Raw genomic sequence first — 288,358 nt, forward strand, 5'->3', positions numbered from 1 at the left:
CTTCTTTGTTGTACAGTTTTCTTTAAGAGTTAAAAATTTAGGTTGGGTCAGTTTATGGAGTAACAATTATTTAAAATTATGCTGAAGCTTTGTAATTTAATAATGTGAGACTTAATAGAGCTGGCAAAATTAAATTGGAAATGGAAAAACGTATAGATAAATTCCAGAGACAGGTCTGTGCAATGAAACCTATGGGCACATTTGGGGTTAATTAAATATAACATTTGATAATGCAGTAATTAAAAAAAAGTTAACTCAAAAAATCAAAACTTAAAAAGGAATATACAATTCAAAAGTTTCAAAACAAGTAAGTGTATTTTCCACTCAGGAGAATTTAGATATGAACATGTTCCAAATTCAGTTAGTCACGAAATTCAACTCCATTGCTCGAACAGGGTGAAAAAAAAATACAAAATACTTCCTTGGGTTAGAATAATAGGGTCATTGATACTTTTCTATACAATATTTCAGCAAACACTAAGAAAATAAGTAATGACCTCAAAATGTTGAATGCAATAAATGCCTTTAAGAAAACAAATCAAAAGGCAATGATAGTCTGACAGTAGAATATTATAAATACCTCTCAAAACTTCAAATTCCAAATTGTGAACTTCCTTCAACTTCAAAACAAGGAATAATTACACTAATTATTTTATAAAGCCTTTGAAATAGTCAAACAAACGTTAGTTTACCTTTAAAGTGTAGCGATTTTGGCTCGCGAAGCAAGGTAAATATTTATAAGTAATTGTAATGTGTTATAGTGACTCTAAATATTTTAACCTAAGTTGAAATTAACGGTAATGGAATTAACGTTACACTTATTTGGTCTGTTCGTCCACCGAACAGGCAGTGTAACTTTTATTAATTCTATGAAGGAGGTATCTTCCCGGCCTAGGAAGGTTCACTCCCTTTTTACTTTACACCGTAATTTAAATTGAATTAACTTAATAGAGCATGTAGTTCAGACCCGATGTTGCAGTACCTTAATTTGTGAGTGATACTCAGAGACAATCACTTATTTGGCACAAAGATATGGCATTTAATGAATGAGACAAACACAACATAAAACTAACTACACAAACAAAAAAAATAGGGAAAATGAAGATGAAAATAAAGTAAAACAAAGAAATTAAAATTGGGGAAAGGGAGGAAGAGACTGGAAAGAGGAAATTAGAGAAAGGAAGGAAAGGAATGGACTCAAAAATGAATCACACCCTAACTGGGAAATCGTCACAGAAACTTAAATTCACCTTATGATTCAATGAAAGATCCCTACTTAAAATTATGCATCTAAATTGATTGGTAGAGGAAACGGCTACTTGCATTGGTTTGCGGCCCAAGAATCTGGATGTAACGGAGAAATCTCAGTCAGAATGGGGTCAGGCGTTCTTCCTGGAGGTTCTGGAGAGTGGAGCTTGCCGGAAATTCTATGAAGGAAGATGGAGTCGTCTCTAAGCTGTTCCAAAAGTCTGACCACGTGTTTGTGACAATTTAAAGGTCACGGACTCCATCCATCTTTGGGGAGATGACCAATACTTCGGTCAGGATTTTTGGAGGGAAAAATTCCCTATGTTTCAGGTGTCTGTGGGCGTGGTTTAGCTATCAAACTTTTAGATGACTTTAAAGTTTGATCCAGGGTGTATTAAGATGGTATGGCACCTTTCGTGCTCAAATAAAATACACCAGTGTTTGAAAAAATGAGTAAACGATCATTTTGTGGTCATTTGGATACTAAACATGAAGGGTAATGACGGTATAAAGGCAGCGGTACATTATATACACAGATCAGTAATCGAAGGGTAACTGATGTTAATACGATATTGTGTTCTTATAAAGGCAAAGAAACAAAAATGAAACATAAAACAAGATGCACTTTCCTTAGGGAAGTAAAAAGAAAACGATAGCTTTGTATACATTCTGACATCAGACCTTAAAGGGGCATACAGCATTAGAACAGGTATACATTAACATGCCATGATCAGTAATTAGAGTGTAACGGATGTTAAATACAATGTTGTTTTCTGACGCATGAATAAAATACACCCTTGTCAGGAAAGTAAGGAGCAAATAATTTTAAGTCAGGCAAGCCTTAAAAGAAGAACACATTACAAAAAGGGTTATAAGAATGAGAACCTTAGAGTACCTTATCTTCGGGTTTTATTAGTAAAAGGAATGTCTCATTGTGTTTTGTTTTGTGTGTGTGTGTGTGTGTGTGTGTGTGTGTGTTGAGGGCCCCTATGAGTTCAATCAGAGCCGCATGGGGTTATCTGGTCTTTGTGTAGGCTCCAGTCATTCTGGAGCCAGGTGTGTGTGTAAAACTGGGTTGCTCATCGGTCAATTGAGGAGTAGATGTTGAAATTTAGGGTGCCTGGGACATGAAATCTAAAATGACCTGTACCAGATGCTACAAAAGCCATAGATTTTTTTGATTTTTGAAAAATTTAGTTCAAATATTATACAAAGATTGTTCCAGCAGTGTTAAATTAAATTAAATTAAATTAAAGCATATTTCACCCCTGGATGACTCAATATTTGTGATGGTATTAGCCACAGCTGCCCAGGATCGCAATATTTATTTGTTAGTTGCTGAAACAATGGCTTCTCACCTAAAAAAAAAAAATCACAAATGTGGTGGGAGGAGAATTCACATGATCTCAGCTGGCAAATGATACTGCAATTTTTTTGACATGAAAAAATTAACTGTTACTGATATAAAGATTTTTGCTATAAAAAAATCTGAAGAAATTTCTAGACCAGAATACATCATCAATGTAACAAGACCACCTGAACTCCCCCACCAAACCAAAAGAAGGAGCCCTCAAAAGAAGGACGGTGGGCTCTGGCCCTGTATAGACTACAGGGGACTTAAAGCTATCACAGTCAGGTACCTCTATCCACTACCTCTGTCCCCAAGTCTTGGAATAGCTTAGTGAGGCAAGGAAATTAACCAAATTGGAATTGAGGAGTGCCATAGGGATATGAGTAGGGACGAGTGAAAAACAGCATTTCTGACTCTGAAGGGGCACTATGAATATTTGGTAATAATGTATGGACTGCCTAAAACACCCACAGGCTTTCAGTCATTTGTTAATGAAATATTTAAGATTAAAGCTGTAATGGAATGGCCAATCCCTTCTAGCATCCAAGTCTTGGATTCTACCTCCATTCCTGATCATAGCCCCCATATGCTGGGACATAATGGAAATTGGTCCAGAGTGCCCACCCATTCGACAATACGTGCCTGCAAACATGCATCAAAGGACTATCCAATAAGTTCATACCTCCTCCAGCTTAGGCCATCCAGGCATTCATAGAACCACAATCTTATTGCAAAATGACTTTTGGTGGCCATCGCTAGTGGCAGACATCAGAGAATGTGTCGAGTAGACTGCAGTGGATTTTGTGACAGACTTCTCCAACTGTCAGTGCCATACCACCATTTTAGTAGCCATTTATTGTTCTAGAAATTTTGTAAACTGGTGCCCCTCAAGGGCCTCCCCATTGTGATGGAAAAAGCCAAAGCTCTATTTACACACAAGTTTTGCAATTATGGGCTCCCAGAGGACATAGTATAAGACAGAGGGGTCCAGTTTATATTCTGGATCTGGAGAGCATTCTGGCCCCCAAGGGCCTCCCCATGATGATGGAAACAGTCAAAGCTCTATTTACACACAAGTTTTGCAATTATGGGCTCCCAGGGGACATAGTATAAGACAGAGATGTCCAGTTTATATTCTGGGTCTGGATCGCATTCTGTGAGAGCTTGGGTATCAATATCAGACTCACATCAAGCTACCATTTGCAGGCCAAGCAGTTAAACCAGGAGCTAGGTCATTATCTATGAGACCACTGCAGCCAAGAACAACACAAAAGTGAGTTTCTTCTGTGGGCAGAATATGCCCAAAACTCCTTGACCCGGTCTTGCCTCACACCATTTCAATGCATCCTCAGCTACCAACCTTCCCTGGAATGGTCAAATGAGCCATCCACCATCTCAGAGGGGTGTGGGAGAATGCCCATGTAAAAATGCAGAGGCCGTTTTGGCACCAGCAAATACAGTAAAATCGCAGTTGGCTTTCGGGAAAAAACTTTCATCATGTAAAAAGCCCTAAATATATTTGCCTGTTCAAGGTTCTTTGAAAAACCAACCTAGTGATGTACCTCCCAGCTATGTATCACATCTCTCCATTGTTTCATTCCTCCTTCCTCAAGCCTGCTCACACCAACCCCAATCCACCACCTACAGAATTGAATATGACCCAGATCCACCAATCCACCACCTGGATATGACCCTGAGGTAAGATCATGCGTCAAATCAGACAACATCCTTGACCCTTCACTAACAGAATTCCACCAAGCATACCCTTTACTTGCATTTGTACCACGAATTAATTTTGACCAGATCAGAGTTCAAATTACATCTGTTCTCTTGATTTTTAGCAATCACACTGCCTAAATAACTTTTAAGTTTATTGAAATATTCAAAATAGAAAGTGTTCTACAACACAATGTTCTATCTTTAACAACATTAAATCACATTTGCTTGTCAGAATCACAATACTTAAATAAACCCCTTACAAAAATTGTAGCAATTGCAGTTGCTCACAATACAATCTAAAGTAAATAAAGTATAAGAATTAAAAATAAATATACATTTAAATTTAAATTATATGTACTATACAATGGATTAATTTCCAAAATATTTGAAATACACTGTTCAAAATAATTGGCAGAAAAACACACAAAGACATCCTTCTTTCAGACACTATTGTCAGAGAGTTGGGGAGACCGGGTATGGTTGTAACACTTTTTTCTTCAGCACCTAAAACTACCTTTTTTTTAGGCTACACGTCTGAAACTTTTAGGCAAAGTACCCACATTTGTCTACTACAAATGGCAACAATTTAAATTTATTCAACCATGTCACAGACTTTGTGAGATGATGACAAATACAAGGTGGTCCTTTGTTACAACCTATCCCACTACTGGGGTAGGTTGTAACAAATACTGGGGTAAGTTGTAACAGGTAGACAAAATGCACAAAAACTAAGGGTACTCCAAGTGATATGCCACAACAACAGTTTTATTTTAAATGAATGGCTGCAACAATAAAATATGTGTGAATATGGGGAGTGTATAAGCATATTGTGTGTTTTCTTGCATGCACACGTGTACATTTGTGTGTGCATGTCTGTACGTGCACATTCATATGGGTGTGTGTGTGTGTGTGTGTGTGTGTGTGTGTGTGAGTGAGAGCAAATTAACAAACATATTTACCCCCACTCCACAGAATGAACAAATGAAATGCAATCTTTATCAATCACAATGGTGACAAGAACAAACAAATTAAATGGATACTTAAGTCATAATGGTTGACAAGAACAAACAAATGAAATGCATTGTTAATCAGAGTCACAATGGTGTGAGGTCTTGAATCTTCCCTTTTCTACCCTGTTCTCAAGACACTTATCCATCATGCTCACCTCACGTGGAGTTAGCCCATAGTATATATCGGCTGCCTGGCTTATATACTGTGACAAAGTCTCCTCCTGCTCCCTGGTGAGGACTGTAGTATCCTACACGAGGAAGGTCCCTCGATCCCTGTTCTTTCAGTTCTTTATATTTCTGCCAATATCTGTTCAAGGTTACATGGCAGATTCCATGGGATTTTGCCACTGCCCTAACAGACTTTCCTTTCAAAACTTCCTCTGCTGCTCTTTTTAAAAGACTGGCATCGACTCCACACTCTGTTTTTCTCACCCAAGTTCTAGGCATTCTGTAAAATGATTAAAATCACAAAAATTTACTAAGTTGTATATAAGGGGATGGTTGCAACACTTTTAAAACACGTGTTACAACCTACCCCACCACTGTCACTCATTGTTTAGCTAGCTGTATTAGCATGGTGCTTTGAAATTGGCAGGAGGTTGATACACGATTCTTTACTAGAGAAACTACAGTTTGACCTGATATAACTCATACAACATTAACTACAATGGTAGAAGTATTAAACAAAATATTATCTTATTTTTTTTACCTTCTTACCTCAGAATTAGATTTTCTGCTGTAGCTTCAGGAGAGATAGCAACACAGACTGGAAAATCTCCATGTGGGATCGTAAAGGAAGCCTGATGTGACTGAAACTGTTACATGACTTCTATCTTATCCTTGATTCATGGAATTGGCCGTGTTACAACTATACCCGGTCTCCCCTACAGCTAATACCCAGCATCATCAATGGCCTTGCAGATGAATCTGTCGAGACTGTTGGTGTCTGCCAACTCTGTTAGTTGGTGCTAACTCTGTGCTGATTCTGAGCGAGGGCAGTATAAAAGTTTTTAAAAGTAAAAAATTTTGAAGTGGTACATGATAGAAAACATGATAAAAACAAATGGAGCAAAAAAATTCTTACATTACTGGGAAAGTGTTATGACGGCGGAGCATGCACCAGCCGACGCAGCAAATAAAATCGCTTTCTCTCTCTCTCTCACTCCCACTGCCCCAACACCAAATAAACTGCACTACTTGTTTTTTCACTTGGCCTCCCGACTCAGTGCTGTTCTTTCGTGTCCACCTCTTTTCGTATCCAGCAGGGGTGTTAAACTCAGGCCAAATTTTGCCCGCGGTGTATCAAATGTCCATTACAGCTTGCTAGCCACATGCAATGAAACGAAACATTATGAGAAGTATAAGGACCTGGACGTAAAGCAGAAGCTCCGGAGGATATGTTCATAAAAGCAAAATCAAAAGGTGAAGCTGCTTTAAAGGCTAGCGGTATTGTGGCAGCAGAGATTGCAAAAGAGATTGAGGGAAAGTTTCTCAAAAAGTGTATGGTTAAAGTTTGCGACATCGTGTGCCCAGATAATGGGCAAGACTCAATGTGATCAATGTGCAGAGTAAATCAGAGTGTAGCAAACGGAGTTTGAATATATGTTTAATTTATGCACTTTTTCTACTCCAAAGCATGAACTGTTAGTCGAAAAGTTGGATTTTCATTGAATGAAATTATTATTTTGGTTGTTTTGAAAAAGATCCACTTAAAAAAGAATCTTAAAATGATACAGTGAGAGGCATAATTTATTTTATTTAATTAAATAAGAAATGAACACCACTGATGTGTGTTTTATTTCAAATTTAAATTCTTATGTGTTTGTAATTCTCTGGTTGTTTTAAATACTGTGTTTAAGCAAAACTAAAGTTTGTTTCCATATGAAAAAGGTTGAACATTTCATATCAGTTGCAGTTAATTTTTCAATAAATATTCAGTTTGGCCCGTGACTTTATCTCAGTTATCTCAGTATTTTGGCCCACTGTGAATTTGAGTTTGACACCCCTGCCCTACAGTGTCCATATGCAAAGGTACATGTTTTAAAATTTTGAAAGGCATAAATGGTAGAAAGCACATGATCATAAATGATTATGATAGTCTGTTTTACAAATACAAAAAAAAAAAAAAACGATTATAATATATTCATTTAAATTAAAGTTAATAAAATAAAAAGTTTTAAATTAATTTATTAAAATATAAAGTAACTCAATAGAAAATCAAGAAAATAATGTATTCTATAGATTAATTGATAATCTGTATTATATAGATTAACTTAAATAAAGTAAACTTCTGAAATTTATGGCAGCCTTAGCTATTTTTTAAACACAAACTTTGTTATTTTATTGCATCTGTGTTAATGAATGAATCCAAAAACATTTTATACTTCAAAGCATTTCCAATGAAAATGAAATATAATAGAAACTTTAGCATGTCAATAAAAACAGCAGTATATAACAAACACTTTTCAGCCACACCACCAAAAAACCCCATACCAAAACAAAAAAGCATCATGAAGCCTTCTTGGATTTTTACGTGCAAAAAAGGTATATGCTACATGCACAAATAAGAAAAACAAATTATGGGTCACCAACCTTATTTGGTCACTAATCGAAAAAATTAAGTTTAGGAAAAAATATCTGATCTTCTTTCAGATGATAGAAATTCTGATTCAGAGAATTCTGATTCTGGCTGACAAAAGTGAAACCTGTTGTGGTCTCTGCTGTTATAGCCCATCCACCTCAGGGCTTGGTGTGTGACTGCTGAGTTATTTTAGTGTTCCTGTCAGCTCAAACCAATCTAATAAGGGATTAGGCACAAGGTGAAGCAGATGCCTGACTGGGTCTGCTTCTTTTTTTGCTACAGTTTAAGCCATCATACTCTCTCCTGAGTGTCCATCGGGGCCATTTATTGACTGCACACATTTGTGGTGTATGCAGAGGTATGTGACCATGCACAATTTGTCCTACAATGCTGGGCTGTCATTACTTCCAGTTTTGTTTGATGAATTTATGTTAACTCCATAATAATTCAGAAAATATGCTGATGAAATTTCTGGTGTGGTTTCTTTCAAGGTTTCTTCCTTATATAGTCTCAGGGTGTTTTTCCTTACCACCATTGCCAATGGATAAGGGTTAAATCCTAAAAAAAGTGGTATCAGGGTGCAACATAATAAAATTGAAAAAGTGAAAGGGATATGAACACTTTCCAAACCGAGTGTATATGAAATGTGTATAGTCTGTACACTTTTGCTTAAGTTATACACAAAGCAGATCTTAAAAATGCATTTTACATCACCTGTGACAATGGTAGCAAATGACTTGCTACTGAGAACACAGTAACCCTGCCCTCAGACTTGTAGCTTTTCTGTTTCACATCCTCAAAAGCTAATTGCATGTATTTAGTCTCCATTTCACTGCAAGTTGTATATACTGTAACTGCATGGAAAATCTTAAATCTTGAACTATTGCTTCACAAGCATGTTATATAATATATTTCAACAGATGATCTGTCTGAACTCCTTGTACAGTCTCTGTAGAAGCATAGTGAGTGTCACCAACCTTAAATGCATCAGAAGTCACATCCGCTTCCATTGTTTTCTGGTTACTTCCTACTGGTGTGAACATGAATTTAATTTGAATTATCATTTTAAATACAATTACAAAATCTGATTTCTTCTTCAGAATTCTATCCTAGTGAGGATTTAACACAAAAATTGTAAAAAAAAAAGAAAAAAAAAAAAGGTATAAATATTGACATTTTATTAATTCAACAACTCAAAATAGAGATATATAAAGTGTAATAAAATAGCCTTAACCCTGCACACACATTACAATTTCATGACAGTGATATATCAAATTTGCAGTGATTAATTTGATACTACTAGGACTATTCATGCCACAGTTTACTGGAAATATAGTGTACTCTTTTTAGAACAGTGACTTTTTTTCATTGCATCTACTCATTCATACAACAGTGCATTTTTATAATTCTACTTTAAAATGGTTTCTAGCATTCATATTACATTCTATATCATTTGACAAAGGAAAGAAAAGAGAGCAAGTATGAAACATTTTTTCATAAATATTTATGTAAATTTTGAAGCCGCCAACCAATTTATATCACCAACTTTGAATATATTCCCCACTTTCATATTTATGATGACATGTGAGAGGGACTATAAGCAGTAGATTTGGCTAACCAAGTCTAATCTAGTCTAACGGGTGTTCAACTCGCATTAGATTTGTGCTTGAATACCAGTGAACTCAGATCAAGGGAACAGTTACTGATTAAGGTTAGGGGATTTATTGATAGGCTTTATACAGCCTTGCTCCAAAGGAGAAGCAGCGATTTAGAATGTGTAAACATGTCACATACACCAAATGTAACTTAAATTTTCAATTTGATCTGAAAACCATTATTGAAAAGTATTTTTTTTTTGGGATGACCATATTGGAGATCTTGTTTTGGGTTTAGCTTTTTAATCTACTGTGTGTAATCACTCATTTCAAATCACTAACCATGCAATCATTCAAATCAGTTTGTAAACTTGTGTGAACTTCAAATGTGGCACTGCTCAGAAGCCAAAAAAAAAAAAAACATTAACAAATAACATCACTGGTATCCAGACTGGAGGACACCACCCAGAGTCAAACAACAGGTTCCTGTATAACTAGTTTGTACTTTATCCTTTATTAAGTGTTTAAACTTTACTGTAAAAGTAGGAACTGAATCTTTAAACAGGCTGATATATGATGTCTGTTTAAATACTGCAGATCTTTACTGTTTGGTAGGCTAGTCAAATGTCTCCCATTTTCTATGCAGGTCTTCCATTGTGTGTTTTTGTGTGTTTATAACAGTGGATGATGTTGCCATCGTGAGAAGGTCACTGAAGGGGTCATTAGGTTTATCTGTCTGGTGGGTGGGGGGCAGAGCCTTGGATAGACAGGCTGGTGCTGGAGAATCAATCAGATTGCTGGAGGCTGGTGATGCTCTGTCAACAGGCCATGATCCATTCATTGTAGGTCCACCCATAGTGGAAGCCTGATTAAACATTAAAACAGGAGAGGTATGGAAATATGCAGTAGTTTGTGGTGAGAAGTAGGCAGTGCTAAAGGGATTGTCTGGAGGCACAGGGTTATAATATTTTTGGAGAACAGAGTGGGGGAACTGTGTGAACGGGTTAGGAGAGCAGTGGCCTTGAAATGGAGTAAAAGTAGGCTGTGGTGGAAGTGATGAATCTGAGGACACTACTCCTCTTCTTACAGGGTCTAAAAGGCAAAGCAGGTCAGGCCCTGGATCTGTGCTGGGTACTTGTGAATCTGTCATAGGGGATGAATTGAGTATCTGTCTTTTTACATTTCCCACCACCAGTTCTTCCTGTCTCTGGCCCTGCAGCAAAGTCACTGTTGGTGAAAGTATGGTTCCTGGTTTTGTTATTTTTTTCTGTGCTTGTGGTCGAGGAATTGATATACTCCTTTCTTCCATCAGTTCTGGGCCAGGGGAATCTCTGGGAATACAGGGCTCCAGTGGTAGCACAGACAGTCGCATATTAACAAAGGACGAATCTTGTCTGGAAAAGGGTACAGTATCTGGTAATGGCTGGCTCCACAATTTGTTGCAAGTTGAGTGATTCAGGGCCAGAAAAGTCTGAATATTTTCATCACCACTGAGCTCCTGGTGCTACAGACACACAAACACCCAACAAAAATACATAATGCATAAACATTTAAATGTAACATTTAAATATAATTAATGTAATTTAAATATAAACAAACATTTTGAATACAGCACTGTGCGAAAGATTAAGATAGGTTTGAACAAATTGCAGACAAGTCAGGTAGGCTAGTAAGAATTCTAGGCTAGGGTAGTAAGAATGCTTTGAAAAATATATATTTAAATTGTATGTTTTTTTAAAAATCAATTTACAAAATGCAAAATAAGCAAACAGAAGAAAAATCTAAATAAATAAATATTTGTGTCTAACCGCAAACCAGCATCTTGCACATTTTGTACTCTTGCACAAACTGTGTGAAAGTCTACCTAGAAGAATTGATGCTGTTTTGCAGGCAAAGGGTAGTTGCACCAAATTTTGATTTGGACTTTTCTTCTGTTCACTTACTTTAATTTTGGTAATTTACATGTAGAAAAGATAAATACATGTTAAGCGAAATGAACATTACATTGTAGATGGTACCTGGTAACTGAAGTTGCCATCCTGGTCAACTTTTTTGTTGATGGAACTTAGCTCCTCAACCACTTTGTGTGTGCTGTTTACTGTATGTAAGGCATAGGTAGGCTTCTCCTGCTGGTTGCCAAATGAATTATCTAAAAGGCTCAGCTCAGATAACTTAGAATGCATTGGCCTATCCATAGGTGTGTTACCCTGGAAACACACTTCTCCTTTTTTTTCCACAAGCTCCGTGTCCTTTAGAGATTGATAAGATTGAGACCTAACACACACAGACAAACACACACACACACACACACACACACACACACACACACACACACACACACACACACTAAGTACATTATTCATTGCATTAACCATTCTTAAGTATTTCTAGCTTTTCTATATAGATAATATATTACATATTCATCCGACATTAGAGTTCCAGTTATTGCTATACTCCAACAAGTCTTCAACGGTCTGCTGTAGAATTACATCATTCTTAGTGAAGGAATATGCTCATAGATGTACGCTGAAATACGCATGTTCAATTTTGCACATTCAAATCCAAAATATATTTATTTTGGAAGACTTTGATTAAATCCCAATTAATAATAGTGCACATCTTGCTTGATTTGTACCAATTAGGTTTTGGCTTTTAGTCTTCATAAATGCATCATAAACTTTGACACATTGAGATGCATCATACATGGAGATGAACTCTAGAAATTACAAAGGGTAACTACTGTTAGAAAACGGGGGCAGGCTGTGAGTGGTTCAAAAGGCAGATTTAAACAATAGACCATTCAAAGTGTTTGGAGAGAAGGAAGTGATCAGGAAAAGAAGGGATGACGTCATCGTCCTGTGACAGCTCATCACCAGAGGAGTCCTCACACAGAAACACAGTGTAGTGACGTGTAGGGCGCAAAAAGCTAGATTCATTGAGAGAAAGAGAGAGAGAGACAGACAGATAGACAGACAGTGTGCAGGAACACATGCACACACAAAAATAAGAAGCTAGTTGTTAGCCGTGAATACATCTGAGTGACCCATAGACAAACACCAACCCAAGAAGAAAATATCATGAATGTGACAGATATAAATATAATTAAAAAAGTCTGATTGAAAATTTGCATAAAATAAGTGATGATTTCTTTGTTTTCATACAGTAGCTATTTCATGGTAACTAATTCAACTTTTTAATCAAAATATTTTAGATATTTTATTTTATTTATTATTTTGTAATAAATACATTAATGTGTAAGCTTATTTTATCCCTAAACCTAAAATACCCCCCCCCCCAAACAAACAAACAAACAAAAAAAAACCACCCACTGTAAATGTCTCATTGTCTTACAGTTCATGACTGCCCTCAAGTTCCATGTTGCTGCGCGGTCTCTTTGCTGCTAGTGGCCTAGGATGGAAGGACTACACCAAACACACGCACACACACACACACACACACACACACACACACACACACAATACAAAAGTATGAATTAATAAATTACTGAGATTTACAGCAAAATATTTGTGCTACTTTATAATTTAATGCAGGGCTTAAAATTTCTAAGAATTCACATTTCATATTGCTTCACACAATTTATTGTATGTGATCATGAGGTACCCTGCAGCCATGAAAATTTAAATACATCTGTTGCACTTTACACAATTTCCACCAGATGGATCATGGAACAAAATACTACAACACACAGCAGCTAGGCAAGATCAGACTGCTCATGGTCACTAATAGGCTTATATATTATTGCATTATATATGTAACATAGAATAATCATTCTATGATAATTAGAATGATCATTTGTTAATGGCATGTTTAATGTCCGGAATAAAAAAAACTGAATTCACAATAAGCAAAAGTAAAAAAAAAAAAGAAATAAAAAATAATAATCATTATTGCACACACACACCTGAAGAGATATTAAAAAGTTCATAGTACTCTTATTTATTTATTTATTATTATTTAGATGCATTATTTAAATGCACTTTATTTAAATGCACTTTTTCAGAGTACTGAAATTGGATTATAAAAAGTGCTTTAAAAATTATTAAAAAGATGATTTCCTAGATTTATAACTATTTGATTAATTATTAATAGGTTACCACCTTTTTGTAGAATTGTAGAAGTTGTCCTAAGTTTTTCATTTAGTTGTTTTTGGTATATACCTATTTTAAAGAAGGTCTAAATCCACTAAAGAGGTGAAATCATTCACACTTTTTTGTTTGAGAAACTATTTATCCCTATCAATATACCTTTGTGTGTAGGAGGAAGGTTCAGAAAAGAAAATATAAAAGAAAATGCTTTTTGTGTCAGAGTGAAGTGTTGCAAACGCTTGTATGTGTAGAACATCACTTGTTGTAAACCCATAGCCTAATTCTTATAACTGAACATAGTATCCCTGTTCACCCAATGTCCATTTCATGTCTGCATGAAACCCATGAAGCTCTTCCTCTGGACCTGAATTTGTGCACACAACTCTCTTATTGTTATTTCACAAATTTCCCTTTTTTCCCTTTTATTTATTGCCAAAATGCAATAAAACAAAACAAAACAAAAATTAAAACTGAGTGTAAAGTAATGCATTTAATTATGCACCAATGATTAAATATTTAAAAGTAAACTCATTATTAAATAAATATTAATTTACTTGTTTATTCATATCAAATTTAGTAAATTATTATTACTAATTAATATGACTAAATTAATGTATTAACAGAATACTGAAACTAATTGAAATCAAATTAAGACGCCAAATGTTAAAAATAAATGCTATTAATAACCCATTTATTACTGTTTTAAGGCATGTGCAAAGTAGAACTACTGTACAATAAACTAATCAAGCTCAACAACATTTAATATGCTTTGTTGCTTGTAGTGGAACGGTCCTAAGAGAGTTTCTGCTGGCCAGGAACAAGTATCTTTGGCTTACGTACAAGAAACAGCACCATTTGGCTTGAAAAAGACTATCTGCTGTATACATTATATGACTACATCTATACTTGAAGCATGTTGGTGTGATGATACGGTGTATGGTTAGATAAATAAATAGACAGACGAAAGATTTACAGTATATCCCATAAATCTCCATACTGTGACAGCTGAGCATGCACCCCCACCTTTCAGCAGCATTCTATCACTCCTCCCCATACTACTGCAGTGGTGCTGGAAAGACAGCTCCACTTCAGCACCATGTTTGTTTTGTCAGCAGTGGGTCAGGGTGGCAAAAGCCAGCTAAAAAAGGCAGCAGCCAGTTAGCCAGCTCAGCCTCTGAGAATGCCCCGTGCTACACTAAACCTCCACCAGTGCAAGCTAAAAGGATTTTCACCTGAAATATGCTGTTGTTGGACACTGTTGTCAGAAGAATTGCCAAGTACTCTGATTGAACTTAAGCTTCTTTGTGCTTTGAGTTTTAAAGAAATATAAAAAAATATCAAATGTGTGTGTCCTGCCCACGCAGCCATTAGTTGCCACAATACTTTAACAGTTTTTCAGAAAAACATCTTCCAAATTGTTCATGCTTAGATTATATTAGACATTTTATAAGAGTAATGCCAGTACTGCCTTTGTCAATAAAAGAACATGCTGAAAATAATTCTTATGACTGGTTCAGGAAAAAAGGTTGCTGACTTTTGGCAGCTGCATAGGTATGAATAGAAGACAGAAGGACTGTCAGCAACTATCATCACAGACAAACCTGGAGTATTCACACATTAAGAGGGCAGTCCCACTACATGTTGGTGGTGAAACAGATCATCATGCTGGTGACACTGGAGAAATTTATTAATTATAAAGAAATAGTTCATGAGTGGGTCAAGTGCCACTGGTCTACATCTCTGAATGAAGCCTTTCACCTGGTGGAGGATCACTTGGGGTGGTCCCTGGTTCAGGCATCTCTAATTTTGTCTAGTTCTACCCTCTTTCATTTCCCCTTGATCCATCTACTTGGGCCCTGAAACCAACACTCTGGAACTGTTTTCCACCTCACTTTTATGTCTAGGCAGGTGGCTATGCAGGAATTTCCAGGACCAATGTTAACACATGACTCTAAATCTGAGCATAAGCATGCAGCATACTGGTATATTATGAAGCACGAAAAAAAAAAATGACCAGTATACTGTTGAGTGTTTTATTCTGTCCTAGAATAAAACACTCAACAGTCCAATTGCTTGTTTTTTTTGCCTGGGCATTTGCAGCAATGTATATATTTGGTGTATGGCATGATGCAAATGTCAGATGGTGAAACTTCCAGCCAAAGTGTACATCACACAAAAACATTGTCCACTTCAAAAAAAAATGGTAGGGGCCTGGTCATGCGCAGGTATCGATCTGTGCTTCAATCATTAAAAATTACATTTGGAACTGAAAACAAAAGTCCACACCATAGTATAGCCAACATAGGAAAATTATACATCAGGCTTAAGAATTTTTATTCTTTGTGTATAATGGGAGCTTGGCTATGAGGATTCATACAAGAAAATAATTTCCTCATTTTACTACCCGCACAGAGCTCTTATTTGCAAATTGTACAGGACCCTTTGAGGTCACTCACCTACTTTAGTTGTGGGAGTCAAATATGATGTCAGGAGAATGGATGCAGGTGATGCACTAGAAATGTACAGTATGTGTGGCTCTAGTAATGATGATTCCAAAGAAAGAGGAGCTGGGACCAGCGGTGCCTTTTAGAGAAAGTTTCTTGCTGGCATTTATTAAAGATTTCTGCCTAATTTTTCAGATATCACTAGCCTACTGATTGACCACAGTAAAAGGCAGCACCAGATTCAGTCCAGTATATGGAGTGTATGGCCAGATTTGTGCAGCCAAGTAAGAATTTTTGTATGAGGGGTCTGCTGTTGCAATCCACTGACTTTTCTCTCACTTTTTTCTCTCTCTCAGGGTGTTGCATCAATACTATCAAAAAGAGTGTCTACACGATCAAGTATACAGCATAATTGAGAGTGTGCATCAATTGGGCCATTCCATTCTGCCTACACTAACTAAAGAATGATCCCTTTAACCTCGGTTCTGATTTGCACTCTGCTCCAGTGGTTCAACCACATAAAGGATGACAATGTGTTGATCACTTGTTGGTATCTGACACCAGCTTGGCAGTTTAAGGTGGTCCACAGGCCAGGGTTGAAAATGGTGGTGGTGGAATACCACTCCTGCCAGGACGGGAAAGTCAGCTATGGGCTGGAACCTTGGGAGTTCTGTAGCAGTTCTTTTGCAACAAGGACTTCAGCTGTATCAGCTGTAGACGGAGAGGAAGTGGGTTGAACTGGCAGGTAATACATGATGATTCTCGCATGTGTTTTATTACTGCCGGCCAGTCTACTTATGTTTATTTCTTTGTGATTTCAGTTTTCAATAACTCCCATAACCTGAGAAAGAGAGCAAGAGAGAGAGGCATAGCTCGCGGACCTTGCAAGACACCCAGCTTGAACTGACGAAAGCCATAAACAAATGATGGCTACTTTTCTGGCAGTCTGACCCAAATCACCAACAGAAATATTATTGCAGACCAAGTACATCCCATCAATGGTGATGGTTTCTAAAAAAAATTAAACAAAACTTCTAGAAACAAGCATATAACCTCGGTTGACAGAAGAAAAACAGATTTTTTTTCTCATTAAGCATGTAATATTAGCAGCTAGATGTTACTAATGAAATTCACAAAATTTGTTAATCATTAAAGACTGTGACAACCTCTATAGCCACCTGTCAAATTGATGTTCTGGAACACAAGGTGTTGGGTCTACATCATGCCAATAAAATCAGCCTCAGCCACAACCTCAGAGAAGCAGTTGCTGCTCCTCATTCTGGGAAGGGTTTTAAGATCATCACCAAATAAGCTAATTAAATGCTTTTGTTTATGACAACACAAAAAGAAAAAGTCTGTACAAGGCTTTCTTGGAATGGATACATTTTTTTTTTCTACAAAAAGAATATGGCAGCATGGCCAAAACAAAAGACAACATTATCAATACAAAAATCCCATACCTAATGTCAAGCATGACGGTGGAATTTGCTTGTTTTGCAACAACAGATCTTGGCACAGAAAAGTCATTCAGACAAATACTTTATTTGTTTATAAAGTGGGTAAAGACTACACAATTGGTATTTAGGCCCATTTTAAGCATGCTTTTCAGCTGATTAAGGGAAGACGAATGGAGAAACCACTATAAAAAATAACTGAAAAAGGTTAATCTGCCACCTAATGCACCATGTTCTAAGATGTAATGATCAGGAAATAGAAGCTGGAAATCTGATCAATTATCTCATATTCTTCTTCATATAATCATTTGAATAAGTCTGAATACTGTCATAAAAGTGATTCACAATTCAAAAAGGATGGACATGTGGGAAGCTGACTGAGACCTCCAGGCAAGTTAATACCTCAAGAGCATTTTGAGATAAGAGAAGTTGAAGAAAAAAGCCAAGCAAGTTTCAGCACAGTTGGCTACTGGTGTCAACTAGTGCTTCTTGCGATACCAAACAACATATACTACAGAGGAGTGGCATGCATAGAAGTTGTCCACACAGAAAGCCACTGCTAAAGCCCATGAACACAATAGCATATCTAGAATTTTCCAGAGCTCATGTTGACAAAGTGAAGACTATTAAGACTGTATAATTTGGACTAATATGACAAAGAATAATGTTTATGGCCCTAATGGGTTCCAAACTGTATGGTAAAGCGTTCATGCATGAAAAATGCATAGTACCAACATTAAAGTATGAAAGTGGCAGTGTTCTTTTGTGGGGATGCATGACTGCTTCCGGTGTCGGGAGTTGCATTTCATAGTGCATCATGAATTTTCAAATGTAGTGTAAAATACTAAAAAAGAAGATGCTACCATCACTCAGTACCTTAGGTCACCGGGCCTCTTTCAAAACAGTAATGATTTAAAAAAATTTATATGAGGTGACTGGTTTAGTTCTGAGGAAAACAGGGTAAAAGGGATTATGTGGCCAAGCATGTCACCAGACCTCAACACAATAGAACACTTCTGAAGAGTTCTGAAAAGAAAATTTGAAATATCATTATCCATCCAGCATCTGAAAAAGTTCATTCTTCAAGAATGGAGAAAGATAGATGTAACTTTATTTCATCAACTTATTCAATGTCTAGACAAACTGGTGCTGTTATTTTTTGCAACACTTCATTTGAATTAAATGTATAATTTTATCAACATCATAGGTGATCACACTCATGTTTATTAAAAATGAATAATTAATAACACTGTTGTAAAAATGCAGCAAATTGGTCATTTATGCTGAGCACTTTACTAGCAAGAAACAGAATAAACAAGAAGGTGGAGTTATTGCTAGTTTAGTTATATGTCACATGCAGTAATTATTTGGGCTTGCGTATTTATTTATTTATTTATTTTAGATACATTATGCACAGTAACTTTGATGACTCCTCCGTGAATGCCCACTTCCAAGAGTCACTGAATGAGTTATGGTTTTCATAACATTGATGACACATAAAGGACACCCTGTGTGTGTTTGCTTTTACATCTAAAAGCAAAGAGAAAATGATTTATGACTCTTTTTAAAACTCTTAAACAGATGATCATCCACCTTAGTAGTAGTAGTCACCAAATAAAGTAGTAATAGTAACCTTAGTAAATTCTACAGAGTTTAAAAAAGCAAATATTAGTGGATGTGGCATAATGCTTCTCCATGTGTGCCATTTGGAAGACCCTAGGTGTAAGGCCTTAGAGGGTGCACAAGAAAAATCATTCTTTCATCATGGGGCACACCAGGGACATTTCAACATCAAAACAATTGGTTGTTGACCAGTGAAAGTCAGGTAATTAATCTAAAATACATAATGTGCATAGAATACAATTCATAATAATTAGTGTAATAAGTTCTCATTTAATTCCCTGTTACTTTGTTCTTGCAGACCCAAACACAGAGACTGATATCAGGCAATTAAGCCCAGCACACAGTGTGTGTACCAATATTTGAAGAAGCACAACTAAACCAATTCATAAATTAATCCCAAAGGTGTACACTGGGATCAGCATTCAGGAGTAGATAACTAATCCAACTAATATATGATCACAAAGAAGAGGCAATAATGAAATGTTTACGTGTGGGGTGGAAAAATGCAACATGTACAAAGCAGAAGTGGAGAAATAGATAGAATACAACAATAGGAAACGAATACAAATTAACTAATCTACTCAATTTGTTCACCTTTTTCTTTCTGCTGTTTAACTTTACTGTAATGGAAAAAATGGTTAACTAGAGAACTAGTATGTAGAGCGCACAAAAGGTTCACAGCCTCCATTCCACCATGCAAACTCTAAGAAATGATACGCAGTGTTCACACTGCTCTGTATTCACAGCAGGTCCATAGCATAATGGCATTGTGCAAACATATCTAACAGTGCTTAACTAAACTGGATAAGCACTATCCTATTTCCCATTGGAAGGGCACTTACCCTAAGCAGCTGTAGGTGCTACTGTGACTGGCCTGAGAGGGGCCTGCATGTTGTATTTTTTATTTTTTTGCAATATACAAAATTAAAGCATTATTGTTTTACAGATCTGTACAATTAAATTAGTATTATTTGATATTTAATTATTTAAGCCACATTCTACTGTCAAATAAGGTTTCTAAACTAATTAATGTACCATAAATCTATTTTAAGATACCACTGAAAACAATTAAAATAACACAAAATAATAGGGAAAGAATATTATATACCTAATATAAATCCACTTTTTTGCAGAAAACTCTAGCAGCTACGTTGCCAGCTCTCAACTTGACATCTCTGTTCTTATAGTTTAGCTAGTATCTGGCTAGTAGCTTTCAAACTAAAACAGGAAAAATGCATCATACTTATTGGCTAAATTTAGATTTTTCATCAAAACAGAGCCTAAATTATTGGTTAGTTGCTAGATTATTAATAAAGAAAAGAAAACCAACTTAGATTATGGCTCATGGGGGCTCTTGCTATTGTGTCCCGAGTTTGAATCAGAGTTTAAAATGCCTGATCCAGAGTTAGAACAAATTTTTTGTTCAATTGCTTTTACGTCGTTGTTTGTAAAACTATTTTTATATTGTCAATAACAAGAGAAAAAGTGTGAATGGTCTAATAGGCAGAGTGTTTTCAACATGTTGTCAAGAGAAGGTCCTGCCTACCTGTCCAAATTGCACTGTAATTGGTCTTCTCTGTTCCCAGGAGTGGGCATCCTTTCTTTGTGTAGACGCAGAATGGGTGTAGGTAGAGTCATTTGTGCTACTGGAGAGGCTGCTCTCTGCCATTTCCTGCAAAAGGTTCTAGGGTCATACATGTCTTTTTGGCATATATGTATGTATGTATGTATGTATGTGTGTGTGCATGTGGTTCTGTCAAATATGTGGGTATACTTTTTGCTTGAGACGACTCTTCACTTCTTTGATACCCATCTTTGCATGGTCCTTTGCCTGCAAAAGACAGACTGTAGTATGATATAGAAATAAAATCCTAAATAAGGCATCATACTTAAAAATTAACACATGGTATGTATCTGAAAATAAACTTACAGAAAAATATACTATATATGGCAATATACTGTCTATATATGCAGAAAGTTTCCAGCTACCCCCCCCCCCAAAAAATACACATTAAATATAGACATAAAATCATTACATATTGTGAAAATACTTTGAGATGTTTTAAAATTAGCGTAGATTGTATATAATTTCTGAAGGTGACATGGCAGCTGCCCCCCCCCCCCCCATATATATATTTAGAATTTTATTAAGAGTGCATTTAATTGTGGTTCAAGGTTTGAGCTATATATGAGTATAACAGACTTACAAACTTGTAGACAGTTTTCATAGCAGGGTTTGCTTTTGTCCTCACAGTGTTAAAGATGGCCCCGCCACTTTTCTGTGAAGGAAATGCAGGGTTTTTTTTTTATCACTAAACTTTTTTTTTATGACACTAAACATGCAAGATATGCAAAAACACATACACCAACCTTAAATGTGAGAAGCCACTGATGGTATACTTTATCACTACCTGTATTAAATAAGACAGAATATAAACAGGCAATATATACAGAAGACAAATACTTTACTTTATATTTTACATAAACACAGATGCCACCTGAATATAGTTTCATTACCAGACTGAAATCCGGAGAATGCTTAAGTGTTGCATTAGATATTAAGAACACATTAGTATAATAATAATAATAATAATAATAATAATAATAATAATAATAATAATAATAATAATGTAAACATTGTATTACCTAATTAATCTTAATTAAATAGCTCCTTCTACAAAAGAGATATCACAAAGACTCTACACATGACTCTTGAAGGCTCCACAACATTTTTTATTAATTTCTTAACCCGTCTTATACTTTACCATCCTAACTGACTGCTAATAACTTCACTACCTTCTTTGACAAACAATCTGCCATTCCTGTGCTACGGGATTCCCCTCATCTCTTTGACACCCGAACAACTGAAAAGATCCTGAAGATATCCATCCCTTCGAGAATGCTCCAGGCCATCTCACAGTACCTCCATCTCCTCATCTCCTCTTTTATTAATAATTGCACTTAACTGCACTTAAGATAGCTGACCATCCTAAAGAAACACACACTGCATTCCTCAGGCACTGGTATTACTTATGTCTTTTATTTCTTCCAGACATCTCTTGACATTGGGATTGAATATTTCTGACTGTAACTGTATAAATAGTGAAGAAGAATCCGCTGCCAGGAAGAAGCAGTGGCGATGCAGCACCTGGCCAATGCTGCTATCAGAGAAACTCGTTCATTCATCAGAATGGGACAGAATGCAAAGCGGGGTGGCCATATTCCCAACAAAGAATGGCAGACCAATGAGGAGCACCAGCTAGAGGGAGGTTAGGCTGAGAACAATATGGATGGAACTAATGCGCTGTCTCCTTCTGTTATTTTTTTTCTCCACGTAGAATCTCCTGGATAACGGACGCTTTCCCTGCAACTGAGCCACACCATGCTCCTGGGGCACCGACCTCATTCCCCACTGCTGCTGGCTGGACTGATTGGCTCTGTGACACTGGAATTTTTGCATTTCACTGGCTATAATTAGAACTATAGAAGGCACAACATTATGGCCACCGTCCTAATATTGTGTCCCCGTGTACTGCCAAAACAGCCCTGACCCTTCGAGGCCTGGATTCCACTAGTCCCCTGAAAGTTTGCTGTGGTATCTTGCACCAAGATGATAGCAGCAGATCCTTCAAGTCCTGTAAAAGCACAACTCTTAGTTGTGCTCCTCAAACCATTCCCGAACCATTTTTGGTTTGTGGCAGGGTGCATTATCCTGCTAAAAGAGGCCACAGCTATTAGGTTATAATGTTTACATGAAAGATCTCTACGTGGCCTGTAACAATGTGTAGGTAGGTGGTACAGTACGTGTCAAAGTAACCAAAAAGTATCCACATTGATGGAAGGAACCAAGGTTTCCTAGCAGAACATTGCCCATTGCATCACACCGCCTCCACCGGCTTGCCTTCTTCCCATAGTGCAACATGGTGCCATGTGTTCCCTTGTGAGCACCTGATCACTTAGGGGCCAATAGAATACCAAGATATGGCTGTCCAAATCTTCACAGATCCACCCCCTTGTTTGGCAGCTGGAACCAGACAGTCCAAGTTGTACAAACAGCCTGCTGTTTCAAATAATGTAAATAATCATTCACCAGACAGTATCACTTGCTTTCAGTCTAGATGTTGGCTTTGTGAAGTTTTTTGTGAACTGTTTTTTGTGCTGGTTCCTATTATTTTTTGATTTCACTATTATTCTTAGCTGATGAAGTCCTGCCATTCTTTGTATTTGCAGTCATAATCGTGAAGACTGTTGCTTTTGAAACACCAAAGATTAACTGTAAAGGTTACAGATTCTCCTGCTAAACCGGCTCCCAGCATCTGTCCCCTTTGGAATTCTGACAAGTCTCCCATTTCACCAATGTCTTAAACTAACCACTGTTGAGCACAATTGGATTTATACTGCCAAGTAACCTGGACAATATATAAGAAGAATAAATAAATTTTCACATTAGAATAAATATATTTTTCACAGTAGCCTACACAAATAATATTAACCCCATAACAATGCGTGTTCACAGTATGTGCCTGTGTATACCATAGTTAATTTGAGATTTCATTATTGCATCTCACTTCAGAATACAGTATCTACTACTCTACCTCTTCACTAATATTTAAAAACAGCACTTATTTTATCATATAATAATTATATTATACTTACTATATTTAAACAATCTCTGTTGTGTTTATATACTGATGGTACCCCTTTATTTTTGAGCTAATGAACTAGCATGAACATGTGATTTTTGATACAGAGTTCAAAGCAATTCTGTGAATGCCCCATTATTCACAAATCCTGTCTTAAGGTCTGATATTTTCTAATTTACTTTTTTCCTTCTAAATGGTGTGGTTTATATGTTGTAGTAGAAGTAATAATAATGATAATAATAATAATAATAATAATAATAATAATAATAATAAATCTGCTATGCCCACTTTGTGTAATCTTCCATGTATAATTCAAGAATATGCATGAAATATTTTAAAATATCCTCACCAGCATATTCTCCCATATTAATCTCCTCCTCAAATACATCATTGAAGCCTTCACCAGAGTTCAGCAATTCCAAACGTCCATCTATAAACTAAGCATTTACAATAACACATAGAAACACAAAAATATACATAGTACAGTAGATACAACTGTGTGTACATGTACTTGCATACTTGTTTAAAGAGCTGAAGCTGTGTGGCATTCTGCAGAAACTGTCTCATTGTGTTAGACCTGTGTGTGATAAACGCCTCCTCATTGAATGTAATTGGTTCGTCCTGAAAGCAGAAATATACGAGGTGACATATAATAAATTGATTTTGATTAATTAAAAATTTATTATTGATAGAATTATAATTTTTAGTTGCAGCTCTTATTATTTAAATGTATTTGTCTAAAGAGCAGAGCATTTCTGCAAATCAGCAACATGTTCATTATGAAACTTTAATAGCAGGCAAAAAAAGGTGACAAATATTGCATTCCTAGTTTTGTGTGTGTAAGATCATGTGATGATCCCAGCATTACTAAGACAATCCTAAAGGTAGACAGAAAAGTTACATGCATTAGCATGAATGCCAAAACATTTTTTGGTGAATGGATATTAAACTGCATTCTTCAGAAAAGTTTGGATTTATAAGCAATGAGCTGAGTATTCAAGTTTACTTTATACAATTATTATAAAATGAATGCAGTTGCAAGTCTAGGAACAAAAATGCTTCCTTCTTTATCTTTAGTCTGGCATTCTTATTAAATCTTTTGAACAAAGCATTTTGTTTTTTGCTAAACAGAAATCTAAATGAATTTAGTAAAACAATTAAAAATAAACAATAAATCTAATGTAAAATTATACCTGAATTATAACAGGTTTCCATATAAGCACTACATATTTCTTCAAGTACTGTTTGGCAGCTGAAATTATTTTTTCAGTTCACTAATCTGCTAATTGACAAACCTTGCTGTAGATTTAGCTACCTCTAGTATTTGTGTTTTACCGGTTCTATGCGCAGAGCGCTCCTGTAGCTGCCAAACAGAGCTGCCTGTGATTTCAAAAAAGCTCGTGCTGCCCCAGCTCCCATAGTAGTAGATCCTTTTTTCAGACGATTCTTTAGAGTCGAAACCTTCAAAATACACACAAAGGGTACGATTTCTTATTAAAGTTAATACAAGATCATGTAAGGCAGCAAAAGTGTGCATGCATGTGTACTCTTACCACATCATTAGGAAGGTTCTGTAGATCATCAAATGGAGTCTCTATTGTGTTAGTATCCACATTTAAAATGACAACATCATCTAGAGCCATCACCCGCACCCTCTGCAAACAGACACACAAATTTTCATTTTATGAATGACTGAGAGACAAGGTAGAGTTAACAACTTTTTGCTTAAATAACAGATTTATCTCTGTTTGAGCACATTTGTAATAACAACTTGTTATGTAGAAGGGAAAAGACCATTGTTCCCAGACCTTAGCTCATAAATTGTTATGGAAAATGAAGAACACCATGGTTCTCAGACCTTGGGCCATAGCAATTACATGTTATGTAGAATGAAAAAAAAAAACAGTGGTCCACAGACCTAGGCCCTGAAAAATAAGGGGAGGAAAATCCATAAATGGGCATGTGGTGCTCATAAACTTGTTGTGCAGACTGAAGAAGGCCCAGGTGTTTAGTCTGAGGTCATGAAAAATAAGGGGAGGAAAATCCATAAATGGGCATATGGGTGAAAGGTAATGGGAAATAAGGGGAAATTGGGTCAGTGTATTTAGAAAACATAGGAGATGATTCCGGTAAATAAGGTGATATGGCACCTGGGCTCCTAGGAGCGCCAGGGTATATATTGAGAAGATATCTGAGGTTTTTTTTTTGGTTCTTCGGGGGCGAAGGTGTGTGTGCGCGTGCGCGTGTGCGGGCGCATGCCCGTGTCCGCGGGTCAAGGTGGGTGTTTTTATTTTTTGCAAGGACGTCGCGAGAGTTCTTGTTTTTCTTGATTGATTTTGCATGACCTGCTCTTTTTGGGGGTTTTAATTTGTTACTTTTAATTTGGCAATTTGTTACTTTTAATTTGGCAATTTGATACTTTTAATTTGGCAATTTGTTACTTTTAATTTGGCAATTTGATACTTTTAATTTGGCAATTTGATACTTTTAATTTGGCAATTTGATACTTTTAATTTGGCAATTTGTTACTTTTAATTTGGCAATTTGATACTTTGAATTTGGCAAATTATAATTTGTTGGCTGATTGACCACAATAAAGAAGTCATTCTCATCCAGGTCTGAGGAGTTTTCTCAGTATTTTTGTAGTAATTATAGAGTTAACAGTTAAGTTTAACTAAAACAGTCTTTTGTAACCAAAAAGTCTAAGTGTGGAGATCACCCTGTGATGTGTCGACTTGGAGACCGGTTCTGAGTTCCGACATATTTAATGGCACCCCAGATGGGACTTCAAAGGGGCTAGCGTGACCTGTGTCCGGGACCGGGACCACTCTCTCTGAAGGGTCACAGAGGCCGGCCATAATATTAAGGTAAGCAGACGCCTGTTATATTCGAAGTCTGTGCATAGTGAATCTGTGACCTGAAAAGGGAGGGGTGGATCTGGGAGGCGGACAGCTGCCCTTGAAGTCAAGAACTCTTAAGGGTGAAATACAGTATAATAACTGGATGAAATAGGAAATAGATGAAGTTGTTTTGATTTGTGACTGTGTGAGTGGCAGGGTAAAATCTCATGAGCGGATTCTGTTGTGAGAGGCACACACACACTTAGACAGAGAGAGAGAGGTGTGTGTGTGTGACAGAAAAAATCTCATGAGTGAGTTCTGTTGTGCGACACGCGCACACGGAGAAAGAGGGAGAGGTGTGTGTGTTTGACAGAACAAAAATCTCATGGGTGAATTCTGTCGTGAGAGACACACACACGGAGAGAGCGAGCGAGAGACAGAGTGAGGGGGGTGTGTGTGTGTGACAGAAAAAAACTCATGAGTGAATTCTGGCGTATACATTTTGTTACTTATTTATATTTTTGGTATTAAGGATTGAAAATTCCTGTGGCGTACCGCCGGTGTGTATATAACTCACAGCCGGGACTGAACGGGCAGGTGGAGAAAACGCGTTGGCCCTAGATTGGTAGGGCTGGGGGGGGCCCCCCGGGGTACGGTAAAGTACCTGGGGTACGGTAAAGTACCCAGTATTTATAAGTGTTTATATACGTGCACGTTATCATCATAAGTATACGGCGATATACAATGATAAGTGGATACGGCAACGTACACATTGATAAGTGGACAGAGCCAAATGAGTATTCATAAATAAGTGTACGCCTATAAGTATACATAAATGATACGTGTACGGTGTGTAATGTGTATGAATTGTTTATGTGCACATGTGTATTGGTGTATTGTCAAACTGAATGACGATTCAGTTTGATGTGTGATAAAGTACAAACAAGCAATTGTGAAGTGTTTTATGGCACTTATAAGATCTTATAAAATGAGTTGCAACGGAAAAAAGCGCTAAGTCACACAAGCAGAACATAACATTTAAGTTACACAAGCATTCAATTATAGCAGAGAACTGTATGAGACACACTGAGTGAAAATAAGATTCACCTGATTCATCTGATTCACCTTGCTTCATAGTTTTCAATATTTTTTAATAAATCCCCAAGGGTCCAAGAAGTATCTAAGCCTTTTAATCCAAATTGCTGTGCTCGCCTTACAATAGTTATTTTTCTGACCGAACACTGTACACGGAGTTTATTCCCGTCCATTTTTTTTCCTCCTAGGTGATGAACTACAAATTCGGTGTCATATTTGTAGTCCAGCCTCACATGAGCCAATAGGTGCCCCGTAGAGCAGAGATAGAAAGCTTAGAAGCCAATACCCGGAACACCCACCGTTTGTGTGGCAGTTGGGCCAGCCAGTAACAAGTAGTGAGACCCTGATATCTTTAGCCAATAAGGAGACGATTCCAACAAGGAGCGATAAGGGCCATCTGGCAAGGGGCCAGCTAGCGCACTGTGAAAAGTGTCTGTTATGTTCCCAAAGCTGAACACACACATACACACAGAACAGCTTTTCTGAGTTTTTTCTCTTTTTGTGAGCAGATACTAATGCCTAGTGGGAAAAATATTCATATAAAATTAAATCATTTTAAGTTTGTTAAAGATTTAAACAATTCTTGGGCCATTCTTTTTGACTTCATAAGTTTTGTTCTTTTGTTGGGGAAAGTTTTTTCAGTAGTGTTACACCAGGTGCAAGTTATTTTTATTTTATTTTTTGTCTTTGTTTTATTTTATTTTCTGTTGTTTGTGTTTGTTTATATGGATCCCATTAGCTGAAAGTCTATGCAATCAGCTAGTCTTCCTGGGTCCACACATATGCATAGTCATACATACATAGAATCTGTTTTTAATTCATATCAGGACTGACATAAACTACAATATGATTTATAATTACATTAATAACCTAATGTAGTGTTTTTTTCCACAGAAAGCATTTTAGCTTCTGTAACTCTGTGCCAGTAAGGCCTAGAATCACCTTGACATTTGTAACACACAGAGAGAGATTGTTTTGGTTCCAATGAGATTGTTGTTTTTTCTTTGTCTCTTTTCTGAGTGTTAGAGGTTTTAGAAGCTGAAAACTTGGAGCATTATCTAACCGAGTAAAATTACATGATGTCATAAGTTTTATTTTTTATTTGTATTTTTTTCCTTTTTGACAATGTAACAACAATTTAATTTTTACAACTTAACAATTTGTTTTGATTATTTATCTAAGTGATTTAACTGGTAGTTTATTTGATTGATTGATTGTTTATTTGAATTTATTTGATTTATTAGTGAGTTAATTAATTGAATAGGTCAATACTTGGTTGAGTATGTAATTATTTGAATGTGCAGTTGATTGATTTTAATCAATTTTAATTTAATTTTCATTTTAATTGAAGTTATACTTATTGGACTTATACTCTGATCTTGATATCTGCCTTGTCTTTCTTGAGAACTATACTAGAAGGAATCCAGCACAACCCCGCTTACCAGAGAAAGAATAAACGTTCAACTGCAATAATTACAGAACCACGTGACAGTGCCACAAGGGCGAGACAAGGGTGCATGATGGAGAAAGGTAAAAGAACTTAATTACTCCAGCTGCAATTGTAATAATAAAGCCCAAGAAGGCTGAAAAAGAAATTAAGAAGTACATGAAAAAAATGGCAAGACCGGACAAAAGGAGGATTGCAGTGGCTTGAAGGAGGCATGTTTGATGAGGTAAAATGCAGGAAGATGAGAGTAAGTATAAAATGCTGGGGAGAAGTAAAAAGCATGAGAAATATTTTTTGTTTAAATTTTTTACATTTTAGTAAGTTTTTTAGGAAAATGTTGTAATATTGCAATGTTGGACTCTGCTAGGAGCAGAATTTCTGTATTTGTACCCACTTTGTCTGATCAGATACAGAGCATTTAGGCATTCATTTGCAGGGTTGATTGCTTACTGTGCATAATAATATGATGTATGAATGGGCATTTATTGATATGGGTATTGAAAGGAAAATATTTAGGAGAGCTTTTGTTTCTGTTTTGCTTTTTTGGTGTGGTTGGTCTGTGATTGGTTGCAGTGATAGGCCCTAAGACAGCTCTTTTCTACTGAAAAGCACAGGCGAACATTGCACTTGCTACACAGTGTGTTTGTGTATCCACAATTGCAGTAAACTGGAAGAATAGACTAACTGAAAGAGAAATCTACATATTATCCAGCATATCCATTTGCACCTGTCTCTGTAATTATGGTCTAATTGAAAATAAGTATAAATTTAACAGAAAAGCACATTTAGAAATGAATTACAATGAATCATCTAACAGTTTAAATTTCGATTTGTGATGATGTAAGAAGTGCAGTGTCTTTATGTAAGACATAAGGTTCACAGGCTAGTTTGACTACTACTTTGGCCCGAAGTTGTAGAATTACAGCATGGACATAAGCTCTAGTTTTCCAAAATAACTAAATATGTATGTGTTCTAGATATTGTAATGAACACAGAAAATTTTTTTGAGGATTTTATTCGGATCTTGATAAAACCAGTCATGGGAAAAAAATAATAATACATTTTGTGGGTAGCGTGACTGGACAAATAAATAAGGTGGTGTTGTAATTCTGCAACGTTGGGATTTACAGGGTTAAAGGGGTTAAAGGGAGAACAGAGTAAAGAACAAGACTAAGAGTAGGCTACAGCCCCACCCTCAGTTGAATGTGAGGAGCAGCTGCAACCCCCATCTTATAACGAACATTACAGATATGAGTACAACGGGATCCATCAATACAGTTGGGAGAAGGAGGTGAAACACAAGAAATAGAACTGGAGATTATAGGAGGGCAAGTCTGAGGAGTAATCCGGCAGACATCAGTGGTTAAAGAACGTCCCATGGGAGAGCAAGAAGACTGCCCTCCCATGGTAAAGGGCGGCAGCAGAGGAGAAGAAGGAAAATACCCAGAATGCCCAGAAGGGGCTACAGGAGGAAGAGAGGAAGCGCTGGAAGATGTTTATCATCCAATTGAAATAAAAAGACAGGGGAGGTGCCCGGCGAGAGAATAAAAGGATGGAGTAACCAAAAGTCCCTCACCCCGATGGAAATAGTGAGTGATGACGACATAAGCTCAAGGGTGGCCCCAGTGGATGTGGAGCCCCCGCACGATATGAGAGGAGTAAGAGTGAGACTGCAGGGGGAAGTGCAGCTGACCTCCTGGAAACAGAAGGCGTGTGGCAGAACGAAGGGTAGGAAAGAGCAATAAGGGAAGCTCTGGAACGAAGCCAGAAAACAGATGTGACGATGGAGGAGTTACGAGGTCAAGCATCACGACTGGAGATGAAAGTGGAGGAATTGGAGTTGGAATATAAATACTTGGAGGAGGAACAGAAACGAGCGGAGAAACAATTAAAAAATCTCCAAAGAATAAGGAAGGCACGGAAGAAGTCAGATAAATAAAAATGGGGCGACATCCAAAGAAACAGACACATGCAGACCCAATCCCAGACGGGAAGAGGCAAAGGTGGGGAGACGCAGCAGGTGGCCCCCGAAAGTGAGAGCTCCAGTGAAGAAGAGGAGGAGACAGAAGCACCGAGAGCAACACAGCTCCCCCTGATAGTTAAAGGAAAGCAAATGCATTATGTGCCATGGACATTTATGGATGTGACTGGATTGGTAAAAAGACTGCAAAGCATGTGTGAAGGAGCACAGAGATGGATCACAAAGTTCAAGGAACAAACGACCGGACAAAGTTTGGCTCTGGGAGATCTGAAGCCAATCCTATGCCAGACCATAGGAAAAGCAAAAATGATGGAAATACTCCACCTTGCTGGATTAGGAAGAGAGGCAGATGATCCAAGGGGAGATGGAATAACCTTCGGCCCATACAGGAATGACCTGTGGGATCAGTTAAGGACGGCCTACCCAACCAAGGCAGACCCAGGAAAAGTGGAAAAAATAAAGCTGGAAGAAGGGGTTGCCGAATTCATACTGAAACTCCAGGAGCAGCATGGGATGAGACACCTGCAAGTGAGACACTGTTTAAACTCATGTTAAAAAGGGCACTCCCTGAGGAAGTCCAAGACCAACTGGAAACAGTGGTGGGTCTAAACACCATGCCATGGGCCACCTTCGAAGCGAATGTAATACACTATACAGAGTTACACAGAAAAAGGAAGAAGGAAAAGGCTGCAGAAGATTTAGTAGTGCAATTGAACAAGGCGCAGCTGGGAGAACTAGCAAGAAATAAACAAGAAAGCCATGAAAAGAAGAAGAAGGAAGATAAAGTCTATGCCTCAAAACAGGCGGCAGTCATGGTGGCTCCAACCGCTGCTGAGGCCGCACCACCTCAAAATGGAGGAGTACCACAAGTGATGGTGACACAGTCACAGCCACTGCCTCCAACCATGATGCAATACCCAATGCAATACCCAATGAGTTATCCCATGAATCCTCAGTATGCACCTCAACAGCATGGATGGGGACCAGGCTGAGGTCGAGGAACAAAAGGACAGCGAGACAGTTGCGCAATTTTCCATCGCCTCACTGACATACAGTACACAACGCGCACAGCGGCCTCATTCCCCCAGCAGGATATGAGTGAGGGGTAAGTGACAGCGTACGAGGCACACTTGAGAAACAGTTTCATGAATGGACTGATTTCAGAAATATCTGACAAGGTGAAAAATCTATGCATCACGTGGGAAACTGGAAAGCTGAGCCTCATCATACAACATGCTCTGCATGCGGAAAAGCTGCCCACGCAAAGTATGAAGGAGCGGATTAGGTATGAAAGGCCGGATGAAAATCTGGGCATGAGACACCCAGATTCCCAGATCATGAGAACGGGAGAAATGCCACATACTCAAACTTCATAAAGGAATTACATGAAGCATAAGGCTTTTTTGTGATGCTTTTCCAGGGAAGATGGATATGACAAAGATTGCGCTGTGCACATGGGAAGCCAAGGAAGATAACAGGTGCCTGCTCCAATGTTTCAACAAGGAGCAGGGCAGTCAGGAATGCAGCATGCACTCGCAGCAACACCACAAGGAGCTGGAAATTGGGCAGGCCAATGGATGGGCCCAGGATTTCAAGGACAAGCCACAGCACCACTAGGAGGGAGCCCATTGGGCCCAGCAACAGCAGGAATGTGAAGAAGGCCTAGAGAAGAAAGAGGGGGAGCTGGTGCAGTGTACCACCTCATTGCACCCTGCACAAGAACCAGCAATTATGGTGGGAATTGGAAATAAAGTACAGGCCTCATTCCTGATGGACACAGGAGCAATATTTACAAGCATTGGAAAAGAATATTTACTATATTTCCCAGACACTCCAACCAATCTTCTTGGGAGAGATGTGCTCTGCAAACTAGGAGCCAAAATACACTGTGGGCCAACGGGAGTGTGGATAACACTCCTAGAAATGTTAGCTCGACAATACCTAGTACTAAGCCAAGAAGAGGAAATGACAAAACTGGACAAAGTATATTGAATGGAAGTCAAGGACAAAGATACATAAAAAAAAATATGGCAAGAATACTCAGTATGGAAACCATGGCTAAACTACATACGACCAGATTGCCGTGAGGCTAGAGGACCATGGCATTGTACCCTGAAACATGATGAAGAGGGAAAAGATGAAGAATATGCATCATTATAATAAGAACGACTAGAAGGAAGAAAATATCACATCAGCATGCACAGCATGATAATTGGCCAGCAAGGAGTAGCTACAAATGCTGTACTCCCTGAGCAGATTTAAGAATGGTATCAAGTTGGAGATGCAGTCTCCCACATCTCCCTGATGATCGGGCGAGGTTTTGAATCCAAAGATTTTGGGCCTAAGATGAAAGAGGCAGAAAGGGTAGTGAAGTGGAACATGACTAAAGACCCTAGAGTACATATGTCAGAAGATGGAGATTTTAAGGATAGATTAGGGGACAATCATGTTATCATGTAATCATACACAACCATGTTAGTAAGTCAGTGAACAAACATAAATTCTGGTAAGAGTAGAAGTAGAGATACAGATGGCAGATAAGGAAGAGTCAACAGAGAAAGAAGTAGACGAAGCACTAAGTCAAGTCCCAGAGTAACTGTGGACTAAACATGTAACAGATGTAGGACTTGTTAAGTCAGCATTATTAGCAAAAATACAGGTTAGACCCAATGTACTATTACTTTATCAGAGACAGTATCCATTGTCTAAACAAGCAGAGGAAGGGATAGGACCAACTATTAAAGAGCTAGTGGATGCAAGAGTTTTTAATCCCCACAAAAAGTCAGTGCAACACTCCGATTTTTCCGATCAGAAAGCCAAATTCAGATAAATGGAGTTTGGTACATGATTTAAGACCGGTCAATTAAAATAGTGGTAGCTGTGACCCCAATAGTCCCAGATCTACAAACGTTATCAAATATTTCAGAGGGTATACAGTAATTGATCTATGTTAAGCATTTTTTTAGTGTTCCAGTGCACCCTGACTCTCAGCACTTGTTTGCATTCACATATTAAGAGCAACAAGGATATTGTGAAAATCCATCGATATTCAACCAAGTACTGACCAGAGATCTGGTGAATTTATAAATGGAGAGCCTGACTTACTGATTTGTAGCCAATGGAAAGAGCAATGTGTACAGGATTCAATAACAGTACTGAAAGCCCTAGCAAACAATGGGCACAAGGTTAGTAAAGAGAAGCTACAATTCTGCCAGAGAAAGGTGGAATATTTAGGACGAGTTCTAGAAGGAACAAGACGAAGAATATTCCCGGCTCATGTACAAGCTATACGGGATACACCACGACCTCACACCGTGCACCAGATGTTGTCATTCCTGGGCATGGCAGGATTTAGCAGACCATGGATATGCGAATTTGCCTTAAAAGTACAACCACTTACAGTAGAAACATGATAAAAGCTGCAGATCAGGCTAAGCCCAATACACAGCTGACATGGACACCAGAAGCATCAGCAGCAGCATTTGCATATCAAAAGGAACTACCATCACAATGGGTCACCCCGTGACCCTGTATACATCACATGCACTGCATGCATTATTGACAAGTCAAGCGTTCGTAATAACCAATGCAAGGCGCACAGGGTATGATGTGATACTGTCAGCACCAAAATTGACAATTGAAAGATGCAACACAGTCAACCCAGCCGAAAGGATGGTGCTGCCGAGTGTTGAATTCATTGCACAAGCGTTGTGCATCAAACATAAGATGGGATGTGTCTATCACCCAAGCTCACAAGGAAGAGCCAATGGTGTGTTAAAAGAGAAAATTGCAAAAATATGTGCCAACACAAGCCTGAATTGGGTACAGGCTTTGCCATTGGCTCTGATGAAAATGCGTTCACAGACAAATCGTACACCGCACTTGACACCTTATGAAATGGTGACAGGCAGGCCGATGCCTGTGGCTTTTGCACAAGGACCCTATAAGGAACCATCGCTTGAACAGATGGAAGGTGAAATGTCAGGCTATGTGAAGCATTTGACCCATATCCATAGACTCTTGTGTTCTCAGGTGAGTCCGGCTACGCATGGCACAGCAGTGGAGGAACCACGTAACCAGGTAGAACCAGGAGACTACGTGTACATCAGAACATTCAAGAGAAAACATTGAAGACAGCCATGAAGAGAAGGAGCCTTTAAAGTGGTGTTAGCTACCCCCACTGCATTCAAAGTCGAAGGTAAGGAATACTGGTATTATCTTAATCATTGTTGTCCTGTGACAGCTGTAGCAGATGCTGGGGATGAGCCCCCTTCAGACACTGGGGAAGAACCTTCAACCTCAAAGACAAGGGCGCAGCCCCAAACACAGCCACTCGCCGTAGAACAAAGAACCGGGGAACAGCTGGCAGGTCAGTCACCCGCCGAAAAAAGAAATGAAAAAGACTGGGAGACATTGTTGAAATCAAAGCAATACAGGATTCCGTATTCTGACGACAAGGATGATAGTGATCCCTATGGTCCTGACTTAGTGACAGGCCCTGCCGCTGGAACACGGGCCAGAGCTAGAGCACGCACACAGCAAATCCACCTGCCAAGGAATGTCGAGACATCAATCCTTGCCCCTGTAGATGACATTGTTGAGGATAATCCAGGAGTTTACACAAGCTCAGCGAGGGATTAGATATTTAGATATAAGAGATTAGATATTGTTGGAGAACTAAAGTTGTATCAGAACGTTTGTGAATTATGGCGCAACTAGCCACACCCCAAAAAGAGAACACAGACGAGAAACCACTAGATAAACTCAATGGAACTCATAAACAATATAAGGACAGACTAACTGTACAAATCTTTTATATGGCATGTGTGATAGGCATACTTCTGAATCTGGCAATCACAGTAGAAATTCTTACAGTTAAAATTCGTGCCTATACCCTACAATCAAACGACACTCATAATGACTCGCTGCCCTATAACATTTCCGAACCAGGCTCACGGCTCAGGCGTAGTACAGGCACAGGTTCCGCCACTATAGGAGGATGCACAGTTTTTCAGGGGAAAAGCTCCTATCCCATAATAGCGGAAGTTGACAGGACATTAGCCGAGACAGCTATTGAAAGTCACATAAAGTGTGCTCTAGGATTATTCGCCCATGCTAGCAAACACAGGAAAACATGGAATGACACATTGTACTTTATGATGTATTCTTTTGACTACACTGGTCCCTTTCCGGCAGTAGTATCAGACCTGATACAGTGGGCGAAAAGCCAGTCTCATCACACCCTGACCCTAGAGATTCGAATTAAGCGACCAGGGGAAGCGACCCAAGATCCAACAACCAGCATTGTTGTCAATGGCCAACCTGCCAGTGGTGACGACGGCGAACATTGTAAGTTAATCCATGCCTTATGGTATTACAGTCTCCACGTGGACTCAGTTTATCCATCCTCATTGTAGAAAATGTTATTCCTTGAAACATATGAAGTCTATGTCTACGTCACTGCCTGGAGTCCTGGCTTTCAGCTTCATCAGGCAGGCATTGATTTTTGTGGCAGTTCAGGCAATAGTAAATGCGAAAATCCGCCGCTCCAGGGTGCGGGGGTAATACGAGGCACTTCAGGATTACGTTAAAGTGAACAGTATTAACCAATACAATACCACAGCTGACGGCATCGAGGGAAACCTCTATCGATAGTGGTCACCAGGTTGCTGCAAACAGTATCTGTGTAATATGCCATGACCGGTCTAATCAAACTCCCTATGTAATGCCTACTAGAGGTGTGGACGAGTGTGATTAATCTCCATATAATTATACTTACTTATGTCCTGCACTTTGCCTGTTGGATTCAGCAGCCAGAACACATAGGCCAAAATGGATGGGCAGCATAAGTAGATCCTGTGCGTATCAGCCGGTAGCCGCACCAATCACTACAGATATGACTGTTCAGATGCGGCCTAACCAGAAGTTTCCACTATGTATTAAGTCAAGAGGATCAGTGTATGTTGGTTTATTTGGATCCAGACTCATTCCCACTGCTGGACGAGAACAATAGTGATTCGGACTGGAACTAGTTGCGCATATATAGGACTGTAACATATTGGTGTGTGTCCCTGTTTGTCTGTATCCCCTATGTGTGTATATCTTTCATAAGTGTTGTGTACATGAGGCACCACATTACTGGTGATGGTCTTAATGCCTTAATTGTGACTGAATCCAGACTGACTACACACAAACTTTTCTGTACATATGCTTACGTAATGGGTGTTGGTATTTTGGTATTTTGTGTCTACTGGTCTATTGCCTGTCTCTGTGTTGTCTGTAAGGCTTTGTTGCAGGCTATGTTGAACCCGTGGAGTGACCAGAGACAAGTCCAGTGACCCCGCACTTGTGCCCGGTTAGAGGCGAGCTCACGGAGTGTCGCTTGTTGCCTCGACGCCCCCGGTTACTGCTACACGTGCATCCAACTGGACAACGAGGTAGACCTGTCTGACTTCATCTGGGGGGACTTCGACCTGGATGTATCACCACATCGCACCTGGCTAACATACCCTTCCCTGCCGACGGCTGACACTTGGTTCACGTTGCTTGAGGACACACGCCCCGTGTCACTTATCCTTGCACACGCAAATCTAGTCCTCCCTGAAGGACTGTGGGTTCATTCTTGCCACCAGAATGATTATTCTCTGGACAAGGGATTGTTTTTGCAGGTACACACATATGAGGTACATCGTTCCTTTTGTGTGACCTTGACATATGGACGTGGACATGCACATGCATATATTATTTCCCACCATATACAGCAGGCCGCCGTACGCCAGTACTGTACATTATTCTTTTGTGTATATAAACTCTGGACATCTCACACACAAAGATGTGCAACAAGGTCTACAGGATATGCAAGGGCCACCTACTTTAATGGACTCATGGACAGGGCGTGATTCGGATGCGGTTGTTCCCATAACTGGAGCTTTCCACGCTTATCGCCACAAAGCCATTTGGAGATCCCTACGCGCAGGCCGTCGCATTAGAGCCCCCTTGCCACAGTGGATTCAAACCATGCAGCGCAATCACTATTGGTGGTGGTCGTAGGGACAGCTAGATTTCTTATGCCCTGCAACTGTTTTTGTGTGTTTTTTGTTTGTTTATTATGTTTACCATACCTTTAGTATGTTTATGCTGTATGTTTCGGTGACCCTGGTGACACTGCTTTCACTGTCGCGCTATATATGTGGGCAGAGTGAGAATTTTCCCTCAAATTTGGCATCTGGAGGGTTTTTCGCTCACTCCTGGCTCACCTTCTGAGAAAGAGCATGTGTGAATTGTGGACATTGAGTAATGTTTTTTTTTATGATATAGTGTTTGTTATGTTTTATGTATTATGGGTGTTGTTTTCATTGTGGGGGAGTAATATTCTGTTTTATGTTATTGTGTTTATGTTTTATGTATTATGGGTTTTTTGTTTTCGTTGTGGGGGAATGTTGTAAGTTGTTGTAAGTTGGGGTAGAGGTCGTCGTGATTAGATAGATATATGGGTTAGTGGAAATGACAAGGTAGTCCAGAACACTGCAACATAAGTTTGGTGAGACTTTACAGTCTCACAGGGGGGAATGTTATTACAAATGTGCTCAGACTGACTAGGCCTGACAGCCCCGAATCTGGTTGCAATAAACATCTTTGGCCTACAACATCACCTACATATGTCTTATGACAGCAATTGTAATATTTTGCAAGGCCTAATAGGTTGGTCCGAAGGCAGCAGGTATTTTCAATTGATTGCGACGGTCAGTTTCAGAATCCTTGTTTCTTCTCCCCCCTCACCCTCTGCCGACTTTGACCAACTTTTCAGGGGGGAATGTTGTAAGTTGTTGTAAGTTGGGGTAGAGGTCGTCGTGATTAGATAGATATATGGGTTAGTGGAAATTACAAGGTAGTCCAGAACACTGCAACATAAGTTTGGTGAGACTTTACAGTCTCACAGGGGAGAATGTTGGAAAAAAAATCTTAGTAGAAATAATTAAAATATTATTCCTTACAATACTATAACCAAAGTAAACTATTAGGCCCATTTAGGCCCAAGTATAAAGCACATTTGTAATAACAACTTGTTATGTAGAAGGGAAAAGACCATTGTTCCCAGACCTTAGCTCATAAATTGTTATGGAAAATGAAGAACACCATGGTTCTCAGACCTTGGGCCATAGCAATAACATGTTATGTAGAATGAAAAAAAAAACAGTGGTCCACAGACCTAGGCCCTGAAAAATAAGGGGAGGAAAATCCATAAATGGGCATGTGGTGCTCATAAACTTGTTGTGCAGACTGAAGAAGGCCCAGGTGTTTAGTCTGAGATCATGAAAGATAAGGGGAGGAAAATCCATAAATGGGCATATGGGTGAAAGGTAATGGGAAATAAGGGGAAATTGGGTCAGTGTATTTAGAAAACATAGATGATTCCGGTAAATAAGGTGATATGGCACCTGGGCTCCTAGGAGCGCCAGGGTATATATTGAGAAGATATCTGAGGTTTTTTATTTTGTTCTTCAGGGGCGAAGGTGTGTGTGTGCGTGAGCGTGTGCACGCGCGGGCGCATGCCCGTGTCCACGGGTCAAGGTGGGTGTTTTTATTTTTTGCAAGGACGTCGCGAGAGTTCTTGTTTTTCTTGATTGATTTTGCATGACATGCTCTTTTTGGGGGTTTTAATTTGTTACTTTTAATTTGGCAATTTGTTACTTTTAATTTGGCAATTTGATACTTTTAATTTGGCAATTTGTTACTTTTAATTTGGCAATTTGTTACTTTTAATTTGGCAATTTGATACTTTGAATTTGGCAATTTGTTACTTTTAATTTGGCAATTTGATACTTTGAATTTGGCAAATTATAATTTGTTGGCTGATTGACCACAATAAAGAAGTCATTCTCATCCAGGTCTGAGGAGTTTTCTCAGTATTTTTGTAGTAATTATAGAGTTAACAGTTAAGTTTAACTAAAACAGTCTTTAGTAACCAAAAAGTCTAAGTGTGGAGATCACCCTGTGATGTGTCGACTTGGAGACCGGCTCTGAGTTCCGACATAAATCTCTAAAGCTCATCATGGGACATCAGCAACACCTTCATTACATCATCAGAAAAGTGATCATGTCGATATCAAAACATCCAACCAAGAAAAATCCACACCTTTCCCACACAGAAATATAGGACACTGATTAGCTGGCAGAGTTGATAATTAAGGATCTGGATTAATTCTGGATCCAGGAAGTTAAAACAGTGTGAAATCTGTCTTAGCTGGTGATATACTTCCAAGTACACACATGGACATTATTGTTGGTACGCTTCCATTAAAGAAAGAAAAAACGATAATAGTCATTAAAATGAGTAAAAGAATTTACTGAAAACTGACTAATGAAAATCAGGCATTGCTTTTGAATTGTGGTTCAACAAAAACATTCAAAACAACTAATAAAACTGGCCTGAACAAAAATGTACCCTTAAGAAAATATCGAAAATAATTTGACCATAGGGACATGTTAATAGGGGCTACTTTGCACAGGATGTCTTAAATCTGTGTATGGTACAATGAAATCACAACTATCAAGGAATTCTGAAGCAAAATTTGCTGCCCAGTGTCAGAAAGTTTGGTCTCAGCCAAAGGTCATAGGACCTCCAACAGGATAATGACCCAAAACAGACAGCTAAAAGACCCAAGAATGGCTAAGAACAAAATATTAGACTATTCTAAAGTGGCGCTCAATGAGCCCTGATCAAAATCCTATTGAACATCTGTTGAAAGAGCTGAAACATGCAGTCTGGAGAAGGTACCCTTCAAATCAGCTGGAATAGTTATCAAATTACCTATTGACAGGTGCAAAAATCTCATTGAATGTTACAGAAATGTTGATTGCAGTGATTGCCTTAAAAGGTTGGGCAACAAAATATTAAGTTACCATAATTTTTGTCTAGGCCATTTGAACAACCATTAGTTGTATGCCACAATTCAAAAGGTATGCCTGATTTTTATTAGTCAATTTTCAGAAAATGTTTATGTATTACTTTTGTCAGTTTCAAGTTATGTCAGTGACCATTGAGGTTTTTTCTTTAATGAAAATGTTAAAACAATTTTGTCCGTGTGTGTATGTTGTGTAACCAGCCAGCACTTGGTATTTTGTGACCAGAAACAGGCAGTGACTATACTGTGCTATTAATTTCTAGCCATATAAACTATACTCTGAAACAAGAACATGGAAGGTTTTAGGAAGGTGTGAAGAAATGCTGTAAAGTAGGAATGCTTTCATATTTTAATTGTTTATTTTTAACAATTTTATAGAAGTGAGAACAGAAGAAAAATATATTATTTGGTGACATCAGAAACATTCAGCATTGCCATCAGCAAAGAACTGGCAGAAACAGGTGGATCCCAGGTACACCCATTTATTATCCTGAGAAGTCTGGCCAGAAGTCTTCAAAGAAGAACTGAAGCCAAAGGAAACAAGGCTAAGCAACTCAACTATGAACAAAAACATAGGAACTGGTGTGCAGAAAAATGTAAGCAGGTCCTCTGTACTGATGAGTCAAAATGGTGAGTTGAAATATTTGGCTGTAGCAAGATACAGGTTGTTTACTGAAGGGCTGGAGAATAGTAAAATAATTAGTGTCTTCAAGCAACAGTGAAGCAAGGCGAAGGTTAGGCTAGCAAGTTTGGGAATGCATATCTGCAAATGGAGTTGCTGATTCGGTTATGATTAATGGTGTCTTCAATTCTGAGAAATGCAGAATGAATACTTATCCATCATGCAACAACATGGCCCCAAATTTAGCAGGACAATGACCCCAAACATACAGCCAATGTAATTAATAACTATTTTAAGCATAGAGAAGAACAAGGAGTCCTGAAAGTGATGATTTGGCACCTGCAGTGCACTAATCGCAACATCGAGTCTGTCTGGGGAGACAGAGGAGACAACAGAGACACAAGGAGTTGAGACAGTCAATATCCACAGAGGATCTGTGGTTAGATCTCAGAGATCTTTGGAACAATCTACCTACTGAGTTCCTCCAAAAACTGAGTGCAGATATAATTGAAGACGGAGTAGAATACATATGCAAATAGAAAACATGAGCATAAAATCCAAAACGTGAGGCAAAATGTATAACAGGAAACATGCAGAGTTCTATAACCAGCATTATCAGGCTGTCAGTCAGTCAGTCAGTCAGAAAGAAAGATAAAATTACATGAAAATAAATTCCTAGACTGCTAACTTTCCCAAACCCAAATACCCAAATGACTACCCCATAACCCACCAAAATTCCATAAATATTAAATACACCCAAACACAATTATTAATACCCCTGAAAACTGGAATTTCCCTTCAGGAAATTCAAATCTAGTTTGCATTTTTGATTCTCTAAATAGTTACATTTTAGTTTACTGATCTCGTATAATATAATCAGTCCCTTTGAGCACTTTGAGTACTCCTTAGGAGACTAGTACAGTAGTTGTTTGGCTGGGGACTGGTTAGGAATGGTCTTACCTCCATCAGGCTGGAGTGGACTCCTATAAGGTATGGCATAGGAGCACTAGCAAAAGGAGAGAAAGTAGGAAGTTATACTTTTTACATATGCAGGCACACATTCACAGTAGAAGTAGCTTTTACATACACTGAAGACATTTAAGTTTGAGATGAAAAGATGAATGATATGATAGATAAGACTTGAATTTACATTTACATCTAGATGTGTAAACAACATATAAAACGGAATCTTTTGTTGAGCCATTTTTCAAGTGATCAAAAAACTTGGAACATGTGACTGACAAGTGTTTCTTGTCATGTAGATGTGCCCCATGAGATTTATATATCTGATTGAAATTGAAATTTATAATTCTGATTTAGCCCTGGCTGTTTCCGGTAAAGACTGCATAAAGAAAACTGAAAACATAAAGACCAAAGAGTTGACTATGGAAGAAAGGCAAGCTATTTCAAAGCTGAGGAAACAGGAAAAATCAATCAGAGCCATTGCATGAGTCATGTCCTAAAAATAATGATACCAACCAATGTACTAACAACCGGACATCAAACACCTCAGCCAAAGAAAACAAAAGCAGTTCCAGAATTCCAGAATCATTGTGAGATCTGTGAGGAAAACCCCTGAATCATCAGTCTTCAAAGAGAAGGGATGAAAGTAAAACAATGCACAGGTCAAACAAGACTTAAACAGGAAAAATATAGAAGCCAAACCACAAGATGCAAAAGGCCGGATTGTAATTCCAAATAATTACAGAGATGAGCCACAAAAGGTGTAGAACAAATTAATTTCTAGTAAATGATAGATCATTTATTTTTTCACACATTGGCCTTTCTGTTTATGACATACAAGTTCATTGGCCAGGTACAGTATGGTGGAGGTACTGTCAAGGTGTCAAGGTACTTTGGAAACTGGCTCACTAATCTTTACAGATGATGTAAATCACAGAGGCAGCAGCAGAATGAATTCAGAGAAATACAGAGAAATTTATCCAATATACTTGGGAGAATTCATGTACAGTAGCAAGACAAATGATCCAACTCAATGACAACAAAACAAAACACTCCACCAAGGGAAACAAAAGTGGACGGTTTTAGAGTGATCAAGCATATCAGCAAACCTTAAACCAATTGAGAATGCATTTCACCTCCTGAAGAGACTATGATAAACCCAAAACAAATTTATGATGCTGCAGTACAAGCACCACAAAAGAAGAATGCAACAGGATGGTGTGTACTTGGGTCGATTTCTTGCTAGTTATTACAAGGGATATGTAACCATATATTTAATCTAGTAAAGCATAAGACTACATAAAAAAAAAGATAACTCGCTTAAAAATCGGGTAGTCTGCAATAAAAGTTTCCCTGATCACACATCCAGATGTAAATATCAAGAAACAATATAGAAACTCTGATTTGACAGAAATTTGATTTCAAACCCAAATGTTTTCAGTGTACAGCAAAAAAAAAGCAACACAAAATATTCTTTGCAGCATTTCAGTCAACTACTACTACAGACCTCTTAAATAGGATTGATTAAATATCAATACAAGTTTACTACTGTCAGAGCATATTTTACTTTAAGAGCCATTTCAAAAGAAAGTGTGAAACACTTTCACATGTGTGTGAGGGCTAAATCATTTTTGGTGTCTCTAAAGTTGTTGCAAAAGTAGAATAGAATGCTAGAATGCAACTCGAAAAATCGATAAAGTGGGACAACTTAAAAGAACTTGTATGTCCACAACTTCTAAAATACCTACAAATTAATGATTACAAAAATACATTTTACACAAATTGCTCTGTCAATTCCACAGTGCACCACAGCATGCTTCATAACTCGACCAACCAAGTACCAACTACAGTATATTTATTGTCAAATTTCAATGACAGTTGACCATTGGCAATTACTTTACATACAGTATGTACATAGTGTGCCTGTCTATTTAATCTTCAACAAGAATTAGGCACTGTGTTGCTGTGTTAAATAGTTTGATTTCCTTCAGCTGTAAATCATCACTGATAAATGTTCCTACAGGTACTTGAAATTACAATCTTAATAATAAATGGCTATGTATGTTGTGGGGTTTTGGTATTGTGTTTTCTGTGTATATACACATGTTCTTACCAGCAGTAGTCTAGAAGATGCTGTGGTAGCACTGGGATGTAAACATGCTGCCAGTACATAGGATACAACATGGCTGCTGCTGCATGGACACATGAGGTTAACTAAAAGAGAACAATGGAACAGAGAGAGAGAGATCATACACACATGTACACGCTTATGTATATATACACACATGCGCGCACACACACATGCACACACACACAGGAGTAGAGGCATGATCTAACACCAAATTTGTCCACCAAAAGGCAGAGCAAGCGGATTTACACATCTATAAATAATTGCTTTAACCATGTGCTCTGTCTTATGCACTGAACATTCGCAAAGGTAAAAAGAAGAGAGAGCAAAGTGAACAGAGAGAGAGAGAGCTGAAAACAGCAAGTTGCTGGTGAAATGATCTGATACCATGGAAATCTCCCAAGGAAACAGAACTTGTCATGCAAGAACAACTCCTTGCCCTTGAACATCAAGTTAGCCAGTGACTCATGGGATTGTTGTGGATGGAGTCGCCCGGAGACTTTGAACCAATGTTGTGTCAGTCTGCTGAATGGTCTGGTCTTTATCAGCAATCATTTGAAGACTTTGACAGAAAGAAATTAGTGTTAGGTCTGTGGTGAACTCAGATTTTGTGCTGACCCATTAGTTCCTAAGGGGCTCTCGGTTTCACTATTATAAACTGTTGTAGAAAGGACATTATTTAAAGGGATGCACACAACTGGTGCGCAGGTGCGCATGCAAACCTCAAAATGAAAAATGCGCGCTGTTAATACGCTCTAAACGCTCATTTGCCTACCGATGTCGTTGACGGGCATTAATGCAGTCGCCATTTTAGATCGATTTATATTGTGGTTAATACTGTGAGAGATGTCCAAAAAACAGCTAACATTAAGTAGCCTCTTTGGCATTCCGCCACCTCAAAAGAAACGTCAGATCGAGTCAGAGCAGAAAAAAAAGGAGTTTTCTCTGAGAAGTGGCTTCAAGAAATGCCATGGCTTGAATCCGACGATGAGCGCAGCCAAATGTGGTGTAAAATATGTCGTGCACATCCCCATATAGCAGACAAAAGTAGTGCTTTCTATACAGGGACAAAGAATTTTAGTCATTCAGCATTTGATAAACACGAAAAAAGCAGGGCGCATACAAATGTTGTACAAGCTATTGCTAACAGAAATGCAACTGCAGAAGAAATATCCGATCACCCTCTTGTTAGATGGCAAAACAAGATAAGCGAAAAGACAGCTCTCTGCAATATTTTTTTACTAGCCTTTCATAAGGCTAAACACGCACGTCCTATGTCTTTGTTTGCTGAAGATTAAAATGGCTGGGAGTGAATGTCGGAGGGACATATCATTTACGCGAAGGTGGAACGCGAATTATGGAAATCATTGCACAGACGGTCAGTACAGAACTAAGAGAAAAGTTGAAATCAGCTGAATTTTGGGGTCTACTATTTGATGGATCGGAGGACATAACAAAAACAGAACAGAAAATTGTGTACATTGTGTCTGTGTCCAGCAGCGGTGAGTTTTCCATTGATTTCCTTGGACTAATTGAACTTGTAGCAAAACGAACGGCACGGGACATGACAGAAGGCCTGGTTAAACTGTTCAACGATTTAGACTTGGATGAATGGCAGGCAAAGTTAGTCGCTGTTTACACGGATGGGGCTGCTGTCAATGTCGGTACGTACAACGGCATTTTACCGAATCTACGGCAAATGGTTGCGATCGGGGATTCCCTTGTGCATGTTCTGTGTACTGCACACACCCTTGAGAACTGCGCAAAATCAGCTGATCAGGGGGTGTCCTATTGTGTGATGTTTAATCGATCCGTTGTCAAGCTATTACAGATTTATTTATTCAGAGGTGGAGCAAAAAATATACAAGTGTTAAAAACACTGTGTCATGAGAATGGCATTTCCTATTGTAAACTAGGAAAGCTTCATAATATCAGATGGTCTGCATGGAGGCACGAGACTCTGTTGAAAATATGGAAACAGTTGCCTGCTATTAAGATACAATTGTCTAATACAGATGACAGCGACTTGAAGTATTTCTGCGCACAAGGTTTTCCGTGCTTTCTGGCCAACATGCTTGACATTGGCAACATTCTTCAGCTAACTTCCCAAAGGTTTCAGCAGGAAAAACTAACCATAGGAGAATGTAAAGATGAACTAATGCTAGCCATTGGACAGTTCACCCTTTTGCTTGATGGAGAAAGCCAACACAGAAAACAAGCAGTTCACAATTCAGAAGCTGACAGAGACAAAGCTGAATTACTCAGAGGTTTAATTGGTGAGTTTGAAATCAGGTATGAATCTCTGAAGTCTTTCGATCACTTTTGGTTTTTGATGCATCTACCTTTCCCCAAGAAATGCAAGACCTCCACAGTTTTGGAAACACCGTAATCAGCATGATTCTTCAGAAGTATGAAGCGATCTTGCCTCTGATACATTTGACCCAAAGCCAGCAGTAGAGCTATGGATGCAAACAGCCCATTGTAGACTTAACCAGGGAGGTGCAACCACTTCCACCGCCCAGGAAGCTGTAAGTCCGTCCTGTACTACAGTTGAAATTGAGGACAGTGAGGAGGGCAGTGAGGAAGATGATGTTTAGTTTCCTGCGCAAAGGGTGAGTACCAGTGCTCTCCTGAGAACCTGGCTAAAAAAAGTTGTGTGCATCCCTGATTATTTACATTTATATTATTTACTGTCCAGTGTCACCCAAATGAAGATGGGTTCCCTTCTGAGCCCGGTTCCCATCAAGGTTTCTTCCTCACATCATCTCAGGGAGTTTTTCCTTGCTGCCGTTGCCTCTGGCTTGCTCATTAGGGATAGGGATAGATATATAATATTTTAATTTTTAAATTAATATTTTTATTTAATATAATTAATTGTAAACTTTAATTGTATGTTTCATTTATTTATTTTATCATTTATTTTTCTTATTATAATATATGTTTATACTCTCCTGTTTCTATACTTCTGTAAAGCTGCTTTGAGACAATGGGAATTGTTAAAACACTATACAAACAAACTGAATTTGAATTTGGTTCAAGGCAAGGTGTATGGGGCGGTAAAATGAAGGTGATTTTTGTGCACGGAAGCATTCACAAATATCCCATGATAGCCATTACAATTCAAATTTGGGGGGGGGGCGCAGTCTAGCGCCCCCCCAACAAAAGTCTTTTTGGGGTCTGAAATCACTGAGCTTTTTAAGGCCAAACTACGTACATTTGAACGTACACTGGGGGAGAATTTATTAACAATAAAGTCGGAGCTGCAGGCAGTGAAGGCGCAGCTATCCAGCAATAAAGCTGCAAATGGGCACCATGGTTGAGATGGAGTGCTCACTTTCTGTCTGCAATGATGATATTGCTGTAATGAAATGTGACATGCAACGTCTTACTGCTGAGTTCAATAAACTAGAGACCAAATGTGAAGATCTGGAAGCTAGGTCACGGCGCGATAATGTCCGGATAATCGGTGTTCCTGAGGGTCCCAATAGCTCCACTGGTGCGAGTGTTGCCGCGCTGTTAAGGGAGGCACTGAGTCTCGAAAAGGAGCCAGTTCTGGACAGGTCACATCACACTTTACAGCCCGTACCAAAGCCTGGTGAACGACCACGAGCCATTGTGGCCAAATTTCACTATCATAGTGAGTGTCTTGATGTCTTACGGCACGCCAGAGAATTACAGCGAATTCAGTTCAAGGGCCTGAACATTTCTACCATTATTTATTTTTATTTTTTTGTCGCTTTTGGATGCGATGTTTACTCCTTGTTTTCATGTCACTGCACTGTTCACAAACTCCGTATGGTGATGCTGGTCTTTACGCACTTTGTGGGTTGTTGTGTTCGTTTTTTTTTTTTGTTTTTTTCTTAAGTGTTATTTTTAAGGGAATCAAAGTGTAAGTGATCCTGAAAACTTAATGTTTGATTCATAAATGCTTGGTCAATTTATTTTTTCAAATTTATTTTCCTCTAGAAACTTTGTTTATATATTTATGTAGACCGGGGATGAGTAGCCGTGAAACAGATAGTTGTGCATAATTTCTCGTGTTAAATCTGCTGGAGCCTTCACTTTGCTTAGGATAGGCTTGTTCTCCCCCTGGCTTCACAGGTCCCGTTTTCATTTTTTTTGTGTAGTGGTACACCTGTCCGGTTCCTTAGTTGGAATATTGCATGGGTAATCCTATTAAACGGTCTAGCGTTTTTACCCACTTGAAACGCTTACGTGCCGACATAGTATTTTTACAGGAAACACACCTCCGAGTCAAAGATCATCATAGGCTTCATCGTCCAGGCATGGGTCACTCTTTCCACTCCAATTTCAATTCTAAGGCACGAGGGGTGGCCATCCTAGTAAATAGAAGCATACGCTTTTCACCTGCCCATATAATTGCAGATAGGAATGGCAGATATGTCATTGTAGCTGGAACGTTGATACAGACCAAAGTTTTGCGGGTTAATATTTACGCTCCAAACTTTGATGACCCTGATTTTGTGAATAGGTTACTGAGTAGTCTTCCTTTTTTATATACCCATTTGATCATTTTTGGTGGTGATTTGAATTGTGTTTTGAACCCTGTTTTGGATCGCTCTAGTTGCTGTATCCCAATCTGCAATGTCTAAATCATAGGTCACTAACAGTTCGGACCACGGTCCGAGTCCGGACCCAGAAGCTGTCCAATACGGACCCGGTCCTAGAGCCAAAACAAAAGGTTATGATTTAAAACTTTACAGGGCACTTCTATCTTAACCGGCGCAGCTTTTGCAGTCTTTACAATAGTGGTAGTGGAAACGCACAGACCAATTGCATGCGAGTTAAGTCATCCCACGTGATACCACTTAGCCAATCAAATCTGTGCATTCCTGAAGTAAACACTGCGACTCAACAGCGCAAGACAGATGAGAGAGAATTTGAGTAAAGTTACACATGAAAGAAAGATAGCAATACATGTAGAAAACAAAGGGAGAGAAACAGTCGAGTGAGACGGAGAAAGGGGGAGAAACAGACGAGTGAGACGGAAAAAGCGAGAGAAACAGATGAGTGAGACGGAGAAAGAAATAATAAAGAACAAATGACGCTCAAAAAAAGAAAAGTGGACAGCAAAAACATTTACTCCAGAATGGACAGACTCATTTCTGTTCATACTTCCCCCTTCACACTAAACCAGTGTGTCTCATATGTTCAGAAACCGTGGCACTTATTAAAAGTGGCAATGTGAAACGCCATTATGAGACAAAACATACAGGTCTTTGAACAAACATATCCACTCAAATCTGAAGACAGCTTTCCCAGGTCTGAGGAAAGTAGCCCTATACATCCTGACCATGTTTTGCTCTACATACTGTACAACTGCAAGGCAGCTTTCTCTACAATGAACATAATCAAATCTAAATATCGTTCCAGGGTCACTAATGAGCCCCTCCACATGTGTATGAGTATGGCCCTGACTCCATTCAAGCGCAGGTTTAACCCTAACCCAAGCCAAGCTAGAGCTCAGTTCTCTCACTGAGATATAAAAGGGAAAGTTAAGCACTTTATTTAAACACACAGTTTTCACATTTTATTTATTTTCTCTTATATTGAAATGTAGCCCTACTTTTTTATTTAATGAGAGAACGTTATACATATCTACAATCATACATATGTTCAGTTCTATGTTACGTGACAATAAATATTGTCAAAAGGTTTTTGAATTGTACTGAATTTATTTGATTTGACAGTCAAGTATTGATTGCTTGCAGATGATACAACTACTAGGCTACTTAAATATATCACACTAACTAGTTAGACATTATGATCTTCTGGACCTTTGCTTCAAGAATTCTCTTACTGGACCTCTTTAAATTTTAGTTGAATACCTCTGGTCTAAATCGTTTTTCTGATTTCATGTCATAAAACGGCTTAGTAGACCCTTGGAGATGTTGCAACCCCGGGATCAAGAAATTCTAATTTTTCTCCCCTGTGCATCATTCATATTCCAGAATTGATTTTTTTTTTATTGATAGCCATCCTAATCACTCCGTTGTATCTGCAGATTATTTGGGCATTGTGATCTCTGATCATGCTCCTCTAGCGTTGGATATCCAATTCTTAACCCCTAGACCTACACAATCTCCATGGCGGTTTAATTTGCATCTCCTAGCAGACAAGGATTTCTGTGCATCTATTTCTAAAGCTATTGATGAATTCTTGTTGTTTAATCGTCTTGACTCTACTCCGTGCTCGTTATTATGGGAGACACTGAAAGCCTATCTCAGGGGGCAAATCATTTCGTACTCTGCTTTCATAAATCGGAAGCACAGAGCTAAACTCAGGGAAATTTCCTCGGCTATCAACCAACTCGATCAGAGCTGCGCGTCCAACCCTTCTCCAGAGCTATATAAACAACGTGTTGAGTTACAAGCAGAATTCGATCTACTCCCCACTAAAGAAACTGAACGCATGCTATTACAAACTCGTGGATCGTATTATGAATACGGTGATAAACCAAGCAGATTGTTAGCTCATCAGCTAAGATGGCAGGCTGCATCACGCCTAATACCACAGATTAATAATAGACTCAAATGTTACAGTTACCGATCCCATAGAGATTAATGCCGTATTTAAGTCATATTACTCTGCTCTTTATAAATCTGAATGCCTTACTTATAAGATGATTATAGGGTGATTTCCTTCAAAGTGTTGATTTTCCTGTTATTGCTATGATCTCTGTAAGGGATTTGGACTCTCCACCATCTCTTGAAGAAGTCAGAGCTTCAATAAAGGCGATGCAGTCTAATAAAGCCCCAGCCCCAGATGGTTTTCCAGTTGAGTTTTAAAAAATGTTTAGTGATAAATTGGCACTGCTGCTCCTTGGTGTGTTCAATGAATCTCTGCATCAGGGTGTGCCACCACCCTCTTTTAATCAAGGCTCAATAGCCCTTCTCTTGAAGAAGGGAAGGATCCCAACCTATGCGGGTCGTACAGGCCGCTGTCACTGCTGAATGCCGATGTGAAAGTTTTGGCAAAAGTAATTGCATCCCGGTTAGAAAATGTACTACCACGTATCATATCTATGGAGCAGACTGGATTCATAAAAGGGCGGCATTCATTTTTTAACACTCGTACACTTTTCAATATAATTTACTCCAAGCAGTCATCTCCGTTCCCTGAGGTTGTAGTCTCATTGGATGCTGAGAAAGCGTTTGATAGAGTCGAGTGGGAATACCTGTTTGTGATATTAAAGAAATTTGGGTTTGGTGATACATTTGTCTCCTGGATCCGCCTCCTTTATAAATCCCCGCAAGCCAGTGTTTGTACAAATAATATTAGCTCTGATTATTTCAGTCCCGGGCGTGGAACCCGGCAGGGGTGCCCACTGTCACCACTGCTATTCACTCTTGCAATAGAGCCATTATCCATTAAACTTAATTCCTCATTAGCCTTTAAAGGTATAACTCGCAAGGGGGCGGAATATAAGGTATCATGTGCTGATGATTTGTTGCTATATGTGCTGGATCCTGCAGCCTGTGTTCCTATTATTTTATCTATCTTAAATGATTTTGGATCTTTTTCAGGATACAAACTGAATTTTCATAAGAGTGAGTGTTATCTGGTAAACAATACCGCTCTACAACTTCTGAATCTCTACACTGTTCAGGCTTTAAATACCTTGGTATTACGGTGACCCGTTCCTTACCCAAACAATTTCATGCCAATCTTGCTCCGCTTGTGGCAGACATGAAGTCGAATTTTCAGAGGTGGAGCAATCTACCTCTGTCTTTAACGGGAAAAATCAATGCAGTTAAAATGAACGTTCTGCCCAAGTTTCTTTATTTTTTCAATCACTTCCATTATTTTTACCCAAGTATTTTTTTGATACTTTAGATAGAATCATTAATTCTTTTATTTGGGGTGGAAAACCTCCCAGAATCCGTAAGACTATATTGTAGAGATGTAGGCTCAGTGGTGGGCTTGCTTTGCCCAATTTTCAAATACACTACTGGGCTGCACATATCCAAAAACTAAACTCCTGAACCAATTCAACGGAACTTGGTGCAATCTAGAGCTACTGTCTTGTAGATCATCCTGTATCTGCTCTGCTTTGCTCACCCCTTCCGATCAAACCATCTCAATATACTGACAATCCAATCGTACTGAACACACTTAAAATTTGGTTTCAGTTTAGGCGTCACTTTAAATTTAGGGCTCTATCAGCACTGGGTCCCCTGAATAAAAATCATTTGTCTCCCCCATCTTTTTTAGATTCAGCTCTCTCACTATGGCACGAAAAATGCATCAAGCAACTTTATAATTTGTACGAAAATGGCATCTTTAGAAGTTTTGCCAGCCTGTCCTTGGAGTATGGGCTGCCTTCAACTAATTTTTTTCGATATCTCCAAGTCCGCAGCTTTGTATCTAAATGCCTTCCCAATTTTCCCTCTGTACCCCCCAAGCAACCTTGGGAGAGTTTAGTCATGTTCACTCCACACCATTGTAGTTTGATTTCCCGGATATACAGTTTCATTTTATCTCTCAATAGCTGTAATACAGATAAAACCAGGACCGCTTGGGAGGAGGAGTTAGGGCTGCAGTTTGGTAACGAACGGTGGGAGAAAGCCGTAGATAGGATACGGTCTACCACTTCCTATGCCCGCCTCAGTCTCATTCAGTTTAAGGTTTTGTCTTTCACAAAGATGTTTTAGCCTAGGGTTTGTTTTTGTTTTGGGTGGCGGTGCTTTCTCTTTGTTGTTTGAAAAAGTAAAATGGAGAATTTCTGTATACATTCTTGTATTTGTGATTGTTGATTTTTCAGTAAAAAAATAAAAAATAAAATAAAAAAATTCAAATTTGGGGGCAAAAGCATAGCCTGGCAGTTAGTCCTCACCCCTTCTGATAATTTTAGGGTCCAATTAGACAGCATTTTCTGTGATATTACAATGAATATGCGAGGTATGGGATTTATGGGGTTCTGGGGTTGGCTAGAGAGGCATTGCTGAAAGGACACTTGCCTTCAGACTGATTGGAGCCCCAACAAAATTTCAGTAGCTAATTGGGACAAAATCATCTGCCTGCGGGCGGTGTATGCCGCTGCCTATTGGATGAGAATCAGACTTCCTCTCCTGCCATCCTTAGGTGGGTGGTGGTTTGTAGACCAGCAATGAGTTGCAGTAGTCCAGACTTGAGATAAAAATACACTGAACAAACACCTGAGCAGCCTGTGTGGACAAAAATGGCCAAATCCTTCTAATGCTGTAGAGAAGGAACCGACATGACAATGCACAAACATTGCCGTGCTCATTTATATCAGCCAATCTATCCAGGATCAAGTCATAGCAGCCAATCCATCAACACCGTTGCTAAGGCTCTGTATTTTCTTTTAATTTGTTCTAGGAAGCAGAAGTTGAATACTTCATGTCATACTACAAAGCCAGCAGACTCAATCAGCTCTTCTGCCATAAAGAATGTTTTTGGCAATCATTTTTATTATACACCTTATTATAACTCATCTGTGTGTGATAGATGAAAACAATACTGCAGAACCATCTATACATACCCTTTGTCATATACTGTATATGTTGTACATATTGTTCACGGTAATCATTGTTAACATTCCTACCCAATAATAAATACAAGGTACATTTGCCTCAACATTCAACATATACATTTTTAAAGTGTAGATAGAATATAATGTTGAAACATCGAAGAGAAGGATGACACTTACCGTGCTCAAATTGCTGGAGCTGATTAGAACTCTTCGTTCGTGCAGCATGCTTGCATACAGATGAAGCATATTGTTTACATCTACTGCTATAAAATAGTCCGTCATGTTTCTCTAAAACAAAAACAAATATCAGTTTCATTTACTAAAATAATAATGGTAATGAGCTAAACTTATCACACAGGAAGGGAATTTCTGCAGGGTTGATACTTGCACCTGTATACACACCAATTCTCATAAAACAAAACTCAAAAGTGATTTTGTGTGTGGCATGCAGTGTGCATTGTTCAACAGTGTCTGGTGTGCAGTTCCTTTTGTATATGGTAAATAGGTTTTTGGTGTTTATTTTATCTTTATATTTCACATAACTTACATTTTCAGGTATACTTGGCAGCTCGCTTGGATCAGGCACAGTGAAGCAGGCATGCTAGATATTGAAAAGAAGCAAGAAATTAATCAAAAATTTGTAAGCATTTTTGTATTGGTTTACAATCCTGTAAACTTTTGTATTGTTTCATGTCCTCATGGTATAGATTTTTATTCTATAGCCCAAAAGGTGACCGAGTGAACATTTTGAAGTCTGTACAATCTTTGGCTATTGATCTAAAAAATACCTTAATTTTAAGTCAGCTTGAAAATGAAAACCAGCTTCTCAGTGTATGTATTTTATTTTGTAATATAAAAAAATTGGGAAATCAAATGGGGTGATGCAAGGAAAAACACTTTCAATCAAGAGGAACATAATGGCTTGTCTAGACTTTGACAAAAAAACACTTTGATGATCATCAAGCCTTTTTTACACACAGTCATACTCTCTCAAACAAACCACCAGAATTTTCTGATAATCTCCTTCTCATACAGTATCAAATCTTAGTGGATTGATTATGTAAAAGATTGTGGGTTTGTTTGTGTGTGAGAGAAAGAGATTTACCAAAGTTTCTCTCACACAATATCAAATTATGACCATGCAGAGAAACGTTAATTTCGTGTGAGAAAGTATGATTGCATGTAAAAGAGGTTTTGTGTGTTACAGATCATGTGTTTTTGATATTATGCGCAAGTAATTCGATAGTTTGAGAGCTAAAATTTGAAATGTGTCTGTAACAGCATCTCATACACAGATACTAAAACACTTAATGTGTTTTTGGATTTGTTAATGTGTATTCGGATTTGTTAATGTGTATTCGGTTTTGTTAATGTGTATTTGGAATTGTTAATGTGCATTTGGAATTGCTAATGTGTATTCGGATTTGTTGTTTTGTTTTTGCATTTGTTGCTTTGTTTTCGGATTTGTTAATGTGTTTTGCACTTCTTGGCCACCGTACATTAGAGACAAAAACCACGGCCAGAATCTAGAAGGGTTGGTTTTGGATGTGCTGGAGAGCAACAACTCTAAATCCAAATTATTGTCATAGTGCTACAGTGGAGCAGCTGTAATGGCACTGAAGCTAAATGGAGTACAGGCTCACATAAAAGACCCTCCCCAGGCCCTCTTTGTGCAGACTTTCATCCTAGGGATGTCCAGGGAGCATTAAAAAATTAAAGAACACAAGCTATTTTTTTTTTTTTTTTTTTTAACATTTTTTACTTGTTCTCCTAAAAGCACCAAATTACTGGATAAGTTTTGCCAAAGATGGCTGCTGCACGTTATACAGGTAAGGTGTAATTGTAATGCCAAGCTGGTGTGCATTGTCCATGACAAAAGAGTTGAGCTGGTTGAGCTTTTCCAGCACATCCTTGACAATGCTGAAGATTTTGACAGGGAAACTGTACACTGTGTTGAAATGGAGCAAGCTAAATTTAAGGACAGCCAAGCACACTGCACGGAGCCAGATACACTCTCCCATTGCAGAGAGCTTTACGTGGCTGTAATCAACACAAGTACTTGCACAACTTTGGAACAGATTTGAAGTTCACAAAAGAGTGATATTTGCTGGATTGCTGGGTTTTGAGGAGACATTTCCAGAAGCAGAGTGCAGGAGTTTGATGGAGAATATAGTTCAGTTTGACCAGACTCAAAGCTGAGCTCAAAGTCATATATAACATATATACTGTATATATGAACTTAAATAATGGAAAATTTCACAGTAAAAGTACAAGTGATTTCCTGCCTTTTCTAAGGAGGATAGACATTGCAGACATCTATGACTAGACGCAGGATGAAGCGTTTGTTCGGATGAACAAGATGGTGCCGATGTTCATGGCATGCCGTCAGTCTCTGAGACTCTCAAGCCTGTTTGTACTATGGTTTTTTTAAATGCCTTTTAAATCATGGCATTTTTAACTCACCTGTTGTCTTAAGCCAAAGCGTGTCTCCTGGGCTAGTTTACGACCGGCAAACTCTGTTGAATATTGGACTTTTGGTAGATGGACAAACACATCAGTTAATTCCGGGTACCGGTGGGACTCTTCCACCACTGTTGGTGTCTGTGCCGCCCTACCTTTGATAGACTGCTTACCTATTTGATAGACTGCTTATTTTAGGAGATTTTAATATACGTGTGCTGCCCAGAAAATGCAATAGCAAAGGACTTTTCAAACCAGATTGATTCTTTTGACCTAACACAATTGTGTTGGTGAATGGTCTGACTCATATCCATGGCCATACACTAGACCTGGTATTAACACATGGACTCTCTACCAAAGATTTAGAACTAAATGACCATGTTACCTCTGACCACAAACCTGTACATTTTAATATCCCTGTCTCATGCTGTTCTGTCAATCCTGTGAAATCTTTGCAATGCTTTCGCAGTTTTTCATCTTCAACTAGTACAGAATTTGTTGCAATGTTTAATGAGGTGTGTAAAGTTGCATTCAGCCTGTAAAGAGGTGTTAGACACAGTAGCTCCCCCCCAAAAAAACAGTGCAAAGTTAGGTCTGATCCAATGATGAGATAAGAGGTCTTAGACAAACTTGTAGGCAGGCAGAAAGAAAGTGGAAGAAAAATAAGTTGCAAATTAATTATGATATTTTTAAGGAAGCACTTAAAAATTTTCAGAGGTCTGTAAAAACGGCTAAATCTAAGTACTTTGTTGAGTTAATAGAAAACAATGCTAATAATCCTAAGACATTGTTTAATATTATGAATTCAGTAGTAAACCCTCCTATATTAAATGTAGATTCATCCCCATCAATATGCGAGAATTTTCTTGACTCATTTAAAACAAAGATTGAGAATCTTAGAAGGACGATCCCGCAAATGAGTTGTGACTTTTTAGGTTCTGTTACACAAAGCGCTATTTTTGATCAATTTGAAATTATCACATTTCAGCAGTTACGGGAAATTGTAAGTGGATTGAAACCTATTGAGTCAGTTGTTGATATGGATCCTCCATGGTTTTTGAAAGAAAACTTTGAGGCTATTGGACTTAGTATTCTTCAGATTGTAAATAAAAGTTTGGATACAGGAGTTTTTCAGCATGTTAGGACAAGATTTGCAGGATAAGGCTCTAAATTGGTTCAAATCATACTTGACTGATACAAGCATGGCAGTTCGATTTGTATCATACACATCAAGAGCAACATCACTTATATGTGGTGTGTCTCAAGGCTCCATCCTGGCCCCCACAATTTTTTCACTTTACATGCTCCCATTGGGGGATATTTTTAGAAGACACAATATAGCATTTCATTGCTATGCGGATGATTTACAAATATATCTACCATTAACTAATAGAAATAGTCTAAAACCTTTATTGTCCTGCCTTTCTGATATTAAAGCATGGGTGGCTTCTAATTTCTTATACCTTAACAAAAACAAGACGGAGGTTGTAGTGTTCGGCCCTAGAGAAGCAAAGGGTGCAGCAGAGATTAATCTTGGCCCACTGTCAATGAAAGTTAAAGAATGTGTTAAAAACATGGGTATATTCATTGATAGCTCTCTGAAGCTGAACACACAGATAAATAATGTTGTAAAGTCTAGTTTTTTTCATCTGAAAAATCTGGCCAAGATGAAATCTTGTCTGACATTTAAGCGTCACGAAATTGCAATTCATGCTCTCATATCATCAAGACTGGACTATTGTAATTTGTTATATAAAGCAATTAGTCAAGCCTCTATCTTACGGCTGCAGAAGGTTCAAAATGCTGCTGCAAGATTATTAATGAATATTCAAAAACATGAACACAAATGAAAGTGTTCCAACATTTCAGAACGCGATCTTTTTGTAACAGCCTCTATTGACAACTCGCCACAATTTCTCCTAAACTCGCTATACAGTAATAGATTCCATGTAATACTCCAATATAACACACAAGGGTGCGCCACGTGTTGTGCATGATTGAATCAGATAACGAAGCAGTCACGTGGGTGCATGGGTGTAAATCCCGGGGGTAGGGGGGTTGAGGAAACATGTGAAAGTGAAAGTGACGTGACATATGGCTAAGTATGGTGACCCGTACTCAGAATTTGTTCTCTGCATTTAACCCATCCGAAGTGCACACACAGCAGTGAACACACACACACACCCGGAGCAGTGGGCAGCCATTTATGCTGCGGCGCCCGGGGAGCAGTTGGGGGGTTCAGTGCCTTGCTCAAGGGCACCTCAGTCATGGCCGGCCCGAGACTCGAACCCACAACCTTTGGGTTACGAATCAGACTCCCTAACCATTACGCCATGACTGCCCCATAGAGGAAAAATGCATTTAGAAACAGGAGTTCCCCCTCCCCTTCCTCACAGCTCACAGTGGTTTAACCCACTGCCTGCTTTAGCAGCTCATCTCACCTACTCTGCACAGTGCACACTTGGCATAATGTTAACTTAACATTAACGGCCACAATTAGCATATTGTTTAGCTGTGCATTTACTAAATGAGCACTGTGCTACGTCCGAACTGACCTCACTGTATTTTTTGTATAATCAATTTCTATTCTGTTCTTAAGTGTCTTAATTAATTTTAAATAACATTTTAACCTTTTTTAATTACTTGTTTTTATTGTTGTGATTATATTTTTTATGATGTTTTTACTTTCTTTATGTAAAGCACTTTGAATTACCATTGTGTATGAAATGTGCTACAGTATAAATAAACTTGCCTTGCAGTGTCATAGACTAGATAAAATGATGGAGAAAAAGAAAATTTGAACCTGAGAAAAACTTTGCTTTTATCATTATTATTGTAGCATGGAGACTGTGGCATTATGGTTATTTTCAAAGTTTTTCACTGTGGGGACATATCTTTATAAGTACAATTTTACTGTATTATTTGTGTCCCCCCTTCAAAAATTCGATACAAAGCTTCAATGAAAATCTGTTCATTTTTTTGACACACGCCTCAGAGCTTCGGTGTCACTGGTAACATTACTAACAAAGACAAATGTGTCTTGCCTACGGTTAAGCATGGTGGTGGGAAGTGTCATGGACTGGGGCTACATGAGTGTTGCCAGCACTAGGGGGCTACAATTCATTAAGGGAACTGTTGGAAAAAAATCTTAGTAGAAATAATTAAAATATTATTCCTTACAATACTATAACCAAAGTAAAGTATTAGGCCTTGCAAAATATTACAATTGCTGTCATAAGACATGTGTAGGTGATGTTGTAGGCCAAAGATGTTTATTGCAACCAGATTCGGGGCTGTCAGGCCTAGTCAGTCTGAGCACATTTGTAATAACAACTTGTTATGTAGAAGGGAAAAGACCATGGTTCCCAGACCTTAGCTCATAAATTGTTATGGAAAATGAAGAATACCATGGTTCTCAGACCTTGGTCCATAGCAATAACATGTTATGTAGAATGAAAAAAAAAAAAACAGTAGTCCACAGACCTAGGCCCTGAAAAATAAGGGGAGGAAAATCCATAAATGGGCATGTGGTGCTCATAAACTTGTTGTGCAGACTGAAGATGGCCCAGGTGTTTAGTCTAAGGTCATGAAAAATAAGGGGAGGAAAATCCATAAATGGGCATATGGGTGAAAGGTAATGGGAAATAAGGGGAAATTGGGTCAGTGTGTTTAGAAAACATAGGAGGTAAGGCCGGTAAATAAGGTGATATGGCACCTGGGCTCCTAGGAGCGCCAGGGTATATATTGAGAAGATATCTGAGGTTTTTTTTGGTTCTTCGGGGGCGAAGGTGTGTGCGCGCGCGCGGGCGCATGCCCGTGTCCGCGGGTCAAGGTGGGTGTTTTTATTTTTGCAAGGATGTCGCGAGAGTTCTTGTTTTTCTTGATTGATTTTGCATGACATGCTCTTTTTGGGGGTTTTCATTTGTTACTTTGAATAAGGCAATTTGTTACTTTTAATTTGGCAATTTGTTACTTTTAATTTGGCAATTTGATACTTTGAATTTGGCAAATTATAATTTGTTGGCTGATTGACCACAATAAAGAAGTTTGCTCATTCTCATCCAGGTCTGAGGAGTTTTCTCAGTATTTTTGTAGTAATTATAGAGTTAACAGTGAAATCTAACTAAAGGCCTAAGAGAAGAGATCACCGTGCGATGTGTTGGCTTGGAGACCGGCTCTGAGTTCCGACATATTTAATGGCACCCCAGATGGGACTTCAAAGGGGCTAGCGTGACCTGTGTCTGGGACCAGGACCACTCTCTCTGAAGGGTCACAGAGGCCGGCCATAATATTAAGGTAAGCAGACGCCTGTTATATTCGAAGTCTGTGCGTAGTGAATCTGTGGCCTGAAAAGGGAGGGGTGGCCCTGGGAGGCGGACAGCTGCCCTTGAAGTCAAGAACTCTTAAGGGTGAAATACAGTATAATAACTGAATGAAATAGGAAATAGATGAAGTTGTTTTGATTTGTGACTGTGTGAGTGGCAGGGTAAAATCTCATGAGCGGATTCTGTTGTGAGAGGCACACACACACTTAGACAGAGAGAGAGGTGTGTGTGTGACAGAAATAATCTCATGAGTGAGTTCTGTTGTGAGAGGCACGCACACGGAGAGAGCGAGCGAGAGACAGAGTGAGGGGGGTGTGTGTATGTGTGTGACAGAAAAAACTCATGAGTGAATTCTGGTGTATACATTTTGTTACTTATTTATATTTTTGGTATTAAAGATTGAAATCCTGTGGCGTACCGCCGGTGTGTATATAACTCACAGCCGGGACTGAACAGGCAGGTGGAGAAAACGCGTTGGCCCTAGATTGGTAGGGCTGGGGGGGGGGCCCCTGGGGGTACGGTAAAGTACCTGGGGTACGGTAAAGTACCCAGTATTTATAAGTGTTTATATACGTGCATGTTATTATCATAAGTATACGGCGATACACAATGATAAGTGGATACGGCAACGTACACATTGATAAGTGGACAGAGCCAAATGAGTATTCATAAATAAGTGTACGCCTATAAGTATACATAAATGATACGTGTACGGTGTGTAATGTGTATGAATTGTTTATGTGCACATGTGTATTGGTGTATTGTCAAACTGAATGACGATTCAGTTTGATGTGTGATAAAGTACAAACAAGCAATTGTGAAGTGTTTTATGGCACTTATAAGATCTTATAAAATGAGTTGCAACGGAAAAAAGCGCTAAGTCACACAAGCAGTACATAACATTTATTTAAGTTACACAAGCATTCAATTATAGCAGAGACCTGTATGAGACACACTGAGTGAAAATAAGATTCACCTGTTTCATCTGATTCACTTCGCGTCAGTTTTCAGTAGTTTTCAATATTTTTTCATAAATCCCCAAGGGTCCAAGAAGTATCTAAGCCTTTTAATCCAAATTGCTGTGTTCGCCTTACAATAGTTATTTTTTTGACCGAAGACTGTGCACGGAGTTTACTCCCGTCCATTCTTTTTCCGACTCTCACTTCCTAGTTGATGAACTACAAATTCGGTGTCATATTTGTAGTCCAGCTCACATGCCCCATAGAGCAGAGATAGACAAGCTTAGAAGCCAATACCCGGTAACCGGTATTTGTTTGGCAGTTGGGCCAGCCAGTAACAAGGAGCGAGACCCTAACGTCCCTTTAGCCAATAAGGAGACGATTCCAACCAGGAGTGATAAGGGCCATCTGGCAAGGTGAATGTTATGACTTAATTCCCAAACACACACATACACAGAACAGCTTTTCTGAGTTTTTTCTCTTTTTGTAAGCAGATACTAATGCCTAGAGGGAAAAAATATTCATATAAAATTAAATCATTTTAATTTTGTTAAAGAATTTAAACAATTCTTGGGCCATTCTTTTTGACTTCATAAGTTTTGTTCGTTTTGTTGGGGAAAGTTTTTTTTTTTTTAGTAGTGTTACACCAGGTGTAAGTTATTTTTATTTTATTTTATTTATTTTATTTTTTGTCTTTGTTTTATTTTATTTAATTTTTTGTTGTTTGTGTTTGTTTATATGGATCCCATTAGCTGAAAGTCTATGCAATCAGCTAGTTTTCCTGGGTCCACACATATGCATATTCATACATACAAATCTGTTTTTAATTCATAACAGGACTAGACATAAAATACAATATGATTACATTAATCAAGACATATAAAAACCTAATGTAGTGTTTTTGTTTCAGTAAAAGAAACCCTCCATTCTAGCCTCTGTAACTCTGTGCCAGTAAGGCCTAGAATTACCCTGACATTTGTAACACACACACACAGAGATTGTTTTGGTTCCAATAAGATTGTTGTTTTTTCTTTCTCTCTTTTCTGAGTGTTAGAGGTTTTAGAAGCTGAAAACTTGGAGCATTATCTAACCGAGTAGAGTTACATGATGTTATAAGTTTTATTTTTTTATTTGTATTTTTTCCTTTTTGACAATGTAACTTTTAATTTTTACAACTTAACTATTTGATTTGATTATTTATCTAAGTGATTTAACTGGTAGTTTATTTGATTGATTGATTGTTTATTTGAATTTATTTGATTTATTAGTGAGTTAATTAATTGAATAGGTCAATACTTGGTTGAGTATGTAATTATTTGAATGTGCAGTTGATTGATTTTAATCAATTTTAATTTAATTTTCATTTTAATTGAAGTTATACTTATTGGACTTATACTCTGATCTTGATATCTGCCTTGTCTTTCTTGAGAACTATACTAGAAGGAATCCTGCACAACCCCGTTTACCAGAAAAAGAATACACGTTCAACTGCAATAATTACAGAACCACGTGACAGTGCCACAAGGGCGAGACAAGGGTGCATGATGGAGAAAGGTAAAAGAAATTAATTACTCCAGCTGCAATTGTAATAATAAAGCACAAGAAGGCTGAAAAAGAAATTAAGAAGTACATGAAAAAATGGCAAGACCGAACAAAAGGAGAATTGCAGTGGCTTGAAGGAGGCACGTTTGATGAGGTAAAATGCAGGAAGATGAAAGTAAGTATAAAATGCTGGGGAGAAGTAAAAAGCATGAGAAAATTTCTTTGTTTAAATTTTTTACATTTTAGTAAGTTTTTTAGGAAAATAATATTGCAATGTTGGGCTCTGCTAGGAGCAGACGTTCTGTATTTGTACTTACTTTGTCTGATCAGATATACAGAGCATTTAGGCATTCATTTGCAGGGTTGATTGCTTACTGTGCATAATCATATGATGTATGAATGGGCATTTATTGATATGGGTATTGAGAAGAAAATATTTAGGAGAGCTTTTGTTTCTGTTTTGCTTTTGTTTTTGTTCTGTCACTTTTGGTGTGGTTGGAAGTCTGTGATTGGTTGCAGTGATAGGCCCTAAGACAGCTCTTTTCTACTGAAAAGCACAGGCGAACATTGCACTTGCTACACAGTGTGTTTGTGTATCCACAATTGCAGTAAACTGGAAGAATAGACTAACTGAAAGAGAAATCTACATATTATCCAGCATATCCATTTGCACCCGTCTCTGTAATTATGGTCTAATTGAAAATAAGTATAAATTTAACAGAAAAGCACATTTAGAAATGAATTACAATGAATTATCTTACAGTTTAAATTTCGATTTGTGATGATGTAAGAAGTGCAGTGTCTTTATGTAAGGCATAAGGTGCACAGGCTATTTTGACTACCACTTTGGCCCAAAGTTGTAGAATTACAGCATGGACATAAGCTCTAGTTTTCCAAAATAACTAAATATGTATGTGTTCTAGACATTGTAATGAACACAGAAAAATTTTTTGAGGAATTTTATTCGGATCTTGATAAAACCAGTCATGGGGAAAAAAAATAATAATAAATTTGCAGGTAGGGTGAGTTCATGGCCAAGTGACTGGACAAATAAACAAGGTGGTGTTGTAATTCTGCAACGGTGGGCTTTACAGGGTTAAAGAAGCTAAAAGCAGAACAAAGTAAAGAACAAGGGAAAGAGAAGGCTACAGCCCCACCATCAGGTGAATGGGGGGGAACAGCTCCAGGCCCCACCTTACAACAAATATAAGCCCAACCACCATGGCATATATCCCGTAATAAATACGGGAGAGGCGAGTGAAACACAAGAAATAGAACTGGAGATTATAGGAGGGCAAGTCAGAGGAGTAATCCGGCAGACGTCAGCAGAAAAAGAACGTCCCAGGGAGAGCAAGAAGACTGCCCTCCCATGGTAAAGGGCGGCAGCAGAGGAGAAGAAGGAAAATACCCAGAATGCCCAGAAGGGGCTACAGGAGGAAGAGAGGAAGTGCTGGAAGATGATGAATATCGACGCCTGTACTGGGACAGGGAGGTGGAGAAAGCTAATGCCCGATGGGAGGAAGGGGACTCCCACTTATCGAGGCAACAAGCAGAGGAGTGTAATATGGAGTGGTTGACTGAATACACACGCCCGCCAGGTTTAAAAAGACACAGTACACCGACTCCCTGGGCAAGAGAATACATTAAGCCACGAATGGAAGATGTCTGCCAGCCGGGAAGGAGAGGATCAATAAAGACCGGGCAGATGGAACATCATAAGAACCTCAGCAAAGCCCAGGGGTCCCTAAGCAAACCAAACGACTGTGCGACAAAAAAGACCCTCATAGCGGTCCAGGAGGAGCAAGAAAAGAAACAACAGACCAAGGCAGATGGGAATTTATCACCCAATGGAAAGACAGGGGAGGTGCGGCAACGGCATCAACAGCTGGAGGAAGGTACAGAGATGCCCGGCGAGAGAATAAAAGAACGGAGTGACCAAAAGTCTCTCACCTCAATGGAAATAGTGAGTGATGACGAAATAAGCTCAAGGGCGGCCCCAGTGGATGTGGAGCCCCAGCACAATATGAGAGGAGTAAGAGTGAGACTGGAGGGAGAAGTGCAGCTGACCCCCTTGGAAACAGCAGGAAAGAGCAATAAAGGAAGCTCTGGAACGAAGCCAGAAAACAGATGTGACGATGGAGGAGTTATGAGGTCAAGCATCACGACTGGAGATGAAAGTGGAGGAATTGGAGTTGGAATATAAATACTTGGAGGAAGAACAGAAACGAGCGGAGAAACAATTTAAAAATCTCCAACGAATAAGGAAGGCACGGAAGAAGTCAGATAAACAAAAATGGGGCGACATCCAAAGAAACAGACACATGCAGACCCGATCCCAGACGGGAAGAGGCAAAGGTGGGGAGGACGAGACAGAAGCACCGAGAGCAACACAGCTCCCCCTGATAGTTAAAGGAAAGCAAATGCATTATGTGCCATGGACATTCATGGATGTGACTGGATTGGTAAAAAGACTGCCAAGTGTGTGCGAAGGAGCACAAAGGTGGATCACATAGTTCGAGGAACAAACAACCGGACAAAGTTTGGCTCTGGGAGATCTGAAGGCAATGCTTTTCCTATGCCAAACCATAGGAAAAGCAAAAATGATGGAAATACTCCACCTTGCTGGATTAGGAAGAGAGGCAGATGATCCAAGGGGAGATGGAATAACCTTCGGCCCATACAGGAATGACCTCTGGGATCAGTTAAGGACGGCCTACCCAACCAAGGCAGACCCAGGAAAAGTGGAAAAAAAATAAAGCTGGAAGAAGAAGAAGGGGTTGCCGAATTCATACTGAAACTCCAGAAGTCCTGGAGAGAGGAGATGGGAGCAGTATGGGATGAGACACCCGCAAGTGAGACACTGTTTAAACTCATGGTAAAAAGGGCACTCCCTGAGGAAGTCCAAGACCAACTGGAAACAGTGGTGGGTCTAAACACCATGCCATGGGCCACCTTCGAAGCGAATGTAATACACCATACAAAGTTACACAGAAAGAGGAGGAGAGAGGCAAAGAAGGATGCAGAAGATTTAGTAATGCAATTGCACAAGGCGCAGCTGTGAGAACTAGCAAGAAATAAACAAGAAAGCTATGAAAAGAAGAAGAAGGAAGATAAAGAGTATGTCTCAAAACAGGCGGCAGTCATGGTGGTTCCAACCGCTGCTGAGGCCGTGCCGCCTCAAAATGGAGGAGTAGCACAAGTGATGATGACAGCCACTGCCTCCAACTATGATGCAATACCCAATGCAATACCCAATGAGTTATCCCATGAGTATGCACCTCAACAACGCAGATGGGGACCAGGCTGAGGTCGAGGAACAAGAGGACAGCGAGACAGTTGCGCAATATCTCCATGGCCTCACTGACATACAGTACACAACGCGCACAGCGGCCTCATTCCCCCAGCAGGTTATGAGTGATGGGGAAGTGACAGCATACGAGGCACACTTGAGAAACAGTTTCATGAATGGACTGGTTCCAGAAATATCTGACAAGGGGAAAAACCTATGCATCACGTGGGACACGGGAAAGCTGAGCCTCATCATGCAACATGCTCTGCATGCGGAAATGCTTCCCACACAAAGTATGAAGGAGCGGATTAGGGAAGATGGATATGACAAAGATTGCGCTGTGCACATGGGAAGCCAAGGAAGATAACAGGTGCCTGCACAGATTTTGGGCAGGCCAATGGATGGGCCCAGGATTTCAAGGACAAGCCCCAGCACCACTAGGAGGGAGCCCATTGGGCCCAGCCCCAGCAGGAATGTGAAGAGGCCTAGAGAAGAAAGAGGGGGAGCTGGTGCAGTGTACCACCTCACTGCACCCTGCACAAGAACCAACAATTATGGTGGGAATTGGAAATTAAATACATGCCCCATTCCTGATTGACACAGGAGCAACATTTACAAGCATTGGAAAAGAAGGCACAAAGCTTCCCTTCACACGTAGAGCAATAAAAACAGTGGGCTTCTCAGGAAAAACTCAGACTATGATTTACTGAGCCACAATGGATTACTATAGAAGGAATAGTAGTGCAAGCACCTCTACTTTATTCCCCAGACACTCCAGCTAATCTTCTTGGGAGAGATGTGCTCTGCAAATTAGGAGCCAAAATACACTGTGGGCCAATGGGAGTGTGGATAACACTCCTAGAAATGTTAGCTCGACAATACCTAGTACTAAGCCAAGAAGAGGAAATGACAGAACTGGACAAAGTATATTGAATGGAAGTCGAGGACAAAGATACATAAAAAAATATGGCAAGAATACTCGGTATGGAAATCATGGCTAAACTACATACGACCAGATTGCTGTGAGGCTAGAGGACCATGGCATTGTACCCTGAAACATGATGAAGAGGGAAAAGATGAAGAATATGCATCATTATGATAAGAACGACTAGAAGGAAGAAAATATCACATCAGCACGCACAGCATGATAATTGGCCAGCAAGGAGTAGCTACATATGCTGTACTCCCTGAGCAGATTCAAGAATGGTATCAAGTTGGAGATGCAGTCTCCCACATCTCCCTGATGATCGGGCAAGGTTTTGAATCCAAAGATTTTGGGCCTAAGATGAAAGAGGCAGAAAGGGTAGTGAAGTGGAACATGACTAAAGACCCTAGAGTACACATGTCAGAAGATGGAGATTTTAAGGATATATTAGGGGACAATCATGTTATCATGTAATCATACACAACCATGTTAGTAAGTCAGTGAACAAACATAAATTCTGGTAAGAGTAGAAGTAGAGATACAGATGCCACAGTTGGCAGATAAGGAAGAGCCAACAGTGTGCTAAAAGAGAAAATTGCAAAAATATGCGCCAGCACAAGCCTGAATTGGGTACAGGCTTTGCCATTGGCTCTGATGAAAATGCGTTTACAGACAAATCGTACAACACACTTGACACCTCATGAAATGGTGACAGGCAGGCCGATGCCTGTGGCTTTTGCACGAGGACCCTATAAGGAACCATCGCTTGAACAGATGGAAGGTGAAATGTCAAGCTATGTGAAGCATTTGACCCATATCCATAGACTCTTGTGTTCTCAGGTGAGTCCGGCTACGCATGGCACAGCAGTGGAGGAACCACGTAACCAAGTAGAACCAGGAGACTACGTGTACATCAGAACATTCAAGAGAAAACATTGAAGACAGCCATGAAGAGAAGGAGCCTTTAAAGTGGTGTTAGCTACCCCCACTGCATTCAAAGTCGAAGGTAAGGAATACTGGTATTATCTTAATCATTGTTGTCCTGCGACAGCTGTAGCAGATGCTGGGGATGAGCCCCCTTCAGACACTGGGGAAGAACCTTCAACCTCAAAGACAAGGGCGCAGCCCCAAACACAGCCACTCGCCGTAGAACAAAGAACCGGGGAACAGCCTTCCACGTCTGAGACAGGACAACAGTAACAGCTGGCAGGTCAGTCACCCACCGAAAAAAGAAATGAAAAAGACTGGGAGACATTGTTGAAATCAAAGCAATACAGGATTCCGTATTCTGACGACAAGGATGATAGTGATCCCTATGGTCCTGACTTAGTGACAGGCCCTGCTGCTGGAACACGGGCCAGAGCTAGAGCACGCACACAGCAAATCCACCTGCCAAGGAATGTCGAGACATCAATCCTTGCCCCTGTGGATGACATTGTTGAGGATAACCCAAGAGTTTACACAAGCTCAGCGAGGGATTAGATATTTAGATATTAGAGATTGTATAAAGTTGTATCAGAACGTTTGTGAAACATGGTGCAACTAGCTGCACCCCAAGAGGAGAGCACAGATGAGAAACCACTGGATAAACTCGATGGAACTCAAACAATATAAGGACAGACTAACTGTACAAATCTTTTATATGGCATGTGTGATAGGCATACTTCTGAATCTGGCAATCACAGTAGAAATTCTTACAGTTAAAATTCGTGCCTATACCCTACAATCAAACGACACTCATAATGACTTGCTGCCCTATAACATTTCCGAACCAGGCTCACGGCTCAGGCGTAGTACAGGCACAGGTTCCGCCATTATAGGAGGATGCACAGTTTTTCAGGGGAAAAGCTCCTATCCCATAATAGCGAGAGTTGACAGGACATTAGCCGAGACAGCTATTGAAAGTCACATAAAGTGTGCTCTAGGATTATTCGCCCGTGCTGGCGGCCGCTGGAGAGTATGGAATGACACATTGTACTTTATGATGTATTCTTTTGACTACACTGGTCCCTTTAGTATCAGACCTGATACAGTGGGCGAAAAGCCAGTCTCATCACACCCTGACCCTAGAGATTTGAATTAAGCGACCAGGGGAAGCGACCCAAGATCCAACAACCAGCATTGTTGTCAATGGCCAACCTGCCAGTGGTGACGGCGGCAGACATTTTAAGTTAATCTATGCCTTATGGTATTATAGTCTCCACGCGGACTCAGTTTATCCATCCTCATTGTAGAAAACGTTATTCCTTGAAACATATGAAGTCTATGTCTACGTCACTGCCTGGAGTCCTGGCTTTCAGCTTCATCAGGCAGGCATTGATTTTTGTGGCAGTTCAGGCAATATTAAATGCGAAAATCCGCCGCTCCAGGGTGCGGGGGGAGTACGAGGCACTTCAGGACGTTACGTTAAAGTGAACAGTATTAACCAATACAATACCACAGCTGACAGCATCGAGGGAAACCTCTATCGATAGTGGCTGACAGAAACCGCTCACCGGGTTTCTGCAAACAGTATCTGTGTAATATGCCATGACCGGTCTAATCAAACACCCTATGTAATGCCTACTAGAGGTGTGGATGAGTGTGATAAATCTCCATATAATGATACATATTTATGTCCTGCACTTTGCCTGCTGGGGTCAGCAGCCAGAACACATGGGCCGAAATGGATGGGCAACATAAGTAGATCCTGTGCGTATCAGCCGGTAGCCGTGCCAATCACTACAGATATGACTGTTCAGATGCGGCCTAACCAGAAGTTTCCACTATGTATTAAGTCAAGAGGATCAGTGTATGTTGGTTTAATTGGATCCAGACTCATTCCGACTGCTGGATGAGAACAATAGTGATTCGGACTGGAACTAGTTTCGCATATACAGGACTGTAACATATTGGTGTGTGTCCCTGTTTGTCTGTATCCCCTATGTGTGTATATCTTTCATAAGTGTTGTGTACACGAGGCACCACATTACTGGTGATGGCCTTAATGCCTTAATTGTGACTGAATCCAGACTGACTACACACAAACTTTTCTGTACTTATGCTTACGTAATGGGTGTTGGTATTTTGGTATTTTGTGTCTACTGGTCTATTGCCTGTCTCTGTGTTGTCTGTAAGGCTTTGTTGCAGGCTATGTCGAACCCGTGGAGAGACAAGTCCAGTGACCCCGCACTTGTGCCCGGTTAGAGGCGAGCTCACGGAGTGTCGCTTGTTACCTCGACGCCCCCGGTTACTGCTACACGTGCATCCAACTGGACAACGAGGTAGACCTGTCTGACTTCATCTGGGGGGACTTCGACCTGGGTGTATCACCACATCGCACCTGGCCAACATACCCTTCCCCGCCGATGGCTGACATTTGGTTCACGTTGCTTGAGGACACACGCCCCGTGTCACTTATCCTTGCACATGCAGATCTAGTCCTCCCTGAAGGACTGTGGGTTCATCCTTGCCACCAGAATGATTATTCTCTGGACAAGGGATTGTTTTTGCAGGTACACACATATGAGGTACATCGTTCCTTTTGTGTGACCTTGACATATGGATGTGGACATGCACATGCGTATATTATTTCCCACCATATACGGCAGGCCGCCGTACGCCAGTACTGTACGTTATTCTTTTGTGTATATAAACTCTGGACATCTCACACCAAAGATGTGCAACAAAATCTACAGGATATGCAAGGGCCACCCACTTTCATGGACTCATGGACAGGGGGTGATTCGGATGCGGTTGTTCCCATAACTCGAGCTTTCCACGCTTATCGCCACAAAGACATTTGGAGATCCCTACGCATCCCCCTTGCCACAGTGGATTCAAACCATGCAGCGCAATCACTATGGTTTTTTCATATTATGGTTTTTTTTTTGTTTTCGTTGTGGGGGAATGTTGTAAGTTGTTGTAAGTTGGGGTAGAGTCGTCGTGATTAGATAGATATATGGGTTAGTGGAAATGACAAGGTAGTCCAGAACACTGCAACATGAGTTTGGTGAGACTTTACAGTCTCACAGGGGAGAATGTTGGAAAAAAATCTTAGTAGAAATAATTAAAATATTATTCCTTACAATACTATAACCAAAGTAAAGTATTAGGCCTTGCAAAATATTACAATTGCTGTCATAAGACATATGTAGGTGATGTTGTAGGCCAAAGATGTTTATTGCAACCAGATTCGGGGCTGTCAGGCCTAGTCAGTCTGAGCACATTTCTAATAACAACTTATGTAGAAGGGAAAAGACCATGGTTCCCAGACCTTAGCTCATAAATTGTTATGGAAAATGAAGAATACCATGGTTCTCAGACCTTGGTCCATAGCAATAACATGTTATGTAGAATGAAAAAAAAACAGTGGTCCACAGACCTAGGCCCTGAAAAATAAGGGGAGGAAAATCCATAATGGGCATGTGGTGCTCATAAACTTATTGTGCAGACTGAAGAAGGCCCAGGTGTTTAGTCTAAGGTCATGAAAAATAAGGGGAGGAAAATCCATAAATGGGCATATGGGTGAAAGGTAATGGGAAATAAGGGGAAATTGGGTCAGTGTGTTTAGAAAACATAGGAGGTAAGGCCGGTAAATAAGGTGATATGGCACCTGGGCTCCTAGGAGCGCCAGGGTATATATTGAGAAGATATCTGAGGTTTTTTTTGGTTCTTCGGGGGCGAAGGTGTGTGCGCGTGGGGGCGCGCGGGCGCATGCCCGTGTCCGCGGGTCAAGGTGGGTGTTTTTATTTTTGCAAGGACGTCACGAGAGTTCTTGTTTTTCTTGATTGATTTTGCATGACATGCTCTTTTTGGGGGTTTTCATTTGTTACTTTGAATTTGGCAATTTGTTACTTTTAATTTGGCAATTTGATACTTTGAATTTGGCAAATTATGATTTGTTGCTCATTCTCATCCAGGTCTGAGGAGTTTTCTCAGTATTTTTGTAGTAATTATAGAGTTAACAGTGAAATCTAACTAAAGGCCTAAGAGAAGAGATCACCCTGCGATGTGTCGGCTTGGAGACCGGCTCTGAGTTCCGACAGAACCATAAATGCCAACATGTACTGTGACATACTGAAGCATGATCCCCTTCCTTCAGAGACTGGGCCACAGGGCAGTATTCCAATATGATAACCACCTCAAACACACCTCTAAATAACCACTGCCTCGCTAAAGATGCTGAGGTTCAAGGTTATGGACTGGAGAAGCATGTCACCAGACCTAAACCATATTGAGCATCTGTGGGGCCTCGTCAAATGGAAGGTGGAGAAGCGCAAGGTCTCGAACATCCACCAGCTCAGTGATCTCCTCATGGAGGAGTGGAAGAGGACTCCAGTGGCAACCTGTGATGCTCTGGTGAACTCCAACCCCAAGAGGGTTAAGGCAGTGTTGGAAAATAATGGTGGCCACACAAAATATCAACACTTTGGGTACAATTTGGACATTTTCACTTAGGGATGTACAGTACTTACTTTTGTGGCCAGTGGTTTAGACATTGATTGCTGTGTGTTGAGTTAACAGAGACTGCAAATTTACACTGTTATAAAAACTGTACACTCACTACTCTACATTGCAGCAAAGTGTCATTTCTTCACTGTCGTCACATGACAAGATATAATAAAATATTTACAAAAATGTGAGTGGTGTACTCACTTCTGTGAGATACTGTAAATATCTACAAATGCTTTGGTTTGTAGTCAAGGGTTTGGAATATTTTAACAAGATATAATACAGATTGTATATAAACCCAGGTGTTCCAACATAGAATAAATCCACCTATTCCCAGTTAATATAACATGTAAAATAACAAATATACAGTTCCTGTAGCTTTTTTGGTATACCTGATTTCTGGATAAAATTCGTAAGGGAAGTAGATAGAATTTTTTGTCTGTTTTTGTATAATATATTAAGGTAAATGTAAATGTACTAGGTATCAAAGAAAAAGTTTTCTATTCTATTGACATTGAATATAAATACTTTGGCAAAGTGCATGTAGATGCATTCTGTCTTATGAAATTAAAAATGCATAACAAAGACATGCTTTCAAAAATATCATAAATGTGTCACTGTCACTTTAACTCTGGACTTGCACAGCACAGTGCCAATTTACACACTTTATACACTATTTACACACCATACTGCACCTGGACACTTTAAGGACAATATTTAAAAACCATACACATTTATGTATATGTATATTTATGCATATATATATACATTATTTCTCCTTTTATATTTTAACATTTTTATAGTTTTCTTATATAGTTTATACTTTTTATAATTTTATATTTTTTTTGCTTTTTTTATACTTCTTATTCTAATACTGGACAGTTGCATAAAGCATTTCACTGCATGTTGTAACCTGTATGTGTATGTGACAAATAAAATTTGATTTGATTTGACTGGACAGGGCTTTAAACAATGTTAACAATTTACTTTTACTCAGTCATGTATATCTTCTTGTGTATGTTTAATAAGATTATTACCGTATTCAGGTATACAGACATTCCAGGGTCAGGAATTGATAATGCATGTAGAGACTCCATCAATTCCTTCTTTAAATTCTCCTGTAACAGGCACACAAAAAATACACATGCCAACATTTTATTTAAATACCATACACATTTTATTTCCTTCTGGACTAACAACTCTCAACAACCCTGAGCAGCTTTCAGCGTGTTACCACCGAATTGATTTGCAGCTTTTTGGGTTTGAAAACTGTTGCCTATCCCTACATGCAGTGAGCATGTATTACACTTTCCAAACATTTACTGGATATATAATCCACAATACATATTTTAGGAAAATATCAGGGTGTAAGTGGCTTGGAACTCAAATACATAGTTACACCTCACATATACACAAAACCAACAGTGACCAAACTACTTATTTCTGTGACCATGCTTACCTGTCCTTTATTAGTGTAGTTAGCCAGCATATTCAGCAGATTATAGAACACTTCAAACCAAGGCAGATAACTGTATGAACAAACCAAAACATTCCACATGTTTATGAGATTGTTAGAAGACATCAAACCACAATAGATCACTGAATCTCACCTGAGGAAACAGTAGCCACTTTGAGCTCCATCAGATAGTTGGCAGAAACCAAAACGCTGCTTACTCTCAACATCAGTCAAGACAAATGTGAAGTTTTGTGCCACCTGTCCCACTGCCGGACTGAAAAAAAAAATGGGTCTAAAGATTTACATCTAAGAATGAACCAAAAATCTAAGCATGTGTGCCTGAATGTGTGTTATACCTGTCCATACTGAAAGGGAAGCAAAACTTAGGCACAGTCTGCAAAGTTTCCTGTGGAGGAGAGAAAGAAAGAAATTTAACATCTACTAAGAGTGTGTAAAAACATATAGCAGAAGCCTAACATCACAAGGATTTGGCTTTTATGAATAAATCTTAGTGCTCACAGAAGCAACAATGTATACAGTACTTTGTCACTGAACCCATGCCAACAGTTCCAATCTAATTTCTGATATTTTATATACTTGTATTTGAAAACAGTATGTGTTCTTCAAGTAATATATGTGTAAATAGGTGTGTATTGAGGAGAAAAAAAAGAAAGAAAAAGTGTTTTTTCTAGAAAAATGGTTAAGCACATTTACGCATAAGACCACATATAAAAACACATGAAGAATACACACAAGACGACACAGGTGATTAAAGCATAATGACGACATGCAGACCTGGTCAGTATAGTCCTCAGGGAAAAGCCAACACATCTCTGCCCCTAAACAACAGATTAAAAATACAAATGAATGATAAAATATTAAACTACAACAACAACTTACTACTACTACTACTACTACTACTACTACTAATAATGATAATAATGATAATAATAAAATAAAATAAAAAGAAAAACTCACAAATAAAATCATGAATTTATCAGGTATAAATAAGATATAACAATTCCCTTATAGCAATTCAGATTCCTATTTCAAAATTTTTAGAAAATTAAGAACATTTTAATTTTCATGCATCCCACATGGGTGCAGGCTCGCTTTAACTGGGTAGTTGTAGATTGAAAAAAGCTTCAGTTGTCCATTTTCAGTTAATCTAATTCTGTGTAAAAGTTTAGGCAGGTGTGAAACTGTACAGTTTCCCTGTCAAAATGCTGTAAAGTAAGAATGCTTTCAAAAATTGTTTATTTTTCTCTCCTTATCAAAATGATAGTGAGAAAACAGAAGAAAAAATCTAAATCAAATCAATATTTGGTGTGACTACCCTTTTGCTTCAAACCTGCATCAACTCCTACACTTTTTACAATTCCAAAAAGTCATTGCCATTTTTTTTCATACAAACTGTTTAAAATCCAGCACATATATAAGTGTTTTTTAAATATTTATTTCTAAATGTTTTAGAATATCTATAACTTTTCTTTTTCATTTATAAATGAACTGAACAACCAAAATGTTTATAGTGGGATAAGGTATAAAGATATATAAACAGTAGTTAATATAAACAATAATTTTGCTAGCTTGTTCATTATAATTATTATATTGATAATCATTATTCATGATAATCAAATTTCATGAACTGACATGGCAAGCAATCAGTTGGTGTTTCTCCTGAGCAGTGAAACACCAACTGATTGCTTGCCATGTCAGTTCATGAAATTTCATGCCTGCTAAGATATTCAGGGTTTCCTGCAGCACTTTGCAGTTCGGGCAGCCCGCCTAAGCTGGGAAACCCTACTGCCTTAACTAGGTCGTCCAAAAAAAAAAAAATTCCGCTGCACAAAAAGCCGTCAAGTGCATATCGGAGAATACACGCGTGTCCGTGAGAACTGTAAGTGGACCTATGTTTTGGGTTTATTTAAGCCTGTTATTGTATTAGTCTATAGTTCTTGCAAATTTAAAGTAAGTTAGCTGGTGATTTTGTTGTTTGAGTTCTCCTGCTAGCTAGGTTGCACGTTCCTGTTTTTAATAATTGTTAAATGTAGTACAGAGTCCGTGGTCTATCTCACAAAGAAGCACCGCAACAGCTAGGAAGAGTAGCAAACTAACAATATTTCACTATGATCTACAAGAGAAATTGACACAAATATAATGGGAACAGGAAGGGATTGTGTGACCCACATGTATTCAGAATTTCGCTGAGGGCTCCCTCTGTTGGTTCGGAAAGGGAGAGGGAGGTGGAAAACGAGTGCTGAGGTGCATGATACAAAAGTCGACAAAGTTGGTGTAAAAATTCCCTGTTGGTGTAATGGTCATGTCTCCCAATACATTTTTCCATATTGTGTAGTTATCTAATAGATATAAAATATATATACTTCTATATCAAAGCAATGTATACTCATATACCCTTCATTATATGTGCTGGGGTATATGTATAAGGTAATGCTAGAATGTGTATTCACCTTTTGCCTCAGAATATTTCACCTCCATGTAAGCCTCAAAGATCTTCTTAGGCTTGTCCCTGAAACAGGTGTCAGAAGAAAAAAAGTAGGATATTAAGTATCTACTCTTAGCAAATTATAAGAAAACAAACTAGACTAGACAATGTTTTATTTTAATCCTGGTTTATAGTTCTATAATATAGTATCTTCTAGCACATCGGAGCATGGTTATGAGGACAATCAAGTCAATAATCAATGTCTAACCTGTACCAAAACCATTTCAAAAGAGTTTCCACTTGTCTATAACAAGTATCAATACACGGTCTATATACTGAAGCTATTTAATTGAACTAATTTTAAATTCTACAATTCTACCTATTTTAGAATTATAGATGCTGCAAAATTGTTTCAAAAATTAGTTGTCTTTTCAGTGGAAGGCTACCAGGGGAAGTCAGCCATATTAATTAATGACAGCTACAGCTATGTAAATACCCTCAATTATTTATATAGGCCACCAAATTATGATTGAAATTTTCTTTAAATAAAGAAACTTCATCGCAGAGGACACATTTTATTATACCACTATAATAAACTAACGGACAGCAACAAAACATATTTAGAAAGCATATAAATAGTTTGTCACACGTTATAAAATTACACATTTCCTTAAGTATTAAAATTACAATTTCTTTTGTTTTTGCTTTACACTGAGGCAACAGACCAGGATATTCATTTATTTATGCTTACATACATACATACATACATACATATAGATGTGTGTGTGTGTGTGTGTGTGTGTGTGTGTATATATATATATATATATATATATATATATATATATATATATATATATGTCTGTCAAGTCAAGAAGCTTTTATTGTTATTTCAACCATAGAGTATATACTGTGCAGTACAGGATAGCTGTTGCAGTACACAATGAAATGAGAATGATTCTCCAGGACCATGGTGCTATATAAAACAAAGACAGAGCTAAGGACTTAATAAATAGTCTTAGCCACATACTGTAAGGTGCATCTGTGCAACCTGGTGCAAACAGTGCAGGACAAAAGAGAAAAAAAAACAACAGTACAAACAAAAAATGCAAGGCATTTCACAAAAGACAATACACAAAACAGCACCGACCAGTGTAGGTGCTGCATGTCCAATCAATATTGCATGTGCAGAAATAATGGAATGAACACATTAGTATTATAGCAGCAGTTACATGAGGTATTGTAATGTATTGTGCAAAACAGCAATTTCAACTCAAGTTTGTGTCAAACAACTTTAAACAGGTCACCCTTTGTTTGAACCCATGCATTTTTCAAATGATCAAATTATTGGAGCATGCAACTGATGTCTCTTGTTGCTCAGGTGTGTTATGTTGCCCTGATAGATTAAACACTTAATAGCTCTGAATGTCTACTCTTGGCTTAACCCCTCGGTTTAGCTGGTGAAGACTGCATGTGCTGTTAATCAGGATAAAGCAACAAAGTTCATACAGTTATATATGAAAAAAGACAACTCAAGCATAGACATTGCACAAACATTGGGCATAATCAATACAACCAGTGAAATGTTCTGAAAAAACTTACTGGTTTAAGAACCAGAGAACAAAATATGTCAACTAAGGAAAACTGCAGCAGTTTAAAACTACCAATGTGTACTCAGTAATACAGAGACTAGCCACAAAGGTTCTGCACCAAGATTAAATTCTACCAATATGAAGGGAAGGCCAAAGTGTGGAGGTAAATAATGATCTGCCCATGATGAAAACATAAAAGCTTGCTCAAACACAGTGGAGGTTGTGTCATGGATTGGGATCGCATGACAGTTTCTGAAACTGGCTCATTTATCTTTTGTCAATGATGTAACTAATGATGGTAGCAGCAGAATGAAATAGAAAGTCTAAAAAAAAAAAATATTCTGTCCGCCAATGTACAGCAAATATAATAACACTTTTTCACACAGGGCCATGTCGGTTTGGAATTTGTTTCCCTTAATAATAAAAACTTTCATTTAAAAACTGCATGTTGTGTTTACTTTGACTAATATTGTAATTTGTTGGATGATCTGAAACATTAAAGTGTGACAAACGTGCAAATAAATAAATAAATAAATAAATAAATAAATAAATAAATAAATAAATAAATAAATAAATAAGAGGCCAAACACTTTTTCACACCACTGTATATTTATCTGAATACTCCAGAGCAATTTTCCACATTGTCCCTGATTCACACATTTGGGTGCTTAGTTAATCGGTTAAGCAGATCAATCAAATTAGACATCCTTAGGAAAGGAGGTGGGCAACACTGAATTAAAGGGTGAAAAAGTAAAAAAACCCACTGTAGTGCCAATGTGTACCCATAAAGACCAACAATGCCAATAGATATCTGATGACATCAGGAAGAAGGTGGTGACAGCCCATCAGTCTGGGGAAGGCCATCTCCAAAAGATTCCAGCTCGAAAAATAAATTATCTACAATTGGAGGGCATTCACCTTTGCTTACAAGTGGATGCCCATCAAAACTATCATCAAGAAACACCATAAAAATAATACATGAGGTAAAGGTCAACCCACACATCAGTGTTGCTAGAAGGAAGCCATTGCACAATCAGAAGCCTATTGGAAGTACATTCTCTGAAGAGATAAAGTCCAAAATAGATTTATTTGGTCATAATCAAAACCACTATGTTTGGAGAGAAGCCAACATTGAATTCCATGAAAAGTATCTTCTTCCCAACTCTGAAGCATGGTAGTGTGAATGTGAAAGTCTGGAGCTGCTTTTCTTCCTCTGGTCCTGGATGACTCCATATTAACCAGGCAAACTTGATTTCTCAGGACTCTCTCCATCCATCAGTCAGGGAGCTAAAGCTGGGCTGATGTGTGATGCAACAAGAGTATACCCCAAAGCATTCAAGCAAAACCACCAAGGCTTAAAAGAAAAAAGATTTGTACTTTGAACTGACCAAATCAAAGATGGTACATGACAGAAGTCCTGCCAACCTCTCTCAAATGGCTGAGTTGTGCTAAAAGGAGTGGGCAAAAATCCCCAAAGACAGATGTTAGAGACTGAAAAGTGGTTTCAGAAGATGTTTAGTTGAAGTAAGTTCTGCACAAGGACATACCATAAGCTACTAAATAACAGGGTTCACAAACTTCATTAGGTCTACTTGACCTTAGTACTGCATTTGACACTATAGATCACAACATCTTCCTAGATCGCTCACAAAATTACACATGTATTCAGGGACGGGCTTTATGTTGGTTTAGATCCTACCTATCTGATCGATACCATTTTGTAGAATTACAAAATTAATTATGGGGTCCCTCAAGGATCAGTTCTAGGACCTCTGCTTTTCTCAATATACAGTACATGCTTCCTTTACGGAACATCATTAGAAGGCACGGGGTTATTTTTCACTGTTATGCCGACGATACCCAGTTATACAGTATGTCCTCATCAAAACCAGATTAAATGGCTAAATTGTCCAAATTAACTGAGTGTGTTAAAGAGATAAAATATTTGATGACCTGTAATTTTCTGTTGTTAAACGATAAGACAAAAATACTACTTATCAGTCCACACTTCAACTTCCATTTAGAGGGATGTACTGTTACTAGTAGCTCAACAGCAAAAGATCAGAGTATTATATTAGACAGCGTATTGTTTTTTGAAAATCATATTGCCCATACTACACAAACAGTCTTCTTCCACCTTAGAAATATTGCCAAGCTACAAAAACATCCTATCTTTATCTGATGCTGAGAAGCTAGTTCATGCATTCATGACCTCTAGACTGGACAATTTTAATGCATTACTAGGTGGTTGTCCTGCATCTTTAATAAATAGGCTACAGTTAGTCCAAAATGCAGCTGACAGAGTTCTAACCAAGACAAGAAAACATGATCATATAATCCGAATCCTATCATGTTTACACTGGCTACCTGTTAAGTTTAGAATTGATTACAAACTGCTGTTACGTACAAGTCTCTTAATGGTTTAGCTCCCAAGTATGTAACTAGTCTTCAAACAAGTTACAATCCTTCATGCTCACTGAGATCACAAAACTCAGGAGTTCAGTCAGGACCACTTTGACAAAAAAGGTTTATTGAGCGACATGCATACAGTTGGTGTTGGCGGTATGGTTCTGTTCTGGGCAAATTTTCCCGTGCGCCTTCCATGCGCATGCATTGACGGAGCGGGGAGAGCGGCGGCTGGAGAATCGAAGAGACCCCCCTGCTACAGAACAGAACCAAGGCATGCAAAGTTCGCTTGGTGAATAGAATAGGGGAGGTTGGGGGGGAGACGAAGAGGAGAAGGAGACGCGATGCGTGAAGGTACTGATGGAATGGACGACTGGTTCTGGCTGGGAGCAGTCGGGGTGGAGGGGGGATTAGAAATGCAGCAGCAGCGGTGCGCAAGAGCAGCTCGAGAGAGGGGAATTTAAAGGGACGGGATTAAGGAAGTCGTACCGGATTGGGCGCGCCGGAAACGGCTAATTAGCAGCTGCACTTGACTCTGAAGCCTGCCTGGACTAACGTGAAGCTTAATTTCTGGTAGTTCCCAGATTATCTAAGTCTACTAAAGGTGGTAGAGTGTTTTCATATTTGGCTCCCAAACTTTGGAATAGTCTTCCTGATAGTGTTCGGGGGTCAGACACACTTTCCCAGTTTAAATGTAGATTAAAAGCGTCTCTTTAGTCAGGCATACACACAATACTTCCCTTAATCTTGTGCTCTAATACTGTACATCTGACAAAATGTACATTATCATCTAGTGCCTGATAATATTATGAACAGCAACTCTGTTAATTCCTCTCCACCGCTTCTCTCTTTGTAACCATCCCGAGGCATCCAGAAATTGTACCAGTTCCGATTGTCTTCTGTGCCATGAAGGTTTTGGACTTCCACTGAGACGAGGCCAACTCTGTGAGGATCCTGAGGCATCTAGAGATTTACCAGCCCCAGTTAGACTCTGCTATAACTAAAGAGGAGATGCCAACTACTTTGAGGACAACAATCTTCTCATCAATACAAGATTGATCAGACTATATTTATAAATCACACCCTCCAGTGTCACCAGTCTGGTTCCTCTTAAGGTTTCTTCCTTTACCATTCAAGGGAGTTTTTCCTTGCCACTGCTGCCTGAGCCACCTCAGTCTTGCTCATTGGGGATAAATACAAACACATTCAAATAGATATCTAATATTAATCTAGAATTTTGTATTATATTAATCTTTATATTATTCTTTATAATAACATTCTGTTCTATGTTTATGTTCTATAAAGATGCTTTGACACAATGTCAATTGTAAAAATGCTATACAAATAAATTTTAATTGAATTGCACACATCAAATTTTCAGTTTTTGTGAAATAAACAACTTTTGTTGAATAAATAATAATATATTCATTTCAATTCTTTTTTGTGTGTCAATCATTTGCAAATAAGGATTTGTATGTAAATTTATTTTAATATTTTTACACAAAATCAATGACCATGTCTCTCTCAATTCTCTCTCTATACTGTATATACACACAAACACAATATAATTGATGTTTATATAGACTTGAGCCTTAATCTAGCCATGGGGGTCACAGTCCAGTGACTTCTGTACCGGTCCCAAGCCCAGATAAATAGAGAGGGTTTGCGTCAGGAAGGGCATCCAGTGTAAAACATTGCCAAATCTAACCATGCGAATCGTCAATACAAATTTCATACCAGATCACTACCACTACGGGTTAACAACGACCGCCATCGACGCCATTGACCTACAGGGCGCCGGTGGAAATTGGGCTACTGTTGGTCGAAGAACTAGAGGAGGGAGGAGAGTGCACAGACAGAGAGAGTGTAAGGTAAGAGTGTAGGACTGATAATAGGAACTCTGAATGTGGTACTATGACAGGGAAAGGTAGAGAGCTGGCTGATATGATGGAGAGAAGGAAGTTGGATATACTGTGTGTACAGGAGACCAAGTGGAAGGGTAGCAAGGCTCGTAGTATAGGAGCAGTATTCAAGCTGTTTTATTATGGTGTGGATAGAAAGAGAAATGGGGTAGGTGTGGTCCTGAAGCAGGAGTTTGCGAGGAATGTTCTGGAGGTGAAGAGATTGAAGGGGTGATGTTGAATGTTGTTATTGGTTATGCCCCGCAGATAGGTTGTGAGTTAGAGGAGAAAGAGAGATTCTGGTGTGAATTAGATGAGGTGATGGAGAGTATTCCCACGGGTGAGAGAGTGGTAATAGGACCGGATTTTAACGGACATGTTGGTGAGGGGAACACAGGTGATGAGGAGGTGATGGGCAAGTTTGGAGTTAAGGAAAGGAGCCTTGAAGGACAGATGGTAGTGGACTTTGCTAAGAGGATGGACATGGCTGTGGTTAACACTTATTTTCAGAAGAGGGAGGAACATAGAGTGACTTACAAGAGTGGAGGTAGGAGAACACAGGTAGACTACATCCTATGTAGAAGAGGCAATCTGAAAGAGATTAGTGACTGTAAAGTGGTAGTGGGAGAGAGTGTAGCCAGACAGCATAGGATGGTGGTGTGTTGGATGACTCTGATGGTCTGTAAGAGGAAGAGGTCAAAGATAGAGAAGAAAACTAAGTGGTGGAAGCTGAAAAAGGAGGGATGTTGTGAGGAATTTAGACAGAAGTTGAGGCAGGCTCTGGGTGGTCAGGTAGTGCTGCCAGATGACTGGGAAACTACAGCAGAAGTGATCAGGGAGACAGGGAGAAAGGTGCTGGGTGTGTCATCTGGAAGGAGGAAAGGAGACAAGGAGACTTGGTGGTGGAATGAGGAAGTTCAGGATAGTATCCAGAGGAAGACATTAGCCAAGAAGAAGTGGGATATGGACAGGACTGAAGAGAATAGACAGGAATACAAGGAGTTACAGCGCAGAGTGAAGAGGGAGGTGTCTAAGGCCAAGCAGAAGGCATATGACGAGTTGTACACTAGGTTAGACACTAGAGAAGGACTTGTACAGGTTAGCTAGGCAGAGGGATCAAGATGGGAAGGATGTGCAGCAAGTTAGAATTATTAAGGATAGAGATGGAAGGGTGCTCACAAGTGAGGAGAGTGTACAGAGGAGATGGAAGGAATACTTTGAGAAGCTGATGAATGAGGAAAATGAGAGTGAAAAAAGAGTAGAAGGGGTGAACTCTGTGGAACAGGAAGTAGATAAGATTGGAAAGGATGAAGTCAGGAAGGCTTTGAAGAGGATGAAAAGTGGAAAGGCAGTTGGTCCTGACGACATCCCGGTAGAGGTCTGGAAGTGTCTAGTAGAGGCAGCAGTGGAATTTTTAACTAGTTTGTTCAACAGGGTTTTAGAGAGTGAGAGGATGCCTGAGGAATGGAGAAGGAGTATGCTAGTGCCGATCTTTAAGAATAAAGTGGCCTTCACACTGCACACAACAAACGGACACGACTGTCGGACTGCCCCTAGTGACAGTCGCACGTAATGTGCAATATGATTGTGCAGACGTCAACATGGGAGAGAAGCGTGATTCTCGCGGTCTCCGAACACCCGTTACTTTATGATCCAACTCTTGAATCATACAGAGATGCTTACAGGAAAAATGAAGCATGGAAGCATGTTACTGAAATGGGCTAAATGTTTGCAAACATTTAGTGCAAGTACAAACAATAGTGGAGTACAAACAATCAATGCAATCCAGAAAGACCGTGAATAATTTTTGAGGAAACATGGGGGCAACATTAAAAATAATACATATCATAACACATATAACACAATATAAATATTAATAATTTATTACTTTTTTTAACAATAACAATGTATTTAAAACAAAAAGATTGTTTTGGATAAAGTTTCAAAATTACTAAAGTTTATGTTAATACTTTTTAATAATTCTTATCACCTCGCGCACACGAACCTGATTGGACAACATTGGAATACATCACATCCGGTCGGCATATCGGATGCGGTGTAGTCGCAAAAGTTCAAATTTTTTAACGGATCCAATGCTCAAAATGGATCCGAAAATTACGGATCCGCAGATGGTCGGCACCTCAAAGCAGCGACCTTGCGACTCTCCATAGGAAATGAATGACTTCCGGTTTACCGGTGGTCGTTTGTCGTGTGCAGTGTGAAGGCGGCTTGAGGGTGATGTGCAGAGTTGCAGCAACTATAGGGGGATAAAGTTGATGAGCCATACAATGAAGCTGTGGGAAAGAGTAGTGGAAGCTAGGTTAAGGAACGTGGTGGAAATTTGTGAGCAGCAGTATGGCTTCATGCCCAGAAAGAGCACAACAGATGCAATTTTTACTCTGAGAATGTTGATGGAGAAGTATAGGGATGGTCAGAGGGAGTTGCACTGTGTGTTTATAGACTTGACAGGGTGCCAAGAGAAGAGCTGTGGTACTGTATGAGAAAGTCAGGAGTAGCAGAGAAGTATGTTAGAGTGGTGCAGGACATGTATGAGAGGAGCAGGACAGTGGTGAAATGTGCTGTAGGTAAGACAGAGGAGTTCAAAGTGGAGGTGGGACTGCATCAGGGATCGGCTCTGAGCCCCTTCCTGTTTGCTATAGTGATGGACCAGTTATCAGACAGGAGTCTCCTTGGACGATGATGTTTGCAGATGACATTGTGATCTGTGGTGAGAACAGGGAGCAGGTGGAGGAAAACCTGGAGAGGTGGAGGTTTGTGCTGGAGAGAAGAGGAATGAAAGTCAGTCGTAGTAAGACTGAGTACATGTGTGTGAATGAAAGGGAGGGAAGTGGAACAGTAAGGGTACAGGGTGAAGAGATGAAGAAGGTAAAGGAGTTTAAGTACTTGGGGTCAACAGTCCAGAGCAATGGAGAGAGTGGGAAAGAAGTAAAGAAGCGAGTGCAGGCAGGTTGGAGTAGGTGGAGAAAGGTGTCAGGAGTTCTGTGTGATAGTAAAATATCAGCAAGAATCAAGGGGGAGGTGTACAGGACAGTGGTGAGACCGGCCATGCTGTATGGTTTAGAGACAGTGTCACTGAAGAAGAGACAGGAGTCAGAGCTAGAGGTAGCCGAGCTGAAGATGTTGAGGTTCTCTTTGGACAAGATTGGACAGGATTAGGAACGAGTACATCAGAGGGACAGATCATGTTGGACATTTGGGGGACAAAGTTAGGGAGGCCAGATTAAGATGGTTTGGACATGTTCAGAGGAGGGAGAGTGAGTATATTGGTAGGAGAATATTGGACATGGAGCTGCCAGACAGGAGGAAAAGAGGAAGGCCAAAGAGGAGGTATATGGATGTAATTAATGAGGATATGAAGCTAGTGGGTGCAAGTGTTGAGGATGCAGAAGATATGGATAGGTGGAAAGAGATGATTCGCAGTGGCGACCCCAGAAGGGAAAAGCTGAAAGAAGAAGAAGAAGATATAGACTTGAGCTTTATATCATGCTGCTCTGTCCTTTCCTATAGTGTACCTCAGTATTGTCTGACCAGTCAAATTTGTAGTTATGCTGCACCCGTGAAAACTAGGAGGGGTCTACCATACCCAATCCCTCGCTCTTATGGCAAAATGAGCAAAAATTGCTGTGTCTGAAGTTCACTACCAGCATCTTGGTTTTCCTGATGTTGAGCTGAGGCTGGCTGTTGTCATACCCTACAATAAAGCTATCAATAAGTTACGTGCACTCCTCCCCCTTATTATCTTCGATACAGCCAAAAATGGAACAGTCCTCTGAGAACTGCTGTAGTTAGCATGTTACCCAATCAAAATCAGACATTTAGACGGTGTGCCAGTACTGCTCATCACCCCATCCAACAAGCTGCCTTGCAGCCTGACATACTACAGCTTGTTGGTAAGGTTGTCTGTAATCCAGGCCACGAGGTCCTGGTCCACCAGCAACACTTCTCTGGATCCTGAGTGGCTGGACCATTTTAAAAGCACTTGACAAGACAAAGAACATGATCCTCGGAGCGCTGCGTCACCTCTCCAGGCATGTGTAAAATCTGTGAAGCAGGTGAATGATACCAATCTCACCCTGGTTTGCAAAGTGCAGCAGATCCAAGCAGTCATGTACCAGGGGCTTGCGGTGCTGCAGAACCAGCCTATAAAAACCTTTATTATATGAAATGTTAAGGCCATAAACTTGAAGTTGTTGATCTGAAACAGATAAGCTGATCTGTGAAACATGGTGGAATCTGGAAATTTACAAATAAATGCATTCAAATTATTCAGGAAGAACATTATGATGCAGTAAGGCAATGATCCAAAACACAGTGCCACCTCAACAAAGACCACTAAGAAAAAAGTGGAAGGTTTTAGGTCAAGTCAATACACCAGACATGCAATTAAACATATATTTTTTCTCCTAAAGGCAGAAACAAAAGTGCAATAAAAAAGAAAACAACAATTTGGTTATGTCAATGAGTCACAGGCTTGATGCAGCGGTTACAAGCAAGGGTTCCAATACTTGTCCTTTTCTAAAAATTGGGTAGTCTGATACAAAAGTTTAAATGTTTAATAAAACTACATGTAAATACCAGGAAATACTGTAGAAGCTAAAATCCTAAACTCTCTTTTCATAGTAATCCTATGATCATAAACCCAAATGTCAATTCCAAAAGACTCCAGTAGATTCTGCTTTACTTTAAGACTGTCTCATTCAATACATTTGGTCATCTGTCAACAAAATGTACCATAGTACAAGTTAACACAGCAAGTAAACAGCAGGAAAAGAATTGTGAGATTCTGATCTACTGTCTCATATGTTTTGATTTTAAACCCAAGTCTTCAGTGTATAGAATAACAAAATACTTTCCAATACTTTAGGAGAGGTCTGAATTTCATTAGGTCAGAAATAACCTCATAATTGAAGTATTAAAACAGTTTGAGATTAAATATAAATATGTGCCAGGTTAGATGAGGTTCTGAGTGAGTTCCCCATCCATTAAGGGAAAATAAACTTTTCCCCCCATCAGCCTCAACTGAGGAAAGGAGCAGCAACAGTTAAGTGGAGAAAAACTGGAATAACACTATACATCAAAAATGTAAGTAATGTTTTTTTGCTTTTTGTACATTTAAATTTCTGTAGTTCAATAGAAGTGAAATGTTTAAAGTATACATGCATTTGAAAAGAGTAGCATTAATTTTTAGCAATATTAACCGCTAAATATCTAATTTATTCTATGAATCTATGACTGTGGTGTTGTTTTTATTTAAACAGTGTTACATTCCAGTAAGATAGCAGCAGCCCAAAAAAATGGTCATAAATTTGCACACGCTTGCAGTAAGTATTATTTTACAGCAAGAAAACTTGATACATTTATGGTATGTTTCTGTACATGGTAGTCATTTGAAGAGACTGACATATGGCTTATAGTCTATTCACATCTTTTTGCTACCCTCTTTAGCATCTTTGTTTTCTCAAACAATGTGAGATGTGGCTGCCAAACAAAAAGCTCCAGATTCACCTACAGAGTTCACCATGTGGGCGATACCCTGTATGACTCAACCTGCATCTTTAAACTAGATTATTTAGAGAAAACACCTGAAGCACAGAGAGAACATGAAACCTTGAGCATATAAGGCAGAGGCAGGGCTCAAACCGCCATCCCTGGAGGTGAATGGCATATAGTTTAATTAAATGGCATTTATGAAACATTTTGAGATACTAGTGTTGAATTAAATAACACTTACATTTAAAATTAAGCAGTTACAGTATGAGAAGAGCTTTAATTGTACAAACATTTGTGTCATTATTATTATCATCCTGTTGCTGCTCATTTGAAATAAAAAGCCAAGTACATTATGAATCCTTTAGGTAATGATTTTTATTGTGTTTATATGGGTTGATTTGGACAACTCTTATAAAGGAGAAGAACAGTATTTTTGATATGCTGCTGATGGGTCTACTAAACTGATATTTGTGTGCAACATGGCAAAATAAAATAAGTTTGACACTCCTGGCCTAGTTAGAATCTTACATAGTAGAGTATGCCATGCATGTTTTAGACATGTCTTATTTAATCCATTTACATACAGCACTAAGGTCCCATTTCTTAAAAACTAGCGTCACCGTTGGTTAAAATAAAATAAAAAACCTCTTTAAATATATTCCAATGTAGCTGGTACACTGTCCACTCTCGTGTATAATATACATGTCTTCTAAGGTGAATAAGAAGGATGCACGACACAGACATACAGACAGACAGACACACACAATTATTATTATTATTATGCTCGGGTTGTTTGAGACAAATAAACAGGGATAATGATAGTAATGATCTTAAACATTTGTGTAATTCATCATGTGAACCTGTCAGAAAATTACGAAAAATTTCCACCCTCCAGGAACAAGTCCAATCGGGCCTACAGGGGTCTAGATCCACATTGGCAACCCGCAATAACCTGAAACAGATAACGTTAGATATCAAGGCGCTTACTTGATCCGAGATCCCATTTTCATCTCTTTTTCAGCGTCAGTGTAGTGATGAAGCATTAACTTGTTGAGGGAATAAAATCCATTTGACAGCCCCGTTAGACAGCATATACGAACTGCAACACGTGACGATCACTAGCGCGTGAATGCAGGAATTCTGGGAGATGTAGTGTTGTAAAGACCCACGGGAAATTCGCTGGAACAGAAACTGTCGCTACTCGATCCGTACAGCAACACAATCGGTTCCGCGCATGTGCGAAATGACGTCACTTCCTGTCATCACCGACCGCAGTTTCGGAAATTAACGCTATCCTTACCGTTGTCATAGCACTTTATTTGTATTGCTCGTTTAATGTCTGTTCTGTGTGCAAGTTTGCTTACTCTAACTTGTTTTTATTTTATTATTGTATTTTTGTCCTAAGCAATCACTGAAATAATATATAAAATGTTTAAGGTTAATATGTGACACAAAATAAAACGTATGAAAAAATGCAGTAAAATTAAAATATAGATTACCTATTTTACGGAAATACAGATGTGTGTGTTTACATTTACAAAAACACAGGACTAAACTGATTTATTCATAAATTAATTTGTTCCCTCCCTCCCTCACTCTCTCCTTCCCTCACTCACTGAACATGGCATTGACCTTTAAGCCTTTTTCATCAATGCAGTAGGACAAAAATGTTTCTATGTCCTCTTGACATTGAAAAATAAACATAAAGTCATCCTCTGCCTCAGAGAATTCATCACACATGACCCTTTTGAGGGCAGTTTTTATTTTTTTAAATTTTTTTTTCGTGAGTGAGGGAGGGAACAAATTAATTTATGAATAAATCAGTTGAATAAATCAGTTTAGTCCTGTGTTTTTGTAAATGTAAACATCTGTATTTCCCAAATTATGTGTAACATATGTAAACTATAGTTTAATTTTGTGTCACATATTAACCTTAAAAATTTTATATATTATTTTAGTGATTGCTTAGGACAACAATACCATAAAAACAAGTTAGAGTAAGCAAACCTGCACACAAAACAGACATTAAACGAGCAATATTATTAATTGTTGTAAGGCAGACAAATAAGAGTTGCAAATAAAGTGCTATGACAACGGTAAGGATAGCGTTAATATCCGAAACTGCCGTCGGCGATGACAGGAAGTGACGTCATTTCGCACATGCGCGGAACTGATCGTGTTGCTGGTACAGATCGAGTAGCGACAGAAACCAAAGAGCTAATGAACTTCATTTACCAAGCAACTTGTTCAATATTACGCGCTAGTAGCGTGATAAAAACATTGGCGTATTCGGGTTAACACAGGTCACGTGTGTGCGGGCGTTTATGTATGTGTTTGGATGTGTCAGTAATGGGATTTGATCAATACTGGCCAACCATGTAATAAATATATCCAACAGATTGAATTAGATTTTTATTGTACTTTCATATATAGCTGTTACAGTAAGTTTTTATTTATGCTTATTATACATCAGTTATACAACATTATTGACTATATACGTATTCATGCCTGAAACTGTTTATTGCTGAATAAGAAACAGTACAAAGAATAAGAAACAATGGCTAAATAAGAAACAGATCTCATAACTCGGTAAAAAAAAAAAAAAAAAAAAAAATTATTTGTAAAGGGAATTGTTAATTTACTACACCCAATTTTATATTTTGGCTTTGAGCACTTTAAAAGACAAGGTATGTAGGGAGCAAGTGAAACAGTATGCATGTGTCAGACCAGGTCTTTGCTAATAATGTTGTCAAAATGATGTTAGCATAGGTGCATAACTGAATGTAATTAGGCTTCCAGACACCCTGAGGTTGTTTACATGAGAGTGGCAGAATTGGACATGTGTACACGAAATAAAAATGTATTTATACATGAATGTTAATGTATAATCACAAATTGGTTTTGAGAACAAAACTAGACTTATAAACCAATCCCTTAAATGTTTTGGAGTTGTAAATACATTTTCTTTTTTAAACTTTATGTTGAAAAAAATTCATGTTTTATAGTGACTTTCTGCAGCTGCAGTTTGCAAAGGTAGTGCAAGATATGTTAAATTCAAATTTAAGTTAGGTTGGCTGTTTTGGGGACAAGCTCAGGGAGGCTAGATTGAGATGGTTTGTACAAGTGAAGAGGAGGGAGAGTGGTTATATTGGTAAAAGGACGTTGGAGATGGAAATGCCAAATATATGGATGTGTTGAAAGAGGACATTAAGTTAATTGGTTCAAGAGTAGAGGATGCCAAGGATAGAGTTAGGAGGAAACGAGGAGATGATTCACTGTGGTGAACCATAATGGGAAAAGCCAAAAGTAGAAGAAGAAAGAAGTGCAAGATATGTTAAATTATATATACATTTAGGGGTGTAACATAATGACTGAATGGATTTTGTCACACAAACACTGTCATTATAAAGCTTCAGTTATTATATTTACATTGTTAATTTTTTTTTGCTGTATTTAAAATAATATCAAAAATCATTATCAAATCAAATTTTAGTTTAGCTTCATGCAATCTTTTCAGTGTAGCTGGCACCCAAGGTAGGGTATATTCTAATTTTTTGTAACTTTTTCATTACATCCAAATTGAGCTAGCAGAGTACAACATCTCATGGAATACATTACATTACATTACAATATAACATAATGTTAAAAACTGTGTTTGATCATCCCTCACAGGGCAGGGAGTCAGGATAAAAAATAATTTGTAGGCTATAAAAGGAAAACAGAAAGAAGTTTTGTACACGGTGGTGATTTGCTCATACTACAATGTCCTCTCTTTCTGTCCTTATAGTATCCATGTCATAAGTGTGGCCTGGTGTCTTGCTCTCCTGGTCAAGCACTAAGGTAATTAATGCATTCTTTGAAGAGTCTGCAAAAAAACTTGGAAGTAATACTGTATGAGCCGACGAGAATTGCACACCGGCTGATGAGATTCCAACCAGACATAAAGCAGCAGAATTAGGGTCCAGAAGATTTTTAACTGACTAAATTTAATACAATAGAAATAACATCCACATCCATGTGATATTTCACAAAGTAATTGGTTTATATTAATACTGTGTGAATTGTTTCACTTCATGTAATTCAATCTACTAATTAAGGAACTTTAAATTAAGTTTAATGAAATCACGTTTTGTTGAGAAATGTAATTTTTATGTAAACTATACATGATATTTTCTACATGTATTCCTTTTTTGAGTGTATTAGGATGTGCTTTGAACCTAGTGGCAATTAAGTAGGCATTCCATGCAATTTGTAAGAGTACACATTTGTAACATTGCTGCCTGCTACACAAGGGTTCCAGTCAGAGCAGTGAACCATGCACATCCACTGGGCTGGTATTTTGCACTTCGGTGGTACTCACATGTTAACCGAGGGATGCCAACACAGGTGTCAGCACCAGTGCAAATACTGTGGCTCCATCACTATGCATCTAACATTTGGGCCGCCAAGATTAGTCCACTACTTATTCCACTCATGTTTCCAGCTTACTGAGTAGAAAAGCCAAGTTAATGAAGAGCATTTTTAGTTAAAAGCCAAGTTAATGAAGAGTTTTAGCCCTGGTAGACTCAGGCTCCCCCATTAACCTTATTCACTGCAAGCTGGTTTAAGAATCCTAAGAGACTATTACTCATCAAACTGCGTCACTCTACGTTCAAGTTATTCTGTTTCATTTGGATCAATTAATGCTTTTCTTTACAGAATCACTCGGTAACCCTGTAATCCTTGGGTACACTTAACTCCACATGCATGACCCACACATCTACTGGAGTCACAGGGAACTCACATGCTCATTGGGAGCTCCCTCCTCTCTGTGAGAATGACAAACATTGCAATCCCTGATCCCTCCTAGACCAAGCATATCCAGCTTGAATATCAGAAACTAGGAGAGGTCTTCAGTTGGAGCATGCTACCAAACTGCCCCCTCATAACCTGGGGGCCAGTGCTTTTAAGTTGCTTTCCAACACTTCTCCAAGGAGAGGCAGAATCTACCCTTTATTCCCACCAGAAACCAAGGCCATGGAGGACTATATTGATGATGTTCTGGTTTCATACGGCCCTCTTCCTCCCCAGAAGGACCTGGTGTTTTTTTTCGTGGAAAAGTAGGATGGAGGCCATATACTGTGTGTATGTATATATATATATATATATATATATATATATATATATATATATATATATATATATATATATATATATATATACAAAGAGTGAAACACAGCAACAAGTCCAAGGGAAAACCAAGCTCAGAATCAGAAACAGTGTGCGCTTTTCGACAGTATTTTTATTCCTAGTAGCATGAAGGATGAGCAATATCTTACTAACACATTAGTTTGTTAAACATTAACAATTGTCTTAATTACATTCAATCGCAGTTACCTGTGAAGTTATTTGCTTGTTAATCTATGTTAGTAGGCTAGTAGTTTACTTACTCATTTGTAATAACTGTAACTAATTATTTTCAGCTGGCTTTCCTTAATAAATATTTTACTTATTGTCAACTCACATACATTTATTGGAAATTTTTATATTACACACGTATTTAACCCAACAGCACCTTTGATTTCCATTAAAATAATATTGCATTTATGTGCATACATAATCCCTTTTTTTTTCAAAGAGCACACTTCTAAAAGTGAAAGTAAAAGTAGAAAAATGTGCTCGATAGAAAGAGAATTAATCCGCACATGACCTTTTTTCTTTGGTTGTTTACAATTTATTGTGGAACATTTGGAATAACCATTGGGAATAATGTTATGAAGATAGGTGTTATGTCTGTGAGGTAAGTGAAAGTTTAGTGCCTTCACTCAGTTTTGAGCCCATTGCATTTAATCGTGGGGTGTTATGATATTCTATTATTAAAGGCTATAATAATCTTGGTAAAAAAATTCAGCTTGGTCTAACCAGCTACCATCTGCCAAATACACAGGCTGAGCTGGTCAATCTGGGAGATAAAAATGGATTTACTGCTATTATTGCATCCATATAGACAATCCAAAATAACACAAAAGTATGGCAATTAGAAAATCCCAAATATTTATTTACCAATTCAGTCGAATAAAAAGGAAGCTGGTAAATATTTTTTCTAGTTTGCAAAACTGGTTTTCCCTCTTAAACATGTCAACCTGTGTTTTGCCAATAGGTAACTGGACAGACTGGATTTCCAATATGCAAGTTATTTTGATAATGCTGGAAATAAGTGAAAGAATGCACAGTATATTATATTAGTTTAATACTGTATATACTAGCAAGCATTGTCCAGTTTCATCTGGTTAGCTATTATACTATAAAATGTTACAATTACAACTAAAATCTAAAAAGACAAAATGTAACTTGATTTCTGGAACAGGAAGGCCCACTAAATGAATTTTAGATATTGCTATAATGTTCATAGCTACTTTATGCCACAAGATGTCAGTAGCTGCATTTGCTTTGTAACTCTTGAAACAAATAATTACATTGCAATGGGAGTAAGGTGATTCTGAGTACAGCATGGTCACTTAATGTCATTGATAATAGATTATTAATTGTATAAGAGTATACATTTTATTTTAATTTGTACTACTTCACTGTAATTTGCTTTTGTGAAATGCAATAAAGATTCCTATCACTTAATTTCTTTACTGTTTAACCCTTATTATTGTAAGGTATTCCATATTATGGGGGTGGAAATGTTTTAGTATACATACAGTGGTAAGCATAAGGGAGTTACCCCTGCACAGAGATTACTCAACAGGTCAAGCTAGACTGAATTATGTCAGGACCACTTCACAATAAAATAATAACTTAATTAAAAAATATTTTATGGTCTGTTTATGTATACAAAACGATGCAACATAATGTGTATACATACAGACAACTGATATGTGCAACATAATATTCTGCAACTAATAGTTCTGTTAGGACAGTTTTGTTTGTGTTCTGGCATAGTTGTTGAAATACACATGCTTTTAAATGTAATAGTAAATTTGGAACAGAATTATATGTGATACAGAAAGTGCTGCCGGATTGCACTAGGAATAGACAAATATGAAATCATTGATGACTCCTGTAATGTGAGTAATGTGTTCAATTATCTATCTTTGATTTTTGATAAGTAAGGACTACATTCAGTTTATCTGTGAATTAATTAATTTATTGCATTGTTTTGAACCAAATGAAGATATTATGTACAAACACGGGACGTCATGCATGGTCATGGGAAAGGATCCAAGGGAACATGGGTGCTTTCCAGCTCTGCCAAGGGAATTTCTTGTAAATGCTCTCATTTCTCCTCAGTGGCGACGCCGCTTGATCATGTGTTGTACTGCTGCTTGAAAAAAAGTCACGTGATTTACAAGAAATCCAGTCAGTGTTTAGAGAAGCACTAGTCTTACTGCATGTGAATCTCTGACAGTTGGGATAGAGCAGCATTGCAGCTACAGCTGCTCATTGAGGATAGCAGTTTTGAGGCAGATCAAAGATCCGAATATATTGCACCGTTCCAAGCATGCCTTATTCTATTTCTTCTTAAAAACGTATTTTATTTATTAATACCTGGATCCAACGTTAAATTTAGCCTTGACTAATGACAATGTTTGGTCATTATGTTTATGTGTTTGAAGTAACAACCAATCTCTATAAATTATTTAACCTGTGTGATTTTTCTGTCTGATTCCATAGCTGAGTAAATGTAACCTGGAATCTGAAATGTTTGTTAATAAAGGGGATTTTTTTATTCTGTAGGCAGCTTATCAACAAGCATAAAAATAAAACTGGTGTTAAACCCTGGAAATGAATAAAAGTGTATAAAATGTAACTCTGGCTTCAGTTGTAGATGGCAGCTGCTGAATCTTTTTAAGCTTTTTAAGCTTTACGATGCTTTTGTTATTAACAGAAATGATCTTCAGAATTAACACACTGACAACATGCTAAACGTGTTTTCTCATTTTCACTAGTGTCTGTCTTCTGTTTTTTTGTCATCTAAGAGATTATTGTCCCAAACCAGAAAATCTTGCTCTGTAAGATTCAAGAGACAATAGATATAACTACATACTCTAGATTATTGAACATCTAATATTAATATGTCTGGCCACAGCATATGTAATAACACTATGGGTCACTTCCATGATGCTTTATTGTGGCCATGGAAGTCATGGATCATGTAGGGCTTTTTGTTGTCAAATGTGGCTTCAAATGATTGCTGTATTTACAGTTATAAAAACCTAGTATAAACAGTATTATAGATAATACATTGGATTATTTTATGGATTTTTGAACCTTAGACCCTGTTTAAGAACAACAGACGTCTGTTTATGTCTGGCTTCAGTAATGACACCATTCAAATGAGGATAAAACTTGCCTCTAATGTTACTGCTATGCAGTATGACTTCTACTGTGATACACTTACAGATATATCACATTAGCTATGACAAGTTAATGTCATATTTGTTTAATGATTTTCAAATGATCTATTATTCAGCATTTAAACCTGAAAGCAAACCACATAACGCAGTTGCACATTATATATTTTTATGAAAGATGTTATTTCATTCATATTGTGAAATCATGGAAGCATCCCAGAACTTAAAAATGTATCTTTTTTATTATAAACTCATTTATACACTATTTACATCTTGTGAAGAGATTTTACACAAAGCGCACAAAAGCTTAAAAATTCATTCCAAATATCCTAATAATATCCTAGGAGGAAAATGCATTAAAACCCTGATGTGTAGATAACGGAACCTGCCAATTGTCACAGATAATTACATGAACATATGTATATACAAGCCATTATCATTTACACTTGAAAACAACACACAAGACAACTGCTAAAACAGAATCTTTCTACAGTGTTCTTTGTTGATGACCATAAAATCTCTAACATAATCCTCCAGCATATACCAAACCAAGCTTAAGACACACCCACTAGACAGGCTTTTGGTGATCTAATTTCATGGTCAAAGAAGGAAGACATAGAATATGAGGTAATGTGATAACAGACATAGTGAGAATCAAAGAAGCAGATCTCAGAGAAGACAGCTGATTTGTGGAAGGCCAGCTGTGTGAGTGTTGCTATTCCACATATCTGTGTAGCTTAAGAGATCTTCACTGGGCAGTCCTGGTATCAGTTCTGTGTAAAAACGCAGCTCAAGCTCCTCTCCTGAAAGACAAACACAATAGTTTTGAGTTAATGCCATGCAAACTAGTTTCATGAACGGACATTAGACAGACATATTTGACTAGCAAATGAATAATCCTGCTGGCAGAAAACCTGGCTATACTTCCTATAAACATTAGCTACATGGATTTTACCTGAGGTATCACTCCATTGGCTCTCTGGACAGTGGTAAGATTCTGTCATGGCTACTTCATTGCACAGGAACCCCTTTCCGCTGCTATTGCTTTGTAGCCACTGTGAACTATCAAGCTCCAATTGCCGTGTGATCTGCAGGAGCAAAACACAGAATTTGTAAGTGGCTGGGTTTTGATTGCCAATGATAGATAATTTAATACATAACAGGGTATTCCTGAGAATGAAAAAGCACAACAGAGAGACAAAATGTTGGCATGTCACTAAAGCCAGACTCACCTCAACAATAGCTTTTTCCTCGTAATCTGCAAATTGGTAAGAACAATAAATACAATAAATGTCTCACCACTTCAGAATAATCAGTAATAAAATTAAGTAAAAATGTATTTTACTTTTATTACCTGACTCATGAACAGGGGAAACCTGGAACCTGCCAGTATAGATATCGTTTGTACTGTCAGGGCCAATTTCCACTTCATAACCTGAGCAGTCAGGCACATCATAAGTTGGGCTTGCTGTGTCTTGAAAGAAAGGTCACAATGAGAAAATTGTATGTGTCAAATGTCAACTTAAAAAAAACATGCGTTATCCATAAAAATCTAAATAATTGTAATTGAGCTTTGGCTGATGGGGTAACTTACTCATGCTTTCAGTGCTGTCAATGATGTTCTCCTGAGTGATCATGTCTTGCTGCTTGTGGATGTAAAGGTGCTCTTCATTTGATGCCATGTCTGTATCCGTCCTCCTTCCCTTTTGTACATAATAAAAATTTATTATGTGCATTGATTTCACTGTATTAACAGTTAAATGTGTCCTCTTAAATGCTTTTTTATTTCTGATATAAAAACACAATGCTATGGCATGTTATCCCCTTACCTTTTTCCGCCTCCTGTTGTCCTGGCTTTTAGCGGACCTCTTGGTCTTATTCTTGACAACCTGAAGCATGCGATAGACACGAACAGCTTCACAGCCTTTATTGACACTTTTGTCCTTCACTTCTTCAATATCCGGAAGTGAGTTCATTGCACAGCGGAAGTTTGCTTTCCATGTTTTGGGGTCAGGTTCAGTGATTCCTGGCTTGAACTTGCCTGCATGTAAAGTCAATATCATAAGGGCCCTGTAAAATGCTATTTGTTTTTTTCAAGGGAAATGTTTGTCATTAGGAGTTACATCTCACCTGTGTGTATCGCCCACTGTTTAAATAAGCAGGCATCTTTGTCCATCTCCCATCCATGGCGTGCAGCATGCTTCCAAGGTATGGAGAACATCTTTTTCTCCTAAACAGGCCCAAAAGACACAAGTTATTCTGGTTATTCAGATAGTTTTATTAAATGCCTCAAAACAGTTTAAACCTTTTGGCAAAATCAAAAGCATGGATCATGCAATAATTTAGTCAGTAAAAACTGTGCCTCCAGCTTACCTTATCTACCCAGACAAGTCCAGCGATTGCGTTTGAGTCAATCATATCCTCTAACCAGGGCCGCATGCGCATTCTGGACACAGGCATAGTTCCTGGACAAATACAGTAAGTAGCTTGAGCTCCTGATGTTCTTCTCGTTACATTTCTTACAGTGACATAAAAGCTATAAGTAATCATTTAGGTGGATGGACTTCGCTTCTCGAATATTTAAAATATCCGTTCCAATATCCATATTAAAAGTTCGACAAGACTTTCACACACACACATACCCGCGCGCTCTCATAGCACAAGAGTACTAAAATAATTACATTAAGGACACAAAAAACATACTACATTTATATAATAGAGATAAGAGAACACAACACAAATGGTAGCAAAATACGTGCTTAAATATATCCGTCCTATGCAATGATGCACATTTTATAAAATACAAAAACCACACCTAACAGGGGCACATTAATGCACTACATTAACAAAAAAATATACAAACACAAGTCCGTGACATTCAAGTTAAAAAAAAATCACGTACATACAAGGATTATGAAAGCACTTACTGAGTATCCGGAATGATTAATTAAAAACAAGAAGGTGATAAGTAGAAAAGTTATTCCACTTGGTTTAGAACAAGTTGTTATCCGTGACAGTTCCGAATTGTGTTGTTTCTACGATCCGATCGTCTTATATTTATGCGCGCTGGGGGTTTTCCCAAAGCAAGAGTTTGGCATCTTCCTGCGCATGCGCAGTGTTACTGAAATGCAGGCGCGCTCGAACTTAAGTGGAGTGATTTCCGAGAAATCATGCCGTTGTGAGGTATGCATGTTACGTGAGGTTGTAAAGACAGTGTAGTGGTTTCGGCAAACGCACACATGCACACTATGTGGACAGTAAGAAGAGGCTTTGGTTTTCGTATGATTAGTAAAATAGGAATGGATTTATCGCTCACTATTTCTGGTCCAAAAATAAAGCCTGATGAGAGATCCACAAAAAAAAAATCCAATTACAACACACAGTTTTATTGTAACGGATATCAGCATGATACACCAGACAGTGACCCTAAATTTGTGTCAAATGAAAATGATGTGTTCTTGTTAAATTATGCTAAATTGTGGCGTTAGGGCGTTAGAAGGGTCCCAGAGAGCTGGGTCAGAGTAAGAAACCGTAGCCTTTCCGGGAAATGGCATCTAATCTTGAGTTGTAGAGGGAGCTCTTGAGTCGGTTTCATTTGCAGGCTCTATTTATGTAAACACTGTTTTTGTTTTTATGTTATGGAATTAATTATTCATATTTATAATCTGAAAATGTAACGGCATAATGATAACAACAACAACAATAATAATTTAATCCCTTTGTAAAGAGACCAAAATTGGTTACTTTTACCTGCTATTCTTGAAGTCTTATTGAATACTTATTGAGAACTTATTTAGGCACTGCACAACAATAACTAATTAGTAATAATAAATGACTCATTATAAGTTACTGGTTTAAAAAATATTTTTATTTAATTTTGAAATTAGAATGGCATAGGACAAAATAAAAATGTGGAACACACACAAACAAACTTAAGAGAAACTTTACGTTATTCTTTTACATTACATTTACATAGCTCATAATCTTGTCAGCCAGGACAAAAAGAGAAAGGCTTCCTCAAGATGGCGACATTGACATTTTTTTAAGGTGCCACTATGTGTCCCCACAACCTCCATAATTCGAGAGTCTTTTGCTATTTAAACTACACTGGAAACACAGACCACCTAGACATTCCTACAAAAAGTACATACCTGGGGGTTCTACAAATATGTAAACATATGCTTAAAAGGTTTCCCCAAGAGTTCTCTCAGTGGAATCTTGAATCAAATAGATAAATTGAGGAGATTACAGTGATCAGGGTTCCAGTTCCTAGAGCCTCTTTTGCCAACACCATTACAAAGTTAGCATTTTCAGTTAATAATATCTTTTTCACACTGTTCAATATGTGAAACAGTGTAACCGCCTCCTACAATGAATCGAATTTTACGGGGCAAATGGAATATAAAAATAGCAGAAAGACTGTACATGAACTGCAGCAATTATGAACCTCTGGATTTGGGATGGTTAGAGTGAGCCGAGTGAAACTTAGTGGTCAGTATGGGATCAAGGATCTCGTGGGCATCATCCCAAGACATTTCTCAGATGTATAATCCTCCCAGTCTACTAGGTTCTAGGCGGATTGTTCTGAGTATGCCTGGGTGGCCGGAGCTTAGGGCCTCTTGGGTATAAAGTTCATGGGACATAAAGTTGGTTTGATGGGCATAATGGGAATGGGGATTCACCAAAATAGGCTTGTTTAATTTCCTCCATTCTGATCCATTGAATGGGCATGATGACCAGTGACTGGGAATCTAGACCACTGTACACAGAGTCATATGTTGGGAGAGAGTGTCAGCTTTGTTCCAGATTTGTAAGTCACGGTAAAATGAAAGAATCTCAAAAATATAGCCCATTGTGCTTGTTGAGGGTTCAGGCTGTTTTTATTTTTATTTATGGTCTGTTATAACCTGTAGGGGGTGTTGAGCTCCATCTAACCAATGCCACCACTCCTCTAAGTCTTCCTTGATAGACAGGATATTTTCTATTTCCATCGTAGTTGGCTTCTGCTGTAGACAATGTATGAAAAGAAATGACATACAATTGGTGCTGTAACAGGCATGATAAGACCTGGTGTACCTGGTGAACATGTTGTTCCACAGTGTTAGAATAGATTAGAATGTCAATTATGTCAGTGACACACAGGTTAAGTAGGTCTCTACTTAAACTCATTGTCAAAGGCATGGAAAACTGCTAACATATTCTTTAACCCATACATCATTACCCAGTATTCATAGTGCCCCTGTGACATCAGGAAGGTGGTCTTCTATTTTTCCCCCTCCCGTATGAGAACCAGGCCGTACGTGCTCCATAGGTCTACTTGGTGAATACTCTGCCCTCTTTGAGTTATTCCAGGGTTGATGTGGTGGTACAATGGAGGCCCTTTCCTTACTGAAGACATCCTACAGATCATGGTATTTCTGTGCTACCTTGATTGGGGCTTTTGATGTGACAGTGCAGTTGAGGCTCTTTCTGGAGGCAGTGGTTTAAGCAAAATGGGGACCAGTGGGAAAGTTCTTTGGTATGCCAGGTGATATGAGAGGGTTGTGAGTTTCTAGCCATGGAAATTTTAGGATATCGGGGTTATTAGGTTATGTAGTGAGATAAAATGTAATCTCCTCCACAAGAAAAAGTCAAATTTATAGTGATACAGGGACTGGAACAGGACATGGTTTGGTGGACAGTTGGAGTTTCTTCGACCAGTCCGCTGTAAATTAGCTTTCACTTGGTGGCTTCCTCCCAGTAGCTCTCTGGCCAGTGTGAAAAGGAAACATTGCATTGCCTCAAAAATCTGTTACAGCTATCGCCTGTATTTCTGTAAAAATTATGTAAATGTATCTGGAACAAAATGCTCACAGTCTATCACATTGGAGAGTTGCTAACACAGGAGCAGAAGACAGCAACAATTTCATATTTTCAAATGAGCTCAGCTCAAAACAGGGTGTCAGGTAAAAGCAGCAATGCCTAAACCGGATCACCTGGACTAAATACACACTGCTCGCCTTTTATCTTTATCTGAGCTTTTACTCAATTTTCCTGTGCTGTTTAACTGGCTAAAGACTTAAATGTCTTATTAAATGAGGCTATTTGCTTAATTGTTAGTAAAATATACTTAGTAAATATAATGTAGCTTTGCTCTGGTTTCTGTGTCTGTAACGACTAGAATTAAAGTGTAAAATATAATTAAATATTCAGGAACATTCTTCTGTTCGGACATTATTATTATTATTATTATTATTATTATTATTATTATTATTATTATTATTATTATTATTATTATTATTATTATTATTATTATTATTATTATTATTATTATTATTATTATATGTGTGTGCGCTTGTTTTGTTTTTTGATTTATATATTTGTAAACTATATTGCATGCCGGAAAAGGCAGCACCGTCTGTCTTGTTATTTAAGGGTAATCAAAAGTCACAGTTAAGCACTAGACTTTACTTTTTACAAATTGTTTTCATTCAGCACATTCCGTCAATACTTTATTCTATCACAAGACCACTAGTGCACTGAAGTAACTGGTATTTGTGAAGAGGATGTTTCCAAACAACGATTACATTATTTGCGACTAAAATGGCTTTATAATGCAACAACTGTTCATATTTTATGTGCTTTTTTGCAGAGATTTTTTAAATAATTTAATTAAATAAAGGTACACGGGTATGGAAACAGATGTATAATGCACTACAATGATGCTGGTGATGTCACGGAAGGCAGGGATAAAAGCAGACCCAAACGCAGGGATAACGTTAAAAAAAAATAAAAATTAATCAACAAAAGAAACAGACAGGGAACATAAATTGACGAGCACAAGAACCGGCAAAACAAGCTACATAAACCGACAAACAAAGACAAGGACTCCGCGAAGCTACACACAACATGGAGGACATAGGGCAAGTCGTGGTCTAATGGTTAGAGAGCCTGACTCGTAATCCTAAGGTTGTGGGTTGAGCAAGGCACCGAACCCCCCAACTGCTCCCCGGACGCCACAGCATAAAGGCTGCCCACTGCTCTGGGTGTGTGTTCACTGCTGTGTGTGTGCACTTTGGATGGGTCAAATCCAGAGAATGAATTCTGAGTATGGTTTACCATACTTAGCCGTATGTCACGTCACTTTTTTTTAAATCATAATGAGTCAATTACGAACAGGTAAGGAACGCTCTCTAATGTTCCCGAAGAGAATGTCCAAGCAGAAGTCCTGACAGGTGATGTATGTACAGTACCTGGCATTCATAATGTATAACAAGGTTCAGTTGTACTGTAGAACAGTCTCTTAATGTCTGGAAAACAAATGCCTCCAAGGAAGAGAAATCAGACCCATACACAGGGATAGTGAAAAAAACAGGAATTTATTAAAATTCACAGGCTACAGACATATGGGAAAAAACACCTGGAAACAATGTGAGGCAACAAGGATATAAACATATGTCTGATGTCTAGATGCTGTTGGCTTACGACCCTCGCAAGTCACTCATTTCCGTAGACTGTGGAGTGGTGGGATGCTTTACATCCCAGGAAGCCCTCATGTCTGTCACGCCTTCTGGCTTTAGCCTTTTCGGTATGCTGTCATAGCTAGTCTTGCCAGAGTCCCTGCTTGCACTTTGCACATAATTTACATTGTCCATAACCTGATTACAGTCATACTTAACAATTTTTCTCACTCTCTGTCAAGCTATATATGCCACTCTGGAGCTCCCGGTGTTCTGAGTTCCTAGCCCAATCGTCTTTTCTTACGGAGCGACTTCATCAATCCTGATGTTCTACCGCTGGCTAGTCTCGTCGCCTGATGGTCACCTTGCCAGGGATTGATCTGCATGGTCAGCCAGTGTCTCATGGGATTGTTGTGAATGAAGCCGCCCAGAGACTGTAGAGAGCTGTATGGTCTGTTCTTTATCAGCAATCAGGTCTGTGCTGAACTCAGAGTTACTCAGGATCTCTCGGCTGCACTATTATAAACTGTTGTAGAAATTACTTCATTTATATTTACACTATTTGCTGTAGAGTGTCACCCAAATGAGGATGGGTTCCCCTCTGAGCCTGGTTTCTCTCAAGGTTTCTTCCTATCATCTCAGGGAGCTTTTCCTTGCCGCCGTTGCCTCTGGCTTGCTCATTAGTGATAGGGATAGATATATATAGTATTTTAAATAAGTATAAGAAGAGGGTTGGTATATAGTATTTTAAATATAAGAAGAAGAAAAGAAGAAGAAAAATAAGAATAAAAATAATTCACTTAATTATTTTTATTCTTATTTTTCTTCTTATGATTATATATTTATTTTCTTCTCTCTTCTGTTTCCATACTTCTGTAAAGCTGCTTTGAGACAATGGGAAATTGTTAAAAGTGCTATACAAATAAATTGAATTGAATTTATTTTAATTAGGAACGACACACCTGGCAACACACGTGACACACATACACAACACAGTGTTGTAATGAAACGGAGTAAAAATATTTCGTTACCGTACTTAAGTAAAAACTGCTACTAGATTACATTACACACGTCCACACGCTCTACGGAGAAGCACAGGCACGCGCAGCGTGCACGCGCAGTCTGAGCTGGAGGCGTTTATCTATAACGGCGGCAACCAAAAGCAGTGAAATTTCACTATTCTTATTACCAGAGTTGATAGCTCAAACAAAATATTAATGCAATAGCAATACTAAATAAAAATAACATTTATTGATTTGGTCTTTGTCTTGTGAATACTTGTTTATTATTATAGTGACTGCATTCATTGGACACACTTTGTAGAGAATGCACACATACATGAACTGATTTGATTCAAGACTGGCCTCATTACATCATGCATAAAATTTTGGTGTCCACTTTTGCCATTTAATAATACCATAACTTTTGGCTTACTATGTAGTCATATAATATATAATATAAAACTCTTCTTGTTTTAAATTCTCACTGAGAGCTAAAACCCCTTATGCCTACCGAAAATCACTGAAATTTTACTTTTTACTTTTACTTCAAATACTTAAGTACATTAACTATCAGAAAATCACTTTTGATACTTAAGTACAGTAAATATAAGATACTTTAAGACTTTTACTTGAGTAATATTCTAAAAGGTGACTTTCACTTCAACCAAAGTCTTTTTCTAGTACGATGCTTGTACTTTTACTCAAGTATTGTTTTCTACTACTTTATACAACACTGCATATACAACACAAATAAAGAAACATGGCGGGGAATAAAGAAAATGACTGCTGAAATCTCCCCCTGGTGTTCCAACAGGGAATCGTGACACTTCTGACACATAAATCTGAAACCACAGGGGGTACAGACTTTCCAGGACGCCTGAGAATTTGTGTCTACTGTATATTACAGAAATGTCTGTGATGTATTTACATGGCATTTATTATGTATAACAGGTTTAAGCTAAATTACAGAAGGAACAGCTTTTCCTGGAGGCCTGGGAAATGTGTTTCCTCTGTATATTACATTGTGAGGATTTATAATGCACTTAGATCAAACTCAAAAATTCTAATTCAAATTTTATTTGTCACATACACAATCATACACAGTACAACATGTAGTGAAATGCTTTTTACAAGTGTCCTTGATAAAAAAAAAAAATAAAAATTGCTATTTACACTAGAAAAAAAAAGGTACAAAATAATATTAAGTTAATGGAATAAAAATTAGACAAATTAGATTAAATTAGATTAAAAATTAAATTATTTTTCTGCTTCTTCTCTCTGGACCTGCCTGATACATTTATCAGGACACCCTGCCTCTGGGGATGGCTCCATTTGGACAGCTTGACAACCCATGGGACTGTTATAGACTGAACTATGCTGGCTGCTATTGCCACGGTTGGTTTTGCACTTTGGTATCCATCATTGAACATCTGATGGCTTTGACAGGAAAGAATTAGTGTTAAAACTAGTGAACTTAGAAATGACATTGATTTTTAAGTTGCTCTAAAGCTCCTGGTTACACAACCCCTTCTTGCTATACAAAGCTATATTTGTAAAAAAGAACATTATTTATAATAATACTTTATGGTTCTCTGTGAGGATCCTCTCAAGGTTCCTCTCCTCCTCATATTATTATAGAGAGTTTTCAAGCTATATGGTTCTTGAGAATTTTTTTGTTCAGCAGAACCAAAGAATCAGTGGAAACAACCTTTTTTTGTAGGGTTGACAATTCATTACATACCAAACAAAAGCTACATCTGCTGTAACATTCTATGCGGCATTACCTGCATCACCTATCATTACCTAATTATCATTATGGATAAATATAAATTACATTTTAAACTTTGTAATCTTTACTCTTTTCTTCTCTTAATTTTGAATTTTAATATTTCTGTAAAGCTGTTTTGAGACTATGTCTATTGTTTAAAGCGCTATACAAATAAAATACAATAGAATTAAATCACCTGCTAATGACAATTTTATTTGTTTCTAGTCCAGATACACAAAAGATATTCACTCTTGTTTGCTAAGGAAATGCCAAGACAACTAGCTTGCAGAATGACATAAATCTTCGCATGTTATCTGGAAATGCTCTTCCATGTTATCTGTTAAGTTGGGATAGAGGTAAGTTGTAATAATCTCACCTCTGAATTATTAACACCCTTCAACCTATTTCTGTCTCTTTGTGTTTTTAGTGGAAAGAGAGGGTGCGAAATTAGCAAGCAAAGCCAAGCAGAGGCCCTCCACATCATATGTCTATAATAAAACAACAAATCTTTGACTAAGGTACATTAAACACTCACACACAGCAAACATTCAGCTTGTTTAGTGTGTTAAGTGTTAGATATTTTGTAATTCTTCCATCATCATAAGTTTTATTTGTGGTGTTAGCTCCCAGGTGGATAGAGAGAGTGTAGATTTACTGTATGTAGTGGAAAGTCTGGATGCCTTAGGCAGAGTTAGCAGTTCCCCAACTTTGACATTAGGTGCCAGCATAATCACAAACTTATGTTAACCGAGCAGCACTCTACACTGAACACTATTACTCTACTCAGTGAAGCACCAACTGAGAAAATGCATCCAAGCTTTCTAATTCGCTGATCATCATGTGATCATATGTGCAGCAGTAAAAGACCTTGGTGTGATTATTTCACTTGAATCCCACATACACAACTTTACTGTGATAGCCTTCGTGATAGCCTACTGCTAAGATAAGAAATATAATTATTCTAAATAATTAAGCTTTTTGCAAGCTTTTTGTTGGTACCTCAAATAATAAAAGCTACAAAAGGAGGGAGCAAAGCTTTAGTTATGTACCTGTCTTCCAATTATTGTATATGTATTTTAAGTATATAGGACTTAGGACTTGATTCGATTTCTCAACACTGGCCCCACAGGTTGAGACAAAATAAAGGTACTTGAGATGTCTCTCTTTCTTTGCTCTTATATGCTGCTGCTTTGCAGGCTCACACTCCAGTTTTAATGTTGTTGTTTGTTGTGCCCTCATGCATTCTGTTAATACCCTCTACTCATTTATTCACAATCATTACTAACCAACATTATTGAACGTTGATACTTGTTTCATTGATTATGGATGTAATAAATTCTTTTTGAGCTAATTCATCAATTCATCTCTCTTTAATGGTGCATCTCTGAGCTAGGCATATGAGGGCTTGTCTAAATTTTGTTTTGGATTTCAATAACAACAAATCGATTCATTTATTACTCTTATTTGGTAGTTTGCAGAAGATGTCTGGAGCATCAAAATCTGTTTGGATTAGCGGAAGGAGGTGAATTCTTGTGGTCTAAAATTATGTTTATTGTAAGTGCTAGGTTGTGGTTATGCTTTGCATTGTTTTATGTTTTAGTTTTTTTATGTGTGTGTCCCCAGGTTCAAATGTGCTGCCATGTTGGTGGTTCTGGACTGTTTGTTCAATTCTATGCCATCAGTATTTGCTTCATTTGCTGAATATTTTGTATGTATTAGGGAGGCTCAGCTACTGTAATTATTATTACTAATTATTCATCATTATAGATTACTGAATCTTTTTTAATCATTTTGTTGGTCAGTCGGGTTGAATATAGAATTATTGAATTATGACTGAGGAATTTTGTAATGCTCCTTCAGAGGAGTTGTTAAATCTTTGTTCTAAAAGCTGTGGGAAATTGTAGAATGATATGAAAAATGACTAAGACGCCCCATTTATTTCTGAAGGATTTATTTCTCTATCGAGAGAAAGTGTGAGTGTCTATACTGCCATTTTGGTAAAAAAAAGTTTTGATTCATGGACTCTATGTTGCACTGCATAAAGTTATTTTTTAATCTCCTTTAATAAATGGGAAGTTGATTATGGGAGTGTGATCTTTATTGCCAGCGGAGGGTGTGGAAGTAATTTTGGGAAATGAATTAACTAGTAAGAGTGTGTGGAGGGAGTACACCCCAGGCTCGGACCAGACCGACTTTTGCACCCCAAGTGTAAGTGTGAAGTGTAACAATAAGCACTGGGCATGCATGGCCCTGTTGCTGGGCTACCAATTGTCTGTCTTGAAAGACACTTTTTAGAGACAGTAACACATGACTTTTGTCTTGCACTGTGAGCACCAGGTTGCACAGATGCAGTTTATGTGGCTATGATTGCCTTACTTAAGTCCTTAGCTCTGTGTTGTTTTATGTAGTTCTGTCTTTGTTCTATGTAGCACCATGGTCCTGGAGAAATGGTCTCATTTCACAATATACTCTGTCAGCTATATATGGTTGAAATGACGATAAATGCTTCTTTACTTGACTTGCAATACAAGATGCAAACATACTTCATGCCATAATTTATTCAAACATTCATTCATTTTCTACTCTCGGGTCATGGGGAGCCTGTGCCTATCTCAGGCGTCATCGGGCATCAAGGCAGGATACACCCTGGACGGAGTGCCAACCCATCGCAGGGCACACACACACTCTCATTCACTCACGCAATCACACACTACGGACAATTTTCCAGAGATGCCAGTCAACCTACCATGAGGTTGGTGAGGCAAATGTGCTAACCATTTAGCCACCATGCCCCCCCGTTTCAAACATACAGATATTATATCAAAAATATAGACATAAATAAGCTAAGTAATGTTGATAAAAAAGTTCTATAATAATAATGAGCAGACAAAATATTTTTGAGAGATAATGGATGTATGTTGTGCATTGTTATCCTCTTTGATAATGGTTACACCAAATAATCCACATTAATAATCAGAATAATAATAGTCTGTGTAGAACCCTTGTGAGTGCATAGGAAGGAAGACTTGGGATACAAGTGTATTTCTTTAATTTTTTCTGTCAGGACTTTGGCCATGTGCTTTGTGTTTACATTCTGTGTTCACGTGTCTGCCATGCCCTTGTCTCTTCCACCCTGCCTCTGCACACCTGTCCCTCATGTGTCTGATTAATTATTTGTATTATTTAGTTGAGCCGCGTTGCCTTGAGCAGTGCGGAATCCTCTGTTGTCTTTCGTTTTTTGTCCTGCTGTTGTCTTTTGTTGTCGTCCTGTCTTGAGTCTGTGTTCCTGTTTCGTGTTTTTTAGTTATTAAAACCTGTTTTCGTTAAGCTTCTTGCATTTGGGTCTGTTTTATCCCCGCGTTTCATGACATTTTTTGTGTGTATTTTTTGGCATTTTCCTATTCTTAGATACGTTTACACAAACAAAAACACAGAATTTATCGTAGCGTTTAAAAGACAAATAAAACATACATAAAGAAATTCACATACTAAGAGCTCTTGACTGAGGTACAGCATGCTAGCCTTGTCTTACGAGACTCCTCAGTCTGTAGAACAAAAGGGAGAAAAAGGTTGGGCCTTTGTACAAAACACGTTTTACCCTTCGCACCCCAAAGCATGGTTCAGTCCACTCCAAAGCATGGTTCCATCTACCAGACCGGATGTTTTCCCGTCTCAAACCTAAATCACTGCTGTATTATATTTTTTTGGACACACTTGCCCAAGCCCTAAGTAGAAGCCCAGATTGCTGTGAGTCCTGCCCATCTCAAGGATCCCAGATATCACAGTTAGTTTTATAAAGTCCTTACAAGAGCAGACTGTCTCATCTTAGGCACCGTCTACAGGGCTCTTCCAAACACCTTGGGACTCTTTGTTTGCTCTATGCCATGCATTTGAATTTATCCCTGACATTTTTCCCCTTGCACCCCTCCTATTCGAGATGGGGAGAGGTGGTTAGCACAAAGGACTTGGGTAAAAAGGGCCATATCTCTAGTCCCAGCTGCTCCTGTTTGGGAACTAACATCACTAGAGCCCCAGGAATCACCTCTCTCAGTGTTTTCAGGACATTGAATTGGTCTATTCAAAGTCCATTGCCTCTTTCTGTGCACCTGCCCTCGTAATGTGACATTATCTCGTTTCAGGCCTCAAGCAAATTCAAGTATGTTATTCAATTGTGTGGATGGCTCTCAGGTTTTTGCTGTTAGATGTTACAATTGTTAGGACACAATGGGAGGATAAACCATCTACAACACTGCCTCAAGACACAGGACTTCTTCCAAGTTCCTGACTAAGAAGATACCTCAGAAAAGTGCTTCCACAATGCCCAGTCCATGTATACTAACACAAAGTTTGTTCTACTAATTCTTGTAAGGATCGTGAGAATCTCAGTGGAAGACACATGCCATACACCACCTATGAACAAAGCCACAAATGTGTGGCCAACAGAAACAGGGCATGATACGGTTCAGTGTTACTGCCACTAAATGGCCAGTCATATAATGAGTCAACATTAACAGCAATTCCCTACAGGTCTTTGGTACCAATAATCATCTGTTGGTCAAAGATGTGCTTCAGGGTCTTTTCTTGTGACTGATCCAAAAGGAAATCCCCACAATTCCCCTGCCCTCACTTTCTCCCCAACATGAAGCTGACATTGATGGCCCCTGTACATTTTCCATAGCCAACACTGTGACATTTCACACCTACAAACCATACTTTCTAATGCCTGAAACCCTAGCTGATTTCTCCTAGGAATTACTGAATGGGTGAGGTGGGACACCTCTGCCATATGAACTTTACTCCAGAAAATATAATATACAACTATAAAAGATAATTTACTTATAATCACACTATACAATGTAACCCAGATGAGTCTGGGTTTCCTTTGGAGTCTCGTTCCTTTCAAGATTTCTTTCTCATGTCTTCTTGTGCCATAAGCTTTTCCATTGCCTGTAAAACTGCTTTAATTTTGCAGTATTTTCTAAACAAAATTTTCATAACTGACCACAACCTGATTCAAAAGTAGAATCTTTGAAATATTTACATGAATTTAAGTGCTTAATATTTATTATGGACTAGGGTTAGGGTTAGGGTTAGTGACAGTTAATGAAGTGTCTACTCGAACTAGCATGGAAAGTTTGATCCATTGAAGATCAAATGCATCAGACTCCCATCTTCAAGAGGAGAAATTAGGCACGAGGAAAATCTGGTCTATTTAGCAGTTGTTCTGTCCAGAATTTTGTGACTTTGGGATCACAGGAATTAATGCTAACTATATTTATCTGAGCTTACAGACATGGCCAAGACATGAAGTTCAATTTAGTCACAACATGCATTTGGCCAAAGCCCTCTTCAGTTCACATGCATTAAACATGACAAGCCACAGCTAAAGTAAATGCCATTGTCATGTCTGGTAGTAAATCCTGTTTCTGCTTTTGCTCAACAAGTGGTGTTAGACAGCAGTAAGCAGCAGTAATGCATGAGCTTATAACCCCGAGGCACCATCTTGTGCATCCATCAGACTGTGCTTCAGTTAGCTTTACTCTGCTTTTCAGTCAGTATTACTATGTTCATGAAAAAATCAATACTTTTGTCAGTCCCTCCAGCTTTGACAGAGTTTTTTGTCATTGTTGCTGTCAAAAAATGCTGCTTGAACTATTACAGTTCTAAATTAAATGTAGGTTATCCATGTCAGATGAACAAATAAACATTTGTTTAAGCATTTAATTTTTTTTCTTTCTTTTTGTTCATCTTAGAAAGGTCAAGATGGAAGGGTGATAACAAATATCAGGAAATGTGGCTAAATACAATTAAACAAGCATGCAACAAACAAATAAATAAAATATAGATAGAAAACAGCAAATGGTGGAGAACTTAATCTCCATGAATTTAATGGATGAATTCAAACTGTTTTCAACTAATCTAACAGTGATATTCATTGCCTGAATTACTTGCATGACAGGATGAACCAAAACTCCATCTATTCCTTAACAATGAATCGATATTTAATATGTTTTCTTCATTTTCTTAAACTCTAAATTTTTGTTTGTTTGTTTTCTGTAGTTTGTTGAAAAATACTAGAAAATAGGACTCTTACATTATTTTGATATAGGTCTGTTACAAATATGTGGTCTTGTATTATGACTTAAATTTACCTGGAAAGAAGAGAAGTGAAATGTTAGATCTACAAAACATTATAACATGAGGGTTATTTTGTAACATGACCATATGACAGCTTAATATACCCCTCTAAATTAATATAATTTAATGAAAAAATATACAAGATAAACTATGGTTTTATCCACATATGTTGCTCAGGTACTCAGGTACTGTTCAGTCTCTTGTCATCTCAAGACTGGATTACTGCAATGCACTGCAGGCAGGTCTACATATGAACACAATTTGTTCTATGCAGATGATCCAAAATGCAGCTACACGAATTGTTTTCAACTTGCCTCGGTTCTCACATACCACCCCGCTGCTGCGATCCCTCCACTGGTTTCCAGTATTCTGCACGCATCAAATTCGAAACACTGATACTTGCCTACAAAGCGAAAAATGGACCAGCTCCCTCTTACCTCAAAGCCCTCATCACTCCTTGCACTGTAACTCGCACCCTCAGAGTTTCCAGCATGAGCAGTGGTCCCACCATCTCTCAGGGTAAGAGGTAAGTACTGTATACAACAAGACTCCTTTCTATTCTGGCACCAAGGCCCAGACAACTGAGTCACCAACTATCTTCAAAGGACAGTTGAAGACCTATTTCTCCTGTTTGTTGTGTGTGCAAACAAACAAACAAATAAATACTTCTTTTTTTTTTTTGGAATCTTAAGCCTGGAACCTAGTGAACCAGAGTTAATATTCAATGATAGAGACTTAAAAGCACTTTTGTAGGTCACTCTGAATAAGAGCATCTGCCAAATGATGTAAATTTGGACTATCTCTATCTCTTAGACTATCTCTAAAAACTTTTGTAATGACAGGAGCAACTGCCACAGAGATTCTCTATCACTCTTGCTTCATTATTTTTTTTTCACTGTGTTAAATCTCTGGACCATCACATGATAGCTATACACAGCTATTGTACCTCATTACTTTGTGTCCTGTCATTCACAAAACTTTCTTGGCTAATTTCTCCTGCTGCAGTTTTTGTAATCATTAAAGGGAATTGTGTGAACTTACATGGCTATTTTAATAGTGCTGCAATTTCTGACAATTTGCCTCCTGTATACAACTGACATTTAGAACTGACTACTAATTTCTTCAATCTATAGAAGCATTTAGAGATGATGTAATATATTAAAATTATAATAAATTTTTCTAATTTTAAATTAACACTAAACACAGCTAAGACATCTTTGTGAAATTTTACTTCTTATGGTAAAATGATCTTCCCTTAATATCTTTCAGGATGTAAATTTTGGTGCAATTTTTTAAAACTCATTGTTCATGGCAAACAATAATGAAAATTCGTCATACTAGTATATGTGGGAACTACTAAATAAAGTCTGGTATAACGTGCTCCGCGTTAGGCCATGCCCCGCTCTCCCCTACTGCCACTGGTGAGAGCTCCAGCCTACTTCACTCCTCAATGTAATCTCGCATTTAACATCTGCGACTTGAAATACGTGCGGCATGCTGCTGAGACTGCTATCTCAATGACACAAACCATGTTCGCCTTTGCTCTAGTGGCAGGATCCCTCTGGATCATACTAGGTAAGTTTAATATTTTAATTTCAAATGGGTGTGACGGTGTGTTAGCCGACGACATTAGGTTAAGGCAAAAACAATGTTCATGTAATTAATGGCTCACACTAACTAATACTGCAATAATTCATTCGACACTGGATATTAGGAGTGCGCAATGGCAAGCTTTGTAATAAGGATATTGCCTACCTGTATAATCGGATCAGTTGCGTTACTTTTAAAGGTTGAGATGAATAGGATATCCGACTAGGCGGCCAATGAAAAAATACAGCATATTATAAATAATAACCTTATGATAATGTATCGATGTAAACAATATAGGTGAAAAAAAATCAATTCACTCTCTAGCACACTGGTGAGATTAGATATTAGGGAGAGGTTCACTAACGCTGTGTTTAATGTTGGCTTTTTGAACAAGCCGTGTAAATCGGCATAGAATAACCTACGTACAGGGTTATATAGGCTATATCTGCCCGCCATTAATGTATTCTCATATGATGAAATATTACGACTTGCACGCCTATCAGAAAATTAAAATGATAATGTGCTGCACACATTGTTTTTGAACTAACGTGAGCTATAACTTGTGCCTTGGTTGATTCTGATTGGCGGGAGCTGTCCACACAATGGCGGTTCTGAAAACCCATAGTAGAATGCAAGCTCATCGTTAGAAGCTGTATGAGCAGCCGGTTTCGATTATATTTTTTGGAAAATGAGCATTAGTCAGCATTAGGTCTTATTCGTGTAAGCCTCGCACGCGCACACACGTACATTCACACATACAATATTCTCCATGTGGTACTGCACCGTATCAATTATGCAACGAGTTGGAACTAGAGACAGAAATTAACCCCTCCTCAATAATTAAGTGGCTGGGACTTTGTATTTCATCCGGCACGGTAGTGCACTTCAGTTTGACTTATTGGGACACAAGAAGGTAAATACTATATTAATATTTTTAAATGCGTACTGTTAAAGGATTTAATGGATTGTACGTTTGCTTTATTCTGCAGAGGGTGTGTCTGGGCAAAGGCACCTTTTTGGTGCTAAATTTATCTCATGAGGCACATAATTGTTTGTAAATTCAAGCCCAAAAATTTGAGGAGTATAATTCACTCTTGTTAGTTTTCCACTCTGATATGTAAACAAGCATGATAATTTTGTCAAGGATTCTGGGTCACAAATAAGGAAAGATGTTTTTTATGCAAAGGTTTTCTGTATTTGTAGTCATTTTGGGAACTGTTGTGACTTTGTCTCAAATGAGGATTCGTTAAATACCTTCTAGTTAGTCAAGAGTGGCGTGATAAATTGCCCTTACTTCAAAAGTTGCGCCACTCATTTTTTTGGAAGTTTGCATCTCTGATACCTGAGTATGTTTATAAAAATGCATTTCGATGTGCTTTGTAAAGCCAGTGCAAGACCAGTGTATCATATAGCCAAGATTAAAGTGCGGCACAGATTATAGAGGGGGAGGGGGTGAGAATTGCATCAGCTGAGTGTGGGGTGATACGGTGGCCAGCAAGGATAGGTTAATTTTGCGTTAGGTGTTATCCCTCTTTCTGCCACTCAGCACTCCTTATCAGCTTTAACCTTCCAAAGATAGGAGGCTGACATAGGTTTTCTAAATGCAAGACACATATGCATACACTCCACCTATCTCCAGCAGTTCTGTAAGCTGCTTAGTCTTGAATGTAGTTGATTGCATTTCATGCATTTTTCCACGTGATTTTTGGAACATTGTGACTTTTCAGATTTCAGGTTGTAATTATGAAAAGAAAAGAAAAAACCTTGTAACCAAGGGAGGTTCTAGGATTTCATATTTAGGGGGCTTAGCCCTCAGTGAGAATTGAAAACAAGAAGAGTTTTATATTATATATTATATGACTACATGGTAAGCCAAAAGTTATGGTATTATTTAAAATGGCAGAAGTGGACACCAAAATTTTATGCATGATGTAATGATGCCAGTCTTGAATCAAATCAGTTCATCATTTGTGTGCATTCTCTACAAACAGTGTGTCCAATGAATGCAGTCATTAATATAAAAATATTCACAAGACAAAGACCAAATCAATAAATGTTATTTTTATTTAGTATTGAATGGATTGTTTGCATTAATATGTTGTATGTGCTATCAACTCTGGTAATAAGAATATTGAAATTTCACTGCTTTTGGTTGCCGCCAATTAAGGTTATAGATAAACGAATCCAGCTCTGACTGCATGTGCATGCTGCATGTACGTGTGCTTCTCAGTTCGAATAAAGTAAAAAAAAAAATCACTCTTGGATCAAACTGATAATTTTCTTTCCCATCGACGACATGTCCTGCATTTTAACATAATTTTTATTGTTTATTTATGAAAGTAAAAATTATACTTTTAGTTTTAGGGTGGCTGAGATCACAGACAGGGTGGCTGAAGCCACCCTAAAAAAAGCCTAGAACAGCCCCTGCTTGTAATACTGAACACATGTGTGTAGAGGTTATCAGGTGATGGCTGAATTTTACTATTCAAAAATGGTTGAGCAGTGTACAGATCTGTATGAGCAAATCAAATATTGTTAACAATTCTGCACCGAATGGATAAATATGCCTGCTGTTACAGAAAAGAATGCTTACTTCAAGTACTTTAGAATACAGTACAATAAAAATGAATCATATGCCCTGGTAATCTTATCTAGTATAACAGGTTATCAAGGCAGAACAGATATTGCAGATTGGGAATATGGGTGGGTCAAAGGTATTGATGCAACTGTTACCCCCTTTAATAGTAGTTGATATGATCAATGATATCAAGTTCTGCAATGTTTTCTCAGTGATCATGTATTTATGTACAATAAAAAAAACAATAACAATCAATCAGCAACCATACTTCACTGTAAATTCGAAATAAGTTCAGTTTACTTAAAAAAACTTTGAAAAAATAAGGCAGTCGGTTTCCAAAGTAAACTTAAGGCAAAAATCTAAGTTAGGTTAATAATTAGCTACAGGTAAGCTGAATTTATTATTTCTGAGTAAATTTATTAATAAATATCAAGTAAGTATAAGTAAATTTAAGTTAATATACTTCTAAATGTTTATTAATAATTAATATATAATACTGATTAATATTACAGAAAAAAATTAAGTAAGCCTACTATATTAAGTTAATATTCCATTTTAAGTAATGACAACATAAACTATGTGCAATCAGTTTCCAAAGTTTTTTAAGGTAAAGTGAACGATTTTTTCCCCCCAGTACTGCTAACAGAAAAGACAAAAGACACTCATCACAATCTAAAACTCTGAATTTTTTAAATAAACAATAAACAGAGTTTTAAGAACAATGCAGAAGAAATACTAAATATATACTTCTACTTAAATAGCATGGAGACCTAATCAATAACTGCCACTTGACATCAAATAACTGCAAAAACACTTAAAAAAAATAATAATTTTAAATCTTTGTAACATTTCATTTGTGAAAAACATACAGCATGTGGCAAGTTTGGGACATCACCAACCACAATTTTTCCCTCGAGAATACTATTAATGAGTATTAATCATTAATAATACTATTATTAATGAGTTGACATTAAGGGCATGTGGAGTTTGGGCAGGCATGTCTTCTGGTAAAACTGTGAGCAGGCCAACATCAGCTGCACTCAGGTCTACATTCACATCTGAATCCTAAACAGAGAAAAGTAACAAGTGGTAATTTCTCCATACCTTGGAACAGTGTCCTGTGTAAGCATGAAGCATAAGAAAGTGTGATCTTGTTTTAAAGGGAAAGTTGATTGTAAAATGTAAATTCTGGCATTAATTACCTTTATACTGTTTTACACAAGATACCAATTATAATATCTTGAGTTTCCCTGCCCAGTTTTCCACATCATTTTCACTTTCAACATCCAGAAAGATAGTAAAGACATTGCTAAAACCGGCCATGTGATCATAGTTGTTCAAATGTAATCTTGAAGACACAGGAATACTTTGCTTGCAGAAAAACAAACTTTATTCAACAATTTATCCTCTTCTGTGTTAGCCTCCACTGTTAGTATTATTGTCATTTCATCAAACTACATTTGAATGACTATGATCACAAAGACTATTTTAGTAATGTCTTCCCTACATTTCTGCACATTGAAAGTGATTACTGAGATGCTGGCTAGGTCAAGAGACAAAGAACTGTGTACTCTTCAACTGATCTATACTCTAATGCACCCTAATACACAATTTAGCATTAGCACAAATAAAGAAGTAAACACCAACATATACTTACAAAGTATGTCCTGAAAAATTCCATAGAATCACCCCCAGGAGGATTGGAAGGCCATGAAGTACTGTAGTGTGCACACAAGTTACATCAGATGACTATGAAAAACAGAGAATGAGGTTAACGATCATACACAGACTATACAATAAAGACAACTACATTTTCTTTATCATTGCACTTTCATTATTCCTCAAATGAGTACGCAAATGAGCAAAATAATAAGATTCACTGCATAGCTCCACTAAATCACAAACATGGCATTTGTAACATACTACACCATTACTAGACCTCCCTGATAACACACTTGTTTGTGGGGGATGGATTTTTGAAAGATGTACTTTCAGTGCATTAAATGACAAAAGTACATGGGCAATCTGAGTGGAGGCATGGTATTGGAACAATCTGAGTATGGTTTATGCGATAATTCTTAAGACATCGTGCCCTCTTTTCAGATGTAAAGAAGCAATACTTACAAGTCCACTGCATGGCAGAAGGCAATCAACAGAAAACCGAACAAGAAAAAAAAAATTAATTAATTACTTAAGTTAAAGGCAAGGTAACTTGCAATGAAGTTCACATGCACATTTAGCATTACATTTTTACCAATAAAATGAATTAATCCACAACTTTAACAATGAACAATACTATTGAAAAAATAAAATGATCATGCAAGTCATATGAAAACTGTTTTGTGAACTATTTCTTTAAAACTAAAACACGCAGCTTTAATCTGTACTATTCAGTAACCTACACTTTAACGCTGCCTACAACGCAAGATGCACGCGCAGTGCACGCGTTGGCGACATTCAGACCGGCTGTGTAATTAACCTTACTTTTGTATTTTCGCGCGCAGTTTTTTTGTCTCCCATGTCCCGTTTTTTTTTTCTTCTCGATTTTTTTGCCTCCCATATCCCGTTTTTTTACTTCCTTCCTTCCAACGACTCGCGAACCCCCGCCACACCACACCACGATGAAAATGGCTAGATTTTATAACGCATGGCAATTATAGACGAGTTAAGTTACACTGTTTACACAAATTAACAAAAATAAATCATTTTTAAATAATTTACCGGCAATCCGATTTTACAGATGTAAAGTGCAAAATAACATTTTAGATGTTGGTATCCAACACGAGGTGTTCAAAGCTACAAACGGTCCAAAAGATGATTATGTAAAGACAAGTTTAAACGTTCCTAGCATGTTCTACAAAGTAATGTCAATAGAAGTGTTGAATGATTAAAACTAACAAACAAGAAAAACAAAAATATGCCTTAATTAATTACCTTAATCGGTGGATGCTGAAACCATCTTCAGTCCATGAGCTTCAGCAAAGTGTGGGGGAGGGGAGTTGTGCATCATTGCGCATGCCCAATGAAACGTCTCAAACATTTCGAGTAATATTACTTAATTTTTATTAGTAATCTCAAATATTTATTTTAACATTTTACCAATAATGAACTATTTTTAGTAAACTCAACATTTTAGTCAGATTTAAGTAAACAATAGCATTTTTCTAATGAAGTATACTATTTGATTTTACAGTGTTCAAAGACAGCCAAAATTCAGTTTTCAATAACTTTCCTATGTCTTTTAGTTAAATACTTTACCCAAAAGATGAACATGCAGTTAGACAATTACAATTGCTACTGCATGAATTACAAGATGTGTCAATGTGTATGGATACCAATTAGAAATGGTTAGTTAATAATATCCTGTTAACAATTCCTTTAAATGTTTCAATTTGACATTATATTTTCTATACAAATAAATATAAATTCAATACTGAATTTCACCAGTTGTATCATGGAAATGATACACTGAGCCCACCATTACAGCTGGTCTAAACATGCACAGGCCTTACATAATGTAACACATAACAATGTGCAGCATTGCCATAATGTGTGATACTCTTACATTTTGAATATCTACAAAACATTTTTTATAATATATTAGTACTATTAAAAATACCTTAATAGAAGGTGAAATCTTTCCTATTAAAGTATTTCCTTACTTAATTTTCAATGAAGTATTTCAATGAGGTATTTTAATAGTACAATTGACATTAACTGCAAAATTTTCCTGAATTTACAGTTTATTCACTTCTTTATTTGGAGTATTCGTTTATTTGATTAAAAAAGGATTACTTTATTTGACAGCTTTAAAAGGACAACTCATTGAATGTTGTGGCATGTGTTGCCAGGACCAATCAAACGTCCCTTCCCAATCACCTCATAAAAAGGCTTGAGAGTAACCCAAAATGTTCATGTGCATGTGCTCTTTTTGCACTTTTTTGCTCTCAACAGCAGTGTACACTTTGCCCTGCACTGCTGCTGCTTTATATACCTGCAAGATATAAGGCAGAACCTTGCTACCCTGTTTACAAGGAACTTCAAAAAAGACATTTCCCACCATTGATAACTTTTAAGTGGTATTTTCAGTCACATGACACTAAGTATTGTTAATGTTTTGCTATGTAATAAGCCACTGATATTGTTCTATTGTGTTTTAAACTTTTGCTCTTTTTTTGGATTTATTATTCTTTGGATTATGTGTCTGCACCACTGCATCGCTGAGTGTGTGTTTTTGATTTGTATGTTGTGTATTTTGCTATTAAACTCTGCATATGGATTCTATTTCCTCTGTTTCTGAGAGTTCCTCACATTAACATATTACAAATTGGCAATGTTTATTCCTTCATTTACTGCCGGTCTAACTTTTTCCTGCAGCCCTGTTTGTCAGTATCCAAATTATATTCTATTCTAAAAAAACTCAGTAGGGACTTTCACATGACATTATAAAATCAAGGTATGAATGAACTAAATTGACGAGTATATTGAACTTGACTTATACTTGATAAACCTGCCCAGGTCCCAGTCCTAGTGAGTGTGTTTCTACTGTTTTGCACATCCTACAGATACAGTACTTGATCAGTTTGTGATCTGGTGATTTTGGAGGTGAAATCAACACCTCAAATTCTCTGTCATGTCCTTAAATTGTTCCTGCCCAGTGTTGCAGGGAAGCAGGGGGCATTATCCTGAGGAACAGATGACAATATAAGATGGGATAAATTTTGCAGCAAGTAAATAGTCAGTTCTTGCTGTTGATGTGTTGAAAGCATAAAATGAGCAAGTGTAAAGACTCAAATTTGTGATAGTGGTATGCAGTTTTCTTTTACCTCACTTAAATGGTTGTTTACGTGTGTGAAACTTAACAGGGAAACAGGTGGACTACTGTCAAAATCTTCAAAGAAATGTTAACACAGCTTTACCCACTATCACTACCCACTTAACCACCATGTAAACCTGTATATTCCAATGCAAAAGTAATCCTGGAGATACTTTCAAGATAAGTTCAAGAATGCAACAAGCAGAGAGTGCCCAACCATTGAGAAAAACAAAAAGGACAATCCAGATCATGAAAGATCTTAACAGGGTACTAAACCTTCAAACATATGATTGATAACCTACCTCTCCATCATATGGAAGCTCCATTCAAACGGTCCTCTTAGCTCACATCATAGGAGATAATTTGAGCAGGCACATGAGTCAGCACCAGAGTGTCAAAGCACAAGCTACTGTTAAATAGGGTAATCAGCAAATCACCCAAGACTAGATAGAACTGTCAAGAATTGCAGAGCCAAAGTGAAGATTAAACCCTGCAGTACCCAAATGAAGGGATGACAAAACACAATTTTAATAACAGAAAAAACAGAAATGCTAAAAGTACATTGGTATGCCACAGTCCAGTTGAAGCTATGATAAGGATATAAAAACATCACCACAGCCAAATACCTCCAGATGGAAAGACAAATGCTAAGAAGCCAGCTAAATGGTATGATCTGACCCATCAATATGTATATCTGAACAGACATCAGATACCCAGATGGAATAGTAAGCTGGCCAGAGGAGAAGATTGTTACCACTGTGAAACTCATCACAATGAATGCATAGACATATACAGCACAAAGAGGTTCTATGAAACTCTAGCAATGAATAGTGGTAGGGTGAGGATTAGTGAGTGTCATTCCCACTACAAATGGAATATCTCAGACAGCAGAAGGCATAGGGTAATAAGGAGGAACAGAAAACATAGTGGAAGCGCAAGCCCCTCAAAGGGATGCATCATCGGTGTCTTGAATAATTAAGTGCTACCAGTGTCTAGAAAAAGCCAGCCTGAAGAACAGCATAGGGTGCAAGATGTCTGGAAGAAGAAGTCTAGATCAAGCTCTAGTCTTGCAAATCTAAGAAAAAAGTATGAGTTAGAACTATATGTGACCAAGCAAACATTTGTAAACAATAAGGTTATTCAGTTCTAATGAAGCAGAGCATAATTTACTTAAATTATGCTCTGCTTCATTAGAACTGAATAACCATATTGTTTACAAATGTTTGCTTGGTCACATACAAAAAATTTATGTATTTCACATACTCGCTCTTTCCTCTACTCCAAGATGGTCAAGAGTTCGTAGCACATTCTTGGTTTCCATGGCCATGTGCTTCCCTGCTGTCCAAAACACTGGGGGTGATAATGCTGTCTGTTCAGCATCCAGGCTGTAGTAGCGGGAGGAGTGGGAAAATGCTGCGAAAAGGCCTTGCCATCATTTTGGTCCCCCTAGCTTTGAGCTTACTAATGTGGGTTGCTGGTACCACATGATGTAACATCGTGACAGGCCATCCACATTCCTGTCTTGGGTCCCTGCTCTGTGTTGGACCTGGAATGAGAAATCCTGTAGCGATATGAACCTCAGAGTTACTCTGGAATTGGTGTCTTTAGCTTTAGCCATCCATTGGAGAGAGGCATGGTTGGTCACCACAGTGAAGTTCTGACCCACCATGTTCCTTGATGACCCTTTTAATTGCAAGGCCCTCCCACTCAAAGGCAGCCTAGCATTTCTTGGCAGGGCCCAAATTCCTGAGTCGTCAAAACCTAATTTGAAAGACTGCATCTTTCGATTGAACTGGCCTATATCGAGCCACGTTTTTTTTTAAGATTCGTCACCCCTAATTCGATCAAAAGGTGCAGGCTATTTGGTAATATCTCAAGTAGTAAAAGCTACATCAGGGGCAGACATTTTTCTTACAGATCCCCACAGTTATGAGACAGCCTTCCAATTAGAGTTTGGGACTCAGACATAGTCTCAATGTTTAAGTCCAGGATGAAAATAGATTTGCTTTGTCTAGCTTTTTCTGAATAGCGTTTCTTAGGTAAAGGAGCAGATCTGGAGAATTCATGGGCATAGAGTGTTGGGTGAAATGGAAGTTTGGATGCTGTCTCCTTCACAAGGTTTGCTGACTGTGGGGTTGGTTGGATGCTTTATGTCCCAGGAAGCCCTCATGTCTGTGTCACCTTCTGGTTCTCCCTTTTAGTTATACTGTCATAGCTAGTCTTGCCAGAGTCCCTGCCTGCACCTAGCACATAATGTACATTCTCTTTAACTATCACATGATCACAAGCATACCTTGAATATTTGTCATTTGTCTCTTTCTATCCCCCCCCTCTCCCTCTTTCTCTCTCTCTCTGTTGAGCTATACATGCCACTCATTAGCTAGTCTGATTGCTTCTACTTCTGGCCTACTTTATCAATCCTGACACCTTACTCAAGGGGCCACCCAGAGACAGTACTGAGCTACTGTTGCATCGGCCCCCTGGTTCTTGTTTTTCCAACGATATTTCCACATGAAAAAAAAAACATCCACTCTGAAATCCAGGTCAACCCTGTCCTCTTCCTCTAACTTTTTCATGGCCATGGCCCCTCCCACTGGTAGAATCTCTTTGGGCCTCAGACAACTGAACCATGGTGAGACAGTGTTTGCTTGACTTTTCTTGCAATGTCCTCTCTTAATCCATTTATGAAACTGTTTCTCAGATGTGCCTCATGGGGTGTAAGGTCAGCCGCTGCTGCCATGTTATCAGGGCATTCTAGGCCACTGTGTGCATCATGTACTTCTGTCAATCGTGCAAGTTTCATCGTTCTCTTGTCTACATAAGGATATGTCATTTCCATTTTTACTGGAAATGCCTGGTCAAGAGCTTCAGCCAGACTCGCTAGTAAGTCTCTGTATTCAGCATTCTCACCATTATTACAGTTAATGTGACGAACATTATTTGAACATTAAGAGTATTTCCTTCTGGCCAGTCAAAGCACAGCCAGCAAAATCAGATCAGTTCATTGTCATACTTTCGACCTCCCACTTCACTTCAGAGTTGTTTTTCAGCATCTTCTATGTATTTTTATCCCCATGGACAGTACATGAGAAGTGGGGGTTACCTACTACCTCGAGTATTGGTATTTGCATGATATAGGGTAAATGATATTTACCATCTGGGTGAAGTAATGAGCTGTGTCCGCCATGTAGATCTGTTTCATCATTGTGTTCCTCGAGTGTGCTGGAAAAAGGATCTGGTCTTTCCCCTTTGAAAGCTGCATTCTATTGTGGGTGTAATATCCTGCTGGAGAGTAAACTGTCCATTGGGTGGGTGTTACAGCTGCAGCAGTGTAACAGGCTAGTGGTTGCTTATTGTTCGGCTGTGGGATGTCTGAGGTGGTGGTCTGGGCGTGCAGCTGTCCAGGTCTGGGTCTACAAGAGATTTAAGACACTGAGGAGAACAAGATTTCGAATTTGTGTGTTGTTTTGCATGGTCTGGTTTGGGCCTCAGTTGCTCACATATTATATGTAACCCAATCTACTTTTGTTTGTTTCCTGAATTCATAGAGCTAGCGGAGGAAACGATCTTTTGGATCTTTTTAATATTGTGATCTGATTCAAGTCAAAGGTAGGAGAGGAGTGGTGCTCATGTGGGAAAGCCTTAGCCTTAGTTTTGGCTTTGCGACTTTGCCACCAAGTCGTCACCCATTCGCCCCGCTGTGAGGGCTCTGGATGCGCACCTCTAAAGTTAAAATTTTCTCTGTCAGGGAGCAATCTAAAATACACTTATCATAAATAAAATTAATGCTAATTATGGGGTAGAATTAATAAACATGCTACAGCTCACACACTGGACAAGCTGTAATTTTGCCACACTTTATGATTTAGAGGTGCGCATCCAGAGCCCTCACAGTGGGGCGAATGGGTGACGACTTAGTGGCAAAGTCGCAAAGCCAAAGCTAAGGCTAAGGCTTTCCCACATGAGCACCACTCCTCTCCGCTTCACATGTCTAACAGGTTTGCTCTTCTCAGTTAAGCACCCCCTGAGAAACCTGAAAGAGTTCTGGTTATAGGAGACTCCATCTTAATGCATGTGAAATTATCTAGGCCTTTTGGGGCTCCGGCAGCACTGTATAGGCGTAGCCAGGGCGCCGGACATAGCAGGTAATCTTAGGGTCTTAGGCAAGCATAGGTACTCAAAGGTAGTTTTCCACGAAGTAGCTAACAATATACACCTTCATCAGTCAGAAATTACTAGGAGTAATATTGTAGAGGTGGGTAAATCGCTGAAGGCGATGTCCGATGCGGTAGTATGCTCTGGCCCCATCCCAATGCGGTGTGGCAATGTAGTTTACAGCAGATTATGGTTGCTAAATTGCTGGATGTCCAGTTGGTGCTCAGAAAACAATGTGGGCTTCATAGATAATTGGAGCACTTTTGAGGGCAGGGCTGGCCTTTAAAGACAGGACTATGTCCATCCCACTTGGGAAGGTGCTGCTGTCATTTCTTGTAACATAATTTAATACCAAGTCTAGTTAATCAGTGACAGGAGCCAGGGCCAGGGAGCAGACAAGCAGGTTTATTCGACCGTCTGCTAGCTGCATTGAGTCATCAACCAGGGTTCACAATATAGAGACTGTGTCTGTTTTGGAGCTAAACAAAAAACTATTATTACTCAGAAAATCTGTTTTAGTAACCTTATTAGCATAAAATTAGATCATAGAGAATGCACAGCCAGCACCTTTAATCTGAAGCTAGGACTGTTAAAGATAAAGATCTCTTGCATCTAAAGCTCTTACAGCTAATGAATTGATTACTGATCAGAACTTTAGTGTTCTGTGTTTAACAGAAACATGGATCAAACCAAACGAGTTTGTTGCATTAAACAAAGCTTGTCCACCCGGTTATAGTTATATACATCAGCCATGAATAACAGGCAGGGGAGGAGGTCTCGCAGTTATTCATGATGATAAGCTCGATGTCAAGCAAGAATCTAGACAGGTTTAACTCATTCAACGTACTTCATGCTAACATAATATATATTCATGATTGCCTAGGTTTTTATGTCTGTTATATCTTATGGTGTATATCTATATTACTTTCTTTTAAACTGGTTATTTTATTTTTTTAAATAATTCTTATTTTAGTTTCTTGAACTATCTTATTGTGTATGTGCATATTTTTAAGTGTATGTGAAATGTCAAACGAACTGTGAAGCACTTCGGTCAGCCATGTGGCTGTTTGTAAATGTGCTATACAAATAAACTTGAACTTGAACTTGATATACGTATGTAGCCACAAAAAATATGTCTACTGAGTCAGTTCCTCTTATTGTTATTTACAGACCTTGTGGACCATATTCTGAATTCCTCTGTGAATTTGCAGATTTCCTTTCAAACCTGTTGTTTCTTTAGTAATTGTTTGAAACTTTAATATTCATTTAGATAAGTTAGAAGATCCTCTGAGAACAGCATAATGTTTCCATCTTAGATTCAATAGGGGTGAACCAGAAAGTAATAGGACCCACTCATAGGAGGTCACACCTTGATCTCGTTCTACCCCTCGGATTAAATATCTTGTTTCATTTAAATTGCGTTTCGGACACAATATTTGCAATTTGCCATGTCACCGTGTTAAATGTATATTTATATCTTCTACTGCAGCACCATGGTCCTGGAGCAACGTTGTATCATTCCCCTGTGTACTGCAACAGCTACAGTATATATGGTTGAAATGACAACAAAAGCTGCTTGACTTGTTGACTTGACTTGAGAGATTTACTAACAGTCTCCCAGAATTATCATCCATGATTGGTTCGCCATCTGACCCCACAGAACTTGTTAAGGTGACTGACTATTTAGAGTCAGTGTTTCGCTACACCGTAGATATTACAGCTCAACTTAAAAGGAACGTGATTAGAGAGAAAAAATGTGCACCCTGGACAACAAACAAACTTTAAAACAATCAGCTAGGAAATTAGAACGTAAATGGCATCAAACTAAATGATCAGTATATACAGTATATATATATATATTCCTACATTTATATTTAATACTGTAGCAAAATTAACTAGGAATAAAAACACTGTTGAAAAGCACACACCATCTATTTGTAGCAGTAATGACTTCATGAATTACGTAAATGCAAAAATTTATAACATCAGGCATAAAATTCAGACCAATAATTTAATACCAAACAAATTGATAGATAATGCCATAGATAATATTTCTGTTTTTGATCAGTATTTAGACCATTTTAATCCCCTTCAAGAGACTGAATTATTTATTATTTTGAATTTCTTCTTCAAAATGATCAACCTGCATGCTGGATTCCTTACCCACATGTTTCTTTAAACAGATATTACCAGTAGCTATTACCAGTAGCTTATTCTAAAGATAATAACCAACCCTTAGCACTGGCTATGTGCCAAAATATTTTAAGCTAGCAGTTATCAAGCCTTTGATTAAAAAAAAAAACCCAACCCAACTGTCCAACTTTAGGCCAATATCAAACCTACCCTTTATCTCCAAGATCCTAGAAAAAGTTGTAGCTCAGCAGTTATGCTCATACCTACATAGGAATAATATTCACGAAATGTATCAGTCAGTATTTAGGCCTCATCATAACACAGAGACAGCGCTGGTTAAAGTTGTAAATGACCTGTTACTGGTCTCTGATCAGGGTTGTGTCTCGTTGCTAGTATTACTTGATCTTAGTGCAGCTTTTGATACCATTGACCATGCTATTCTACTTGATAGGCTAGAACATGTTGTTGGTGTTAAAGGGACAGCCCTCTCTTGGATCGGGTCTTATTTGACAGATCGATATCAGTTTGTTATTAATGTTCAGTGCTCTGCAAGGTTCTGTTTTAGGTCCATTGCTTTTCTCTCTATATACAGTATGCTATGCCTTGGTTCGTAAACATGGTATTGACTTCCACTGTTATGCTGATGACATGCAGCTATATGTTTCAGCTACTGTAAGTCAGATGTGAGTCACCTGCTTAATAAGATTGAAGATTGTTTGAAGGACATTAGACAGTGGATGACTTTCTCCTGCTTAACTCTGGCAAGGTGCTTTTACTAGGTCCACAGGCAGCCAGAAGTAAGTTCTGATTACAAAGTAACGCTGGACGATCTTTTTATTACATTAAGTGCAGCAGTAAATGACCTTGGTGTGATTATTGATACCAGTCTCACATTTGAAGCTCACATAAATAATATCACAATGGTAGCCTTCTTTCATCTCAGAAATATATAAGATAAGAAATATGATGTCATTACATGATGCAAAAACACTAGTTCATGCATTTATTACAGTATGCTTTTCTGTCTAGATGTTCCAGTAGGAGCATAAACTAGCTCCAGTTAATCCAGAAAGCAGCAGCTATAGTCCTATCTAGAAGCAGAAGATATGAACATATCACCCCTATCTAATCCTCATTGCATTGGCTCCCAGACAAGTTTGCACTTTTCCTGGAAATCCACAGTCCATCACCCACATACAATATTGCAATACAGAACCAGGTCCATAATTATCATAAATTATCATTAGAATGTTTACATGCCCTTAAAAAATCATCACACATCTTTGCTTCCTCCACTACCCACGTCTGTAATTTTATTTTTTTCCCCTCATGACAATCAACACACGAATGCCTTAATTACGCTGTGCTTGTCAGCATGCAGTGGCAGCTTTCCTCAAAGCTTGCTGAAAGTAGTTACATGATTAAAGCATATGTATTGCAGTACACAGTCAGTTCCCAGAACCTTCATGTAACTTTACTGGTTCCCGGAACCACTGGCCAGAATCCAAACTTAAATTTGGCCTATCCTTGAGGCATATTGTCTGTAGATGGACATATCGAGAATGTAAATAAATCGAAATCTTAGCACTTAGCTCAGAATCCTGTCGCTGGGTCAGTCTCTTGTTTGTTCAGATCTCTCCCCACTAGTAGTCAATTTCGTGGTGTGAAGAAGTAACCGTCTTCGGGTTGGCCATGGACCAGACCAATCAGGGATCAACTTTGAGACTGGCACACAGAAGAGGGATCTCGGAGGGACCTCCAAAAATGTGGTGGCAATTTTGATCCAGATGTATAACATACATTCAAACTCAGTGGTGGTGGTAAAAGCAAAGAAGTAAAGAACAAATTTTATTTTGCAGCAGCAAAAGTCATCTTCCATACAGTGCAAAGTACACAGTAAAGAGGCTAAATCTAGGGTTTTAGCTCTCCCTTTTGTACCCCAGGTATGTGTGTGTGTGTGTGTGTGTGTGTGTGTGTGTGTGTGTGTGTGTGTGTGTTTGTGTTTATATGTTCATGGTTACTGAAGATGTATCCCTTTGAATTATCACCTCAACAAGGCCACATTCCATTTTAATTCTTATCGAACATATGCACACATACTCCCCTAGATGTTCCATAACAGTTGGAACAAGGGCCTCTTGTTCTTTCTCCCTAGTCTGACACACAGAATACTGTAGAAACACATACAATTATATAAAAACACTTATGATATTTAAAATTTTCACTACAGATCTTATATTTTTCAGTCTTCTAATTGAGAGTGTTGTGTTGTGTATTATGTTAAGAGTATAAGTATAACTGTATAAGATGTTATAGATGTAGCGTTATGAGATGATCTGTAGCTTTGTTGTACGGATGGATTACAGTGGACAGGTGGTTTGTTAGAATATGTAATCTGTTGGATCTCTTTTGTAGAAGAGAAGACAAATGAACATGTACTGAAAAAATAGGGAATTATGTAAAGGATACATATTAATAACTTGTAACAGACAAGTAATGATCATAGTATGCATAGTAATGATCAGAAATGCGGTCACAGGGTAACACTGACATCTACAAGTGGGGAAAGAAAGATGATGCTCAGTACCTTATTCTATTGTGCGTCAGAGGGTTGCTGTTGAATATCATGGGAAAAGAGTACAAAAAGTCTCACAGATGAAGTCAGATTTCTGGCTGGAAGACTAGCAGTTCTAGAGCCCACCTACCACCACTATTTGGAACTTAGACAACAGTGGAGGGTAAAGAAAAATAAAACTTTTATCCACAGCTGTAGGCATCAGTTTTACCATGATCTCATTTCAGAAAATTACTATGTATCCATTATATTGACCCTCCCTATTCTTACACTACATGCACAGCCTTCCCCTCCAATTTTCTTTACACATTTTATGTTTTCTATTCTAGAAAAGATGATGCTTATCCAGTAAGATGTCCAGTCTGGAGCAAGGCCAATGAGTGAGACACATTTGGCTAAACAGTTCAAATCTAGCTTCTTTCCTGAGGAAAACTGCTAATTTGGTATTGTCTGGGATGTATTAGGCACATTGCTATTTCCACTCTGACCTATATTTAATCTGAATGGTAACCCATGAACCCATGGTTAATATAAAAACTGAATGGGGCTTAATGCATCCGGAATGAAATGTAGAGTATGCTTATCTCCGATTCTGTTTCTTTCCCTTGCAGAACTGAGCACTACACTGATTGACAGGATGCAGGTGCAGGAGCTGGTGCTTAGCGGGTGGTTAACGGAATTGGAAAAGCTGTGTCATCTCATCTGTTCATCACCCACTGCTGTGCTGTTTGGGCTTGGTGCTCTGACTGCCATTTTAACCTATTGGCTAACAACACACCCTCATGCCATCGTGCCTCCATGTGACATTCTCCACCAATCTGAAGAAATTGAGGTATTAATATTTGATTCATATTTTTATGGGTTAATTTAGGAACTTAGATAAACTCACAATTACTGTACCTGAGGCTACTACTTGATATTTGTTCCAGTTAGATTCGTTTTGTCACTGTTTCTCTCTGCTCCACTGAGGAAACTGCAGCTCAAATTATACCACTCCACAGCGTTCTGAAAATTGTTTTCCCATCAACATCACACCTCTGTGAATTTGCAGGCTGCCATTTCTGCTAGGGGAAAAGGTTTTTTGACCTCTTCATTTTTATACATGAAATAAATGAATTAGCAGCTGTGTTGTCAACTCATTTATCATTTAATGTTGTCTGCTGCTAAATAAATTAGCAAATATTATTGTTACAGGATGTATATATCAAATCGTAAATTCATATGAAACATCATTTAAATAAATGACACTAATATCTGGGTTTGTATTAAAAAACTTCTAAACTTGCTAATCCCAATATAGTATTATAGTATAGGCCAGTGGGAAAGAACAGGTGGTTTATTATGTCAAGGCTTTAAAAGGAAATAGCTGAATTACAAAAAAAAAACTTGCTCCTCTACCTTCTCAGTAATACAGATTTCTACTACAGATTACCCAATTTTTTTATAGATAAAGTACAGTACATAAATACAATAGGATGTTGTTAGCTGTCACACATGATCTTTTCTAGCCACTGTATCATTCTTCCAAAGTGTGTCTTTGACTGTTAGTGAAAGTTCTCGGTTGCCAATTTATAATTGGCTTCTGCTTGGGTCAACTTCTTGGACAAGTAAGCAAATGGGACAAGCTTACCTTGGTTTTCATGACCCTGGGACAGTGCAGCCCCTATCCCATAACTGGAGGCATCAACTACAAATGGAAGTCTGTTATCTGGATGCTTGAGAGAAATATCTGCGTCTTGCTAAGCTGCATGGGTTCAGAGGCTGATGGGACATTTAATGCCTGTGCTGAGATGGGCTCCAGGGTGCTGGGAATGCAGGAGATTTTCCAGTTCTATAGGAGAGGATGAGGTTCTGTGACGCTATGTCTTTACATGCTATCTCAACCTGGAGACCTGGGTAAGGTCCTTCCCAGATCACGGCACATAGTACCATGTCATTTCAGCCACTTTGAGCAGTCAGAGTTCTGAATTTTAAAGCATACCTGAACCCAGTGGAACGAGCATAGTAACTGTAGCCTGTGTGGATATAAATAGTCAAATCCTTCCGATATTGTAAATCAACTTGAGTGTGTCAGATTAGCAATGTGTGAGGAAAAGTACAGTTGATTGTGTATGGCTACCCCAAAGTTGTGTGCGGTGAATGAAGGACAAATCAGTGAGATTACAAGAACCAGAAATTTGTATGAATCACCAGAGATGAACAACAATTCAGTTTTGCTGGGATCTAATGAGCTTGTCATCCAGATTTTCATCCGCACAGCACTGGTATGAAAACTGGTAGCACATGCGAGGATTTGACTTCACCAAGGGAATGAATATAGTCAAGTCAAGTCAAGTCAAGTCAAGAAGCTTTTATTGTCATTTCAACCAGATATAGCTGTATAGTACCAGGGCACTCAAGTTTTGAAGAAAGGCAAGTGTGACATATCCACCCCCCACCCCACCTTGACAGCCCTGATAGTACATAGTGAAAAGAAACAACATTTCCCCAAGGCCATGTTACATAAATAAACGTAGAGGTACATACAGTAACACAAGACAGAGCTACATAGAACAACACAGCGCTAGGGACTGAACAACAGTGCAGACAGACAAAACAAAACACTACAGGACAAAAAACACAAGATAGTGCAGACCAGTGTCCATTCTTTATGTTGTAAAAAGTATAGGGTTATAAACATTGTACAAAAGAGGGTTGTAAACACATGGTTCTTGCAAACTAATATAGGGGCGTAAACTGTGCAAAAGAGGATTGTAAACACAGGGCTCTTGCAAACACACTTCTTTTTAAGCAGTAATTTGGTAAGGTATAGAAATGTGGTGTGCAAAAAAAATATTTTAATGAATATGCAAAACTGGGATTGAGTAAATGTGCAAGTGTGTGTGTGTGTATGTGTGTGTATGTGTGTGTGTGTGTGTGTGTGTGTGTGTGTGTGTGTATTCGTCCAGTTCAGTTCTGGGTGTTGAGAAGCCTGTATGCTGACTCGTCATTCTTGCTGATTTGACTGTGCATTGCTACGCAGTTGTGAATCAGCACAATGAACAGCGGTGACCTGAGCACACAGCCCTAAAGAGTACCGGTGCTCAGTATTGTGATGCTGGAGATGTTGTTCCCAATCTGGACAGACTGTGGTCTCCCAGTCAGGAAACAGGAAACAAATAAAGCTTACCATGTCCGACTATGTGATCTAAAGATAAAACTTTTACAGTGGGCTACTCACACAAGAATGTTCACACAAGAAATTAATTATTTTTATTTCAGAATGTTAAAGTAATTTCTCTTAAAAATCACTAGATTTGTAAACATAATTAAACCAGTAGGCTAATTTGATACATTATAAAATGGACATTTTAAATTGTTAATCATTATACCTACTTATCAGTTGAGAGTAACATGCTCAAAACCACAATTAAAATGAATTTATTTTACTTTAAAATTAGCAAGTAGTATCAGAGGGTGAGGATCACCCACTTGAAGCCCAGACACTCTTTCTGGATCTTATATTTGGTCTCCCATACTAAAGGCACAGTGTTTTGCATGGTGTACTTCTCACCCTCTGCCAAACCAATGGAATCTGCCAATAACCCTTGGATAATTCCAGTGTTGAATAAATGTAAGCCTGTTTAACACTCTACATCATATTAGTGTATAATATATGAAATATATTGAAAAATATCTATTAAAAAAATGAATGAACAAGGAATGTCCAAACCAAGTAACATCAAATGACAATTTCCAGGTTTGTTAAAAACAATAACTTGTTTCATAGTTCATATTGTTATATGTAACAAATCAAACTAACATAATTGGAATAACATTTGTAAAGAATGCAAAGTTTCAAGATCTACAATGAACAATGTATTGTGGAATGAAAAGGAATGTCTAAAAGCCAACATCATTTACAGCAAAACAAAAATAATTTGGAGAGATTTACAGATCCAACTACATGAAAAAAAAATCTTTGTAGGCAGAGTAACTCCTTTAGTGTGTGCTAATGTAGCGTAAGTTATGCTTTACATCAACTCATTATTTTAGGGTTGCAGGCTAGGAGACAGTTTCCCATCTTCCATGCCAAGCAAAACGTTTTGCACAAATTCAAATGTTTTCGCAAGTGCTTTGGGCTATTATATGTGAAGAGCATACATGAATCCAAACAGAACAAGAAGGAAGTCTGGAAGTTGGTCGTGGGTGGTGACCAATTCATTCTCAAGAACAACTGAGACATTCACTGGGTCATAATTCATTGGATCAGTAGTGTTGTCATGGACAACAATAAGTAAGGCCACATTTACTCTACAAACTCATCGATCAAATATCTACAAAAGTCTATTCCATATAAAACTTTCCATTTCCATCTAAAGTCAAGTTTTCTAAGACATAAGCACTCTCGTGTTTATCACACGTTCTATGATCTGTCGCTTCTTTCTTACTTCATCTTGATGTGTTGACATCTGTTTTTCTGTTATACTGATATCTCCCTTGTTTTCCCTGAGAAGATAGGCCTCTGCACTCTCTTTGTGGATTTTACACCCTTCATTCTCAGCAATTCTTTGATGATAACTTCCATGCGCTCATTCCACCTTTGATGAATGAACTATCACTGGCTGAGGTTTTGGCAAATAGAAGACAAATACAACAGTATAAAAAGTGTGACTCTTCACAGTATGTAAACCATTTCCTACTTATTTTGTCTTTGTTGAAGATCTTAGGAAGGGCTTGTTTGCAGGGGCCATGCAGAATAATTAAAGGGTTTCTCTTTTGGAACCATGATACTTTGGAACCATGAATCTTTCTGCACACCCTGCACTTCCAGTTCATCATCCTATTTGAAATGAAAAAGCAAATATTTACACTGTTAAACTTTATGATTCAAACAGTAATAGTAAGCAGGATCAAAATAAAGAATGCACTGACAGGTACAGACTATTCAAAATGATTAAACAATATAAATGTTATGCTAAGCAAACAGTAAGTGCCCTGAGATTGTCAGTGTAATGTTAAAACTGTTTCTGTTTATGATTTAAACAGTAATAGCAAATTGGATATAAGAAAAAAAAATAAAATTACTAATTACTAATTAATAATGTGCACTGACTCACATATGTCATGCAAAATGATGCTCAAATTAAACAATGTCAACATTGTGCAAAGCACAGAAAGTACCTATAAATTGTAATTTCATTATTAAACATGAATATGATTCATGTAATTTTACAGACATAACATGTTCCAAAAACACAAATCCTGCTGGTCATAACCATGTTTAAATCTAAAACTAGGAATTCAGGATATACTGTATTTCCTCAAGGCCTATTAATTTTTACTAATTTTAATGATGTAAGTTAACCTGTTTACACAAATGGACATTATTGCACTAATGGACTATTACACAAACTATTCTCACTTGCACACTTGCTCTCTTTTTTGCATTGCTGCTCACCATTGCCTTATTGTATATACCCACCTGATTTCTGTTTATAGTAACAGCAATATATTAAACTAATAGCCATATATTTTGTTTATAGCACATACCATTCTGTAAATTTCAGTTTATAATAATTTCCATCTTCATATTATATTCTTAGTACATATACAGTATATTCATCTGTATATTATGTTCATAGTACATATATATTCATCTGTATATTATATTCATAGTACATATTCCCCTCATCTGTATATTATGCTCATAGTACATAAATTGTCTATAGCACATACCATTCTGTAAATTTCAGTTTATACTAATATCCATCTGCATATTATATTTTTAGTACATATATATTCATCTGTATATTATGTTCATAGCACATATATATTCATCTGTATATTATGTTCATAGCACCTATATATTCACCTGTATATTATATTTATAGTACATACACATCTGTGAATTACTGTTTATAGTAATAGCCATATTTTGTTACATCCTTCTGTAAATTTCAGTTATAACTAGATTTGTAAAGTTCGTCACGACAAACTTTGATGTTGGCTTTGACGGTGCTAGTATTCGCAAAGGCTGGTGTTTTTGGAGACGAGTGGACAGAAAGATTGTGAAAGCTACTGGACCGCTAAGGTGCCAATACTTTTGGAGGTGAGCAGACATGAGCATGTGACGTGATCCAATACCCTTGAGGCAGTTCCCCTCATTGTGCTGAGTGTTTTGATATGTCACATGTCCATGTGGTGCAAATTTTAAATTTTCACATGACGTCACGTGACGTGACCACAATACCCGTGGGGCAGTTCCCCTCATTGTGCTGAGTGTTTTGATATGTCACATGTCCATGCTATGCAAATTTTTGATTTCACTTTTTTTGGGGCTGGGCTACATGTGACATCGCATGGTGTCGAGTGATGTCACCAGAATACCCGGTGGGGTGCCAATACTTCAGTGGCTACTGAGGGTTTCGACATTTCATGTCAATACTGCAGTCATTATGGGATTCTACTTATTATTATACTGCATAGAACAGTACATGCAATTCCTAATGTTGGATGTATTGTGTGTGTGAGAGATTAGAGGAATTTTCGGAATTCCCCATTCAAGTCTATGGGATGTTCGATTGTCGACTTCGGAAAAAACGAAAATTCCGTCGGAACTCCGAAATAAAAATACCCGGTGGGGTGCCAATACTATACTGCATAGAACAGTTTTTGGGGGCGGGGCTACACATGACGTCACATGAATACCCGGTGGGGTGCCAATACTTTTGGACAAAAGTGTATTGACTGGGGGCCAATACTTGTAGAATCATTGGATTGATAGTGTGGAGTTGATAGTTACATGTATTGACAGTCTTCTTTACATGTACAGAGAGAACAAACGAGTTTCAAGAATTCCCCATTCAAGTCTATGGGGAAAAAACACCCCTTTGAGCTTCCATACTAGGAATTCTGGAATTCTGATCGCTTATAAAATATAGCAAACCTCTCCTCAATGAGCCGGTCGATTTGACACCTCATTTATGGGTCTAGGACAAAAGCTGCGGGACAAGTTACGCGCCGAAAAAGTGTCTGGAAGAAGAAGCAGAAGAAGAAGCAGAATAATAATAAGTATGCAAGAGAATAAGAATGTGCTTTGCGAGCACATTAACTAGAACGGTACATTTCCTAAAGAAAATGTGAATGTGCTTGCACGTGACATCAGTTCCCCTCATCGTGCTGAGTGTTTTGATATATGACATGTCCATGTTGTGCTAAATTTTTGATTTCGCTTATTTTGGAGCGGGGCTACACGTGACGTCAGTTCCCCTCATCATGCTGAGTGTTTTATGTTGTGTAACTGAGATATGGCTTCTTTATATTGCAATATGGTTCGTAAGGTGCATTACATGGTTGCTAGGGTATGGCTGCAGAGTTACTATGGTTATATTTGCAGACTAGTTTCTCACCTGCAACAAAAGTGCACACCTGAAAATCCATTTATCTTTTCCTGAAACAAGCGCCATGAAGATCTTGAACTAAAGCATCAATCAGTGATTTTACTGGGAAAAAATATAATCACATTACAATAAGGATCATTAGTTCAAATGTAATGTATTAACTAACATTTACTAACCATGAGCAATAAATTATTGTATTTAGTAATCTTTGTTAAAATAAAGTTGATTCTTTGTTCATGTTAGTTCACAGTATATTAAGTAATGTTAACACGGTGTTAATAATGTATTAGTAAATGTTGAAATTAACATGAACAAAATGAATAAATGCTGTAGAAGTGCAGTTCATTATTAGTTCATGTTAAGTAATGTGGTAACTAATGTCAAATAATGAACCTTTATCATAAAGTTTTAGAAAAAAAAAATACTGTCCAAGGGTGGATGCGAACCCCGAATCTCTGCATGCTAAACGGATTCGCTATCCACTAGGCCATCCAGGAACACGAGAAAGCCTTTGCTGTTTTATGTATTAATTCACTAATGTGAAGAATGGCGCGTCTAACAACACCCAAGCTTCATTATATTAAAGGCATTCTTATCATTTTTTGTGATATATGTGTCATATCATGTAAAAAAAAATATATAATGTGAGGAGACAAAGAAAAAATGCGCTTAATTTGAATGAATGGGTGGCTCTTAAAAGAGCCGTTGCTGCTCTTAAAAGGACATTAGTTTAAAGTGAAATAAAAAATTATAAAAACTACACTGATAGTTGAAAACAACAAAAAGTTATACAAATGGCAGAAACAACAACATATGTGACCGCCGTGCTGTCCAAGGCACCCCAGCACTAGGTTTAAGCATTAAATACACAGTTAAATGTTATAGTGTTTGAAAGCTTAGACTCTCGGGATTTTATTAAGCCCACACACAAAGCATAATATGATTTATAGCCATCATACTAATTTAATCCAAGTTGATAGTCACCGGAAATAGGCGGCGCTTACCTTTCTTCACTGGGATAATATTTTCCAAAACAAATGCTTGTAGAAAATCCCCAAGAGTCTAAGGAACTGGAATATGTAAGCCTTTTTATCCAAAACGCTTTAATCCAAAACGCGTTTCTGACCGAAATCTGTAAACAACAGTTCACTTCCGTCCTTTGTTTTCGGCTCTCACTTGTCCTAGGAGGTTTATAAAACTACACTGAGGCGTCAGATTTGTAATCCAGGGCCTAATGAATCAAACGAAAATCATGAAAATAGGGGCGATCGCACAATATATATATATATATATATATATATATATATATATATATATATATATATATATATATATATATATATATATGAAATGAAACTGGAAGCTCACCAATTCTAACAACTGTGAAATATAGCAACAAGCTTTAAAGACCTTTACACAGATTCACTGGTGTCTGCTGCCCTCTTTTGGATGTTAGCACATCTACAGAGAGATTTCCCATTCAAGTCTATGGGGAAAAACACCCCTTTGAGCTTCCATACTGGGGATTCTCGAATTCTGATCGCTTATAAAATCCAAAGTTTGCAGAATAACAATAATGATGCTTTGCAAGCACCATTAATAATAATAATAATAATAATAATAATAATAATAATAATAATAATAATAATAATAATAATAATAATAATATGCAGAATAACAATAATGATGCTTTGCAATTCTAAAATTTGTATCTCATATAAAGTACATAATATCTTTTGATAAACTCAGAAACATTGCTATAGTGAGAAACAAAATCCTAAAAGTAAAATTTCATTGCTTATAAAATACTATAACTATAAGGCCCCAGTAGCTGATTCATTCTGTCTATTATGATCCACTGTGTTCTGCTTTGCTCAAAAGATGTGTGTTATCCAATTGTCCAATGTAATAGCCTTCCAATAATTGCGTGAGACTTTTGCTGTTTCTACCTTTTCCCCTTTCTGGGAATCTCAAGGAGTTTTGGAAACTATTGCTGTCTCCTCTGATCTTTTTCATGCACACAAAAAACCTTTGCCCCAATTCAAAATTTCTAAATTGTAAAATGTTCTTTACTCCTCTCAATGGAGTTATTCCTCTCAAAGATAATTATTTAACAAAATTGTAAGTATATTATTTTTTGTGTATATTGTCATTACAAGGTCAATTGTTTAATGCTTCTTCTAAAACTTTTTCAGGGTGGTGGCCATAGATCAATGTTGGTTGAGGAGCCATTTACACGATATTATGAAGACACCAAAACCTTGTATGAGGCATTCCAGAGGGGACTGCATATAACTGGTGTGTACAGTATTTTGATTCTTTCAGCTTTAGCATATTGTAGATCAGAATATTTATAAAAAATATATGATTATTGTAATGGTAAATAGTTATTTACAAAGAACTAGAATATGTTTGTTATAATATTTGACATAAGTTTTTTTCTATTATGTCTTAAGTAAATTATATTAGTACTTGATTGTCAGTAACACAGGGATAAAAGACCCAAATGCAGGATAGCGTAAAAGAAAAACAGGTTTAATAACTATAAACATGAAACACAAACTCGACATCAGACAACAAACCGAAGACGACAGGACAAAACAAGAGATTCCGCTCTGCTCAAGGCAACGTGGCTCAACTAAATACTACTAATAATAATTAGACACACGAGGGACAGGTGTGCAGAGGCAGGGAGGAAGAAACAAGGGCAGGAGGGCCGAGCGACGTCCACGGCCGAGCAGGAGGGCCGAACGACGTCCGCAGCCGAGCAGGAGGGCCGAGCGACGTCCACAGCCGAGCAGGAGGGCCGAGCGCTACCCCCTACACGAGTCCAGAAAACCAGAAAGGGGAGGTGGAATCCTCTACCACGGGGCAAAAAATAAATAAATAAACAAAATCCTCTAGGGCAAAACATACAGGCCTGCAACACCCCCCGAGGACAGGAAGTGGGGCAGCATCCTCCATGGGAAAACCAGGAAGTGGAGGGACATCACCACCGGAAAGGTGCGGGGCATGTCAAAGGACACCGAGAAAAAAAAAAAAAAATCTCAGGGTGGTGGCATGGACCGCAACCAGGAAGTGTGGTGGCATCCCTCACCGGAAAAAATGCGGACCATGTCACACACAAAACAAAAATACGAAAGCAAAAAAAAACAGTCCAAAAGGAAAAAAACATTTACTCCAACAGAAAGCCGGTCCAGGCTGACGCTATCCTGCTGGGTCTTGATGTGGCAGAATCCTTCTGTCAGAAACACGGGGATAAAAGACCCAAATGCAGGATAGCGTAAAAGAAAAACAGGTTTAATAACTAAAAACATGAAACACAGACTCAACATCAGACAACAAATCAAGGGATTCTGCGCTGCTCAAGGCAAGCCGGCTCAACTAAATACTACTAATAATAATTAGACACATGAGGGACAGGTGTGCAGAGGCAGGGAGGAAGAAACAAGGGCAGGGCAGACACGTGACACACAACACAACAAATGCACATGGCCAAAGTCTGGGCTGAGTCCTGACAATTGATATTCATTCAGGCACTATTAGCCATCTAATCTGAAATCCAATCAATTTAAAATGTCATTTATGTTCACTTAAGAGACAGAAAAGTTCAAAATGACATTAAATTCTAGTTTGCCGAATTCTATTAAAGTGGCAGCAAGATATTCTAGTGATTAAAATTTGGTGCCAAATCTTGTGTTGAAATCATAATGTAACAGGTGTTACTAAGCTCCAGAAAATCATGTGCATACATTTTGGTTATGCGCTTCTTTGTATAGAAATGTTTAAATTATTAAAGGATACAATAGAGAAACAAATTGATTTATTGACATCTTGGACAATTCCATGCCAGTGCACCAGATGTTTTTCTGGCAGGGTTTGTTTATGCAAGATAGCGGGATAGTTCCAAGCCTGGTACTTAAGGTCTTTTGTTTGTACAAGACGTCGCTCCGCTTCCTGGTACGGTAGATGCTGTATTCTATGTCTGTGGAGGATGTTGCCTGTCTGATCTGTCTCTCCTATTTCTTTTGTGCTTTGTGACATTGCTCCACTTCTGTTCCTGTGGGTTATGCTGCTTGGCTTTCTCTTACCCACGGCAGAGAACATTACTTGCTTTATTTGTCAATTCAATTCAATTCAAGTTTATTTGTATAGTGCTTTTTACAATAGACATTGTCTCAAAGCAGCTTTACAGAACATAAACATAGAACAGAAGGTAAACATAAGGAGTGATAAAAGAAATAATGAATAATAAAAGAAAAAAAATTAACAGAATAAAAAATTCAAGATTATTATTAGATATATAGTTCACAATCTGTATGTATTTATCCCCCTATGAGCAAGTCTGAGGTGACTCAGGCAGCAGTGGCAAGGAAAACCTCCCTTAAATTGGTAAAGAAAGAAACCTTGAGAGGAACCGGACTCAAGGGAGACCCATCCTCATATAGGTGACACTGGGGGTGTGATTGTAATATACAGTCAGATAAATGTTGTATTGGTGTAAGGATCATGGACTTCAGATCTCCTTGGTATCACAGAGTCTTACTGGAGATGTCTCAGGATTCTTAGAGTCGGCCTCGGCTCAGTGGACGTCCAAAGGCTTCGTCCCACAGAGGACGTTGGGAGCTGGTACAATGTCTGGATGCCTCGGGATGGGTACAAAGAGAGAAGCAGTGGAGAGGGATTAACATATCTGCCGTTCATAAAAATGTGCAGGTCTGATGTACTGGTGCATGATATTATAGGATGTATTATGTGTACACCTGACTAAAGAGATGAGTTTTTAATCTACATTTAAACTGGGAAAGTGTGTCTGAGCCCTGAACACTATCAGGAAGACTATTCCAAATTTTGGGAGCTAAATAAGAAAACGCTCTACCACCTTTAGTAGACTTAGATATTCTGGGAACTACCAGAAGTCTCAGAGAGCGTGAAGGATTGTAACGTGTTAGAAGACTAGTTAGATACATGGGAGCTAAACCATTAAGAGCCTTGTACATAAGTAGCAGCAGTTTATAATCAATTCTAAACTTAAAAGGTAGCCAGTGTAGAGATGATAAAATTGGGGTTATATGGTCATACTTTCTTGTCCTAGTGAGAACTCTGGCAGCTCTCTATTTGTATGTCTTCATTTTACTTGGTCCTCTGTGGACATCTTCGTGCTCCTGTGGGGGACATGTCCCTTTTTCAGCATTTGGCAATAGATGCTTCTTCCCCCTTTCAGGATGTCACTCTGCCCCTGACTTAGCTAGGGTTGTCGCTCGGCTCCCGTGTCTGGGTTGTGGACTTTGCCCGTGCCTTGTGCTCAGCTGAGAACAACTAATATTATTTTAATGAATAATCTCATTTATCCAACCCCTCATACATGATGGATTATGGTCGACTTGATGATATGCAATAACATTATGACTTTATAGCATACACCGTTCATTTGACTTTTTGATGGACTGTTTATTGTCTGCTGTCTAGTTTATATACAGTTGTGATGTACACAAATGCCATGTTTGTTATTTTTCTTTTTGGGGGGACTCTAGGAAATGTAGAATATTTGCAGTTTCAAAAGCATGTGACAGCTGACTGTCTGAAGTAATGGTTAAAAGGCCAGGATCTCAACCACTTGTATTTTCAAAGCCAATAATGTTTAAGAGATGCAAACATGGCATACTATTAAGCAAATCTCTTGATAAATTGTTTTGACATAATTCAGATGTGCCCTGTGTCTCCATAGGTGATGGACCGTTCTTAGGGTCTCGCCTCCCCAATCAACCTTACGAATGGCTTTCTTATCGAGAGGTGAGTAGGAAAAAGGGTAGGAAAAAGGTAGAGCTAATAGACTGCAACAATTTTTTATGTAGCTTAGGTTAGGTTTCTTTACTTTTTAAATCTTTATCTTCAAAAATAAATAAAAAATTATGGTGCTACAAAAAAATGGTGTTACAATTTATACTATACATTACACTGTTGGATTGCTCCTTGCATTTTTGGTGCTTCCTGTATCAACTTCCTGTGTAGATGTCCCCTACACAGAATATTGTATACCTTTACTGTATGTGACAAAGCATCAAGTAGAAATATCAACATAAAGGTACAGAAATAAAATCTATTACTTTGGGCATACATAGATAGTGAAGAAATTCCTTAACAAGAGGAATGTGGGATGTGCAAAAATGCTCACTACACCAAACCAGCACTTGTGTGGCCTCAACAATAAAAACAAAACCTTTCTGATGTCCTGGTGAGACTGGCTAGAAATAAAAGCATGCTTAAAAATGGAAAAAGCATTGCTTGAATAATTTTGTGTTTTAGCAAATCATGCTAAACACAGCCGTTTTTAAAAAAGGCTGTGCTCTATGCCACTGTACAGGTTGGGAGTCCTATGTTAAGGAATCAACCATATCGCAATTAGTACAGTGCCCAGAGAACTTTCAGGTACTATCCATTCATTAAAGATAATCTTGCATTGGCCAAATAATGGCTCAGTACCATCTGCCTATATTGCTGAGCATCTGATAGATTAAATCTATTTTCTGTCTAGCTAAAAGTTCCTTCAAAAAACAGAGCATAAAAGGATCCTTATGTTTTTTGTCTGTAAGCCTTCAGTGTCTGCAGAAGGTCTAGATGAATGCAAGAGGTTGTAGACTCTCTCCATTGCTTCTGAACTAGAGAAAGACCCTGAAATAGTCCATTTTGGTTAGGTACAAATCAGTATTTTTGTGTAATTTGTGCAGTTACACATAAGGAATGGATAAATAAATATGGCTGGATAAAAAATCCCCACCTTAGAGATTTCTAACTTTTCTGTCATTTAGTGTAATGAACCAGACTATGGAGGTTGGGGGGCAAGTGTAGGGTGAGTTTAATAAAGAAAACGGGCCAAAAACATAACAAATAAACAAATTAAGTTAACAAATAAAGTTTGATCAGGGGCAAAACAACAATATCCAAGTGTAATGACATAAAAAAATAAGAGAACAGTCCAGGTATCAAAACAGGAAACCAGAGTAGAAATAGATAGGCTTAGTAATGTCACAAACCTAAAGAGACTCACAACAAACCTTGCATATACCTTACAAATAGTCATTGAAACAAAGGGGATTAAGAAAAGAACCAAACACATAAGGAACACCTAGGAGCAGTTGGGCTCAACTAAGAGTTTATATTTAACTTAGCAGTACGTATTGTACAGGGTGATGGATCACCCATGTTAAAATGGCAATATATGTGCATTATAACACCAAAGGGGATAACAGGGAATCTGTTGCCCATGTACGTGCATCAGTACAGTGGTACCTCGAGATACGAGCAGCCTGACATACGAGTTTTTCGAGATACGAGCCGGAGCTCGGGCCATATTTTCGTTCAAGATACGAGCCCAAATCCGAGATACGAGCCGTGTTTCTGGAGCGTCCCGCTAGTTGGCGCGCAGGGTCGAGCATCATCCGAGAGCATCTCTCGCTCACTCGCAAAAGAAAGAAAAGTGCAGCCAAGAAGGCAAAAACAAGTGATGATAAAATTTACGTAAATGTTAAGCTTAGTTTAAGTTTAAATTTAAGTGCATTGTTTTAAGTTTTTTCTTTCATTTGAAATAAGGAAAGTGTAGTTTTAGTTTTAAAGTTACGAAAATAGTTTTAAGTTCTAAAAAAGCGCCTTCCTCCCTCCCTCCTCCTCGCCGTTCACCTTCGTTAGCCGCACTCGTCTGTCTCCAAGGCTATTATGCTAAATAACTCTTTTATTTCTTTATGTCATATTTTGTTATGTATTTGTTAATTATACATGTTTATTTGTTATTTAAAAACATATCTTTATTCATAATTTACAATGGTTTGGGGATTTTTCATAGCTCCGGAACGGATTAAATCGAATTCAGTTATTTTAAATGGGAGAAATTCGTTTGAGATACGAGCCGATTGACTTACGAGCTCGGTTCTGGAACGAATTAAACTCGTATCTTGAGGTACCACTGTATAAAATAATTTTGCATAGTACAATGTATATAGTGCATAAGTACATCAATTACATCAAGATTTATTTTACTTATTATTTACAGCTTATTATTTATTTATTTATACTGCTGAGAAATACAATTAGAATAAAATTTGCAATCTTGTGGGGGAAAAAACGTGGTAATTAACAAGTATTTAATCAAATCAATAGCCTGTGTGACATAAGTCAGTGTCTGTCACGGTCGGCGAACCTGCCCCGCCTCTCAATGGGCAACCCAGAGAAAGATCTTCGGAATATTAGGCGCTTCCGGACTGGCATTTCCACAAAGCCCTGCGCCGGGGCTAATTACTCCACCAGCTTTTTCCGATTTCCCATGCTATATAAACTGAACTTGAACTTTCCCCCAGTGCGAGCTGAGCGTTTTCCTGTCTGATTCTGATTCTGTATTTTTGACTCAGTTTTGTACTTTGTTTCTCTGATTGTTTGCTGCCTGCCCTGACCTTTTGCCTGTCCTTACGTTTCTGATTTTTGCCTGTCCTTTTATATCGTTCCTGGCAAGTTTTGACCCTGCCTGTCTGTTCCCGAGTTGTTAATAAAAATGCTGCAAATGCTGCTTGATGATCCAGCCGTACGACTCCTGATTACAGGAGACTTTGCCACCGAGCAATTCAGCAGCTGTCTTCCAGCTTGCCACCCAGCTCTCCGCCCAAGCACAGCAGCTCGCTGGGCACCACCCACAACTGACGCGACTCACATCGCTCACCGGAGAGCTCACCGCGGCGTTACAGGGCCTATGAGGGACTGCCACGGCGCCGGTGACTTTCCCTTCAAGCCGTCTTCGACCATTCCACCATGGGAGAGAGTGCGGGGGAGCGGCTGCTCACCATCTCCCAGGGAGACCATCCGGCCACAGAGTACGCGCTGGCTTTTCCGAAATTGCTGTACCGCAAGGGCTTGAACCCGGATCTGCAGGCCGAGCTCGCCTGCCGGGACGAAGGGAGGACCCTGTCAGAATTCATGGATCTCTCCATTCAGATCGACAATCTACTGCGGACTCACCATTCAAATACTGTGCTTCATGGGTTTAAATAAGACTGTGACTCAAACGAAGATGCTCTGAATTCAAATACTTAAGGCTGAGGTACAACTGTTTATACCGGTTGTCTTGCATCTGTTTTTTGCTGAGACCTTGTGTTTGTGTTTCTGTTCCTGTGTTTCTGTTTCTGTGTTTCCAGTTTCCTAGTGTTTCTTGCCTTTTGTTTTTTTCCCCTCATAAACCCCCTTTTAATTTATCCCTGCACTTGGGTCTGTATTTTTTCCATTAAGACACCCTGGTTTTCTGACATTTATGGCCTTGCACTAGGTGCCTATCAAGGATCAAAACCTGTCGACAGATTCATGTCTCAATCCTGTCTTTATAAATTACAGATTTCTTTTCAGTAAATCTCTTGTCACAACAATTTCTAATCACAAGCATCTTCTACTCAAGTCAGAACTTCACAAGAACTTCTCATTGTAAAATCTTCAATCTTCAATGTGCTTTTGGTTTATTCCATTCCACATTTAGTCCACCCTTTACAGATAGAGAAACCTCCAGTTTTTAAAGAATGAATGTTGGAATTTGAACATTTAGTCTGGTCATTGAGCTTAGTTCTTCTCAAGGTTCCTCTCTCAGCTCATGGAAATTATAAGGGATAAATGTAAAATTTGTAATGTATAATACTGTATATTCTGCTTTGCCCTGGAGTGTATTTACCATACCAAAGGTACTGAGTGGGTTTGAGGTCAGGACTTCAGAGCGGGTTTCAAAGTAATATGGTTGTCAGCCATTCAGTGTGTTTTGTATTGTTTACAAACAAACAAACAAACACGTAAGATACTATTTTGCTTTATATAGTGTTGTTTTTAGTGAATTTTAATTGTTTCATTTGCACAGGTGGTGACTCGGGCAGAGCACCTGGGCTCAGGTCTACTTTCTCAGGGTTGCCATCCCGGTTCCAAGCAGTTTATTGGAGTGTTTGCACAAAACAGGCCAGAGGTGAGAGGTCAAAGTGCAGCAAGAGAACAAAACAGTGTTTTAGTGTTTTGTGCATTTGTTAAGAGCATTCAATGGAAATATGCTCATGTCTCTCTGTCTTTTTCACTTTCTTTGTGTTGATAGTGGATAATCTCAGAGCTGGCTTGTTACACTTATTCCATGGTGGTGGTACCACTTTATGACACACTTGGTCCTGATGCAATTCGATACATAATAAACACTGGTAAGATCTTTGACTATTATTGTTATATGTGTTGTTGTTAGTTGATTAAATTTGCCCTCTGAAAATAGAAACAAGAATATTCTCTTCATTTTCAAGTAATTAAACAAGTTATATTGTTCACTTGATTGATAACAATTATTATAATTTAATTATATTATAATGTAATATAATAATTATTAATAATAAAAGTCAGAAATTATGTTTTTTGATATATACATTTGTGGCTGATCATAATGGCAAATATTATCTATTATTTCTTATGGGCAAACATAATTTTTTTACATGTACTTTTGAATGTAATAAGTTTGCCATCATCACCAGTGCTTCAATAATCTTTTTTGTTTGTGTGCCATATATGTAGCAGAATTATCTACAGTGATATGTGATAAACCTGAAAAGGCCAAGGTGCTTTTACATAATGTAGAGAGACAGAGGACGCTGACCCTGAAGAAGGTTTTGCTTATGGATCCATTTGATATAGAACTTGTGGAGCAGGGCAAGAAGTGTGGTGTTCACATCCAAGCCCTAAACGATGTTGAGGTATGGAAGGACTCACCAAATCAAATAAACACTTCAGACATAATAATAGAGGAAATATATAATTCTCCTTTCGTTTGTCTGAACAATATTCTTCTTAACTGAGGTTGTGCACACAAATTCTTTAATTGAATATTCTTATCTGTAACCATAAAACAACTGTAAAAATATGCTAACAACATAATAAAATGCTTTCATTAAAGAGTAAAACAAAACAATTTATATTGTACTATTCAGTTAAACATTTAGCTCCAGTTGTCAAAAGATAAATAAATGGGACTTCTGTCCTGGGAGCAAATTTATTTGCTTCGATTGGTAATACTGTATAATGTGCATCTTGTTTAAAACCACATATAATGGCAGTATTCATAACTCTCTGCTGGAATGCCAGCTGTCTGATGCCAATAAATCACTTAAATAATTTTTTATTTGGCAGTAATATACTTCTAATAGACTACTTTATAGCTAAATCTAGTTTATTTAAACAGAATGATAAGATAAGATTGCAGTTAAAAAAGTGATAACAGTGTGTATCATGGTGACTGGTTCACTGGGAGCAGCTTTGATTGTAGAGTCTAATAGCAGCAGGGAGAAAAGACCGTCTGTATCGTTCCTTCAGACACTTAGGATGTAACAGTCTGTCACTGAAGGAGCTGCTTAGAGCTGAAACCGTTTCATACAGGGGGTGAGAGTCGTTCTCCAGCAATGATGATAGTTTTGCTACCATCCTCCTTTCTCCCACCTTTCTTGGAGATTGCCTCAGTGTTGTCTGTCCAGTCCAGTTTGCTGTTCAGATACCAAGTGATCTATGTGTTGGCATTCTTCATGCAGTGAATCCATTGGAGCAGGGTGTGGTCAGAGCAGAGAAAGAGCAACCTTGTAGGTAGCGTTCCAGCAGCTCCTATAGCTGCTGATGGCTTGGATAAAATGCGCACCCTTTACGCACACCAAAGAATTTAACTCGACCACTTTATTGAAAATAATGCAAGCATATTTACAATCCTTGAAGAAAGAAAATTGATATCCAGTGTGTTCTGTGTGGTAAAAAACTCTATGTGTTCCCCCTTCAACCAAGCCAACTTCCTCTACCTGTAAGAGACACCTGTTTTTAACCTCTCTGTGCACACACTGCCCCCACCTGGTGACAGCCCAAAATGCATTTACAACATTGGCTCCTACAGGTAGTATCGGAGGTTGAGGGCTGCCCTCTTGATGGCCAGACACCTCTCCCTTACTGAGAACTTAGAGTTTATATACAGTATGGGGCACTACTCCCCTTAAACCACCTGGAACAAAACCGGCCACCAGCCCTCTGCCCGATCCATCAGACCCAGGATCTGCTCCATCCTCTTCTTGGTCTTGTGTCCAGGGAGGCTGCAACTGCTGCTGTCTTATTAATTTGGTGACACACCTGACAATGGCCCGAGTGTAAGCTCAGATACCATCTGCCCACTTGCAGACTTCTTCATACAGTGAGGATCAAACTTTTGGGCACCCCAGGTAAAAATTTGTATTAATGTGCATAAAGAAGCCAAGAAAAGATGGAAAAATTTCCAAAAGGCATCAAATTACAGATTGAACATTCTTGTAATTTGTCAAAACAAAGTTAGATATTATTTCCATCATTTACACTTTCAAAATAACAGAAAAAAATGGCATCTGCAAAAGTTTGGGTATCCTCCAGAGTTTATAGCATGCACCGCCCTCTTTGAATAGCTGAGACCTGACAGTGTCATGGATTGTTCTCAATCATCATCTGGAAGTACCAGGTGATGTCAATCTTAAAGGTTTTAAATGCCCAGACTTATCTGACCTTGCCCCAACAATCAGCACCATGGGTTCTTCTAAGCAGTTGTCTAGAAACTGAAACTGAAATAGTTGATGCTCACAAAGCAGGAGAAAGCTATAAGAAGATAGCAAAGCGTTTTCAGATGCCGATATCCTCTGTTCGGAATGTAATTAAGAAATGGCAGTCATCAGGAACAGTGGAAGTTAAATCAAGATAAAAATATCAGACAGAACAGCTCGTAGGATTGTGAGAAAAGCAAGTAAAAACCCACGTTTGTCTGCACGATCCCTCCAGAAAGATCTGGCAGACACTGGAGTTGTGGTACACCAATCCACTATAAAGAGATACCTGTACAAATATGGTCTTCATGGAAGAGTCATCAGAAGAAAACCTCTTCTACATCCTCACCACAAAAATCAGCGTTTGAATTTTGCAAATGAACATATAGATGAGCCTGATGGATTTTGGGAACAATTTCTGTGGACCGATGAGTTTAAAATAGAACTTTTTGGCCAGATTGAGCAAAGGTACATTTGGAGAAGAAAGGGCACCGAATTTAATGAAAAGAACCTCTGTCCAACTATTAAGAATGGGGGTGGATCAATCATGCTTTGGGGTTGTATTGCAGCCAGTGGCACATGGAACATTTCACGAGTAGAAGGAAAAATGGATTCAATAATATTTCAGCAAATTTTGGACGCTAACTTGATGCCATCTGTGAAGAAGCTGTAGTTAAAGAGAGGATGGCTTCTACAAATGGATGATCCTAAACACAACTTAAAATCACGGTGGATTACATCAAGAGGCGTAAACTGGAGTTTTTGCCATAGCCTTCACAATCTTCTGACCTCAACATAATTGAAACTCTATGGATAAACCTTAAAAGAACAGTGCGTGACAGACAGCCCAGAAATCTCAAACAACTGGAAGACTTTTGTAAGGAAGAATGGGCGAAGATACCGACTCTTGGCTGGCTACAAAAAGCGTTTACAAGCTGTGATACTTGCTGTAGTGTTGTACTGCCTCTTTAAGAAATAACGTTCCCAGCATGGATTGCTGTTGTGTTATAGGACCGGAAAGCATGTAGTTTTGCTAAGTAAAGTATGCAGTAAACCTCCTTGTGAAGTACACGTCTCAGGTGTTGTCTCGGTCATTACAATGGCAAAGAGTGAGTAAACGGCAAAATAACGCGAAAAAGCAGCCAACACCACCAAGGGAGGGCTCAAACGACAGCATCCTTTCTCCGACCGGCACGAAAAAAAAACAAAAAAAACACAGAAAAAGCCTGAGACACGGCACAAGAAAAGTTACCATCATATTCATCTTGTGAGTAAAACTACACAGAAACGATCAAGAAAGAAACTAAACCAGAACGCAGAAAAGTATAAAGTGGATTTCACACACGTGTATAAATTTCATACAGCTTCACACGCTTTGCCAACACCTGAATAAACTCCAAAAGCTAAAGATAAAAACGTGCTCAACAACAAAGCTACCATCACCCGATAAAACATGGATGCTACTGCTGTCTTGCCACATTTTCCAAGATTTGACATTGACTCAGATCAAGGCTCACTTGCAGTGAAATGGAAGAAATGGTTATCAAGATTTGGAACATTTCTAACTGTCTAGCTGTTGGTGTAACGAACAAGACCAGGAAAAGAGCGATGTTGCTGCACTATGCAGGAGAACAAGTACAGGACATTTTTGACACAATTCCAGAAAATGGTGACAGTGATGATTATGATAAAGCAACACAAGTTCTGACTGAATATTTCAGCCCAAGCCGTAATATGGAGTATGAAGTGTATGTGTTCAGACAGGCTAAACAAAAACCAGGAGACAATCGACTTGCGAATTTACAAATACAGACAGAGAAATAAAATCTCCGATCATACTCACATGCACATCATCTCGATTGCGCATTGAGGGATAATAATCTCAGCATTGAGGGATAATAATCTCACATTAAAACAATTGCTAGACTTTGCCAGAGCATTTGAAACTTCAGAGCAGCAGGCGGCTGGAATTGAAAATAGCACACAGGCTAAAACCTTCGAAAGTGTTGTAGCTATACCAAAAACAAGCCTCAGTAAGAGAGCACATACGAACCACCAACAGAAAACAACACAGAGAAAACCACACATGACATGCAGGAACTGTGGTGGACCTTTCCCTCATACTGGAGGACAGTTAACATGCCCAGCTAAAGGAGCGTCATGCAAACTATGTGGTAAACCAATTTCACTTTGCTCGTTGTTGTTTCAGCAGACCACGGATGGAGCGGGACAACGAAAGATACACACAGTCATGACAAAGACAGGACATCTCGCAGAAGGTGAGAGCAGTAAAGCTAAGTGAAAACAGCCCACCAACAAAAACACTGGAGCCGGATACAACTTCAAGCACAGACGATGAATATGTCTATGTCACACAAGAACATACAAATGTCAAACAACCAATGACAAAAGTCTGGATAGCCCAACAACCTCTAGATATACTAATAGACACAGGTGCTACAGTCAACCTGCTAGACAAAAATGCACAGGACAAAATCAAAATGTCAACAAAACTACAACCAACCAACAAGAAAATACTGCCATATGGTAAACAACAACCACTTCCACTACTAGGAAAGCTAACTACAAACATCTCAGCACATGGAAAAACCACTGAGGCAACATTCTATGTAGTTGAAGGAGATCATGGGTCTCTGCTCAGTCATAAAACGGCTACTGAACTTGGACTCATTCACATTGTCCTTTCAACAGCCATAATTCAACCTACAACTTCTGTCGCTGACCAGCTCTTGTCAAAGTACCCAAACATCACAAATGGCATAGGAAAGCTGAAAAATCAAGTCAAGCTACACATTGACGACACAGTCAAACCTATTGCTCAACCACATCGCAGAATTCCTTTCCATGTTCGAAAGAAAGAAGGAACTGGAAGATGGAGGAATCATAGAAAAGGTAGAGGGTCCAACACCTTGGGTTTCACCTATTGTTGTGATGCCAAAGCCAAAAAACCCTGAGAAAATACGAATTTGTGTCGACATGAGACTACCAAATCAAGCTGTATTGAGAGAGAGACACATTTCACCAACCGTTGATGACATCATTCATGAACTAAACGGCACGGTAATGTTCTCCAAACTGGATCTCAATTCAGGATATCACCAACTCGAATTGGCACCTGAATCCAGATATATCACAACATTTTCCACACATGTTGGGTTAAGAAGATACACAAGACTCATTTTTGGTATCTCATCAGCTGCTGAAGTCTTCCAAAACACCATCCAACAGGTCCTACAAGGCATCCCTGGAGTGAGGACATTCTGGTATATGGTACCACAGCTGACGCACACAACAGATTCCTTGAAGCAGTCTTCCAACGGCTACATGAAAACAATCTGACAATCAACAAAGGCAAATGTGAATTTCACAAAACGTCCCTTGAGTTTTTCGGATACCTCTTTTCCAACAAACCTGACCCCAAAAAAATTGAGGCAATCACAGACATGCCACCCCCACTAAACCAAAGTGAGATGAGAAGTTTACTAGGTATGGCCAACTACAGTGCAAGATTCATTCCTAACTATTCATCAACAACTCAAGCTCTGAGAGAGCTCATAAAGAAAGACTCAAAGTGGATATGGGGAAAAGAAAAAAGAGATGCACTGAAAACGCTCTTGAAAACCTGTTGAATGCTCCTGTAATGAGTTACTTCCATCCTGACAGAGCAACCAACCTCATTGTCGATGCTAGTCCCGTTGGTCTAGGAGGCATACTAGCTCAGAGAGATAGAACCACAGATCACACCTACGTTGTCGCTTATGCTAGTAGAGCATTAACCCCAGTTGAACAACGATACTCACAGACAGAGAGAGAAGCCCTTGCCATCATCTGGAACTGTGAACACTTCCATCTATATCTCTACGGTGCGGAATTCAACATGATCACAGATCACAAACCTCTTGAGTTGATTTTCAACAACCCTAAGTCCAAACCCCCAGCAAGAATTGAGAGATGGGCACTAAGATTACATCCCTACAAATACAAGGTTGTTTACAAAGCAGGAAAGACAAATCCGGCAGACTATATGTCCGCGCCATCCACAAAAACTTCACAAATCTACAATCACCAATGATGTTGACACTGAGATACATATCAGATTCATTGCTGACAATGCAGTCTCAAAAGCCATGACATTAGAAGAAGTGAAAGCCGAAACAGCCAAAGACAACCTTCTTCAATGTGTTATCAACGCTATGCACAACGGCCAATGGCACACACTGGATGATAATTTCACTTCAGAACGTGATCAGGCAGACCTGAGATCATTCCACAATGTAAAAGAGGAACTTACTGTTCTGGATGACAGAAGCATTCTTCTAAAGGGAAATCGTATTGTAATGCCAAAAACCTTACAGCAAAGAGCACTTGAACTTGCCCACGAAGGTCTTCAAGGCCTAGTGAAAACAAAACAACTACACAGGAAAAAGTTTGGTTTCCGGGAATCGACAAACAGGCAGAACATTTACTTTCGAACTGTATACCATGCCAAGCGTCCTCAACGCAGATCAAACCCTCACCACTTCAGATGTCTGAACTACCTGAAGGTCCATGGCATAATGTTTCTGTGGATTTTTGTGGTCCATTCCCATCAGGTGACTATCTTTTAGTTATCTTGGATGAATACTCCAGATTTCCATTTGTAGAGATAACACCATCAACATCAGCAAACAAAGTCATTCCATTGCTAGACAAAGTCTTCTCCATCGCAGGAATTCCTAACGTAATGAAATCTGACAATGGCCCCCCTTTCTTCAGCCAAGAACTGGCTAACTTCACTACACACCTAGGTATACACCATCGAAAGATCACTCCATACTGGCCTCAAGCCAATGGTGAAGTTGAGAGATTCATGAGAACGGTAAAAAAAGCCACGTCGGCAGCTTTTGCTGAAGGAAAACCTTGGAAACAAGAATTGTACAAGTTTCTGAGGAACTACAGAGCAACCCCCCATCAGACCACTGGAATATCCCTGGCCGAATTGTTGTTCGGAAGACCTATGCACATCAAATTACCGACAGTACACAGCCCAGTACACGACGATGCACTTAGACGAGCCGATTGCCACAAAAAGGAGAAGATGAAGCAATACTCGGACAAGAGGAAAAAAGTTTCAACATCTGAACTCACAACAGGAGACTCTGTACTCATTCGTGAAAAGACGAATGGAAAACTCAAAACACCATATAACCCAAAACCATACACAGTGATAAAAACAAAAGGCACAATGATAACAGCACAGAGAGGACAACACATCATTACAAGAAACACCTCACACTTTAAACCCCTGAAACAAAGAGTACATGTACCACTCTGTGATGTCTCTGATGATGAAATGGATAAATTCGATTATGGAGACAGACCTCAAGAACAAAGAAGACCTCCAAATGTTCCAGAAAATCCTGAGCAACGAGAACAACGTTATCCCAAAAGAGAGAATAGGAAAAGACCTCGAAAGCTAATGGATTACACTTGATGAACTAAGAATAAAGCACTATGAGGAACAGTTATAGCTTTCAAAAAGAAAGTTAATATGTTCTAAAGTTTTCTAGTCACAGTAAGTTAAGGTGTTTATAATGCTGAATGTACTATAATTCCATTGAGGATTTAAGCTAACATAATTTCGAGAAAATGCATTCCCAGTTCTCTCGTCTTATCAATAACAAACATGTCTAAGATATTATTGTTGTCATGTTTTGACATTTTTCTTTTAAAACAAAGGGAGGGATGTAGTGTTGTACTGCCTCTTTAAGAAATGACGTTCCTAGCATGGATTGCTGTTGTGTTATAGGAACGGAAAGCATGTAGTTTTGCTAAGTAAAGTATGCAGTAAACCTCCTTGTGAAGTACACGTCTCAGGTGTTGTCTCGGTCATTACACTTGCCAAAGGGGGCAGTACAATACATTAAGCCTGCAGGGTGCCCAAACTTTTGCAGATGCAATTTTTTCGTTTTCTCTTATTTTGAAACTGTAAATGATGGAAGTAAAATAGAACTTTTTTTTGACAAATTATAAGAATGTTTAATCTGTAATTTGATGCCTTTTGGAAATTTTTCCATCTTTTCGTGGCATTTTTATGAACATTAATACAAATTTTTACCTGGGGTGCCCAAACTTTTGAGCCCCACTGTAGTTGCTGCTTATCCTGCCCATATCAAGTATTTCAGCACATACATCAGATAATGATCTATGTATATATTGAGAACTTGAAACTTTGCTGTGGCTCCAAACAACTCTAACAGAATATTTACAAATTGGTGTATTCCAATAGTCATTTTTGTTTTCGGGTAACAAATATGGGTGGCAGCCCCGGTGTCTATCCTTAAAGGGTCTATCCCTGATGCAGGGAGTGGTGCAGTATAAAATGTAACTCTGCCTATACAAAAAAAGTTTTCTTTATTTTACCCTGATTGTGAGGTCCATTATGATTGTCATTATTGTGCAGTCATTTAAAGAAAAAATTGTCATGTGGCATATGTGGAAGGACACTAAAGAATGTGGCATGTGTGGAAGGACACTGAAGAACACTAAACTCATTATGTTCATGAAACCTGTTTGAGATGATATTTGGTTTATGACATGGTACATAATGATGCTGGAAGAATTCTGACTAACTGTTCAAGAGTTCAAGTTATTGTCTTTAAAATCCTCATATCTCATACGTGAGATGTGCTGGACAAAAAAGTTGCTTGGAGGGATTTACAGCTATTGTTACATGGATTTACAGCTAGTGTCTTGGTACAAGATACAGTAGCACAGCATACCTTGAGAGTGTCCTCCCACACTTTCTTTGGTGACGTCACTTCCGGGTCGGTGGCCATCGTGGATTTTCACTTCAGAGCATCAGCCCTTTTATTGATTCATTTTGCATTGTTCCTTGCTAGATTGTCCTCTCAATTTTTTTCACAGCTGGTTTGTCATCCTGCCCTTGTTCCTGTTCCTGCTCCTCCTGGTTTGACTGTTCCAGGTTCTGTACACTGCCTGCCCTGTGAGAATCCTGCCTGAATTGACCCTGCTTTCTCTATTGTTGCATTGCTCTCTTACTGGTTTTTGGATTGTTGAACATGATATGACTCAGTTTTCTGCCTGACCTGCAATGCCCCATTTGCCTGTACTAAGGATTACTGGATTGTTGATGACACTGATATTTGCCTATACTGCTTTGCCCTGCCCAAAATACCTTGGATTTTTAACTACCTGCAATACTGAACTCTGCCTCCGCTGAATTGCAATCGTTCCCATTAAAGACTCTTATGATGATCAGTGTGTTGCATTTGGGTCCTCAACTGCCATTCCTGGCATGTGGAATTCATACACAGTATAACAAAGCAGTTCACTCAGCACTTGTTCACTTGTTATACTCAGCAGTATAACAATAAATGATAAGAAATTCATTATAACCAAAAGGTCAGATGTTTGTCTTGCCTAATCATCTATTCTATTTATGCGTGTTTCAGACAAGCTTCGAAGTCCATGCCAGCTTCAGTATACATTGTCATTAAGAAAACATAGCAAATACTATAAATCTTTGAAATTCATGTATATATTTCAAATAATATGCTTTTCACTCCAGCTGTTGTCAATATTATATTTTGTAATGAAATTCTTTGTATAAAATAATTAATACAAGAATGCAGAATAGTCAGTAATGGTCAAAGACTTTTGGTCTCCATTTATATGTACAGTATTTTATTTACCAAATAGCAAAAATACAAGCAAGCACAGCTTATATAATAATAGTGGGTTTAACATGATACTCATGATTGCTAAGAAGTGTATTTAATGATTTTGTTCCCATAGGCCTTGGGGCAAGAACATTACAGAAAACCAGTGGTGAGTAATAAAACATCAACATGTTATCAACCAGTATTTCCAATCTGTGTGTACATCAGTCTGAGGTTCTCATTAGCATATTGTGTACTTCATGTTATTTTCAAACCAGCTCTCTTTATAAGAATTTCCCTGTTTATAATTATTGACAGTCCAAGTGACAGTGATAAATGGGATTAACAATATTGTTTAAAGTTGCATTCATCTTATTCTTCTTTGAAAATTATTTTCTGGTAATGTCAGAGGTTCATACAACAGACTCGTACATTAGTATGCATACATCACAAATTATCACAGCTAATACTAGGCACAACTGAAGGCTCATGTATTTTGATATTTTGCCAGTTGTGAGATGAAGACTATTCCTCTATTATTTTCTGCAGGTGTCAAAGATAGATAAACCTTTGTTTGTTCATGTTCAGTAACACGTAAATCTTTGTCAGGGTCACAGTGGATCCAGAGCCTTTCCCAACAACATGAAATGCCAGTCCATCACAGGCAACACTCGCACTTTTATTTGTTCACTAAATCAACAGAGTACACAATGCACATAAAGGTATTTGTCAAACATACATTACAGATTATTTTAAGATGCTGGTGTCAGAGCTCAGTCATGGTACAGTGACCCATGCTCAAGGACCCAACAATGACAGCCTGGTATGGGTCTTGAACCCTCTGACCTTCTGACCCACAGACTATGGATTATATTTAACAGAGGATGTGTTATCATAAGATAATATCTGTTTGAGGAAGCATTTGGCTGAGGGTTCTTAGCTATGAGTTGTACACAAGAAATTAATGAAAGTTTATGTTTATAAGCATATCCGATTCTAGTTGCTTTACTGGTTATATTATTTTCTACTTAGATATTAAATTTATTTAATACATACTGTTGATATACAGTATGTGCTTCTATGCTTGCCTTGTTCCTATATTCAATTTAATTTCAATTCGGTCAAAAACCGACCATGAAAAAACAGAAGTTCAAAGCTTACAGCCATAGTCTCCAAGTGGTTTTGTCTATATCACTCCATTCTATATCTTCAGATATAGAAGTAGCATATAGCACCAGATGTGATGAGATTCCAACCAGAAATACAGGATTAGGATGGATCAGGCCGGTTTGGTGAGAAGTCAGGACATCGCTCAGACATAAGTTCACCAAAACCCTTGTGCCCATGAGCCATCCAGTTCTGCTTCTTTACCTAAGAAAAACACTATACATAAAAAAACACTATTCATAAAAAGCTTGAATGAACAAATGTTGTATCAGCCTGGACGTATACACTGTGTACCAAACACTAATTGAATGGCTGTTCCATAATTGTAAGGTTTTGTAAGAGAAAGCTCTGCCCCTGCTGTAGCTTCTACTAGTTGAGCTATTTCGAAGAAAAAGCCCACCAATTCACAGTCTCAACAAATTTGAATATGGTGACATGCCAATCAGCTAATCAACTCAAAACACCAGCAAAGGTTTCCTGAGCCATAAAAATGTTCTCGTAATTGAGTTCACTAGGCTACATAATCATGGGGAAAATTGCTGATCTGACAGTTGTCCAGAAGACAATCATTGACACCCTTCAAAAGGAGGGTAAGCCACAAACATTCATTGCCAGAAAAGCTGGCTGTTCATGGAGTGTTGTATCGTATCCAAGCATGTTAACAGAAAGTTGAGTGGAAGGAAAAAGTGTGGAAGAAAAAGATTCACACAACCAACCAAAAGGACCGCAGCTTTGAGAGGCTTGTCAAGCAAAACCGATTCACGAATTTGGGTGAACTTCACAAGGAATGGACTGAGGCTGGGGTCAAGGCATCAAGAGCCACCACACACAAATGTGTCAAGGAATTTGGCTACAGTTGTCATATTCCTTTTGTTAAGCCACTCCTGAACTACAGACAACATCAGAGGCGTCTTAGCTAGGCTAAGGAGAAGAAGAACTGGACTATTGACCAGTGGTCCAAAGGCCTCTTTTCAGATGAGAGCAAGGTCTTAGAGACTTTAGGAAGGGTGGAGAAGCTCATAGCCCAAGTTGCTCGAAGTTCAGTGTTAAGTTTCCACAGTCTTTGATGATTTGGTGTGCAATGTCATCTGCTGGTGGTGGTCCACTGTGTTTTTTGAAAACCAAAGTCACTGCACCCATTTACCAAGGAATTTTAGAGCACATCATGCTTCCGTCTTCTGACCAGCTTTTTAAAGATGCTGATTTTATTTTCCAGCAGGATTTGGCACCTGCCCACACAGCCAAATGCATCAAAAGTTGGTTAAATGACCATGGTGTTGGTGTGCTTGACTGGCCAGCACACTCACCAGACCTGAACCCCATAGAGAATCTAGGGTATTCTCAAGAGTAAAATGAGAAACAAGAGACCAAAAAAATGCAGATGTATTCAACCAGTAATAAAAGCAAAAGGAGCCCCTACCAAGTATTGAGTACATACAGTATACAGTACATGAACATACAGTACTTTCCAATAGGAAAACAATTCATTAAAATGTGTTTTTGTTAAATGTGAGCCAAAATCATCACTATTAAAAGTACCAAAGACTTAAACTACTTTAGTCTGTACTGAATTTATACTGTATAATACACAAGTTTCACTGTTTGAGTTGAATTACTGAAATAAATAAACATTCCCATGAAAATCTAATTTATTGAGATGCACCTTTATTTTTTACATATATATAACATATATATTACAAGAGCAAAATTAATGTCTTTGCATAACCCAGCATTAGGAGTTTGGGGTCAGCCCTGATAGAATGGAGCAGACAGTTTTAAGGGCCAGCATTGACAATCTTGGCAGTGCTAGTCCTCAAAACAATAGGTTACTTTTGTAACCCCGGTTCTCTGAAACATCGAGTGGAGAGATCCACCTATGGGAAGGGCATCCGTAGACAGGAGCGCGTGCCAAAGGCAGGTAAGGTAACGCCCCTTACCCGAGTGCATAATGCACCTGCACGCGCTACCTTTCCTCAGTGAGCATATTCGCTTCTCGTGCAGCAAGCAGGGCAAACTTGGTGGATCTCTCCACTCGATGTTTCAAAGAACCAGGGTTATGAAAGTAAGCTATTGCTTACGGCACGTCACAAAGCAGCAGACATAACATACTGCATAGGGTAAAAAACCCAGCCAAAGAGAAACATGACATGTGGTAACATGCATGTTAGAACCCCACCAATGTCCAACAAGCGAGCCGCCTGCAGGAAAAGAACAAGAACTTGGGTGTCAGGAGAGGGGGAAACTATATGCTTGAAACATGCATAACCAGGCCGGGCAGACAGGGTTGAAGAGCCCACACTTAAGACCGCATGAGCCACCGTGGTACGAGTAACAACAAGCCGGTAATGCCTAACAAAGGTGTGTGGAGAGGACCAGCTCGCAGCGGCACAAATGTCCTGCAAGGGAACTCCCCCAAACAGAGCCCAAAAAGCAGCCAAGCCTCTAGTGGAGTGAGCCCTGAGGCCACCTGGAGGCTGCATGCCCCTATATTCATACGCTAAGGAGATAGCTTCTACAAGCCAGTGAGAGAGGCGTTGCTTAGAGATGGGTCTCCAGTGTTTGGTGGGGCCCAAGAGTCAAAGAGCTGGTCGCTCTGTCGAAAAGGGTTAGTCCTGTCCATGTACACCCGTCGGGCATGCACAGGGCACAAAGCATTCAACCTCTGGTCCTCTGCGAGGAAAAAGGAGGAGGGTGAAAAGTGGAGAGCTCAATCACACCAACAGTGACAGCTGGAAAGCATTTAGGCATGAAGGCTGGGTTAGGCCTAAGCAAAACCTTATCCCCACAGAGCGAGAATTTGGTGCATGAGGAATGAACCGAGAGCACATGCAAATCACTGACACGTTTGGCTGAAGCCAAAGACAGGAGCAGTGCCGTCTTGAAGGACAGCAGCTTGAGGGAGATATCCCCCAGGGGCTCAAAAGGCTGTTGGGCCAGCACCTCCAGCAACATGGAGAGATCCCAATCTGGGACTACACTTCTGGTGACTGGCAGGGAGCGGCGTGCGTCCTTCATAAATCTACGTTTAAGCGGGTGCTGTCCCACCGTAGTGTCGCAGAAACCGGCGTGACATGCAGCGATAGCCGCCACATAGACCTTAATCGTCGAAAAGGTTGTGCCACGATCAATAAGGTCCTGCAAAAAACCCAGAATATCAGCGACTGAGCACAGGTATGAAACGAGCTGGTGCTCCTCGCACCACGCCTCAAACACACGCCATTTGCAATCATATAGAGAACATGTGGAAGAGGCCCTGGGATTCTGAATTGTGGTGATAACATGCAGGGGAAGCCCCAGCGTGCTTAAATTCACCCTCTCACGGGCCAGGCCCAGAGAGCCACCCTGTCTGGGTGAGGATGAAAGATCTCCCCATTCGCTTGGGCCAGGTGGTCCGTGCACAACGGGAGGGGCCAAGGCTCCGCATATAGAAGAGGAATTATCTCCACTAGCCAAGGTGCCTTGGGCCACCTGGAAGCTATGAGGATCAGAGACAAACCCTGCACAGCGACCTTGGCCAGGGTCGGGGATATCAGGCAGAGCGGAGGGAAGGCATAGAACAGAGCGCTGGGCCATGGATGAGCCAGAGCATCCATGCCGAGGGGGGCATCCTTGTCCAAAAGCGAGAACATAGGACAGTGGGCGTTTTCGTGTGAGGCGAAGAGATCGACGACTGCCTGGCCGAACGTCTCCCAAAGCAGCCTCAGTATCTGAGGGTGTAGCTGCCACTTTCTGTAGAGCGAGTTCCCCCTCGACAAAAGGTCTGCACCAATGTTCACGAAGCCTGGAACGTGAGTCATCCATAACAACAGGAAATGCCGTACGCTCCATACTAACAGCTTGTGAGCCAGAGCGTGAAGTTTGGAGTAGCGCATGCCGCCTTGACGGTTGATATGTGCTACAGCTGTCGTATTATCGCAGCATACCAGCACATGATGTCCCCGCAGGCAGGGCAAGAAATGCTTTAGAGCTTTCAACACAGTGAGGAGCTCCAAGTAATTTATATGGGCTGAAGTGAGTTCTGCCACACACCGTTCACTGATCTGCCCTCTTGTGTAGCTCCCCACCCTGTCAAGGAGGCATCTCTCGTCACCACTTTCCGCAGGCAAAACGAAGGAATTTCATGTGTGGAGGATAGATGTTTGTGTGGAAAAAAGCATCGCTCAGATCAATCGAGCAAAACCAATTGTTCTGCTTTATCAAACATATGAGAGAGCCGTGTGTTAACATTCTGAAGTTGTATTTCCGTAAATGTTTGTTCAACACTCTGAGATTCAGAATAGGACGGAAAGAACTGTCTTTTTTCGGGACCAGGAAATAGCGAGAGTAAAACCCCTGATCGCTTAGATGTGGGGATACAAACCGAATCGCTCCCTTCTCGAGAAGAGATGAGGTCTCGTCCTTCAGAATGTGGGCAGAGCTCTGGTCCGTATGGGACCAGACCACTCCGTTGAACCGCGGGGGTGATTGGACAAACTGAAGTCTGTAACTCCTCGTGACTGTGTGAATCACCCATTCGGGGGCCGAGACAGACAGCCAGGCTGCCACGTGACTCCAGAGCGAGCCTACACACCCGGGTGGAAAGCCGGGAGCTGATCCGGTCGGATCGTTCATTGAACAGCGCCATCTAGTGGCCATACCAGAGAGATTTTCATTTTTTTGTGGAAAACTGGGGCCATAGCCTTTATTGAATTTGTGAGAGGAGTGTGAAAGGGGGTGTTTGGTGACACTGCTTTTGCACTCAATCTCACCTCCTTCCCAACTGGAACAGGGGAATGCACTCTGAACGACACGGGTAACAGTGAAGCCTGTGCGGAACAAAGAATGACCCTCGTCTGATGGGGGGGGTGACCTCGCCGAAAGAGAACCTCCGTCTGCTGAGCCTGTGGTGTCCCACGGGGTTTGTTGTACCTGCCAGTGTGGTGGGACAAAGTGAAAACTTTGTGTTGATATAATACATTCTAAACAAAAGAATAGAAATGGATTCAAACTAAAGCAACATCATTACCCAAATAAGACAAACAACTTTACAAACTGTAAAAAATGTGGTGGAAATCACCCAGCAAATTCTGTTAATTCAAAGTCCTCTGACAGCAGTGTCACCATTGTAAAAAATTTTTTTAACTTTGTCAAGTCCCAATGAAGCTCTTCATCAAAAGGCAATTTCAAATCTGGCAATCAGATCTTGAACATGAACACAGACACCATTGAACAATCATTCAATATCAATGTGCTGTATCTTGGTGCCAATTATTTTGATGCAGTCAGTCAGCATAGCACTATTACCAAGCAAGCAATTCACTGCAGCTTAACAGTAAGTGGCAAACCCATTGAGCTTAAACTTGATACAGGAGCATTATGCAATGTCATTTTAACTGAAACCTACCAAGCAGTGAGAAATAAAGAAAATAATCATACCTGTTGCAATTTCATCTGGTTCATAAAAATTTGAAACTCAATTCAATTAAATTCAATTTATTTGCATAGCGCTTTTAACAATTCCCATTGTCTAAAAAAGCAGCTTTACTATGGAATTAAAAACACTGTCAATAATAATCATACGTAATTCAAAGCATCTGTGTAAATTTTAATTTAGTTGTGCGTACGTAATTATGTTTTTTGCGAAGTTGGATCCCAAAATCCACGATTATGACAGTTTACACACACAATGCTTGTTTTCACACCTCTTTTTCACACACGAAGTGCGGTCTGTGAAACTGTCAAAAATGCGTCATCACGTTCATGGGCATTACTATACGAGGGAAAAAGAATCGATTCCACGAAGTACGCATGCGCCCCGCCCTCTTTTAAACCACTGGCGCTGAAATGGCGGATCAGCAGCCAAGCGCTCACTCATCGTCTCAGGTAAGTCGGTTTTTCCTTCCAAATTTGGACATGTTTAAGGGTTATTTATCACTAATAACAGAGAGGAGTAATATTACAGAGATTGGTTAACTATATGTGGCGAGATCAGTGTGGTGTGTTAGGAGGTACGAGTGAGAACTGTACAGCTTATCACACACAAACCCAAGTTTATCTATTTGTAACCAATTCAACTACGCCACCTGGGAGGGTTAAACCCAGGAAATAGAAGTAAACCCGAGTGTTTGTTATCAGAACACACAAGTTCGATTCTCTTATAAATAAGTGTAGGCAAGAAACGTGGGCATCATATAAAAAGTACAATGTTTATTGAATACTTGCAATTTAAAATAAAAACTCACTTAAAAATATGCTCAATCCTAAAGTGCCCTTACTAACAGCTCAAACCAACATTACAAAAACAACAAAAAGAAAAGATGTCTTCACTGTTAAGAAGGTCCAGTGACAGACAAATACACAAATAACGACGATCAAATAAAAGAAATAATAAACAACCGCTTTATGCAACTTCTAAACTGACAAAACAAAATATCACAATTAAATACAGGGCTGGGGTTATCCACCGAGGCGATCACCAGGGTTAGTTATCAAACCGCACACTTCCACACACACACACACACACACACACCTCAACGTGAACTCAGAGCACACACTCGTACACTTCAAGAATGTCGCACAGCACACGTTGGAATAGCACCACCACCAAAAGGTCTTTCACCTGTGGGACCCCCAGCTCCTGAAAGAAATCAAAACCAAAATAATTACATATAAAACAGAAACAGAATGAATGAAAAGCAAATAGAAGTAACGATTCAACACAACAGAAAACTTTATAAAAAGTTTGAGGGAAACAGGACTCAAAAAAAGAGGGCCACGTCGTTCTTATGCCAGCCCCAAGAAATATCCACGATCATCCACCCCAGGGTAGACCAGAGAAGGGCAGTTAAAACTATCCCAGAAACCAGATGGCAGCAGCAGAATTCCCTTTAAATGATTGTAAGCCAATGTTAGTCACTCGGCGCACCGGAGGAAAAAGTAAACTGCAGTGATAATTGCCAGGACGAAAAGAGAGAGAGAATCCTATAACAAATAGTACAAAACAGAATTACTAGTAATTTCGCAAATACACACCAAAATTCCCTTTAGCAAAACCGAACAAAACTTACCAAGTGCGGATAGATGAGTTCACGAGGATCAATTCACTGCTCAGGATACGCAGCCCTCAAATAACCCGCTATTAAACCAAAGTACAAGGACTGCACATTACTCGCACCACCCAACCTGTATTGAAGCTAGACATTGTATGCAACTTCCTCATACCTGAAAGGTGGGCAGTAAACAGATCCGAACACCAACCGCCAGGGACACACACAATGATGAAAAGACAGGCTAAGGGTGCAATCAACGAGCCATTAGTGCAACGAGTAAAGATAAATAAAAACGAATTAGCCAACGCTACATGCCAACAGCACATACCTGAAATCGCTAGAGTAACCGAAAACGGGGAGGATACGGACGTGACGCATCCCAGGCTCAAAACCAACCTGCTCTAAATAGTGCCTGCTCGACACTGATTGGTGGTCATGAGCGTCAATCACCACTCGTACCTTATTCGTACGGTCACAATCCACCCCCAGCTTCTGCATTGTCGCCCCGACGGTGAACTAACCCAAAAGCCCACACTCTTAACCTTCAGTCCCAGGGATGGAACAAAGCCCCAGCTGTACTACCCACTATACTAGACACCGTATCCGGCCCCAGTGATCGTGGAAGATGATGTACATTAGAGTGCTGCCCAGCAGTACTCCTTCCGGTCCTTCTCACCACACTCTCACCCACAGAAGCAGAGGGTCTTTACGGAAGGTTCACTGCTGGCTGCACATTCACTCCTGCCTCAGGGATTTCTTCTAATCCTTGGTCCTCACCAGAACCTTGGGGTTCCGACTGAACTGTACCCCGAGGTGATTTCCTACTACTAACCTGTGATGTTTCAGGTACCAGGACAAACAAATCTCCCTTGTCCAACTCCTCTTCCCGACGCTGCACCGGTTCCACTACTGGAGTGTCCTGCCATATGGGGGAGGAGTTCCTACCAATCTGAGGTTTCAGCAAAGATCGGTGCACATTTAACTTACTTAGATCTGTGGTGGGGGCAATTGTATACACCACACCTCCTTCCTTAGGTGCCTTCACAATCCGGTACACCACTGAGCTCCACAGGTCATGTATTTTATGTCGACCTCTCAGGCTATAGTCACGGAGATATACCAACTGACCCTCATTCAGTGGTGATTCTCGTACCTGCAGATCATGCCTGGCCTTTCGGCGATCAGCAGCGGCCCCCAACCGCTCACGAGCACCCTCAAAAGCCACCTGCAACCGATCCTGATGTTCCATAACCCAACGATGAACACTACCAGCCAAGGGTTCTTCAACTCTACCAAGCAAGAAGTCAACTGGAAGTCTAGGCTCCTGCCCAAACATCAAAAAATACGGGCATTCCCCTGTAGCTTGGTGAGGGGTAGTGTTGTAGGCGAACAGTACCTGGGGGAGACAAGATGGCCAGTCCCCCTTCCTTGATACAGGCAAGGTGCGCAAAAGGTTGTGCAACGTCCTGTGGAAACGCTCGCACTGGCCGTTTCCAGCAGGGTGATATGGAGTAGTGCGTGACTTTTCAACTCCATATAAGCAACACAACTGATGGATAAGAGCCGACTCAAAGTTACGGCCTTGGTAGACAATAGGCACCCCAAATTTACAGAACCACTCAACAACCAGAACCTGTGCCACAGTCTCAGCTTGTTGATTTCTAGTGGGTACAGCCAAGGTGTATTTGGTGAAAATATCAGTCATGACCAACACATTCTCCAGACCTTAACTTGAGGGTTCTAACACAGTAAAGTCCAAGGCCAGAATCTCATTTGGCCGTGCAGCCAGCAGGTGTCCCATGAAACTAACAGGGGCAGGCTGGACACCCTTGGCACGTCAGCAGACATCCCTGGCCAATAACATCGTTGCCACACCAGCTAAGAGGTGCACTCCATCCCCTGGTGCCCGTGCAGTTGGTGTAATTGTGTCAACACCTCAGACTTCATGGCCACCGGCAATAGCACTTGGAGAACCTCCTCTCTACCATTCGGGCAAAACACCCGACGATAAAGCACCCCCTCCTTCTCCACCAGGCGATCCCACTGCCGAAACAAAAGCACAGCAGACCTAGAGAATTTCCGCCTCCAAAACACCAGCAGCTCTCCAATAACTGGATCGGCCTGCTGCTGAGCAGACATATCACTGATGGAATAACCAGGAAAGGATACGATCTGGTTTACCCCAGTCACCAATCCGCCCTGGTCAACTTGACGCAAGGCAGCAGGAACGGCTACACCTGGGCACAAATCCTGAACCTCCACGGCAGATGGATTCTGGCATGTCAAGGCATCAGCATTGTGGTTGCTCTTGCCTGTTCTATACTTGAGCTCAAAATCAAAGGCCGCTAACTGGGCAGCCCAGCGCTGTTCCATGGCACCCAGCTTAGCAGAGGTCAGGTAGCTAAGAGGATTATTATCGGTGTAGACTACACACTTGTGTCCCAGCAGGTACTCCCGGAACTTCTCGGTCATGGCCCACTTGAGCGCAAGAAACTCCAGCTTCATAGAACTGTAGTTCGAGGTATTGCGCTCAGTGGGCCTAAGACCTCGGCAACCATAAGCTGTGGGACACACCTTACCTTGTTGCTCTTGTGAGAGGACTGCCCCTAGCCCCCCATGGCTGGCGTCCACCTCCAAAATAAAAGGAAGTGTAAAGTCAGCATAGGCGAGCACAGGGGCTGTGGTAAGTCTACCCTTTAACTCCTCAAAGCTACTCTGACACTCATTAGACCATACCACAGCAAACTCACGGGACCCAGACTTTGACCGCTTTGGGGTTGCTAGCTCTGCTACCAACCTGTGGAGGGGGGCAGCCAGCCGCGCAAACCCCTCAACAAAACGGCGGTAGTAGCTGGCAAACCCCAAAAATGACCACAAACCTGCAACACTGGTTGGCTGAGGCCACTGAGAAACTGCCTCAATCTTGCCCGGGTCTGTGGAGACCCCTTCTGAGGAAATCACATGACCCAGGTATTGTACTTCACGTTGGAAAAAGGCACACTTGGACAACTTGGCGCTTCAAACCTTCCCTGCGTAACTGGCTTAAGACTACCTCCATCCGAGCTAGATGTTGATCAACTGATGAGGAGAAAACAACAATGTCATCAAGGTACAAGAGGAGAGACTGGCACTGTTGGTCCCCAAACAATCGTTCCATTAGTCTCTGGAAGGTACTGGGGCGTTGCAAAGCCCAAACGGCATCCTGTTCCATTCAAAGAGCCCAAACGGAGTACAAAACGCTGTCTTGGATCTATCTGCCTCACTGACAGGGACATGATTGTACCCACTGGCAAGGTCCATGGTGGAAAACCAATGTGCCCCTGAAAGAGAGTCCAACGTCTCCTCGATACGAGGTAGAGGGAATAGCACCACCACCATCCTTCCTGGTCTTGGCATTTAAATGCCGGTAGTCTACACACATGCGTAGAATACCGTCCTTCTTCTTGACCAAAACAATAGGTGAAGCATAAGGGCTGCAGCTCTCTCTAATTACCTGGGCCTCAAGAAGTTGGTTGATGTGAGCCTTCACTACCTCGTACTCGGAAGGAGGAATATGCCTATACCGCTGGCACACAGGGACTTCATCTAATAAGGGGATGTCATGGGAAATGAGATTAGTGCAGCCCAAATCCCCATCATGTATGGAAAACACAGACGAATACTGATCTAGTAGTGCCCTCACCTTGCCTTGCTCTTCCACTGACAACACAGACAAGTCAATTGCCCCAATCTGCTCGGGTACAGAAGGGGAAGCCTGCACAACTTGTGTACTCACCCTAGCTGAGACCTACTGAACTTCAGTGACCTCTGGGGGTAAGCTAACCACATAGACATGGTTGACAGTGCCTACAACCGTGCTAGCATACATCACTACATCCATTGTACCCACATTAACCATTAACCACAGGCACATAAACTGTGCCATGGTGCACATGCACCAGAGCAGGAGATGCCAACAAACCTGCTGGAAGGCCAGAATCTGGAGGCTCAAACAATACAGTGCCACTTGAGTACTGTGCAGAACAGGTTAAAGCAACCATTTTCATGGTGCCCCCTGGGATGTAGTAAGTAAGATTAGCTCTCAGAGTAAGGTTACAATAGGTGCTTAAAGAATACAGCTGTTTAGGAGGTCATCACTGCAGTCTGTAGCATTATGAGATAGGCCTACATAAAAGACACACACATATCTCACACCTAGCCATTTCCTGCTGCACTGACTGCCCATTTGACTTGGACCTTCTTGGACCTCTTGTGCTGACTGTCCACTGATATTGGACTGGTTCCCCATTTTCTGTTGTCCAACACTTCAGGTGTTGGTCAACATCGACACCAGATTCTGAGCTGAGTGCAAGATGTCACCTAATGGAACCTGATAAACAATAAAATATGACTTTAACACTTAAGCAGTGAACACTTATATTGCATGACCTGTGTATTCCAGTGCATGTACACAGCTGTTAGTAAGTTAACACTTAAAATTGCTAATTCTTTTATGGCCTATCTCATCACGCTACAGGCTGCAGTGATGACCTCCTAACTCAGCTGTATTCTTTAAGCACCTAATGTAACCTTACTCTGAAAGCTAATCTTACTTACTATAGTTAACCTTTCTCTGTAGTATTACTCCTCTCTGTTATTATTGATAACTAACCCATAAACATGTCCGAATTTGGAAGGAAAAGCCAACTTACCTGAGACGATGAGAGGTGTTGTAATGTAACGGAGTAAAAATACTTCGTTACTGTACTTAAGTAGAAATTTCACGTATCTGTACTTTACTTCGCCATTTAAATTTAGGTGAACTTTCACTTTTACTCCACTACATTTCCTAGATAAAATGTATACTTTTACTCCGTTATATTTCCACTAAGCATCTTCGTTACTCGTAAAATAAAATCAGAAGAAATGTGTGCGACTGCAATAAGGGAGTTTTGGCAAATCACTGCTCCTAGATTGCATTACGCCGTGCACGCTCTACGGAGAAGCACAGGAACGCGCAGCGTGCACGCGCAGTCAGAGCTGGAGGCATTTATGTATAACGTTAATCGGAAAGCTGCAAAGAAGACAACCAAAAGCAGTGAAGTTTCACTATTCTTATTACCAGAGTTGATAGCACAAACAAAATATTAATGCAAACAATCCATTCAATACTAAATAAAAATAACATTTATTGATTCTGTCTTTGTCCTGTGAATATTTTTTTTATTAATGACTGCATTCATTGGACACACTGAGTAGAGAATGCACACATACATGAACTGATTTGATTCAAGACTGGCATCATTACATCATGCATAACATTTTGGTGTCCACTTTTGCCATTTAATAATACCATAACTTTTGGCTTACTATGTAGTCATATAATATATAATATAAAACTCTTCTTGTTTTAAATTCTCATTGAGGGATAAAACGCCTAAAGATGAAACCCTTAACCGCCCCTGTTGTGTGTGTAAACTGTCATAGTCGTAGATTTTGGGATCCAACTCCGCAAACAACATAATTACGTACAATAGTTTTAAATTACGCACAACTAAATTAAAATTTACACACAAATGCTTTGAAATACCTACGATTATTATTGACAGTGTCTTTATTCCATTCTTTACAGAAGTATGGAAATAAATATATAATAATAATAATAATAATAAGAAGAAGAAGAAGAAGAAGAAGAAGAAGAAGAAGACGAAGAAAACTAAGGATAAAAATAAATTAATTAATATATACAATTAAAGTTTCAAATTAATTTTAAAAATATTAACTTAAAATATCTACTAATATATATCTATCCCTATCCCTAATGGGCAAGCCGGAGGCGACGGAGGCATGTAAAAACTCCCCCAGATGATATGAGGAAGAAACCTTGAGAGACACCAGGCTCAGAAGGGAACCCATTCTCATTTGGGTGACACTGGACAGTAAATAATGTCCTTTCTAGAACAGTTTATAATTGCCCAACGAGAGCTCCTGAGGAACTAAGGGGTCAGCACAGACTTGATTGCTGATAAAGACCAGACCATACAGCTGACTGACACAACATTGGTTCAAAGAAGGCATGAAATCCTGCCTTCTTTGAAATACTAGCCTGCCAAATTGTTTAAAAATAATCCTGGAGGAAGTGCATGAAATAGGTCTTCAAGTTTGTCACAAGGAATGTTCAAAGAATATGCCAACTGGTTTGAGGATAAGCTGTGTACAGTACCGGAATTGGTAGGCATGGTTAAACAGTGCCTTGTTAAACCACAAAGCAGGATGTGACAAGACTTCAGTTTCTAAATTTGCTAAACATTTGCAACATTCCTCATAATAAGGTAGGAAGTTTACTCACACAGACACCGATATCTAGGAAATCATGCACCACCATGCCAATAATCAGACAAATGCTGAAACCAATATCTTCTTCTTCTTCTTCTTCTTCTTCTTCTTCTTCTTCTTCTTCTTCTTCTCCTTCTTCTTCTTCTTCTTCTTCACCTACTTTTGGCTTTTCACATTCACGGTTGCCACAGCTAATCATCTGTTTCCACCTAACTCTATCCTCGCCATCCTCTACTCTCGCTCCAATTACCTTCATGTCTTTAACACAATTATTTATCATTTACTTGGCATTGTTCTTGACCTCTTACCTGGCAGCTCCATCTCCAACATCCTTGTCCACAGAACTGCCAACTTGAGCTGTCCCTCTATTGTGCTTGTTCCTATTCCTGTACAACCTCATCACTTCTAAAGATCTCTTAACATCACTCAATATCTCCATTCCTGCCTCATGTGTTCAATAGTTACATTGGATGTGTTCAATTTGTTCAATGCTACAGTCTCTAACCCATACAGCATAGGTGGTCTCACTACTGTCTTGTTTTCCTTTCCTTTGATTCTTGCTGCAACTCTTCTGTCACACAACATTCCTGACACTTCTCCAACCTACAGGTCACAATGTCATCCGCAAAGATCATTGTCCATGGCAATTCCTGTCTGACTCCATCTGTCAACCTGTCCATCACCATAGCAAACAAGAAGGGACTCAAAGCCAATCCTTGATGTAGCTCCACCTCCACCTTGAACCCCTCTGTCTGACCTATGGCACATATTACTGCTGTCATACTCATCTCATACATATCCTAAAATGTTCTGATATATTTCTCTGCCACTCCTGACATCCTCATACAGTACTATAACTCCTCTCTTTGCATCCTGTCATACACCTACTCTAAATCCACAAAGTTGCAATGCAGGTCCTTCTGACCATCTCTGTACTTCTCCATTAATATTCTGAAAAATTGTATCGGTAGTGGTCTTTCTGGGTATTAAGCCATACTGCTGCTCAGAAATATCCACTTACTTTCTTACCCTAGCTTCCACTACTCTTTCCCAAGCTTCATTGTGTGGCTCATCAACTTTCTAACTCTGTAGTTGCTACAACTCTGCACATCACCCTTGATCTTAAAGATCGGCACACATCTCCTCCATTCATCAGGCATCTTCTCGCTCTCTAAAATCCTGTTGAACAATCTATATAAAAAGTCCACTGCAGTCTCTTATAGACACTTCAACACCTCCACAGGAATGCCATCCGGACCATCCCATCTCTATCTCTCAATCTTTTTCAACTTTCACCACTTTCCTCTACTCTTCTTCCTGACCACCAGAGACACCCTACACATCACCATTGATGCTGCTTTGCTACACTCTCCTCTACCACCACTTTGCAGTCACCAATCTCTCTCAGATTGCCTCATCTTCTGTACATAGAACGTAGTCTACCTGCGTACATCTACCTCCACTATGTTCCTCTCTCTTCTGGAAATAAGTGATAACTATAGCCATTTCCACCCAATCTACCACCATCTGTCCTTCTAGGTTACTTTCCTTAACACCAAACCTGCTCACCACCTCATCATTACCTCTGCCCCTCACCAACATGCCCACTGAAGTCTTCTCCAATCACTACTCTCTCCTATCTGGGAATACTATCTATCACCTCAATCCAGCATCTCTTCTTTTCTTTTAACTCACAGCCTGCTTGTAGAGCATAACCACTGATGACATTCAACATCATCTGTTCAATTTCTAACTTTAAACTGATTACTCTGTCTGACACTCCTTTAACCTCAAAAAAATTCCTCACAAACTCATCCTTCAGGATCACTCCTACCCAATTTCTCTTACTATCCAAACCATACTAAATCAGTTTGTATCCCCTTCCTATACTACAGACGTTGCTCCCCTTCCACCTGGTCTCCTGCAAACACAGTATGTCTACCTTACTTCTAGCCATCATGTCCACCAGCTCTATACCTTTCCCTGTCATTGTACCATGTTACAAGTCCCTATTCTCAGACCTATTCTCTTGCATTTCCTCTTCTCTCTGCCTATGAACCCTTCTCCCATCTCTCCAGTTCTAAATAAATATAGTGCAATTTTAATCATTCTTTTTTCCTTCTTGTAGGTTTTGCAAGGGGGATGAAAACTTATGCACTTAACTATGTATGATAACATTATTACTAGATGGTTAGTAATAATACAAACCTATTTGTACATAAGGGAACACATTTTATTGTCTTTTCTTGTACAAACAAACATAATTAAAAGAAGCTATCTTTAACATGTACTGTAGGCCTGTTTGTCCTGTTAGGTTTTAACAAGAGGACAAAAATATTCTCAGGCAAATGTAGAGAAATGTGAGAAGATGAGAGAGAAAGCAAATGGGAGCACAATGTTTCTTTTCTGAATATAAAATATTTTGCGAATTAATTTAAAAAGATTGAAATATAAATTTCCATTTCATCTTGCATATTTTATATCACCAGACAGTTATGTTCTGTTTACATTATTGCAAATAGAACTACATTACAACTTTTATAATTTTTTTTAACATCTATAGTTTCTGTCCAGAAGAATGCAGTCCTAGGATAGCTAAGATAATGAGCAGAACCCTCAAACTCCCAGACCCAAGCTTGAGTAAGACACCCCCAATGTGTCGGTGAGAGGGAGACCATTTACCATTGGACATTGGTCATGAAATAAAACCCTATTAAAATTTTGTCATTTAACACAGATGGAACAGACTAAAAATAGCAATAATCAAGGTATTTTTGAGCAACAAATGTGGGACAGAAAGATAAAGTTAAGTTAAAGAACATACATCTAATATAATTAATTATTTTCCAAATAATTGAATGGTCTTAACATATATTTGTCATTTATTATGGATTGAATGTTTTAACTGAATTAACAGTTGTGCCTTGCTATATGTTTCTAAATTAGATGTATTTCTAAGAGTGCTCCTGTTGTTTCTTCTGCAAATACACCTGTAAAACGAATACATCACATACTTACAGGAGTATAAAAATGTATGGAATAGACACAGTCATGGACACATTTAAAAGTTGTTTATTGACATACTAAATAAAGCTTTAATTTATTCCCAGTTTACTACTAAACAGCACATTTATGTTTATTCACACAGCCACCTCGTTCAGAAGACCTTTCAATAATCTGCTTCACCAGTGGCACAACAGGTAAGTTGACATGTGTAGATACAGTACTCTTTAAAAGTCATTGTCTACATTACACTTAAATCCCTTGCTTCATTATGCCTTTTGTTTAGTAAGCAATAGTATAGTACCACACACACAGACACACAGATACACAGACACACAGACACACAGACACACAGACACACAGACACACACACACACACACACACACACACACACACACACACACACACACACACACACACACACACACACACACACACACACACTCACACTCACACACCCCTGAGTGTTTATAAGTAAAGTTAACATTGAACATATTGGTTTGATCACCACTTCTTACCACTTTCCGATTATTGAATTTTAAGTAATGATTTACTTAATGCAAGTAAGGATTTTATGATGTTACATACTGTGATTCGTGGTTCTAAATACCTTATTTTAGTTGATCATGTTGTTATATTTAATTGTTATTGAAGACTAAAAATGAACAAGTAGATCATTAACAAAATAGATTTCATTTACATTAAAAAACAGATTCTATAATAAAATGATTTCATATTGTTACAGGATTGTCTGAACACAGTCTTCACTTAGAGATAGGAAACTATTCTAAACATAGGTTTAGGTATTCTTCTAATACAGTCTTTGTTCATTTTAAAATTAAATATATGAGAAATGTAAAATATAAGTAAAATGAAAATAGTGGCATTACAGCCACTCTTTCTCACTTGTGTAGAAGATCTTTCTAACCCTTCTATCTTTGTGATTCAAAATTTTGTGAAGGATTTTAAAAAACAAAACTGTTCAACCAAATTCTCTTCCATGGTTAAATATGGATCGTCTTCCTCTACTACTTTCGGGTTTTCCCCTTAGGAGTCACCACAGCAAAACATCTATTTCCACTTAACTCTATCACTGATGATTCACATGATACATTTTTGGCACATTTTCACGGATGCCCTTCCTGACGCAACCCTCTCTATTTACGAGACTTGGGACCGGCACATAAGTCACTGGCTTGCAACCCCTTTGGCTAGATTCCATGGTTAAATATGGATAAATGTAAAATCTATTTTATTTTATTTTACTAAATAAACACTAAATGCTTTACAGAAATAAAAAGCTGAATGAAGTTTTAAAAGTGATACACCATGCATATACTCTAATAAAACTTATGACTCCATCCTGCCCCAGGGATACAAGACATTAAAAAGCATTTAAAAGAAGTAAGTTTTGTGTTTAAAAGAGAGAAGTCACTGATATTCTGTAGGAGTGTGATGCAAAGAATATCTTATTTTAAAACAAACTTTAGTTGCACCGATTAGGTCAGCAGATTAAGATCATAAAACCCAAAGCTGGGCAAGACATGAGATGCACCCAAGAAGATGCACTGGTCTGAAAATGCTGAAAAACCATGCCACCCATCCTGAAAAACTCAACCCCAGTATACCATTCATGGTGAAGAGTGACACATCCAGCTGTGGGATTGGGGTTGTCCTCATTGCTTATGCTTTACTGAAAAAATATATAATTAAATATATATATATATATATACTAGTTCAGGAAAGAGGAAATTGGAGGCAGGCTTGCAAACTCAAAAATTTGCTTTATTTTTTTGCTATTCAGCATAACAAACACATTTACACACAACCTCTGTGTTCTCTGCTCTTTCTCTGGCTCTCTCTTCTCCCCCTTTTTATTTCTGCTGCAGCTCATTGCAACAGAGAAAAATCATCAGTACTCTTAAGCACAGGTGTGTGATTCCAACCACAAACCCACTCTTCACTCTCCATTCACAAAACAGCACTCAACGACGCCTCTGTAATAGAGGGTGTGGACTGCCCATTTGATGGCTAGACACTCCTTCGCAATTGTGCTGTACAGCATCGGGGTGTTTCTCCCCTTCTATCACCTAGAACAATCCAGCGCCCAGCCCCATGTCTGATGCATCTATCTGTAAAACAAAAAGAGAGAGAAATCAAAGATTTCTGAAAATGGCCCATCACAGAGTGCAGTGTTTACCTCGTAAAATCCTGTTGACATGACTCAGTCCACTGGACCAGGTCTGGCACTTTTTAATGAGATTATTCAGTGGGCTGGTGACAGCTGAATAATTAGGTGCAAATCTTTAATAAAAGCCGGCCAGCCCTAGGAACTGGGTTGTCCTCTCAGCCACTTCGCTGTGAGTCCCTCTCATCTTAGCAATCACCTACATGTGCCGCTGTCATGCATTACTGTAAATAACAATTTCATCTAAATAGGCAGCAACATGCACAGCATGCAGGTGGAGGATTCTTTCAAAGAGTTGCTAGAATTGCTTGGACAAACAAAAGGAATGGTTAGAAGTTATGATTTTCACAGGATATTGGATTCAATGGGATCTGCCAATACCCTTTCCTTAAATCCAGCATTGAATAAAAGTTTGTCAATGAGAGGCATGGGTATGCATACAATTTAGAACCGGACTAACCCTTCAGCCTTTGGTACTGAAACCATGCTGGACCAGTCAGTGTGCAACTCTGTTTAGTTCCCCCCATATCAAGCATGGCTGTGAGCTCTATGATGATTGTTGAGGTTAATGTGCCTCCAGGGTTCAGTTTAAGGAGATTGAGATGGTAAATTTGCAGCACCCTTGTCTGTTTGCCTGACCTCTAAATTGACATCCCCGACTCACCATTTAGAGATACAGTATGTGGATATAGTGTAATGGCATGAGATGCCCCTTTGAGGGGAGGTACTGTCACAATTCATCCCAGAATTCAATTTGTCCCAGAATTGCCCATTGCTCTGATACCATTTGGGTCACTTTTGGGTGGCCATCTTGGATGGGGCACTTCTGGTGTGCTTCTGGCTCAGAATACTCAGAATACTTCTGGCTCCTTTTGCACTCTCTGTTTACCTTTTGATTCATCGTTCTGCATGAGCCTGGACTTTTGAATGGTTACTGGTTATTATTACCCTCTGGATATACTTTCCTGTGGACTGCTCTAATCATGTTCAGATTATTATCATTGTCTGGACTGCTATTGTAGGTTATTGTGTGTTTCTGTGAGAAACTCTGTTGCGGCTGCCTCCCCTGTGTGTTCCCTGTCTATATTGACTGTACTTCTGCCTGCATGCTCATTAAAAACTGTGTTATTTTTTACATCTTCTCACTCCTTTTATTGGGGGCCAAGCTAGCCATTCTGATAGTAACATTTTGAATCAAAGCTATAGTTTAGAATTTTCTGTTTTATCGAAACTGGAACTACCTAATATTTAGTTATATTACTTACCTGTACAAATTAAGCACATGTTGAGTTGGTCATTTTAAATACCTTAATTCCTCTGTGAATTTTTTTTTATATTCTCTGAAGTATACATAAAATTCATTTTAACACCTTTACCATGTGAAATACATTTTAGTGTGGAGGAATGTGAGGAAGATATTAGCCATCACAAATCATCTATCATTTATATCTCCCAATTCTTTGATTTCTGATCTTCCTTACTGAGATTCAGGCTTGGCTGTCAGAGTGCATTGTTCCTGGGTGATTTTATTACTGATGGCAAGTTTTTCAGCAGATTTGCAATTTGCATTGCCCAATAAAGATTTTTAAGTTATTAACAAAGATTTTAAAATGTGTGCCGCTTCTGCAATATGTTGAAATATGTTACTCACAGAAAATCCAAGCAGAATTCATAAAGCCAGCACAAATGATGTTGGAATGTGTGGTTTAAAGTCAAGAAGCATTTACTCAATGTGTGTTAATGTAGGAATTAAAAAAATAATTTGCAACATTAAAACATGTTTTAATCACATGTTCCTCATCTGGACTCACCTGTTCCTAATTTCCTTTTATCCAGTCTATTTTCCTCCCTGTTTCATTTAGGTTAGGGGAGCCCTCGTCAGTTCTTTGTTGGTGTATTATGTACTCTGTTGCTACGTTGGTATTTTCAGTATTTGTTTTTGGCCGTTTCAATTTCCTAGTTTTCCTAATTTTCCCGTCTATGTTTCTCGTTTTTGGTATTCTTGCATTTGGGTTGGGTTTTTATGCTCGCCGTTTCTGACACTATGGTTTATTAAAATGAGTAAATCATATGTGGCATTGTGCCAGAAAAAAAAAGTATTCCATAGATATTGTCTACTAATGGCAACAAGACAGATTTATGTAATCCATTCAATAGGCCACAGTTAACAGCCATTTTTAGAGCAAATAATCAGAAATAAGCCAGTGAGTGAACCTTTGAGATTGTTTTCTATACAATTCACAGAATCACTTATGTCTGTGTGTTTATTTTCTTTAGGAAATCCAAAGGGTGTGATGCTTACACATGGAAACATTGTTGCTGATTTTTCTGGCTTTCTGAAAGCAACGGACGTAAGTTCTATATGAATTTTATATACTATTCTGGTTAAATAAATTTTCACCATCTTTTTGTGCCTCAATTTAACTCCAGTAATTGTCTGTCATGCAGAAAGTCATATCTCCAAATCAAGAAGATGTTCTCATTTCTTTCTTGCCTCTTGCACACATGTTTGAGCGGCTCATTGAGGTAACACTGCATGCATGTTTGTGCATGTGTGTTCATCTTGTGTTTATTTGTTGTTGTTTTTTTAAAGAAGGAGAGGGTTTTAGATTTGTTTTACAATTTATAATAGATTTTATCAAATATACACTTTATAAATGCTTGGTTAAATGTAACACGTCTGAACTAATGATTGGTCAGAGTATAGTATAGAAAAATGTTACAAATGACTGTCATTAATTTTTAACCCCAATTAAACCCCAGAATCAGTTGTGTATTTAAATTATAATAAATACTGTGCAATACATCTAATTCTTGTATATTAATAAACTTCATTTTAAACTGCATGTTAAAACAAATGATAAAACTATTACTTTTATCATTTGTTTTAAGGAATGTCTGCTACTGCTCACATTACTTTAATCTGTTTCTTTGTGGGCATAGTGATATGCACATTACATGACCTCAAGCAAGGCATCAATACACCATACAATACATACACACAGTACACCAGCTCTAACAATTTTAAATCCTCACCGAAGTACACCTTATCCCCAAATTCCATGTAAATGGAATTATTAGTTCTATTAGAACCATCTGGTCAGGCATCCATGCTCCTTATGGTCAGGCCTATGAGCCAAAACGCAATTTTCTTCCTCCATGTCAGGCATTAAAGCAACATGCTGCACATCAAATATTTACCTGTTAGGCTATCAGGGAGGCAAAAAAGGAACTAGGCACAAAATCCATGAATCCATGCTTAAATTCGAATATATGGCAAGATGCTTTTCACCTAGCCAGCCTAAATGTTTTCTTTTCTTTGCATGGTGTAATGCATGAAATCTGACGTCAGATACCAAGTAGAGTAACATCCACTTAGTCTGCCTGCACACTAAGGCTAAAATTACCCAATGAAAATTTGCTGGTCCTGACATCATTCCTGGCCACATGCACAATACATGTGCTTATCAGCTAACAATGACCTAAAAGAAATCTTCAGCATCTCCCTGAGCCATTGTCTCTGTATACTTCATGATTATGACCAACACCCTGTGCCAAAGAAATTGTGTGTGTCCTACCTTCGTAATTCAGACCTGTTGCATTCACACACACATCATCATGGAGTGCTTTGAGACTGCTGGACAAAATTGACAAGTACGTGAGGATGTTTACAGTATATATAATTTCTTTCTGCTGAAGCCATCATACTGTGAGTGATGGAGACCCATTTGCAAAACTGAACATCACTTTATAACTGGCACCATACTTTCCAGGTGGTTCTCTCCATAATAGTCCCATGAGTCTCCAGGTTGTCCATATGGAGCTATCCCCAGCAGCAGTAAGCACTACCAAGTTACAAGACTCAAACTAGAAGTAGTATCAAATGAAAAACTGGAGTCAATTATCACACCAAGGTTTTTAAATACTGCACATGATGAAACAGAAATGACATCCAGAATTATGCTGTAATCAGCAAGCTTACTTCTGGCTGCATGTAGTCCCATTACAAGCACTTCTTTCTTGTCAGAATTAAAACAGGAGAAAGACAGTACAATCTAATCAAATCAATCAAGCAGACAAGAGATATTACAGAGGAGTCAGGTAGCCATAACCTCCAATACCACACTTCCAGGTGAGCTGAATGAATACTCTCTTCAAGGCCCCATCAACAACACTCAATGCTTTTGACAGAGCTCTGAAGAGAACAAACCCATAGAAAGGCAGCCAGCCCAGATATCATCCCTAGGGGGGCACTCAGGATTTGCTCATCTGTGCTGGCTGACTTACTCAAGAACAACATCAATCTGCCTCTTGCTCAGGCCTCTGGTTTTAAAGGATAGTCATGTCCCACTACAATTTGCTTATTGACAAAACTGGTTCTCTAATGATACTGTAAACACTCAAATCAAAGATATCACATAGCCCTAACAAGCCTGGAGAGCAAGGACACATGTGAGAATGCTATTCATTGACTACAAATTGGCTTTCAACACAGTCAAAGCACACAAGCTTTCTGTAACACACCTTATAATCACCTGGGGTTTGAACTCGCAACTTTCTGAGATACCACATCCCCAAAAATGTATCAATGTACCAGTATAAGGAGAAATGTATTAGGCCTAAAAAGAACCTTGTGGAATACCAAACATAACCTTAGTATGCATAGAGAAATTACAATTTACATCTACAAACTGATAATAACAACTAAACTTTGTCATCTGCGAATGGATAATATGCTTAGTCTATATCTTTGATTTATGCAACCAATGGTATTGTGAAGGGGGGTGTTTTTATGTTTATTTTAAAATACATCACTGCTGATGACTTATGAATGCATCAACAACAGGGCTGAAAATTATAATCTACAATTCACATTACAGTCACACAACATTTAATGATATATATATATATATATATATATATATATATATATATATATATATATATATATATATATATATATGTGTGTGTGTGTGTGTGTGTGTGTGTGTGTATATATATATATTTTTTTTAGAGTATCCAAAATATTTAATTTTGTTTATATGGTTATTATTAGATGTATGCTTATATGTATTATTTAATTATGTTACTTGAATTAAAATACTAAGATATTAAGATATTTATATACTAAGAAATAAATATTTTGTCTTCAGGCAGTGGTATACTGTCACGGGGGCAGGATTGGCTTTTTTCAGGGTGATATTCGTCTCCTTTCTGATGACATGAAGGTCCTGCGCCCTACAGTCTTCCCTGTGGTGCCTCGGCTTCTTAACCGCATGTATGATAAGGTGAGAGATACTACAATAAACAATACATAATAACAAACACAATACATAATATTAGCAGCCGCATAAGAAATTTGGTGTATTAATCTTCTCATGAATAAATCTTCACGATTCCCCTAGAGGAAGTATTCCCATGCGCCATAAGAGAATTTAAATATTGGTACTTACTGGCAGCCTTGTGGTAGGCTGATAAATAACTTGAAATGACAATCTAGCCTCATGAACATACACACACTTACCATCATAGACCTTAAAACAAGTTCTAACAGTCTTTTACAAACAACTTAGTGTTGCATCCATGTGTCTCTGAGATGGAAACATGCCCCAATCTCTGGCAGCATGGATCTTTTGTTAAATAAAGGACAAAAGAGAGCACATTCACTTAGTAGGGTAATCAATGAGCAAAATATTTTCCATAGTTGATCAACGTTTCATTCTGCAATAAGTTGAACTTAAAGGACAATGAGACTCCATTATACTATTCTAATACACAGAAAGTAATCTAACATATAAACACACAAAAGGGCAAATAAAGTAGAGCTTTGAACAGAGAATAAAAGGCCATGATACTCTCCCTGTGTCTCAAGTTCAAGGGTGGGCACAGACATGCTCTACTCTGATTGGCTGCCGCCCCTGTGCTCTAGTTTCCCTGCCCAGCAGTCAAGTGCTCTGTCTGACAAGGTAAACAGTGGGTGAGGAGCAATATTTAGCTGTTTTTGGGTAGTGGTGTGGGCTCCACCATTACATTCTTTAGAAGAGCTTTAGGTTTTGTACTAAATGCACCAATTCAGTAAGAATATAGAGGTACTTATACTCATGTTTGTATTTTCTTATGTTGGAAATCCCTCATTGCATTGTTTCTGAGAGAGAGGTCCCAGGTTGCTCTGATTTGCTGAAGGTCTGGTTGAGTTTGGGGAGATGTAGATTAGTAGACTAATCAGAATGGTTTACTTTGGTTGACTCTGCTTAATGAATCCCACAGCAAGATGCCTCCACTTCCATGACAAAAGGGATGAAGGGGTCGGGGTACTAGAGGATGGGGATTGTGATGAATTTCTCTTTGAGCAATTAAAAATTTTGTTGGGAGGTGTATGACAGGTGACGTATTTTGGGCTTTCCATTAAGTAGGGTAGTGAGATGGGCAGCCACTGTACTATTACCTCAAATGAATCAGCGATAAAAGCTTGCAAAGCCTAGGAATCGTTAAAGCTCTTTGGCCACTTCATTACTGCTTTTTGTTGCCATTCATCTGTGCTCCTGATTACTGATAACATGCCATATGAACATGCCAAAGAAATTCACATTGCTCCCCCTTCATGAATAGTGTTTTTAGTGTTTTTCAGTCTTGGCCTACTGTAATACATTGGTCTCTTAGTTCATTGCGTAGATTGGAATGTTGCCAATGTAGACGATAACACAATGGTTCAAGAGGTCTCTGAAGATTTTATTTACAAACTTCTGAAACACTGTGTATGCATTAGTTAACTCATACACCATTATCAAATATTTGTAGTGGCCCCATGAGGTTAAAAACATTGTTTTCCACTCATCGTCTCACAACGTTCAGAGGAGTGAGAGTGAGTATATTGGTAGGAGAATGTTGGAAATGCAGCTGCCAGGCAGGAGGCAAAGAGGAAGGCCAAAGAGGAGGTATATGGATGTAATTAATGAGGATATGAAGCTAGTGGGTGCAAGTGTTGAGGTTGTAGAAGATAGGGATAGGTGGAGAGAGATGATTCACTGTGGGAACCCCTGAAGGGAAAAGCCGAAAGAAGAGGAAGAAAAAGAAGTCTCACAACTAAGGGAATCCCAGGATGATTTGGTTAGCAATGAAGGACGTGATGAGCAGGGTAATTTTCTCGGTGTGATAGTCTGGAGAGTAATGAGGCTGTCCTTGATGGCTTGGTTATCAATATTTACTTTTCAGGAGCCATTTCATAGTATTGGCTATATACTGGGCCATGGCTAGCTTAGTTTGAAGAAAGTGGTTTAGTCCATCTCAAAATATAGCTTTTTGGGTGCTATCATTCCAACCGTTTTGTGCGGCAAGCAGAAAAGAAAGTTTACAGCATATTTGGCAGCAATAAGCCCTGTCAGAGCTGGATTAACTGGTCATTGACATCACGGCCTCCTGCAGGGTATTCGAACACATCATGTGGTAACTGAGTGAAGTATAGATAAGACTGTAGTTGCAAAGTACAAGGCTTTTCCTGTATGTGTAAGAAGTTGTGTAAGAAGGAATTCACAATTGCGGTACATGTGGTAGTTGTCAGGCTGATGTTAAAAGAACACCATAAATTGCCAGATAAAACCTTTGTACATTACCGCTGTGCCATAGAATTTTTTTGGGCAGAAACATTCATACCGGATCACTCCAGGCCCTGGTGGAACCCACAAGAGCTTGTAGCAGACAAAAGTTTGTGACTTGTAGGTTAGCAAGCTATTCCTGGTAGGCCGCAATGGTTTGGCCTTGTTGTGCTAACATAGCCTGGAGCTGCTGCACATCTGCTGGACCCAATGGAGGCAAAGAATCCTGTAAGGATTTAGAGGGAGGACCCATGTGTGGATGAGCTCAAAACCTAAGCAGATCGATCCAAAATGTCAGGTATATTTTTGTAAGAAAACAGTCAGCCTATATATTCCAGTACTTTCAAATTAAATTAAGATGGTTGTATTTATAGGCAAAATGTGTATTTATAGGCAAAATGTGCACTGAGACTGCTTTATTTTACTTTAGCTAGGAAGAATGCATAATCCTGTCAATAAAACAAGATCACTATAAAACAGCAGTGTGTTTCTGAAGCTTCAAGGACTTCCTACAACTAAAGTACCATAGCAGCACCACTCACTGCTCTACTAAAAGGCAAGGCCAAATGGTTACAATTGGATGATTCAGTACAAGCTGCATTTGGCAATCGCAAGACAAGTTTTACCACAGCCACCATAATCAAGTATACTGATCCCATCTACTGGGACCTCACAGAGGAAACTCAACAGGATGGTCCACAACCACCAGAATGCCCATCCAACAAACATGTCCCACAGATTCTAAGACAGATATTAAAGTGGGTACATAATTCCTTGAATTTGTTTCAAGGAGTTATGTATCCTTGAACTTTTTTTGGTGGCCAAAGCTAAAGAATGATGTTATACAAATTGACTATGTTAAATCATGCCAAATCTGTGCCCAGTCCAAGACCCCCAGAAAGCTGCCTGCCAGATTAATGGAACCCCTATTAATCGCACAACGTCAATCTGTCCATAGGCTTTAGCACCAATCTTTGAATTCCTAATGGCTTCAAATCTAATATGGTAATAATAGATCATTCTTGTTGTCACACCAGATGGTTAGAATTTATTGTCTCATAGAAGGCAATGTCCAGCAGAGGACCAAGGATTACATCCATGGTGTGGCGGGCTTTCTGTAAACAACAGAACAGAAGTGGCCCTCTTTATTATTTGATCCAGTCTTTTCCTGTCTGTGGCCAGAGGTTCTCTTTTGTGCCTGTTCAAAATTAATTATACCTTTGTCCTAATCTCAGAAAAAAAAAACATTTTTGTTAAAGTGCACATGGTTTCACATTAGTTTCATCAATTTAGGTCTAATTAATAAAGGGTTAATTATGTTAAATGGTAACACCTTCTCTGTAAAGTATAATTAAGGGGGAATAACTTAAGTCTTATGTGATTAGTCTTAATTTTCATATGCATGTTGCCAAAGCCCATAGTGGAGGCAAAGGCTACAAGGCCTAGAACTGGCTGTCCCTTTATCAACCATACAAAGGATCATCAAGAAGTTCAAGATGTTCAACACTGTCAAAACCGGAATGGGCATGGCAGGAAGCGCAAAATATCCTCTAGAATCGCTAGAAAGATCTGCCACAATGCAAACAAATACACAAGTATTGCAACCAAAGCTCTAATAGACACCCTCAAACAAGGGGGGGAGAAAGTATCAAGATCCACCATTCAGTGAATTCTGCATCGAGATGGTCTCCAAGGACATTGCCCCAGAAAGACACCACTCCTTACCCAGAGACACCGGGATGTGCACCTGGCCTTTGTGAGGGGATACCTAGATAGAGATCCATACTTCTGGTTATCCATCCTCTGGTCAGATGAGGCTAAACTGGAGCTTGTTGGACTTGAGAATGTTGCATATGTTTGGCATAAGAAAGGAGATAGATCGTATCATAAAAAAGGAGGACAATCACAAGATTCTTGATTCTTGAAAACCTGGTGTCGTCAGTACACAAGCTCAACCTGCAAGAGAGTTGGTTCAATGGTTCAGGGACAACAACATAAATGTTCTGGAGTGGCCAAGTCAGTGCCCTGACCTAAACCCAATTGCAAATTTGTGGAGAGAGTTGAAGATCTGGGTCAGGGCTAGAAAGCCTTGCAATTTCCAACAAATGGAGGCTTTTGCATTTTGCAGACCTGTAGAAATCTTGTGGAGACCTACAAGAAGCACTTGCAGGCCATTATTAAGAACAAAGGAACAAATTTTCTATTGTTTATTGAAACATTGTAATATAAAGGGTATGAATACTTCTGAACATGGTGATTTTTGAATGTTTGTCAATAAAAACCCATGAAATGTCATATTTCTTGAAATATCATGTTATTCTCTCAGTTGTTTGCCACATATTAAATATATGAAAGTATTATAAAACACATTTATCACAGAAGACAACTCAAAAACAATATACAAATACCAGGGTTATGAATCATTTTGAACACAACTGTATTTAGGTCCCTTCAATATCATTAGACCAGAACAAAGATCATGGGTACCCTTAATTAATGTTAGACATTCATCTATATCAACTGTCTCCCAGACCCAGGGGTTAGCCGAAGGAAAGACCACCAAGAGCTGTTCCTAGAAGGGTTTTTTTTAAGCATCTAATTCTATGGATCATTCATCCTTCCACCAGTTCACTTCCTTTTTATAGCACATTTAAACCATGCTCTCAGTAGCCATTTATTGCAAAGAATTGGCAGTTCACCCACATACCAAGCATTTCTACAGTATGTTTAATTCTCTTGTCTAATGCACAAGACCATTATCTTTGTTTTTTGGAGTGCAGTTTTTGGATTTTGGTACTTTTCGCAGCATGTAACAAAGAGACACAAAAAAAAAACAATTAAAATTTTTTCCCAAATATACAAACATGTACATACATGTTGCTCACATTTTATTGTAGCACAATTTGTATCGATGCTCAAAATATGCTTAAAGGTTGCCATACACAAACCAAGAAAGCATTTTGTCACACTAAAAACAATTATATTATTAACAATAACTTTATTCATCACGTGAATTTAATGAATTCACATCTTCTACAGTCCTGGATAAATGCAATACCCCTCATGTAAAGTGACCTCAAAATGGACAAGATCATCAAAGTGCATTCCTAAGACTCCAGGATGATGAGTACAACAAGAAGTGGGAATTTTATGGTCTTTTTTTTCTAAAGAAACTACAGTGGCTTTCGATCACTTTGCCACCATTTTCACCATAATTTCATAAAAGTAAGAACAAAATAGCAAAACACCTACTGAAAGTTTATGTTTGGTGAGCAATTCTGAGAAATTCCACCTCATACCCTGTGAATGGAAGATGATCTTCTTTAAGAAAACATATTGCAATTACTGTTAAAATCAATGGATAATATCATTCTACTACCAATTACTTGATATATTGATATTTTAAAATGTATGTTGCTCTGGATAAGGGTGTAAATATTGATCATTTTGCGCAGAAAGTGGTGGGGATAAATTCTTGGTAGTGGTTTACTCACTTTTTTGCTTATTGTAGCATAGCATGCATTGTGCTGTTTCTTTGTTAGATAAGATTGATATTTGTCCTGAATTGAATGAAGCACCCAATATGGATCAAAATCCCATTGATATGCATTTGTCAAAATGGACGAGCAATGACCACTACATTATGTCCAGCATTCCAGAGGCAACCATGGAGCTTGACTTGTGATAATTGGTGTTCTGGACCTAATGCATGACCATAATGTGATATATCCAAAACGAAACTAAATGCTTACCACACCTTTATTCAACAGAGTATCTGTTTTGAGTATCAAAAAAAAAAAAAACTCAGCAGATGCACATAAATTCAAGTTATCAAGTCATCTGTGGGTATTTGTGCTGAGGAATATTTAGCATTCATGAGATGGCTCAAGGGCCCTGAATATTTTCAAAAGGAAAAAGTGAAGAGTGACCCATGTCCAATATGAATCAGCTGTTAATACTTTCCGCTAAACCTGCTGCTTTACCTCATGGGCAGAAAAAAGGGCCATTAATGATATAGAAAAGAATACAATAATAAAATTATATTTAAAATTGCATACAGTATGGTAAATGTCTTCACTTTCATCAATCTCCAGATCCTTGACACAACCTGACAAACTGAATGGAGCCCCTAGAAAAACTGAATTATTAAACTGAATCAGCTGAACCACATGCATAAGCTAACTCTGAATACAGAGGATATGTTTTTTCAATGCGTCTTTTTAACTTAAGCTACCATCTCTTAAGTCAACACTGAGTATGTCCATGTGGGACTCTTGCATGCAGATTCATACAACCTCAAAAGCATTTATATATAAATTGTATTTATTTACAACTAAAGTAGTTTCTTGGTTGTTGTTTTTCAGATATTCACTCAGGCCAATACCCCTGTGAAGCGTTGGCTCCTTAGTTTTGCTGCAAAGAAAAAAGGAGAAGAGGTCAGCTGCGGGATCATCCGCAATGACAGCATTTGGGATAAGATCTTTTTCAGCAAAATTCAGGTGTGTCTTCATGGCTGAGCCTAAGCCTAGTTTCCACAGATCCATACCATGTGTCCATCCCACAACTTAAATTAAATTAATATGCTTGTTTGTATGGTCAGGATGAAGCAGGTATGCTGATATTAGTGTGATATTTAAGTTGGTAATATTTATCAGGGACTAATAAAAATGTTTGCTTTGTAGGCCAGTTTAGGTGGGAAGCTTCGCATGGTTATAACAGGTGCTGCTCCCACTTCTCCTACTGTACTCAGTTTCTTGAGAGCAGCTCTGGGCTGTCAGGTGAGAAGACCAGCCCATACTCACATGTTAATATAAACAAGCAAAAATAATTTGCTTTATGCAAAGATCTGTATATTCGTGTACAGTAAATACATGCATTTTTAAAGGTATATGAAGCATATGGACAGACAGAGTGCACAGCCGGCTGTACCTTCACCACCCCTGGAGACTGGACCTCAGGTAAACCCATTAGCCTTGTATGACATCACTGTTAGTTATGCATACAATAACCTACATGCTCAGTACCTTGATGCACCACATTTATTGTGAAGAACAAAAGATAAAAAAGAAAGTTAATTGGACAATGTTATGGAATGTCTTTAATTGACAGATTTGCAAGACTACCATGGTAGGAACCTCAAGTAGGGCCATTATATTGCATTCTGTATAAATATTGCCATTCCCCACCCATTCCTATCAAGTCTTTGGGAAATCCTGACACATGAATTTTAAATTAGTAGCAGAATAAATAAAGCAACCTATTAAATTATAAAACACAGCATTGTAGCAAGTAATATTATTGAATTCATGAATGCATATTAAGGTTTATTAGTTAATCATGGTTGTTCTTGAAGCTGCTTAATTTATCTGTGCTTTAATGGTTGTTTTGGTAACATTTAGGTTGACGTGTAGGGTGTCTAACACATTTAGAAGAAATTACACTTAAAAACAAAACAAAAAACAACAACTTTGTTTATATCAGTATATATAGCAGTATAAATGAGGTCACTTCAAAAACAGAAATTAATTTAATCTACCAAGTGCTCCCTGCACCAAACTTCCCAAACTACATTTATGAAATTTATTATTATTTATTGTAATGGTCATTTATTCGTCACAGCTGTAGTGAAGTGTATACAGTGCAGAATTTTTGGGGTGTTGTCCCTAAGACAACCCAAAACAAATCAATATCAAGAAACAGGCAATCAGCAAGCAACCTAAACCCAAGTGGCAAAGCAGCAGCAAAAGTACTGTAACCAGAATACTATCACTGAATGAAAATAAGCTACGGAGTATACTTAGTTAAATGTATGGTTTATTTAACGCATGTGAGTGATTGGGGACAAGTATGTGTGATTTGAATTTAGAGGTGCGTGTATGATGGAATCATGTGATGTAACTTGCAGCCCATGATGCTGAGAAAGACATTGAAATTTGCGAAGTAAAGTTCATGGACGAAAGCTGCCATTGACAGGACAACACCTTAGTTTGTGTGAAGAACTGTTAGCTTAGTATCATGTATGCATGATCATTATTTTTCCTTTGTGTTTGTAGGTCATGTGGGTGCACCACTACCATGCAACCTCATTAAACTTGTGGATGTGCCAGAAAAGAACTACTTTACTTCAAAAGGAAAAGGGGAGGTAGAGATAATATGATCACATGCTAATATCACTATTGGAAACCTGTGACTACCCACACTACCAATTAATACTGTATTACGTAGCTTGCCTATTTAATTAACCTCAAATACATTATAATTGAATTGCAGGTTTGTGTCAAAGGCCCAAATGTCTTTAAGGGCTATCTGAAGGATCCAGTTATGACAGCAGAGACACTGGATTCCGAGGGCTGGCTTCACACAGGAGACATTGGACAATGGTTATCGGTGTGCTAACATTTTGTATTCATTCTAGAATTTTGTTTCATAACAACAAATAAAAAAAAAATAAATTATATAAATACCAAAAAGCACATCATCAATGTTTAATCATATTTTAATTATTTTAAACTTCGACATTACCATATGATTGGAAGTCAAACTTGACCTATAGTGTATTATAATTATTATTATGAAAATTTTGTCATTTTAAAACATGAGGTGTGCTTCCTTGAAACTCACTGTTTTCTTTTATTATTCCCAAATACTATATATCCTACAAAGATGTTTTTATGCCTCATGAAGAATTTAGCTATGCCTACTCAGAAGGGTGTGAAACTATGACACTCCCACGACCATGCTTGATGGTAGGCAAGACACACTTGTCTTTGCACTCCTCACGTGGTTGCCGCCACGCACGCTTGACACCATCTGAACCAAAAAAACTGGGACAAAAAAAAAATCTTCAGCAAACTGTTTGTGGGCTTTCTTGTTCATCATCTTTAGAAGAGGCTTTCTTCTGGGACGACATCCATGCAGACCAATTTTATGCAGTGTGCGGTGTATGGTCTGAGCACTGACAGGCTGCCTCCCTACCCCTTCAACCTCTGCAGCAATGTTTGCAGCATTCATACGTCTATTTCCCAAATACAAGCTCTAGATATGATGCTGACCATGTGCATTCAACTTCCATGGTCAACCATGGCAAGGCCTGTTCTGAGTGGAACATGTCCTGTTAAACCGCTGTATGGTCTTGACCACAGTGCTGCAGCTCAGTTTCAGGTCTTGGCAATATTCTTATAGCCCACACCATCTTTAATTAGAGCAACAAAACTTTTTTAGATCCTCAGAAATCCTTTGCCATGAGATGCCATGTTAACATTCCAGTGACCAGTATGAGAGAGTGAGAGCCATAACACCAATTTTAAAACACCCTCTCCTGATTTACACCTACTTTACACTGTAGCAAAGTGTCATTTCTTCAGTGTTGTCAAATAAAAAGATATAACAAAATATTTAGGGGGGGGGGTGAGATACTGTATGCACATTCAGGCAACCCATAGGTAGAGGTGCAGGTGGAGATTCTTTGTGGTGTCTTTCCCTTTGCTTTCACAAGATTGACAGATTTCTTCATGAATCAAAAAATCCATTCAGCACTTTTCTTTGACATAGCCATCACACTTCTATGTGATAGGACATATCACCATGTTCAGAATGAATAGCTCAGTAATACTCTGTCAGCTTATGTGCCAAATTCTCCCTTTGCATCTTCTCCTGCATCCTCCCTACTAATCTGCACTTTTTACTGTGTATCACTGATGCTAAAACTGTCACGAATCCTGTCACTTTGTCCCAGGGGAGTTTAAATTGCAAATGTCTTTTCCCCTGGTTGGGTCATGCATTGATTAAATACCCAAAAGTACTTCTGTAGCATGGGGCCCTTAAGTTTAACATGTCTGATCTAGAAAGATACTCAAACCAGACCGAGCGACGTCCACAGCCAAGCAGAAGGGCCGAGCGACGTCCACAACCAAGCAGAAAGGCCGAGCAATGTCCACAGCCAAGCAGAAAGGCTGAGCACAACCCCTGACACACCACCTGCCTCTTGAAAACCAGATGGGAGGGCGGGAAAAATTCTCTGCCACAGAGCAAAAAATAGACAAAAATATTCCTGGGGCAAAATACAGGCCTGCAAAAACCCCCACGGACAGGAAGTGAGGCGGCGTCCTCCACGAAAAGCCAGGAAGTAAAGCGGAATCCCCCACCGGACAGGTGTGGGGCGATGACGCAGGGCACCAAGAAGGAAAAAACAAAACAAAACAGGGCTGGTGACATTGCTCGACGGCAAGAAGTGAGGCGGCGTCCTCTGCGGGAAACCGGGAGTCCCTCACCGGAACAAATGTGGAGCGATGCCAACCAAAAAAACTAAAGAAAAAAGACAAAAGTCCAGGGCAGAAAGATCAGTCCAGAAAAAAAATGCTCCCACAATAAGCCGGTCCAGGCCGATGCTATCCTGCTGGGTCTGAGTCTGGCGGAATCCTTCTGTCAGCGGTGTGGGGACAAAAACAAACCCAAATGCAGGATAGCGTTAAATTAAACTATTTAATAAATAAAACACAAAACAGGGACCCTGACAAAACCAGACATGACAAAGGACGTGACACAAGACGAGGATTCCGCGCCACCACAGGCAACGCGGCACAGTTAAATACTCAAGACAAACAACACATTAGGAACAGGTGTGCAGAGGTGGGGAGGAAGGGACAAGGGTGGGGCAGACACATGAACACAGAACATAAACAAACACACATGGACAAAGTCTGGGCTGGATCCTGACAAAGAAGAAATATTTCGGTTTTTGATTTGCAAAAATATCTATAAACATGTTTTGTTTTGATTACTGTACATTTTAAGTTCAATATATAATAAAATAAGATGTGTTTAAAAAATAGAAGGGGGCTGAACACTTTCCAAACCTAACATAAATTTGTGTACATTGTATTGTATTATACTGCCAGTAAATGTAAACTTTTCTAGATGTTCTTGTTTTTCAGAATGGCACATTAAAGATCATAGACAGGAAGAAACACATATTTAAGCTTGCACAGGGGGAATATATTTCTCCTGAGAAGATAGAGAACATCTATATTCGCAGTGAGCCTGTGTCTCAGCTCTATGTTCACGGAGACAGCCTGCAGGTTGGTACACTGAGATCGCAGAAGAACTGGCCTTTATTAAAACAACAGGTTTCACCTTTGTTTTGCAGATGCAAGTTACCCATTTTATTCTTTTTTTTTTTATCAGTCTTGTCTGGTTGGGATTGTTGTTCCAGACCCTGAAGTGATGCCCTCCTGGGCCCAGAAACAGGGCATTGATGGATGCTATGATGACTTGTGTAAAAATGTGGTATGTATCTAAAAAATAAACAATGTAAATTAAATAGTTATTTTATGCAAAATTGAAGGCTAATTTTCACTGTTACTCTGAAGGAACTAAAGAAAGCCATCTTGGATGACTTGGTGTGTTTAGGCAAAGCCGGTGGCCTCCATTCATTTGAGCAAGTAAGTGAATTGCTGAATGAAAAGTGAATGACATAGTGTATACCATAATTGATCCTCTTTAAGCTACATAACTGATTTATTTCAAAACCTCATAATATTCCTTTGTCTCCAGGTAAAAGATATCTACATTCATAATGAGATGTTCTCCATAGAGAATGGATTGCTGACCCCAACATTTAAAGCTAAGAGGCCAAAACTTAAAGAATATTTCAAACAGCAGATAGAACATCTGTATGACAACATCAAAATGTAAAAGTCTCTGTTGCTAAATGAGGACTGAGGACTCTTTTTTTTTTAAAATTATTTGATTATTTTTCATTTATCATTACATTACATTTGTCATTGAATTACAATTAAACTACAAAAAGCATGCAAATAAGCCATGCATGTTGAGAAGATGGAGTGCAGTGTCAGTCTAGAAGTGTAGATCAAGTGTAGACCTCAAAAGGCCATGATTATCAACAGTTGGTGTGCCTTTGTTAAAGTAATATAATTACAACCAAGTTTTCCCCTTCAAAAAGCCTGCATACATCCTTCCTTAATCATGAGTAACTGAGCAATATGACTCTCATTGGTCTATTCATTTAATTTTATTATGGGTCCAACTGGGAACAAAAAGTTATTTTTGATCAAACAACAATGCATGATGTGTTAGATAAGTCCTTTCTTGGTTAATTGAGGTTTTGCAAATAAAAAGACACCTAAACTTTCACCTGGCCTAAACATGGGGAATGAAATGCAGCAATATTAGATATTTACTTTCTAAATCTGCTTCTTTTTTTAAATGAGCATGCCATGGACCTAGATATTTGGACATGGTAGTATTTTTGGGATTTATTCTAATTATAATTATAATAAACTTTTTTGTATATAGTGAAAAAGAAATACATGAAATACTTAACTACTTGTTTCAGTACTATGGTATGAATTGGGACTAGCATCAGAACCATGATATGGATGGACAAAATAAAAGAATGTTTATTCAATCCATTTATTAATCTTTATTATTTCCTGTAAGCAATATTAAAGGTATAATATAAAATGTATAATATGACAGTCTACATTTAATCTATGTGTATTATACTACAGATATTTTGCCAGTTAAAACCTCCTAATGCATTCTCTGATTACCAGTGCTTCAGATCTATAGTCAGTAACACAGTGGCATAAACATGTCTTTTTAGTTTCAATGATTGTGTCCACCAAAAACACCAATAAATAACAATTGTCACTATCTAAAAAGTGTTGTTATTAGATATGCAGCTTACAAAATATAAATTAGGTTGAGATTAGATTTGATTTATTACAAATCTATCTATTTTTAGCACTGAATATTGAAATGAGTACTAAAAGCACTATAAGTGCAGTCCAAGTGTTTTGTAACAAATTCTGAGAGTATGCCTCGTAAATTGGATCAGTTCTATTAAGCCTAAATAACAGTTTGTAAATTTGGTCAATACAAAAAAGTAAATAAACAAATGTGAACAAAACACATTTACAGCAGCCCTATTTTCAGGGTTTCTAGGACATAACTAAATATACACGTATGTTAAGCACTAAACAAATAAACAGATACAAATAAAGATAATGGCATTGCATTTACACCCCTATAGTTTAAAAAAAATCTGAGACAGGTTTGCATGGTACATGCTTAAAACCTGCTTAAAACCTGCTGGGACCAAAGTCACATTTTAGTGAAATGCTTGGTAAACAATTCAAAAGATTTATATTAAGCTGAGTAACTATTAATAATCAAACTTTAGTCTTTAAACTTTAGACAATAAATTCTACATGCATGACTGAAGCCCAAGTGCTGAAGGGACAAGTCCCTTCAGCACCACTACTGTGGACCAATGGCACGGATGTGGCTGCAAGGTAGAGCGGAGACAAAGAGCAGCCAGCAGCAACTACTCTGTACCTACTTTGTGTGTCAGCTAGGGGTGCAGCTCTAACACACAGGTTCCTGGTTGTATATTGCAGAGTGCTGCTTTATATTTGCCTTTGCCTTCTGGAAAAAGACTGCAAAGATGATACTATCAACACCTGCTGTGACTTTCTCTGGGTCGTGCCTTGCTGTTGCCCTGCTCCTGTGAGAAGGTTACTACCCCTTGCCCAGTGATGATGCTTCTCTGCCTACATCAGTGGTGACCACATCATATGCCACCTTATCTAAACATAATAAGAGAAGATACAGTCTTCACTCCTTACATGACACAGTTTACAACTTCCGTAACTTCCTAAACCACCAGACAGTTGTGTTAAAGAGCTAAACCAGAGAAAGTAAAGGTTGTAGTGTGGGATTCAGGCCTTTGCAAGTACAATATAACAGATAAAACAGTGCAGTCCTGCTGCCTGACCTACCAGACCTACCTACCTACCAAATTTGATCCTGCAGAAATAGTGAGATATAATAATAGCAGATATATTCTTTGAAAATCAATGCCTTAAAACATTTAAAAAACAATTATGGTCTCTATTCATAGGTCCCAGAGACTTAAGCAGTTACAGTTATTTTCTGAATTCTCTATCATTCATTCCTCTGAGTTGCAAATCGAATTACTTAAAATTTTGCATGAGCATCGGGTGAACTGTTTGTTGCTTTAAACTTACTGATGCATAGAAGTGTTGTGGTTAGATTGCAGTCTTTTCTATTCAACAAATTTTCTGCACATCAACAGAACATTTGAAGAGTCAAAGCAACATTCAACATTTTACCTTCCGCTCTCTGATATTTGCACTGAAATGTAAACTCTGATAACATGGTGTGGTCACTTACACCTGTTTCATTCTGGATGTGTGAGTAAGGGGGTTTTTACACCTGGTCACTTCATGCGTTTTCTGTGATTCGATAGCTATCCGATTGTAAAAAGACCAGGTATAAATGCCATCCGAAACGGTTTCGAGACGGATATAAATCCGAGCGCTCAAACCACTTCAGGAGGTGGTCTGGGATGCATTTCAGATGAAACTGGACAGGTGTAAATGCATGTGGTTGTTCAAGCCACATACGTCAGCACTATACTCCTCCCAAACGGAAGTATGTCACTCGCAGGTGACTCGCGAGTCATGCATCGTTTTCCCACCAGTGCTGGCTCCGATCTTTCACCCAGGTGTAAGAAAAAAATGCGTTGTGTAAAAATAAGACGATGATGTTGAAGATCTTAATAAAGAACAAGAAGTTTACTCCAGCATAGCACTGACAAAATACATGGCGTACTTTGGGTTCGTCAGAGTCGGTAGGAACACGAACCCAGAGCAAATCCTGCTCACACATTTTATACTGTTTTCCTCTTTGTAGTTTAAATGAGATTCTGCTTTGAATGTCTATTGAGCGTAAGATCTGAGTGTCTCCCAAATGGCTGGGTCACACCTTGTTATTTAGCCAGATGTCTTTAAAGGTTAATCACGGTCACGTATACTCTGTGTTGTTATTGTTACAATTGTTATCAGTCAAATAGTCCCTTTAAATGGTAATCACGGTCACCGTGGTCACGCAGACCTTGGCTTGGTATTGTTACAGTTATCAACCAAATGGTCACTTTAAATGGTAATCGCAGTCACGTAAACCCTTCGTTCATGGTGATCCTTGATGTCCCGCTGCCGTTCCCATATTTATAAATGAATCAGGTTTATGCGTTTAGAGTCCTAAACGTATTACCTTATGATACTTGAACTTTTTTAGGAATGAGCTCTTTTAGATGTGTACCTTGGAGTGGAATTTGGGTGCAATTTCTGTAATTTCTTACACAGGTGTGTTGTTGGGTCTTAAAATGCAGCGAAAATGCAGCAAACAGTAAATGCCGTTTTTTGTAGCAACTGCATAAACCAAAGTGTGTACCAGTTCCATTACCCCGGAAATGAGGTAAAATATATTTGCATTTTGGGCGGGAGTAGAAAGATCAGATTGATATCCGATTTGCCGAGATGCATTTATGTGCCCTAATGTAAATGGAAGAGTTTTAACAAATCAGATAGCTATCGGATCAGAGAAAACACATGAAGTGACCAGGTGTAAAAAGGCCCTACAGAAGTAGTTGGGAAACAGGGAGGAACCAGATCAGAAGCATCTAAAAAAAATCAAGGCTTCATCAGTCCGGTCGTGCACATTGGTACCAGTGTAAGTGACCACTATACAGGACAAATCAGCTATTTTTGGCTCTAAATAACCAACAGGCTGGGTAATTGAACTGGCACAAATGACTGGCTGGTGGGTTGATAGTGTTGGCCAGAAATACTTTGAAGCACATTGGCACAAACATTTTGCTAGGATTGAAAGGAACAGAGATGTTCCTCCAAAGTTGTAGTTTTACAACCTTGATATTCAATAAGGCTAAGCCAGAAATGTCCACCCTAACAACACAGTCTGTGTGGTTTCTCTTTTTTAAACACATTTAGCACATGCTGCCATCATAAAGTTTACAGCTAAAAGGTTAATGTTATGGTGCTTAATGTATCCAGTATTGTCATTTTTCAGCGGGTGGTTGAAAGTGTTTAAAATAGAAATGTGAAAATCTGCACATATGAAAGACACACTGGAACCACTAGTCCACTATCAGGGATAAAAACAGACTGAAATGCAGGATACCTAAAATAAACGGGTTTATTAAATAAAAGACACAAAACAGGAACACGGACAAGACAACAGACATCAAAAGACAGCAAACGACAAGGATTCCGCCCGCCATAGGCAACACGGCACGGTTAAATACACAAGACAATTAACACATGAGGAACAGGTGTGCAGAGGCGGGGAGCTAATCTTGTCTTACCAAGGTCTATTAGAAGCTGTTTATGAGCCTAAGTCCCACCAACTCATCTCCAGTCCCCTCTGTCCTTGTCATAATCAAAGAAAACAACCGCTGGCAATGACAATTTTTAGTCACAATATCTACAAGTCACAGGCATAGAAGGACAAGGCCTTACAAACATCTCTAGAGTAAAAATTTCCAACACAAGGGACAACCCTTACTTTCCTTTCATGTCATTCCTGTTCTTTCTGAGTGTGCATGTTTGCTATACGTGATACTTCACGCTTCACTCCTGATTCATGCTAACAAGAGTACTATTGAACCTCTCTGCAGTGCTGTTACCCATGGGGTGGTATGGTGTTGTGTGTGACTTTTTTACACCCGCCATGGTCAATAGTTCCTTGATTAGCTTGCTCTAGAAATTAGCTAAATGGTTAAAATGAATTATTTTGAGAAAGCCATAGTCACAAGTCATTATGATTCTGGCATGGAAAAGCTCTGAAAAGGGTCATGCGAACTGCCAGCCACATTGTTGGAGGTGAGCTTCCCTCCCTCTAGGATATATATACAAGGCGGTGTATAAGAAAAGCCCAGAGGATCATCAGTGACTCCAGCCACCCGTCCCACAGACTGCTCTCTCTGCTTTCCTCAGGAAGACGTCTCTGCAGCATCCGATCCCGCACTTGCCGACTGAGGGATGGCTTTTTCCCACAGGCTATTAGACTAATTAACAGTCAATACACCCTACATCATACTTCCACAATATGGTATGCCACACACTGCACTTTAACTTCAACAGTTAAACACTAGACTATACATACACACTGCATCTAATACAATAATCTATCTGTTATTACTGGATACCATACGATGCACATCCATGACACTTCTGTACCTGTACAATCTGTTGCACTTTATAATATTTTATATATATATATATATATATATATATATATATATATATATATATATATATATATATATATATATATGTACTGTATACCGTATAAGTACATATTGAATTTAATGTGTAGTGCTACTGTAAGTATGCCCAATAGTACACTGTGTACTGACTATATGTATGAGCATATTGCACATTTTCACCTGTTGATTTCATTATCTGATTGTTAATTGTACACACATATTGTACTGAATATATGAATGAGCAAAGTGCACATTTTCACCTGTCAATTCGTATCTGTATGTTAAATTGTTTCTGCAATTTCTGGAGTTCGCTCCTAAAAATTTCACTCACCAAGGCTGTGGTGTGCTGTGGTGATGTGACAATAAAAGTGACTTGACTTGACTTGAAATGCATGAGACATTAACTTAATAATCAGCACTTCCACAGACGTTGATTCTTTGACCTCCGGTGGCCAAAAGTCCAGACCAGCTCAAGTGGTTCTGATGGTCGGATACTTTCTAACGGAGCACCAACATTTGGTTTTGAGGTTTTAGAAAACACACATAAACAACAATTCTTCACATGATCAACAATATATTTTTTCATTCCAATAAAGAAGAATTGTTGTCTTGTAAGTGAGATGACACAGTTTCCGCAAGCTTGTAGATTCCTTTTCTTGTCCTTTCTTAGATGGTTTACAATGTCTCTCAATATTGTCCAGGATCTGAAACAAGGTGCTGTCCCTCTCCTGCTCATTTACTGTTTTTGATTTTGCTGTGCATCAAAGGATGGCTGGTACTGTCCCCATTACATCACTCAACACCGTGAACACCACAGAAACTTCCTGGCTGCCAAAAGATCCTGAAGGCAAGATTCCATCACTGGTTGAGTCATAAGAACCTTTGCCATCCACCTGCACCACTTGATGGATATTGGACAGAGTTGTCACCACCGACATTCTTCAAAAGACTTAGTGATAAGATGATGTCCGATGCAAGACAAATGGCTCAAGGCTCAAAGCACCTGCTACAACATTTTTTGTTCCTGGGACATACTTTAGATCCGAACTGTAAAAAGCAAGTTTTGTCCCCCATTGCTGCTTGCATACGTCATCATGGTTTAGTCAGAATATAGGTAAGAAGATTATTGTCAGTCCATGCTGTGAAGTGTCATCCTCTCAACCAATGGCTAAACTAATCACAGATAGTCCAGTTTAAGGCGAAGAACTATAATCTGTGTGCTGGATAGTACATTTGTAGGCTACGGGTCTGGCAATGGCCTTTGTCAATATCGTCCAGTTTCACAAATTGTTCGTCATGTCTCATTTGGTTGGCTACTTTGTGCATATCATGCAGTGTGTCAGAGATAGACCCATGGTTGTCATTATTAGAGGGAATGAAGGTGTAACATTGATCTCCTATCATGGCACATACACCTCCCTCTTTAGCTAATAGAATATCTAAGGCCATTCTATTTTGTGTTGTAGTCAATCTAAGGGCTGCGAGTTCTTGTTTGATACCTTCGGTTGCCAGATTAGTGGAGTTACTTTAAGTGGCAAGCCGATAATGTGTGACTTCTAGTTGATTCCATACCCGAGTTATCCCATACTGTGGGAAGAAGGAATCAAAGAATTTAATCAGTTTACCTTTTAGTCTATGTTCTGGTGGAGGAAAGTCATCATCAAACATGTTTCTCTTGGGTCGCTTTATCGGTGAGGGTGAGTAAAGTATGACTACACCTGGATACCTAAACCTTGCTAAAGTACATACTCCTTTCTAGTTACGGGGTAGGGCCAGATGCAGGTTTTTACCACAAACCCAGTACCAATCGTCAGCCCTGAGTAATGTGCCTGTGTCAGATAGATGAATAATGAGAACACTGCCTGTGGGCAGGTCCCATCATCTGAATGGGGTAATATAAGTGAGCTTACCTATGACTGGCGATATTACCTGTATATGGTATATGTTATATGGTATGTTTCCTGTTCTGACAAAACAGTGTGTGTGGTTCAATTAAGGAGGAAACTGTACAACAAATGTGTGATAGTCAAAAAGGCTTCTCATCTTAACAATAGCTTTTAGCTCGTCTACGCTGATTGTCTCTCGAAGTCAGATCTTATCTGTGTGTGTGTATGAGAATCTGGCTGTCAGTCAGTATGTAAAAACTGGCTGTCTGAAAAAAGCATTAGCTAGGTCTACTACAGTAAACCACTTGCTTTCTGGTCGAATCTCAGACAAGATTGTGTAAGGATTTTTCACATTCAGAGCTTTCGAAATTACTGCATCATTCACTGCTTGCAAATCCTGGACAAATCGCCACTCCTCTGGTTCATCCAGAGGCCTAAGGTTTTTCACAGGAAAAATAGATGTTCTAACTGGAGAGGTTTCACATGGCACAATCACTCCAGCCTCAAGCAGTGAATTAAATACTGGCATGATACCCTTAATAGCCTCTGGCTTTAGGGGATACTGTGTCTTGCAAGGTCTATAATCTGATTTAAGTGTTATCTGCACCGTTGTACAATTTTTGATCAGACCTACATCATATTTCCCTGTTGCCCAAAGTTCTCTAGGTACTGTTTTTAATCGGGAGTCTTCCACAGAAATGTGTGTCATCTGCCACATTGTTTTCAATACTTCAGTGTCTGCCTGTGGCATTATCTCAACTGTTCTGTCAGCCAAAGCTATCCAATTCAATGACATAAAATAAGCTTTTGTTTTCTCACTGTACAACACTGTGGGGTCTGAACTGTGTTTCCAATCACCAGCTTTTACACATTTTAATGTGCACATTCCTAAATCATCCCACTTCTGTTTCACCGTTTGACAGAGACATATGTGTTATTGAATTCTTTATAGTGAACGGGTGGGCCTTCCCCGGCTTCACATGTATTCTAGAAAGACTCACTTCTGCAGTGAATCTGTGATTATCCAAATATAAATTCTTCAACAACAACACATCAGCTTCTTTCTGCTTTTCAAACCACTCTTGTTCATAAAGTACATCTGGTCCAGAGTGTGTGTGAGCTGTGCAGTGAAGATCATATGTGTTCATTTATTGTGTGCATGTAGGGTTAGTAACAGTACGGCCCTTATCTATTAGAGCTTGACTCACTGAATTTACAGCAGAGGTGCTGAGTTCCCACTCATACACATACAAAAGAGGTCTGGGGTCCCACTTAACAGCCAGAAATTCAGTTGTTTGTCTTGTACACACTTTCAATCCATTTGGGGTGCTAATTAGGTTTATTCCCAATTTGCAAATCGAATCCCTGCCCATCAGATTAATTGGGCAGCATTCAGATAGCAGAAATGAAAATTTGAATGACTGTTGGTTATTCCCAACACACCTTATGGGTGCTGTAAAGTTTTCTCTCACGATAATCCCAGACGCTCCTACTGAATTTAGGGATCTTCCACTCATTTTTGGCATCTGACTCAGCTCATTTATTTTGATCACAGAGTTTCCTGCACCAGAATCTACTAAAACACAATGTCTTTCCCTTCTACATTTAATGTGTGTACTGGAATGTGCTTGTAGGCATCTAAACTGTACTTTTAAATGTGCCTTATTCTTTCAAGACAACCAATAGCTTTCTTTAACATTTAAGTCGGAATCAGAAGTTTGCTGAAGCGTTCCTTCATTGCAAAGCATCAAAGATTTTGACTCACCCATCCCTTCAGGACTGACCTCCTCAACCCCGACCTGAGATGTTGATGGTCATGCTTTTTCCTTGTCGTGTTTCTTGTCCTCCGCAAATAAAACATCCACTGTCTCATCCTGTTCCTCTTCTGCCTCTGCCTCTTCCTCTTCCTTGATGTGTTCGAGACCTCGCCACGGCTTGCATCATTGTTAGCTGAACTTTGTGTGTTCTTTCTTCTTTTCCTGCTCCTGCTTACTTGTGCAGGATTGCTTTTCCACATGCAGAGCATGTTGTTCGATGAGGCTCAGCGTTCCAGTGTCCAGTGATTGATATTTCTGGAATCAGTCCAATTCATGAAACTGTTTCTTAAGTGCGCCTCGTACGCTGTCACTACCCCCTCACTCATAAGGCCACATGGAGATATTGCGCAACTGCCTCGAGTCAGGAAGGTGCTCATGAGCATGCTCAATGTCCTTTAGGGCCCAGGGTTTAACGTCTGAAGTCAAAGCCTCTTCTTCGACAGGTTCAGGATCAGCATTCTCCTTTTGTTTTTCTTTCTGGCGTGTACGATCCTCGATCGGTGGATTCTTCTTCGGCTCCACACAAGCTGGATCCGTGTCCATGCGCACCTGTCCACATGACGCAGCTGCTGCCAGACGTGGTCGAGGAGGTGGTCCATCCAGGTCAGGATCATCTGAAAAAGACTTAAGACACTGGAGACTTTGTGAGCTTCTCATTGTACATTGTGTATTCTGTACATATTTCTTTGGAGTAGATTATTATTCTTTGTGCTTTTCTCAACCTTTTCTCAGCCTCTAATTTCCACATGTGAAAAGCTGTCCAGTTTACTTCCACCCTGTTCTTTTTCCTTACATTATCTTTTTCAATTTGGGTTAGGTTACCTTTCAGCCATTCTAAGTGCTTTAAGCTAAAACTGCCGCCATCTGGGAAGCCACACTCCATCACCCACCACATTAGTTGTGACACAGAATCAGAACCATAATTATTTCTTATAAAATTCACATTAGGTCCATTGACACACACTGTGTTTTTACTGAGCTTGCTCTTAGATTTACTCTTGCCTATGACTATCTGAGTCTAAGCCTGTTCCCTTTCGGAACTCGAGCTGCGTTGAAACGAAATGGGAACGCCCTCTGCGTGACTGTGCTCTGAACCACGTGTGTAATCTGACCAATAGGCATTGGGAACGTGACGTCATCGGCGGATGACGTCGCGTAAACAGTAAGCTACAAATGGCTGCGAGATGGACAAGACGCTAGCTTCTGCTCGTTCAGGTAAGTGCTGCTTTTCTGATACCGTGGTGCTGATCGAGTTATGGCTGGCAGACAGAATTTCCATAAATGTGTTTTTCCGTGTCCCCGTTTCATTACCGGTAAGGATTCGCATGATCGGTGTGTTGTTTGCTTGGGAGTGGAGCATGCACAATCGGCTCTCGAGGGAGTCGATTGCTCGCATTGCAGCCGCATGGCTATGCACGCGCTTCGCTCCCGGAGAGCGCTCTTCGAGGAGAGCACTCTCCCTCGCGGCTCCGGTCCCGCTCTTGCCGAGGCAAAGCGGCACCGTCGCTCGTGTGGCTCGCAGGTCGATTTAGCAGCGGGATTGGAGGCGGATGAGTCCTCTTCAGCCTCGTCTGCTGAATCGAGCTCCGGCTCTCACGGAAAAGCAGGCCCGATGGCTGCTTCTTCTCCCGGTGCGAGCAGCGCGGCATTACATGTCTCTCCCTCCGACGAAGGAGAGCTGATGGATGCTAGCGAGCCCGTGGGCTCCTCACAGCCTGTGCTGGATTTAGATTGGCCGGTGGAGCAGCAGAAGCAGCGCACACCCAGTAAGCTGGATGAGCGTTTCCTGCGCCCTGTGTCACTTCCTCGGCGCCGGAGCCTGCCATTTTTTCCCGATCTGCACGCCAAGGTGTCCAGATCCTGGAAAACCCCGTACTCTATGCACACTTCTCCTAGTCACTCCTTGCTTTACGCGAATGCAGTTGGGGCTATGGCGTGCGGCTACGGGGCAATGGCACGTGTGGAAGAGACGCTGGCTAGCTATCTCTCCCCTAACGTAGCATCATCGCTAAAGGCTCTGGTTTTCCCTACTAAGCCGCTACGTGCTACGTCAGCCTTAGTAGGGAAGGCTTACGCGGCAGCAGGTCAGGCCGCGGGCTGCCTCCACACCATGGGTGTGTTGCAGGCATACCAGGCTGACCTGCTACGTGATTTGGATGAGGGACTTAGCTCCGGGACTGCTGATATTGAGGAGTTGCGTTGCACTGCCGACTTGGCTCTTCGGGCCACGAAGCACACGGCGCGGGCCGTTGGGCGGTCCATGGCGGCCCTGGTGGCCACAGAAAGGCATCTGTGGCTCACCTTGTCCGACCTCCCGGACAAGGATCGAGCTGTGCTACTGGACACACCGATGGCTCCTCCTGGACTGTTTGGCGACGCTGTGACGGCGGTCGTACACAAGTTCCAGGAGTCTAAGAAGCAGTCGGCTCCGTTTAAGCAGTACCTCCCTCGGCGATCTCGTGGGGCTGTTCGGTGGCAGCCCCAGACTGGTCCTTCCGGGCACCGCAAAGCCCAGAGACAGAGCGTGGCCACCCAATCTCCGCGGGCAGGGCCTAAGGGCTCAAGGCGACGCTCTAGGCCCAGGAAGGAGCAGGGATCCTGAGGGTCACCCTCCTCTCTGACAAATCCTGATGATCTACGGTTGGGGGGATGGGGCACGCCTCATGTGACGGTGCCCATCCCTCCCCTGCGCCACCGGGGCGCTAGGCCGTTGGCTCTGCCACAGGATGTGCTTCAGAGCACGGCCCCCCTCCAGCAGGCACCTCCCTCCACTTCAGCCCAAAGTCTCTGTACGGATGGGGGAGGCCCGCCGCCTCTCAGGAGGTCTCAACGGCCGCAGTACGTGGCTCCGGCCGTTCGGGTCATGGAGGCCGGTCTGTCTGCCCTGCCACAGGATGTGCTTCAGGGCGCGGCTTCCCTCCAGCGGTTCGCTCCCCACCTTTCCACCCGAAGGTTCGTTGTGGAGGGTGAGGGTCCGCCGCCTCTCACAAGGTGCATCAGCTGCAGGGCTTGGCCCCAGCTGCTCTGAGTGGGTCAGAGGCCCGCCCTGAGGGGCTGGTTCCCCTGAGGAACTTTCTGACAGCTTGGGAGGAGCTGCCAGGAGTCTCCCGGTGGGTCCTGCGGACCATAGAGGAAGGCTACACGATTCAGTTTGCGTCCTCTCCTCCCCGTTTCAACGGGATGTGTCCCACCCTGGTGAGACCCGAGCAGGCTCTGGTCCTGGAACAAGAAGTGCACACACTCCCGAGGAAAGGAGCCATCGAGGTGGTCCCCCCCTCGGTTCGAGAGTCAGGCTTTTACAGCCCGTACTTCGTCGTTCCGAAGAAGGATGGCGGGTTGCGTCCCATTCTAGATCTACGCTCCTTGAACCGCTCTCTCAGGAGGCTCAGGTTCAGGATGCTCACCCTCAGGGAGGTCGTGGCTCAGATCAGGTCAGGGGACTGGATCGTCCCAATAGATCTGGAAGACGCGTACTTTCACGTTTCCATCCTTCCTGCACACAGGAGGTTCCTGAGGTTTGCTTTCGGGGGCGAAGCTTACCAATATCGGATCCTCCCGTTCGGCCTAGCACTCGCGCCCCGCACTTTCACGAAATGCGTTGACGCAGCAATGACCCCGCTGCGGCTCCAGGGCATCCGCATTTTAAACTACCTCGATGACTGGTTGATTCTGGCTCAGTCGGAGTGCCAGGCATTGCGTCATCGAGATGTCGTCCTCGCCTGCATGAAGGTGCTTGGGTTTCGGCTAAACGCCAGCAAAAGCGTGCTCTCTCCAGCACAGAGAACCACCTTTTTGGGCGTGATCTGGGACTCGGCCCGGATGCAGGCACGGTTGTCACCTGCTCGGGTCGAAGTCATCCTCACCTCAGTCAGGAGAGTGCGGGAAGGCCAGCCACTCACTGTGAAGCGGTTCCAGAGGCTGCTAGGGCTCATGGCTGCGGCGTCCAGCGTAATCCCGCTCGGCCTCCTGCACATGAGGCCCCTCCAGTGGTGGCTCCAGGGCAGGGGGTTTTCTCTTAGGGGAAACCCATATCGTTCCATCAAGGTCTCGCGGCGTGCCCTTCGAGCCTTGGATGTTTGGAAAGACCGAATGTTTCTGTCCCAAGGCCCCGTGTTGGGGGCTCCATGTCGCCGCGTGACACTAACGACGGACGCCTCCCTCACGGGGTGAGGTGCGGTCATGAGTGGCCACTCCGCCCAAGGTCTGTGGAGCGGCCCACGCCTCTCATGGCACATAAATTGCCTGGAGATAATGCCGGTGTTTTTGGGGTTAAAACACTTCCTCCCGGACCTGAGAGATCGCCATGTATTGGTCCGCATGGACAATACTGCGGTGGTCTCCTACATCAACCAGCAAGGGGGCCTCTGATCTCGCCCTTTGTACAAGTTAGCACGAGCGGTCCTCTTGTGATCTCGGGACAGACTCCTCTCTTTGAGGGCCATTTGTATCCCGGGACGGTTGAATGTCAGAGCAGATGCCCTGTCGAGGCAGGGGCCAAGGCCTGGGGAATGGCGTCTCCACCCCGAGGTGGTGGAGTTCATATGGCGGAGGTTCTACAGAGCCCAGGTGGATCTGTTTGCGACCCGGGAAACCTCGCACTGTCCCCTCTGGTTCTCTCTCTCTCACCCAGCCCCGTTAGGTCTGGATGCCATGGTGCAGTTGTGGCTGAGGCTACCTTTCCCCCGATCGCACTGCTCCCTTGAGTTCTGGAGAGAGTTTGCTGGGTTGGAGTCCGTCTCCTCCTGGTAGCACCCCGATGGCTGGGCAAGCCATGGTTTGCGGATCTGGTGTCCCTACTCGGGGGCCCTCCGTGGGAAATTCCTCCCAGGAGGGATCTCCTCTCACAGGCAGGCGGTACCCTGGTGCACCCCCGCCCAGAGCTGTGGAGGCTGTGGCTGTGGCCCCTGAGGAGGCACAGTTCATAGCAGCTGGTCTCACTACCGAGGTAGTAGAGACCCTTCTCCACTCCAGAGCTTCCTCCACGAGGAGGTCGTACGCCGCACGATGGCGACTGTTTACATCATGGTGTGAGCACCATGGCCTGGAACCAGTTAACTGCCCGATCGGCTCAGTTCTGGAGTTCTTACAGGAACAGTGTGCCGCTGGGTTAACCCCCTTGACCCTGAAGGTTTACGTGTCCGCAATTGCGGCATTTAGCACCCCGCTGGTGGGGCAGTCGCTGGGTAGGCACCCATTGGTGACACGTTTCCTCCGCGGCGCCCGGAGGCTGAGGCCCGGGATGAGACCCAGAGTGCCTGTCTGGGATCTGGCAGTTGTGTTGGCGGCTCTATCGGAGCCCCCCTTCAAGCCATTGACCGAAGTGGCCCTTAGGTTTCTGTCTATTAAGACCACCTTCCTCTTGGCGATTTCCTCCCTGAAGAGGATCGGGAATCTGCAGGCCCTGTCCGTGGCCCCGTCTCGCCTGGAATTTGCCCCTGGCATGGCCAGAGTGTTTCTCTATCCGAAACCTGGGTACGTACCGAAGGTGCCTTCGGCCCCCTCACGACCTGTCGTGTTGCAGGCATTCTGCCCTCCTCTGTTTACAGCCCCCGAACAGGAACAACAGAACCGACTGTGTCCAGTGTGAGCACTGGTCACTTACCTCCGCAGGACGAGTCTGTGGAGACTGTCGGAGCAGCTGCTTGTCTGGAAAGGTTTCCCGGCCTCTAAGCAGACGTTGAGCAGATGGGTAGTGGATGCGATTGTGTCGGCTCACGAGTCCTCTGGCCTCCCCGCACCGCTCGGGGTCCGAGCTCACTCCACCCGAAGTGTGGCGGCCTCTACGGCCTTGTCCGCTGGAGTGGCACTCCAAGACATCTGTGACACTGCGGGTTGGTCCACCCCGCTGACCTTTGTCAGGTTCTATGACCTTGACCTCAGAGCCACCCCGGGCTCCTCTGTCCTACGTGCAGGTGCCGAGGCCCTCACTCTCTAAGCAGGGTCTGGTCAGTGTGGCGTGATTGGACACTCGTTCCCATAGCGTTTCGACGCAGCTCGAGTTCCGAAAGGGAACGTCTCTAGGTTACGACCGTAACCCTAGTTCCCTGAGGAACGAGACGCTGAGTCTCCGTGCCACACTCCCTGCATCCATGTTTTTGTCTTAGTCTCTTAATCTAAGTCTCTCCATGTTTTTGTCTTAGTCTCTTAATCTAAGTCTCTTAATCTCTATCTGTACTCTGCGCTATCTGTGCTCTCCAGAGAGTCTACGCCGAGCTCGTCAGCCCTTAATGGTAACCTGAAACCACACAAACAAGACACCTTTAGCACCTAATCCCAGATTAGTGTTGTGCTTTACTTTACCTTTTCTAGACCATGCACTAGGTGCCTATCCAGGTCCCTGACCTGTCGACAGATCCAGGTCTAAATCCTGTCTTTACAGCCCTTTCCACACAGAGACAACCAACAATATAGTTTTACTATTCAACACTAATGAATTTATCTATGGTTATCTAACTGAGTCTTGGTTGATTCTTAGCCTGGTATGAAAGTACTGAGATTCCATGAAGTCTAGGCATAATAAAGTAAGGACAGACAAAAAGGGTATTAAATTGTGCAGGGTTTAAGAATAGACTTGACAGTAGTAACACAGGTGGCTGCAAGTGCTAAGTATAGTTAACTATATGTAACCATTTAATGCACTGAGAGTGGCAAGTGTTCACATAGATTGAAGCAGAGCAGAATAAAAAAAAAATACAAGTTAGACTTACCTTATTCAGCAGAGCCAAAATAAGAAAAGTGAAGAAAATAATCCACAAGCGGACGTAGTCGACCAAGATCACACACAAGCGTCTCTTGAAGTTCAGTGAAGAGTGTGCACATTTCAGGAAGTGTCAGGCTTAGGTAGAAGCAGTTTCTTTATATAAACTTGGAAATGAGGACAGAAATATTAGGAAATTAGAGAACTGGAAAAACATAAACGGAATAAGGAAATTGGAGGAGTATGCTGAAAACTCGGAAATAATAGGAAACTAGGAGGAGCTATGTAAAATAGGAGGAGGAGACTGAAATCTCAAACTTAGAATTAATGGGACACTGGCTGGACTATGTAAATTAAGAAAAGGTGGTGCCTAAAGGTGCCAAAGCATAAATAGAGGCAGCTTCACTAAGACTGTGCACTCGACTGCACCACGCCAGGACTTTACTGCTGAAGACATTTTTCTGAGTTTTTCTCTGTGGATTTAGTTTGACTGCAATAAAGTTGGGACTTTGCTGATCTCATCCAAGCTTGTGGAGTTTACATTCTTTGATTCTTTTTGATTGAAAGATAAAGTTTTGTCTGAAGTTACATTACTGAACATTTGGTATATAGACTCATAATCCATTGCATAATCAAAACTGGAAATGGGAGGTTCAGTCACAAGCTCAATGTGATCCTCCCTCACATGTAGATCATTTAGTTTGTTCAGCATTAACTGGGCATGGGCTAGGACTTACTTGTATCTCATTCACAGTGGTTTTCTCATCACATTTAGTTAATCTGTTTCCCTTTCCCGTGGCTCTTAGACTTTTCTCTGAATTATACTTATTTAGGATCTCTTGCACGGCATAAGCTGTCCAACTTTCTGTGGTTTTTGAACGGACTGTCAGTGCTAGATCTGTGTTTGGACAATTCAAAATGAACATGCCTGTGAATTCATTCAGTTGACCATTCAACACCTACCACTGTTGTTTTTTTAATTTAGCTGTGAATTTTCCTGAACTCCACCCACTCACCGAGTGTAATAGTGTCTGATGCGTTGCATCTGAAAATTGGAGGACCTTTAACTTTCCTTAGATGCACTACTTGAGTTTTTGATGTACTTGACATGGATCTCTGCTCAGGCATGTATCTACTATTGTGTTTATTTTGATTATACTTAGCTTCTGGGTGACTGTGCACATTCAATTGTGCAAGTATACTATCTGCCAGTTGCAGGCCTACTTGCTGAACGATGCTACCCATCTTGACTCATTGACTCAGTGTTTTCTATAATCCAATAATAAGAGCATATGAGCAAGGAAATACAAAAAAAAATGTGTACACTATAAATTTTACTGCTGTGATACCTTGAGTCAATAATAATATCAAAACACTTCAGAGTGAAGTACTACCAGACATGCTTACTCATCACAGGTTAATGCATTGCATACAACATACATTTCCGGTGTAAATGATCACAACATCCCCCCTGTTTAGCCATATTGTAATGAGTCTGTCTGTTTGCTCTGTTTCTGTCTGCTGTCTTGCCCTGCTAATATATATACACTGTTTGTTCACTTCCCTGTCGTGAGTTGTTGTATGTGTTTCTGTTTCCTGTCAGCCCGGTGTTCTGCCTAGTCTTGCCTACCTGTCTGTGTTCCTGTGTCTTGTTTTGTTTATTAAATGGCTAACTGCAATTGGATCCTCACTCATCTTTGCCTCACTGTGACACATATTATAATAAGATTTCAGATATAAAAAAACAACAAATCTGTTACCTTTTTTCTGAAAAATTCTGTGTAACAAAATTCCCTATCACAAGGTTAACTTCAGGTTCTTCATACCATAATGCATATATTGCAAAATTAATAAACAATAATAAACTGTGTTATTATGTGTAAAGACAGAATTCAGTACATATTTGCAATCATCTTTACCAACTAAGCTTCACTCAAATTTATACATATTCCTTGTACTGTTTTGGCTTAATTATAATCCATCCAGACCTTGTAAATGTTGGTCTTGTTTTCTAAGTGTCTTTTGTGTGTCAATATCAAATTTGCAACAAAATCGTTGTGACTTTGTTCAGTTGTCATTTTTGGGTGTTTCATCGAATTGTACCTTTTTCTGAAATGCATTTCACGGAGGTGGCTCCTAGTACGTCGAATTGTGTTTCCAATTGGTGTTTGAATTAGATTTTTGGCTCCTTTCATTTTTCCACAACAGTCCCTGGGTGACACATATTCCACTCCTTTCCAGCACTCTTAGGCACTGTCTAAGATACAGTGGGGGTAAGTCTCTTCCACAACATCAATCATGATGTGTTCTTATCATTGTTGTCCTATTTTGCAGATGCTGTCCACCATGCAGTGTTACCAGATATGTAGTATAATTAGCATGTTTACTCAGCACAGGTTCATGTATCACGTACGACATACATCATTTCTGGTTTAGGCTTACAGCGTTACATATCACAAGACAGAGTGTCCATTCAAGAGTTTCTACCCAGGAATAACTAACAAACGCTTAGCTTAGGGTTCTGTGCAATGAAGAATGAAGACAAGTTCGCCAGTCCAGAATGATCTTCACCTTGACTGAAGTCCTGAGTCACGGCACCAAGGTGACCTTTGGATTTCTTTCTCTCTGACACGGTTTCAGCCTTTACAGGACACGCACTCACCCGCTTCGAATGTTATCACACTATTGAATGGATGTTATCAGTGGTTAATGGGACCATCAATATGATAACATCCATTCAATAGTGTGATAGCATTTGAAGCGGGTGACACTCCAAGTATGGATAATATATTGAATTTATTTTCCTGCACACAGAGAAGTAATAGAGAGACAGTAGTGAATGATGTAGTTGTAATAGAGCTCCACTCACAGAAGTTCTCCCTCGCTTTTCTATTCTCAGTCTAACAGTGAATATTATTAGTAAATATTTACATTACTTAGTACGCAACAAAATAGCAAACAGAAATAAAACAAAAATTAGGAATGAAAGATTTGATCCATGAAAATTATACAGATTTTTAACGATAAAGAATGAAATGAAAATAACATATATGATATACTAAATGAAAGATACAAATTTTACACAGCGTAAATCATTTTGTACTTCTGCATGTATATGTAATTACTGGAATTAAAATATTTTATTAACCCATATAATAAATGTGTTAAAAATATTAGCTTGCACAAAACAGTCACCAAATAAAAAAATTATTGCATGCACATAGAGCAGTAATAGAGAGACAGTAATAAATCATGTAGTTGTAACAAAGCTCCACCTAATCAAGACACATTTCATCTCGTTAGAAAGCACATGGTTAAAAAAATGGAGAGATCATATAGTTCATTAACACGAGAAAACTCCATATTATTATAATACCATATAAATAAACAGAAAACACACTCCGACAATCACTTGTTTACTGCATGCAATCCTTTTCATACTGGGTCTAACATTGGCCATGAGATTAATATTTGTAACTTTTATTGTGGAGCTAAAACATATAAGACCTTCACAGCAATTCTCCCACACTCTGCTGCAGATTATTCAACTCAATAATATATATATATATATATATATATATATATATATATATATATATATATATATATATATATATATATATATATATATATATATAAACAAACCCATATGTATAAATATGGCTCTTAAAGGAAGTGGGTCACAGTGGAAGAAACACTTATATTCCCACATAACTGTACAGTATTGACGAGTCTACATATTGACTTATAGAGCTGAGCATTTCTTTATTTCTGAAGTCCTCTCTAAGTTTGGTTTTTGCAGTTCTTTTATTAATGTGATTCATACTCTCAATAACGGAATTAACAGCTGTGTTTCCTTAGCTTCCGACACTTCTCCCCTGTTTCCTGTGGGTCAAGACATTCGCAAGGGATGTCCCATCTCTCTTTGTCTTTCTTTTCTATTATTGGCCAAGCTACTAAGTTTGCATATAAAGCACTCTGAACGTATAAATATTAGAGACAACACTTTTATAATTAGTCAGTTTGCTGATGATTTGTGTCTTTTTTATTAAAAATGAATCACAGGTTGTCTTAAATTAATTTAATCTTTTCTCTAAAGCATAAGGATTGGTGGTAAACCCCAAAAACGTTACATTTTGTATGTAAATGATTCAAATAAAATTTCTGTTAATGGTATTCTAGTTGAACACTTTGTAAAATATCTTGGGTTTGATATTTGCAAATTAGATTTATACCATTTTCGTTACAAGTTTCAGCTAAGGTTAAAATATTAAATCTTTTGACTTTGCTATTCTGTTTTAAATATAAATAAGGAGCTATAAAGAGGACGGTATTAATGCTTTAGATTTTCAATCTATTAACCAGACATTTAAAATGAATTGCCAATTAAGAATTGCATATCAAATAATGAATTATTCTGGTTTGGATAACCAACCTACTCTTCAAATATTGTGGTGGCCTTAAATACTTATTGTCCTGTATCTTTAAGTTCAACTCTTTTGCAGTTCTTCATACTAACATTACATATGTAGTCCCCAAAAATAAGTCTACTACAGTTGTTCCTTTAGACAAAGTAGTAATTGTTGGAGACTTTAATGTTCATTTTAGTTCTAACCCAAAGATTAAAAATAGAAAATATAGTCATAGTGCCTCAATTAGAAGCTATCCCAGACAATTATCTCATTTCATTAAAAATCCGCTTTGGACACAACATTTACAATTTGCCATGTCACCAGGTTAAACATACATTTATGTCTGCTACTGCAGAAAGATTCACCAACAGTCTCCCAGAATTATCATCCATGATTGAATCACCATCTACACCCTACATATTGTAGCTCCATTTAAAAGAAAAGTAATTAAAGAGAAAAAACTAGCACCCTGGTACAATAACAACACACAAACTTTAAAACAATCAGCTAGGAAATTAGATAAGAATTTTTTTAAATTTAAAACTGTAGCAAAATTAATTAGGAATAAAAACTGTTGAAAAAAGAGCACCATCTATTTGTAGCAGTAATGACTTCATTATTTTGATGGAAAAATTGATAACATCAGCCAGAAAATTCAGACCATTCATTTAATTTGACAATTTGATATATATCACCGTAGATAATATTTCTGGGTTTTTTTTAGTACTTATACTCCCCTCCAAGAGACTGACTTAATTTCACTGATTTCTTCTTCAAAATGATCAACCTGCATACTGGATACCTGACCCACATGCTTCTTTAAACATATACTACCAGTAGCTACCCAGCCCATTTAAAAAATAATCAATTCCTTAGCACTGTCTTTGTGCTGAAATCTTTTTTGCTAGTGGTTATCAAACCTTTGATTAAAAAACCTGACCCCGACTAGAAGCCATCTTTAGGTCAATATCAAACCTCCGCTTTATCTCCAAGACCATAGAAAAGGGTGTAGCTCAGCAGTTATACTCATACCTACATAGGAATAATATTCATGAAATGTATCAGCCAGGATTTAAGCCTCATCACAGCACAGAGACAGTGCTGGTTAAAGTTGTAAATGACCTGTTACTGGTCTCTGATCAGGGTTGTGTCTGTTTGCTGGTGTTGTTTGAACTTTGTGCAGCTTTTGATACCACAGCCCGCACTATTTTTCTTGATAGGCTAGAACAGGTTGGTTTTAAAGGCTCAGATATCTGGATACTGTTGTATCCACCCTCACAAGCTGCTCAGGTTTGCATACTGTGGAATGGTGTCACCTTCTTGCTGTAGCCTTTTAGTTAAGCTGTCATAGATAGTTTTGCCAGATTCCTGTTTACACTATGCACATAATTTTACATTGTCTATCACCTGATTACAATCATACAATCATTTTGACAATTTTGATACTGACATTATTTACATGGGGGGCACGGTGGCTTAGTGGTTAGCACGTTTGCCTCACACATCCAGGGTTTGGGGTTCGATTCCTGCCTCCACCTTGTGTGTGTGGAGTTTGCATGTTCTCCCCGTGCCTCAGGGGTTTCCTCCAGGTACTCCGGTTTCCTCCCCTCGGTCCAAAGACATGCATGGTAGGTTGATTGGCATCTCTGGAAAATTGTCTGTAGTGCGTGACTGTGTGAGTGAATGAGAGTGTGTGTGCCGTGCGATGGGTTGGCACTCCGTGCAGGGTGTATACTGCCTTGATGCCCAAAGACGCCTGAGATAGGCACAGACTCCCCGTGACCCGAAAAGTTTGGATAAAGGGGTAGAAAATGAATGAATGAATGAATGAATGAATGAACATTTCCATTTCCATTATTTACTGTCCAGTGTCACCCAAATGAGGATGTTTTCCCTTCTGAACCTGGTTCATCTCAAGGTTTCTTCCTCATATCCACTCAGGATGTTTTTCCTTGCCATCCCCGACTCCGGGGGATTGAAGTTAGAGATATATAGAATAATTTTTTTAAATGAATATTTTCAAATTAATTTTAAACTAAACTTTCTTTTTCATTTTGATATATTTCTTTATTTGTTTAGCTTTCATAACCTTTTGTGATGTCCGTTTTCACCTGTTAACTGTTACATTCTAACTCATGTTTGTTGTGACTTTCCTTTGCAATGAATAAATAGTCTACAATCAAAGCTCATCTTCTTGCTCTTCTTGCTCTTCTTCTTCTTCTTCGGTTGGCAGACTAACTTAAAAATTGCATTTCCGCCCCTGCTGGATTGGAGTCTTGAGCGCAAGCTAGTAGGTAGTTTAGGAAAGAACATGGAAGGCGAAAGACAAGAGGGAAAAAACTAGTGTACTGGATCTTTTATTTGAAGTTTTAATGGTTTTATATCGGGCCAAAGCAATGGGTATTCAAGTAAAGTTTGGATACCATGTTGGGGTGGTAGACAAAGAACTTGAACAAAAGGAGCTGGATATTTAGAGGACATCATTGTATTTATTGAACTCTTACTTTCAATAAATGTTCCCATATTATGCAATAACAATGTGCAATAATATTAGAGATTACATCTCTGCATCTCGTTCTATTCTGTTCCATTCTATCATCTATAGCACAACTGTACATACAGTCTATCTTGGATTTTTGATGTATTTTGTATTTGCACATGTGTATTTTTTTTATTCTCATCCTATATTTATTGTCTGTGTTGTTTCTGAATGCTTGGTAATAAAGCTCTTTCTGATTCTGATTCTGATTCTGATTCTAAAAGCAAGCGTTAACTTGTATTGCACGCTAGATTAGTCATCGCTCCAGACCAGTGGGTGGTGGTAATACACAAAAAGTCGTTTGTCAAACGCCATTAAAAACCGAGTAAGAAGAAGCGGCGGCGGCGGCAGCAGCAGCCTTGTGACGGGCCTTTATTGACTTTTACATTTAGACTTTAAATCTTTCAGGAATATACTCATTGTAAGTATATGGGATAGTACTGAATAACGCAAATATTAACATGTTTTCGATGAATACCTCCGTTTTGACGAAACCTATTGCCGTATTTTAGAAAAATGCTAATTAATTGTTGATGTGTGCTGCTAGGCCTTAATATCAGTCAAATATCAGGTCGGAGTTCGCTTTTTAAAATTGTTAGTTTTCTCAGACAAGTGAGTTAGTATAAGAAACGACGTTTATCAGTAAATATATTGTATATTACATATATATTACACACACAGGCTATGGCAGCAAATGTTTAGTCAGATGGTTTGACGAGCTTTGTCGTTCCGCCCAGTATATTGCAGCCCCATCGGAATTATAATTGTGTTGCACAAATAGTGTCAACAACCAACAGTTATTGAGATCTCGCAAACTAATGTAACGTATTTCGCAATATTAATAATGGTTGACGTTAAATAGGTATGTTTAATATTATTTAATTCAGTAGTTCTATTATTTATTGCTGTTACAGAATAAAATGGTTAGGCTCATGGTTACCTAATGGTTGCCAAAGGTTTGCCTTGATAACTTCATATTACCTTCAGTAACTGCTGTAACTTTTGTTATTTATTAACCGTGCGATAACAATTTTACATAGATGCCAACAATTAAGCTGCAGAGCTCCGACGGAGAGATGTTTGAAGTGGATGTTGAAATCGCCAAACAATCTGTCACTATAAAAACAATGTTGGAAGGTAAGATACTGACAACTGCTGGTGTAGCCATGTCACTCTCTTCTGTTTTTGTTTTATCTACTTATATTACTTTGTTTTTTTTATGTTGTCATATAAATATCTTAAGATATTTGTCTGCTGCCTTTTTTTCACTGGGTCTGGCATTGTGTTTAAGATTTAGGCATGGATGATGAAGGGGATGATGATCCTGTTCCTCTCCCAAATGTCAATGCAGCCATTCTCAAAAAGGTTGAGTATTCAACTGCTCATTATTTTTTACTACACAAGCTGATCATCACAATAACTATAGATTGCAGCTTTAATCTCTGGTCTGTTAACATTTAGAATTCTTATTCATACTGTATGGTTAAGTAGCTCTGATAGTGTGCCATTTAATTTATATGTTGTAAGTGATGACATGTATGGCTTTACTGTTATAGATAAGTGATTTGTCTCACATCAGAGAAAGGGCTTTGGTGGCTTTATATTACGGATAACAGTTAGAGCTCTGTTACTTTTCTGGTGGTCAGGGTGTAAACTGCCACTGGTTGGCACTTTGCTGCCCCTTGCTTCCTAACAAACTAAGATTTGTGAATAAAAGAAACTCACTGTGCCATAACGTATATATGCTGCTTTCAATAAAATTGTCGTGTTGCTTTGTTAACAATTCTGACAGCCGGTATTAAGGAAAGCCAAAAAAAGGCAAAAAAGTTTAGCTAGTGTCTTGTTAATAATAAAATTCAGTCCAAATTTGAGTCCCTTCATGTTTGCTATGTTAAAGGACAGGTTAACAGGTGAAGTCAGACAGGAATATCCACGTGGACAATGATGTTTGCGGGTGACAAAATATATATGCATGACCGAGAGGGAGAGAAGTAGGGGGTTATAGAGGGCTGAGGTCAAGATGGTGCAGGAGTTTAAGTATTTGGGATCAACCGTCCAGTGTGACTGGGAGTGGGTGGAGAAAAGTGTCAGCAGTGTTGTGTGACAGAAGAGTATTCTGTATGGGTTAGAGGCTGTAGCAGTGAGGAAAATACATAACGTCAGAGATGGAGGTAGCAGAGATGAGGACGTTGAGGTTCTTTTTAGGAGTGATGAGGATGGACAGGATTAGTAATGAGCACATCAGAGGGACAGCTCAGATTGGCTGTTTTGGGGACACGGTCAGAGAGACTAGATTGAGATGCTTTGGATATGTACATAGGAGGGAGTTTGTTATATTGGTAGGAGAAAGGATATAGATGTTGGAGAAAGGAAGGCCAAAGAGTAGAGATGTGTTAAAAGAGGACATGAAGATAATTGGTGCCAGAGTAGAGCATGCCATGGATAGAGTTAGGTGAAAACAAATGATTTGCTGTGGTGACCCCAAATGGGAAAAGCCAAAAGTAGATGATCATCAGTCTGTTAGGCTGCTCAGGTCTTTTTTCTAAAATATTGTGCAGGCATCTACTTATTTATGTCTCTATGAACATTCTCTCTCTCTCTTTCTTTCTTTTATTGATTTTATGTATGTATGTATGTATGTATGTATGTATGTATGTATGTATGTGAATAGGTAATTCAGTGGTGCACACATCACAAAGATGATCCCCCACCTCCTGAGGATGATGAGAACAAAGAGAAAAGGACTGATGACATCCCTGTGTGGGATCAGGAGTTTCTCAAAGTGGACCAGGGCACACTTTTTGAGCTCATTCTGGTCTGATTTTGTTTTTGAGTCTTTTAAGAGCTTTAGCAAATGCATTTAGATATTTAGAGACAGTATTTAGAAAACCATAAAGGGTTTAAATGATGTGGAATATTTTCTTTAAATTGATTAATAGAATGTGCTGTTTTTCTGTGTATTACACAAAGTGCAAATTTCTATTTCTTCTGTTGCCATATTTGTTGCTGTGTCCTTCAGGAAAGAAAAATGCTATGTTGCCACTAGTAGTAAACATTAGACAAGTTTATGATTGGATACAAGAATCCTTGCGGATGGTATGGTTAAAAGTTCTATTTCTATTATAATAGGTTAATCTCGTGCATTTTCCTACTTTTGTATAGGCTGCAAACTATTTGGACATCAAAGGATTACTAGATGTCACCTGCAAAACAGTTGCAAATATGATTAAAGGAAAAACACCAGAAGAAATCAGGAAGACGTTCAATATTAAAAATGACTTCACAGAGGAAGAGGAAGCTCAGGTAAGGGAAACATTACACTTGGACTATTGGACCATTTGTCTGTTTTGGATAAAGCCTTGAAAACATTGATGTATATTATTTCACAGTCTGTACAGGCGTCATTTTACATCAGCTTATTCAATCTCTTCCACCTGAGGGGCGGGGATGGGCTAAAAATATAAATCATGTTCAAAAACTAAGAAATCCTGTATGTATCTACACATGCAGCATACCAGAAAAATGGGAAGAAACTCCACTATAAGAATACAAACATTAATTCCACCGAAATAAAATGCAATTCCAACACCAAGCAGCTAAATTAACAGAAAAAAAATGTAAACATTGCATACATAAGATAACTGACTCAAGAACTTGGCCATTGTGTTATAAAAACACAACCTTGGTTGATCCGAAAAGCTGAAATTCAACAGATTCCAACGGTATAAATTTCAGCACCTGTTACCTTTATTTTGGTACAGGAAACTGCATTGGGTCCAGTGAATGAGGCAGTAGGGTCATGTTATGATGAGCTTCTTGAAGAGCTTTGTGATGATGGCTGTAAATGTGACTGGATGATAGTAACTGAGGGAGAACTCTGATGACTTTTTTTGTACAGGGGCAATGCTAAATTGGCCACACAAAACTGTGGTGATTTGTTTTTTGAAATATATTACTGCCTATTACAAGGGCCGCAACTGCTTCAAGCAGTCTTTGGTTTTCACACTTGGATTTTGTCAGATTCTCTCAAGCTCAATCAAATTAGGCATAGGAAGCATCTAAGAACTACCATATTAAGGTCTATTCAAGGATACTTTACTAGCTCTAATGTCCGAACTACACCTTATTCACCTATGGACATTCATAGACTTGTCCTGAGGCCAGTAACAGTGTCATGGCTTTACTCTTCTTTTTTCTTGCTGATCCTTCACACTTAAGCCTGAGTTTGTGTGCATTCTGGAGCAGATTTTCTTAATGTATTGCTCTGTATTTTTCAGCCGTTAGCTCTTTCTCAATTCTGATCATCCTCCCCTTCCCTGCTACTGTTTATCCCATAGTGTGGTGATGCCTTCATCCTGCTTCACCAAAGGGCACTACTGCTCTTCATTTAGCTGTTTAAACTTGGTAACAGGTAAAAACCTGTTACCAAGTTTAAACAGCTAAATGAAGAGCTGTGGTGGTTCCACCTCCATTCATTTAATAATAAGGGTTAGGGTTTAATAATTGCTCCATTGTGCTCCATGGAACACAGTCCTTTTTTTTAAACCCTTGTACATGTTTGATTATAGAAGTCAATGGCGAGTTCATTGGATTTTGCCAGATCTTAACCAAATTCATATTTACTGTGAATTGTGGGACCTTGGACACATGGGTTTATGCCCTGCTAAATCATGTTCTATCAATTGAATTTTGCTGAAGTTCTAGAGACATTTCGAAATAATCAATGCAAACTGAATACACACAAGCTGGATTTGGAGTGCCATAGCTGAGGAGCTAAATCAGAGATTTCATTTATTTTATAATTCATATATTTTGATTTTTACTAATTTTGATTTTTTTTTAAATAATTTTGCGTTATAGATTGTGTAGATTGCCAAAATGTAACTTTAATTCATGTTACATTTATTATGTAATAAAGTGCACAAGTAAGTGGGTCTGAATACTTCTCAAACCCAGTGTGTAATATACACATACATTTTACCATTTGAAATTAAAGCCATAATCAAACAATTGTACATTGCATAGGTGTTCTTTTGTCATAAGCATTGGTACTCTTTCACACTTGATAAGTAGCACATGTGATTGTTTAATTGAATTTAAGCTGTATTAAGTTTAGGTTTTCTATTTTAATAAGTTAATTGCCATTTGAAATCATAACGACAGAAAATTTATTAAAGGGGGTTGAGTTTCTCCTTCTAATATCCTATAATGTTAAAAAATATAAACAGAACAGAAGCATACACCAGGATGTGAACTGTTCACTATTTCATGTTAATATTGTAAATATAACTCAAGAAACTTATCTATGATTTAAAAAGAAATGAATAGAAAATTAAATGTAAATTTTATTAGAATCATTTTAATAGCATAAATATACTGTATATTGTCTGTGTGTCTGAACAGAGGGGTGGTGGTAATTATATCTTTGACAAGGTGCATAGGAGTAACTGGTTAAAATGAATCTGGTGCTTAAAGTAAATAATTTTAATGATTATATAAATTTAATGTTATGTCTCAGCCGTAGGTTAGTTTTGACCACAAACTACCGACCCATAGTTTTTAAACCACAAATTACTCAGTAGCTTATCTACAGTTCTGCAGATTCAGTTTTTAAAAGATGTTTTGCCTCTGATAACCAAAATCTGTGCTTTGTCACACAGGTACGCAAGGAGAACCAGTGGTGTGAAGAAAAATAAAGTTCATCCAGATAATATCACACTGTATGGATTATTCCCAAAACACATTTACTGGTTGCACTGCATTATTCATATTTGCTGATATTTACAAATAGATCAGTAGAATTAGACCTCTTGTGTATTGATAGCATGATCCTCCTCATTGCTTGTTTAGTGTAAAAGAATATAATTTAAGTGGTATCTGTTTTTATTATTCTTTGTATATTCAGCAGAAATAAATAGTATATTCACCTGTCCCAATTAGATGAAGTTTACTTTTATTTTATCATTATTTCTTATATCATCAGGAAACCAAGTTAAATTTTGACCGTTTTTCAGCCAGATAATTTTTTTGCAATGTAGATATATTTACCTAGGCTTCTCATAACTCCTTAGTTTCTATTCTTCTAACAAAGCATATACTTATCATTTAGTTCAAAAATAAAACCTACAAAATGTATGCTGGTGTGTTGCATGTTACTTTATGGATTCTCTTGATATTCTTTCGTAATCTCAAACAAACCTTATCACACCAAATCAAAAAGCATTAGTATCTACTCTTTAATCACAACCCTTTCTATTACTCAGGGAAGATGTTTAGAAGGACCTTGGACCCATAATTTTCCAGGAGGCATTACACATTATATTAAGGAATTCAAGTAATTGGAATAAAGAGGCTACAAGATACTTTACAGTAGTAATCAGATTTGAATTATTACTTGGATTGTTTTTCACGTTGCTTCTGTTTGACTCAAGGTAGCATTTGACACTTGATTAAAGCTTAACTAGACACCTCTTTGAGCAGATACATTTGTTGTTGATCTTGATGTATCCATGCTTATCGTTCCTCATTATCTATCCTAATCAGGAGTTTTAATACCATGTTAACATTAAGGGATTTATTAACCTATTAATTGAGCAAGCTAGAAGTGATGGAAGCAAAAAAACATTAACAAACCTGGTGTACATCTACCATTAAGGGAGCCCTATATTACCATAACCTGAAATGCTGTCATCCAAGGAAGAAGCCCCTAAAGAAATTTAGAGAAATTATTATTGTACTATTATTTGTACCACCTCAGGGTCAGCAAACCCTGCATTTCATATTACTGCCCAGTTAACACCGCTGTGCAGAAGGAAAACAGACTGGTTTGTCTGTGTATAGCTGTAGGCCACAAACAAAAGTCAGGTTATATGGGGAAGGATGTATACAAATTTTATGAATAAGTATTAAAGCTTGTTTATCAATCAGTTTGCCAGGGCAGCTTTTAATGCTGTGCATCACTTCTGGCATGTTGACTGAAACTAAATAATTCTAAAATAAAAGTTTCCCTGTGCTTGGTTTCATGCCAAATGTTTCTTTTAATTTCATGTTGAGAAGAAAGTTCTAATTTGTATATAATTCACTACCAGCCACCAAAAAGTCTTTTGTGTTTTGGAACATGGATTCATCTGTAAAAAAGCACACGTTATATTTCCACTAATGTTCCATATGAACAAAGTAATTAGCTAAAATGTACATATACAAAAACACAACTGAAAAGTTGAAAAGAAAGATGGTTGACAGACAGCTAAAGGTGCTAGTTCTGTGGCTTTGAATAAACTTGTAATAAATGCTAAATTGGTGTAATATGATATTGCAAATTGTATAAATTACATCCTATTATGTAAATAAATTTTATTTACGCTTCCTACAACAATGGTTATTCTTGCTCAGCGGAAAAACCACAGTCCATTTTCAGTTAATCAATAGTCTGATAATGTTATGTAAAATGCAAATGATTTTTATTGGTGTTAACAGTGGATTTATATTTAAGTAAAATAAATCATGACAATAATAATTTGAATAGCCAATAACTGAGAAGAATTTGTTAGACATTTATAACAGATCCTGTGATATGGGTATTAGAACTTAACTCCATTCCCAATGATGACCCTCTCCCAAATTTTTAGACTTCACGAGTTAAAACCAATTGAGTAAATTTGTCTCCACCTAAATTGGTTTTGGCTATATTGTTAAACGTGTCCATATGCTCCCCTGAGATATTGCCACCAATTTCTTGATGATAGGCTGAATGGCCCAGGACAATGGTAGTTTTCATATATTATCCAAAACGTTTATTTGATACAAATAACATTTTAAGTTTCTGCAAACGGATTGAGATAAATAAGACATTTAAACTTATATTCCAAAGAAAAGGTTTGTTTTTGTGTACAAAAACAAGAATAGTGCAAATGTATATGATATTGCATTTATCCCCTCCTATACGCCCTATTCCATTTGTGTATTAATAGCTCACTGGGGATCCTGTCAAATGGTTGATGAAAGGTATTTGGCCAATGGTGGCATGTAAGTAGCATTTGAGTAACAATAATCAAAAGTGTCTTACAGATTTGGATGGATGCAGCCTTTTATGCAGCCTTAATGGTTTAGCTCCCATGTATCTAACTAGTCTGCTAACACGCTACAATCCTTCACGCTCTCTGAGATCACAAAACTCAGGGCTTTTGGTAGTTCCCAGAATATCTAAGTCTACTAAAGGTGGTAGAGCATTTTCTTATTTAGCTCTCAAACTTTGGAATAGTCTTCCTGATAGTGTTCGGGGCTCAGACACACTTTCCCAGTTTAAATGTAGATTAAAAACTCATCTCTTCAGTCAGGCGTACACATAATACATCCCATAATATCATGCACCAGTACATCAGACCAGCACATTTTTATGAACGGCAGATATGTTAATCCCTTTCCACTGCTTTTCTCTTTGTACCCATCCCGAGGCATCCAGACACTGTACCAGCTCCCATCGTCCTCTGTGGGACGAAGCCTTTGGACATCCACTGAGCCGAGGCCGACTCTAAGAATCCTGAGACATCTCCAGTTAGACTCTGTGGTACTCAGAAGATCAGAAGTCCTTAAACCTCACACCAATACACCATTTGTTTGACTGTATATTACAATCACACCCCCAGTGTCACCCATATGAGGATGGGTTCCCCCTTGAGTCCGGTTCCTCTCAAGGTTTCTTCCTTTACCAATTTAAGGGAGTTTTTCCTTGCCACTGCTGCCTGAGTCATCTCAGACTTGCTCATAGGGGAATAAATACATACACACTGTGAACTATATACATCTAATAATAATCTAGAATTTTTATTCTGTTAATTCTTATTTCTTTTATTATTCGTTATTTCCTTTATCATTAATTATGTCTACCTTCTGCTTTATGTTTATGTTCTGTAAAGCTGCTTTGAGACAATGTCTATTGTAAAAAGCGCTATACAAATAAACTTGAATTGAATTGAATTGAATTTTAAATTTCAGCTTGATCTTAAATATCTGACATTAGCTTCACCTATTGTGACCATGCCCCAATAATAAGAACAGTGAGGGCCAAAATGTCCCAGGCCTCTCAGAGGACAGCTAAGAAGATCATATGTGTTTTTCTTCCCTCATCACAGTGAGGAGTGATTTTCTGTCTTGTATAAACAGTCTTTTGTCTTGCATCATTTGCACTTGGTTGCATACAATTTAAATACATTAATCTAAGCTTTTTAGGTCTTAGTTGGTGTTTGATGTAGTGGTGTGTCTTTATGTAACACCAGGATCCCAAAGAAATGGTTCATTTTCTCTTCAAATCAAGTACATATATATATAATGACAATAAAAGCTTCTTGATACTGATAGGCACTTGGTGTGTGAAAATATGTCAACATCATCATTGTCCTGGATTAAAAAAACTGAGTTATTCTTAGAAATGACTACACAATCTGGGTCATGTATGTATGGAGGAACAGATGTGAATATGAGATAATAAACAGTCCTATTGCTGTCAATGAATACAATGCAAACTAGCGATTGGCTAAAGAACAGAAGACAGAGTGGAATCAATCTATTCCTCTACCCTTCCTTGTCAGGAATGGCTGGGACTAATGATTTCCTCCCCTATTTAATCCTGTTGTCTTGTCCTCCCCTATTTAATCCTGTTTGCTGAGTACTTGTTGCTTGTTCATTGTCTTTGGTTTGCTGTCTTTGGTTTATTGTTGTTTTTGTTTGCGTGTTCCTAGTGTTTGTAGCCCTTGTTATTTTCCCTAATAATCCCCCTTTTATCTTCTCCCTGCATTTGGGTCTAATTCCGTCCTGTGATGACACCCGCTTTTTCTGACAAACCTCCGCCAAGAGAATGACATGTTAGGTAGTTCCTGTTCAATAAATATGTATGTACTGCTCAAGATATCGTATTAATTACTATTAACAATTAAATCCATAGAGACAGGTTTGAAATGTCTGGTTTTAAATGGGTGATAGTGATTTAAAATAAGCAGGACAAGATGGGCAGCTTAAGACAATACATTTGTAACTAGATTTGTAAAGTTCGTCGCAACAAACTTTGATGTTGGCTTTGACGATGCAAGTATTCACAAAGGTCGGTGCATTTTGGAGGCGAGTGGACAGAAAGATTGTGAAAGCTACTGGACTGCTAGGGTGCCAATACTTTTGGAGCTCGGACATGAGCATGTGACGTGACCATAATACCCGTGGGGCAGTTCCCCTCATTGTGTTGAGTGTTTTGATATGTCACATGTTCATGTTGTGCAAATTTTTGATTTCGCTGGTTTTGGGGGCGGGGCTACACGTGACGTAACGTGACGTGACCATAATACCCGTGGGGCAGTTCCCCTCATTGTGCTGAGTGTTTTGATATGTCTAATGTCCATGTTGTGCAAATTTTTAATTTTCACGTGACCTCACATGACGTCACGTGATGTCATGTGACATGACCAGAATACCCGTGGGGCAGTTCCCCTCAATGTGCTGAGTGTTTTGATATGTCACATGTCCATGTTGTGCAACTTTTTGATTTCGCTTGTTTTGGGGGCGTAGCTACACGTGACGTCATGTGGTGTCGAGTGACGTTACCAGAATACCCGGTGGGGTGCCAATACTTTTGGCAAAAAGTGGCTACTAGGGGTTTGGACATTTCATGTCAATACTGCAGTCATTATGGGATTCTACGTATTATACTGCATAGAATAGTACATGCAATTCTTAATGTTGGATGTATTGTGTGTGTGAGAGCTTAGAGGACTTTTCGGAATTCCCTATTCAAGTCTATGGGATGTTCGACCGTCGACTACGGGAAAACCGAAAATTACGTCGGAACTCCGAAATAAAAACTTCGTCCGGAGTACGGTCCTAAAGAACCTTTCCGAGTTCGGTGTAAATCACTCGAAAACTTGCCGAGTTATAAACCTCAAAAGTTTATAATGGAAGTCTATGGGAAAAAAGGCCACTTTGAGCTTCCGTACCGGGAATGCCGGAATTCCGATCGCTTAGAAAAATAGAAGCAACAAACTTCAGACCAGGGTCTACAACATATCCGAATTTGGTGCATGTGGCTCGAACGCCCTAGGCCGCATTTTTTTAAATTAATTTTTGTCTAAAAATAATAATAATAACTAGATTTGTAAAGTTCGTCGCGACAAACTTTGATGTTGGCTTTGACGGTGCAAGTATTCGCAAAGGCCGGTGCATTTTGGAGGCGAGTGGACAGAAAGATTGTGAAAGCTAATAGACCGCTAGGGTGCCAATACTTTTGGAGGTGAGCAGACATGAGCATGTGACGTGATCCGAATACCCGTGAGGCAGTTCCCCTCATTGTGCTGAGTGTTTTGATATGTCACATGTCCATGTTGTGCAAATTTTTGATTTCGCTTGTTTTGGAGGCGGGGCTACACGTGACGTCACGTGACGTGACCAGAATACCCGTGGGGCAGTTCCCCTCATTGTGCTGAGTGTTTTGATATGTCACATGTCCATGTTGTGCAAATTTTTGATTTCGCTTGTTTTGAGGGCGGGGCTACATGTGAAATCACGTGACGTCACGTGACGTGACCAGAATACCCGTGGGGCAGTTCCCCTCATTGTGCTGTGTGTTTTGATGTGTCACATGTCCATGTTGTGCAAATTTTTTGATTTTCCTGGTTTTGGGGGCGGGGCTACACGTGATGTCACGTGACGTGACCATAATACCCGTGGGGCAGTTCCCCTCAATGTGCTGAGTGTTTTGATATGTCACATGTCCATTTTGTGCAAATTTTTGATTTCGCTTGTTTTGGGGGCGTGGCTACACGTGACGTCACGTGAGGTGACCACAATACCCGTGGGGCAGTTCCCCTCATTGTGCTGAGTGTTTTGATATGTCACATGTCCATGTTGTGCAAATTTTTGTTGTCGCTTGTTTTGGGGGCGGGGCTACTCGTGACGTCACGTGACGTGACAGAATACCCGTGGGGCAGTTCCCCTCATTGTGCTGAGTCTTTTGATATGTCACATGTCCATGTTGTGCACATTTTTGTTGTCGCTTGTTTTGGGGGCGGGGCTACACGTGACGTCACGTGACGTGACCAGAATACCCATGGGGCAGTTCCCCTCATTGTGCTGAGTGTTTTGATATGTCACATGTCCATGTTGTGCAAATTAAATGTACTTAATTCTCAGTGAACTTTGTCATTGTTCACAAGTACAAGTACAGACAGAGAAACAATGGGTAATATCTAATTGTTTATTTGTGATAGAAAATATTGTTGTATGCATTGCATACTATGCATTTAAAAAATAACAGTTCATTTTTCTAAAAAAGGAAACCAATTAGTTGTTCATTTTAAGAGACCCGTCTTATCTCTCGTTTATTTAATATTGCTCTTTAATTAAGCAAAAATACATTTTATCCCATTAATCGATGAAATTTTTGGTAGATTACTGAATTACTAAAATATTCGATAGCTACAGCCCTAATCTCAGTCTACCTCAGTTTTATTTCTGCTTACAAAACACTGCACATATTTCTTATATTTTCTTTCATTTTTCACCTTAAATGTTAAGAGATAATTGTTAGATGTTCATTGTGACTTTAGAATTATGTTTAAATTTTAATTATCCATGGTTGTTGCCATTTCTGTCTTAATAACTGGGGATTATGGTCAGAGGAAGATCTATCTATCTATTGTTCATTTAACAGTAAGAATTACATGTACTGTTTTATGCAGTATAATAATAAGTAGAATCCCATAATGACTGCAGTATTGACATGAAACCTCAGTAGCCACTTTTCTCCAAAGGTGTTGGCACCCCACCGGTGTAGCCCCGCCCCCAAAATGAGCGAAATCAAAAAGTTAGCACAACATGGACATGTCATATATCAAAACACTCAGCCCGATGAGGGGAACTGCCTCGCGTGTATTCTGATGACGTCACGTGACAATAAAAAAATTGCACAACATGGTCACGTGACATATCAAAACACTCAGAACAATGAGGGGAACTTGCTAACTGGTATTCTGACGTCACATGATGTCACGTGAAAATCAAAATTTAGCACATGTACATGTGACATATCAAAACACTCAGCACAATGAGGGGAACTGCCTCACGTGTATTCTGATGACATCACATGCTTGTCTCCACTAGCCTCCAAATGTTTTGGCACCCTTGCTTTCTGTCCACTTGCCTCCAAAAGTAACACCCTAGCAACCGAGTGCTGAGATTTGCCACGTGCAAGCACCATTCACATTTTCTTCAGGAAATGTACATTCTAGTTGTAAGTGTTTGTTACCTTTTTGGACTCCTTTATCATTTGTAATGTAATGTTGGCTCCCATTTAAAACAGTTTGGCTCAAGCCCAGCCATTTTAGGGTCATGATTGAAGACAATGTCACTTCCAGAGACAAGCTGTTTCGTGTTGAGGTTTTATTCAAACTGACCATCGAAAATACCCTCTTGGCATCAGCATTAGTGGAATGTGGAAGCACTAAAACCAAGGCTGCTTGTTCTGAGCAGGTGTTGTCAGTGAACCGGGGCCCCCAGTTTGAGAACCACTGGCCTAGTCTTCTTGTTCTGAGCAGGTTTTGTCAGTGAACAGTCTGTAAAACTGTTGGCTAAGTTACACTCATGAAACCCTGATGCTGATTATCTGGGAAACTAACAGCAGTCAAAATGTGTCACACAAGTTGTGTGTAACAGGATCATGACTCAAAGTGCTCAAAGTGATGCTCGCAGATCCAGTGGTTTTCTCTGTGGGTGAACGAGGAGGATGCTGAACAATTTGGTTGTTGCGTTAAATCTTACCCAGATACAATAGTGCTATTTTCTGATTGGCTATTGTGTAGCCTTTTTTTTGATTGGCTGATAAGTGTTAGGCTCGACTAAGAACTCCAGGGGAGACACACTTGATTCTTGCCCAGTTCCATAGAGAGAGCGGTGTGGACAGATACATTTTGGGTGCTGCAGCATATTAAATATATGATAAATAGCAGGGGAGGTTCTAGACCTTTTTTAGGGTGGCTCCAGCCCCCCTGTCTGTGATTTCAGCCACCCTAAAAATAAGAATAATTTTTACTTTCATAAATAAACAATAAAAATTATGTTAAAATGCAGGACATGTCGTCGATGGGAAAGAAAATTATTTATCAGTTTGATCCAAAAGCGATATTTTTTTACTTTGCTTTTACATATGTGCGTTGTAGTCTTTCAAAAGTGCGTCATCAGCTGTCTGCTTTATTTGAACGGAGAAGTACAGGCACGCATGCGCAGTCAGAGCTGGAGGCATTTATCTATAACGTTAATCGGCGTAAAACCGCAAAGACGGCAACCAAAAGCAGTGAAATTTCACTATTCTTATTACCAGAGTTGATAGCATAAAATATTAACAAAATAGCAGCAAAATATTAATGCAAACAATCCATTCAATACTAAATAAAAATAACATTTATTGATTTGTTCTTTGTCTTGTGAATATTTTTATTAATGACTACATTAATTGGACACATTAAGTGTTTGTAGAGAATGCACACATACATGAACTGATTTGATTCAAGACTGGCATCATTACATCATGCATAAAATTTTGGTGTCCACTTTTGCCATTAAATAATACCATAACTTTTGGCTTACGATGTAGTCATATATAATAGAAAACTCTTCTTGCTAAAACCCCCTAAAGATGAAATCCTAGAACTGCCCCTGATAAATAGTAAGTTTTTCTGTGCGAGAAATACAATGTGTGGTGGGAGTGCATGACAAAAGCCCGTAATGAGTGACTGTCACGCTCAATGCGTGATACTTGAGAGCCCTGATAAGGGCATCTGCCAAATGCTGTAAATATAAATGCAAAGAGTCTCTAAGAAGTAAAGATGGGAAGATATCTGTGAAAGAGTGATATACATCAGCCATACCTAGCAGGCACGGGAGGAGGTGTCACAGTTTTTCATGATGATAAGCTCGTTTACAAACAAGAATCTAGACATGTTTAACTCATTCAAAGTCATACTTCATACTAACATATATGTAGCCACACAAAAAAAAAAACTTACTGAGTCAGTTCCCCTTATTGTTATTTACAGACCTCTTGGACCATATTCTGAATTCCTCTGTGAATTTGCACATTTCATTTCAAATCTAAAAATGTTTCTTTAGACAAAGTAGTAATTGTTTGAGACTTTAATATTCATTTTGATAAGTTAGAAGATCCTCTGAGAACAGCAGTTGTTTCCATCTTAGATTCAGTAGGGGTGAACCAGAAAGTAATAGGACAATGATGTATTGAAGTAATAAGTTTAAAGTTTCAAATTAGATTATTATACAGTATATCTCTTACAGTTATCCCTAATTAACAAGCCTGAGCTGATGGTGGCAAGGAAAAACTCCCAGAGATAACATGAGCAAGAAACATTGAGAGGAACCATTCTGATGATAATGACAGTAAATAATGTCCTTTCTACAAAGGGTTTTAGCTGAGTGGAGTTAAGCAACTAAAAGCTCCTGAGAATCTTATAGTCAGTAGCATTTCTGAATTCATTACAGACTTAACCCTAATTCCTTATTGCCAGAGTATGCAAATGATAAAATGTGCAAATGGTCACAGGCAGCTCTATCACCAGCAGTGATGAACCAGGTGATAAGACTACCCCCAGATGTAGGGCATCAGGATTGATGAACTAGGTCCAAAAGAAGAAGCAATCAGACTAAGAACTCGGGAGTGGCATGTATAGCTCAACAGAGGGAGAAAGAGAGAGAGAGAGAGAGAGAGAGAGAGAGAGAGAGAGAGAGAGAGAGAGAGAGAGAGAGAGAGAGAGAAATAATAAATATTAGGTATGCTTGTAATCAGTGTTGTGCTAGTTACTAAAAATGGTAACTAGTTACAGTTACTTCATTCAAAAAGTAACTCAACTACGTTATTGATTACTTACACCAAAAAGTAACGTGTTACTGTTAAAAGTAACTTTTTAGTTACTTTTTTAAAGAATGTTCTTTAATGTTCCCATTAATGCCCTTTTATGCGTTATGGTCTATACAAACACAAAACCAGACATCCCAAGTATCCTGGATGTTCCGGGAGTCTCCCACATATTGATGGCGGCTCCCTGATTCCCACAAATTAGTTACAATCTCCCGTAATCTAGAGCGAGCGAGCAAGAGCACGCATGCGCGACAGAGACAAGTATTCAAGTATGTGCTCCAAACCTTGTAGCGCACAGTAGAAAGGAAGGGGGCCAATCCTGATTGGCCTGTTTCGGTAAGTCAACCAATCGTCAGTGTGGGTGGTCTATGGCCTATGTGTTTCGAAATTACTGCCGCACATACTTGAATAAACGGAAACACGCCCACAACGCGTCTTCTTCTAGTGATGGGAAGTTCGGTTCTTTTCCGCGAACCGGTTCTTTCGGACAGTTCGATTTAATGAACCAGTACAAAAATCCAGTTCACCAGTTCTTTTACGTCCTGACGTAATGACGTCATTCACAATGACGTAATGACGCAAATTCCATCATCCCGCTGCCGGCAGATATTAATACAATAAATATAACACATTCTAAAAGTTCTTTGTAATCATAACTTTAGTTGAATACGTTTCTTACATTTAAGTTTTGCAACTAAAACACCAAGTACAGGCATTGATGTGCAAACGTGGATGTTTTACGTGTCATAACGATATAAAGTTAATAATCTTCATCAACTTACAAAAAGCGGCATATAAAAATACAGACTAACCTGCACAATAGTCAATAGTAAAATTAACTGACATATATTGAGTGACATATATTGATTTTTTTAAATAAAAATGTTTAATAGCCTATGACTAGTTACTATGCATATCCCAATATGTATAATTTGCTCTGAATGTTCACGCATGCGCAACATCAACAGTATGTCGGACGCATCCGAAACAGTTCGTTCAGTGTACTGATGAGTCGCTGTACCAGTTCATCAGTTCTCGGACGCGTCCGAAAGAAACAGTTCTCAGTTCAGTGTACTGGTGATTCGAAGTATCAGTTCAGTTATTCAAGCATGCGCAGTATCAACAGCTCATCGGTTCTCGGACGTGTCCGAAACAAACAGTTCTCAGTTCAGTGTACTGAGGATTCGCTGTACCAGTTCAGTTATTCAAGCATGCGCAGTATCAACAGTTCATCGGTTCTCGGACGCGTCCGAAACAAACAGTTCTCAGTTCAGTGTACTGATGATTCGCTGTACCAGTTCATCGGTTCTCGGACACGTCCAAAACAAGCGGTTCTCAGTTCTGTACTGATGATTCGCTGTATCGGTTCAGTAATTCACGCATGCGCAGTATCAACAGCTCGCGCTCACAGTTCTCTCAGCACAACATGTCCCAGTTCAGTGTACAGGAGTTACATATATTCCGGGATATTAGTTTAGTTAGAGTCGGAGCGACTGTCAGGCATGACTGAAAGTGAGTAACTTTAGTAACTTGTGGATCAGCGCTGACTCAAGACGCGAACTGTTTAGAACGAATCAGTCCGATTTGGTGAACCGGTTCATCCAGTTCACTAAAAAGAACTGGTTCAAAAGAATGATTCGTTCACGAACTGGCCATCACTATCTTCTTCGTGTTTACAGTGGTTGGCATCCACCAATCCTACAATGCGTCGCTGCTGTAAACAGGTTAGGCTGTAGGTTAAACTTCAGCCAAAATGAATTAATTTAAAAAAGTAACTGGTAACGCATAATATAGTAACGGTAACGGAGTTACTTTATTTAAAAAAGTAACGCATTAGAGTACAACACTGCTTGTAATCATGTGATGGTTAAAGATAATGTACATTGTGTGCAAATTGCAGACAGGGACTCCAGCAAGACTATCTATGACAGCATACAGTAACTAAAAGGGCTTCCTAACCACTCCACAGTCCAAACATAAGTGACTTGGAAGGGTGGTAGGTGACAGCATCCAAACATCCCAGTTCACCGAATACTCTATGCCCATGAATCCTACAGATCTGCTCCTTTACTTAAGAAAAGCTATTCATAAAAAAGCTAGACTAAACAAATGCGTTTTCAGCCTGTACTTAAACACTGAGCCTGTGTCTGAGTCCAGAACTCTAATTGGAAGGCTGCGCCATAACTGCAGGGCTCTGTAAGAAAAAGCTCTGCCCCCTGCTGTTGTCTTTACTGCTTGAAGTACCAATTAGCCTGCACCTTTCGAATTAAGTAGATGTGGTGGAGCATTAAAAAAAAAATTATACCTCAGGTACTGTAACGTGTCTGTCTGTGTTTCCCCTTGTTTCTGTCTGCCGTCTCTCCCTGATGTTAATTGTTTGCTCCACCCACTCATTCCTTACCATGGACACTAATTGCATTCCATCTCTTCCCCAGGTGTTTTGTCTTTGTCTCTGATTGTCTCTGCTTTGTGATTGGTCCCTGTTTACTATATATACACTGTTTGTTCATTCCCCTGTTGTGAGTCGTTGTTGGTGTTTAGTGTATTCTGTTGTCTGTTCCCTGTCCTGTTCAGTGTTCTGACCTGTTTTGCCTGCCTGCCTGTTTATGTTTTGTTTATTAAATTAGTAACTGCAATTGGATCCTCACTTGCCTTTGTTTCACCATGTCACTTCGTGACAGAACGACTCACCCCATGGATCCAGCAGAAATACTGTTTTGTCTTTGTCAGGAGGACTCCCCGGTCGAGGAATATACGGAGGTATTTGTGGACCTGTGCAATCAGGTCGACTTCGACGAGAAGGCGCTCAAGGACATTTTCAAGCATGGACTAAGGGACATCCTGCGTTATTTGATGCCGTCTACCCGAGAGATAAAAACATTCTCGGAGTTTGTCAACTTGGCGTTGGAACCAGCCACGGACACCCAGCCGAACAGACCGGGTCGACAGAACCGACCGGGTCGACGGAAACAGCCGAATCGGCCGGGTCGACCAAAATGACTGAGTCGGAGAACGCAGTCGACATCGTGACACCCAAACTCCCTGAACTCTCTGCCTGGCCTGAACCTATGCCCAGAGCACCACCCTGGTCTCCGGTCCTGCTCTGGTCTCTGGCTCCGCCTCCAGCACCACCCTGGTCTCCGGTCCTGCTCTGGTCTCTGGCTCCGCCTCCAGCACCACCCTGGTCTCCGGTCCTGCTCTGGTCCCTGGCTCAACCTCCGGCGCCGCCCTGGCCTCCTGCTCTGCCGGCGCCGCCCTGGCCTCCTGCTCAGCTGGCACCGCCACTACACAAACCCGAACCTCCCTCCCACCCTGGTTGCGCCTTCGCTCTACCCTCATGGACTGGTTTTTGTGGACTTGGGAGTGTCTGGAAGCCGCTTGTAGGGGGGGTTCTGTAACGTGTCTGTCTGTGTTTCCCCTTGTTTCTGTCTGCCTTCTCTCCCTGATGTTAATTGTTTGCTCCGCCCACTCATTCCTTACCATGGACACTAATTGCATTCCATCTCTTCCCCAGGTGTTCTGTCTTTGTCTCTGATTGTCTCTGCTTTGTGATTGGTCCCTGTTTACTATATATACACTGTTTGTTCATACCCCTGTTGTGAGTCGTTGTTGGAGTTTAGTGTATTCTGTTGTCTGTTCCTGTTCCCTGTCCTGTTCAGTGTTCTGACCTGTTTTGCCTGTTTATGTTTTGTTTATTAAATTAGTAACTGCAATTGGATCCTCACTTGCCTTTGTTTCACCATGTCACTTCGTGACAGGTACTGTGGTACGAGACCATTCAGTGCTTTATTGGTCCGTAATAGTATTTTATAATCAATTCAAAATTTTACTTAAAGCCAATGCACCATAGGTAAGATAGGAGTGATGTATTCATATATTCTGGTTCTAGTTAGGACTGCTGCTTCTGCATTCTGGACTAACTGGAGCTTGTTTATGGACTTACTGGAACATCCAGACAGTAAAACATTGCAATAGTCCAACTTTGAGGTAAGAAATTCATGAAGTGACATCATATTTCTTTTTCTATTTTATATAATATAGCAATATTTCTGAGATCAAAGGAGTCTACCCTAGTGATATCTATGTGAGCTTTAAATGAGAGACCGGTGTCTATAATCACACCAAGGTCTTTTAATGCTGCACATGATGAAATAGATAGACCATCAAACGTCTGGCTGCCTGTTGTCCTATTACAAGCACTTTCTTCTCAGTCTTGTCAGTGTTAAGCCGTAGGAAGCATCCACTGTCTAATGTGCTTTTACTCATTCTTCAGTCTTATTAAGCTGAGGTCTCTAATCTGACTTAGCTGAAACATATAGCTGTGTATCATCATCATAACAGTGGAAGCTACTGTAATAACATGTTTACAAATAATTGCACCAAGGGTAAGCATATATAGCATATAAAAAGCAGTGGGCTTTAACAAATGTTTAAAAACATCAAGTAGAATAGCATGGTCAGTGGTGTCAAAAGCTGAACTAAGATCAATTAACATCAGCAAGGAGACACAGTCTAAGTGCTGATCAGAAACAGTAATATTGTTATCTACAACATTATCTATCAAAACAATATTTATTATTAAATTACTGGTTTGTGTTTTCTGCCTCATATCAATTTTTGCACTGAAATAATTCAGCTGCTGCAAATAGACGGTGTGCCATTTGCTACATTGTTTTTATTCCTGTTTAATTTTGCTACAGTATTAAAGAAATATTTAGGATTATTTTTGTTATCTTCAGTTAGGCTGGAAAGATACAATGATCTAGCAGGTCCTACACACACAATAGGGGACACACTCTTGATCTGCTCATTAGCAAGGGTCTAAACATTCCATCCACTGTTATCAAGGATGAAGCGCTATCTGACCATTTCTGTGTTTTTTCTGTGATGAAGCGCTATCTGACCATTTCTTTGATTTATTGATCTGTCCTGCCACTGATGATAGATCTATCTATGTCAAAAAAAGGTTCATAAATGAAGACACCAGTGAGGTATTTATGAATGCTATATCAATGTTGCCAAACATATCAGCAGACTCTGTTGATGTTCTCCTTGAAAATTTTAACTTAAAAGTTAAAGATATTATTGATGGTATAGCTCCAGTAAAGGTCAGGATGATCACTGGCAGACGTAAAGCACCTTGGAGAAACACAACAGCGGTACAGAGCATGAAAAGAACATGCAGAAAAGCTGAACGTATGTGGCGGAAAACAAAACTTGAAGTGCATTATAGCATCTATAAGGACAGTCTTTGTGCTTTCAATGTAGAACTAGGCACAGCTAGACAGATCTTCTTCTCAAACATTATAAACAACAACATAAACAACACTTGCACTCTTTTTGCTACTGTAGAGAGACTAACAAACTACGGTGGCCAAGAAGTGCAAAACACATTACCAAATCAGAAAACACATTACCAAATCAGAAAACAAATTACCAAATCAGAACACATTACCAATTCAGAAAACAGATTAACAAATCAGAAAACACATTACCAAATCCGAAAACACAACGACAATTCAGATAACTTAGAAGAGATTGTGATTGGAACACGTACCGATCATTGGACAAGACACCTGTCACTCAAGGTATACAGGAAGTACAACTGTCTGCCACAAGGAAAAGTTGGAATGTGTGTGTAAAGTTCTGCGTTTAAATATAAGGAAATAACAGAATTAAACATTGGCAATGGAATTAATTCAACGTTACTTTGAGGAAGGACATTCATATGGAGTGATTTTGGAGATGCTGGCAGTATATCATGGCATAAAGCTAAGTTTGCGCTCTCTAAAAACACACCTGAAGGATGCAGGTCTGTTTCGAAGACAAAACTATTCCCCAATAAACGATGTAAAGAATGCTATAAGAGCAGAGCTCCGTGGACCAGGACAGTTGTTTGGTTACGTATGTGGTATGTGTATGTGGTTAGCACTTCAACAGAAACACAAGTTGTGTGTTAAACGTGATGTTATGCGGTTGCTAAAAGAACTTCACTCAAATGGGACAGAGCAAAGGAGACGTCGTAGATTTGTTTGACGTACTTATCATTCCATGGGACCAAACTATCTGTGGCATGTGGATGGTTATGACAAACTAAAGCCATTTGGTTTCACTTTATCAGGATGCATTGACGGTTTTTCGAGACCTGTCCTGTGGCTTAATTGTGGGCCAACTAACAATGATACTGCTGTAATTGCACACAACTTCATTATTTGTGTACAACACCTTGGTGTTGCTCCTATGAGACTACGAACGGACTGTGGAACAGAAAATGGTACATTGGCAGCAGTGCAGTGCACCCACCATCATCACCATACAGACTCCTATGCTGGCTCAAGAAGCCACATGTATGGTACATCAGTTAGCAATCAGTGCATTGAATCTTGGTGGTCCAGCTTTAGAAAATTAAGGTTTGTGTTGACTTCATATTCTTAAGCTTTTGTCCAAGACTGAAAATTTTGTTTGTTTGATGCCTTAGTGGCTAGTGTAATAGTTATGCATTATGACATTTATTTAAATTAAATTGTCACACAAAATTACAAGAATAGAATAAAGAATTTGAATAAGAATAAATTATTGTATGACGTGATTTTTCTATTTGTTCGGTTGTTGAGGGCTCAGTTCTGGATAGAACTGTTTGGGGATCTCAGGAATGAAGGTCACTTTAATGGTAACAGCGAACACCAGTGCCTGCTTCAGTTCTGCTTCCAAAATGTTCTGCAAGAGGACTTGGATGAATTTGTAGAACTCTGGAATAAGCACAGGATTAGGCCCTCCAGACTTGCAATGTGTCCTGGAGGTATACCAAATGAACTCTATCATCTACCACACAGGTCAGCAAATCATATCTGTAAAACTGCATTTCATAATTAATCTAATTATAAAAGGTTGTTTAAAATACAAAACTACAAAGGTTACATTTTATAAATGTATCTGCTAAATACATTTTCACAGAAATCTATCTTTTTGTAGGTCAGGATCAAGGGACTGTGGCTTTGCAGTTGAGGAAATCATGTTATCTGCTTTTCCTGAATCAAGGCTGACACCTCAGTTATGTGGTGATAAAAACATTCAGAAATATCTAGAGTTTGCAATGCAACATACTCATTTACAGTGGCCAGAGAACTGTGACGAAGCATTACAACTTTATTTAACATTAAAGGAAACAACAGGTCTTTGAACATCAATTTTCTTAAAAAAAAAACCAAAACACAACAAACATAAGAACCAGAGTACAACCTACGAACAACTGAGAAAAACACTGTATGGTGTCAATTTCACATTATGAATATTGTGGTAATAAAAAACATGACAAACGTGTATCATAATTAAAACAAAGACTTACAAATTCTCAAAACGTTATTAAAACTAATTGACTGTCTATAAAGGAGCTTAGATCCGAGTCAGGTTAGAATCAGAAGAGCAAGAGAGATTTTAAACTTGCCCATGGCCTGCATGAGTCTCTTCATAATTCAAAAACAGACTTGGAAATGAGGATAAAAACTAAAGCATGAATATAAATTCAGTAAAAAAAACCCTGATAATTAACTAAAGCAAACTTCAGCAGAATTGGGGAAAAAACTATTGTTTTAAAATCTATTTTGTTATTATATTTTGTTGACTATTTTGTTCTTTGTTAGATTTTTATCGCATGTATTTTTTTGGCTTATGTCCATGATACTCAGGATGTGAAACTGATGCCATTACAATTCAACATTTTCAATTATGGCTATTTAAATGCATCCAAAACCTGGAGAGTTCTGGATTCCAAAATCCATTTGAGTCTGAAAAAGACTGTAGGTGTCCAAGTGTGGTAGCTTGAGGGTGTTTGCACATGTATTTGCCATTGGGAAGGGTGAACTGGCCAGAAACACAATGCAAGGACGTGGTGTAATTCCAGCAGGAGGAAGTGAAGTCAGGCCAGTAGCAAACATAAGTAAGTTCTTCAATGACACTTCAGTCTGATGTTCTAAAAAAACAAACAAAAAACAAGACTCATATTTTTCATTAAAGAAGTTATTTACCAAAAACTTTGTTTTGACTTTTTTATTGGATTAAAGATTTCACCAGTTCACTAAAAAAAACAAAAAACAGAATATCTATTTTTAAGCACAAATTACAAACCTTCACAGTCGAGGAGATTCTGACCAAAAGCAAAGTTTCTTTGATTCTTTTTGCCTCTGGTTGCTACCTTCTGGGCTGAGTTCTGCTTTGAAGAGGTTTTCCAAATCAGTTGCTGTCAGCTTCTTTTCAGTGTGGGAAAGGAAAGGAGCCAAAACACTTTGATGGTTCTGAAGTGCTGTCAGAAAGTTTAGAGTGGCAAGTCCATCTTTAAATCTGTCAAAGCAGTCAGAATTTAGGTTGTCTTATTAACAGGCTTGCAATAAACAGTTAATTGTTTAGTGAAAAATCTTAAAACCAAACATATAGTGGTATGTATATATTTTGTGGTGATTTTTACCTTTTAATAACAGTATGGTTTCTGTCAATCACATACCACCTGACATATTCTTCAAGAATGGTATGTTTTTCTTTAATGTTCGACACATGTCGAAAACACCCAGCAGTCTGGAGCAGGGTGCTATTTTTAAAAATAACATCTTGTAGTGACTCCAAAGTAGCTGCATTCTGAATCTGAGAAGATAATCAACAAAAGTGATTTGGTTAACAAATTATCCCTTTTTGAATATTTAAGTTAAATAATGAAACTTTCATTAAATACTTACACTTGCTACTGACAATCCTAAAATGTCTTAAATAAATAGTTTAGTAACCTTCCTACTAATACTCTGAGTTATGTTTATTTCCATACCTCTTCCAGCACCTTCACTATACCCTCATCTGAGACATCTTTCAAAGTGGCACTGAACGAGGGATGGTCTACAATGTGGTTTACCAGGTCTTTAGAAAGAAAATGGAGCCCTGGACCTCTTAACTTTTCAGTAACCAGTTTCTGCTTCTAAAGCAAACAACTTTTTATATTAAAGTACATACCAACTGAATTGTAAACCAGGTAGCGACTACTGGGAGGTCCATCAAAAATGGGTCGATACTGCAGGGAACTAATCAGCAAATTGAGAAGTTCTCGCCTTAGTCCACCTGTATCAAGGCCCTCTTCAAGTGTGCCAGCATCATCAGAGAACTTCACAAACATGTCATTGAATTCAGAGTATGCGACACGTTTAAATCCTCTGACTGCCCCATCCCACACATTGGATCTCATAATGTTGAATCTGCTGACACTTTTTCGATCAATGGCAAGAGCCAGATTTGCAATAATGTCAGGAGCTGTTAAACTGCTTTGTTCCCTAAAGTGTGAAAACAGTGTTTTAAAACAATGTAAATCAGTATTGTATATTTTCCATTAAACATACTTTTGCAGCTTACTCTATTGGTTCTGGGACATCAAGACAGTGTGCTGTAGTTTCAAACTCATCATCCTCTTCAGTAATCACAGGTGCATAAATGTCCATGTATTCTCTACCAATAAGCAGGCAGCAGGAACAAATACATAACCATGCAAAAATATTTAGAAAATATAGAAAATATTTAGTGAACCAAACAAACCTGTAACAGTGGTTTTCTGCTGTAACATGAGCTGAAGTACCTGGTTGGTCATCCTCTGTATCTGAGAGTATTGTCTTAAAACAAAAAGACTTTATCAACAATTATTATATTTAGAAAAAGACATGGTATGCATGGCAGTAGTATCCAGAGATCATACCATGTCATGCTAGTCAGATTAATATACTTAAATCACTATTAAAACTAACCTTGACTTCACTTCCTGGAGCACAATCACTACAGACAAAAAACAGAAGCATATGTAATCAGACATTTAAGATTTGAAAGTATTTATTTGTTCTGCTTTTATAGTGAGCATGAACCATGACAAGATTAAAAATATCTTACATTTTATTATCCATACTTTTTTCAGGTGTGCTTGTATGCAAAGGCTGAAAGAAAAAAAATATAATCAGTTCATACAGACATTTTTCAACAATTGAAAATCAATTGGATTTATTTACATTACCAGTGTGTCAGCCAGGTTAGATCTCTCAGGATTTTGTGTCCTTCTGATAACGTCTGTGTCTGATTCTGAACTGACTTCCTGTTCTCCTAGACACAGAACAAATGTTGTTATTACCCTAAATATAAACAATACTTTAAATATGGCAAACTAACCTCCAAAGTCCTTCCTTCTGCAAAGAAACAAATTTATCCTTGCATAAGGTTTTCCAATTTCTGTTTTATAGTCCTTCAGTGTAAAGGGCCTTGGGGTCCCAGGAACATTAATGACCTCTGAGCCATCTGGGTAAAGACGTACATAGGGTCCTTCCTCCATGTCTTTATTAAAGTCTTTCATTTTTTTTTCAGCCATAATGAGGGTTTCACTTGCATTTACAAGTGGATTCGTGAATAACTGGATCATTTTCCCTCGTTGTGGTTTTATGCAGCCATTCTGTAGTGACATTATACCGATATTAATAACCTGTAAAGAAAAAATTTACCAACATCACTATAACAAATGTGCCATTCACAAACCATCGCTAAACAGCCACTTAAATATGCTCATTGACCTGGACTTTCTTCTCCTCCTTTCTGATTAAGAAGCTGAAGCTGAAGATTTTTTCCACAGGAACTGCAGAAATTTGGCAAAACATCGAATTAGAATCCACAGTAAGGACAATACATTTTGTACACTTTTACACACATTCCAACTTTTCCTTGTGGCAGACAGTTGTACTACCTTGAGTGACAGGTGTCTTGTCCAATGATCGGCATGTGTTCCAATCACAAACTCTTCCGGGTTATCTGAATTGTCGTTGTGTTTTCTGATTTGGTAATGTGTTTTCTGATTTGGTAATGTGTTTCGTGCAACGACTCAGACAACCCGGAAGAGGTAGGAATGGAAACTTACCGATCATTGGAAAAGACATCTGTCATTCAAGATATACAGGTGAATGAAAGGTGTCTCGTCCAATGATCGGTAAGTTTCCATTCACAAACTATACCACCCTCTTCCGGGTTGTCTGACTTGTCGTTGTGTTTTTTGATTTGTTAATTTGTTTTCTGATTTGGTAATGTGTTTTCTGATTTGGTAATGTGTTTTTGGATTTGGTAATGTGTTTTCTGATTTGGTAATGTGTTTTCTGATTTGGTAATGTGTTTTGCACTTCTCGGCCACCGTAACAAACCCCCCAAATCAAGTTCCTAGTGAAATGCTCTCTGACAACAAATGCAATGAGTTTCCAACCTTTTTCTCTGAGAAAATCAGTAATATCAGATTGGCAATCAATACGGCCTCATATTGTAATGTGGTCAGTCAGACCTCACTACAACAACCTCAAAAATTTGTCATTTTCTCAGAATTTAACATCATTGATATAAAAACCCTGGAAGAAGCAGTACAACATCTGAAAGCATCAACTTGCAGCCTTGACACCCTCCCCACATCCTTTCTCAAAAAGGTACTTAACTGCTTAGAAACTGACCTCTTAAAAATAGTAAATACCTCTCTGCTCACAGGCACTTTTCCAGAGTCCCTAAAAACGGCAGTTGTTAAGCCTCTCCTAAAAAAGAGTAACCTAGACAAAACCATTCTTAGCAACTACAGACCAATCTCTAATCTTCCTTTTATAGGCAAGATCATTGAAAAGGTTGTTTTCAATCAGCTGAACAAATTCTTAAACTCAAATGGCTACCTGGACAATTTTCAATCTGGTTTCCGCCAGCATCACAGCACAGAGACAGTGCTCGTAAAGATAATAAATGATATTCGCTTAAACTCTGATTTGGGTAAAATATCAGTGCTGGTGCTACTAGATCTTTGTGATGACTTTGTGACTTTGACACGGTAGATCACACCATACTCTTACATAGACTGGAAAACTGGGTAGGGCTTTCTGGGATGGTCCTCAAATGGTTTAAATCATACCTAAAAGGGAGAGGTTACTATGTGAACATAGGTAACCATAAATCTGAGTGGACATCCATGACATGTGGAGTCCCACAGGGCTCAATTCTTGCACCGCTTCTCTTTAATTTGTATATGCTCCCAATTGGTCAAATAATGAAAAAGAACCATATTGCTTACCACAGCTATGCAGATGACACCCAGATATACTTAGCCCTGTCCCCTAATGACTACAGCCCCATTGACTCTCTATGTAAGTGCATTGATAAAATTAACAGTTGGATGCGTCAAAACTTCCTCCAGTTAAACAAAGACAAAACCGAAGTCATTGTATTCGGAAATAAAGATGAAACTCTCAAGGTTAACACACAACTTGACTCTAGGGGTCTAAAGACACAAAATAAAGTCAGAAATCTTGGTGTAATTTTAGAGTCTGACCTTAATTTCAGTAGTCATGTGAAAGCGATAAGCAAATCAGCTTACTACCATCACAGAAATATAGCCAGAATTAGATGTTTTGTCTCAAGACAGAACTTAGAAAAACTTGTTCATGCTTTCATCACCAGCAGGGTGGATTATTGCAATGGACTCCTTACTGGGATCCCCAAAAAGACCATTAGAAAGCTGCAGCTCATACAGAACGCTGCTGCCAGAATTCTGACCAGAACCAAAAAAATCTGAGCACATCACTCCAGTCCTCAGGTCCTTACACTGGCTTCCAGTTACATTTAGAATAGATTTTAAAGTATTGTTACTGGTTTATAAATCACTTCATGGCTTAGGACCGAAATACATTACAGATATGCTAATTGAATATAAAACAAGCAGACTACTCAGATCATTAGGATCAGGTCAGTTAGAGATACCAAGGGTTCACTCAAAACAAGGTGCGTCAGCATTTAGTTATTATGCCACCTATAGCTGGAATCAGCTTCCAGAAGAGATCAGATGTGCTTCAACAGTAGACACTTTTAAATCAAGATTAAAAACACATCTGTTTAACTCTGCATTTACTGAATGAGAGCTGTGCTGCTTCACACTGACTGCACTTTGTATCCAAATCACTTTTACTCCTGTTTTATTCTTTTTAACATATTTTAATCTGTTTTTATTAAAATCACATTTATTTTCCTTAATTGTTATTTGTTTTTGTTATGATTTTATCTTGTTTCTTATTTTTCATATATATTTATTTTTCTCTTTTATAAACTGTTTTCTAATTTCTATGTAAAGCACTTTGAATGACCTCTGTGTATGAAATGTGCTATACAAATAAACTTGCCTTGCCTTGCCTTGCCTAGCAGCACTAATTAGATTTTTGCAGCTCAAAAAGCTCTCCTTCCATGCTAATTAAAATACTGTGCCATAACTTGGGTTAATGTGATTAACTTTTTAATTTCCTGGTTGAATGTTTTAGGGTTTGTGTGTGGTCAGTGTACTACAGTGCAAGTTTTTCTCTTTAATTTTTTTTCCTTTTAAGTGGTGCTAGTGTGTAATGACACTGACTCCTAATTAGTCACCTGATCTAGTTCTGTGGGGACAGACAGTGATCCATTCATGGATGATAATTCTGGGAGACTGTAAATAGCAGACATACATGTGTGTTTAACAGGGTGATGTGCCAAATTGCAAATATTGTGTACAAGACCTTTTAAAGGAAACGAGTGTGACTATACTTTCTATATTTAATCCAAAGGTTAGATTAAGATCAAGCTTACAAACTCCATTTACATTTAAACAGTATGGCAGCCACACATCAGTAAATTTCAAGGAGGCAGATTACTCAGATAGTTGTAATTCATGTTGGTAATATGGATTTGAACCAACTTGAAAGACATGCTTAATACTAGGATCCAAGGACATCTCCATAGGTTGTGACATCATCACTGATTGAGGGTGGAGCCCTTAAGTTAAGGTTAAGGGTTTAATGGGTTAAGGATAAGGCTTAACAGATGGTTTTGAGAAACCAAAAGTCCAGTTAAGCTGAGATTTAGTGAGCTGCATCAAACTGTTCATCTCTAACTGGTTTTTAATCCCACAAAAATATGTTTTTCTTCTTCTTCTTCTTCTTCTTCTTCTTCTTCTTCTTCTTCTTGTGAGAAGATATATTTGTATGAACATATATTTTCATTTCATGGTTGTAACTTACTGTACATAAAAGTGTCAATACGCATTCAGATTTTAGCCATGGATTGACTGCCTAAGTGTGAGAGGAAGATGTGACATTTTTATATTCAATTTGCAATTTTCATTGTTGTTTTACCTGAATTAAGCCAAATGCACAATATGGAAATGTGAAAAATGGGTGAAATATGCTGATATGCTTCTGATGTTCATTCATTCATTTTCTACCGCTTATCCGAACTACTCGGGTCACGGGGAGCCTGTGCCTATCTCAGGCGTTATCGGGCATAATTCAGAATACACCCTGGATGGAGTGCCAACCCATCGCAGGGCACACACACGCTCTCATTCACTCACGCAATCACACATTACGGACATCAACTGAAGGTTGAGATGCCAATCAACTTACCATGTCTTTGGACCGAGGTAGGAAACCGGAGTACCCGGAAGAAACCCCTGAGGCACGGGACATGCAAACTCCACACACACAAGGCGGAGGCGGGAATCGAACCCCCAACCCTGGAGGTGTGAGGCGAACGTGCCAACCACTAAGCCACCTCTCTTCTTCTGCCCCCCCCCTTCTGATGTTCACATATTTCTTATTGTGAATACTGCTGCTACTTTATACTTAAATTTTAGTGTTGACTTCTGTGGTTGAAGATTGTTAATAGATGTAGTGGTGTTAAAGCTTGTGATATTGCAGTTTATATGTAGTTAATATACAGCTGTGCTGTTGTCAATCTGTATCCACCCACTAGGGATGCAGTGCTTATTAAAGAGAATGTTAGAGATTATAGAGACAACAGAGTCCATTTTGTTAATTGGCCTAACTCATATCATAAGGATACTCTGTGTGTGTGTATAAATGTATGAGGATAGAGTAAGCCAAGTAGGGCCAGTCTGATTTTCATGTATTCGAAAGAGTTAGGAAAAAATGGTTTGATTACCTTTGGCTGATTATCCTATCTGCTATTTTTATTTTCTGTAATCCTACAGTACATTATGTAAAACGCAGTTCATTCAATAGATTTTAGGGGATGGTTTCTCTGTCAATCAATTTAAATGTGCAAATCTGTGAAAAGATGTTTACCATTGACATAAATGAACTACTATCACAAAATGTAAAAAGTATATTTGTCAGCACCAACATCTCCCCTACCTTGACCATCTTGGATTTTTACTTCCGGCGGTGGCCATTTTATGTGACCAGGCATTATATAAGGACTTACTTTGTCTCTGCCTGTTCCTAAACCCCAGATTTCTGTTTGCCCTGCAACACTTCTAGTTTCCGTTCCTGCCTGCCCTCTACTGCTCTGTTCTTCAGTTTGGGATTTTTGGACTGCTTTCTACCCTGCTTTTTGCCTGCTCTACATTGCCCTGTTTGGCTGTTTTTGGATTACCGGACTGTTTATGACCTTGGTTTCTGCCTGCTCTACAATGCCCTGTTTGCCTGATTATTGGATTACTGGACTGTTTCTGACTCTGTTTGCTGCCTGCTTTGCATTGACCCATTTGCCCCCTTTATTGGACTGTCTGTTATATAAAACTGTGTCTCCCCTGTTTTAATCCAGCTCATATTAAAGACTCTTAATTTTAAATCTGAATAAGATTATGAATAATAATTTGAAAGCATTTGGGTCCTCACCTGACATCCCTGACAATATTGATCTATGGTTAAAGACAGCATCACAGGTAGGTAATTTATGGTACATTCAATATGCATCGGTTACTTATTTCGTACATAGGTTACTTATAATATATAATCCTGTCTTTAAATTAGTAGACCATGACATGGCGTTGGTGGATCAGGCAGCTTGGGAATGGGCGCTGTGGTGAAAGCTGTCTGGAGCTAAGTCAGCTGTATGATTTCATGGCAGGCACTTGGGATCTCCTCAGAGCATCAGCATTAGGGGTGAGTGAGAGAGTAAGCCCCAGATGCACGAGTAGAAGTTTGCAAATCCATGGAACTGCTTCAGGTCTTTGATCTATTCCATGGTGTGGGCCAATAGGTGACAGCAGCTACCTTTGACTGGTCCATGGAAACTCCATCAAGGCTGATTACCTAGTCCATGAATGAGAAGTGTGCATTGGTGATACTTGTATTTCTCCCACTTCATTTACAACAATTGCTGCAGGAGGCACTGGAGGACCTAGATGACATGAGGCAGACATGACTTTATAGGATGTGAAGTAGATAAGGATGCCATCAGCACAGGCAATGATGTATTGACATTGATCACTAAAAACACTAGCACTGGCTGCAGGGACTAAGTGCAGGGGATACCAGTACCTGAAAGTGCATTGATTTAACCCCCAATGGTCAACACAAGGTCTAATGTCATCCCTTTTTTCCTCTCAAAGAAGAAGCCAGCCATCATGGGGGATGTGAATGACCACATTCTTTGGAGCACCTCTTGCCTCCCACAAATGGAGCTTCACAACCCCCAAATCTTCTGGTCAAGCAAGCAAATCACCATCTGGTCCTCAGACAATGGTTTAACTTTTAGTTTAGCTCAGGGAATAGACACCGTCTCAATATTCCTGAACCTGTGTAAAGACCCCTGCTGGCACTAAGATTTCCAACTAACAAATTTGACAAGCTGAATGATTGCCGTGTTTATATTGTACATTAGATGGTGATTAGCAGGATACAGTCTTGTATATTATTGACTGTGACAAATTATTTTTGTGACAGAAAGGGAAAGATGACATGAAAATGGCAATACAAAATTATTAATGAAATATGTCTCTAGAGTTAGTTCATACTAAAAATGGTGAACTAAATAAAACAGTAATTACTAAATAGAAACTCACATTACTACTCTGTACAATTGTGGTGAGCTGAAAAAGAATCTCAGAAACACATGTTGGGCTACAACAGCAGTAGACTCCATTGGGTATCACTTCTGTCACAGGCTAACCAGATTGAAAAAACATAGCTTGGTTTGGTTTCAATTCTGATAGACTCAACCTGCCTTGTGTAAACAGCCCGTTGTGGATGTGGTGCAATGAGTGGGGAATGTTTTTATGTCACACATAGACATAGGACACACTGGACATATTTATACTAATAAATCATTGCTTGAATATTTGTATTCGAGTATTCATGCTTCCATTCATGGCCACAATAAAAGGACGTATCAATTATCCATCCATCCATCCATCCATTTTCTACCGCTTATCCGGGGCCGGGTCGCGGGGGCAGCAGTCTAAGCAGGGATGCCCAGACTTCCCTCTCCCCAGACACTTCCTCCAGCTCTTCCGGGGGAATACCGAGGCGTTCCCAGGCCAGCCGAGAGACATAGTCCCTCCAGCGTGTCCTAGGTCTTCCCCGGGGCCTCCTCCCGGTTGGACATGCCCGGAACACCTCCCCAGGGAGGCATCCAGGAGGCATCCGAAACATATGCCCGAGCCACCTCAGCTGACCCCTCTCAATGTGGAGGAGCAGCAGCTTTACTCTGAGCTCCTCCCGAGTGACTGAGCTCCTCACCCTATCTCTAAGGGTGCGCCCAGCCACTCTGCGGAGGAAACTCATTTCGGCCGCCTGTATCCGGGATCTTGTCCTTTCGGTCATGACCCAAAGCTCATGGCCATAGGTGAGGGTAGGAACGTAGATTGACTGGTAAATAGAGAGCTTCGCCTTGTGGCTCAGCTCTCTCTTCACCACAACAGATCGGTATATCGACCGCATCACTGCAGAAGATACACCGATCCGCCTGTCGATCTCCCGCTCCATCCTTCCCTCACTCGTGAACAGGACCCCAAGATACTTAAACTCCTCCACTTGAGGCAGGAACTCTCCACCAACCTGAAGAGGGCAAGCCACCCTTTTCCGGCTGAGAACCATGGCCTCGGACTTGGAGGTGCTGATTCTCATCCCCGCCGCTTCACACTCGGCTGCAAACCTTCCCAGTGCATGCTGAAGGTCCTGATTTGAAGAAGCCAACAGGACAACATCATCTGCAAAAAGCAGAGACGAAATCCTGTGGTCCCCAAACCTGACTCCCTCCAGCCCCCGACTGCACCTAGAAATCCTGTCCATATAAATAATGAACAGGACCGGTGACAAAGGGCAGCCCTGCCGGAGTCCAACATGCACCGGGAACAAGTCGGACTTACACCCGGCAATGCGAACCAAACTCCTGCTCCGGGCATATAGGGACCGGACAGCCCTTAACAGAGGGCCCCGGACCCCATACTCCCAGAGCACCCCCCGCAGGCCATCACGAGGGACACAGTCAAATGCCTTCTCCAGATCCACAAAACACATGTGGATTGGTTGGGCAAACTCCCATGAACCCTCCAGCAACCTGGTGAGGGTATCGAGATGGTCCAGTGTTCCACGACCAGGACGAAACCCGCATTGTTCCTCCTGAATCCAAGGTTCGACTATCGGCCGAATTCTCCTCTCCAGTACCCTGGCATAGACTTTTCCGGGGAGGCTGAGGAGTGTGATCCCCCTATAGTTGGAACACACCATCCGGTCCCCCTTCTTAAACAGAGGGACCACCACCCCAGTCTGCCAGTCCAGAGGCACTGTCCCCAACCGCCACGCGATGTTGCAGAGGCGTGTCAGCCAAGACAGCCCCACAACATCCAGAGACTTAAGGTACTCAGGGCGGATCTCATCCACCCCCGGTGCCTTGCCACTGAGGAGCTTCTCAACTACCTCAGTGACCTCAGCTTGGGGGATCGACGAGTCCACAACCGAGCCCTCCGCCTCTGCTTCCTCAATGGAAGACATGTTGGTGGGGTTGAGGAGATCCTCGAAGTACTCCTTCCACCGTCCGAGGATGTGACCAGTCGAAGTCAGCAGATTCCCACTCCCACTGTAAACAGTGTGAGCAGGGCACTGCTTCCCCCTCCTGAGACGCCGGACGGTTTGCCAGAATTTCTTCGAGGCCAACCGATAGTCCTTCTCCATGGCCTCACCGAACTCCTCCCAGACCCGAGTTTTTGCCTCTGCAACCACCCGGGCTGAAGCTCGCTTGGCCCTCCGGTAACTATCAGCTGCCTCCGGAGTCCCCCAAGCCAACCAGGCTCGATAGGACTCCTTCTTCAGCTTGACGGCATCCCTTACTTCCGGGGTTCACCACCGGGTTCGGGGATTGCCGCCACGACAGGCACCGGAGACCTTACGGCCACAGCTCGGTGCGGCTGCATCAACAATGGAGGTGGAGAACATGGTCCACTCGGACTCAATGTCTCCAACCTCCCTCGGGATCTGGTTGAAGCTCTGCCGGAGGTGAGAGTTGAAGATCTCTCTGACAGGAGACTCTGCCAAACATTCCCAACGGACCCTCACAGTACGTTTGGGTCTGCCAAGTCTGTCCAACTTCCTCCCCTGCCATCGGACCCAACTCACCACCAGGTGGTGATCAGTTGACAGCTCCGCCCCTCTCTTTACCCGAGTGTCCAAGACATACGGCCGGAGGTCAGATGAAACAACCACAAAGTCGATCATCGACTTCCGACCTAGGGTGTCCTGGTGCCATGTGTACTGATGGATGCCCTTATGCTTGAACATGGTGTTTGTTACGGACAAACTGTGACTAGCACAGAAGTCCAATAACAGAACACCACGTGGGTTCAGTTCGGGGGGGGCCGTTCCTCCTAATCACGCCCCTCCAGGTGTCACTGTCGCTGCCCATGTGAGCGTTGAAGTCCCCCAGTAGAACGACGGAGTCCCCAGTCGGGGCACTTTCTAGCACCCCTCCCAGAGACGCCAAGAAGGTCGGGTACTCTACACTGCCATTTGGCCCATAAGCACAAATAACAGTGAGAGACCTCTCCCTGACCCGAAGGCGCAGGGAAACGACCCTCTCGTTCACCGGGGTGAACTCCAACACATGGCTGCTGAGCTGGGGGGCTATGAGCAAGCACACACCAGCCCGCCGCCTCTCACCGCGGGCAACTCCAGAGTAGTAGAGAGTCCAGCCTCTCTCGAGGAGTTGGGTTCCAGAGCCCAAGCTGTGCGTGGAGGCGAGCCCAACTATCTCTAGTCGGTATCTCTCAACCTCCCGCACCAGCTCAGGCTCCTTCCCCCCCAGCGAGGTGACATTCCATGTCCCTAGAGTCAGATTCCGTGTCCGAAGATTGGGTCGCCGAGGCTCCCGCCTTCGACTGCCACCCAATCCACATTGCACCAGCCCCTTACGGTTTCTCCTGCAGGTGGTGGGCCCACAGGAGATCAGTCCCACGTCGCTCCTTCGGGCTGAGCCCGGCCGGGCCCCGTGGGGTAAGACCCGGCCACCAGGCACTCGCATGCGAGCCCCAACCCCGGGCCTGGCTCCAGGGTGGGGCCCCGGTTGCGCCATACCGGGCGACGTCACGGACCTTGTTACAATTTTCTTCATATCTTCATATTTTCTTCGTATCGATTAATGACCACTTTACCCATAGTTCCAACTGGCCAGTTTGAGTAAGATTGTATCAGATCATAGCAGTGGTCCCTCTCTAAACCTATCATTTAAGTTTCAAGCCTGTTACATTTCAGCTTGAAATTTCAGCTTGGTCAACTTCACAGATTTTGAGAAACATAATAATATAATAAATCATTAGATATTTTTTCTTCTGTTTTACATCTTATGCAAACTGAGTAGTGTGAAATCAATACTGTGAAGATATGGCAAAAATCCTAGGACTACTTTAAATAAAATGCACTGCTCAGCTGTTTGGAAAGTCAATACATTTTTGTAAAATAATTTCAGTAATTTTTCTCTGTGCGTTATTGAAAAATTAAAGTTCAAGTTCACAAAATTTGTGGATAGAGGGTAACAATGGGAGTACAGTGATCCCTCGTTTATCGCGGTTAATGGGGACCGGAACCCCTCACGATAGGTGAAAATCCGTGAAGTAGGATTGGCCCTAAGTTTGACCTTTTCACTGATGGTCATCATCTTCCTCTTCCTCTTGGGCTCACTAGAGGAATCTTTCACAGGGGCACGGCGCTTGGGATGCATTGTAAGGGCTTAAGGAAAAGTTAATTTCGAACACAATATGCGAGACACAGTTGACAGCGTGAACGAGAGTGGCGAGATACAATGAGGGAAGAAGCTGGGAGACGATGCGATGATGCGCAGCCAATCAGCTCAGATCTTGTGCCGGGAACCAATCATGTGCCTTGTCTGAGTGCCCGTGGGTATGTACAAAGCCTCTGAGAGAGTTTCTCTCTTTGTCTGGCATCCTGGGAAACCATTGTTATTTTTATTTCTCGATGAATATTTTTGAAAAATCAGCGTTGCACTGAGGCCGCGAAACTTGAACCGTGAAGTGGCGAGGGATTACTGTATTCCTTTTAACATTTCCATGAAGAACATAAATTCAATTTAAGGATTTCCAAAATGTTTAATATATTAAACATGTATACTTTACAAAAGAAAACAATAAATCACCACCTGTGAAACAAAGCTTTTTTTACTTAGGAGAAATAAAGAACTTTGATATATGAAGTAAACAAGCACAATAATTTGAGGAGCTGCATTAATTCAACATGTACTCTACAATGTAACTTGAGAACTATTCTATGACTGAACATATTCAGAATCAATACTGCATGATGAAACATTTTCCATTACTGTTAATTACAATGCATTCACACTGTGGTGTTTGGTTGAAAGACACCAGACAGAGCACTTTGTAAGTAGAGCAGTTTGTAAACAAATGCAAATATGGGAATAAAAAAATGACAAAAAAAACTATTTAACTTATAGAATACCATCATTTGATGACATTTTTAAAATTGTACAATTAAGTTGCCAGCAATGTGATTCATACAGCAGCTGGTGTCTTCATTTAAATTTCTCATTGTTGAATTATATGAACTACAAAAGTCTTGATTGGGTTATCTGTTTTTGCTCTGCTGAAGAAAATTAGAAGTTTGTGAGGACTGAGCAGTGGGGGTAAGGGTTTTGTCCGGTATGTGCATGGAGATTGCTGCCATTTTGAAAAGCATTGGGGTGGTTTAGAGGAGAGGTTTGTTGTGTGAAGTTATGAATAGGAGAGGAAAGCGATTCTACAGCACTTCCATCGGAAGAATTGTGGCAGGTGCACTGTCCTCTTTGAAGGTAGCGAATGCACTTCTTTTTTCTCCTAGGAACAGTCAAGAGAGTTGTCTGTGAATAAAATGTGGATGTAAAATGTCACAAAAATGCATACTCCATGAGAGAAAAATAACTGTTATAAAACATGAGTTATAAGATACACTGTATGGCCAAAAGTACATGGACTGTATGGTTGGGCACAGATATGCGAGATATCCTGGTACATAACATTGAGGTTAGGGTTCTATGCAGGCCATGGAGTAATTCCACAACAACCTTAGTAAATAAAGTCTTAACGTATCTAACTTTCATCCTAATTTGCTGAAAGGAAAATTTAATTCTACAACACACAAAGACATTTTGACATTCAAATGCTTAAAACTTTCAGGAGGACCCTCATATGTCTGATATGGTGAAGTATTCACAGACTTTTGCACATATAGGGAGCATGATGTACTTAAAAATTAATCTCGCTGACTGCTGACACTTGCTTTCTAATTTTGTTGTGATGAGATCAAAACAATATTATCAAATGTTGAGAAATTCTTGGAGCATGTTGTTTATATTGTAGCATTACTCTAGCAACAAGAAAAAATAAACCTTTTAAAATAATTCTAGCGTTGAGTACAGGGCTGCACCATTGGGTCATACATACTATCTTCATGTAACATTTACACACATTAAATAGTTTATTAATGGTGCTTGCAAAGCATCATTATTGTTATTGTGCATACTTATTATTAATGGTGCTTGCAAAGCATCATTATTGTTGTTCTGCATACTTATTATTATTATTATTATTATTATTATTATTATTATTATTAATGGTGCTTGCAAAGCATCATTATTGTTATTCTGCATACTTATTATTATTATTAATGGTGCTTGCAAAGCATCATTATTGTTATTCTGCATACTTATTATTATTATTATTATTATTATTATTATTATTATTATTATTATTATTATTATTAATGTGCTTGCAAAGCACATTCTTATTCTCTTGCATACTTATTATTATTATTATTATTATTAATGTGCTTGCAAAGCACATTCTTATTCTCTTGCATACTTATTATTATTATTATTATACTTCTTCTTCCGGACACTTTTTCGGCGCGTAACTTGTCCCGCAGCTTTGGTCCTATGTAAAGGTCTTTAAAGCTTGTTGCTATATTTCACAGTTGTTAGAATTGGTGAGCTTCAGTTGTTAGAATTGGTGAACTTCCAGTTTCATTTCATATTTATATATATATATCGTGGGATCGCCCCCTATTTTCATGATTTTCGTTTGATTCGTTAGGCCCTGGACTACAAATCTGACGCCTCAGTGTAGTTCTATAAGCCTCCTAGGACAAGTGAGAGCCGAAACAAAGGACAGAAGTGAACGTAATATTTGTGATGCGAGCGTTTTGGATTAAAGCGGTTTGGATTAAAAGGCTTACATATTCCAGTTCCTTAGACTCTTGGGGATTTCTTACAAGCATTTGTTTTGGAAAATATTACCCCAGTGAAGAAAGAGGAGCGTTTAATGGTAAGTATACGACTGGACTAGCGCCGCCTAGTTCAGGTGACTATCAACTTGGATTAAATTAGTATGATGGCTATAAATCATATTATGCTTTGTGTGTGGGCTTAATAAAATCCTGAGAGTCTAAGCTTTCAAACAATATAACATTTAACCGTGTATTTAGAGGATTTAATGCTTAAAACTAGTGGTGGCGTGCCGTGGACAGCATGACGGTCACATATGTTGTTGTTTCTGCCATTTGTATAACTTTTTGTTGTTTTCAACTATCAGTGTAGTTTATATAATTTTTTATTTCACTTTAAACTAATGTTCTTTTAAGAGCAGCAAGCTCTTTTAAGAGCCACCCATTAGTTCAAATTAAGTGCATTTTTTCTTTGTCTCCTCACATTACATAATTATTTTTTAAACATATGACACATGTATATCACAAAGAATGATAAGAATGACTTTAATATAATAAAGCTTGGGTACTGTTAGACTCGCCATTCTTCACATTAGTGAATTAATACATAAAACCGCAAAGGCTTTCTCGTGTTCCTGAATGGAGTAGGGGATAGCAATTCGTTTAGCATGCAAGAGTTTCGCGGTTTGAATCCACCCTTGGACAGTGTTTTTTTTTAACACTTTATGATAAAGGTTCATTATTTGACATTAGTTACCACATTACTTAACATGAACTAATAATGAACTGCACTTCTACAGCATTTATTCATTTTGTTCATGTTAATTTCAACATTTACTAATACATTACTAACACCGTGTTAACATTAGTTAACATACTGTGAACTAACATGAACAAAGAATAAACTTTATTTTAACAAAGATTACTACATACAATAATTTATTGCTCATGGTTAGTAAATGTTAGTTAATACATTACATTTGAACTAATGATCCTTATTGTAATGTGATTCAATTTTTCCCAGTAAAATCTCTGATTCATGCTTTAGTTCAAGATCTTCATGGCGCTTGTTTCAGGAAAAGATAAATGGATTTTCAGGTTGCTCTTTTGTTGCAGGTGAGAAACTAGTCTGCAAATATAACCATAGTAACTCTGCAGCCATACCCTACTAACCATGTAATGCACCTTACGAACCATATTGCAATATAAAGAAGCCATATCTCAGTTACACAACATAAAACACTCAGCACGATGAGGGGAACTGACGTCACGTGTAGCCCCGCCCCCAAAATAAGCGAAATCAAAAATTTAGCACAACATGGACATGTCATATATCAAAACACTCAGCACGATGAGGGGAACTTGCCATGTGTAAGCACATTCTCATTTGCTTCAGGAAATGTACCATTCTAGTTAGATATTAAGCTTCACGTTAGTTCTGGTAGGCCACGTCGTCAAGCGTGCATCAGCTGTTAATCAGCAGTCCACGACGCGCACCAATCCGGTTACGTGATCCATATTACCTGAACATTTAAATTCCCATTCATTGAGCCGCTTTCTAGCGCGTCGCCGCTGCTGTGACTTAAACTCCCTCCTCCAACCTCGACTCCACCATGCCGGAACCTGTGTTCGTTGTACCAGTTCATGTCTTACATCTCCACATATTTTCTCTCTCTCTCCCCAAAAATTATTTATTTATCCATTTATTCTTTTATTATTTGCAAAAAAAAAACTCTATGCATGATCAATGGTTCTGTTATGGGGGGTCTATTCTATTTTCTAGTGCTGCTCTCCCCACTCGGTCCATCCATGCACACGGACAGGCGTGTAGATTCCTGCCCCGAACAGAACCATACCGCCAACACTAACTGTATGCTATCATCTAATAAATTCTCATTTGACAAAGTGGTCCTGACAGAAACCTAATTTATACCTAATTTTAATTTTAATTTTTACCTTCTTTTAATACCTTTGAGCTTCCATACTGGGAATTCCAGAATTCCCAGTATGGACGCTCAAAGGGGTGTTTTTTTCCCCCATAGACTTGAATGGGGAATTTCTCTGTAGATGTGCTAACATCCAAAAGAGGGCAGCAGACACCAGTGAATCTGTGTAAAGGTCTTTAAAGCTTGTTGCTATATTTCACAGTGAGCTTCAGTTTTATTTCATATATATATTGTGGGATCGCCCCCTATTTTCATGATTTTCGTTTGATTCGTTAGGCCCTGGACTACAAATCTGATGGCTCAGTGTAGTTTTATAAGCCTCCTAGGACAAGTGAGAGCCGAAACAAAGGACGGAAGTGAACTGCTGTGTACAGTTTCGGTCAGAAACGGGTTTTGGATTAAAGCGTTTTGGATTAAAAGGCTTACATATTCCAGTTCCTTAGACTCTTGGGGATTTTTTTACAAGCATTTGTTTTGGAAAATATTACGCCGGGGAAGAAAGAGGAGCGTTTAATGGTAAGTAAACAAGTGGACTAGCGACTTGGATTAAAAGTGACTATCAACTTGGATTAAATTAGCATGATGGCTATAAATCATATTATGCTTTGTATGTGTGCTTAATAAAATCCCGAGAGTCTAAGCTTTCAAACAATATAACATTTAACCGTGTATTTAGAGGATTTAATGCTTAAAACTAGTGGTGGCGTGCCGTGCTTTGTGTGTGGGTTTAATAAAATCCCGAGAGTCTAAGCTTTCAAACAATATAACATTTAACCATGTATTTAGAGGATTTAATGCTTAAAACTAGTGGTGGCGTGCCGTGGACAGTACGGCGGTCACATATGTTGTTGTTTCTGCCATTTGTATAACTTTTTGTTGTTTTCAACTATCAGTGTAGTTTTAATAATTTTTTATTTCAGTTTAAACTAATGTCCTTTTAAGAGCAGCAACGGCTCTTTTAAGAGCCACCCATTAATTCAAATTAAGATAAGAATGACTTTAATATAATAAAGCTTGGGTACTGTTAGACTGGCCATTCTTCACTTTAGTGAATTAATACATAAAACCGCAAAGGCTTTCTCGTGTTCCTGAATGGAGTAGGGGATAGCGATTCTGTTTAGCATGCAAGAGTTTCGTGGTTCGAATCTACCCTTGGACAGTATTTTTTCTAACACTTTATAATAAAGGTCCATTAGTTGACATGTTGTTGTTTCTACCATTTGTATAACTTTTTGTTGTTTTCAACTATCTGTGTAGTTTTTATAATTTTTTATTTCAGTTTAAACTAATGTCCTTTTAAGAGCAGCAACGGCTCTTTTAAGAGCCACCCATTAATTCAAATTAAGCGCATTTTTTCTTTGTCTCCTCACATTACATAATTATGTATATCACAAAGAATGATAAGAATGACTTTAATATAATAAAGCTTGGGTACTGTTAGACTCACCATTCTTCACATTAGTGAATTAATACATAACACCGCAAAGGCTCTCTCGTGTTCCTCAATGGAGTAGGGGATAGCGATTCTGACAGTATTTTTTTTCTAACACTTTATAATAAAGGTTCATTAGTTGACATTAGTTACCACATTACTTAACATGAACTAATAATTAACTGCACTTCTACAGCATTTATTTATTTTGTTCATGTTAATTTCAACATTTACTAATACATTATTAACACCGTGTTAACATTAGTTAATATACTGTGAACTAACATGAACAAAGAATAAACTTTATTTTAACAAAGATTACTACATACAATAATTTATTGCTCATGGTTAGTAAATGTTAGTTAATACATTAAATTTGAACTAATGATCCTTATTGTAATGTGATTACATTTTTTCCCAGTAAAATCTCTGATTGATGCTTTAGTTCATGATCTTCATGGCGCTTGTTTCAGGAAAAGATAAATGGATTTTCAGGTGTGCTCTTTTGTTGCAGGTGAGAAACTAGTCTGCAAATATAACCATAGTAACTCTGCAGCCATACCCTAGCACCCATGTAGTGCATCTTACGAACCATATTGCAATATAAAGAAGCCATATCTCAGTTACACAACATAAAACACTCAGCACGATGAGGGGAACTGACGTCACGTGTAGCCCTGCCCCCCAAAATTAGCGAAATAAAAAATTTTGCACAACATGGAAATGTGACATATCAAAACACTCAGCACGATGAGGGGAACTTGCCATGTGTAAGCACATTCTCATTTGCTTCAGGAAATGTACCATTCTAGTTAGATATTAAGCTTCATGTTAGTTCTGGTAGGCCACGTCGTCAAGCGTGCATCAGCTGTTAATCAGCAGTATGCAGTGTGCTCTGCCCACTGCTGTTCACCTTGCTGACTCAGGACTGTGCACGACTAACCAAACCTCGTTTATTGCCAACAGAAATGTAGCTTGGTGCAATAAGGCTTAAGGCGGTACCTGGCTTGAGATGTTAAGGAGGCACTATGTGAGCCCTATGGGATTATTAGCAAACTGCAGAATGCTCAAAGACTGTTTCTTATCACAGGAGATTTAAATCTTGCAAATCTCAATTCAGTGCTTCCTACATTCCAACAACATGTGGACTTTGCAACAAGAGGGGTGAACATGCTGGATTTACACAAACATCCCCAGTGCATACCATGCAGAGCCCCGCCCCCACCTCGACTATTTAGACAACATTGTTTGTGAATGGGCCCTGCTGTAGGGAGAGACTGTGTGTAATGTGCGCAGCATTGGCTGGGGAGGCAGTTCCATGTAGTTGATGTCTGCTCCATTTCAAGGGAACTTGCAACAGAGAGTGAAAAGGCCTCACCCTTTCCCTCTTGGTGGGAATTCCCTTGGATATTTCCCAGTGGAGCATTTGAGAAACAAGACCCTGTGGTGCACCTTCAACCAACTTAAATGAAGAGTAATTTATGACCAACCAATTCAGCTATTCCACTCATGCTTTTTGGTTATAGATAAAAAAAATAGATTATATTGGTTGACACATACACTCAAACAGAGACCACATAGTTATTAGTAATGAAGAGCCATAGATACCTTCTGTCCCATGCTGCTCAATAATCACATGGCTAGGCATTTGGGAAAGGAAAAAACTCTAATCCATCTAATGACCTGCTTTTATTGTCGATATTCGGAGGTGGTGTCTGGGAAGTCATAAACGTTCCTTGATAAATCTCCAGCCACCCCAAAGCTCCTTTGCAGCCATAACATTAATCAAGGTCCCCTTCAAAAGAATTGGCATGGGCCTTGTTGAATTATCAGCCATGAGGTAGCCTGAGCAAATAGAGGTGGGGTATGGCAGGTTTACCACCTCAATTTCCTAAATCCAGTGATAGAAGTCGTCCCTTACACTTTGGCGACGGTAGATCCAGAGAAGGAACAGTTAGGACTGGAAGCTCCTAAAACATTAAACCTTAAAGGTAAGTCCAGTGTAAACATATTTGGTACATGATAAAGTGCAGTGCATGAAAGATGGGGTTGTGATTGTAGTGGTTAGAGGTCTTCACGGGTCCACTTAGATCCGAAAACCAGAGGTCCAACCCGAGACCCGAGCGGGTTCGGGTCTAAAAGTTTCATGTGTGCCTCAGACACGGGTCAGGTATAATAATAGCGCCATCGGGTCTCGGGTAATTTAAATTGAATGTGTTTTTACCCGAACGGACTGAAAGAGACCCAAACTACTGTATCTCGCATGTGTGCATCGACTTGAGTCCTTTTTCAACCTCTCGTCTGTTTGCCAAGACCGCTTGTGGCTGGCGGTAAGCTAATCCTCGTTGAAACAGACCTGTCAATCAATTTTGAATTCACGCTGTAGCGATTACTTCAGTGTTGTCGTCAATCAGATAAGCATTGTTCTGTCTGACTGGTGCGTACAGGGCTGCGGTATGTCGAACATTCGGGTCCAGTCGGGTTAAAAAAAATTGCCAACCGGTCCGGTCGGACTCGGGTCTAATTTTTTCGGGTTTGTCTCGGGTTGGTTCTTTCTTTAAAAAAAAAATTATGCATGTCAGGTACGGGTAAAAAGTGATTCGGGTCACTTTGGATCGGGTACATTTTTTTAGACCCGAGAAGACCTCTAGTAGTGGTGTTATTTGTTGGAGTTCAACATTCTTATCACCTGCCAGAAGAAGTCTGCTGCTGCGGGATGCTGTAATACAATCTGTCCTCACACACTGACTGATGTAGATGTCCTACAGGGATTGAAGCTTATATCTGACAATGTGCTGGGCTATCTGCTTCATGGTGCAAGAACTCTGTGCTTGTTTCTAACTACTGTTCATCGTTAGTGGAGTTTTTGACTGTTAGATGCAGGCCATTTATTTGCCACGGGAATTCACCACTGTTCATTGTCGGAGTGTACATTCCCCCCCAGCGCTAATGCTACAGAACTCTAAGGGGCTCTAAAAAACTCTAACTCTAAGAACTCAATGTGAACTCTATGGGGCTATTAGCGATCTGCAGAATGTTCACCCCGACGGACTGTTTATCATCGCCGGAGATTTCAATCATGCAAACCCCAAATCAGTGCTCCCTATATTCCATCATTATGTGGACTTTGCAACAAGAGGGGAAAACACGCTAGATCTTGTTTGCACAAACATTCCCGGCAGGTATCATGCAGAGCCCCGCCCCCACCTTGGCTACTCAGACCACATCTCTGTTATGCTAATTCCAGCATACAGACCACTCGTCAGATTCTCTAAACTGGTTCTGAAGCAGGTGAAAACCTGGCCAGCAGGAGCCACCTCTGCTCTTCAGGACTGCATTGAGTGCACTGACTGGAACATCTTCAGGGAGGCTCCAACCAACTCGCCATGGAGTCTGAGTAGCCAAGGTGGGGGCGGGGCTCCGCACAATACATGCCGGGAATGTTTGTCTCAAATTGGAGGAGTACATGCCATCAGTGACCAGCTACAGCAACAAGTGCATTGATGACTTGACCACCTCCAAGACCATCACAACACACTCCAACCAGAAGCTGTGGATAACTGCTAAAGTGTGTGCACTACCAAAGACTAGAGACCTAGCCTTCAGAACAGGGGACAGATGCAGCCCTAATAGCTAGGGCCACTTCCAGGACAGCGGAAACACCTGGCGCATGTGGCAGGGCATACAGGCCATCATGAACTACAAGACATCTTCACTTGCCTGTGATAGTGATGCCTCCTTCCCAAATGCGCCGAACGACTTCTCGACCACTCTCACTAGGCACTCTACAGTTCACGTATCGTTCAAACTGCTCCACGGACGATGCCAATGCCATGGCCCTATATTTAGGCCTAAAGACACTTACTTACAAATGCTGTTCAAAAACTTTAGTTCAGCATTCATCACAATCATCCATCAGCACCTGATTGAGAATCTGAGCCTGCTGGGACTGAACACCTCCCTCTGCAACTGGATCCTGGACTTCCTGAGGGAGACCTCAGTCAGACCAGATCGGGAACAGCAGCCCCTTGGGGCTGCGTGCTCTGCCCACTGCTGTTCACCTTGCTGACTCACGACTGTGCACGACTAACCATATCATCAAGTTTGCAGATGACACGATCGTGGTGGGACTCATCAGCAATAACAATGAGTCAGCATACAGAGAGAAGGTGCAACAGCAAACTGTGTGGTGTAGAGCCAACAACCTATCTCTGAATGTTGATAAAACTAAAGAGATGGTTTTTGACTTCAGGAGAGCACAGAGCGACCACTCTGCTGAGCATCAAGGGATCATCTGTAGAGATACTGTCTTGCACATTTCAGTCGATTGCTGTTTTGCACAATACATTACATTACATCACGTGACTATTATGCTATAATACTAATGTGTTCATTCCAGTATTTCTGCACCTGCAATATGGAACATGCAGTATTTACACTGGTCAGCACTGCTTTTATGTATTGTCTTTTGTTTTCTTTCTTGTATTTTTATTTCTTGTCTTTTGTCCTGCACTGTCTTTTTGTCTTTTGTCTTGAGTTTTACAATGCCGGAGAGATAATACATATTAAATGTATTTCTCCATTTGTGCCTGTACCTGACATCTTGGCATTTATAAGATACACATGTAGATATTTAGACAGGTTTGCACAGGGAAAACACAAAAATATTTAAAGTATGTGCCTCCCAACACTGAAATTACAATATCTTGGCTATAATTAATTAGATGCTTTAAAGATTTACAAAAAATGAGTGCCAAAGTTTCATAGAAAAGAACCCCCTGTTTCTAAAGCTACGATCAGCATGTTCTAGGATACTAAGGCAAATTTTGTTGTTGAGCTGGTTATCATGCATCTTATTTACAAATATATGTCTTATATAACTTTAAACCAGGGTTTCATTCCATTTATTTATTTTAAAATAATATTTGCCCAAACATTTCACTGTGTGCACTAATGTTAGTATAGGACACCATGCAAAGCAGCATACAGCAGCAACAGACAGACAGACAAGGAAAGATGGACAAATTTTAGGATGGCAGAAAAGGAGTGTTACACACCTGCAGGGGTCACACCAATCCATTTGTTGATTGAGGCCAAAACGAGCTCGGCATTTCTTAAGTAAGCCAGGGCCTGAGTGCAACCAGCAAGCAGGCACACAGAACAGAAAGGAGCAAATGGAAGATCGGAAGAAAGGGAGAGGGAGAAGACATGGGCAGAGTCCATTGTTAACACAGAAATGCAAAAAAAAAATTGTTAGAATAGAAAGTTCAAAAAGACAAAACCAAAAAAAAAAAAAAAAAAACATGCAAAGAGAAATTTCCTTTTAAAACTGGTTACTTTATTTTACATACTGTAGATGTTTTCTATGTTCTAGGTCAGGAAATATAAATTCCGTTTGTAGGATCTTAGTTAGGGTCTAAATCAGTAATGGGTTGTTCAAAAAGCACATATGCGTGTGATGGTCAGGTGTCCACATCTTTTAGCCATATAGTGTAGATATTTCTAAATTTTTTTAAATGTCATGATTTACCTGACATTGCATCAGATTGCTGAAGTCAATGGAATTTTCCAGAATATATATTTATAGAGAAAGAAGATATGTAAACATAACCAAGGTTGTACCTGTGGCAGAATCTTGCTGCTTGTCTCTTTTTCTTCTCTTCTTTTTGCCCTGTCAATGATTGCATACACGTGTAACCATTTGTTAAAGACATCTGTACAGAGAAAACCAAGATAACCATTTCTCTTGTCATAATTAAACTATGTTCATTTGTTGTTTATTCAGGCTTGCCTTTTTCATTTTTCATATTCTTTAATTAATTTTTTTTCAATGGATTTTTTAGGACCTAAACTAATATGAGGATGTATTTTGTAAATTTTGTAAACATAAGCAATAAGCAATTATATCATAACTTTATATTCTATATAAAATACAGTAATCCATGTTAATTATATTATTTCAAGGTGATCAAATCAAGGGTTACATTAGTTAGTGTTATTCATACATTTACACACACAGAAGCATTAGTAGGGTTTGAATATCTTTCTGAATTGACAGGATTTTAATGAATAGTTTAATGAACAAGAAGTTCTTTAGCAACAATGTGCTTACTAATAATCTGTTCATATCTAGCTTGATAAATGAGGCTCAGTGTTTGTGTCACCGATTTACAAATTGTTCCATTTATATTGGCAATTTTAACAATCTATCAATTTGATCAATTTGATCTTATAAGGATATATGTAGTCATTTTTATTATTAAAACACTAATAAGAGAAAGCTTTGCATTTCACAAAGTTGTACAGCAAAACGGTATGGGTGTACTTTTATTATCCAGTGTTCAGAAGGTTGTTGATAAAGTGGTACTCATATATATGGGAATACAGAGGCTAGAATGATATGTGGAGCAAGCAGAATGCTTTATATTTCCCAAAGAGAAATTGAGTTGGCTTCCACTCTACTTGGCCTACACAGTGACAAAGTAACAAAAGAAATCTAATAGCAATTAGTTGGATTCAGATATTTTTAACACGACACTCAGTTAACATATATCAGAGGTGCATTAGTGAGACCAGCTGAACAAATTTTAATTCAACTATGTAAGCACAGAAAACATTATTGCAACTAAAAGCAACACTAAACTCAAAAAGCAGCATAGCAGAAAATATACAACTGTTTGTTCAGATCTGTGCTTTGTTTACTTTGCCACGTCTTTTGTTTTGATTCACGTCTTGATGCACAGTGACAGGTTTGTGTCAGGATTGTTTTCACTTGTTTTCAGATTTATCCATGAGTTGTCCTTATTTAAACCTTAGTGTTGTGCGCAATTGGGGCAATATGTAAGTGTTTTCTTTTTGCCGAACCAAGTTTGTTGTTCTTGCATAGCCACAGCTTCTTAGCAGTTTAGCCTGTGTATTTTGACCATGCCTTCTGTTTCCTGGTTTCCCTGTTCTTGCCCTAGCCCAGTATAATCCGTTTGTTGATTATTCGACCTTTGCCTGTTTTTCAGTTTAGATTTTGCCTTGTGTTTTGGACTGTTCACGTTTGTGTATATTAAAACTTGTTCCACCAACACTTCCATATGCGTCCGTCTTTCAACCAGTCACATGACGGACCAACCTCTGTGAGTCTGGGATGTGATAACAGTGTAAGAACACCCAATTAAGGTAAATACATAAGTAATGGAAAATTTAATTGGTTCTATGCAAATGAAAATAAACATGTTCTAAATTAATATGCTTAATTAATAATTGTATTGCAAAGTACAAAGTAACAGACAAACAAATTCATATAACAGGATTATTTTTGTAATATGTCTAATTTCCTTACTCACTAATTATTTTATTGCTATACTTTAACCCCTTTAAACATTGCCCCCCTTTGGCAGCTTTTTCGCCTACATGACCTAGTGGTACAGCTCCCACATACATGAGCCTGGTCTCATGAAAGAAGAGATTCTCTAGTTTCAGAAACTAGTTTCAGATTGATTCTAGGCCTTAGTGGCACAAAGTTACAGGGGTTTGAATGCAGGTTTTCATTTCCGCCTGGGTTGTTTACCTGATAAACTGATTAATCTTATTTTTCTGGAACATGTTAGGGACCAAATAACAACGGAGAGTCATAGCCACATGTCTTGGCTTTCACCAAAAAAAATTTCAAGTCAAAAGACCCAAAAATGGCTTCAATAAAAATATTTTTCTACGGACATGGTCGTCTGGTGCAGCTTTTTTGTGTACTTGTTTACTATATAACTTTGAAATAAAAGGCTGCACGCTCAGTCTGAAAAGCCATAAACAAGCCTAGACTATTTCTCTATCACTCTGGTGTGAAAACAGGCCTGTAACTTGACACCCTGAGCTGTGAGAGGGACAAAAGGTCAGGGATTACGCAAGAATTCTTCTGCGCATCCAGTTCACGCAGACACAGTCAAAGAATGTAATGCATGTCGCATACCGTTGGAATCGTCTGCTTATTGGCTAAACAGCTGTATAGGTCCCGGCCCATTTAATTGCTATTGGAAGGAGTAATTGTCAGTCAAAGGCAGGTTCCCAAAAATGAGGTCATGCCACCATTGGCTTCTCAGCCGTCTATCTCTGCCATACAAGCACCGATTGGCTCAAATGAGGGCTTATTTGATTCGTTAGGACCTGGGCTATAAATATGACGTAGAGTTTGATTTTTTGAATATCCCAATTAGGAGTTAGAGCGGCAAAACGAGATGATGGCGCACTTCTGTTTCCAGTTTTCAGAACACTAACGGAATATTTGCGGCGCGACCAGAGCGTTTTGGATTAAAAGGCTTACAGATTTCAATTCCTTGGACCCGTGTGGATATTTGTGGATTATTTCTGTTGGAATATATTACCCCAGTGAAGAAAGAGACGCGTCTAAAGGTAAGGGAAAAACCGGTATAGCGCCACCTAGGTCAGTTTTGTCCAAATTTTTTTTCTAATTGTATGAAGGCTGTGAATCATATTGTGCTTTGTGTGTGGGCTTAAAAAATTATTGAGAGTATAAACGTTACTAGGTAAATAGGTTTTTTCGTGTTTTTGGAGGATTTGATGCTTTAAAGTTGAATTGAAGCTTGTTTCTGGGTCATCCCCTAGTGGTCACTTTGACTTCCGTGCCGTGCACGGCACGGCGACCCGTAAGAGGAAGTATTTTCTGAACTATTTTCAAAACTAATTGCAAATTGTATTGCATTTGTAGACGCATTTGTATTTCCTATGTCTTGTATAATTTAGGGCATATTATTCTAGCATGAAGTCATGAAACCCTGTTGTTTCTGCTCAGATTCTTCTTCTTCTTCTTCTTCTTCTTATTATTATTATTATTATTATTATTATTATTATTATTATTATTATTCATGTTTATACAAATAGGGTAAAGCTAAGGTCAGATCATTGTTTTTCAACAACTGTAAATATGATTGGGCTAAAATGTGAAATGAATAAAATGTTTTGAGCATTCAGGTTATTCTCAAGAGTCCACTTGCATAATCTAGATGCATATTTGAACTTGTTCAGAATATGATTTTCAAGTTTGCTTGTGTGTGGTCATGCATATGGCATGGAGCTAAGATAAGTTTTAAGCTAAGATAACTTTTCCCATGAACTCTGAGAAACCTGGTATTCTGTATTTGTTAATCTGCATGTAGACCTTTTGATGTTGACATGGTTACTTAAAAATGGCCTCCATCATCTAATCAGCTTTCATTACATCAGCTTTGATAGGGGTAAAACTAAATTGGGAAATCTAGGGGGTGCTATTCATATTTATGCAGCAAAAACAACCAAACTTTATTTTAAAGATTATTATTTATTATTTATTATTATTATTATTATTATTATTATTATTATTATTATTATTATTATTATTATTATTATTATTATTTGTCAAACAACATAGGACAGTGTAAACCTTTATAGTGCTATATAAAATACATAAAATATGGGCCACATTTCAAGCAATTATAAGAAGATGGAGTCTCAAATATCTGTGTTGATTGGTGATTTGAAATACATGTTCAATAGGTTCAAAAGGTTTTGCGCAAAGACAGTCATCCAAAGAGAATGAAGTTAAGACATAATAACTTTCTTTTCTCAGGACTAAAGTCTTTTGGCATACCTGAATTATACATATTTGTTGATAATTCAGTCATTCAGACATTTTGTGGCAATAATATTGACCTTGCGATCATAATAAATCTTCTTAAGTATGTTAATTTATGGAAACTTTGTATCTTGAAATAACTGGCCAACGGGGTCACTATTCTTGTAATTCTTATTTTTATTCTTTATTATGTGTAGAAACCTATTCTGTTTGTTACTTCATTTCCTTCCGTACCCATAATATGCTCTGGTCCCAATGCACGGTGACCCGGTAGCATACTGTTATGCAAACACAATGTGAGTGTTGTAAATAATTAGAGCTGACTGTTAATCAATGTTGGCCAGTTAGGTTGGGATGGTATCCATCCCACTGAGGATAGTGCTACTCTCATTTCTTGTGGCAAAGCACAAGGTCTCAGAACAGACTTAACTGGTTACAATCTCGAGCAAATGCCAGGCAGCATCTGCTAGTTGTACCGAGTCACTCTTAGTACTGCACTCTCAGTCAAAGCAACAATATAGAAAATGTGTCCGTTCCTCAAACAAAACAAAAATGTAACCTAATGAACATAAAATAAGATTATACTGAATGCATTGGCAAAAGTTTTTATTTGAAGCTAGTTAAATATTTGAGATTACATTAAAGCAGCCTCTTCTTTATAGTCATGAACTTGATCACTAGATCACAGTAAACTGAAGCTCTTCTAATGTCCTATTTATTTTATTTATTTTTGTCCTTTAATTTATGTGCCTAAATCTTTTAAACAAGCAGTTAAACCCTTGAATAAAACAAACTGACCTCAACCCCTGTCAGCTGTCCAACTACAGGCCACTATCAAACCTCTCCTTTATCTCCAAGATCCTAGAAATTGTAGCAACATAGCAGTTATGCTCATACCTACATAGAAATAACATTCAGAAAATGAATCAGTCAGGAATAAGGCCTCATCATAACAGAAATGGCAGTGGTAAATGACATACTACTACCCATATAATCTTGGTTGAATCCGCTTGCTGGTGTTTCCTGCCTTTTTTTTTTTAGAATTGCTACCTCTGGGTAGAATTATTTGTAATCATGGTATTGGCTTCTACTGTTATTGCTGATGACACACATTTATATGTTTTTCAGTAAAGCTAGATGAGAGGCATCAGCTTAAAAAAGTTTTTTCATGTGCTGCAGTAAAAGAGTTTGGTGTGAGTAACTCCAGTCTTTCAAGTTCATGAAGTAATATTTTAATTACTACAAAACTGACTTGGAGTGTAGTGGGTAAGATATGGTTGATTTGAATGGTCACACGCAGTTGTACTTGAACAAACTTTTTTTAATGATCGAACATGTCTACTTTAATAAAATGATGCAGGCTATTTGTTGGTACATTAAATAATAAAGGCTACAGTATTGGCATAGCTTTTCTCTTACAAAGCCCTGCAGTTTTACTGTTGTAGTCAGATTTATTGATGGTGGAGTGTCTGGTTGTTTTATTACCTAATGCAACTAACGTGCCTGTCTTACATTCTGGCCCCCCTTTTTACTTATGCTGTGATAGCTAGTCTTGCCAGGGGTCACCAGTATATGATAAGCATACCCAATAACCTGTAATTCTTTCTCTTTCTCTCTCTGCACTACTCCTGATAGATCAGACTTTCTGCGGTTTTAGACATTGCCGGGCTTTGTGCTTCTGTTTCGTATGTTTCACTGATTACCTCACCCATTTATATCTGTCTTCTCCCCTGTTGACCCCTTGTCTTCTGTCTCGGCTACTGGTTACTTTTTAGTGGTTTTATGTCATTATTTTGTATCTCAGTCATCTGTTTTTGTTTATCCCACCAGTTTTTCCATGTCTTTATAGTTCTGTTATTTTAAATAAATCCCGCTGTTTGTTTTGGTATCCCTGCATTTAAGTCTGTATTGTTTTTCTTGTGGAGGCACTGACATATCGCAATAACAAGCAGACAAAATCACATCTAAAATATAGAGGTTCACATCACTATAATATTGCAAATGTAGCACATTCTATTCTAATATATTTAACAACAGAAATGCAATTACTCTTTTTTATTAACTAATTGTATTTCAGTATTTACTAAAATATAATTCAATAAGTGAGCTTATTTCATAACATGGATGTAGCTTACAGAACCAGAATACAGCTAATAATTGGTTCCAGTTAGTGAGTCTAAAAAAATCTTAGATAAGCTCTTAGATTTTAACAGAGATTACCATTCTGATCATCATAAACTCATGAAAGATAACATGGCTTTATGGCGCTGCCTGCAAATTTGAAAGGGTTGGACCACTGTTTTTGGAGAAATTGTTGACAATATCTGTGTGTGTGTGTGTGTGTGTGTGTGTGTGTGTGTGTGTGTGTGTGTGTGTGTGTGTGTCTGCCTGTCTGTCTGTTTAAGAGCACTCACATAGTTGTCCCGGGCAGACCAGCTTGGGTAGAGTTGCATGTGAAGCTGCCGCTCTTTCCTTGCAAGCTCATAGTACTTAGCCTGTTCCTCACGAGTTAGAGCATGCCACTGTAAAACACATACACAGTGGAAGGTCTTTAGCTGAAACAAATAAATGTGAATAAACATGAAAAACAAATATGATTCATTAAAATATGCATATATTTTTTCAATATTTTTAAACAGTACTATTTTAGTATTTTTCCAGAAATGAAAAAAATATATTGCAAGTCCCTTCATTTAAAAAAAGCATTTTTGCCATAGAGGAACCGGGACTGCCCACCAAGTCAGCATCCCTCGACTCCCTGTCATGTATCAAGTATCTCATTGTCCTCAGATTCCCCTGGAAGCAAAAATATTATCCCCACGTATCCCTCCATCACCTCACCAAGCTGAATCTGCACAGTGTCTGTAGTCACAACTGCATTAGAGATGACAATGAGTGGAAATGGCCTTTAGCACTTTTGGCCAGTACAAGTACTGTATAATGCCATATGGACTCTCTTGTGCTACATTTGTTTTTAGTATCTGATCAATAACATGAAGTTTCATATATCACTGATACTTAAATTTAATAATTTTGCCAATTTTTGGCCTAAAGAACAAAGTCATGAAAATAATCATAATAAATCACATTTCATTTGTGCACTGGCCGGGATCTAAATTGAGAAATCACCCAAACCAATCTAGTGTTCACCCAGTGGGCTCACACTTCACCAGCATGGGCAACCAAACATTTAAAAATTGTCATATTTGTTAAGGATTGGATGAATAAGTGGGTTTTCATCACAGACAATGAGGAAGATGGCAAATGTGGCAAAATAGTTCCCAACAGATTAAAGTTCAAATTTGATCTATAGATTGTCAATGTTCAAACTATTAAACCCAAACCTGTAATATATCAGCAGGTTGCCAAGAAGGTTGCCACTGATCTTAAAATCTGATCTTTCAACCAATCTCCATGTGAAAACAAATAAATAACTGTATGTGGAAATGGCAGGATAGATGTGGTCAAACACTGGTAAAGTTTTAGTCTCGATGCACCACAGCCTTCTCTCGAGGGGAGTGGCTCGAAAAGAATGTGTCTATGAGAGGGGTCAGCAACAAACTACCCATTTCAGGGTCCAGGAATTGTACAGCTCTCAAAGACATAGCAGATTGCAGCCAATCACTTTGCTCTGCAAAGCAAATGACACAATGCTGTCTGCATTTGTCATAGACAGTGGTAGCAGCATACCTAATAGTGATGGAGGAAGTGAGTAAGAAATCAATAATGGGGGTAAAGGACTACACCATTATCTGCACCATCTTTGTATAAAGTAGATTTGCTTACGTGCTTTATTATTTAGAGAGTTGATATTCAGCACCCACTTGAGGCCCTGGGTTATGATGGTTCCCAGAAAGCAAAAGTTCACAGCATCAAATGGGGAATCACACAGGATAATGGGGTAGTGGGGCTGTGTTCTTTCTGAAGAATTCCCCCTGTTTTCAAAGCATTGAGCTCCAGGCTATTATGACTGCATCAGGTCACCAGATTTTCTTTCCTTATGTAGGAACACTCATCCCCCTCAGAGATGAGCTTGATGAGGGTTTTGTCCTCTGAAAACAATAGTTTGACAGACTGGTGACTAGAAAGAACATAGCCTTGGGGGAATCAGCACTGATTAACTGGGAGTCAGAGATATGTTTTCCCAGTCTCACATGTTGCCTTTTGTCAGTCAGGAAGTGTGTGATCCACCTATAAGCTGGAAAAGCTTATCCTGTAGCAGAGATAGAATAAGTATATTCAAAGCAAAGCTGAAATCCAAATTAGGATTCCAGTACAGTTTCCTGAGAAGTCTATGTGCTAAAGAATGTAATGCATCTACCGACTTGTTGACTCTGTAGGCAAACTGCAGAGGATCCAGGAGATCGTTTATAATAGATCTGAGATTGCACCGCACAAGGCACTCAAATGACTTCATTTCCACAGACGTTTGAGGAACAGGTCTGTAGTCATTTATGTCTTGTAATGCTAGGTTTTTGGGAAGCAGGGATAGTGAGGGAGGTCTTGAAGCAAGCTGGTAAATGGAATATCTCCAATGAGTTGTTAAAGGTGTCTGTAAACACTGGAAACAGCTGATCAGCACAGTACGTCATGGTGTAATGGAGAGACAGGTCCTGTCCAGCTGCTTTGCATGAGTTCTGTCTCTTGAAATCTCTGTAAAAGTCTCTCTCTCTCTCAAATGGAGAGTGTTGTTCTTGAAGAGGGGGAGGAGAGGCAATGGACCATTCAGGTGTGAATCTGTGGAGGCACCAGCCCCATCTGTGGTGGGGGTGGTGAATCTGATCAGCTAGACCTTGAGTGGATAGCTAGTGTCAAGGGCCTGTCACATTGTCTTACAAAGCGAAAGTTCAGACTGTTTAGATTCAGTTCATTAGCAGAGTGGAGGGATTTAGGCTTGTAGTTTGTGATCTGTCTGAGACCCTAACAGTTAGAAACAAAGTCAATGGCTAAAAACTCCTTTTGCAGTTTTTTCCACTGTACAGCTGTTTATGTCCTCTTATTGCCAAATTTTACTTTGACATAAAAGTAAAAAAGTTGTTAAAGGTGCCATGGACAATGAACAAAGAGAAGAGTGTAAATGAAGCAAACTCATGTGGGGAGTAGAATGACATGCAGTTTATAAAAAATGACTCAGTATCAGGAGAACAGTACTGCTGAATAACTGTCAAATCATTGTACAAGCCATTATTAGATTAAAAAACAAATTCCTCCGCCCTTCATTTTGTCCCAAAGTTCCGTATGGCAATCTGCTCTGAAAAGTCCTGGTCTGGTATCAGCCGACACAGTTATGTTTCTGAGAAGCACAAGACAGAAGATGAAGAAAAATTTGTTTTTCTCCTACAGTACCAGTAGCTGAAGATCGTCCAAATTGGTACACTGTGAATGCACATTGGAGAAAAAAATTCCATGCAGTGGGTGTGCAATATCTGAGTCGGCAGATGGACATGAGACACTGTCTCATTTCCACAGCGTTTCACTACATGTGCACAAGTGGGGGTATATTTTACCAGAATGCAATAAATTCACATATGTATCAATGAAGGTGGGAAGTGAATCTATATGAAATGTAGCCATAATATTCATGAGCTCTGATCTGGTGAATGAGCTCCCAATGCAATCGCAAAAGAAACTGCGTTAACAAACAAAACATGACAAAAACAAACAGCGCCAACACACATGCAGCAATTTGTGGTGCCATTTTGGTTTATATCAGTAAAAGTACAGACTAAACAAACAGGAGCCCAGAGGTCAGCTAATATTATTCCTGACTCCTGAATCTTCCTTCATACCTCCACATGGGTTGTTTCAAATTTGTGTAAAAATGAAACTACACAATCTCCTTAGATTTGAGCACAGGTGTTTTATTAATAGTCCAACATAATTTTAGAAGAACCCTTACCCTACGGCCCAGTATTTGGTTGATAGCTGCACTCTCCTTCAAGGTGCATTCTGCAATGACTTTTGCCCTCATCTCCTTCATGTAGAGCATAAAAGCATTCAGAGGCTTTTTGATGACTGGCTTCTTAGACTCTCTATCCCTCTTTGACTCTGGATGTGGCTTGCTGCAATGCAAAAGGAAAACAACACAAGTTTGATTTGGTAACATTGCATTCAAATACTGTAGAATTGCCATATTAGATCATTTAATTAAAGACTTATCATTATGAAACATTAATAACACAAATGTAATAAATGTCTGCCAGTTATGAACGAGTGATGCTTACTTCATGTAAAAATTCCCCATCTGCAGTTTCCTTAAAGGTGCAATAGTCATCTTGAATCTTTTACTAATAAAATTAACGTACAATATGATATACTAGCCAACACCAGTACTGTATTGATGGTCAGTTCAGAAATACATGGGAGCTCAAACAAATTCACATATTTATAGTGTTATAACTTGGCTGCAAACAGCTAAATGACCTAGTAAGCAAAACTAGTAGGCAAAAACACAGACCAGAGTAAAATGCTTAATGCCGGCACTGACAAAAACACAGCTATACTATCACTATAGTCCATATATTATCATCTGTATCTAAATAACAAAGCTATATGTAACAAAAAAATAACAAAAAATATCCTTAATAAACAGACTACTTCATTGCTTGAAAGTGAAATGGTAATACTAATACTAAAATTGGCTAATGATTCAATGTTGTATGCTACACATGCATAAGAGCGATTAATATTGACTAATGCACCTTTAATGTTTTTTACACATACATGTCAAACTGCTCTTGCCTGCCTGAAGAGGGAACTATAGCAGGGTGTGGGATTCCTGTAGGGTGCATTCCAGATGGCCCCATAATCAGAGAGTGAGAGAACCTTCATGAACACACAGGAACACCAAAATTATTGTAAGCATGAAACATATTTATGAAGTTCCTAAAGGTTAATTTATGACTGCAAGTAACTTTATTTAGGTAACGTAAATACAATGATAAGGTAATTATGGCTGTCAGCTGGAATCAACAGATTTACAGTAACCTTCCTGAAGCCCCCTTGTGTAGTTACAAGTCAGAGGTATAAGACACAGCTAGCAGCAAAACTATGTGTCACTTATAATTAAGAAATGCTTGAGAAAATGTGTAATAAAATATATTTAAAACCAAGGAAAATATAATATATATATATAAAACCAAGGAGTGACCTGAGCAAATTATGCTCTTTTGATGGTTGAAGAAAATTAATTCTTGAGAAATAGCTATTCATAATACTTTGTATTTTATTACATATATGTTTCTGCAAATTATTTTGTACATACAATTTTCACTGTATTTATCTAGCCCTCCAGCACTTGTTCATTCATGCAATTATCCAGTCAGCAATTATGCAGCAATATCCATTTGCATATACAGGTCAGAGCTTCATTTAATTTTCACTGTATGAAATACATTCTCGGAAACTTTGACTTTAAGTGGTTGGTCATGTAGCTAAGAAAAGCTAAGGGTGCAGACTAATACATAATTATGGAGGATGTGCTCATGCAAATCTTCAGTGTGGCAGAATTTCTTTTGTAGCCTTCCCCGGTAATCTTGTCTCTGAGCTCTGCAGGCAGTTCCTTTGACCTTGTGGCTTGGTTTTTGCTCTGATATGCATTGTCAGCTGTAAGACTGACTCCAATCAATGTGTAGAAACAGCTCAGTAACTATCAAGAGAAATGGAATGCACTTGAGCTAAATTTCAAGTATTTTGCAGAGGGTCTGAATACTCAAGTACATATGATATTTCAGATTTTCCTTTTTCATATATTCTCAAACATTCCTAGAATTTTGTTTTCATTTTGTGGTACTGGATATAGATTAATAAAAAAAAAATTGAACAATTGTATTATCACATTGCAACATAAAATTTAAAAAAGTGAAGGGGGTCTGAATTCTTTCTGAATGCACTTGATATCTGTTTTTGGAATGCCCAAAAGTTTTTCCTTTTGAGAATATACCTAAACAAACACCATCATGAAGCCCAATGAGCAATACCAGCCAAAGACAAGTCCCAGAAAGTATCAGAGTCTCAAACATTAAGTTAGGATTTTATTAAAGTTATTAATCAAAATGTTAGTCAACCTAGACACAAAGAGGACTTCAGGTAGGCAATTCTGCAGATTCCTTTTAAAAAACAGCAACTAATAGAAAAAGAAAATGTGTGACAGAATTACCACTTGGTAGTCTTTGTTAGCAAAAAGCAAAAACTATTATTTCCCTTTCATGAGCAGAACAAATATAGCTCAAAGGACTTACCTTCCTGCTTCAGTGGATTTCTTACCTAGATACTGTACTTAGAGTACTTACTGTACTGTTTAATTCCTGAAGTTCCCTTAACATATCCCATATCTCAGGACTCTTATTCATATTCAATCATACCAGACATTTGTCTCTTTTCTACATGGCTCTTTTTTGTAATGTTTAAAATCCCTCTGTCATCTAGTACAGGTTTTTTTCTTCATGCCATCTTAATCCTTTTTTACCACTAGCACCTAAGGCTTGCTCATTAATTTTCTAGATTTCTATAAATTGGCTTCGAACAATGTCTATAGATAAAACCACAATTTAATCGACATAGAAATTATATACTCAAATAAAATGCAAAAATATATGCACTCATACAAAACACTAATGTGAAAAGCCACAGCAATGGTTTGCAGGAGCGCGCAAGGCTGGAATGCAGCCATTCAACAACTAAAACATTGATTTTACAGATGCTTCTTGCCTTTATCATCAAACTCAAGACAAATGGAGCTGACCACACAAAATGCAAGAGCCTTACATACAGCATTTAATTTACTAACACTAATCTTAAACCGGGAGCACGTTGGCTTAGTGGTTAGCATGTTTGCCTCGCTAAGTGCTTAGCACGGTTTGCCTGCTTTGATTCCTGCCTCCGCCTTGTGTGTGCGGAGTTTGCATGTTCTCCCCGTGCCTCGGGAGTTTACTCCGGGTACTCTGGTTTCCTCCCCGGTCCAAAGATATGCATGGTAGGTTGATTGGCATCTCTGGAAAATTGTCCGTAGTGTGTGAGAGTGTGAGTGAATGAGAGTGTGTGCCCTACGATGGGTGGGCACTCTGTCCAGGGTGTATCCTGCCATGATGCCCAAAGACATCTGAGATAGGCACAGGCTCTCCGTGACCCGAGAAGTTCGGATAAAGTGGTAGAAAATGAATGAATGTATGAATGAATGAATGAATAATCTTAAACTTCTTTATTTTCAGTTCCCTTTTCCTAAAAGGGTTACTCAACAAAATTATTAAAATTTCTTATATACTAAAAAATATTTTTTAAATTTACAATACCATTAAATATTTCAGTGAAATTAAATACCCCCTTCATATATCTGTATATTTATATCCGAGAGGGATGTTGAAATTGTTTACCCTTAAGTAAACTTAAGCCTTACAAACTCCACCCATACATTTTCTGTACTGCCTATCCTACACAGGGGTTATGGGGAGCCTAAAGATGTTGCCATGGAATTTGGGCAACAGTTCAGGGGACACATTGTATGTGGTGCCAACTCAGGGAACAATTTCACACACACTCACACAACAAATCACTAGAGACAATTTAGAGATGCCGATTAGCTTCAATTATGTATGCACATCAGTGCAGCAGAAATTGTGTTGTAGCCTTCCCCAGATCTGGGCCAGTTCCTTTGACCTCATGGCTTGGTTTTTGCTTTGATATGCATTGTCAGCTGTGAGGCCTTCTATAGAGAGATAGCCTTTCCAAATCATGTTGAATCAATTTAATTTACCACAGGTGGACTCAAATCAAGATGAAGAAACATCACAGAAACTATCAAGAGCTAAATTTCAAGTGTTGTTCCAAAGGGTCTGAATTCTTTCTTAATGCACTATATGGCATAGTGTTGCTGAAATAAGCAAGGCCTTCACTAAAAAAGGTTCTTTGCATACAAACTGTGTATGTGTGTCTGTGTGTTTGAGTGTGTGTGTTTGTGTGTGTGTACAAGTTTTGAAGCAACATATGCTGCCATCCAAACAACATTTTTCATTGAAGGCTGTGCTTATTTCAGCAAGACTATGCCAAACCAGAATCTGTATGCATTACAACAGCATGGCTCCATAGTAAAAGATCCAGTGCAAAACCTAAAAGAAAAGGTGATGCAACACAATGGTAAATATTGCCCTGTCCCTGAAATTTTTTAAATGGCTTCAAAAACTCTCAGTTTCAACATTTGATAGTATTTGTTTATCATATATATATATATATATATATATATATATATATATATATATATATATATATATATATATATATATATATATATATATATATGGGGTCTAAATGATTTGCAAATCTTTGCAATGCATTTTATTTTTTATTTTTATTTTACATAGCATTTTATCTAAACAGTTTTTAACAGATTATAAGTCCCTCAATTAAAACCAGAATACCTATGCTAATATTGACACTTCATTGTAATATGTAACCAATTATTTGATTAAAGCAAACTAGGGCACAAACATGGCAAAAGCTTAAGCAAGCTAGGCTGGGTTGCATAGGCAGGCTATGAGGGTGGTGTTAGCACTTTTAGCTGAAACTTCAGAATCAAAAAATTTTCAGCTGATACTATACCTTGAATAGGAGGAGTTGCTGGTGAGACTGGAGGAGTAGGGCTGCCTGAAGCCACACGAGGAGAGTGGATAGACAGGCTGACTTTGCCTGCAGGTAATTGGGAGTTGGGGTAGGTAAGGTAAGGATTGGGTGACCTTCTGACCAAATGTTTGGTGATTTCAGGTTTATATATGCTGGATAAATATAATAACCCACAAAATTTAGAACCTCTTTTATATACTTTCTAGAGTTCTAGATACCCACACTCACCAAACAGTTTATTAGGATCACCTGTTCATTCATACAAATAACCAATCATGTGCAAGCAGCATATATGTCATGTCATATATTCATGCAGGTACAGGTCAAAAGATTCAGATCATTTTCACAGCATACATCTGTGAACTAAATGACTTCAATGTGGTTTTATTATTTCAGGAACTGCTAGTCTCCTGAAATTTTTACACTCATGTAGTTTGTTTAGGTGAAAAAAGTGAGAGTGTAAGTGTGTTTGAAGCTTTATGTGTTGTTGGTGTTGTATTGATCACAGGATATTGGCTATTTTTATTATTGTAGCATTGAAAACTATTTCATACAAATAGATAAATTGTTTACTTATTCAGTATATATTGTATCCTCATTTATGACTACACTCTCAAAACAAACCTGCATTGACAGAAATGTCTTTCTTGAAGATAAAATCACCATATTTTCTCTTTGTGGATTGGACATGCCAATTTTAGTAAATCATACTAGAATTTTTCTCTCGAAAACATTTTAAATGAATTTATTGAGTGAATTAAAGAATGACTCATAATATCTAAAAAAAAAAGAGAGAGAGAGAAAACAAACAGTGGTTGGCACAACCTATGTAATGATGTAAGTTACAGAAAGGGTCATTGAACAAGTAAGTTAACTAACTGATTTGGTGAAGGGAATCAAAAGATTCAAGACACTGAGATGACTTGAAAATACTAATAGTTCAGAGAAGAATGGCCAAACTGTTTCGAGCCAACAGGAAGTCTACCGTAACTGTGGTACATAATGCTAATTATTAGGGCCCGAGCACTGAATGGTGCGAAGCCCTATTGTTTTTGCTCGGGTTTATTATTATTATTATTAATTTTTTTCAAATGTGGTGAACATGATGCCGAGACATTGCACTTGCAAAATTCCGAAGGAGTTATTGGTATCTCGAACGGTGCTGCCATGGCGAGGCGACTAAGTTATGGCGAATTCTGAGAAACAGGAAATGTCTAATATCTAAAGCAAAAAATGTCTTATTGGGATAACACGCTGTGTTTATATTCGGCCAAGGATTCCAATCGCATCGATGTGCCTATTGTGAATCTCGGACATAGCACCACCAACAGGCGACAGGAAGTGTGTCAGTCACAACAGTTGCATGTAGTGAACTTTTAAATACTCCTCCTAGGACATTCATGCGATTGACACCAAAAGTGATGCCGAGACATTGCACTTGCTAAATTGCGAAGGGATTTTTGATATCTCGAACGGTGCTGCCAGGGCGAGGCAACTAAGTTATGGCGAATTCAGAGAAACAGGAAGTGTCTTCTATCTAAGCCAAAAAATGTCTTATTGTGATGACACGAGGTGTGTATGTTCGGCCAAGAACGTGATCGCATCGATGTGCTTATTGTGAGTCCCGGGTATAGCGCCACCAACAGGCCCCAGGAAGTGTGTCAGTAACAAAGGTGGATTTTTTTGAGAGCTGCATGCGGTAAACTTTTAAATGCTCCTCCTGGGGGGTTCATGCAATTGAGACCAGACTTGGCCAACATGACGCAGAGATATTAGAGATGCAAAATTGCAAAAGGATTTTTGATATCTCAAACACTGTTGCCATGCCATCGTGTCAAACTTTTATTTCAAGCATATTAAGGCTTTTGGCGTGCTTAGATTAACTTGAAATTTGACACATACATCACATTTGTCGGCTGTTAAGTGTGAACAAAAAGGTCAGACAAAGTTGTGTCTCTTAAGTGGCTCACTAGCGCCCCCGTTTGTCTAAAATGTGGGGTTTCATTTACCCACAGTCCCCAAATGGTTCAGTAACAACGTAAAATACTCCACTGATATTTACCCACTTGATGCACTTGCCCACCGTGCATTGTTTTCTGGGAAGCTCCGCATAGTGATAAAAAAACATGCGAGGGCCCACCATCGCTGCTTGCAGCTATATTTATTATTATTATTATTTTATTATTTTTTTTTTTTTGCACACATTGGCCAATTGGGGTCCCTTAACATGCTCGAAATCTCTTGAAATTTGGCACACGTCAGAGTCGTGCGACGCTAGGCTCTGGCAAAGGCTGGAATACGGGCGTGGCAAAGGGGCTCTGTAGCACCCCCTGTAATGCAAAAACAAACATTTGTGCACAGATCGGGCAATTATACACATGTACGAGAGTTGGTACGCATATAGATCTCATCGACCCGATCAACTTTCGCGTTCTAAACTATGAGCTCTGCCCAACAGGAAGTCGGCCATTTTGGATTGTTTTATAAGTGCATGCGGTGAACTTTTAAATACTCCTCCAAGGGAATTCATGCGATTGACATCAAATGTGGTGAACATGATGCCGAGACATTACACTTGCTAAATTTCAAAGTAATTTTTGATATCTCGAGCGGTGCTGCCATGGCGAGGCGACTAATTTATGGCGAATTCAGAGAAACAGGAAGTGTCTAATATCTAAAGCAAAAAATGTCTTATTGGGATGACACATGGTGTGTATGTCTGGCCAAGGATTCCGATCGCATCGATGTGCCTATTGTGAATCTCTGACATAGCGCCACCAACAGGCCCCAGGAAGTGTGTCAGTCACAAAGGTGGATTTTTTGACAGCTGCATGCGGTAAACTTTTAAATGCTCCTCCTGGGGGGTTCATGCAGTTGAGACCAGACTTGGCCACCATGACGCAGAGATATTAGAGATGCGAAATTGCTATCTCAAACACTGTTGCCATGGCATCATGTCAAACTTTTATTTCAAGCATATTTAAGGCTTTTGGCGTGCTTAGATTAACTTGAAATTTTACACATACATCACATTTGTCGGCTGTTAAGTGTGGACAAAAAGGTCAGACAAAGGTGTGTCTCTTAAGTGGCTCACTAGCGCCCCCTTTGTCTAAAATGTGGGGTTTCATTTACCCACAGTCCCCAAATGGTTCAGTAACAACGTAAAATAGTCCACTGATATATACCCACTTGATGCACTTGCCGACCGTGCATTGTTTTCTGGGAGGCACCGTATAGCGATAAAAAACGTGCGAGGGCCCGTCATCGCTGCTTGCAGCTATATTGATTATTGAAACTACTCTTTTTTTTAATATAGAAGTCTGGTTTTATAAAACACATATCATAAGGGTCATACATGATAGATCATGTGCATGCTCATATACAGTACATTAGAAGAAAATCATATTATGAAAGTATTGAAAATACTATTAGCACTTAAATGTAATCTTAGCAGGAGAGGGGCAAGGTTTACCGTAAAAGTGTGTGGGAGATGGCAAATTACTATGGCACACCTGCCTTTCAATTGTAGATGCTTATTTAACATTCTATTTATTTTCTTTTCACTTTTTATCGGCATGAGAGGCCAGTGTGTGTGGTTGTGTGTAAGCCTCTGATATTTTGTGTGTGACTGTGAAGCCCCAATTGAGCCTTTAGAGAAGGAGCTGGTTTTCTGTTTGTTTTCTTGTGGTTTGCATTTTTTGTCCCAGTTTAGAGGGAAATGTACCAAATCCTCCACAATCATCTACCATTAAGGTGTGTAGTGTCCGACCTGTGCTAAATCTATCATTAGCACCTCTGATCCATACTGTTAGAAGATTAGGGTTGTTTGTTTAAATATGCCCAGTGACTTCTGGACTACTGCAAATGCTAGCTGCATCTGGACCCTGCCCAACCAGAGGAGGCCCTCAGGTCATTAGGGGCATTAAGCCAGCTTGCTTGAATAGCTGGGTCAAGCATCAGCTGTAGATGGATGGGAAGCAGGTGGAACTTGCAGATAATGCATAATTATTCCCAACTGTGAAGCTAGGCATCTAGACATAAATTCAACACATTTAAATTTCAATATACCAACATATCATATGTAGCCACAAACAATAAGTCTACCAAGTCAATTCCACTAATTCTTATTTACAGTAATCTGGGGCCTTGCTCTAAAATTCTCTGTGAATTTGCAGATTTTATTTCAAAGCTGGTTGTTTCTTTAGACAAAGCATAAATTGTGGGAGACTTTAATATTCATTTTGATAAGTTAGAAGATCCTCTGAGAACAGAAGTTGTGTAAGACCCACTCATAATGGAGGTCACACTCTTGATCTGAACCTTTGGATTAAACATAGAAAATATAGTCACTCTTTCACTATCAAAAGCTATCTCAGGCCATTGTCCTTTTGTTTAAATTGCATCTTGAACACAATATATCCAGATTGCCACATCACCAAGTCTGCTACTGCAGAGAGATTTACCAATAGTCTCCCAGAATGATTATCATGATCAGGTGACTGATTTCTGTCAGTCTGTCAGACTGTCAGTGTTTCACTACACCTTAGATATTGTAGCTCCAAGGAAAATAATTAAACAGAAGACACTAGCTTCCTGGTACAATGACCAAATATGAACCATTAAACAATCAACTAGGAAATTAGAACGTAAATGGCGTGAAATTAAATTATCAGTATTTCAGTTAGCATGGAAGGAAAGCCTTTTGAACTGCAAAAACATTTCTTAGTGCTGCTAGATTAGGGTATCTCTCAACCCTAAATGAAAATAAAATGAATCCTAAAATTTTATTTTATACTATAGCAAAATGAACTAGGAATGAAACCACTGTAGAAAAGTGCACTCCAACAGTATGTAGCAGCAATGACTTCATAAATTATTTCAGTGGAAAACTTTAGGTTATATCAGGCAGAAAATTCAGATAAAACCAAATAACTTGATAAATAATGTAAATAACATGATACTTTTTCTTATCAGCACTGTTTTACTCCCCTTCAAGACTGATTTAATTTCATTGATTTCTTCCACAAAACTATCAACCTACAAACTGGATCCCTTACCTATGTGTTTCTATTAAAACAGATAATAAAAGTACCTACTAAGCCTCTTCTAAAAATAATAAATGATTTAATTAGCACTGGATATGAGCCTAAATCTTTGAAACTATCAGTTATCAAACCCCTGATTAAAAAACCTGACCTTGACCCCTGTCAGGTGTCCAACTGTAGGCAAATATCAAACCTCTCCTTTATCTCCAAGATCCTAGAAAAGGTTGTAGCAAATTATGCTCATACCTACATCATAATAACATTCATGAAATGTATCAGTCAGGATTTAGGCCTCATAAAGTCACAAAGCATTGGTTAAAGTGGTAAATGACCTGTTACTGGCCTCTGATAAGGGTTGTATCTCCTTGCTGGAGTTAAATGATCTCAGTCTAACTTTTGACACAATTAGCCTAGCTATTCTACTTGATAGGCTAAAAATATTGTTAGTGTTAGGGAAAGCCCTCTCCTGGATCAGATCTTATTTGATTGATTATTATTAGTTTGTAGATCTAAATGGTGACTACTAAGCTTATGTTTTAGGCACACTATATTTGTCCATAAATATGCTCCCCCTTGGTGCAATCATTCATAAACATGGTATGAGCTTCCACTGTTATGCTGATGACACCTTAATAAGATTGAACAATGTGTTAAGGACTTTAGACAGTGGATGCTTACTAACTTCATCCTGATTAACTCTGACAAGACAGAAGTGCTTGTACTAACATAGCAGGCAGCCAAAAGTAAGCTTTCTGATTACTCTGGATGGTCTTTGTTTCATCTTGTGCAGCATTAAATGACCTTGGTGTGATTATTGAAACCGGTCTCTCATTTGAAGCACATGTAGATAATATCACTAGGGTAGCCTTCTTTCATCTCAGAAGTATTACAAAGATCTATATGTCACTACATGATGCAGAAATATTAGTTCATGCTTTTGCATAAATAAGCTCCAGTTAGTCGAGACCGAGTTATGGAACAGCCTTTCAATTCGTGTTTGGAACTCAGACACAGTCTCTGTGTTTAAGTCCAGGCTGAAAACCCATTTGTTTAGTCTAGCTTTTTTATGAATAGTTTTTTTTTGGGTAAAGTAGCAGATCTGGAGGGTAAAAGGCTACACAGGCTAGCATGCTATCGGGCAGACAGGAACAAAACACTGTTTGGTAAGTCACGTGGAGGTGGACTGTGTGTGTATATTAATAAAGACTGGTGTAATAACGCTGTGGTAGTACAAAATCACCGTAGTTCAAACAGGCAGCCTCGATGCCTTTCTAATAATAGCCAGTGACTTTAACCACGCCAACTTAAAGACAGTGTTACCGATGTTCTACCAACATGTGAACTTTGGAACAAAAGGAAAAATATACTGGACTTGTGTTTACACTACAGGGAAGCATACATACAGGGCTGAGCCCTGCCCCCACCTTGAGTTCACAGATCACATCTCTGTTATGTTCATGAGCTGCTAAAGACCAGAGATGATGCTTTCCGGTCAGGAGATAAAGCAGCTCTTTAAACAGCAAGAGCCAATCTGTCATGTGGCATCAAAAAAGCTAAACGGACATATGCAGACAAAATCAACAGTCACTTCACAGACAGTAAAGACACATGGAGCCTTTGGAAAGCCATCCGGACCGTCACAGACTACAAGCCTCCGCTACAGGCCTGTGAAAACAACACATCACTCCCTGACACACTGAACCTATTCTACTCGCGGTTTGACATGCAGAACAACACACCTGCACAAAAACTGCCCACATCGCCCAAAGACCTTGTGCTCTGTCTCTCTCCAGCCGATGTAAGGACGCAAGGCTGTGGGTCGCGAAGG

The 288,358-nt window shown here is 39.1% G+C and overlaps 5 protein-coding genes, 2 long non-coding RNA genes and 1 pseudogene across 39 annotated transcripts in view; 3 read left to right on the forward strand and 5 right to left on the reverse strand.

Moving 5' to 3' along the window:
• Nucleotides 1-9,072: 9,072 nt before the first annotated feature.
• On the reverse strand, nucleotides 9,073-89,753 carry dennd1a (DENN/MADD domain containing 1A). 6 transcript variants are annotated; one of them, XM_027152790.2, is made up of 23 exons: nucleotides 89,502-89,741; nucleotides 77,133-77,191; nucleotides 75,457-75,500; nucleotides 75,018-75,067; nucleotides 74,816-74,935; nucleotides 74,665-74,734; nucleotides 74,243-74,323; nucleotides 54,820-54,873; nucleotides 54,450-54,560; nucleotides 44,741-44,841; nucleotides 42,625-42,670; nucleotides 25,328-25,429; nucleotides 25,110-25,235; nucleotides 24,294-24,395; nucleotides 24,124-24,211; nucleotides 21,502-21,542; nucleotides 21,339-21,410; nucleotides 20,906-20,962; nucleotides 20,678-20,803; nucleotides 12,856-12,926; nucleotides 12,302-12,430; nucleotides 11,523-11,778; nucleotides 9,073-11,008 (listed from the first exon to the last, which is right to left on the reverse strand). In XM_027152790.2, exons 1-23 carry the CDS (start codon nucleotides 89,555-89,557, stop codon nucleotides 10,121-10,123), a joined length of 2,850 nt encoding a protein of 949 aa, XP_027008591.2. In that variant the 5' UTR covers nucleotides 89,558-89,741; the 3' UTR covers nucleotides 9,073-10,120. The 6 variants fall into 6 exon arrangements, with proteins under 6 accessions (XP_027008591.2, XP_027008592.2, XP_027008593.2 ...); XM_027152791.2 differs by lacking the exon at nucleotides 12,302-12,430 and having other exon boundaries at nucleotides 89,502-89,739; XM_027152793.2 differs by lacking the exons at nucleotides 9,073-11,008; nucleotides 12,302-12,430 and having other exon boundaries at nucleotides 11,640-11,778; nucleotides 12,834-12,926; nucleotides 89,502-89,751.
• LOC113646492 lies at nucleotides 86,920-89,494 on the forward strand. Its single transcript, XR_003441456.2, has 3 exons — nucleotides 86,920-88,106; nucleotides 88,283-88,345; nucleotides 88,470-89,494. It is a non-coding gene; the product is annotated as an uncharacterized LOC113646492 (long non-coding RNA).
• A 4,418-nt stretch (nucleotides 89,754-94,171) lies between the features above and the next one.
• Nucleotides 94,172-196,677, forward strand: acsl6 (acyl-CoA synthetase long chain family member 6). Of its 5 annotated transcripts, none has more exons than XM_047805697.1 (21): nucleotides 94,172-94,293; nucleotides 131,658-131,878; nucleotides 140,624-140,726; nucleotides 144,157-144,221; nucleotides 148,309-148,410; nucleotides 148,534-148,633; nucleotides 148,995-149,173; nucleotides 158,837-158,869; nucleotides 176,359-176,410; nucleotides 180,680-180,753; nucleotides 180,851-180,928; nucleotides 183,556-183,690; nucleotides 190,359-190,493; nucleotides 190,677-190,772; nucleotides 190,880-190,952; nucleotides 192,048-192,136; nucleotides 192,265-192,381; nucleotides 194,928-195,071; nucleotides 195,178-195,279; nucleotides 195,363-195,434; nucleotides 195,547-196,672. In XM_047805697.1, exons 2-21 carry the CDS (start codon nucleotides 131,684-131,686, stop codon nucleotides 195,685-195,687), a joined length of 2,085 nt encoding a protein of 694 aa, XP_047661653.1. In that variant the 5' UTR covers nucleotides 94,172-94,293; nucleotides 131,658-131,683; the 3' UTR covers nucleotides 195,688-196,672. The 5 variants fall into 5 exon arrangements, with proteins under 5 accessions (XP_047661653.1, XP_047661650.1, XP_027008731.1 ...); XM_047805694.1 differs by lacking the exon at nucleotides 94,172-94,293 and adding an exon at nucleotides 114,579-114,774 and having other exon boundaries at nucleotides 148,998-149,173; nucleotides 195,547-196,677; XM_027152930.2 differs by lacking the exon at nucleotides 94,172-94,293 and adding an exon at nucleotides 114,579-114,774 and having other exon boundaries at nucleotides 195,547-196,673.
• irf1b (interferon regulatory factor 1b) lies at nucleotides 97,077-99,938 on the reverse strand. Of its 2 annotated transcripts, XM_027152934.2 has the most exons (9): nucleotides 99,781-99,937; nucleotides 99,227-99,318; nucleotides 98,984-99,083; nucleotides 98,683-98,894; nucleotides 98,448-98,556; nucleotides 98,208-98,327; nucleotides 98,086-98,111; nucleotides 97,809-97,941; nucleotides 97,077-97,656 (listed from the first exon to the last, which is right to left on the reverse strand). In XM_027152934.2, the coding sequence occupies exons 2-9, from the start codon at nucleotides 99,311-99,313 to the stop codon at nucleotides 97,523-97,525; spliced, it is 921 nt and encodes a 306-aa protein (XP_027008735.1). In that variant the 5' UTR covers nucleotides 99,314-99,318; nucleotides 99,781-99,937; the 3' UTR covers nucleotides 97,077-97,522. The 2 variants fall into 2 exon arrangements, with proteins under 2 accessions (XP_027008735.1, XP_027008736.1); XM_027152935.2 differs by lacking the exon at nucleotides 97,809-97,941 and having other exon boundaries at nucleotides 97,475-97,656; nucleotides 99,781-99,938.
• On the reverse strand, nucleotides 117,507-120,472 carry LOC113646585. The gene is made up of 4 exons (XR_003441485.2): nucleotides 120,302-120,472; nucleotides 119,492-119,498; nucleotides 119,025-119,116; nucleotides 117,507-118,432 (listed from the first exon to the last, which is right to left on the reverse strand). It is a non-coding gene; the product is annotated as an uncharacterized LOC113646585 (long non-coding RNA).
• Nucleotides 196,678-218,708: 22,031 nt separating the features above from the next.
• skp1 (S-phase kinase-associated protein 1) lies at nucleotides 218,709-224,592 on the forward strand. The gene is made up of 6 exons (XM_027152936.2): nucleotides 218,709-218,878; nucleotides 219,498-219,594; nucleotides 219,749-219,822; nucleotides 221,129-221,272; nucleotides 221,620-221,760; nucleotides 224,118-224,592. Exons 2-6 carry the CDS (start codon nucleotides 219,498-219,500, stop codon nucleotides 224,151-224,153), a joined length of 492 nt encoding a protein of 163 aa, XP_027008737.1. The 5' UTR covers nucleotides 218,709-218,878; the 3' UTR covers nucleotides 224,154-224,592.
• A 17,888-nt stretch (nucleotides 224,593-242,480) lies between these two features.
• LOC113646581 lies at nucleotides 242,481-245,235 on the reverse strand (annotated as a pseudogene).
• Nucleotides 245,236-255,803: 10,568 nt separating this feature from the next.
• tcf7 (transcription factor 7) overlaps nucleotides 255,804-288,358 on the reverse strand; it is a 65,061-nt gene continuing 32,506 nt past the window's right edge. The window contains exons 6-12 of one of the 23 annotated variants that reach the window (XM_047805582.1): nucleotides 281,465-281,551; nucleotides 277,613-277,696; nucleotides 276,771-276,933; nucleotides 273,286-273,426; nucleotides 266,881-266,929; nucleotides 266,316-266,388; nucleotides 255,804-256,496 (exon numbers count right to left, since the gene is read on the reverse strand). In XM_047805582.1, coding sequence (XP_047661538.1) covers nucleotides 256,277-256,496; nucleotides 266,316-266,388; nucleotides 266,881-266,929; nucleotides 273,286-273,426; nucleotides 276,771-276,933; nucleotides 277,613-277,696; nucleotides 281,465-281,551 — 817 coding nt within the window. In that variant the 3' untranslated portion in view covers nucleotides 255,804-256,276. Of the gene's footprint in view, nucleotides 256,520-262,865; nucleotides 263,229-266,315; nucleotides 266,389-266,879; nucleotides 266,973-271,669; nucleotides 271,733-273,285; nucleotides 273,427-276,770; nucleotides 276,934-277,594; nucleotides 277,697-281,464; nucleotides 281,552-288,358 lie in introns of those variants that run through there. The other 22 variants (XM_047805581.1, XM_027152826.2, XM_047805589.1 and 19 more) reach the window with 22 other exon arrangements.

This window comes from Tachysurus fulvidraco, chromosome 21 (genome assembly GCF_022655615.1).
Source record: "Tachysurus fulvidraco isolate hzauxx_2018 chromosome 21, HZAU_PFXX_2.0, whole genome shotgun sequence".
In the NCBI taxonomy this organism is placed as follows: domain Eukaryota; kingdom Metazoa; phylum Chordata; class Actinopteri; order Siluriformes; family Bagridae; genus Tachysurus; species Tachysurus fulvidraco.

What these genes read in the sequence shown, in the direction of transcription:
- irf1b (XM_027152934.2), bottom strand. Translation starts at nt 99,313, where the DNA reads ATGCCTGTGTCCAGAATGCGCATGCGGCCCTGGTTAGAGGATATGATT. An exon ending in ACAACAGGAGGCGGAAAAAG is followed by an intron (nt 98,557 to 98,682) that starts GTAAGGGGATAA and finishes TATGTACAAAAG; the next exon opens with GGAAGGAGGACGGATACAGA. An exon ending in AGGAAAAAGCTATTGTTGAG is followed by an intron (nt 97,942 to 98,085) that starts GTGAGTCTGGCT and finishes TTGCTCCTGCAG; the next exon opens with ATCACACGGCAATTGGAGCT.
- dennd1a (XM_027152790.2), bottom strand. Translation starts at nt 89,557, where the DNA reads ATGCTTCATCACTACACTGACGCTGAAAAAGAGATGAAAATGGGATCT. An exon ending in GCGCTCTGCGCATAGAACCG is followed by an intron (nt 24,396 to 25,109) that starts GTAAAACACAAA and finishes TTCTGCTTTCAG; the next exon opens with GACGAACCAATTACATTCAA. An exon ending in TGAAAACTGTCTACAAGTTT is followed by an intron (nt 20,963 to 21,338) that starts GTAAGTCTGTTA and finishes TGTCTTTTGCAG; the next exon opens with GCAAAGGACCATGCAAAGAT.
- acsl6 (XM_027152930.2), top strand. Translation starts at nt 114,594, where the DNA reads ATGCCCCGCTCTCCCCTACTGCCACTGGTGAGAGCTCCAGCCTACTTC. An exon ending in GAGCAGCTCTGGGCTGTCAG is followed by an intron (nt 190,773 to 190,879) that starts GTGAGAAGACCA and finishes GCATTTTTAAAG; the next exon opens with GTATATGAAGCATATGGACA. An exon ending in CCCTGGAGACTGGACCTCAG is followed by an intron (nt 190,953 to 192,047) that starts GTAAACCCATTA and finishes TTGTGTTTGTAG; the next exon opens with GTCATGTGGGTGCACCACTA.
- skp1 (XM_027152936.2), top strand. Translation starts at nt 219,498, where the DNA reads ATGCCAACAATTAAGCTGCAGAGCTCCGACGGAGAGATGTTTGAAGTG. An exon ending in ATGCAGCCATTCTCAAAAAG is followed by an intron (nt 219,823 to 221,128) that starts GTTGAGTATTCA and finishes GTATGTGAATAG; the next exon opens with GTAATTCAGTGGTGCACACA. An exon ending in CAGAGGAAGAGGAAGCTCAG is followed by an intron (nt 221,761 to 224,117) that starts GTAAGGGAAACA and finishes TTTGTCACACAG; the next exon opens with GTACGCAAGGAGAACCAGTG.